General features: G+C 43.3%; 2 protein-coding genes and 1 long non-coding RNA gene across 16 annotated transcripts; 1 reads left to right on the top strand and 2 right to left on the bottom strand.

Annotated features, from left to right (window-relative positions):
- Nucleotides 1–88,160: 88,160 nt before the first annotated feature.
- Nucleotides 88,161–241,106, bottom strand: MYOF (myoferlin). 6 transcript variants are annotated; one of them, XR_011537338.1, is made up of 55 exons: nt 240,728–241,068; nt 220,412–220,467; nt 217,682–217,773; nt 202,422–202,530; nt 199,773–199,860; nt 186,144–186,307; nt 185,415–185,543; nt 180,579–180,641; nt 180,445–180,495; nt 179,211–179,241; nt 178,363–178,478; nt 177,574–177,700; nt 176,216–176,319; nt 173,565–173,633; nt 173,421–173,464; nt 170,633–170,715; nt 168,500–168,538; nt 164,954–165,078; nt 163,678–163,794; nt 152,784–152,961; nt 151,454–151,578; nt 149,153–149,259; nt 146,656–146,848; nt 145,279–145,434; nt 142,439–142,570; nt 139,415–139,578; nt 137,028–137,142; nt 135,177–135,282; nt 133,862–134,007; nt 131,711–131,884; nt 130,473–130,581; nt 129,323–129,400; nt 126,722–126,903; nt 126,470–126,628; nt 126,247–126,345; nt 125,155–125,316; nt 123,012–123,177; nt 120,005–120,081; nt 116,564–116,575; nt 115,195–115,293; nt 113,489–113,614; nt 111,420–111,575; nt 110,850–110,941; nt 107,104–107,274; nt 106,243–106,391; nt 104,536–104,694; nt 104,002–104,141; nt 101,683–101,771; nt 101,499–101,594; nt 97,749–97,890; nt 95,301–95,400; nt 92,743–92,933; nt 90,629–90,738; nt 90,097–90,244; nt 88,161–88,725 (listed from the first exon to the last, which is right to left on the bottom strand). XR_011537338.1 is itself a non-coding variant. In XM_008520669.2 (54 exons), the coding sequence occupies exons 1-54, from the start codon at nt 240,813–240,815 to the stop codon at nt 88,687–88,689; spliced, it is 6,183 nt and encodes a 2,060-aa protein (XP_008518891.2). In that variant the 5' UTR covers nt 240,816–241,068; the 3' UTR covers nt 88,161–88,686. The 6 variants fall into 6 exon arrangements, 4 of the variants coding, with proteins under 4 accessions (XP_008518891.2, XP_070465591.1, XP_070465601.1 ...); XR_011537336.1 differs by lacking the exon at nt 104,536–104,694 and adding an exon at nt 94,595–94,694; XM_008520669.2 differs by lacking the exon at nt 104,536–104,694.
- An 8,576-nt stretch (nt 241,107–249,682) lies between these two features.
- CEP55 (centrosomal protein 55) lies at nt 249,683–280,481 on the top strand. Of its 9 annotated transcripts, none has more exons than XM_070609545.1 (9): nt 249,683–249,917; nt 262,632–262,826; nt 264,647–264,922; nt 267,250–267,318; nt 273,562–273,712; nt 275,371–275,684; nt 277,033–277,104; nt 277,832–277,957; nt 279,340–280,481. In XM_070609545.1, exons 2-9 carry the CDS (start codon nt 262,644–262,646, stop codon nt 279,538–279,540), a joined length of 1,392 nt encoding a protein of 463 aa, XP_070465646.1. In that variant the 5' UTR covers nt 249,683–249,917; nt 262,632–262,643; the 3' UTR covers nt 279,541–280,481. The 9 variants fall into 9 exon arrangements, with proteins under 9 accessions (XP_070465646.1, XP_070465665.1, XP_070465699.1 ...); XM_070609564.1 differs by having other exon boundaries at nt 249,706–249,917; nt 279,248–280,481; XM_070609573.1 differs by lacking the exon at nt 249,683–249,917 and adding an exon at nt 259,843–260,024 and having other exon boundaries at nt 279,248–280,481.
- On the bottom strand, nt 250,864–259,812 carry LOC139081888 (uncharacterized). Its single transcript, XR_011537351.1, has 2 exons — nt 259,706–259,812; nt 250,864–256,426 (listed from the first exon to the last, which is right to left on the bottom strand). It is a non-coding gene; the product is annotated as an uncharacterized lncRNA (long non-coding RNA).
- Nucleotides 280,482–288,358: the final 7,877 nt, after the last annotated feature.

Below are 288,358 nucleotides of genomic sequence, written 5' to 3'. Positions count from 1 at the left end.
ATAACGGTCACTCTGACCTCAGAGTGAGGGGCAGACTGGAAGAGGCGGAGGCTGAGGAGTCCAAAGTAGATTCTTTTCCCCCTTCCTTCCTTATCCCTCCCTCCCTTTCTTCCTTCCTTCCTTCCTTCCTTTCTTTCTTTCTTTCTGGTGGATGTATTTTTACTAACACGTAATTGATAAGTTAATTGTTCTCTGCTTTTCCTTGACTGTAGACTTAGGAATTTCAAAGAATGGAGCATCTTTCCCATGAACTGCCACGCTTCCTGGAAAACCACTTTTCTGAAGTGGTTATGAACGATCTCAGCTGCCACACTCAGCTCTTGTGCTTTGTCTAATCCTTATATTGTGAGGCAGGAATTATGCGGATTCCTCACCCATTATGTGAATGAGGAAACTGAGGCTCAGAGGTCTCAACCTAAATCCTAGGCTTTGAACTACTCTACTATAGTGACTGGGGAATTTTTGCTGGCATTTCACTATTAATTTTTTTAAAAAAATCATCAGTGTGGTACCCAAGGAAACATGTCTGAAAGATGGGGACTGTTTCTTTTGTCTTGCTTTTCTCTTTGCCATCAGCTTTTTGGACCAACGCATTCCGTAAACCTCAGCCCTGGGCCACCATGCTTCAACTCCTTTGCTTGATGTAAGAGCCCCAGGCCTTCAGTTCACCATTGGGGAAAAGTTATTTTACTGAAAATCACTCACTGCCCCCAACATCTTTAGCCAAGATGTTCTCATTTTCTCAGAGCCAGAATAAGCTGGCAGGATGCTAGTGTCAACGCCGGCTGGGACCCACGTGTGCTTCCGCTGGCCGGGGAGCGATGGACCAGGCAGCAGCATCCTTCAACTCAGACTTTCTCCCGGACTGATTTATTGCTCCCGTCTCTTGCTCTGGCTTTTCGCTAAGATTTCCTTCCAAAAGCTTCGCTGCTGATCCAGGATTGTCCATGTGCGTTTTTGCTTTGCCACTGTTGACAGAGAGCTTTGGGTAAATGCCCTGACACCACCCACTCCTGCTCTATCTGCAGGAGCCATCTTTAATCTGTCAAAACCCAGATCTGTTCACATGCTGTGAAGGGTGGCGCGGCTGCTGTCCAAAGCCACTTCCGCCCCTTCCCCTGCTCTGGCCACATGGCGGCTGAGCTACCGGCTTCAGAGGCTCAAGGACATGGCCCGGTCTCTTTGAATCCTGACCCGGTCTCCTAGAGTGCTCTCTGGTCCATTGCATCAGAGATCTCTTTTGTGAAAAAAATGCAATAATGTTTTCTTAAGAGAACCAGAGTAGCCATTTATTTTGGCTCTACCACATCGATTCAAGGAAATCTCTTCTGTCTTCTTTAAATTGTTCCTGGAGTCTGCTGGGTTTTTGTGCTCAACCGTTTGCCCAGGGCAAAACCCCTTCCATCCAACCCCTTTGGATCACATTTACCAAGGTGGGAAAATACTCAAGCAAAATATCTTCCCCAGAATTAGTGAAAGACTCCCTTTAAGGATAGTTAACAAAAATCAGGCATCTCTTTTGGTGTAATTTTTCATTTCAGAGACCAAAGTATAGCCTGGCTTTTAAGAAAAGCGAGGAGCACAAGGCCTTGCCAGGTGGGTTCCCCTGCCAGACGCCTGGAGCCCCGGAGTTCCCACCTCGAGGAGAGCTTGTCTGTGTGCATGTCTGACGCTCCCTCTCACATAGTTCACATTTTCCTGTCATTGAGATGTCACTCCAGCTGCATTGTATGAAACTAGTATTTTTATTTTTGACCTTTGGAAATTTTTTTCTCCTAGTGCCTAGAGACAGTAAAGCTAGACTAGGAGTCTTCATGAAAAAGAAAATTCTCTTTGTTTCCCAAAATTGCAGGGTGGCTAAGATCTGCTTGTAGCAGCAGGTGCCACTCAATCCCTTTTCTTTGGGGTGGTGAGGAGGGCAGGTATGTGCAGTTTGAAAGAAGCTTCAAAATGATTCTGATAAAGCCCGTCCTGCGCCCATTGAGACTTTCAGGTCTAAATAGAGGCACTGCTATTCAGCCCCTTTGACTGACCTCGTGGGACTCTCGGTCAGTTTCAACTCTGAAACCTCCATCAAACCATTTAATAGTTTTGATCTGGTCTAACTGATTGAACTAGCTATGTATGGATGTCTAAATATAGCTGTATTTCAAGTTCTTCAGTCTTTCCAAAAATTTTCTCAACTTTTGCAAAATTCCTACAGTTTCTGCTCCGTGAGGCTTAAATTCCTTGGGAACTTGTCAACCATTGTGGTGTCAGGTTCTTCATCCGTAAAATGGGAGGGATGTGCACCTTGCACTGTTGTGAGGATTAGAGGCGGGGTATGTAAGTGGCCCAGCATCATGCTAGGAATACAGTAGAGCGCTCAGTAAATGACTGCTCTAGACAAGATGACGATAGCGATGTTTCAGCTGTGAGTAAAACACTTGATTTTTCTTCTCCCCAACACATCCTGATCTCTATGGGCGAGGTAACCTGAGATTCTCGAAACTGAAAACAAGGGTGACAGGCCACCACATATTGACCTTCTACTATGTGCCATCGTGTGGGGTTAGGTATTTTCATGTACTTTTTCCTTAGTCCTCATCTCAGTGCTTTGAGGTGGCACCAAAGTCCCATTTCATAGATGAGCACACTGAGTCTAAAGAGGCTGTTTAATATATCAGTCAGGTTTCTTGGTTGCAGGCAGCAGATTAATTTAAGCAGAAAAAGAATTTATGGAAAGGGTATCAGGGAGCCCAGAGAATCACGGGGTGGGGGGGTTAGAAGACAGTCTTAGAAAACAGGACAGGAACAGGCTTAGACAAATGCTCTAAGGCCTACAGCCAAATCCACACTGCAGAACTGTCTACCATACCACTGGCCTGGGGTCCCGGGGGCTGCTGCTGCTACTACAGCCATTTGGAAACTGGATGTTGCTGCCACTGCTGCTGCAGCAGAAAGAGTTCTCTCCTTATTTTTTTTTTTTGCGGGGGGTGGGGGGGGGGGGCAAGATTAGTCCTGAGCTAACGTCCATGCCCATCTTCCTCTACTTTATATGTGGGATGCCTACCACAGCATGGCTTGCCAAGCGGTGCCATGTCCGCACCTGGGATCCGAACTGGCGAACCCTGGGCCGCTGAGAAGTGGAATGTGCACACTTAACCGCTGCGCCCCTCTCTCCTTATCTTGCTTCATGTTCACCAGCTCTCAATTCTGAGTCTTGGGTGGACATCTGCTTACTACAGTTTGGATCACATGCCCCTGTTCTAATGCAGGAGAGGCTGGGAAAATAAGTATGTGGCTTTTCGGGGAAGGGAATACACTGTTCCAAGCCTCATTTGGCAGGGAATTCTCCAAATGTAGAAAGGGAATCAGACACTAGGGTAGCCCCAAAGCCCTTAAATGTCTACCGCATTGGGAAATAGAGATTCATCGCCCAAACTGGACACACTCAGACTCCCTTACGATGATATTCCATGGGGTGTGTGAAGTCCTGTTGGCCTTCTTCAGGTCAGATATTTTACTATTGCCAGACCAGACCCCAGGTCCTTTCCCTCAACAGGTATTTATTTGCTTCTGTATAACTATTGGTGCTTATAATAAAATACATGTTAATAGTGCCCCCAAAAACCTTTGGTACCCAAATACATGAAAGGGGCTGGAGGCTGAGGATCCTGAGAGCAGTCTTTGACTCTTGGAGTCATGGCATATTTGGGTGGAAAGCATTCTTGAGCTGATCTAACTCATCCATTCACCTATAGAGGAGAAAAGGACATGTGGGACACCATCAATGTCACAGATGGACTCTATCACTCAATGGCCTCACCCTGGCCTAGAATCTCCACTCAAAGAACACTCTTCCTTCAAAAATAAAATCAAACCAACTAATAAGGCAAAAATTGGTACAACCTTTCTGGAGGGAAACTGGACAATGTGCGTCAGGAACTTCAAAAATATTTGTATCTTTGATCCACTAATTCCTCTTTTAGACATCAAGCCTGGGGAAATTTAGACAGAGGTGTAAGAGAAAGTTTATGTTCCCAAATGTTCATTTACAACAGGGTAAATTATGCTAGAAAAATATTGGTTCTGATTTTTAAAAACACACGTCTACACCCACACGTAGTCATATAAGAAATCCAGTAAAAAATATACCAAAACGTCAATTATCTTTGGGTGGAGGGATTTCAGTTCATTTTTCAATGTTATTTTTTATATTTTCTTGGGACTTCTAGATGTAAATAAGGGACTTCTACAACAAATATGTACTTCTTTTATAATTAGAAAAATAGTGTGCATTACTTTTTAAAAAATTCCATCAGATAATACTATCTTCAAAGAAACCAGAAAGAAAAAAGTTAAACCAGTTTTCGGGGGGAAGGGCTGGTCCACCCATCCCCAGGGGCAATCTGGGTAGAGGGCAAATTGAAACCTGCAAGTTTAAAGTCAATCAGTTTGTCTTCACGGGCCCTGGATGAGGAAAACTTCAGTCATTTCCCTTGCTTGGCACTCTTGTGGTCAGAGGGTGAAATCCAATCATGGGGTCAGTTGGGTTTATACATTCCATGGCAAACTAATTTGGCCATTTCTCTGCATTTCCCAAAAGTTCTCTGACTTCCTAGACAGGAATTGTGAGCACAGGGAGACCTTTATGCTGGTTCCTGCAGCACATCTGGTTTACAGTGTGTGCCAGATGGGCTCTCTTTCATCTGGGGAGAGGGGCAGGAGGGGACACACGAGCCCCTGTAGGTCCCAGGAACTTCCCCGGTGGAGGTTCTAGTTTTTGGTGAAGTGTTTCAAGTTAGGATGTAAGTGTATTATGTTGGATTCACAGTGTCGTTTAACTTCAGGGGAATATGCTTTTGATTAGAATCTGCCCCCCTGGCCTTTAGGTTCATTGCTCAGCCTGAAGATGTTTTGGACAAGCTATTGGTTGATTTTTAACACTATCATGCATTACAAGAATATTTATTGAGCGTCTATTGCGTGCCCTGAACTGTGCTTTGCACTGGAGACTCAGCAATGAACAAGAGAGATGTGATGTGTTACTTGGGGGCTCACTGCCAAGTAAGAGGGCGCATTGCCCTGGCAGGTCCTCCTGCACTTGGGAACAGACTGGCTTTCTACTCTCACTAACCCCTGTCTGTTTTTCGGTCTATACCCAGCCTTTGATTGTACCAACCACCCCATCACCTTAGACATGATGAGTTGGAAATAAAACCCTAGAAAATACTCAAGTCTACAAGCCAAATAATAGTGAAAGAAAAGATATTGCTGGAGGAAGATGAGTGACTGGGTTCATCCAGTGGCTGAGAAGAAAAGGTTGAGATGGTTGAGTGGCCAATACCAACAAGGGGAGAGGAACAAAAGAAGAGAGAGGGCTGAAATCTAAGTGCCACTACAGCCATGTTGGACTTTGTCGAATCCGCAGCATGGATCATGTTCGATATCTTCCAGGAACTTCTAGCCCTGCCTTTGCCCACTACACTATTCTTGAAGATTCTCCTTTCATTCTCCATTCCTTGCTGAAACTCAGGGGAAAGGAAGCCAAACCCATTCTCACTTTTCCTTAGTTACCACCAAACTCCTCCTTTCTCTTACCTCAAATGTCTGAATATTTCTATTGGAGTGCTTTCCTAGACAACCAGCCCGAGGTGCGGCCTAACCATGTCACATTGGAGGACATTTCTCTTTATCCAGAAACCAAACAACCAGAAGTCTCACCACTGAAATGCTCACAGCTCTCTACAAGAGTACACACTCTTTACACTGACTCCAAGACTTCTCGAGAGCTTAAAATGCCTTTTCATTTGTTAAAGATAGACAAAATGGTGCTTTGAAAAGTTGTTGACTTACATGTTAGATGCCATTCTTCAATGGAAAAAAAAAGCTAATTTGTATATGCTTTACATACAGGACCTCTCAAAGTCCAGGCAGGAAACAGAATTAACCCTACATGGTCCAAATTGGGAGACTTTTGAGAAATGACCATTTATACAAGGATAACCAGGGTTGAGGTAACCCACAAAGGAAACTGAGGCATGTAGAGACCAGCAATAGCAGGGATCCATTACCACCTCTGGGCCTGAAGGGGCGAGAAGAGGAATGAGTGTTACTGGAGAGCTGGAGCCTTAGAATAGGGAACTGGTGGTAGCCACAGTTGTGGAGAGATGCCATCTCTACCAGGAGTGGAATAGGAACAGGGAAGAATACCCTGACCTCTGTCTCCTCTTGCCTGCTAATCTCCATTGGCCAGACCCAACAAGAAGCCAGATGGCTAAGGAAGAGGTCAAAGAAGGCTATGATGCAGTCCCTAGGGATCAGCCTCCCAGGACACAGAACAGGGCAGAACAGGGAGTGGCTGTGGTGGGTGGAATTCAGAGACTAACCAGCACAGATACTCACTCTCATACCCAGTCTATGGAATTACTCAGAGCATTGTTTTCCATACTCTGGCTTAAATGTCAAAACTCCCAAGGCTTTTTTTTCCGTCCCACAAATACTTTCTGAAAGTCATGGCTGGTTATTCCTGTAATATTATCATTTTCATTCATTCGAAAATATTTATTGGGCACTTACTATGTACCAGACACTATTGGAAAAGGTCTCATTTGCCCCCAACCCATCATTCTTATTCATGAGGATCATTTCACCTCCTATTTTTCAACAAAATTCCAAATAATCCTTTCCATTTGGACTAGTATTTATATAACCACATCTGCTTGACTTTTTTTGTAAATCTCAATTTTGTTTGACTTGATAGTCTCTCCTGGACAACAGAACCCCAAAGCCTCGCAGAATCTAACAGGAAGTTTACAGTTTTTTCTGGACTACAACTCAAATTCTTGCTAGCCATACATATATTTTTTTCAATGCACGGGCACTACTTTTGCTTCTGTGAAAAACTTTCAGGATAAAACTGTCCTTCTTGAATGTAGATAATATTTTAACAAGAAAACAGTCCTTTTTAAGAGTCTGTCTAGGGGCTGGCCCAGTGGCACAGCGGTTAAGTGCTCACATTCTGCTTCAGCGGCCCGGGGTTCCACGGTTCAGATCCCGGGTGCAGACATGGCACCACTTGGCAAGCCATGCTATTTCAGGCATCCCACGTATAAAGTAGAGGAAGATGGGCACGGATGACAGCTCAGGGCCAGTCTTCCTCAGCAAAAAGAGGAGGGTTGGCGGCAGACGTTAGCTCAGGGCTAATCTTCCACAAAAAAAAAAAAAAAAGAGTCTGTCTATATCAGCAGCTTTCAATTTTTTTGACGGCAGCCCGCAATAAGACATACATTTACATCTCAACCCAGTTTCATGAACCGACACTCATCATTACCTTTGATACATTCTGTTATTTTCTATTCAATTTCTTTGCAAAAAAATTCTGATAGGAACCCACTAAATTAATTTTATACTGTATTAATGGGTTGTCCTCTGCAGTTTGGAAAACACTGGCCTACAGAATATCTTGAAACCATTTTTAAAATAGACCCAGCACTGGAATCTATATTTAAATGGGTGGTTAAGATGTCCTAACTCTTTATTTTTCAGCTATCATCAAATGTGCCAATCTCACCATTTTTCTTTCATTTTAAGAAAACCAAACAGGTTTGGCCAGCAGCTCTCCCCGTTTCTCCCCTCACCCCCCAGACTGGCGGAGGGTCCCACCTTTACTGCCAGTTTGGCTTGTGGCTGGAACTGATTGACAACAGGAATGGGCGCTGTGGCTCGCCAAACCATCTTCATAAACACAGCTAGTGTTTTTTGTTTGCTAATTTTAATCTGAAGAAATCTGTCTATGTTTGACTCGCAGTTGTTCAGGGAAAGGTTTCGTTACAAAGACAGTACAGGTGGTCTTGGGTGGGCACCTGACTCATTGTTTAGGGACTAGAGGAATTTAGATGAGAATAGAGTCCTCTCCCACCATCAAGACTACATGGGAGGGGACCAGGGGAATGAACATGGTTGCTGTTATTCATCAGGCACTTATTATGCGTTAAGGACTTTCTATACATTCTCTCATTCAATTCTCCTAACAGCCCAGTGAGTAGGTGTCATCTCCATTTTAGGGCAGAGGGAAGTATTATTGCCATTTAGACAAGAGAAAACAGAAGTTCAGAGAGCTTTCATAATTTTCTAAAGCCCCCACAGGTAATGTGTAGCAGAGCTGGAAATCAACTTTATCTCCTATTCATGATTCTATAAAGCTTCCTCTTTTGTCTCTGATCTCAAAACAGGAGTGGGCAGAAAATTCTTTGTGCTACTGGGGCATTAGATGTGGAGGTTCTCGTCTGGTTTCTGGGGTTGCACTGGGAAAGATGCCATCTCTGTGTCCAGATTTTTCAGTTAAAATTTAGAATTCCAGGTGTAACACAAAGTAATAATTGGATGGAGGGCAACTAATGTTATCATTCAGCTTGATCATAAAAACAATACTTCTAAGAGCTATTTAGACTGTATTTGTCATTCATAACACACTCTCTATGGAAAAAAACATGTTAAGTGTGAACTGGTGAATGCATACATTTAATGTATGCAAAGTAGGAGTCCATGTCTGGTTGCTTCCTCCCCCCGCCCAAATGATAATGTAGTATGCATTTACACACGTAGAGGAAGAAAATTGGAAACTATGGAAATAAAGCAACATTGTAGGCTTCTACTACAAAAGTTAGAGCAGATGCAGAAAAAGATACAGGATCTTCCAGGAAAGACTGATTTGAAACTTTCAGAAAGAAAGAAGTTAGTAGAGACCTGACGTTCTGAGAACCAAAAAAGAATTAGCCTGCACGTTCAAGACGTTGTGACTTTTAGCTATCCTATAGACTAAATAGGGTAAGTGATGTTAGCATCTTATTGGCTAAATAGTGTTAACACGCTTTGTAAAGACCTTCTCCTTTGAAACTTTGCTTAAAAGAGCCAAAGCAGCAGGTTTATAGTCAAGATCAGAGACCAAGTACACCTTTTTGGTACTTCAGACTTTGTAATTTTCTTTATGTGATGTGGTTATAGTTGTGTTTAAGTGAATTAACTAGAGGTTTTTTAGAACTAACGGATATTTGTCTATCCTATATAAACATTGGTGAAGTATCTCTCTGGGTTTTAGCTTTCCAGGACTTAAATTGTCCATGAAATAACTGTTTTGTTCATTACATTTGCCAAAAAGAAAGCAAGGCAGATCACTTGGTGGTTATAACCTGAGATGGGGGTAGAGTACAGCTCCTTTTGGTATATGTCCCCCCAGATTAAACATGAATAATAGAATCAGAAATAATAGAAAGAAAGAAGACCAAAAAAATCACATACAATTATAAAATGTTTACATTACATAGGTAATACAAGTTCCAAAGCTGTGGACCCACAGATTCAAACGCTTGTAGTACCTAAGAAGTAATAGGTTATCCTCAAAAATCCAATGGCTCTGGAAACTTCTGTGTTGCTACTCAGAGTGATGCCCTAAAAATTTGTGATCAAAACAGTTGATGCCATGGTTCTATGCAGATGCTGCCTCTGAAAATCATTCATGATGACTTTCTGCTTAGTTTTTCTCTTTGAAAACAAAGATGCTTCCGTCAGATTTGACCCACTGAGGAGAAAGAGATGGTCAGTACCCTCTAGAGCCTCCTTCCAGTGTCCAGCCCAGACATTCTGTCTGGGGGAGTGGACCATCGTGTCTCTCTCTGTAAGCTGCTGCTTGGAAGCAAGAGACCAAGGAAGCAATATTTGTGTTCTCATTGAAGTTGACATTAAGGGTTAGGTACCAATTCCCAGGGCAAGCCCGCTATCTGAAAGGTGGGCTCTGGATTCTCCAAATAAGTTCCATTTTCTTCCCCATCTGTCTTGGTGCTTGTGCAAGCACCAGGTTTGGGGCCAATGCAAAGAAATGCTATGTAGATACAAATGTATGAGTGATAAGAAGAGCCGACTCTCATTTAATAGGATTGCTCTCTTCCAACTGGACATGCACAGGAGTGGGTTTTGTAGAAAGTTTTCACTTATTTTTTTTTCCCTTCAAGCTTAGCCAGAGACCTCATGGAGGTCTAAATCCAAGCCAAGCTTGATCTGTTTTAATTCAACCGCTGTTGATTTATGGCTTAGCAAAAAATGTCTGAGAATTTTTTTAAGCTAAAAAAAAATTTTTTTTACCCTAACTTGACTCTCTCACATCTCAAATATAGCTGAAGGGATATTTCTCACACTCTCAAAAGACAAAGCCATCTTTGGAATGGAAAGGAGCTCTGAAAGCTTCAAATCCCAGTGAGAAATCCTGTGATAGTTTATATACAAGTGAAAACAAATATATTGGAAGGCTGTACGACACTTTAAATATGCTTATTTGAACCCTCTTCATAGAAACTAGAATAGAATTAACCCCAGGCCAAAGGAGAGGTGTGGGGTGGGTTGGGAGCATTCTCAGAGTTGGCATCGGAAGGAGGGGCACAAATATCCTCTCTTCTTTCTTTTATTCCCAATCTTCCCCTTCTTACCACCCCCCACTCCAAAAAACAAGACAAAAAAGCTCCCCCAAACAAAAACCTCCCTCTTGTTGTCGAGACAGAAAACAATTCCTGGTGAGTTTTCTTCACTACCTGGCCCTGGAATCGATGTCGTTATGCAACATGAGCAGGAATTGGACTAATAAGCAATTACCAACCACAAAAAGAAAACCAATACCAAGTCGCTCGTCCTTTCCAGATCTAACATTTTATGGGTCTAACTCAGTTCACAAGGAGCGCTCCTTTCTCTGCCTCCTGGAGCATTCAGCCTAGGCTGCGTGATTTAACCATTCGTTAGCTGCGGGTTTATAGTTTGCACCTTCTTCTTTTTCCTATGTGAGCATCCAACTTCACCATAAGATTGTAAGCTCAGTGAGAGCAGAAAGTGATCAAATATTTTATCTCATTTCCCACAGCTGTGACCTCCGAACTCCCTCTCACACATTAGCCCGGTGACTGTCAGAGTCCCTGGCCGCCAAAGAACACGAAGAAGCAACAACGGTAAAGGTGTCTTTCTTCCTGATACTGAGGCTGGACCAACATATAATTCCTGATGACTGCATTGCACTCTTCTTCCTGAGGGATCTTTGGGAAGCAGAGAGGGCACGTTCTCTGCCATCAGGTATTTGTGCAGTGTGTGTGTTTCTCTACTAAGTGCATCTTTTCATCAAAAAATTACTGCTTATACAGCAGCTCTACTCATGAATGTTAATATACGTCCAATACTTAGACTGCTTGGCCCCGACCTAAAATTACTGATTTTACTTCTAATGCTTTAAATTCCTTTCATGGTTTTAGTTTTTCAATTTCACGACTACAATTAACTCCTCAGAGACCAAGGCAACATCTGTGCTGTGCATTAGCTTTCTTGCCTCAGATGTCATCCTGGCTGCATATCAGGTAATGGATTAATGGGCAAGAAATAGACCCGACTATGAAAACAAGTGAAATAACGGACCAGAATTGTACTTAAGTACAAAAAACCGTCCAATTCTCAGCATATATACATTTTACCAAAATGAGAGAGCAGTGCTTATAAGAGAGTCTATAAGAACAAAATAGCTGACGCTTATTGAGCACTTACATTATTTTGTGTACTGTGTAAAGCTCTTCAGACGTATTATTTCATTTAATCCTCATAACAATTCTGGGAGTCCTTACTATTTCCAATTATGCCCTGTTGCTGTTGAATGTGTACCACCAATATTCACTATGACTCAAATGAGTCCTTACATGGGTTTATGATGTCTTTTGTGTGTTTGTCTTGTACTATGTGAAGATTTTGTAGTGTTTATTATGAATCTCATTTGTGTTTGTGATATCAGTTGCTATAAGAAATGGTACCCGAGACCAGTTGCTTAAAGAACAAAAAACATTTCCCTCTCTTTCATGTAGACGTCCAGGAGGTAAGTTTCAGGTTAGCTGGTGGCTATATGCTCCACAAGGTCATTCAGGGACCTTGCTTCTTTCCATATTTTTTTTCCACTATCTCCTAGGTATGGCCTAGTGTTAAGGCATAAGACCAGAAGTGGCATATATCATTTCTACCTACTTTGGAGAAAACTTAGTCACACGGAAAGTCATACCCAATTTCAAAAGAGGCTGGGAAATGTATCTACTGGCAGCCACGTGTCTAGCTACAGTTCTATCACTGTGAAAGAAGGGATAAATGGAATTTAGTGGGAAGCTCACTCTGTCCATCACAGTCTTCAATAAATAGGTTGTAAACAGTTAGAGAGCTGGTCTTACATCTTATTCACATTTGTCCCTATCACAAGGTTAAACACCTGCCACAGAAATAACAATACTTAACTCATGTGCCAGCACTCCCTACTCTGATGATGATGGCAGACATCACTAATCAACTATGGCACTCTTTCCTGCTGAAACTGGATATGCCCTCAGAATCCTTTGCAATACAGTGCCCTTGGGAGCCACTAGCAAGAAGTGGGAATTAGCACAGGATTTGAATCTTATTAGCCCTCCCTGCTTGTAGGTATTCAAATATTGAATAAAGGGAAGAAATAACCTTATTTCCAAGGAAACAGATATTTGGTTGCTGTGGTGATTTTAAAATACATCTGCAAATTCTTTGACACACCTTTCTTCGAAAGGTAGAGTTTAATTCCCCTCCCCTTGAATGTGAACCATTGGCAATTTACTTCTAGCAAATAGAATGTGGCAGAAATCATGCTGTGTGGCTTCTGAGACTGTTATAAAAAGGATACAGCTTCCACTTGGCCCTCTCTTACCTTTGAAATGCTCACTCTGGCGGAAGCCAGCTTCTGTGTCACAAGGACACTCAAACAGCCCTGTGGAGAGGTCCACGTAGAGAGGAACTAAGGCCTTCAGCCAATAACCAGTGACGACTTGCCAACCCCATGATTTAGCCACCTAGGAGTTGTATTCTCCAGCCCCAGGCAAGCCTTCATATGATGCAGCCCCAGCCAATATCTGACTGCAACCTCATGAGAGATCCCAAGCCAGAACTGCCCAACTGAGCCACTCCCAAATATCTGATCTATGGAAACCATAAAAGATAATAAAAGGTTATTGTTGTTTTAAGCCATTAACTTTTGGGGTGATTTATTATGTAACAAATAATTTAGACTAATAGATGAATGAATTAAATAATTGCCTTCTCAGATTGAGAACTTGTGGAATGTCAGGAAAGCTAAGACTAAGATGGGCTGGGCTTGAAAATTAGATCACGACAGGGATGGAGGAGGGGGTTGGTGGAGGACCCAGTGCTGATGGTTGATGGAAGCCAAGGCAGGAAGATGGAGCACTACATCCACTTCTGATTTGGAAGGCAGGGGGCATTAGGGTCATCCAACAAGGGTGAGAGCTCGTCTTCAGGTGACCTGGACAGACAAGTGGCCAAAAGCAAAGAGTTGTTTAAACAGTGTCTATAGTATCTGAGGGTGTTAATAGGGGAGCAGAGGGATGAAGATTTTATAATTATCTTTGGTTGTTGGACTATTGTTTCAGTGACAGCAGCTCCTAGCTTGAACTAAACCAGGAAGGAGCTCGTCTCCATTACGTTATGCAAAGCTGATTTGCTGTTTAAGGAAGAATCAATAAGCTCACAAGAAAGAGAAACTAACAGTTATTCTATGGATTTCGCAGTCAGCTGGATCACAGGGACTGCAACAACTGAAAATTCCTCATTTTTGTCTATAAGGAGATCCAAGGTACCTCCCAAATCGTAGTCATATCCCACATTCCCACATGGCCTTGTCACAAGCACCTTGAGTGCTCCTGAGGCGTCTGGTCCCTCCTAGTGTTATCCCAAGAGCCCATTCATCCATGCAATGCTGGTGCAAAGTTTCCCTCTCCTCCATTCTGCAGGGATTTGTTTTCCCATCTGATTATCCCGTATCTTCCACCTGGGTGAGTGGCGACAAACCCAGTTACCACCAAGTCTGTGCCTTCCCTGTTCCCCAGTGCAGAGGTTCTTCACCTGGGACTGTTTTATGTTTCATGATGTCTTCATTCATGCTCTTTTGGAGGCAAGTAACAGAAATACACTTGACCATTTAAAAGCAAAGGCAAATAACTTATTATTGAGGTTCAAGGATATCTTATTAAATTAAAGAGCAGGAACGAGTCAAGCTTCAAGGAGAGGTGGAGTTGGGAAGTGGGAACCTTATAAACCTAGGGAGTTCTTGCTCCTTGGGTCTCATCCCTGCTTCTCTCTTGCACATCAGCTCTCTCTGATATTTGGTCTGTGGGGCAGATGCAAAGTTACCCACCGGGCGAAAACTCACGTACAATGGTTCCAGACAGCCAGAGACAGTAACTCTCTTTCTATCCCAATTCCAAATTTCTAGGGCAGGATTTTGATGGCTTCTAGGGGCTCCTCACAGTGGGTAGATGGCAAGCAGTTAAAGGGGTCACTGCAAAATAAGGAAGCACTTCAAAATATGTCCACGAGTTCTTTTTAATACAATAAAGATTTATTTATTTATCAGAGTTTACATCAAATATTCATTGCTAGGGGGAGGGGGCCTCTGCTCCACAAGTCGTATAGAGCAAGGCTGGTGGAGACACTACCATCTTGGTGATGCACCATCTCAAACTTGTGCCTTCTTCAGTTCCCACCGCGACGCATGCATTTTTTTCTGAGATAATGTATGCATTTCCATGAAATCCTCGGGTAGGTCAATGAACAAAGTCTATAGGGTTATAACTTTGTATTTTGTACACGCTCACCATGCCACTGAGGCTCAGGTCCAGGTCCAAAGAAAGCTGGGCCCTTTACTCTGCCTCTGACTAATGTCCTTTCCTTCTACATCCACATTCTATTTCTGCGATCTGCCTCCCCTTCTCTTCCGGATCAGCACCTCCCCATCCAGTATATGGGCAAAGCCTTAAAGAGTCGTCCTCACTTCCCAATGGAATCTTTCTGGAGCTGACCATCAGTTTCCACGTATCCAGCCTCATTACCCTTCCTTCAAGCACCTCAATCTTTCATGCCCATAGATCCCCAGTGTGCCTGCCTCACCAGCCCCGACGGATATGACTGGTATGTATAACATGGCAGGGGACAGAAGTTGGATCATTGCTCTGGAACCTCTATTTCTGGTATATATTTGTCAGGACTCATTTGGTTGAAAGCGACAGAAGTTCGGCTCCGACTCACTTAAGCAAAAATGACTCTTCATTGTCTCTTGTAAGCACATCACGGAACGCCAGGGTAGAGTTGCCTCTGATGCAACTGAATCCAGGGACTCAAAGAAGTTGTGAGGGCTCCTCCATCCTTGGGCTCTGCTTATTTCTCTGTGTTCATGTCATTCTCTGCTATTGCAGATGCTCTTCCATTTGTTAGAGAGAAAGGTGTAGCTGCAGACAGCTACAAACTTACATCAGCCCAATTTAGAGGGAAGGAAAGAACTGCCTTTTCTTAGGTGCCAAATGTAAAAACCCAGGAAAGGCTGTAATTCACCCTTAGCGGGTCACATGCTCATCCTTGGGCCATTCACCATGGCCAAGCAGGTGGTGTGACTGCCCATCTCTAGCGGGGAGGCAGCATTCTAGGTGGGCAGCCCCATCATGACCACATGAGGTAGGAGATAGAAGTTCTTTAAAGGGAGCGTGTGCATTTCCCAGAAGACAGAGGCAGGGAAGAGATGCTAATGGGCAGATAAAAACCATGGATGTCCACTCCCATTCTTAAAACCTTCTCTTTCTCCACAAAGAACAGATTCTTCAGGTGAGAGGAATGGGGAGTCAGCCATCAGGATAAGAAGTCAAAGCAGATTTGGTGCTCCCCCTGTGCCTAAACAAATCAAAATTGTGATGCATCCACACTCTGGCCTTTCTAGACTATGACAGCAATTGCCCGTTATCGAGGCAGAGACAGCAGCATTCCCTTCTGGCCCTGCACCTACCAATTAGTGAAAGTTTCACCAATGTCTGTGAAAGGACAGCACTGTGACATGAGCCAGCCCATTGCTACAGAATTGTCTTGTCTCTTTAAAATGTCTTAGGTTTGGTGAGCTTGTTTTGAAGTTGGTTTAGCAGTAAATGGTGTGAGGGGCTCTATTAGCTCTGGGACCAACCTGAGGCATCAGAGTGGCTTACTCTTTGTGATGATAAGAGGAAATCTCAATATGTCTTTAGCCTGGGTGTTCATGATGGAATGCTTGGCCTGGATGTGCTCCTATTATATCCCATCGTATCACTGAAGATGGCCCATTCCTACCAGCTTGAAGGGAAGTTCTAGAACCTTTAAGCAGAAAAACACAGATTGAGCTAATGATTGCTTTCAAGGTGTTCCCAACACAAAACACTGCTAGAGGAAGAGCTTCAGCAAAATGAGTCACAAGAAAGGAGAAAAGACAACCAGGAATCCAACAGGAGAGAGGCAACAAGAACTCCCGAGACGGGAAGATGTGGTCCAGACTGAAGCAAGAGCAAGGATGCTATAGAAGAGGAGACTGAGAAAAAAAAACAAAAATTATAAACATCTGGTTTATTAACTACAGAAAAGACAAAGTTATATAAGAAATGCAATGTAATCAGTGTATTCTTCGCAGTTTAAATGTGCACAGAATTTACATAGTGATACAATTAATGCTGATTTAATGGAAAAAAATGGAAACAACAATAATGGGATTATGCCAGAAGGGAAAGTATGTGTGTGTGTGTGTATGTGTTGGGGAGTCGGGGGGGGGGGTGGTATGTCCTCATTCTCTGTAGCAGAACACCAGTAGATGATCTCTAAAACTGAGAAAATTAAGAAAGAGTACCATAAGCATAATATTTACACAAATGGAGTAAAATATAATAAATAGATGAAAAGATAAAAAATAGTTCCCCCAGGAATAAGAATTGGGAGTAGCGAGAAATGGAGCTGTTTTTTATTATAAACCTTGTAGTACTATTTGACTTTTAAATGTATTTGTTTGATGTGATTCTAATTTTGATATATGTATATATCTATATATACACACACATTATACATATTATATGTATAACAATACATATTATGTAAATATTACATTGTTTACCTACATCTATGTACATTAGAACAAATAGAAGAAAGCATACGAAAGTCAACTATGCTGTCTCTTGGAAGGGGGAAGTTTAGGGTTGTAGGTAAGTTTTAGCTTTAGTTTTAACTGTTATCTCTATTTCCCAAATTAACCGTAAGAAAGACACACTAGTTTATTATTATAAATTTTTTCAAGAGGGAGAGAAAGAAAGAACAGATAGGAAAGGGCACCTTTCTGGGAGCGAGAGATCTGGGTTCCACCACAGGTGTGCCACCAGTTCACTGTGAACTGGAGCAAATGCCACCTCCTTGAGGCTCTGTGGATCCAGCTGTAAAAGCAGGGCTGACCTGAGCTCTAAAGCACAGCAGCGCTCGGAGCTCCCATCATCCGGGACTCACTATGTTGCCGACTCTGTGCTAGATGCTTTACTTACACCGGTGGTTCTCAAACTTGAGCGGGCACAAGCATCACCCGGAGGGCTTTTCAGGACACTCATTGCTGAGCGCACCCCCAGAGTTTCCGATTCAGTGAGCCTGGGCTGAGGCCTGAGAATCTGCATTTCTAATAAGTTCCTGGGGAATGCTGATGCTGCTGATCTGGGGACTACACTACGAGGACCACTGACTTATAGGAATTCATTTAAGACTTACAAAAACCTCGTATGATATTATATTCCCAGTTATCTAGATGGGGAAACTGACACTCAGGAGGTCACACAGATAATATTAGAGCTGTGATTGGAACCCAAGACTGTTTGAACCAACGTTCCTGCTGTAAGCACTGAACGTAGTGCCTTCTTCTGAGGTTCCCGCCCAACTTCAACTTCCTATGTTCCTAGTTTACCAGCAACAAAACCCACACATCCCAAGACCAAACTAAAGCTCTCCAGAAAATCCCGAGAAAATCCTGAGCGTGTGCAGCTCCTGCTCACGGAGGGTGAATGGGCGCTGAAGCAAGAGCAGCGTGGGAGGGAGAGCGATGGACTGTGGAGCTGCGCGGCCTGAGCAGGGCTAGCACAGAGATTGCAGCCTCATGAAGGCACCCTCGCAACCGACTTGAACTTTTCTTTCCCTTCTCCTAAAGTTTATTTGGCGTTCTCTGGGTCCTTAATCCACAGTCATTTGGGTGGCAAAAGAAAAAAAAAAAAGGTGGAAATGAGCTTTCTTCAATGTTGACTTTTCTTTCAAATTCATGACGATGTGGTGTCCCCAGGAGCGGTTATTTTCTTCCCTTTCTCCTAGCGTGAATTCTCAAGTAAGTAGCAAATGATTTCAAATGCATGCCGGCTACAGTGGACAGCTGCCAGGAGAGAAGTGAAAATAAACTGGTGACAGGAAGTGTCACAGTTCACAGAAAGGGCAGCGAGGAGACAGTGGAGCAAGTCCATGACACTTCTGGGTCCACATGCTGAAAGACTTACCCGGACGGGCTGGGCAGCCACAAATCTCCGAGTAATTCATTAAGCAAGGGGAAACGCTCCCAGAAACGTTTCTCTCCTCTCCTAACACCCTTTGTCTTTTAATTTCCAAACTCGGGTTCATTCCTATGTCAAGCAAGCCGGGGTGAGTCTCTCTAAACAACCCCTTCATTCGTGATGGAACACACGGCAGAAAACTAATGCTTTGACTCTAAGTGTTTTAACAGGCTGAGGAGATTTCCAAGCTTTAGGATCACAAGATGGATATATGATCGGTGTGAACTACAAAGTAGCATCAAAAACAGCATGAAGGATGGTGGAAACAAAAGTGAATCATGTGGAACTTTGCCCAGTGCAGGGATTACAGAGCTAGAAGGAAAGTTACAGGGATAAAAAAAATTATATGAAAAGTTATTCACAAGATGAAATAAGGTGACAGAGTTGAAGTCAAACATATCAATCATATCAATCAATGTAAGTAGGCTTAATTTACCTATTTAAAAAAAGATTTTCAATTTGGCTAGCAAAGCAAAATCCCAACATCCTGGTCTACACAAGAGACATACCTAAAACAAGAAATTCTCAAAGGTTACAAATAAAAGGATAGAGAAAAATATTAAGACAAATGCAAATTAAAACTTAAATGCAGAGTTGCTTGGAATCTGCCAAGATGAGATGTGAACCAAAAAGCATTAAAGGAGACAAAGCAAGAGACTCTAAGATGCTAGAGGTAACAATTCACGATGAAGAGGTATCCGTTATTAAGATTTATGTACCTAAGAATAGGAAAGGCAGGAGAAAGAGACCAGGATCCACTAATAACAGGTGATTTTAATACATCTCTTTCACCCAAGACAGATCAAGTGGACAGCAAGGATATAGGAGACTGAAACATATAACCAGTAAGAGAGCTCTTATTGATCTATGTAGAAATATGGACCCAAAACTACAGAAAACACCTTCTTCTCAAGTGACCATAGCTTGAGCCACAAAAAAAAACCTCAATAAGTTCCAAAGAATGCTCTCTGATCACAATACAATAAAACTAATAATTATTAACAAAAAAACACAAAAAAGACCACTCCATCCGAAAATTTAAAAAACAAAAGCATGTTAATATGCAGCTGTTGGTCAGAGGTGGAAGTACAACACGCAATTACAGAATTTCTTCAAAATACTGATAATGGAAACACAAATAATCAAGGTTGTGCTATTCAGCTAAAGCAGTTAATAGAGGAAAAAGTTTAGAATTAAATACATATATCAATAAAAATTAAAATAAATGAATCATGAACCCCACTCAGAAAGCTAGAAAAGAACAATGAAGTAAGCCAAAAGAATTGAGAAGAAAAGAATCAATAAAGACAAAAACAGAAATCAATGAATTAGAAAATAGAAAATGAGTAGAATAAATAAACCCAGAGCTGAAACAATCAATAAAATATGCAAACCACCAGCTAAATTAATTAAGAAAATAAATGATAGAAAGTAGGACATGCTAAACAGTAGCAGTAGGTTGGTGGGGAAAACCATCAAAGCAGAGGAAATCTAAAATAAAAACATGAGACTTCTTTCAACTCTATGCAAAAATATTTAAAGATCAAGACAAAACGGATAGTTTTCTCGAAAAACACAACTTACTCAAACTGATCCAAGTAGGACAGAAAGTCTTAACAGAGCAATTCATAGAATAAAGTAATTAAAGGACTCCAACAAAAAAGCACTTGGCCCAAATGGTTTTACACAGGAACTCTACCAAACCTTTAAAGGTCAGATAATCTCAATGCTACTTAACAGCAAAGAAAAATAAGAAAAACTTCAGGTAATTTGAGTCCTAATAAGAATAATAACTGCAGTGGATTGAGACATGTAAAATATGTTCACTTCCACGAGTTGATAATATGGATACCAACTGGTAATGATACTAAAACAAAACAACAACAATAACAATAAAACTTGCTTGTCATCTTTGGAGGATGCTAGAGATGTTTATTTTGAAAGCTGGCCATTAAAGGGAAAGAATCAAGTATTTATTTTTCTTTTCTTATGTGGACTGCATATCATGAAGAAGATAAGTTTCTCTTTATAGAAATATTACAGCTAAAAAATGAAAACCACTGATACATTTAGAATATCGCTATTTTGTAACCTCTAACAAAATTTGTGGATCTGGCCTATGATAATTAAAGGCTGCTCACTTCTCAAAAGGAAAGATCAAGAGACATTACATGGGAGTCGTCCAGTGGGAGTTCACTGCACCATCCATAATGCATTCTTGGCACAAAATCAAACCAGAATCTGACCAAGCCTCCAGAACTATTAATTTATGAGAAACACACAGTCCAGAGGAACATGTGAAGTAATACCACAGGGATGCAATCAGCGAAATTCCAACTATAGAGACTCTACAGGACAAATGATTCAATTTCCTAAACAAATAAATTGCGAGGGGGAATACGAGATGGTGGGAGAATCTATAGATTAAATGAAATTAAAGAAACATTAACCAATCCAACATATGGATGCAATTTGGATCCTGCTTCAAACAAACTGTAAAATTTACGTGACGACTGGGGGAAATTTGGACACTGACTGGTAATATGATGATATTAAACATTTATTATTAGTTTTTTAAGGTGTGATATTGGTATTAGAACTTTAAAATAAGATATGTAGAGAGAATCCATATATTTCTGAGATACATTCTGAAATATTTAAAGATGAAGTTGTATAGTGTCTGGAATTTGCTCCAAGAGATTGAAGGTGGGAGAGGAGAGAATTAGATGAGACTATAAATAAAATAATATTAGCTAGAAGTTGGTATTTAAGGAAACTGGGTGACAGGACATAAAGGTTCACAATACTGTCCCTTTTATTGTTGTGTATGTTTGAAATTTCCCAAAGTAAAAAGTTTTGATGTTGTTTTTAATGTCACCATTCTGAGTGATTGTTATTTTCCCCTTATACTTTTCTATCTTTTCCAAATTTTTCACAATAATAGTGATTTACTTTAAATAATGGGAAGAGACCTTTTTGGTAAGGAATAAAACAAAAAATTTTGTCACTGCCTAATTTCTTAGTAGCTCACTGTGCAAAGTTTGATAACACCTAATGATAATTGAGTGTAATAAACACTTAGGTATGTTCAAAGGGTGCATGTGGATTAACATATTTATTCTTAAATATATTCTTATTTTCCCTCTTAAGAGTTGAGGAAATGGAAGCCCAGAGAGTTTAACTAACTTGCTTAAGATAATACAGCTGGTAAGAAATAGAGCCAGCATTTGAATTCAGACTGTCTGCCTCCAGATCTTACTCTCCAAAACACGATGTTATCTTTGCCTCTTTTAAAGATTTTTATTTTTTTCCTTTTTTCTCCCCAAAGCCCCCGGGTACATAGTTGTATATTCTTAGTTGTGGGTCCTTCTAGTTGTGGCATGTGGGATGCTGACTCAGCATGGCTTGATGAGCGGTGCCATGTCCGCAACCAGGATCCCAACCAGCAAAACCCTGGGCCGCCAAAGCGGAGTGCACGAACTTAACCACTTTGCCATGGGGCTGGCCCCTATCCTTGTCTCTTGACTTCAGTAATTGCTGAGTGAAATGTTAGCATCCTCTCCCTCCTCCTCCTCCTTCCATAAGAGCCACCCATGTGTGTGCTGTGGACATTACACTGTCACTAAGAGTCTGGCTCTTGTTCACAGCATTGTGGGTAATCTTGGGCACCAAGTCCGTTCATTCTCTGAGCTTCAGTTTTATCACTTGTAAACTGAGGGAGTTGAACTGCTTGGTGCTGATTCTTGCTGCTTACCAGCTGTGTAGCCTTGGAGAAGTTGCATAACCTCTTTGAGCTTGGTTCTCCATCTCTGCAAAGGGATCTTTATTCCTGTCTTGTAGGGTAGTTGTGAAGAAGAGAAACCACATGCAAAAAATGTGGGGCACAGTGCCTAGCACAATAATAATGGCAAATGATGACTGCCATTATTCTCCTCCTAAGAGTCCCTGAGTCTGGAAAGGTTGGGAAGAAAGGCTCACTTGCCAAGGGAGGCCCTATGAAGCCTTGCAAAGGTATGCTGGTGACTCCTTCTATGGAAAGGATTCCATGCTAGCACAGGAAGAGGATAAAGAGGGGCCCAGAACTTTGAGCTGAAAGGGAGCCTAATAATTGTGTGAGCCGCCATTTATTAAACCCCTACTATTCTCTAGATGCTTTACAAATACTCCCACATTCAGCCTTGGCTCAGCCTAGCAAGGCAGATATTAACAGCATCCCCATGGCTAGTAAGTGTCGGGGAGGAAGACATTTCCTCTACCCCCTGTGGGTTCTTCTGGCTGGAGAACGAATTAAATTCACATGAGACAGAATAACAGGAGAAAATTAAACAAAGCTTTATAACATGTATGCATGGGAGAGGCTCAGACAAACCTGAGCAACTGGCCAAAATGGCCAAAGCCACCACCTTAAATATCATCTTCAGCTAAAGACAAAGGAGGATGTTGGGGGTGAGGGGAGTCAGTTACGGGAGATTACCAGACAAGTACAGTAAACAAGGGTCAGGTTGTTATGCAGATTTAAGTCCTTAAATCCTTCTGCATTAAGAGTTTCTAGAGATAAGGTCATCCCTCCTTCCTGGTACAGAGAGGGAGACACATTTACAGATGGAGATTTCCTTTACAATGTAAATGTCTCTTAACAAAGGGTAAGTAAATTCTACTTTTCAGGGTTTCTTTCCTGTCTGCAGTTTTTAAAAGTAACCAGCCCAAAATAATCCTCATGCCAAAGAGATATATCTTGGGGTGGCCAATTCCAGTCCCCTACATAAGCAAGTGGAAGTGCCAGGATTGAAAACTGTGCTCTTTCTCCTTTAGAACCTTTCTCTGGTTATGCTTAATTAGATTTTTTATTGTGTGTGCAATAGGGTCGTACCATAGTATTTAACATGAAAATGCCCAAGTCACCAATCAAATAGATATTTTTCAATTATAAACACTTACATGCTCAATATAGCAAATACAAGAAAAATCCAGAAAAGTAGAGAGAAAGACAATCCACTTGTAAATCTACCACCCAGGATTCAGAGACAACTATGATTAACATTTTCTTCTAGTCCTTTTTTTCTTTATGGATATTTCTTATATAACTAAGATCAGGCAATAGTAATAGGTTTTTAAAACCTAAAATTATTGGGGCAGCCCTGGTTGCCCAGTGGTTAAGTTGAGCTCACTCTCCTTCAGCAAGCAGGGTTAGGTTCCCAGACATGGACCTACACTGCTCTGTTAGTGGCCATGCTGTGCTGGAGGCCCACATACTAAAAACTAAAGGAAGATTGCACAGATGGTAGCTCAAGGTGAGTCCTCCTCAGCAAAAAACAAACAAAAAACCCCCCCAAACTCCTAAAATCATTGAAATAATAAAGGAAAACAATCTCAAATTGCAAGGACCTCAGATGATAGAATATTGAGTTGGTCTATCTCAGTGGGTCTCAATTGTGGTGATTGGCTCCCTGGGGACATTTGGCAATGTCTGGTGTTACGGTTTGAATGTTTGTGTTCCCCCAAAATTTATATGTTGAAATCCTAATACCCAATGTGATGGTATTAGGAGGTGGGACCTTTGGGAGGTGCCTGGGTCATGAGGGTGGGCATTATGAATGGGATCAGTGCCCTTATAAAAGAGGCCCCAGAGAGCTTGCTAACCCTTCCACCACATGAGGGCACAGAGAGACGTGCCAGCTGTAAAGCTGGCTATGAACCAGTAAGAGGGCTCTCACCATGCTGATGCCTTGATCTTGAACTTCCCAGCCTCCAGAACTGTGAGAAATAAGTTTCTGTTGTTTATAAGCTACCTAGTCTGTAGTATTGTATTATAGCAGCCTGAATGGATCAAGATATCTGGAGACATTGTCGGTCACCCCAACTCGGGGTGGGGCATCTGACGTTTACTGGCACCTAGTGGGTAGAGGCCAGGGATGCTGCTGAACATCCTGCAATGCACAGGACAGCCCCTCAACAAAGAGTTATGCTGCCCAAATGTCAATAGTGCCGAGATGGAGAAACTGTGGGCTATCTCATGGCTCCAAACACAGCAGCTTTGTCAGTTTTGGATACAGGCAGCTGTATCCTGCTCATCTTTATGGTAACGACCCAAACCGCAGAGGACCCAGTCTGATTAAATGGTGAGGAAAGGCCTGTAGCTTTGACTGCGTCTCTGAGGGGGCCAGGATCCCATGTCCTTGAGGCAGGACTTCAGCACATCCTCTCAATGGTTTCCCAGCCAGGCAGCATCGCCCCCACTTTCAGAGCCCCTTTCTCAGGGTCTGTAGTGAACCCCGAGGACTAGAGGGAAACTGGGAGTACCACTCACTCTAATCGTGAGCGCTTGGGATGTGATGATTCGGAGGTCAGAGACACAGTGGACCTCAGGAGGAGGACATAAACACCCCAGCCAGAAGAGGGGTCCTGAGTCTGTCCACATAGCCACCAGGGCTGTCTTTTACCTCCTCCCAACCAGAGGGAGTTGGGTCAGGAACACACTGCTGGTGATTACAGAATGGGAGAACAGACAGAATCTTTGCCTCCATGTTTTGGTTTCCTGGGACTATCACAACAAAGTGCTACAAACGGAGTGGCTTAAACAACAGAAATTCATTGTCTGACATTATGGAGGCTAGAAGTTTGAAATCAAGGGATCAGCAGGCCGTGTTCCTTCTGCAGGTGCTAAGGAAAGACCTGTTCCAAGTATCTCTCCCGGCTTGTGGTAGGTATTTGCTTATGGCAGTATAACTCCAATCTTCACGTGGCGTTCTTCCCGTGTGCAGGCCTATCTCCTAAACTTCTCCTTTAGTAAGGACATCAGTCATCTGGGATGAAGGGCCTACCCTATTCCAATGTGACCTCTTCTTAACTCCGTACATCTGCAATGACCCTGTTTTCAAATAAGGTCATATTCGGAGGGACTGAGGGTTAGCACTTCAACATATGAATTTTGGGGGGATAATTCAAACCGTGACAGACCCCGTGTTTGGAAAGAGGTTTCAGTGTCCCCAGCCAGGTGGGAGGATCTGAATCACGCTGACTGCTCACGGATGTTCATGATGTTCATTGGCAGTGGAGTCCTTCCTGTGTAGATGTCCATCTCCTGGAGGCCCCCTGCCCTGTTCAGAACCTGGAAGAGGTAGGGATGAAGGGGCCACTCAGACACCCAGCTTGACCAAGGGGGACTCAGGCAGGAGGACTTAATGCCAAGCACGTGATGGGAGACTTAGCCCGTGGCCAAGAATCCACGTGACCTAAACCAAAATGCAGAAAGAAACAAAAAAGAGGCAGGAAGTTTAGAGATTGAGGTGGGGGGGGGTGAGGTATGGACAAAAAAGGACAGTTATGACCTAGAACAATCTGCGATAGGAGTCCTGTGGGCTAGAGCAGACATTTTTGTACATATTGGTTAAATAGATTGGGTTTCTCAAAGTTGGTTTTGTGGAGTACCAGTTCTTTGGGATATTAAATAGGTATTACATGATGAAAGGGTTCCACGGCAAAATAAGTTTGGGAAGCAATATTAAACTGGATTTTAGGGGCCGGCCCCATGGCTGAGCGGTTAAGTTCACGCACTTCACTGCAGCTGCCCAGGGTTTCACCAGTTCGAATCCTGGTCGCAGACATGGCACCGCTCACGAGGCCATGCTGAGGCGGCATCCCACATGCCACAACTAGAAGGACCCACAGCTGAAAATACACAGTTATGTACTGGGGGGCTTTGGGAGAAAAAGGAAAAATAAAATCTTAAAAAAAAAAAAAACCTGGATTTTATTTTCAACCGCAAGATTTTAGAACTTTTATTATATTAATATGGACTGTGCATCTTCAAGAAAAGTAAATAGTAGTCAGCATTCATCAACTTGATTGGGCCATAGATATTTTTTTCTCAGGAGCGTCTTGTGGGATGAATTTTGAGAAATGTTAAGCTAGGCAATGGATGAGCCCCTTGTGAAGAAAACCAGAGTTGGTGGATGCAATCCAGAACAGTCTTGGAAAATTCCTAATTTACATTATTAGCATTCTATATTCCTCCTCTCCTAGACTTTCCCTTTGTTGCTAGTACATTGGATTTCCTTGCTTTATAAAACATTGCTTGATGTTGATACCATTTCTAGGGAATGACTGATAAAATCCTCAGCATTGGTTACACAACTGTTGGCAAAATTATTTTAAATGATGCCAAAGGCCTAGGATCATCTTTTGACATATATCCCATCTCTCCTAGTGCCAGCCCTCCCCCACAGAGAGTCCTTTACAAAGCATTTGTGGGCCCCCAGCAGTCTGCTTAAATCAACATGGAATAGAAAGCTGCCACAATACAACCCTCGAAAGTCTCCTGGCTGCCTGAGATGAGGCAGAGCATACTGAACAGACTTAGGACCTGAAGTTCACTTCCTTTTCACATTTAACCTAAAATATGACATTTGCTTGGATTGCCCATAGAACAAACCTGGAGACAGATAATTTCTTTAAGAGGTGACACCAGGAGGCCCAAATGAAGAAGTGAGGAAAGTGAAACAGAGAAATTAGAAAAGCCAGTAATGGGTACAATAATGAACAGGTTCTTGTTGTGGGAAACTGAGGCTCAATCTGACTGGGGGAGCTCTGGGAAACCATGTAGAGCACATCTTGGAATTGTGCCACCAGAGGGTGGGGTGGCTGAAGCATTTGCCTACACACTCCCCTCTTGCATTGGTTGAGGGTTGTGCCCTGAACTGGGTTTAAGTGTCCCCCCAAAACTCATGATTCTCTTGGAACTTCAGAATGTGAACCTATTTAGAAATAAGGTTATTGCAGATGTAATTAGTTAAGATGAGGTCACACTGCAGTAAGATGGGCCCTTAATCCAACATGATTGGTGTCCTTATAAGAAGAGGAGAAGAGACACAAAGATAGAGACACAAAGATAGAGGGAAGGTGGCCAAGTGAATACTGAGTCAGAGATTGGAGTTAGCCTGCCACAAACCAAGGAACGTCAAGGATGGCTGGTAACCACCAGAAGCTGGGAAGAGGCAAGGAAGGAGCCTCCCCTAGAGCCTTCAGAGAGAGCATCTTCTGCTGACATCGTGCTTTTGGACTTTACTGCCTCCAGAACTATGAGAGGATAAATTTTTGTGGTTGTAGGCCAGCCAGTTTGTGGTACATTAGGAAAGTCCTAGGAAACCAATACACCCCAGAAGCTGAAAAGCCCCCAAGGCTCCCCAGGTGCCAGAGGAAGCCTTCAGGCAGAGAAACAGAGATGCAGGTACTGGAGGTGGGATGCTGTCAGCGGGCTGAAACCATTCCAGCCGTAGCGAGCTCAGGGGTGGACATGGGGCAGGATATCAGCACTGTCTGCTACTGTCAGCATTGTCATTTATGAAGAGGCATTCTGTCATGGCTAAGAGCATGAGTTTAGAAGTCAGGTTCACATCTCTGCTCTATCACTTACAAGTTTGAAGACCTTTGGCAAGTTATGTAACCTCTCTGAGATGCAGCTTTCTTTATTTGTACAATGGGCACGGGATCATGTTTCATAGAAATGTGAGTATCAATGAGTTCACTTTTACAAAGCATCCAGCATGGTACCAGGCTCATCACACCCTTCAATCAACATCGCCTATTATTATTAAGTATTATTAGTAGAAAGAGTGCAGGCTTTGGAGTCAAACAGACTTGAGTTTAAATTTTAGCTTTGTAGCTGCATGACCTTGAGCAAGTTTCTTAACTTAGTTGATTTTAGCTTTTCCATGAAGGTATTAACACTGTGTGTGAAGCCTCTGCTAGTTTTAACTTTTCTCCACTGCGCTAGGCAGCATAAAAGGATCATCCTGGAGGTATCTTTCAAAGGTTCCAGGGGGTATTTCTGAAATCCGGAGACTCTCCCTGTATCCATGTTGCAGTGCAGAGCCTGAAGTGGCTGTGTCCTCTTGACCTTGCTTTCTGATGTTAATGCTTCACCTGCTGGCCCCTGATATCTTGTCCCTTCTAACCCCCTCCCACCCCCACCACCCTGCATCTGACTAATAAAGCCCAAGTCCCCGACGTGACACGTAGAGTCTGGGCTGCAGCCCGGGCTGGCTGCCCAGCGGGCATTCCTTTGAGTAAGGAAAGGAAGCTCAGACGTCTGTCCATGCCTTTGCGTCTGAGGTGGAAATGTGGACTCCGCCTGCGGAAACGTTGGCAGCAGCTCCATGGAAAGGAGCTAGAGACTCTTTCCATGGGCGAAGTGGGTCAGTCCCTTCTCCGGCTCCTTAGCACGCACACGGCGAGGTGGTGGAGCAGGTGTTGACGGGATGACATTGGTTGTGATATCTTTCCACTCTCCATCTCACTCTCGGCGAGCAGTTTGTCCAGTGCCCTTGGTGGAGTGTGAGCAGAGGGCAGGATATCCCTCCGTTGGGTCCCCTCACCACTCCTGTGCTCCCATCCTCACCTTCCAGTACGGTAGCCACCAGTGCAGTCTGCTATGAACACTCGAAATGCGGCTAGCGCCCCTGAAGACCAAAACCTTACATTTTATTTAATTTTAATTTAAAAACAGATGCTTGATCCAGTTATTGGAAAAGTTTTTAAAATATGTTTGGAACAGCTTAGGTATGTGGATCATACTTTTTACTTTTACAACTGTACATTTTTATGAAATCTAAAAACAGATTAAATATTTCCAATGAAAATTTAGAATCCGGATGGAAATGCATTATAACTGTAAAGTACATACCACATTTTGAAGACCTAGCATAAGAAAAGAATATAAAACAAATCGTTATAATTTTTTAAACATTGATTACTTGATGAGATGCTAATATTTTGGATATATTGAGTTAAATAAAAGATGATTAAAACTATTTTTACTGACTTTATTGACTTTTTAAAATGTGGTGACTAGAAAATTCAAAATTATGTGTGTAGCTTGCATTACATTTCTATCGGACAGCGCTGCCCTAGGTGTGTAGAAGCATAAAATGTCAGAGCTGGACGCGGCCTCGGGCATTACCTGGAGCATTCTCTCATTTTCGAGGTGAGGGATCCGACACACGAGGAGTTTAAATGGACTTCCCGAGAACAGGACCCAGACCTCTTTTCTCCTGGCCAAGGTTGCCCAGAAGCTGGGACATTACAAATAAGCCAAGTGGCATATAATGAGGTAATGGATTGAAAGTACGTGGTTATAACCACATGACAACAACATCGTGAGGTGTTTCCAATGTGAAATGGGATTTGCTGTGATTTTTGCCCGTCTCTGAGAAGCACAATGGAACCAGGAGGTCTCCCTGGAGATTACTCCGAGGGGCCATTTGGTTTTTTTTTCCAGGCATCCACCTCATTCTGGAACCTGGATACCTAGGGCTCCTTGCAGGATCGAGATGCCTGCCCCGGTAAGGGATGCTGTCCTCCTCCACAGGGGCGATGGAGGAAGCAGGCTCAGGGCAGAGAGGCCCCCAGTTGCTTTGAGCTGAGTATCTGCTTCTTTCCTTGCCTCACCTTCTTTCCTCCTTTCCCATCCCCCCACTTTTTTGGGGGGCAAAAACATCTTTATTGGAAGGCAGGGACTCCTGTCATGTAGACCCTAGCTCTGTGTGACATGCTGACACCCTAACACACAGGAGCTGGAGACAGGGATATGGCCTCTGTCCAGCCCTGGCCACTGCCCTGGGTGTGAATTTGACCAAAGCAGAGACCATCGGTGTGATTCCAGGTGGGAAGAGGGGGTGGCTGTGAACGTGGGTACAGAGAGTGCTGGCAGTGTTGTGTTTGGTCTGAGGGCCCTTGCCTGGTTGACTTTGCTTGTACATTGGGCTGTGTGCATGGCTGTAACCTTGGGGGTGTGGTCATGTGTCTGAGAGTGTGAGCTGAGTGTGGTGTGGTCGTGGCGGTGGGCTGTGAAGGTGGAGGTGCCTGCGTGAGCGGGGAGTAGAGAGGAGAGGAGAGGTGATTTTAAATGAGCCTTTGTAGACCTATGGGGAATTGGGAGGTATTGAATCTATAGTGTAAGGTCAAATATCTGCCCTGGTGGATGTGGTTATGGATAGTTGTGGGTGTGGCTGTGAGCCTGAAGGTCGTGTTGGCCCCTAGGGTATGGCATTCTGTGGCCTTTTTATAACAGAAATCAGAGCATTTCCTGTTGGCATCAGAGCATTGCAGTAAGATTATTATTGAGCATCTCCCTCCCTCCCTCCGTCCTTCCCTTTCTTCTCTGTATTTCATTTCACATTACAGAGCTCTTGCTTTGTCCCAGGCACGATTTTGGGATTATTTGTCACTTGTCTTTTCTCCCCACAAACTAACCCTCCAAAGCACCGTGGTAACCGACCTCTTCTTCAGCAACTTCATTATGGAAGCTTCTTCACGTCAGAGATAAGGTCTTGTTGGGCTCTGTGACTCACAGTGGCTGGCACTTTGTCCCCCTCAATAAGTCCTTGTTGATGATGATATGCTGCGGCGTCTCCTCTCCGAAAAGACAGGGAATGTGGGAAAGAGCTGAGTGGCTTGCTTTTGATGGAGACAGGGTAACTGACCAGATAGGCAATTTGAGCCTGATGGCCTATGTCCCTGCTGTTTGTTCTCCTGCAGGCCCATTGCAGATCCTGGAGATGCTAAGCCAGGTCTGCAGGGTCTCAGTCATGGTCAGAGCCATGTGTGGCTTGGGCCGGCCCCAAGGCATTGGGCACAGCTTGGTTGTCTCCATCACCAGCCTCTCCTGTGGCACAGGCCTGGGCAGCCTGGCTGCCTGCAGGCTCTCACACAGGGCTCAGGACCTCCCAACAGGGCCTGGCCCCAGAGTGAATCACGGGACCCAGCAGAGGCTTCTGGTTCTCCCTTAGGGCCAACAGCCAGGGGATCATTTGTCCTCCCTCGGGCTGCCGGCTATAGTTTAGATCATTGTCACCCTGGTGCTGGCTCCCCGGAAGGGGCTTCCAGGGAATCATGAGTCTAGAACCTACTGGTGACCACCACATGACACACTAAACCCTGGCTGTCCCTACCCTCCCAGGCTGTGCCCAGCCAGGCTCACCGTCCACACCCAGGAACTCACTGGCACAGCAGCTGCCGTGCAACAAATGGGTTTGAAAAGCAAAAGGAATTGCTGTCTTTAAAAAAAAATCCTTTTACAAACCTGGAGCCTGGCCCCCATTTGCTTCACTTTTTTGCTCAACTCCATTTTCATACAACAAATTGGAGAGAGATAAGGGAATGTCATGGAATTTGAAATGTCAAGAGACACAGGGTGCCTTGGAGGGCCTGGGGAGATCTACAATGCCATCCTGACCCCAGCATGAACTCCTTCATGAACTATTTGCTTCTGAACCTCTCTGGGCCTCAGGTTTTCAAATCTGCCAAATGAGACCATCTTCTCAGTCACTGTATAGGGTTGTTATTTGGGCAAAATGAACCAGGCAATGTGAAAGCAGTTTGCAAAAGAACAAAAGGAAGGAAAGGGACAAATGGTTATTTGGCACTTATTGTATACTCGGAACTTCATAGACTGCATCTCAGTCAGGAGCCAGGCTCTGGAGACTCACATGCTCCCAACCTCCACCAACCTCCTTAGCTTTATCTCAGCAATTGCCAAGCAGGTGCCCTAACCCTCCAGTAAGCATTTGTGCTAAAGTCTCAACAGTGTGTAGACAGATCCTGGGAGTCAGGAGTCCTGGGTTCCAGTTCTAGCCCCGCCACTCCCTCTGTGATTTGGGCAGAACACCCATACTCTCTGGGCTTTCTGGGCACAAGTATGTCCCTGACCCTACACGCCCCCTAGACACCTGCAAGGGGTCCCAAGGCCTAAGTATAAAACCAGGTGCCTTAACTTGGCATTCGTCATCTCTACATTCCGGCCTCAATTTACCTGTTCATTCTTAAGTTCCTCTTCCTCCCGGAGCCCTGCACGTTGCCCCCTCCATGCTCTCACACCACCCTCTGTGAATGTAGAGCGCCCAAGATGCTCAGAGCCGTGCCTGCTGCAGACTAAGTGCTCTGTAAACGGTGGCTGTCATCATTTACGCCCAGAGCGCCCACTGCGTGTTTCCAGTAACTGCCTCATCCGCACAGCATCACCTATGCAGTACTCCAGGCAAAAACAGCAAACCGGATTCTAACAATCAAACCATATGAGATCTTTGGCCTGGATTCTTCAAAGATGTCAGCTGCAGGACAGACAATAAAGAAAAATTGGGGGAAGATTGTTCTAGATTTACGGAGATGCTCTAGACTGTCGTAGACTAGATTGACAACCAAGTGCAACATGTGATCCTTGAGTGGTTCCTGGATTAAAAAAAAATAACTATAAAGAATATTATTGGGACAATTAGAGAACTTGATTATGACCTGTGTGTTAGTCAACTAGGGCTGCCATGATAAAACACCACAGACTGGGCAGCTTAAACATCAGGAATTTATTTTCTCACAGTTCTGGAGGCTGGAGGTCCAGGATCAAGGTGTCAGCAGGTTTGGCTTCTTCTGAGGCCTCTCTCCTTGGCTTAGAGATGGCTGCCTCCTTGCTGTGTCCTCCTGTGGTCTTTCCTCTGTATGCACACATCTGTGTCCTAGTCTCTTATTCTTGTGAGAACACCAGTTGTATTGGACTAGGGCCCACCCATGCGACTTCATTTTACCGTAATTACCTCTTTTTAAATTTGGTCCAGTGTCCACATACAGTCACATTCTGAGGTCCTGAGAGCGAGCACTTCAACATACAAATTTGAGGGGGGAATAATTCAGCTCATAACAGCTCATTGATACTATTAATCTTAAACATATTGGATGTAAGAAGACATTGTGGTTATGTAGTTAGGCTATACATGCCGAAGTGTTTAGGGATGTATGCAGAGATCAAATGTGACAAAATATTAACAATTGGTGAATCTAGATAAAGGTTATAAGGTATTCTTTGGAATCTTTTCTATAAGTTTGAAATTTTCAAAACAAAAACTGGGATTGAAGGAACCCTATCTCACCCTCAAGGCCCCTACCCCAAAAATATGATGCCAGTTTCCCCCATTATGAGCTCAGAGAGTGGTCATTCTTTTCTGTCTTAGCATTTGTCTTGCTTTTTTTTTTATTTTGTATTTGTATTTTGTTTATTTGACCTCTGTCTGTGTGTCTGAGTGCCACAAGAGCTCTTGGCCTGCCTGGCTCATGTCTGCGTCCTGGCACCGGCACAGGACTAGTGTTCAATAATATTGATGAACTGGAATGAACAAATGAATGAATGAACATAGATGGGGCCAATCAGAGACAGACCAGAAATACGGAGGGAGAGGAGGGGAGTCTAGACCCTAGACAATGTCTTAGAGTTAATGAAAGTGAGGTCGTCCTTGCTCTCCCATTTTCATTCCCTCCTTTCCTCTTTCTGTCTCCTCCCCAGATTCCTCCCTCCTTCCTTCCTTCTCTCTCCTTCCCTTCCCTCCCAGTCTCACTCTTTTGCTTCCGTTTGCTGCCATTGATTCCTGGGTTCCCTCTCCGGGCCTGTCTGGGCTGTCCACGAGATCCCGGGGCTCCCCGGCCTTTCAGGTCCTGGAGCGCAGCGGGAGGAGAGGGCCGAGGCGGCAGGGCGGGGCGAGGCTCGGTGGGTGCGCGGGGTGGGAAACGCGGGCAGGCGCGCCGCCAACGGACGTCTCCCAGCCTGTCCCAAGCCTTAATTTTCAGGGAAGGAAATCCCTTCTTCAAAGGGCTCCTAATTCCTCTCCCGCAAAAGACAAAATTCTCCTCCCCGAGATATTTGAGCAGTCTGTCCCAACGCAGACCGAATTCCTCTCTCCCGGGTAACGCTCTGACCGGGGGAGGCTCCAGGACACCCGGATGGGCTGGGCGGCCCGGCTGCTCCCTGGAAGCCCGGAATCGCGGTGAACGCGGGCCCAGCCGGTGCACCTGAGGCTGCCGGGCCGGGTCCCTGGAACCCAGGGAAGGCGGAACATCCTGGGTCTTAGCGTGGTTCCGCTGCTCCACAGCCGTGGCCTTAGGCAAGCGGTGATTCCTCTTGCAGGCCTCAGTTTCCCCATTCGTGAAATGAGACTATTGGATTCCATCGAGGACTCAGGCTGGGAGTGACAGTAATGGAGGGCCTGCCACTCCCAGGAAGGAGGCTAAATTGTGTGTGTGTGTGTGTGTGTGTCTGGGTGTGTGTTTCATCGTGTGTCTGTGTGTGCATGTGTGTAGGGGTACTTTTTGGTTAGAGAGCATAGATAGCTCCCAGGATTTTCAGGGGCATCTCTAACCACTGCCACCCTCCCTTCCCTTCTCCTAGCACTGCCACTCTCTGAGTCTGGGAAGTCTCTGTTGTTGCAGCTTTTAAGGTAGGGCCTTTCTTACCTAGAGGACAGAGTAGCCACATACCATCTGGCAGGCAGTCCACTGCAAAAAGGCATCCAGCCCAGGGGGAGCAGGGCTCAAATTCAGATCATCCTCACTGGCCACACTTCCAGCCCTGGTGTAGATCTGCATTTGCCTGGAGAAAAGGGTGCTTGTTAAAAAAGTGAACAAACGCTCTGTCTGGGCCTGCAGTGTCCTTAGAAGCTGCCATTATCACTGCTTATGGCTTGATGGCCCTGATGCTTCCAAGGCAAGATGGCAAAACCCTTCTTGAGTCCAACTGGAGGTGGTCATAGACTCACTCCAGCTGGAAGGAACTGCAGAAATACCCTAGGATCTCCGATTACATTAAAAACCTATTCACTCCTTTCCAGCCACCCCCATATTTACCTGGAGCGCAGGAGCAGCCTTCTTGGGATCTCCCCTACTTCACCCCCATTCCCCTCCCAGAGCAGTCAGGGGATGCTTTTAAACCCAAAAATCAGCCCATTATCACACTGTTCCCACATAAAACCCTTCCATATGCCTCTAAATCTCCTCTCCTCATGGCGCTTTGGATAAAACCCAAATTGCTTTTTCTTATCACTCAAACCTCAGCTCAAAAGTCACCTCCTCAGAGAGGCCTTCCCAGACCATCCTATCTAATAAGCACCCACTCCCTGCCCTCCATCATTTTATCTCAACAATGTGAGTGATGTGTTTACCTGCTCCCTGCTTTCTTGTCTATCTCTCCTACTAGACTGTGAACCACATGAGGGCAGAACCTTTGTGAGTGTGGGTCATGGCTTAACTCCTGTGACCGGCGGGGATGTGGTAGGTGCTCAATAAACTTTCCTGATTGAATGAAACAATAAATAGATAATTATCTTTTGCCCTTTTCCTGCCCCATCAGTTGTAGAGCTGAGCAAACTGAAGCCCAGGGTGCAGAGTAGGGCATGTGGAATGAACTATTTGAGTTCACTCCACACTGTCAACCTGTTGGTGGCAGAGCCAGGATGGAACCCCGTCCACTGCCTCTCAGCCCAGGGCTGCCCTGCCAGGAAAATGTCAGGCTCACAAGGATGCCTGGTGCCCTCAGGGTGCCCTGAGCTGTGGGTGACTTTTGGATGCTCCCTCTGCCCCAAGGGGATGTGATCTGATGTCACATTCTAAGCCCCTGACTTCCCTCTGAACTTGAACCTCTTAGAGAAAAGAGGTGGGAGAACAAAGCCATTGGACACCACCGTCTAACTTCTTGCCAAATGCCATACTGAATTCAGGTCCATTCTACTTATTCTAGCAGATTTAAGAAGATCCCAAAGTCACCAAAATTTTTCAAATGAACTTTTTATCAAAATAGTAATTGAGTGCAGTTTAAAAATTCAAGTAATGCTAGCAAGCTTAAAACTTGAAAAAAAAAAAAAATGCCAACACAGTTAATCTTGTTTAATGCTGAGCCAAGTGGTGTACTACGATGACATTTATTTCTTGTGTAACTTTTTTAGTTTCCTGAGGCTAATTGCTGCCCACATTTTTCTTTGTTTAGGTTTCTTTGAACCTTTGACTAAGTCTTCCCACATCCTCTAATACACCCAAAGTGTTTCTCACTACAATTTTTCCCATTGGTAAACGTGTCAGCTAGTCTCTCAGTTTCATATTTTCCCAGAGATGGTACCTCTGGATCCTTCCTTCCCTTCGCCCTTCTCTGGGACCTGTGGCTCTCTGGGCCTCCTGGCCGTGGTTAAGGAAACCAGGGAAAGTTAGAAGATAATGGAAGCCACTTTTCCATCCTCCTTTGAGTCTTTGGCTCCACATGCATGTTCAGCTACCTTCCCTTCCCTGTCTCCGTAAAAGAATGATGCCAACATTTCCCTCTATCAAAAAGCAAGTGTGGGCTGGAGGCAGGAGGTGTGATATCATACTTCACCTGGGCCCTACGGTAGCTTTGATCTGACACTGTGATTGGATGGAACATCTTAGGCAGAATTGCATGAGATTTTGGCCCAGTTGTCGCTGAAGTAAATTTTATGGTGCCCCCTGAATTTACTCAGGCCCTCAAATTTTATGGTAACTCAAAGCAATAAATTAATTAGGTGGAAACAGAATCCTTCAAGCATCCCCAAATCTTGTTATTCCATTCAGAGCCAGACTTCTAAGTGGTCAGTGTCATGATCTGAAGGGAGTCGTGAGGAGCCCCTGCCCCTGAATATCAACTCTGCTTGGAAAGGGCTGCCTGAAATTCCACCACGATTGCTCTAACCTCCACTACCCAGGGATCTGTGGCTGAAACTCACCTTTCTCTTGGAGGGATCGCACTTGAAACTACATCCGGGTTTTTACTTCAGGGGGAGTATGTATTAACTGCTTTCCAGAGAGCCTGTGGGGTGGAGGGGCAGTAAAGAGATCTCTTCCTCAGGGCTACAGCCCACCACATGCTGGTACCCGCCCTCCGTTAGCAGGTTGCCGGGGGAGAGCAGTGCCAAGGTCAAGGTCGGTGGAGGAAAGCACATCCGCAGCAACAGCAAACCCTCAGTTCCTCTTTCTCCTTATCCCTCCTCACCCAGAATGCTCACTCCCAAGGCAGATGTGGAATTTTCTGGCTTCCTTTAGGCCATAACCGCATAAAGTGTCACCAGAAAGGATGGATTCAGCTCGTCTCCTTCTTCCCTGCCCATAGCATGGCCCATGAAAGCGAAAATCCCTATTTTGAGCTCACACCCAGACAACTAGGGAGGAAGTCTTGCAAGGACGCCAGCACCACCCTGTGGCACCCTGATAACACAGGCATCTGCCCTGGCGCCCGCAGCTGCTGCTCAGTTCAGCCTGGCCGCGGCGGGACCGGAGGCTTAGCAGATAGCCGCAATTGTGGAGCACCAGAGCTTGCTGGGGTTCTCCCAACTGTCTAATTAGCCCAGACGGGAGGACCAATTCTCCAATTCAAATTCATCCTCTCTGGAAAGAGGAGAATTCGGGGAAGGCTTATCCAAGACTGATGCAGTTGGGCTTTGCAAAACACTGCACAGCCCCAGGTCTATGTGGATGCCATTCTCTCCATCTCTGTTTTTTCCTTCTCTCTCCTCTGGCTTTTTCTCCCTCTCTCTCTTTCCGTCTCATCCTTGTCCTCCTTTGTTTCTCTGTCTCTTGTCTTCTCCAAACATAGCTCTCCTTTCCCAGATCAAGGAAGCATTAAAACAATGAGACAAACCTTGGCTCTGCAAGGTCTGAGCTGGGGATCTTGACTTGGCATTAACTCTGCTGCTATGTGTGTTTGTTTTCTGATAGTTTCATAGCACGTGGAGGAGGCCGAAAGGCCTGGTTCGTTGTCCTAGCAGGATGTGGACCCTACTGCCTCCTCAGCGACTGGAAGCAGGAGTTTACCTGGAATTACCAACATGGGTCTTTGCCCTCCAGGCTCTGTCTGTGACTATAACCTTGAGCCTGGTCTCAATATTTATGAAAAGCTTAGCTGAACCCAACTGTAGATCAAGTTGATAGTATAACCATGCAGAGGAAAACACAGAACATCTGAGGAGCTTGTGAACACAGTCCTCTGACTGCACACCCTTCGTGGGATGGAGGCCAAGGCAGACTGAACTACAAAAGTCTCCGCTTTGCTTAGGCGGTTTGTGGTCAGTAGTGACTGTGGTGAGGTAATTCCTAAACTATTTTGAGCATATTGTAGTAAATGAGTAAGTAGATTGGTATGTGAGGGAACTAGGAGCTTACTGTGGGAGGAGGGAGAGAAGGATATGGAATGGGGAAACGAGAGGAAGAACTTCCGGTGTTGGGTTGGAAGTGGAAGTATCAGTATAAATGCACACTTGAAAACTAGGTGTGTATTTCCTAGTTCTGTTCACTCCAAAGGCCTAGAAGCGATGACACTCCAGTGGTAATGAAGTCTAAATGGAACCAGAGCCCCTGGAGAAATGGCTAAGTCTACGGCTAAGGAGGGGAAAGAAAAAAGTGGGTCTGGAATGTCTTGTTATGCCAGAAAGTACTCAAAGTAAGGAAGTGTTCAAAACCTGAGGAGAGGTCAAAAAGACATTGGAGCCATTGTAAAGGAGCCACTCTGGTTAAATTTGGGTCAATTGGAGCATCAAAAAGAATAGTGAAAGTCATAAATAATAATATGTCAAATAGAAAAAGATCAATGAATCCATTCGAGATACCAAAATAATAATAATAATAATAATAATAATAATAATAATAATAAAGTGTGGGGTGAGATCTGAAAGTTTTTCTTTATAGAATAATGCCACCAAATAAATATAAAAGGAGTGACAAAATTAGGAAATCATCATTTTCCAACCATCCTTCAATAACTAACGCGAGTAAAATCTCCTCAATGGCTGCTCAACCACTGGGTCAAACCATCAGGGCATAGGATATTCACACAGCCTCAAAATATCACCCTACACATGTCCATTCATTAGAAGAACAAGGTAATTTTGTGCCCAGTGGTCAAACTCAACATCACCTAAAATGAGACAAACCAACCACATGTGCCTTCTGATGTGAGGCACTGAGACAGACACAAGGTCACGTCTGTAATATTCCTACCAAAACGTTTGGCTAAACCTAATCACGAAGAAGCAATCAGACAAACCCCAATTTAAGGAACATTCTCCAAAATAACTTGCCTATAGGCTTAAAAAATGTCTCTATCATGGAAGACAGGAAAAAAATTTTAAAAAGCTGTTATGACAACTAAATGCAGTGTGTGGTCCTAGATTGGATCATCAATATTTTTTAAAAGTTATAAAGGGTATGCTGGGGAAAAATTGGGAAATTCGAATATGGATCCTATATTAGGTAATAGTACTGTGTTGCTATGAAATTTCTTGAGTGTGATGGTTATGTTGTGTTTATGTAGCATGGTGCTCCTGTTCTTTGGAAATAAATGCAGAAGTACTTAACTATGAACTGTTATGCTGTCTGCAACTTACTCCCAAATGACTTGGGAGGGGAAAAAAAGTATTTATATGAAGAGAATGGAGGAAGAAAGGAAACAACCCGGCACAGATATGATAAAAAGTTAACTGCATTTTCTAGATAAAGAGTCTATAGATGTGCTTTGCACCGTTGTATTGAACTTTTCTGTAGGCTTGAGAATTTCAAAATAAAAAGTCTGTGTTTGAAAAGCAAGCTTTTGGCTGGAAACAAATGCATGAAGCCTTGCTCATCACAATCCACCTGATCCAGTTGAGGCCGTGTTCGAGGCTTGATCAGTGTTGATAGCCTCTGACAGCCACACTTTCTGGGAACGGAAAAAGGAAAAGGATTTCAACCTTCTAGGAGATCAGTTCCCCACCACCTGTTGCCTCTGGTTGACTCCTCTCATCCCCCTGGGACCTGGCAGGGTGAAGAAACCCGCCCTGAGTGACTGAGCCACAGCCCCTGCCCTGGAGTGGATATTTCTGATGAAACCCCAGATGCCTCCTCTAAAATGAGTCTCCATAAATCAGATCTCCATTACACGGGGCGCTGCATTCCCACAGGAATATTCCAGAATTCTAAGATGAGGTTCATGGCAGTGTATCCTAAGCCCAGCTATTCATCACAATCACCTGCAGGGCTTGTTAAACCACAGATTGCTGGGCCATACCCCCCCCAAGTTTCTGACTCAATCAATCTGAAGGGTGCCCCGGAATCCATTTTTTAGAGAAAAACCCAGGTAGGTCTAATTTGGAAATGGGGATTGAAACTTCAGGACGGCCAAGCTTTAAGGAACTTTCCACTTTAGGTGTATCTGTACTTAAAAATAGAGAATAAAAATAAAGACACACTTAGGAAACAGGAAGAAACTTTCCCTCAGTCAATCTAGTCATATGATGGTAAATCTCTTCTGTCTGATTCAAGGTCTGCAAAGTAAGTAATACTTACTGCGTTGGAGTGGATTAAATAATCGAGCCACAGCTTCGGTCTTAAAGTTGGAAAGGTACTTTCAAGTGTCGCAGACGCCGGGCATTTGGATTAGGAATGTGGTCTGGGCGCCTTCCAGGCACAGCCTGCCTGTGCCAGGTTGGCGGGCTCTCAGCCTGGGCCAGCCCCTGTCTCCCCTGGCTTCTGGGAGCTTTGTCTCTGCCATGTGGGAAGGAAACTGTCTAGGTCTAGAAATATACCAAAGTACTCTATGTGTGAAAGCTGGAAGTCTGGAGTCAGAGATGAGAGAACTCTCAAGAAACCCCCTCTGCCATTTTTAGGCATATGTGAAGATAATAAACATCTAGCCTTGGGTGAAGTAGAAATTGCTGGGAGAGCTAACTCAGAAAATTTATGCCTCGTTCTCTATGGCTAAAATATGCCTAATAAATTGAGGGATTTTTTCCTTCTTGGTTTCTTCCTCAGATCTTTTCTCCCAAATTAAATGCTTTAGTGTCTCCTTGTCCTTAAAAGACAAAGTTTAGCTCTTTGTGATAATAGGGATGATTTTTTTGCTATCAGGTTTTGCCTGATTTGGGTAAACTAAAAATTAAGGGAAAAAACTCATTTGGAGAATCTTTTAAAATTATTAGCTTGTGACTCCATTTAAAAATAGATATTTAAAATTTGTTAATCCTATATTTATGTGCTGAGTACTAGGGATGCAGCAGGGTAGAAACATACTAAAATTCTAAAAGCCCTTCCCTCTTTGAAATCATAATTTAGTGGATAAAATATTAAACGTGAAACCAATTGGCAATTTGTAGTTATTGTCTAAATAAGTATGCCTTTAAATGTTAACCATCAAACATGAAAATGTTATGTGAAAACGATGCTACGTATAATACATTTTCTTGTTCTTAAACAAGACTATGGAATTATAAGACACTAGACAAAACTATTGTATATATTTGCCTGTCTGCGTTGCTTTTAAAAACTAAAACAAATAAAAAAGCTTCACCTGTTCAAGTCTTCAGTTTCCTAGAAATTTTACTTCTCTTAATGGGGCTTCCAGGATTTTAAAAGGATTAGTAGTGTTCACTTTGGACCAAACTCTGATGGGGCAATAGGCACTTGTCCCCACAGTTTGGGGGTTTTTACTCAGAATCCTTTTGGTTTCAAAGAACAGAGACCCATTTGAGCGTGCTCAAGAAAAAGGGCCTTAGTTATGAGAACCCAAAAGGAAAACAGAACAAAATCTGTGGACCAGAGCACGACACAGCCAGATCGCACCGACGGATGGGAAGCCCAGAGTCATCGGGAACAGGCGCTCGCCTCTTGGAGGGTCTCTCTCTCTTCTCCCTCTCTGATGGCTTCTCAGCTTTTCTCAGCACATCTACTCTCTCTCCCACCTCTCCTTGCGTTTCCTTGTGGTTTCAATTTCTCCTCTCCTGAAAATCTCACCTTGCACATGGGCCGTAATGGCCACCCTCGTCTCAGTTCGGTTTGGATTTTCAATGGTAGTGCCGCTCCCGCCGCCATCTGACAATTTCCTTGGCAGGCTTTTAGTTTGAATTCTCAAGAGAGGAACCAGACTGGTCTGGCTCATTTTTTAAAGCCAGATCATATAAGATAGAGGTTGCTGGACGGTTTATGGATGGTCTCCCCAGTAGGTCAAATGTCACTTCTGGCCCAATTACCTGTGGTCAGAGTCAGATGGTAAAGAAATGACGGATGAGGACCGCAGCACCTGTCAATGAGGCAGATTCCTCCAGAAGGTAGTGTTCGAGGACCGGCACTCTGAAACTGGTTTAGTATTGTGGAGGTATTTATTCTCAGGTCAGGATCTTTGGGGATACCTGTGGTTGCTCCTGAACCCTGTGGGCATTGTGTCGTGAGCAGAATCAGGGGATGAGGGTATCCTTCAAAAAGCCGGAACTGGATCCAGAAACTCAGCGTTTTTTTTTTTAACCCGTTGGTTCTGTGAACATAAATAAAAGCAAAATGGGGAGGGGAGACATGCCTGACTGGATTCCCTGGCATCCTTGACTGCTCTTGAATCTCTATATAATCCCAAGTGTCTGGGTTTGGGGTAAGCTTGGGCCGGGGTGAAGCCTTGGTGGCAGTTAGCAGCACGGTGCTCCGCGTGGGTAATGTTCAGGCTGAGCCTGTGGTAGAACATGGGTCAGGGAAGGCTTGTGGCAGATTTCTGCTTAGAATGGGGTCAAGAGTGGGAGCTGAGTACAGATAGTGAGATTTTGGTTTAATTCATCTAAACAGGATGGCTGGGGCCATAGAAAAGTATAAGAGGCCAAAATTAAGCTCAGAGCGTTCTTGTCAGAGAGAAGTTAGCTGAGAATTACATCCTGGAGACTAAGTGGGCTTATAAGGAGATGGAATACTTAATGTTCCAGAAAAAAACAGGATGGTCAAGTAGGAGGCTACTGTGCTTTCCGTCAGGTGGGCTTACATGACAGCAGGCTTTGTAAAACTGGTGGTTGACAAGGCCTGAGCAAACCGTGAAGGTAGGTGAGCAAGGAGTTGAGAGTGCAGACTTTAGGGCCAGACAGAAACATCTGGAGCTGCATGATTTGGGTAAGCCTTAGTTTCCTCATCTGTAACATGCATATGATATCTATTCTCAGGGTTGTTAGGAGAGTTAAATATCATGTTATCTGTAAAGTGGAAATGTTACCTATTATTTTTGTCTTTCTTTCTTTCTTTCTTTTTTTGGTGAGGAAGTTTGGACCTGAACTAACATCTGTGCCAATCTTCTTCTATTTTGCATGTGGGTTGCCACCACAGCATGGCTTGATGAGCAGTGTGTATGTCCGCATCTGGGATCTGAACCCATGAACTCTGGGCTGCTGAAGCCGACAGTGTAAACCTAACCACTACAACACTGGGCTGGCCCCAAAATGTTAGCTACTATTAAATGAACTGTAATCCTTATCATCAGAATATTTGTCCATGACCATTGACAAAACACGTTACCATGCACTGTTTCACTTGGCCTTTGCCAGTCAGAACTGCATTTCCTGACCACAGCAATGAGCAGAAATTAGGAGAAAAGGGAAATGCTTTCAATACCTCCTTTGAAGTTACCTCTCCTTTCTGGAATTCTCTTTAATCTAGGCTCAAAGCTTCTATTCTGGGGTTGAGGGCTAAAACCCCTGGGACAGACAAGACTTGAATAAAAATTCACACTAGAGTTCTAAATGACTGATATAAAATTTTCTCTTATGAGACGTATTTTTGGTGGTAAGGTCAGGGATGGGGAAGAGGAAGCCACAAGCATATTGGGTGCTTAAAAGAGACAAAAGTAAATGAAAATAGGTCAGGGGACCCAAACTCCAAGTCCACTCTTATTCTAGAGCCAGCTTAGCCTAGTGCTTCTCAAAAGGTGCTGCATTAAATTCTACAACCTCTCTCGAAATTCATAATGTGAACTAGTGTGTTGAAGGTTCTGAGGAGTCCTGCCACCAAGACAACGCCCCTGCTTCAGTTAGCCCGGAAGTCCCAAATTTATTGCCCACAGAACTCCTTTTTAGACAGAGGAACCTGTCTTGAGGAACCAGAAAATTCTGCTCCACATCTAATCAAGGAAGGGTCCATCCAATCCTAACTTCTTCTTTCCTCATCTTGACTTATCTGGGTACATTAGAGAAGACAGGATTCGACAAATAAGACAATTGTCTTTAAATGTTTGCAGGGTTGGCACTTAAGATTTAGGTTTGCTCTGTATAGCTCCAAGAATAGAGCGAGAGTCAGTGGCTATATTCCAGAAAAGCACACCCACTTCTGAATGAAAGAGTATTTTTTTTTAATTGCTTTATTTTTTGAAAAGACATTATAATCACAGGGTACAAAATTCAAGAGGTGTTAATACCAAGTGAGGATGTGGGTCAGCAGAAACCCTTACACACTGCTGGTGGTATAATCACTTGGAAAAAGTGACCATTTGCATATCCCGTGACCTAGCTATCTACCATGTAGGATATACCCCAGAGAAATTCTTGCACACATGCACCAGGAGATGCATACAAGAATGTTCTGGGAAAGACTGTAAGAGCCTCAAACTGGAAATGACCAAACATCTGCCAACAGGAGAACAGATAAATAAATTATAGTATTTTCCTACAATGGAGTAGTATATAGTGACGAAAATGAAAAACTACAGATATGTGCAACAATATGGAAAAAAACTTAATGTTGTTATAAAAAAAAGTAAGCTGTGGAAGACTACACATAGAATGATACAGTTTTTATAAACTCAAAGTCAAGTCAGATGAAGCAATATACTCCTTTAAGGTATATCTATATAATAAAATTATTTTAAAAGATAGTAAGAAACAGCATTATTCATAATAGCCAAAAGAGGGAAATCACCCAACTGTCTTCAATTGATAAATGGATAAATAAAACATCGTATGTCCATACAGTGGAATATTATTTGGTAATAGAAAGAACCAAAGTATGATACATGCAGCTACATGGATGAACTTTGAAAATATTGTGTAAGTGAAAGGAGCCAGTCACAATGATTCCATTTATAGGAAATTCCAAAATAAGTAAATCCGTAGAGACAGAAAGTAGATTGCTGGTTGCCTAAGGGCTGGGGTGGGAGGTATTTGCGGGGATGGGGAATGACTGCAAAAAGGTACAGAGCTTCCTTTGGGATAATGAAAATGTTCTAAAATTGATTGTGGTGATGGTTGCACAATTCAATGAATACAGCAAAAAACATCAAATTGCATACTTTAAACAGCTGAATTGTATGGTGTGTGAATTATATCTTAATAAAGTTGTTATAAAAAGTAGCAAGAAGAGCCAGCCCTGATGGCCTAGCGGTTAGGGTTTGGTGCGTTCCACTTAGGTGGCCCAGGTTCGGTTCCCAGGTGCAGAACCACACCACTTGCCTGTCAGTGGCCATGCTGTGGTGGTGGCTCACATAGAAGAACTAGAAGAATTCACAACTATACACAGTTATGTACTGGAGCTCTGGGGGGAAAAGGGAGGAGAAAGGAAGAAGATTGGCAACAGACGTTAGCTTAGGGTGAATCTTTCCCTGCAAAAAAAAAATTAGCAAGAAAATAATAGACATGAAATTCAGGAAGGTAATACTTGGGGGGGAAGGGGAGAGGGCACCCTACAAGAAGGGGGTAGAGGAAGAGCCCATGGGTATCCTCTATGGAGCTGAAGATGCTCTAGTGGCGAGATATATTCTGTGAGGGTCAAATAAATTTATACATTCACAACACTTAGAATGGAGCCTGGCACATAGTAACATTCATTGAATATACACATATGTGCTGGCTCTTACTGTTAGAGTATCCCAATATTTTGTTTAACTGGTCTTCTTTTTAGGTTGTTTCCAAATAGAGCTGCAGTGCAGAACTTTGCACATAATGCCATTTTGCATATGGGCAAGTGGAGCAGTTGGAGGAATTGCTAGAAGTGGAATTTCGGAGTTCAAGGGTACACGCATTTTTGACTTTGAGAGAGAATGCCAACTTGGAGAGATAAACAATGATGAAGAGAACTGGACCACACTGGAAGATGCCGCTCCCTGACGCTAGACGTGCTTATTTAGTCACTAGGCTGTGTGACTGGCTCTCAGGGACGTGGTGGTAGCAATTCCTTCTGCAGATGGGAGGCTGGGCTGTGTGACCTGCAAGGTCCCTGCAGATCCAGAACATAATAGTATGTCTCATACTATTATTGGCTAAATGCCAGACATATTTGCAACATAAAAGTGCAAACCTAAAGTGTTCCATTTTATGTATAACTGGGGAGATAAATATACTCTTTTAACTTATTTTTAAACTAAGAACCAATTTTTGATTCACATTGTAGTGTTTTGGGGGTGGGGAGTGTGCTTTATTTTTTGGACCTTTTTGAAGACATTTGGTGTAAAAAATTTTAAAACACCCAGTGTACCTTCTCAAAAAACACGTGGTCAATTATTTGAAATCTCTCTATACAAATTAAATTTTTATATAATGAGGAGGGTGGGGGGGGGTGGGTCATGAAATATTGTATTTCTTTTTGTTTTTTAACTTTATTGGCTTTTTTTTTCCCTCTGTTGAGTCTAGTCAATAATCCACATTCTACAGCCACTCAAATGTCAAAATGTTTCAAAAACATTAAAAAAAATAAAGAAATGAATAGAAGCGTCCTTGTTCTTTAAATTATTTCTGTGTTACCCTGAACTGTAAGTGAACCCTCCTTGCTTATAAAAGAAGCAGCTGTTCATGCAATTGAAACCATGGTTCATTACAAGCTGACCTCGGATTCAGGAGTAAAACTTCCTCTGTTTTACTACGACTATTCAGACAGGACTGGAGATAAACAATAATCAAAATCAGGATGGAACTTGACTGGGAAACCCTCTATGTTCTTTGGCAGAATTATAGCGGCTCTCGAATTGCCAGGAGTGAGGCAATGTGAAATGACCCTCGAACATTCTCTCTGAAATGCAGTGGGTCCAGGCTGCCAACTCCTAGCAGACAAAGGCCGATTGTAACGACTTCTTAAGCATATACTTATAGAAACATTAATTATCACCAACCCTATTTTAAACATTTATAGAAAGTCGAGATGAAAGGGCCCTTTTATATCCATTTTTATATTCCCCCTTGCAAGAAACTATGATTACAGAGTGGGTTTTTTTCCTTTCTTTTTCTCTCCTTGGAATTCTTATTTCTAGGTCTTACTCTTAAAATACTGAGTTTGGTCTGAGGCTTATGGGCTCATCAAGTTAGATATGAGAAGATAGCCGGGAAATGAAATGGTAAGTGATTGTGATGATGGAGGAACAAGCTGCAGTGTGGGAGGTATGCGCACCTTAAGAATGCAAAATGACCCATTTTGGAAAAGTGGACATTCCGTTTACTAAGCTGCCAATGGAAGCCAATTCTAGGTTGAATTGGTTAAGGTCTAAAGCAGTGATTCTCAAACATTAGAGTTCATCAGAATCGTGGGGTAGGGCTGCTTTAATAATGAACATTACGGGGTCCCACCCCCAGAGAATTTGATTCAGTGTGTCAGTGTTAAACAACACTCCTGGTGATGTGGTTGCAGGTGGCTCAAGGCCACGTTTTGAGAGGAAATTGGCATGAAGGTCAATTATTCCCAGCCTGTCCCTCAGAAGACCTTCAGTCAAAGAGCTACTCAACCACATTTATATTCTGGAACCCAACCCAACTGTCTCCCTACCAGGTCTCCTCCGTGGCATGCCGCACCATGTGCTAAAGTTGGCTCCAAAAATGATCTGTGGCAGGCTGTTGCCAGAGTGTTCTTGGCTGAGGCCATCCACCGAGAATGATTTGACCTCTTGAAGTCAATTGTAATTCTTTATAGAGTCGTGAAGAAAAGAGGAGAGAGAAAAAGAGAGATCACAGGTCAAACTACCCACTCATAGGGAGTAGATGTCATTGGCGTGAAGGAGGCCACTGGGCATGGTGGGGTAATGGAGAGCCCTGGACTTGCGTGGGTGGGCTTGCAGCTCAACGGGCACAACACAGATACCCGTATGAAGAGCCGGGCTGTTTGTTTGAAGGAATCGTGAGGCTGCACAAATTCCATTGAGACTACAAACTGAGACTTGGCTTTGCTCCCAGGAATGGGCTTTCCCAGAGCCCGTTCCCTCCCCTCTACCTCCACTCCCATTGCCGGGCCAAGAGGACACACGTCTGTCACTACTTCACCTTCTCATCCTCCACTCTATGCATGTGGATACGAATCACTGGAAGTTCCAAATAGGGTGTCAGGAGGCCAGGAATTTGCCTTCCATTGGGTCCAATCTCCCTTCTGTCCGGTTCTGTAGTGGCTGAAAAGGACCGCTGGACCAAGGCCGGCATAGACTGCTGCTCTTCTCCCTCCTTCTGCCTCCGGCTTTCTGTTGATGATATGGGTGTTCCATCAGATAGACCTCTGTGACGTTCACTCTGAAACAAAGTTGTTTCCCAAGATTGCCAAAGCCAAAAGCTTCCATCTTAGGACTGAGAGAGGTGGCTGTCATTTATTAGATACCTATTTTGTGTTGTGTTTTGCGCCTTTATTGCATTTATTCCTAAAAAGAACCCTGCAGAGTGGGCAGCATTATCTCAGTTACAAGGGGCAAAACTGAGGCTGGGAATTCTGTGACCTGTCCAAGATAGCACAGACAGGGCTAGAACGTGTGAGGTGGAGGGAGGGCTTTATGCTTTCTTTTTCTTGTTGCTTTAATGATTTGTCTCACTCTGAAGTACTCACTGTGGCAGCATTTTATGCCCATTTAGGAGGCAGTACAGCGGAGAGGTTAAGAATTGGGCTTTGGAGATAAACTCCCCAGGGTTCTGCCACTCATTAGCTATGTTCCATCCCTCATTTCTCTTGGGGTAACAAGAATAATGATAATATAAGACTGACCTCTTAGAGTTTTGAAAATAAATAAGAAGAACTAATAAGATGCTTAGCCCAGGGCCTGGCACAGTGTAAGTGACTTAACTAATATTAGCTAATTACTACTATCTTTACTACCACCACTATCATCATCATCATCTTTGCAAGCTCCCTTAACATGGGGTATAAATGCATGATGGAAAAATGGCCAAATGGTGGCTGAGTGAATGTACGAAGGATGCATGCATGAACAAAAGAGAGTGATGGGTCCAAGAATGACTAAGGTGAGGATATGCCCCCGCCCTCGCTGACCTGCTGACTCATTTTGTGGCTGGCTTCCTGAGGACCTCCCCCTCTCCCTGAGTGACCCTGGCAGGCAGATCCAGGTTAGCACAATTATGGTGGCTGATAATTACCTCCCAGATGTGCTGCTGGCTGCTGGGTGGGTGGAGGTGGGGGTGTTCCTGAGAGATTAAAGAGCAGGCATTTCTGACCCCGCCCAGCTGGGCAGGTCCTTAATCAGCTTTGGGTGTTCCAGCCCTGGCGCCAGCCAGAGGAGAGTGCAACCTGGCCTGGGTACCCTAGGGAGGGAACCCCGACCCCGATCGGATGGGGAAGAGAGATCCTGACGGGTCCTGATTAGACCAGGTCAGAAAGGCAGAAGTTCTGCCTGTGAGAGGGGTGGGGTGGGGGCAGCAAAGGCATTTGAGTTTGGTTCTTATTTTCCAGATGTCACGTCAAGGATTAGAAAAGTAAATCACTTCCCCAGGTGTACACTCAGAGAGGTTGAGTCCAGACGGACAGAGCAGGCCACTCAGAATCTAGGCTCTGCCTCCAAGGGAGGAGATCCCTGATACAAGCTTAGCTCACCTCACACGGTGGTGTGAGGTCCAAGAGTGATAACCTTGGACAAATAATTCGTGAACTCTATCTCTCTGTCCTCATCCATGTAGCCGATATTTATTATGAGCCTGCCAGCCTGGTAAATTATTACTATGTCTAAGGTTTGGTGGGGGACACACATTTCCATCTAGTCCTGAAGGTATTTATTGTCCAACAGTAATAACTATAATAAGAGTAAAATGTAACTACCAGCTATTTAGTATGCACTATGTATCAGGCATTTTATGTTTATTGTCTCACTGAGTTATCATCACAATTGTAATAAAGTGACCATTGCCAGCCTATTTGACAGATGAAGAAACTGAGGCTCAGGGAGGTTAAGTAGCTAGCTCTCCATCCAGGACATACAGCTGCTGGTCAGTGCCAAAGTCGAGGTTCACGCCTAGACGCCGTCTGAGTCCGAAGTCCCTGTTCTTAATTGCTGGTTAAGGTGGGGAGTATACTTACCTTTGAAAGATCACCCATTAACTCAAGGTGGATTTGGAGCCATTGCTTCAGCCAGAGTGGAAGAAGGCTTTGTGGAGGGGCAAGATGCAGGAGGCTTCTGCAGGCTGAAGGAGGGGGCAGCACTTCATGCAGGGGACAGGGGTCAGTGAGGAAGGGCGAGGACAAGGCGGACAGTGAGGACAGTCACACATGCCACCACCTCCCTGATCTTCCCAACAGCCTCAAGAGGGAGGAGAGACAGGAGTGATACATTTCCATTTTGAAAGGATGGAATCTCAAAGAGGTTACGTGACTTGTCCAAGGTCGCCCAGTTACTAAGTGATAGAAATAGGTCCTCTGGCCCCTGGATTCCTTCCATCTTATAAGCAGCAGGGAAGCATGGAACTTGTGGGTAGAGGATGGGAGATGGGCTGCAGACCCTCTTGTGTCATTAAATGTGTAATCTTCGTTATTTGTATAAGACTGGTGTTCTTAACCTTTTTTGTGCCACAGACTCCTTTGGCAGTCTGGTGAAGTCTGTGGATTCCTTTGCCAAATAATGGTATTTAAAAAAAAATTTTAATGATAGTAAATACATATGAAATTTACCATCTTAACCATTTTTAAGTGTATAGTACAGTGGCATTAAGCACATTCACATTGTTGTGCTGCTGTCACCATCCACAAAACTCTTCACCTTGCAAAACTGAAACTCTGTGCCCATTAAACAATAACTCCCCATTGGGCCACTGGCCACCACCATTCTACTTTCTGTCTCTGTGAGTGTGACTTCTCTAGGTAACTCAGATAAGTGGAATCGTATACTGTTTGTCCTTTTGTGACTGGCTTATTGCACTTACCATAATGTCCTCAAGGTTCATCCATGTTGTAGCATACGACTAGATTTCCTTCCTTTTAAAGGCTGAACAGTAATCTATTGTAGTGTATATATACCACATTTTGTTAATCCATTCATCCATCAATGGGCGCTTGGGTTTTGGCTGTTGTAAATAATGTGCCAAACGTTTTAAAATGCATGGAATTACATATATGTGTGTATAAAATGTATGATGTATATAAATGTGCATATATATAAATTATATATAATGTGGTTACAAAGGAAAACAATTATATTGATATGCAGTTATTAATAGGTATTTTACAAACAAATTGTGATGTAGAAATATATTAGCCCTTTTACTAATGAAGTAAATAAGACCTAGGAGCAGCCCTAATAACTGCCTTAATTTTGAAACAGTGGCGAGTGTAGACGATGTTTTGAGATGGGGCAGAAGCTACAATAGGATATGAAAATATCTGTGATTTCCGTTGGCGACAAGTCCCAGCTTCTGCCAGCATTCCTGTCGTTTACTGCCCATGTTGATAATTAAAGGAAATGCTAAATTTCAGTTAGAGAGGAAGATGGAATTATTTCCCGTACAAGTCTAAGACCCCCTGGAATTCTCTTCCAGGCCCTAGAAAATTACAGCCATCTGGGGCAGTGATGAGAGCATAGCTTCCGAGCTTGAGGAAATGTTCTTTAACAATCTTGGCCTGAACTGAGGGCTCCAGCTTCTAACTTTTGGGTTTGGGGTGATCTTTTCTTGGCTTGGCCCAGCTGTGTGAATGTGGGTAGATTGGTTAGCCTCTCTGAGCCTCAGTTTCCCCACCTGTGGTTAGACACCAATATCCATTCCTCAGAGGTCGTGGCTTCCTGTGACTCCTGAGGTTCCTTTAAAAAGAGGGCTAAAACCGATCGGTGGTTACCAGGGGAAAGGGGGGATGGGGGGAGGGCACAAAGGGTGAAGTGGTGTACCTATAACATGACTAATAATAATGTACAACTGTATTTTCATAAGGTTGTTAACTATCATAATCCTAATTTAAAAAAAAAAAAAAAGAGGGATAAAACCAGACAAGCATTTTGGCCCAGGTTTATCTAAATCTCAAAATCCCCTCCTCCATCCGTAACGGATGGCAGGCTGGCAGGCTTTTTACGTCCATGTTTTCCAGAACCTCATTTCTTCCTGCCATCCAGGGTAAACAACACAACTAAGCCAGACCCTAACTTTTCCTACCATCCTAGCCTTTTGGGAGCCAAGATTGGCATCTGTTTTCACAGACTCTAAGTTGTCTAAAACTTTTACATACCAGAGGGTGGTCTGGGGTCCTATCAGGGGCCATAAAAGACCACAGCCAGCAAAGATAGGGGATCAGCAGGGATGTTCCTGAACAATTAGCGAGAAAAAGGAAACAGCAGAGGGAAGTCTGTATGCAGGTGTCCAGGCATTCCAGTCATGTGCCTTAAGATAGCCAAATCCCTGCCTGAGGATGACAGATGGGGATTCACTAAGTTCGCTGCTGGCTGGATGGGCTTGGCCCGTTCTGGTTTAATACTGACCATCTCCTACTGCAATACTTTTTAACAATCTATTAAATAGGATAATACTAGTGAATTCACAAGATTGTGGATTGATTGAGAGAATGTTGATGAAAGCTGTTGTCCAGGCTGAGCTGGGGCTGAGACACAGCCAGAAGGGGGTTTGGGGGGCCCCTCCCCCCAAGGCCTGTTTGCATGAGTTGATATGCACAGCAGTTTGCTTCCTGGCTGAGGGAGGAGGGGAGGGTTTTGTTGTTACTGTTGTTTCCCCTCAGGAGTGCCTGGAGAGGGAGGAAGAATGCAAGAAGTGACCACTGTTTCTGTCCCCCTGTAGCAGATACTGGCCCTCTGAAGAGGGACGGAGCTGTGCTTATAAGAGACTTTTTCAGACTGTGCCCAAGCACTGTTGGTTCAGAGCCCAAGGGACAAAATGTCACTCTGAGCAAGGAGAGGGCTAGTGTCCCCCACACTCCTTCCATCTTGCCTAGAATGCAGGGCAGTACAGGCCCAAGGACCAACAGAGTCCCTGTGGAGGGCCACCCCGTGGTGGGGACAGGGCGCAGTGCCTTGCAGAGGCAAAAGACCATAAGCAGACTCACTGCTGTGTCCATGGAGACCAGACTCCCCTCGGATTTCTGGAAAATAAGTCTGAGGGATAAGGGAGGTGTCAGATGAGGCCTAATTTGGTGAGCAGATGGGGCTGGGAGCTAGCAAGAGTCAACTATTAACTCAACATGACCTCGTTTGCACCACTTCTGCTTTGAGCCTGGGACATGATAGGTAAAGCCTCAGCCTCATAAGAAACCAGAGACAAGTTCTTCTTCTTTTTCTGAGTCTGGGACGTAGTAAAGTATCACACACGACATCACACAATTGCTTACTAGTAACGCTGCTGTGGTTGAGGTATTGCTCTTCCATCACCTGTGTAAGAGCTAGGTTAACAGGATCACCTGTCTGCTTGTCAAAGAGCTGAGATTCAGTCAGGTCTCTCTGGTCCCAAAGCTCACACTCCTCCTTCCAAGATAACTCTTCCCTAGATTTGTCTTTGATCAAAAGAAAACATCCCCAATAAATTAAACAGAACTACCATATGTACCAGCAATTCAACTCCTGGGCACATACCCAAAAGAATTGGAGACAAATGATCAAACAAAAGCTTGCACATGAATATTCATAGCAGCACTGTTCACAACAGCCAAAATGTGGAAATAACCCAAATATCCACAAACCAATGACTGGATAAGCAAAATGTGGTATATACATACAACGGAATATTACTCAGTCATGAAAAGGGATGGGCAGCCAGTTGACCCTGTTAACCTAGCTCTTACACAGGTGAACCTACGTGCTACAACATAGATGAACCTTGAAAACGATGCTCACTTAAAGAAGCCAATCACCAAAGACCACGCATTATATGATTCCAAATATACTTTATGGCCAGAGTAGGCAAATCCATAGAGACAAAAAGGCAGATTAGTGGTTGCCAGAGGCTGGGAGGTCGGGGGAATGGGAAGTGACTACTAATGGTTACAGACTTTCTCTTAGGGGTGATAAAAATGTTCCAGAATTAGATAGCAGCAAAGGTTGCACAACATCGTGAATGCAATAAATGCCACAGAATTGTACACTCTAACATGGTTAAAGTGGTGAAATTTATGCTCTGTTTATTTTACCACAATTAAAAAAAGAAAGAACAGCAAGGAACAGATGTTTAGATAGAAAACATGAAATGCATTTCAGGGGCTTTGTTTCTCAGCAACCTGTTTTCTTGACTTTGTGTATAATAGTGTCTCACCCGTCCTGGAGCTTCTTAGGCAGCCTCACCTCAGCAGAACACGGGGGAGAACCAGGAAGGACACATGGGTCTCAGGAGCCCCTTCAGCACCGGCGAGAAGACCTGAAGGGCAAGCCTGTGCGCTGAGTCCATCCACGTGTTAGGACCTAGTCCTGCCTGGATCATAGCGATGCCCTGATTTATCGAGGCAAGCGTAATGCCACTCGGGGTCTCTGGAACACAATTTTAGATGCCTTGATTTGCTTTCTGCCTTGTTACATAGCAAATTACGTGTTCCTTGATTCATGTTTGAGAACTTTGAAGATTTTAAAGGAGTTTCCTGAACAGACTCAATTTTGTGATATAAGCTCATGCTCTCCAATGTGCCTGATTAGGATGCAACTCTGCAGCTAGGACCAAGTGTTGAAAGACAAGGGTTCCATCTAACAGCCACAACATCTCCAATAAGACGCTGGCCCTCATATTTTTCAACTGTGGGGCAAGGCATTCTCAACACGGGGCTATTAGGAAAGTCAAGATAATGTGTGAAAAAGTGTTTTATGAATGCTAAGATGCTAGACAAATGTAAGCTACTAATTATTGTGTTGGCAGCAAGAATCTCCTGTGCTAGCTCAATGCTAGTAATAATAACTAACACGTACTACACGTATGTGCTGGGCACTAGGCTAGCACTTCATGCAATGTCCATGTACGTATATGAGGTCAGTTCTGTGTTAGTCCCAGTTAACAAATGAAGAAACCGAAGGAGAGAGATGGTAAATAACTTATTTAAATTCAAGGTCCCAGAGCCAGTAAATGATTGAGTTAAGATGTGACTCCAGCAGGCTGGATGAGTCTGCAGCACTGCCTCTTGTGTACAATCTATCTCATTCTTCATATAGCGGCAAAGAATAAGTCAAGCAGAACTGAAAGATGTAATCAATACTTTTTTTTTGCTGAGGAAGATTAGCCCTGAGCTAACATCTGTGCCCGTCTTCCTCCATTTTGTATGTGGGTCGCCACCTTAGCAGAGCTGCCGACGAGTGGTGTAGGCCCATGCTCAGGAACCGAACCTGGGCGCTGAACCAGAGCACGCCAAACTTAACCACAAGGCCACAGGGCCGGCCCCATCAACACTTTTTAAAGTGAGTATCTTTGGATGAAATGACGCCCACAATCACTGGAACCGGTTCAAAGCCGGTTGCCAGCATCTCTTTCCGAGTTCCCCACCCAATGGCATCCATTTCAGTAGCTTAAAATCAGCCATGGTGGGAGTACTTACGCCACAGAAATTAGCAAATGCTCCCAATCAAAGCATTCTTTTCCTTCTTTTTTTTTTTTTTTTGGAGAGCTTGTTAAACATTTACCAGCATACTGCTGGCTACAATAATTTCTATTAGCAGAAAGAATTACTAATAATATCTACTCAGGATAATAAAAGCACTTTTCCTTTACCTGCAAACCTGCAAATGTAAACCTACAGACACGAGAGGCTTCCTCTTGGTCCTCTGGATCTGTGCTTTTCCCGGGCCGCCGCTGCCATTCTTGGCACCAGACCCAGAACACCTAAGTCGTGCTGTCCCATTCGATCCTTTGAGCAAGATGGGCAGTACCTACTACTATCTGAGTGTTCAGCATGAGGAAACCGAGCCTTGGAGAAGTTAAGAAACTCGCCTGAGCTAGAAAGTGGCAGAGCCAGGATTTGACTGCAGGCAGTATAATTCCAGAACTCACCCTCGCAACCACAGGCTTTCTGCCTGCACACCTTTGTGGTCACCATTTCTCTTGGGTACTGTTGCTGAGGAGCTTCTTGGACATCCTGGCCAAAACTAAACTTAAGGCAGTTGGAGAAGCCACAGAGGCCAAACCACGTTGGTGATTTTCTCACTGATTCTCAGGCTTGCCCTCAGATGTCAGGGACCCCCACCCTAGCAGGTACTGACAGAGAAGGAACTGGTCTGGAGCAGAAGGAAAAACAGGACCAACGACTCTTGGATAATTAATTCAACACATATGTTTTGAGCACCTACTCTGTGTCAGGCATAGTTCTTTCAGCGTGCGACAGATAAAGCAAAACCAAAACAGTCCAGTCTTTGCGTTAAAGGGAGCTTAAACCCTACAAGAAGAACAACTAGCATTTACTGAGTGCTTGCTGTGTACCAGCACTCTGCTCAGCATTTCTACTCACTATCTCACCTAATCCTTGAAACAAAATATTGGGACGAGAACCAGACCAGCTGGTAGCCTTTGCAAGTTACTGGAGCACTCTGGTTGTTTCCCAGGTATGTAAAATGGGGACACCACCCTAACTACTTCACTGGGTTATCGGGAGAATTACATGAAGTGAAAATAGGTATAAAAGCGCTTAGCTGGTGTTTGGTCCATAATAAATCATCTATGCTAGCTTTCATTGCTAATAACTCTCTAAGACAGACACTACGATTAATACCATTTCATGGATGTGGAAACTGAGGCTCAAGCCTCACAATTAACACTGAACACCCGGCCACACTACCTTTGGAGTATCAGAATGGGAAGTAGGAAGGAACCAAGTGGAACAGGCTGGATGCCTGCTGAGTTAGAAGAGAAGAGGGGGAAAGAGGAAGTCTTGGACAGAGATAAGAGTCTTATGCAGACATATATGGTGTAGGGTGAAGTCTGAGGGACCCCAGAAAGACCGGGCTCTCGAATCAGCCTGAGCTCTGGGTTGTCTCCTCTGGGAAACCTTCCCTCACTGCCCGCCCCCCTGCTGTCCCTGCCAGGCGGGATTAAGTGTCCAGCCCCTCCCCCCCAAAGCCCGCATTCCCACAGCCCCATGAGATTATCTGTTTCACAGCACACACCACATTGCACTATGATTGTCTGGGTCTCTGTGTGCCTTTCAAGGCCAGGAAGCTGGTAATCTCTTTAGCCCCAGCATCCAGCACCGCTGGAGCTGGAGCTCAGTAAATGTCAGTGAATCTGGACAGAAGACTGCATTTATGATCAGGAAGAGACTAAGCGTCAGCTCTTTCACCTCGAGGAGAAGTTTATAGGCATAAACACTGATTTAGGAAGGGGCGTAGGGCATCATGGCCTTTCCCTATTAATATCTGAAAAGGAAGCTCAGGTTTCTGCCCCATTCCAAGAAGGTTGGTATAGTGTTCAGGTCCCTTAAAGGGACCTTTGAACAAGGTGTCCACCTTGCTCCATGTCCTGGAAACATGCTTCAGAATATGTGAGTTTTCACGTATCATGGAGCCCAAACGGACTGCCTGTCGCCTGCAGGTCCTGTGTCTCATCTTCCACTGCAGAGCACGGAGGCTATTTCCAGCATGAGCCTCCCAAGCAATGCTGCAGAGCCGACAGCCTCGTGCTCCTGCGCAAGTGTCTTCCTAGAGGGGAATGGCTGGGTCAAAAGCATTCGCACAAAGCTTCCATTTTAAAAACTCAAATATTAGAAAGTGCTCCTGGGAAACCTTGGCTAATGACGGTTAGCTCAGAGGCAAATACCTCCAGCGCTTTTTCTGCAGATGTGTTGTGTATCTGTTCTGACTCAGCACGAGGGCTCGCGACTCTTGCAACCCAGTTTCCCTGAGACTGACCTTGCAGCACGCAGCCGGAATGCCCAGCAGAACGTGCCAAGGGAAAGGGAAGACAAAATCAAGCACAATAAGAAAAACAACACTGAAGAAGCTGAAATGGAAAAGATGGCTTGGGGCTGAAAGGAAAGTAGGATTGAGTCAAAGACAGGGGCGAAGTAAATCTCGTTTCTCCCTGAAAAATGATCTTATTAAAGTTTCCCTGTGAAAAACCCATAATGCTAGTAAACAGCAAGATTCTGGCAGAAAAAGCAAGGGTCGAAGTAGGAAGAAATCCTCAGGATTCACCCCTTATTATGTGGATGAAGAAACGAGGGGCGGAGGGGTTAACTGACTTGCTCAAGGACACAGAGCTGGTTAGCAGCATGGCGAGGAGCGGGTCTCCTGCTCCTGGGTCGTGCTGCGTCATGGCTTTTATCTTTCCTTCCCCTTTTCTCCACTTATCCCTTTATAATTACTCTGCTTAGGCAATATGGATTATTCATTCAGAGCTGGGACATCGTTTTCTCATTTCACTGAGTTTAAATAGAGATGACAGGGCCTATTCTTAATGTTTAACAATCAAAACCAATTACGACTCTTTCTTTTCCTCGTGCAAAAAACACACTGTCCTTTTCAGAATGTAATGTTTTCATTCTATAGCATAAACAGGCCAATGAGAACAATAATATGGCAATAAAACCTCCGGAGAAGATGTATACTAAATATAATCAAGTGAGCTCGGTTATTCAGGGTTGGGGAAATAATGCCATGGATACAAAATAGAGAATAAAAATAGCTCAAAGGGCACTGAACTCATGCGTATGAGTCAGGGCACACTCATGTGTGTTCAGCGCAGTGACGTGACCCGCCCCAACAAGCTCAATTTTCCTCTGTCTTTGGAGGGGACTAACAGACCTCTAGATACTTCCTTCATTTTAAACCCAAGTTCCCCAAACTGCCCAAGCTATGTTTGGCTGGACCAGAAAATCTCCCCACTTAGCCCCCATAGCAGAGGGAAACTGAGTCAAGAACCACCCTAAGCATTGGTTCTGTCCATTACTCATCCATCTTTCCATCCATCTATCAAACATTTGTTGCGTTCTCACCATGTAGGAGTTCAATTAGTGAATCTGGAAATAGTTTCCTGATTGGAAATAATAGCCAAGTCTTGACTTTTGGCTTTACAATATCACTGGGTGTTTGTTCCTTGTTTAGAGAGAGGGAGAGCCAATCCTCTGAGGTTTTCATTCATCTGTGGAATTTATATGGATGTGGTTGCTCTTCTCTTTGTCATCTTAAGTAGTAGAGCTGGAGAAATGAAGCAAGAAAAATAATTGATTATAGAAGGGAATCCTATTTTTCTTGGACTGCATCTTGAAAAAGCCATTCTTTTGGAAATCTGAGGAAGAGTATTTGCCAATGAGACCTTCAATGAGGCAGAAAGAATTCCAGTGGAGTGGACCGTCCCAGGAAGACAGTCCTTGTTTGAGAAAGAAACACTCCTGGAGGTCTCTTTCTCGTGGTTTGATGATCCTGGCTTAGTTCAGTGCTAGAGGCATTTGACACCAGTGCCACCGGGAAACTGCATCCTCAGGTGTGTAGGGGCCTCTGGCCATAGCCCTGAGCTTCTTCTTCCTTGGCAAAATTGCCCGTGTCTCAGGTTTCAGGGATGAAGGAGTACTTGCCTGAGATCTTGGGATAAGTTCATAAAATGTGACTATCTGAAACTGAAAGAAAGAGGTGTGACACAAAATGGATTAAGAAAGCTACCTCTTCAACTGTAAGCTCTGTGAGGACAGGGCCTCTGTTGTCATATTCATTGTTTTGTCTCTAGTGTCTAGCAATAGGATGGTCAAAGCTCAATAAATATTTATTTAATTAAAAATATCACTGTTGCAGTCTTCCCAGGAAACACTGTAGCGCCTAAACTGCTAAGCAATAGAAAGTGCATCAGACTTGGAGTAAGAAAGCTGGGATCTGATTTCTGGCATTTCTATGCACAAGCTGTGAGGATCAGTTTTCACATCTCTAAAATGGGATCAAGAGCATCTAGTTCACAGAGCTAGTGGGAGGATTAAATGAAATAGCGTATTCAAAAAGCCCAAGTACAATGCCTGGCACAGTGATATGTGCTTAATAAATGTGGAGTCTGTTGAATAAAATTAGAGGACTACATAAATCTTAGCAAGAGGATTACGGTGACCCTGAGAGAAAACACCAGTTCAAAGTGTAACCAATGCAAGAGAAGCTCAAATCATGAAAATTCCAACCTGTCTTCAGGAAGTGTTACAACGGCAGAAACATTTGGTGATGGATGCAAAGAATATTTTAAAAAGAGAATCAGTGGATAAAGTTTTCCTTGTGTTTCTTTGGCAATTTTCAGTGCTGACTTTATTTTCATAGAAACAAAACAGCTTTCCTGAGTTAGCAGGTGACGGCTCAGTAAAATTTGCTTTCAAAGTTCTTGCTAAGAAAAATTATCCAAAATTTGGAAATAAAACAAAGAAGTTATGATGTGCTCTCGTTTTAGTGTCATGCTAGAGAATTGTCTGACAAACTCACTTGAGGATTATCTGAAGCTCTAGTGCATTATCTTTTTGTTTGACTTACTGTTTATTATCTATTCTAGACTAAATGTGTCTCCCCAAAATTAATATTTTGAAGCCATGACTCCCATTGTAGTAGTCTTTTGAGATGGAGTCTCCAAGAACGTGATTACGGTTAAATGAGAGTGGGGCCCTGATCCGATATTAGTGTCCTTATAAGAAGAGACACCAAAGAGCTCTCTCTCCACCCCCCACCTCCCACATGCACACACCAAGGAAAGGCCACTGAAGACATAGCGAGAAGACTACCATCTACAAGCCAGGAGGAGACTCCTCACCAGAAACTGAATCAGTCTTGGGTTTGTAGTCTTCAGAACTGTGAGAAAATAAATTCCTGTTGTTTAAGCCCCCCAGTCTATGACATTTTGTAATGGTGTCCCAAGATGACGAAGACAACTACAGGTGAAGATCCAGACTCTAACTTTGGATACTAACTTGCAGAAGATTGATAAGTTGTTTTCTGGTAAGGATGCAAATGATTTTGTTTATAGAAATTAGAGCCCCAAAGGCTTTAGTTTAATTGACTTGTAGGACATTAACCATTTTTATCTAACATTGCCATCTAAGCCTCAATTTTCCTGCTCTGTAAAATGCCATTGATAGTTTCTCCTCCATAGGCCTGCTGTAGGATTAAATATAAGGCATGCTGCACTTGCAGGGCACTGCCTAGCACCTAGTAAGCTCTCAATTAAATTACACTCACTATGATTATTTAGATCAGTGGTTCACGGCTGTATTTTGTTGACTTTGTACAATGTTTAAAAATATTAGTTGCCAATAGGTAGAACTCAGGACATTTCACATATTTCAGATTTTGACTTCTCTTGAAAAATCAAAAGGTCAGGCAGCACAAGGCTTAAATTCCCACATGACAATCAATGGCTCTAAGTGGGTGGCATCTTCCCTTTGGGATGGGCAGGTATTGTCCCATTTGCCATAGACCACACCCAGGCCCCTTTGTTTCTTTACATTACCTGCCTGGCTCTTGAAGCTCAGTCTCTGAGTATCATCCCTTTATTCCCCAGTTGAAATAACCTTCAGTACGGTTTCCAGAGGCCCCAGTACCAGGGCTTCCACCCAATGGTGCTTTAGGGGAGCCGCTAAGGGGCTCATGGTTCAACCTGATGGATTGGGAGGTTTCCACAGAGCATTGCCCCCTCTCATCTCTCCCTCATTCCTCCAGGAAGGGCACCATGCACTCAGGCTGAGTGCTAGGGTAGACCGTCTTCTTGAGGGTCTCTGAGACTGTTGCATCCTGCCTGGATAGTCTCCATGACTTATCAGCTTGGAGTGCTGTGGGTGAGTGCTGGACTAGCTGTTAATAATAGTTGATGTCAATATAGAGCTCCCACCTATGCCAGCCACTTGATCTGGGTCATCTTGTAGAATCCCCGAACTATCTGAAATAGGTGTCACAGGCCCATAATCTGAAATTTTGGAGCTCTAAAAACCAAAATTCTTCTTAGCAAAATCTAAGGTTAGCAGGTTAGCAAAGTCTAACTTGAACCAACATGAAGCTATGTGCAGTCCTTATTCCTCCTACTGAATGTACATACTCTCACGTTTTGCTGCAGAAATGCTAATATGTTTGATGACTGAGTATTGCCCCAGACCCTGCTGGAGGCTGGTATTCACACTAAACTTTCTAAGATTTGAATACCTGGCTCCAAGGGTTTTAGATAAAGTATTTCGAATATGTGTTATTCCCATTCTACAGATAAGAAAACTGAATCCTTGAGAAATTAATAAAAAACAAAACACCCTCCAAGTAAGTGCTTAACCATAATGACCACCCACCAGACAGCCCTTCCTGGATGACCTTGGGCAAGTCACCTCTCTGGACCTTAGTAACTGCATCTGTAGAAGGAAGGGGAGCACAGCTAGCTGGGTGCCATGCACTTAAGAGGCTTTAGGCCATTTCACTCTTTCTAAACCATCCTATAACATGGGTGTTATTGTTCTTTTCCCTCTGTTGTTGATGACGACACTGAAGTTCAAAGAATTTAAATAATTTGCCCCAGTCATCCAGCCAGTCACTGGACAGCTGGGATGTGAACCAGGTCCGTCTGACTTTGGTGTCACATACCCTTTCTTGGACTTCGAGGATCCACGCAGCTCTAAAAGGAGTCTCTCTCTTATGTTCCTAGCAGATTTCCTCACTGAAAACAATGCTACCCATATTCTCTCTCAGTCCTCACATTCCGGCAATCATCACTTGACAAAGAGGCCAGGAAAGCTTTGAAAATGGTATTTACTGTTCCCTACCTCTCACACCCCAGAGGAGAGTTCCAGCCGTTCAAAAATGTCCGCTTTCAGACTATTGCTGCCATTTTCGAGGACCTCATTTTCTAAGACTCAGTGGTCTGTCTCCCTCTCTTCCTGCTGTAAAGATTTCTGCAAGTAGGTGTAACATTTCTCCAGGGGCTTTCAGCCCCAGTAGGTCTGAGCCCAACAGGCCCAGTTCCCCAGATCCTGCTAATGAGGTGTGTCCCTCCTCCTTCCTTCCATCTCTGCTGGATGATTGCTCCTCCTCTCTCTCTAGGAGACCCAAGGGAAACCACAGGAGCTCCTGGGTTGCCTGGGTGGGGGAACCCTGTCCTCAGTGGAAGATAGCTGAGGGTCTGGCTAGAAGAGCTGTCATCCTCCAGCCAGTTCAGGTGACCAGGAAAGGTGTGGCTCATGCCCATAATGTCATGTTTTTCAACCTAATTGCTGGAAGGAAATGTCCCTTAGCAGGAAATATAGTGGTTTGGGAAGTCAGCTGCCCATAATCGTGGGCATTGGTGGGTTCATTTTCTACCAATGAAGAGATGCTACCAAAGAACACCAGGGTCTGTTATCTGCCTCCCCATTCTTTACCCTTCTGACTTTGGGCAAGTTGTTTGACCTCACTGAAACTGTTTTCTCGTCTGCAAAATGGGGATAAACACATCCAGATCTGCCTATCTCAAAGGACTATAGGGAGAATCACAGTGGTAATGGATGTGACAACCTTTGCAAACATCACAGACAATTACCATGTAAGCCTGAGGGCAGTGGGTGAGTTATAGCTAAGGATGAGGAAGAAAGGTCAGAGGAAGTCAGCTCTACAAAAAGATGAGAGCAAAAGTTCAGTAGACTGAACTCCAACAGATCTTGACAGACCATCCTGGGCTTATACATATATTTCCAACACATATCCCGTATCATGATGATTGTGAATCGCTGAGTTTAAGAATGATTGGGGAGTTTTGTTTCTGTGTGTCCTTTAAAGCATTTTTATCCCTTAAGATTGTGGCTAGCAGCGGGAATGCAGCAGGAGTAAAAATCAAGAGAAACAACAGATAGCAGAAACAAACCTGCACCTGCTTTCAGTATTGAAGTGATCAGAAACAGATTATAAAACAAGTTTACTTATTATATAAATTAAAAATTTGAACATACTTGCAGGGAATAATAAACTCTAAAAAAAAAATCTCACGGATATGAAGAAGAATCAAATAGAACTTCCAGAAATGGAACATATAGGAACTGAAATTAACTGAAATTTCTGTGAGGAGGTGAGAGGCAGGCCCTTCCATGGAGAGGAACATTAGGCTTGGTGTAATTGGAGCTGTGGGTGATGGGGGAAGGGAAACATAAAAGAGGGCTGCAAATGGGACTCACCAGAGCTTCAGGGATCTCAAAGGTGTTAACTTCCTTGACAATAATAGTAGCATCAGCAACAGGGCCAGATCTGCAGGCAGCAGAAGCCAGACCTTCTTCGAAAAAAAATAGAAATGGATAGGAGAAGGAGGCACCACCAGCTCTTACCAAGTCATTCCAGAAGTATGTCTGCCCATCATAAATTCCATCGTGACACAGAACAAGAAAGAGTAATTAGCAAACTCAGGAATTATCCCTGAAAATCAACTTTAATTAAATGAAGACCATTTGTGTTTTCCAACTGCATAGTCTTAAAATGGAAGGCAGGAATCCAGGTTCATGAAATCTTTTCAGGAGGTGAGACTTATCAAAATGAAAGGTCATATGAAAAGACTGGAAATAACCATCAAAGCCCAGAATCATAAAACTTGGCACTTGGATAAAACCACAGAATTATTGTAGGGCAATCCCTTCATTTACAGAAGAGGGAACTCAGCCCTAGAAAGAGAAAGTATGGTAGACACAGATCACACAGGCTACCTCCTGACCTCCACTTTGAGACTAGAGCAATACAACCAAGCAAAACACTCTCCCTTGGCTCAGCCTTCCAAAAGAAAAAAAATACTGTAGACGGGTTGTGACTCCTGGTTCACCTGGTGAATGGCTGGCAAAAATCAAAACACAAAGAGATAAGGGGCCAGCCCGGTGGTGCAGTGGTTAAGTGTGCATGTTCAACTTCGATGGCCTGGGGTTTGCTGGTTCAGATCCTGGATGCAGGCCTACGCACTGCCTGTGAAGCCATGCTGTGGCAGGCGTTCCACACTAAATAGAGAAGGATGGGCATGGATGCTAGCTCAGGGCTAATCTTCCTCAAAAAAAAAAAAAAGCTCACAAAGAGATGAGGCTGGTTTGAGCAGAGGGAGGTAAGCCTGCCAGGAAAGGCCCGGAGGAGACAAGCTTTGAAGCAGGCCCTAACTATAGACACTATGTGAGGAAGGAAAGGATGCATTCGGCAGGGGAAGTAAGCAAGGAATTATAAGCAAAGGCCAGGAGATGCGGGTACATGCAGGTTGGCTTAGCTGATTCATGTATTCAACAAGCATTTACTAAAGGCTGGTTATGTGTTGGGCACAGCATAGGCAAACTGGACATGGTCCCTACTCTCATGGAGCTTATAGTCCAGCAGGCTGGGGAGGGGAGAGAGGGAGATAGAACAGCCAGCAGGAGTCAACTGTTGAAGAATTTTTGATACAGTCCTGGGGAAAAAGAAGAAACCAGCCAAAGATTTGGTAGAATACTAAGGGCAGTCACCTCTCCTGCAGGAAGTGGCAACGTCAGCACTGTCACCTCAGGGATGGATGAACCCTGAGGCCCTGTTGTATGCCAGTCCATGCCTGATTGCAAGGCTGTGCCAAGGACTGAAGACAACGTTTGCTGCAGCACCAAGCTCCTGCTAAGCACTGACCAGTTGCCATCACTCCTGCTGCTGCAGGACCCCCTGCCTCTCAGCGCTCTGGCTGCAGCAAGCTATGCCTTTAGGAAGCAGACCAAACTGGAAACAGTGGAAATCTCACGGGGCCGGGATTGTGGGTGCTTCTGTTTTCTTCCTTATACTTTTGTATGCTTTCCAAGTTTTCTACCTTAAATATACGTTACTTCTAGAATCAGAAAAAACAATTAAAACAACATTTTATAAAGTACTTATCAAACTACTGATACAAACCATATGTATCAAATGTGCTGATATGGAAAGACATCTGCAATATATTACTGAGCAGAGAAAGAAAGCAAGCCAGCAAGTCACAGGACAAAACATACACTGCGATCTCGTGGCTGTAAAAGACTCTACGTATGTATTTGATTATATATACATATAACACATACATGTACATACATATACATACAACACATTCATGTACATATAACACATACATGTACATATAAAGTTCTGGAAGAATCCACACTAAACTCTGGTTGGGGGGAGTTTTACTTTTACACTCTTCTGTAATGTTTGAAGGTTTACAGTGAGTATGTGTTACTCTTGCCAATTTTAAGCCAAAAATTACATAGACCGTAGGTATCTCTTATTGGGTTGGTTGGCCCTGGACACTGTACCAGCACTTTCCTTCTCACTCTTGGTTGTCCTACTCTCTGAGCAACAGGGAACAAGACCCTTCAACTCACTCAAATCTGTGCCCATCCCACCCAGACAGACTGTTCCTCAGAAGGAATGGATCTCAGGCTCCTCCGAGCTTCCCTTCAGAGATGAGGGTAAACACCTCCTCCGGGTGTGGTCAGGCTCTGGGAGGCAGGAGACCTGAGGGTGGGTGTTTTTCTGGCCCTTCTGTGGCTCTCTGCCCACTTTCGTTGCCTGGAGAACTGCTTGTGGTGGAGACGGTGACAGAGGAGTGGGCGGCAGACACCCAGCGGAGTGGGAGTGGGGGCGCCCCTGGCTCGTCCTGCTGGTGATGGGGAGAGGGAGAGAGAAAGGGGATTAGGGAGGCTCCCCCACCTCTACCCTTGGCACCCCTCTGTGGCCCACAGCCTCAACCAGGCTTTTTCCCTCTCACTCTGCCCAGCCCAGGAAGGAGGTGGAAATAATTAACACCTAAGTGGAAAGTTTTTCCGCAAGGGATTGTGAACTCCTCCACCAATTTGCATTTTAAACCTTCTCTCGCTAATTGTGGAATGCAAGCCTTTGTCTGCTCTGAAAGGAAGGGCAGGCAATGGAAATCAGATGAAAAGGTGGGGTCCTTTTTGTGCAGGGCTCTCCAAACATTCTACCTCCAAGCCTGGTGCAGATGAAAAACCTGAGTTGGGGGAGTGTTGCCAGCACAGTTGGTTCTCCTTCCCCAGAAGGTTTCTGGAAGTGAGCTCTGTTGCCCATCCAGGGTCTGTAGCCTGTCTGTGACCTGGGGCCCAGCTGTCTCCTCCCTAAAGCAGGGGAGGCCCAGCCTGGCGCCCCAGCCCTCGGGACAGCTGGCCTGTGTGCGACGGGACTTGGGGGCCCAGAAATAGTCTGCACCTGCTCCAAGAGGCAGGGGACTCCAGAGAGGAGTGACTGGCATGAGTTGGGAGAACGTTTCAATTATTGATTAATTTTCTGAGTGAGTAGAACATTCACAAGAAAATTCAAAAGGTTCAGAAATGAAAAGCAAGTGTGCCTCCCCCGCCCCCAGCGCTCAGTCCCAACCTCCCTCTTTGTACGTGTATATACCTGTGTGCAGGTCTGTAAGTGTGTATTTACTTTTAATGGCCGTCTATAGAACACGCTCGTTCATCTCGCTTTATTTGAAAACAGTACTTTTCGGGCCCACTCTTGCTGTGAGGCCTGTTAATGTAATTAATTTCCTTGTGCTCAATCACCTCATCTGTAAAAAGAGGGATAATAAACATACTTACCTCACGGGACTCTTCTGAGGATTAAATAAGTTAATTCACGTAAACTCATTAGACCAATGCCCAGCACACAGAGCCTAAGTGTTAGCTGTCATTAGTATTGTGAGCATTGAAAACAAATGAAGAATTGTAGCCTGTGATCACCCAAGAAAACTCCAAGATCTAGAATCTTTGTGTTTTAAGGTGTGTAAGGTATGTATGTGTGTGTATGTGTGTGTGTGAGAGAGAGAGAGAGAGAGAAAATGATGTTTTTTGGGGTTTTTTTTTAATCTTTAGGAAGATTAGCCCTGAGCTAACTGCTGCCAATCCTCCACTTTTTGCTGAGGAAGACTGGCCCTGAGCTAACATCTGTGCCCATCTTCCTCTGCTTTATATTTGGGATGCCTGCCACAGCATGGCTTGCCAAGCAGTGCCATGTCCTCACCTGGGATCCGAACCGGCGACCCCCAGGCCGCTAAAGTGGAATGTGCACACTTAACCGCTGCACTACCAGGCCGGCCCCTGATGTTTTAATGTTATGAGAAAAACTGGTGATTGATTCTGAGACTCTGATTCTGGAAACTGAGAAATTAATGTGAAGAAAATACAACAACAGCAATAACAACAAGAGCTTCTATTTATCACCTGTCTACCGTGTGCCAGGTGCTCTTCAGGCCCTGACATAACTTATTTCGGGCCTGCAACAAAGCCTTGTGGGCAGGTATTATTATTCCCAATGTATAGATGAGACAAGTGAAACCTTGGTTAATTTCTAACAGGAAGTAGTCAAAGTATATACACTTGGTCTTTTGAGGCTCCCGTTTCTGCCAGCCGTGAGGTACAACGACCATCAGCTGTTTGTGGTCAGAGCAATGCTACAAGTTTTACTCGATTCCGCGCTGTTCTCTGTGTGTGGCTCCTTAGTTCTCCCCTTGCTGTGGCGCCATGGTCTATGCTTAAAATGAACAAAAATAAATAAGTAGGGAAATTACTGACTTTGAGCCTCATCAATAACTCATTTATTGATATGCTACAGAATGTGATTTTTTTTTATCCTTTTTTTTATCCTTTTTCTCCCCAAAGCCCCCTGGTACATAGCTGTATATTTTAGTTGTGGGTCCTTCTAGTTGTGGCATGTGGAATGCTGCCTCAGCATGGCCTGATGAGTGGTGCCGTGTCCGTGCCCAGGATTTGACCTGGTGAAACCCTGGGCCACCGCAGCGGAGTGTGCGAACTTAATCACTCCACCACGGGGCCGGCCCCAGGATGTGATTTTAAGGCAGTCATTGAAGCTGATTCTTTCTAGGGTAAAACATCATTTGATTTCTCAAATGGGTGACACACTGGCTTGGCATCTTAAATACGGTCTGGGAGATTTCAGTTGGCCTTTCTTTCGATCTGTCCCAAGGCATCACCTTTGTGTTGCCCTTGGCTTCCTGTGCCTGTGAGCAGCCTCTCTGCCATCAGTCGGTTTCCTATCGCAGCCCCCTAGGCTGCAGTCTTTAATACGCTACACCCTGAGAAATCAGCAGATGACCAGTCTAGACGGGACTGTCGATAAAGCCAGAACTGACAAGGGTCAAGGGGGAGTGGACCCTATGGGGTAAAGAGTGACAGCTCCTTAAGAGGCAGTTCCTGCCTGTGCTCTGGGTTCTCTGCGTTCTAGGTGGTTGGAGTTGCGGGAAACCTAACCCCATGGTCAGTGTTAACAGTGGACTCCACGTCTCTGGCTGCTGTGGGATCCAAGAGCAGTGAGGGAGGTATTAGCCGGAGGCAGCATGAGTGACTGTTTGGTGACATTAAAATGGTGTGGGTTTTGTCCCTTTCCTCAAGTGCAGGAGGGCAGCATGGCACCTGCCCGGTGGTCTCCTCTTTCCCCATCCCAACCTGGAAACTTGGTTACGTGCAGGAGGGTTGGCCAGGGTTTTAGGCACTGGAGGCAGGGGAGGTGGCCCCATGTGTTGTCCTGGCTTTGTGGGCTGTGTCTGGGACTCTTTCCATTGAAGGGCTAACTCGGGGAGAACAAACAGCAATGACAATGCTAGGTGAACGCACAACTGAAAATTCCACTCATGGGATTTTCTGATGAAAGTAAGTCATAGGAAAGATTGTTGAATGAGCTGGAGTGGTGCCATTGTACGTTCTGCCTGGTTTCCCTGGATCTTTGTCCTGTGACCTGCCTGCTCACCTCCTTTGCCTATTCTTCTATTGAGTTGTGCTTATAGATTTTGCTGATTGGGGCAAACTCTTTGCAAAATAGGAAACTAGCCTTTCATCAGTCATAGACTGCAAACGATTTGTCCCAGTATTATTTACCTTATTTTGTTTATGGCCTTTATTTTGCCATACAGAAATTTTGGACATTTTTATGTAGTCAAATATATCAATTCTTTTGGCTTCAGGGTTTCATGGGCAGCTTAGAAAGTTCTTCTCTGCTCTTAGATCATAAATTTTACATGTGTTCTTTGAGACATCTCTGGTTTCATTTCTAAAATTTAAATCTTTGATCCCTTGGTGTTAAGGATTGACGTAGGGGTCTAACATAATTTTTTCCAACTGATCATCAATGGTCTCCGAATCATTGACAGATTGATCTCTCTTTCCTAAATTGAAATGCCAGTTTTATCATAAACTAAATTTCCACGTGTATTTCATTCTCTTTATGGTCCCCTCTTATTCTGTTATACTGTCTGTCTTTCTTCCACTATAAACTGTCTTAATTATCGTCATTTCAGGATGCATTTTAATAGGTAGGAGGACTAATGCTCCCTCATTATTGTTCTTTGGACTTTTCCTAGCTATTTTCATATGTTTATTTTTCCAGATAAATTTTAATATCATTTTATCACTCCCCCCATCCAATCTTCTTGATACTTTAATTGGAAATGCATTGAGCATAGACATTAATTTGGGGAGAACGACATCTAAAAGGAGGGTATGTCCGGTTTACTCCAGTTTTCTTTTATGAACCTCATTAGAGCTTTAAGGTTTTCTTCTCATAGATCCTACTGACTCTTCGTTAAATTTATCCCTATGAATTTTGGCTTTTTAGCTGCTGTTGCAAATGAAATATGTGCTTTTCCTATTTTCTAACTGGCTGTGTGACTTTAGGCAAATTGCTCACCCTCTCTAGGCCTCAATTTCCTTGTCCACAGAGAACGGAGCGTGTCTCTAAGATCCCTTCATCTAATGCTAGCTAAGGAGTTTATGACGTAGTCCTTAACTCTATGCAAGGAGCTGATATTTCCGGGGGCAGCTTTGCCCTCATTGCATTTTCATGAGAAAGACTCAGGATCAGCTCAGTTCCTCTGGTCCCAGCTGTGCAAACAATACCTGGGTCAACCCTAATTGGAGCCTCTGTGAGTCCCCTGCCCTCTCCAATGATTCCCCAAGACTCAACTGCGCCCTGACTCCACTCTTCGTGCAGGCGGGATACCCCAGCACGAAGGGCAGTAGCTTTATTCCACACCCGGCCACCCTTTGTTGGGCATCTACCATGTGCCAGGTGTCGTGCCAGCCCCTGGATGGGGCCATTGGCTGTTTATCTGATCAGAGTGGACAACTGCTTTGGATAATTCACGCCTCCAAGTGCAATGAGCGTTTCGAGGTTGATACTGAGTTCATTGTAGCCTCCGTTTACCCTGACAAGAGGAACTAGGCAAGGGCTCTTCTCCAGGTTGTGATGAAAACACAGCTGATGCAGATCAAGGCTGCCCCAGGGAGAGAAGCCCAAACCGTCCTGCCCTACATATGGATCTATATCATCCTCCAGGAAGCATAGGACGTCCTGACCTGATTCGACCTGATTCCTATCCAAAATTAAACGACCTCACACTAACCAGACCCCACCTGTACTGATACCATTTTAACAACTTTTTTACATGATCTTTCCTTTGTCTTGTAAAGAAGTAACTCACATACCTACGCCTTATAAATGTAGCCCTGCCCTCAACCATTGCAGCCCTTCCCTGCCCGTGGGTCCTGTCCCCATGCTATTCTCTGAATAAAGGAGCACTTGAGAGTCCGAGGAATCTTGCTTTCGACTCTTTGGCTCCTCGAGCCCGCATCAACAGCCAGGGCATATAGTGAGATGCTAGGCATTAATTGGTAATACTGAAGGGAGAGGCTGCTCAGAGAGCATTTCTTAGAGAGACTATGATTCTTGAAGAGACTAAGAAAGTCAGGGCAGGCCATTCCTGGGATTGCTGGTTCACCCTCCCACCCGGGCAGAATCTCTTCCACGCTTTCCTGGCGCCTGCGCACCCCACTGTGTTGACAATTGGGTGACAGGCTCACCCTCCTGGCTAGTTCCCGGAGGGACGCATTGACGCATTGACCGTTTAGCCTAATTGGTTCTTTAATTGAAAGTCAGCAGATAAGCACAGGTTTCTTTCTCATGCAAAAGAGGCTTAAACTAGAAGAAACAAGCCAATGGCATAAAAAAACAAATGCTAGCTTTAGCCTGGCTTGGCGGAAGGAGAGCTTTGTGCCTCTCTTCTCTTGCATCATAAAGTATTTGAGTTAATTTGACTGGTGGGGGTGCTTAGTTAGCCAAACACTTTAATAGGATTGAGGCAGGCTACTTTCAGGCCTTGCATGGATAAGAATGGACCGGCTAAGCCCTCTTTTCTTTAAGGAAACAGCCCCCACATTTGTGCAGGCCAAAATAATTAAGTAATTAGCAAAGGCATTTGTCAAAATGCCCAGTGGGGCTGACGAAAATGACAGCTTTGAGAAGGATGAAGCGCTTGCAAATAGCATGTTCTTTAAGCTCCGGGCTAGGGTCAGGCCTGGAGCCTGCGAGGAAAGCGCCCGCCTGGGACTCCAGGGTCCCAGCTCCACCTTTGGGGTTCAAGTTCACTTCCCTGTGGCAAAAGCCAAGCTCCTATTTCTAAGAAGCCTTTCTTGAAAGGCCTTTGGAACATCAAAGGGCTCTTAACACGCAGCAAGTAAGTGAAAAATAAGGGAATCATTTTCCTTTTCAAGGAATTGAAACCGTTCAACAGCCAAGTCTGTGGTGGAGAAGGCATTTGTGGTTTGTTGAACTTAAAAGACTGGGAAATGGCTGGAGGTTATGAGGCAGTCATCACTGTCAACAGTGAATTTATTCTGTACCTACTGTGCGCAGGGCAAATTCCTGGGATTTCTTAGGGCCATGAGGAACTCTGTCCTTAAGAGGCTTACAATGTTTGCTGTGGTAGGGTGGGTTGAAGGTTGATAAATCAAGAGACATTCTCTCAACATAAAAAAGAAAAGCAACACTAAAGTAACCACCACATAGGGGCCCCTTCAATATGTCAGGCACATGATATCTCACCCAATACCCACAACCCTATGATGTTGACATTTGTTTTCCTCCTTTAACGGATAGGGAAACTGAGGCTCAGAGAAGTCAGGTGGCAATACAAAGGACAGCAATGGAATCATAATGACCTGGCTTGACAATAGGTTCTACTTTTATAGGTCAAAAGGAATAAGAACTGAGAAAAGATGATTAGATTTAGAAACTGGGGGTTGTTGGCAGCTGGAGAGTGGCATTTCAGTGGAGTGAAATGGGAGGTTGGACATCGTGAGAGTAGGGTGTGAAGAAGGAGTCTTTCAAAAACAGCCATGGTGGAGGAAGGAGGAGAGAAACATCACTTTGGTCCGTTTGGGGAGATCCCAAGCCAGGGGGAGATGCTTGAAGAGAGGGAGAATTTGAAGATGCCAAAAGGGGAGGGAATATTTGAGGAAGACAGGTCCTTCCTGGAGGAGGTGGCCCAGAGAGTGAGGTGCAACTTAGAGAGGAAGCAGCCTTGTGTTGGTAAAGGGGTGGAGTGAGGAGTTTTCCTGAGAAAGAGGGAAAAATGAAGGTGAGATTGTGTAAAGTTATCATATATTTGAAGTTAGAAAGGAGGGAGTCAATTCAGAGGTTATTTGAGGGCATGGGAGGAGAGCTGAGAGGACTCAGGTGGAGGGGAGGTGGCTGACATGGGTGCCGTCTACAGAGGAAGTCGAAGTTAGGCCAAGAACCAGTGAGGCTGGGTGAGAGTGGTGATGGGGTGGCGGTTGTGGTCAGAGACAGGAGCTTGGAGCTCAAGATCTTGGAGGCAGAGTATTTCAATAGGTGTTAAGTGGTGTCTGGTCTGGCAGTGGGGGGGTGCCTAAAGTAGTGGCAAGATTGAAAGTATCCCCAAAAGCCAAAGGTCAAGGGGCCTTGAGGCCTCTCCATGAGTATTGGGTGAATGATGACAGGCAAGGGTATGTCAGTACTGAAGTCTTCCAAGAACAATGAATGCCAAGGAGGGTAGGAGAGGATGGTGACAAAGATGAGGTGAGAACTGTGTAAGTGGTCGTGAGGGCTTCCAATGGGAAGAGCTGGGTCAGTGGTGGTGGCTTAACGACCTGGAGGACAAAGTAAAGCTTTACCTCTTCTTTTAGAGGTGGTAAGAAATATTGGGGCTTTCAGGGTCAAGACCAATCTGGCTTCTAATCCTTCTAATCTTAACTTACTAGCTGTGTGACCTTGGAGAAGTCACCTGGTGGTATATCTCTGAGTTTTAAAAATCATCTACAAAACGGGGATGCTACACCCACTTGTGGGGTGTGTGTGATGATTAAACAAGGTAATGATTGCAGAGCATCTGGCCTACAGCCAGCGCTCAGTAAATGGCGACTGTCAGAAATGTCTGAGCTGGAAGAGCCCTCAGGTCCTCTGGTCCAACAGATGAGGAAAAGGAGGCCCAGAAAGGCCACAGATTAGGGAAGATGATGGAGTTCCTGTAAGGTCACATAGCGCAGGGCTCTGCTGGAGGCCACATGAGGGAGGGAGCACAGGATGGGAGAGATTCCGGAATCCACAAGGTCCTTAGCCAGGCACTGTGCTGTGTGTGGGGGGAGTGGGAGCGAGCGTAGGTCACAGCTCTTTCCAGGGTGACAAGTGCACACAGGGACGTAAAGCTTGCCTTCAAAGTGTGTGTGACAACGTGTTCTACTCAGCCAAAGGAACACACTGTCTGTGAGCGAAGGTGCCTTGTTCTTTTGCTCTTGATCAAACCCCAGGAGTTGGCCTCCCTCTTAGGTGAGAGAGATGTCCCAGGGCTGCTTCTGTTTACGCCTCTGGTCTCCAAGCTTGGACCCGTCATGGCGGCAATTCCTCTGCACGAAGATTCATTTGTAGTGGACAGCACTTGCCTCTTTATGCCCAGTGCCTGATACACAGTGGGTGCTCTGTAAATACTTACCAGATCAATGAATGAATAACCTCTCCTTTGTTTCTGGTGGCGGCACGTTTCTCCATCCACCTTTGCAGTTAGCTGGCTGTGTGAGGGTGAAAGATCCAGGTTGAGGAGTTTGATACATGACGGTTTAAATCCCACCTTTATCACTTCTTTCTCCAAACTGCCAAACATCGTAGAGCCTCACATTTCTCATCCATAAAGTGAGGACAATATACTTCTTTCCCCTTCTTTGACGATTTGGTGATATGTGGCTGTGATGTCCTAGCATCGTGTCTGCCTGGCACTCTCAATCATGGTGGCTATTTTTTATCGTCATCATAACACTAGGTATGGCAGCACACACAAATTTACCTTCTCTTCAGTTTTTTAAAGCCAAGGCCTCTCTTGCCCCACATTCTAGAAAGTTCTATGAGGAAGCTAAGAGAATGAAGATACATCTCTGTTTCCCACCTCCAGGCCTCACTTAATGCCCACTTGGTTTGGCGCTTCAGTGAGAGAAGAGCCAGGTGAGCCATCCCTGACTGCAGCCCCAAGGCGCCTTCAACCTCAGGTGTGTTTGCCCTGGCGGGGCGTCCAGGTGAAGGCTTGCCACAAACAGCCCCGGTGTCTTGGGGTGCTCCCCGCCAGCAGGAGAAACACTCTGCGTGGAAATTACTTTAATTTGCAGTTGACAAAAGGCAAATTGCTGGCATTTTTGTGCTTGGAGCCTGGAATGTAACCTTGCACAGCTGCCCCAGACATTCCAGGTGACAGCTTCCATTAGCCCGGCCCAGATTTCTAGCTTAAAGGAAGGGGGAAAAAAAGAACTTAAGTAATTTTGCAGGTAGCAAAACCCCTAATCATGATTTAATTCTGCCAACTTCCATCGCTCAAACCCCATCCCACTCTAACATCAGCACACAGAGCAGAGTCAGTGCGGACATCCTGTCACGTGTCTGTTCTTCTTTGCTTCACCTCCAGTTGAGTGTTACCACAGTCCACAGGCTCGTACTGTTTCGTTGGATGGGAGACTCCCTCCCATGATCCACCAGGGTGGAGTCGTGTGTGAATATCTGTGAGGTCATGAGAGCAGGGCCTTCTCGGTGTTCTTTTGCAGAACGCAGTAGAGAGGCAGTGGGGTCTCTGTAAGTATTTGCTGATGGAATGAATGCATGAATGAATGAATGAGTGGTTTCCAGTTTTTCCCAAGGCCAGAGCATCTTGTCTGTCTAGCCATAGACTTCTATAGCATTCCAGAAGGAAGGACATCCTTTAGATGCGGTACTGGTAGCCTTCCACTTAAAATATGCCCCAGAGATGCCTGTCTCGGGCGGGGTTCTGTGGAATGCCGGCTGAATGGAATGCCTTCTAGGCCCAGGGAGAACCTGAGGCCGCTGCTGCCATCTTGTGGACAGTATTTGAAATACAGGAGAAGTGACCGCAGTGGCCTTGACGCTCTTTCGTTTCTCCCAAAGAAATCTTGGCTGATTCTGTGATGAAGTATTCTCCCTTGCAACGTATTAGGCTCTATTTCCAGATCCATGCTTAACAACATTTATATTCTTCTGTTGAAATCATCATCACAATAATAATAATTAGAATAATAACAACTTACATTTATCAAGTTCTAGGCGCTGCGCTAAGTGCTTTAGACTGAAAAGCCTTCTAATGCCCGTGCTGTTGTTACCATCTCTCCTGTGAGGAAACGACACTGAAGCTCAGGATGGCTGCACGACTGTACCTGCCTAGTAAGTGGGAAGAGAAGTAGGATCTGACACAGTCTGTCCGGCTCTGGGACCAGCTCTTGGCCGCTGTGCCACGCTCGTTCCGACCGCTGTGTTGGATGCTCTTCTTCTTGCCTTTCCAAGCGCCTGCTGTGACATCCGTACCTGTGTCACGCCAGGTCTTAACGATTCGTTTACGTGTTTGCTTCCCCTACAAGACACTGACGCCATGGGAGTTGGTCAGAACTGTTAAGCACGGGGTTTACATCCCTCTGTGTGCTGGCTGTGCCCCTGGACTGTGCTGGATTAAGACACTGAGGGAATCTGTTAACCTGGGGTACAGACATTCCTCTGTACGCGAGCCAGGGGGTTGCAAAGACGTGGAGTACGTTCCTGGAATATACTTTGTGATGAAGACTGACAGAGGTGGTGCGTGGAGGAATTAGGAATTTAGCTAGTTATTGACAACCTTATTTTCATTTGAACCAGCCAGCCTCCCCAGCACTGCTCAGGTGAACCTTAACCATCACTAACTCCATCCATGCATGCGTTTCTTTGCTCCTTACCCTGGAGCACTTGACAGAGAGCTGCCCACTTAAGAAGCAAATCACCGGCAGTCGGGAGCGAGGAGGGCACGGAGAGTGAGGGCCTCTCTCTCTGACGTTCTTCAGATGGAAGGCGGCCCACAGTGAATAGCACATTCTCCACATAACCTATATTTTGAGTTGGACTATCCCAAACACGTCCTCTGCGTCTGACGAAAATTTAGAGGCAGTTTTCATTTGCTGCAGTCCTAGACAAAGAGTCAACATCTGAGTACAATGAAAAGATTGGGAAATGGAAAAAAAATTAGAATCTATTTATGAATTAAAGCAAGACTTTCAAAAAGCTTCAAACTTCCGGGTAAACCCTATAGTCTCCATTTCCCTGTGTCCTAGGGTACTTTGGGGTAAAAGTTCACAAAGTGCCCATGTGTCATTCCTTTATACAGAGGCAGTCACACGGAGTGACTGAACACAGGACAGCTGTCCTTTCTACTTTGTTCAAGGACCGAGTAAGGATCACTCATGGTTGGCCAGACACGAGGGCGGGTACTTCAGGGACACGGAGATAGTTAAGACAGGGTCTCGCTCCTCTTGGGCCTGGCAGATTTCTCAGCTCTAACTATCAGCCTCCCATTGAAGTAACGCCTGCAGAGGCTGAAGATGTACATGGAGAGACAGGAGATACAGAGAGGAAAGGAAACCGTAGGAAAGAATTAGAAGGGGGAGAGGGGAGAGCAGAGAGAAGAGAGAGAGAGGAGGTGACAGAGACGACGCCTAGAGACCTTGGTGGCTCCTGTGAAATGTTCACCTCAGGGCCCTGGAAGTCAGCCCAGACAATCAGTGCCCTCTCTGGGCCCTTCCAAATGCATGGCTGCAGCCATCTTCCATGGTTACTACAAAGACATCTTACCAGCCTCCTGTGTGTCCCCAGCACTGGCATCTTTGTTCTGAGGTCTGTTGTGAATGAAGTATTATCACCATTATTAGTATTTTTACCCCATCATGCTGTCTGGATGTGCCAGCTTTCTGGGCAGCAGGAGCTGGGGGTGTGACCAGGTCTGAGCGAGAAGGTGGGTGCTAATGGTGGCGTCCTCAAGTGACAGAAAAAACTCCCACACAGGGAAGACTGTGACAGACTGCCAGAGCACGGGGCCAGCACAGACCTGGCCCCACTCCTGGGCAGAGATGGCGGGGCTTCCGTCCAGGTGTGCCTCCTGGACGCCCTCCCATCGCATCCAGGGCTCACCTGGGCTTCCTGTCCCCAGTCAGCAGCAAGGGGCTTGGAGGCCAGACCTCCCCAGAGAGCCTGGCTTTGATTTTTTCACCACCCAGCTCATTCTCAAATCTGGTAGCAAGGAAAAATACTTGGGAAGGAATTTAAAAGCTGCACTCTTCGTAATAGTTACATATGTCAGCCATGATGACATAGTCCTTGAAAAAATTGTGCTTTCATATCACACTCTGACTGTAGTAAACAATTGTTACAAGAGATATTTCTGCACAGATAATAATAACAACACCAGCTAACATTTATTGTGGACTTAGCAAGTGTTTGGGAGTATACTAAGATCCTAGTGGGACATTTCGATCACCTTTTGGTGTAAGAAAACACTTTGCTTCTTCTGAGGAACTGGTAAGTTTTTACCAACCAGAAAAACATCTATCTGATATTTTTCTCTTCACCTGAGCTTCCTGGATGTTCTGAGTCCCTTTCTAAACCTAAATAAGAGCAACTATATTGACTCAAAATTGACATTTTTTTTTTTCCTACACTTGTTTAGCCTCGTGAAAATTCTATTTGGTTGTTTGATTCTGCTTTTCCTTTTTTCTCTGTGAGTTAACTCAAAGCCCCTTCTTCCTCTTTCTGAAGGGAATATGAAGAAGTTTCATTTAAAAATTGGTGAGGTTTAAAGATGGGCTCGTCGATCGCAGTTTGTAGGTTGGCAGTCTTGCTGAGGTTATTCTAAGCACTCTGAGAGTTCTTTAGCAGAATTCACATTTTCTAAGTGAAAAGAGTCTAAGTGCATGCTCCTTCTGAAGGGTGTGGAAGGATTTCTCGGCCTCTCTAGACACAGAGGGGAGACTGCTGTCCCCACAGGAGGTCCTCGGAGCAGACCTACGGCAGCTTTATTATGAAGCCCTGGCAGACCCCAGCGCTCCCAGCAATCAGCGCTTGGGAAAGGCCCCCCACAGGGATGGAGAGCAGCTCAGGAACGGCCATCAGTTCTGGCTCAACCCTCTCAGACTCTGCTGGGGGTCGGGGGTGATAAATTGGTACCACATCTCAGGAAAGAATTGGCGAGTCCTCTCAAGGGCCTTAAATATGTTCCTTCCCTTTGACTGAGGAATTTCTCTTCTAGGGATTTAACTTAAAGAACTAACGAGAAATTCATTCATTCGTTCTACAATGGCTGCTCTGTGTCATATACTAGGTTGGGTGGACAAGACAAACACTGTCAAACGTTGTCCTGCCCTTATAACGTTAGCAGCTTCATAGAAACGCAGGCACAGATCTTTGTCCGTAGCTGTTTAAAGCAGCGTTACTTAAAACAGCAAAGAATTGGAAACAACGTTTGTCCCATGATAGGAGATTAGCTCAATTATAGTAGATCCATATGATGGAAATGTAAATGGCCACTATAAATGAGTTTTTTCCATAATGTGGGAAAATGTTTATGAAATACAATTTTAAGAGGGGGAAGAAAAATAAGCTATAAAACTGGGAGAGGTGTGAAGGCAAGGCCGAGGAAGTTCTGGGGGTGGGATCCCAATTTTATATCTTAAAAAAAAAGACTAGAAAGAAGTATTGCAAAATATTAAAAGGCATTATCTCATGAGAGTGAGATTATGAATATTTCTCATTTTCTTTTTTATGCTTTTTTTTTTACATTTTCTCAAGTTTCTACGATGAATACAAAATAATTTTAAAATCTTCAAAGCAAGAAGGAGAAAAAAAGAGGGAATTACTGGGAAGTGTGCTCAGGGCTTCTAAGCTGGAGGTATAAGGGGAGACTTAGCCCTCTGATTCCCCATCTGCAATGTTGCTCCTAGGATCCCCTCCAGGGCTGATGTGAGCCCACAGCCAGGGCCTCCACTACACTCATCGCAGAGCCAGTGGGAGCCAGGAGTGGAAACGCATCAAGGGCACACATGGAATTGGTGTGACTGGGGAGGCCAATTGGTTTTCTTCTGGAAGCTCTCCTCTCATTCACTTGGACAAATGTGACACAAGATCGATCGATGTAATGGAATGAAAATTATGGCAAAAATATAGCCCTTTGGGGAGAAAGACACAGTCGTTAAATAATTTAATTTAATCCTTAAAGTTTTGGTCCGTTAGTTTGACTTTGTTAATATTTCATCCGACCTAAGCCATTTAGTAGGATCTCAAAGAGTGGGATCAGCAGATAGAGTGGCTCTGGAGTCAGATTGTCTGGGTCTAAATCCTGGCTCCATCACTAAATTGCTGTGAGACCTTTGACCAGTTACTTAACCTCACTGAGCCTTCCTCATACATAAAAGAGGAAAAACATAGAACCTAGGCAACTGAGTTGTTGCAAGGTTTAAATAAGAGAGCTCATGCAAAGCAGCGGGGTGCTGCAGCTTCTCTGTGGCTCTCCTTTCCCCTTTTGTGCTCAGAATCTGTCCCTACCCTTCCCCTGGGCTCCTCTGTATCACAAGGGGCCAGCCTACGCAACGCTGTTCCCCAGGCGAGGCTGGGCAGTGGGAGGCCCTGCTGGGAGGCTAGAGGGCAGGAGGAAGGAACAGAGAGGGCGCTTGTCCCTCTCCTGCTCTGCTTTGGGCACTCTTGCTGGCGGTGCCTGCCTTTCCTCTGAGGTCCCTGTTCCCACAAGGCAGCCCACCTCTTCTCTGTCCCTCTCATCCTAAGGAGGGACCTTTCATCATTAGTTCCCTCTGCTGAAGTCCCTGCTGTGGACTCAGTTTCCTGACTGGACTCTGACACTCTTCTGACCTTCTCTCTCCCTGAGGTTTTGAGTGACCGCGATAAACAACCTTTACAAGGCTGTGCGTTTGCTTGCAGATCGCCTTTGCGATGAGTTTGGGTCCATCAAAAAGAAGTTCTTCATGTTTACTGTCCAACGACCCAATCATTTCAAGAGAAAATGCAGTTTTTAATTTTTTTTAAAATTACATATTGGATACAAAGGACTATCTTCATAGGACATATGCGATGTAGAGAGTAACGATACAATGAACGGACATCCCTATATCCATCACCCAGTTTAAGAAAAAAAGTTACCATTATCTCTGGACCCCTCTGTGAGCCCCTCCCTGATTGCGTCTCCCCTCCCTTTCCGGAAGGTCTGCTTTCCTGAGTCTGTCATCCCCTTTCTCTTTTGTGTAGATTTACCACATCTCTACCCCTAAATCATATGTTCGGTTTTACGTTTTTAAATAGTATATGAAAGAAATAACACCGCAGGCATTCTCCCCTGACTCGTTCTTCTGCTCAGCATTGTTTCCAGGGCTTTTCCCTGTTGTCGTGTGTAGCTGTGACTCATTCGCTTTCGTTGCCATATAGCATCTTGTTCTAGATCCACGCCTCCATGTATCATCCAATGACTGTTAAGGGACATGGGGGTTCGCCAGTGTTTTGCTATTTCAAACGTTCTTAAACTATCTCCAGGTGCACGTGTGTCGACGTTTCTCCAGGGTATCAGCTTAGGAGTGGAGTTGCCAGGTCACAGAGCAGGAATTGTCACCGTTAGCAGATAATGCCACATTGTTTTCCAAAGTGGTTTTGGCAATTTACACTCTCACCAGCTGTGTAAAAAAATATACATTGTCCACATCCTTCGTGGCTCCTTGACATGAGATTTCCAACTTTTTTGCCAATCTGGAGGATGGAGAATGCTGTCTCACTGCAGCTTTACTTTGTATTTTCCTCCTTATTCATGAGAGTGCGTTTCTTTGCATGTTGGCTGCTTGAATTTTCTTTTCTGAGAAGCCTGTCTGAGAGCAGCTGATTGTATTTCCCTGGGGTAATACAACCTTGGGGTCAGGGCTGACTTGGGGCAGCTGGGGAGGGTGAGGAGGGCCCAGGAGTAGGGAGAGAGGTGCTGACCTCAAGTCCAGACTGGGGCAGGGCAGGGCCAGGGCTGCAATGGCAGAGAGCAGCTGAGAGAGCCACCCAGCCTGGGGGCTTCCAGTTGATTCCATGCTTTGGTTCGAGACCCTTACTCTGGTTACTTTGACAGCAAAATGTATCTGAGTCTCGCACTCGGCATCTTGAGGAACCGGGCAGGAAATCTGAGGATGAGGAGTGGGCAGGTAGTGGGGTCTGTGGTGAACTGGCAGGCATGTGACTCCAGCCAATTTTTGCACCGTGAAGTACTCACAAACCTTGCAATTTGTCAAGAAAAGCTCAAAATATGATTTTTTTAACATGAATTTTCCCGATTTTTAAGCATTGGCAGTTAACTATAAAAAGCCAGTTTGAGCTAAACAAAGTGTCTATGGGTGGTGGATTTAGCCATCAAAAGACCCCTTTGTGACCGGTGGTTTGGTCCTGAGACAGGGTTCGTCCCTCAGTCAGTCAGCAAGTGTTCCCTGCCTCCTAGGGCCTGCGGCCAGGATCCAGGGAACAGGAGAAAGTAGGTCCCTCGCTTCATGGAAGGGTCATCTGAGGGGACCTTTCATTCTCATAGCCTTTTCTTATTGTGGTAAAATATACGTAACATAAAACTTACCATTCTCAGGTGTACAGTCAGCGGCGTGAAGTACATTCACACTGCTGTACTACTGCCATTCGCACAGAACTCTTTTCACCTTGCAAAACCAAAGCTCTATTCCCATTAAACACTCACTCCCCACTTGCCCCCTCTCCCCAGGCCTGGCAACCACCATTCTACCTTCTGTCTTTATGATTTTGGCTACGCAAGGTGCCTCACGTAAGTGGAATCATCTAGTATTTGTTCTTTTGTGCCTGGCTTATTTCACTTGGAAGAATGTCTTCAAGGTTCATCCACGTTGTAGCATGTGTCAGAATTTCCTTTCGTTTTAAGGCTGAATAATATTCTATTGTATGTATACACTGCATTTTGTTTACCCATTCATCAGTCAGTGGACATTCGGGTTACTTTCCCCTTTTGGCTGTTGAGACTAATGATGCTACAAACTTGGGTACAAATCTGTTTGAGAGCCTGCTTTCAATTCTTTTGGATATAAATCCAGGAGTGGAACTACTGGGTCATATGGTAATTCTATGTTTAATTTTTTGAGGGATTGCCTTAGCATTTTTATCTGCTTTCTCTAATATGGAACGTGCAGTTAGAACTTGGGGGGGGAATCAGTATCATTTTGGATAGTGGTGATTCACATCCTTTCAGAGGCTACATTTCAAAATCAGAACATGTCTGTCAACTTCTTGCCCATTTCCGTTTAGCTGTTCTTGTCCGATGATGATGACGATAACTAGAGCATATTGAGTGCTTGCTTTGTCTCAAGCACTGTTCTAAGCACTTTTGCATCTTTTAAATCATTTTGTCTTCACAATCATTCTATGAGGATTATCGTCCCAATTTTACAGATGAGGAAACCAAGCCTCAGACAAGCAGAACCATAAAACAATGCTGGGACAGACAAAATCATTTAATTCAATGCTTACTTTCACAACTGAGGGAAAGGAGGCCCGAGAGGAGATGCCCAAAGTCCCAGTGTTACGTGGTGACCAAGCTGGTGAGAGCTCACAGGCTTCCAGACGTCTGGAATCCCCTGGCCCCATGCTCTTGCCGCCTCTAAGACAGGATTCCATCCATTTATTTTGTTTATCCTGTTGACCCAGGTGAAACCTCATCTGAGAGGCTGCCGTGCCGCGTTGGAATCCAGCTGGATATTCCTGGTCCTCCTCCTGATAATTACCGGGGCAGGACTTAGCTGAAATATGACGGGGGGAGGATTACGGGTTTGGCTCTAGGATTTTGTGAAAACACATGGAAGTAGCACATTAATATTAGTCAAGGGCTGAATAGGCCTTTTTAAGAAGTTGAGATAAATTTTGGCAAAATCAGGTTGCCCTGGGTAGCTTTCAATTTGCTGTAAGGGAGTCGCTCAAAAAATTATGATTTGCCTTTCTTGTTATGTTTATTTAATAGTAAAAATCTCGAGCCCATGTCTCCTACAAAGTCGCACCTCTAAAGTTATGAGATTGACCATACATATGGTGGGCCTGTGTTTTTCATTACGCTCCCTTCCTCGTTAGGTTTTGCAGTTAGTCCTTGTTACACGTTTCTCTTGTGTTTTTCTTGAACTTCATGAACTCTGGCATTTCATTTCGATGTATATCCAGGGGAAAAGCAGCCTTCCTTTGATCTTCCTTGGGACCCCATTATGTTTAACCTAAGAAAGATTAGGGAGTTGCCATTCAACGCTGAACAAACACGAAACTCAGCTGCAAGATGGCGGGTGCTTAATCTATTTACAACATCGACTCCATTATGAACTAATTCCACATCAAGCGGACTTTGAAAAGCATTCTTCGGAATGGAATTCCCATCTGCCTTGGGAGGCTATGTGCATATGGTCCAGAGTCCTGAATGTATTGGGCTCACAGAGAAATCTATTTAGCACGATAATATTTAAACTGTAGAGAGTTTTTAAACTTTGAAATCATTGTCAAGGTTGGTTCCCCATATGGTAGTCAAGTTGTACTTTTTCTGAACTGAACAGCAGTTTCTGGAAAGCACCCTCGACTTCTCGTTGTGTTTGTAACAACATCCACTCGACAGTGGTGAAACAAGTTCGCTCCAGTCTTTGGACAAACAGTCCTCTGAGCTGGGGTGAACTCGGAAGGGCAAAGAGCTGCCCCTTGGCCAGCACCTGGAAAACCACACTGCTCAGTTCCCCTCTGCTCCCTTTCCAAAATGGGTTTCAGAATTCTGCCCACCTTTTAAAATAGCTCTTTAAAGCAACATGCAGGTCTAATTGTGACATATTTTTTTTCTAGCCTTAAAATGAGGAAGGAAGAACAAAACAAAATCAAATGTTAGCCTGTCAGGATTTCCATGGCATTGATGGAGATTTATTTTCCTAATGAAGGCTCCAGTGTTAATGGTGGCACTTGCTAGAATCAGTTAGGACTAAGTGTTATTTAATTCACAGTGAAGCAACAATCCGACTGGACTGTGATTAGTTCCAGCTTTTAGCTATCAAGTCACCAGGCGGCTAACAATCTCAAATGAGGGACCATTATCTTTTGACAAGATGAAGCATTTTTTGAGGGAATGGGAGGAGCTGGCGGCTGATGGCGGTGGGGGTGGTGGCTACCCAGAAAGCCCAGCTCAATACTCTCTGGGAATTATTTCATTCCTAATAGATCTTTACTGCCACTTACTCAAAGAAACTACAGTAGTGGATTCCAGATACGTTGAAGGCAAAGGAGGAAAAGACTTTCCTCACAGCCATTCATTTATGGACTCAGCAACTATTCCTTGAGTCAGGCACTATGGGAGAGTGTATTGGTGGGGTTCCCTGGAAAGAAGGCTAACATTCAGCCTGCACATACTGATATGGCTGTTCTAGTTTTTTTTATAGCCATTCTCCATTGTGATGGCATGAAACATCTGTTCTGATTGATTGGTACCAGTGCCATCCTGATTGTTAAATATTCCAAATAACAACTTTGTCTGGAACAATGCTCTTTTGTGGAGCCTATTTTTCCTCCAAGAAAGTGCCATTTTAAATAAAACTGTCTCCCTTTTATAGTTAGTGTCCCCTAAATTAGGCAAAAACTGTAGACCTTCTATCAATTATAAGCAAGATGACATGATGTTGTTAGAAAGCAGTAGTTTGGGTGTACATACAACAGGACTTGAAAAGCCTAAAAGGTATGTCTGCTTAGGGGCCTTGTTCATGAATAGCTGGCTAGTCATAATGAGAGCCATGATGACACCTAGTCAACCTCATGAGGGACCCATTGACCCTCAAACTGGGGAAGACCAAAACCACTGGAACAATGCAAATGTCCCTGGTACCCCCCACACATATCAACCTTTACAATACTGCCTGGAGTGGCAAGGAGTGACCTCCTTTTCTACCTCCTGAATTTGGGTCCCCCCCACCCCTTCCTTCTCTCTGCATCTGGAGAAGGTAGGAGACAATCTTACATCTTGCCTTTCTCCTATCTGGTGAGTCTTAGAAGGAAAAGAACCTGTTCTTAGTTCTACTTTTGGAAGTAGAACATGAAACTTTAACTAGTCTGATGCAACACCTAAAGCTTCCACAGATCGAGGAGCTGCTGAGCATCACTGTGAAGGTACTTTCCATACATGAGTCCGTTTAGCCTTCATCCCAATCCAGTGCAGTAGGCATTATTGCTCCCAAGTTGTGGATGAGTCTGAGGCATGCCAGATACAAACCCAGGCCTGCTGATCCATGGCACCCTGGGCTGAGGATCTGACAGGGTTACCTCTGCCCTCAAGGGCTTACAGTCAGTTGTGAAATGAGTCACACCTATAAAGCTATAAGGCGAAACAAAGTATAGCAATATTCATCAAACTTGAGGTCTTAGTTTAAACAGGAAAAAAAAGTTATGAACTTCTAATATTGACTTACATTTATAAATTATTCTTTAAATAAGCACAAATGTAGACCTTGCGTACATTCCTTACACAGCTAATATTTTGGTGCATTTACTTATAGACACACACGTATTTGGGTCTTTCTTTTATATAGGTTTGTTTTATGCATTTTTGTTGTTTCTCATACACCAGCATTTTCCTAGCTCAGTCACAACATTTTAAAAATTGACATACTTTCATCCTTGTACCAATATATGGGATTTCACCATATATTCAACCATTCCCCTTTCTTTGGGCATTTAGGTCTTTTCTGATTTGTGCTCTCCTAAAGCACACTGTAACATACATTTCTGTACATGAACTCTTGGCTGCCTTTCTGATTATTTCCTTGGAGTTAATACTCAGGAGGGGAATTACCGAGTCAAAGGGCACAAACATTTTTAAGGCCTTTAACATATTTCTCTAGAATGGTTGTACTAATATATTCACTTATGAAATTGAAGGATCACTTTGGGGCCCAAGAGGTATCAAGGAAAAAGTGGCATTTGAACCAGAACTTCAAGGGCGGGCAGAACATCCACCAGTGCAGGTGGGTGGAGGTGTTCCTAATGGGAGATGATGTGTGCAGACCCAGGGAGGAGAAGCAAGGTGCCTGGGGGAACGGCGAGCATTCCGATTTAGCTAGCCCTGTGTCTCTCAATCTTCTTACGTACTGAGCACACTTTGAAGGCTAGGATTTTGGGCAGAATATTGAAAGGAATTAAAATGTTCAAAATATAAAACAACTCAGCAATAACAGCAAGATAGTCACCATTATGGTATAATATTGTGTAAATGTCCAGAAGGTCCATTACAGCACCATTTCTTGCTCCCCTCAGTTCCGTGTTGCTCTTTGAATAGAACTGTTTGCTGATGTCATCATGGTCTCATATATTAACAGGACAATGTTCTCACATGTTCTAGCAGACATGCTGTCTTTGGGGTCAGCATGGAGCCACACTGGGTTGATACTGTCATTCATTACTTGACCATCTCAGTTTCATGCTCCTCTTGACAGCCCTCCCATTGGTGGTATAGTATTGTGATTAAAAGAAGTTAAGAACCCAGACTATGTGTCAAAGGTGGGTTCAAATTCCAGCTCTACCATTTATTGGTTGTGTAGCCTTGGGCAAGTTACTTAACCTCTTTGTGACTCAATTTCTTCAACTGTGAAATGGGGTTTACATAATGTTACCCCCACCTTTACAGAGTTACCTTGAGGATTAAATAAGTAAATATGCATAAAGCACTTAAACAGTGCTGTGCATAAAATAAGTACTTTTAATATATGTTAGCTGTTATTATTTATTATATTATATATTTATTATATTACTATATTATATATTTTATTATTTATTGTATTACATATTTATTATATTAACCCTCTGGCCAAGATGTGGCAGCACACATATAAGGGTTTATGGCCAAATGGTAGGCTATGGCCTTCCATCCACTGAGACCCAGACGACTAGGAATTGTCTCCTTCCCAACTCAGCCCACAGCCTCAACAATCAGCTATCTGTCAAAGGTGAAACATTTTTATTTGGGTTCATCACAGAGGTTGAATAGAGTCTTATGACATTTATCCATATATAATATCATAACAATGGTTATAGGCATAAATAAGAATTGTTCGAACTATTCTGTTTTTATAATGCATACTCCTGTTTGTTGATTACTAAGTATATGAAGTCATGATGCAGAAATTTTCGAATTCCATTTCAGCAATTTCCAAAAACTGAATTATAGAACTGAGGATACATAAAAAAGATAATTTTAAAATGGAACCAGCCACCTTGAAAAATATTCTGAAAAACATGGTTAAAACTTTTAATATTTCAAGAGACAATAAGATAAAAATGTTGCTTGTTGGCCTGACTTCCCAGGACAGAGGCCCTCTGGGAAGCGATGGGCCTCAGAGGAGTAGCCTGCCCCTGGAATGCAGCCTCAGACACAAATAGAACCACTCCTGATTTTGGTCCATAAACAGAGACAGGGCCCCTCACTGCTGGATGACTCTTGAAAGGAAGCCTTTGCTTTCACTACGCATTTGGCCTCACAATCTTCATTGACAAATAGTTCTGAAAAGGAAACAAAAACAGCATTAAAAATACATCTATTTAAGTTAAGGTTCCTCACCTTTGGCACTATTAACAGTTAGGCCACATGATTCTTTCTTGTAGGGGGCTGTCCCGTGCATTGCAGGATTTTAGCAGCATCCCTGGCCTCTACCCACTAAATGTCCATAGCACCCCCACTTTGTGACAACTAAAATGTCTCCAGACATTGCCAAATGTTCTCTAGGGTGCAAAAATCTCCCCCAGTTGAGAACCACTGGTTTAAATCAATAGAATTTAAATAAGGAAAAAAAAAATAACTATGAGGAGTTGTTTAAATGGTTCAGACAGACTGGACCACCTACAGCTGGAAAACAGTGTCATGGACTCACAGCTAACAGACTGAGAGGATTGTACCACTATGGTGGTTGTATGATTATGCTCCTAAATATGAAATAATCTATATTATTGTTAACATGAATTGAAGTGAGAGTATCTGAATGTCTTGACTATCCCTTCTCCACTTGACAAACTGAGCTTAAATGCCCCCTCCTTGGCTGAGACTATCGTCAGCAATGGGATCCTACGGTCATTTGTTCATATCTCTAAAACAGCTTGCCTCTCATAGGAATTTACTTGTTCATATGTCGCTTGTCGTCCGGCTATGAACTGCTCACGGGCAGAAATCATGCCTTGGTCATCTCTGCACCCCAATTCCTAGCATATAGTAGATGCCCAATAAATTCCTTGACTGGAGGAATGAAGGTACTCCTTCTAGGCATCCTGCCTAACTTCCCATTTGTACTCCCAATTATGACTGGAGTGATTGAGGTTAATTTAAGGAGGAGGTTTTATGATGTGGGCCTTAACAAATGAGTAAGATTTTGATAAATACATGGGCAAAGGCATAGCATTGGCAAAGGCAACCTGGCAGGTAAGGGCAATACTTGTTTGGGGGGCCAACTATCTAGTTAGGGTGGAGTTCAGGGTTTGTGTAGACCTATAATGAGCCTAATTTGGGAATCCGTGAATACCAGGATAAGGAGTTAGCATGCAGGATGGTTTGGAACAAGAAAGTCTGAAGGCAAGAAGCTCAACTGGAAATACTGGCTATAGTCCAAATGTACATTGATAAAGGCCTGAGAGATTTCTCCGAGAATTCCTGAAACCAAAGCTTTTTGCAGACCATAATATTTTGCCTGTAATTTGTGAAACTCTAAGAATGTAATTCTAATCACAGAACACATTACTGTATGTTTTCCAAAGGCTGAGGGTTGTGACGCCGTAACTGCTAAGTAGGTCATTCTTCCGAACAGCAATAAAGGCTAATATGAAGTTAGATGGCCGACCACAATTCACACACAAAAGCAAAGACAAGAGGCCAAGGGCTCGCACCGGTAAGGAGTACAGGAGCACGGCCACGAAGAGCAGCAGGATCAGCAGGATCAGCAGGCCGATGATGACCCACTTAAATCGGCGCCACACGATGAACTTCATGGTCTTACACGGGTTGGTGAACCAGAGGAAGGAGGTTTCTGGTCGGCTAAATTGCAAAGAAACGGTATTACCTACCCAACTCAGAAGAGACAGCTATTTCACCTCAGAGCATAACACAGTTTAAAAAATAATCAATAACATTTACAAAGTCAAGAAAAGATCGTATTCCCCTTAGTTGGCTGAGAAAGACTCTTTAACCTATTATGGCTTCCTAAGATGCTGAAGGCACACTGGACTTTGTGTTCATGGGAAAACGGAACGATTAAAATAAAGCCAGATCACCAACCTCTCCAGTCCCTACCCCCCACTATTAAGTATAAAATTAGAAGGACAACCGCTAATCCATTCCATTAAGCCAATTGGAAGGGGGACTTTCAGACTGCAGGTGTTTGGGAATCAGACAACACCGAGAACAAAGAGGCCCTCTCACTTTGGTGGGTCCAGCTTGGGGTTCATGTTGGGTTCATCCCGTCCCTTCCCGGCTGGCCTCTCGTCGGCCTCCTTCTCATTGAGGACTTCCAACGTCATCTCCACTTTCCCCTTCAGTAAAGCAGAACAGGTTAAACATATGACATCACGTTTCATAAATATTTTCACTTCAACCCAAGGAGTATTCCCTGAGCAATGATTTGTATTTTTGTAAAACAATCCTTAGATTGCCTTAAATTTTCCTCAAGAGATTTCATCACATTTCCTCTTCCACGTGTTTCTGAACTGACTCTGTGTGGGAAACTGCAAGGACAAATTGCTTTCTCTCCTCCCTGCTCCCTGCTTTCTATGCTCTGTATCCCCATCATTCTAACTTTCTCACATCCATCTCTTTGCCTTCTCACACACCTTTCTTTGTTACTTTACTTGGACCCAGATTACCCCGACTACTGTTAATCAGAGTATCTGGTATAACTGCAGGCTCCAAGAGAGCCTACAAGCTTCACACTTACCATATACCCACACTGCGAGGAGCATTGCTGGCATTTAGTGGGTACCTATGTACACTAGCTGAATAAACAAATGAATGAGTGAATGAATGAATGCTGCCTCCCTGTTCCCAGGTTCCTGAGTGATGCACTGGGCGCTGCTTAAGCCTTCTATACGGTAATCTCATGTAATGCTCATGGCAAGTCTATAAGGCAGGTACTGCCATTATCCTCCTGTGCACGTGAGAACACTAAGGCTGAAAGAAGTCTAGAAACTTGCTCACTTGTACAGCCAGCCTTAACCAAGGTTGTAACAGGCTTTCTAGGACCCTAGAAAGCCCATTAGGTCACGAACAGTTTGACAATCTTTGACTTTGACAATCGTTTAGGTGGGGGAGCACAGATGACTCCTATGTTGACTGTAGCAAGGTGCTCCATCTCTCTAAGCCTGGGTCTTTTTTTGTTTTTTCTTTGGTGAGGAAGATCGGCCCTGAACTAACATCTGTTGCCAATCCTCCTCTTTCTTTTTTTTTGCTTGAGGAAGATTAGCCCTGAGCTAACATCTGTACCAATTTTCTTTTATTTTGTAGGTGGGACGCTGCCACAGCATGGCCGATGAGTGGAGCAGGTCCGTGCCCAGGATCTGAACCCACGAACCTGGGCCACTGAAGAGGAGCACACAGAATTTTAACCACTCAGTCACGGGACTGGCCCCCTCCAAGCCTGTCTGTCGAATTTATAAAGTGGAGATAATGCCTACTCCATGGGGTTGTCAGCAGAACTAAATGAGATTATGTGCAAACTAATCAATAACGGCAGAAAGCAGATAAGCGGTTTCCTGGGCCAGGGGTGAGGGAAGCCACAGACTGCAAAGGACACAAAGAAAGTTTTGGGGTAATGGGAATGTTCTGGATTTTTATTCTGGTGGTGGTTTCATGAGTGCATACATCTGCTGAAACTCATTGAGTTGTGAACTTTAAATGGGTGCAGTTTATTTATGTAAATTATACCTCAAAATTGTTTTTAAAAACAAGACTATGAATGCAAGGCGTAAGTGCACCAAGCACGTTGCCTGGTTCATAATCAATGATCTAAAGTGTTGGCTATTGTTAATAATACATGATAATTAGGAAGTCTTTTGTGACACGGCATGGTAACCTGCACTTTTGCTTCTATATCACAGTATATCTTGAGTTCTCCAAACTTGCTTATAAATTATGGCCTTCTTGCTCAATGGACGGCAGCACTCCCTGCTTCTTCCACCTTTTTTAAATTTTTTTTTTAATGAGAAGAGCTCAAATTTGAAGTTCCTTTTTCTGTACTGGATTGTACTGGAAACTCAGGATAAAAAAACCTTCCTGGTGAAGGAGGGTCTTAAAGAAATATAGTGCAAGCACTCAGACTCCCAATTTTTTGACAGTTTCAACCCCTCCACTTCCACTCAACCCCAAAATATGCTCATGGCATCCCCCATCTTTTCTTATAATCCCAGGTCCACACTGTCCCCATGATTTAAAATCGCACCAATTTAACACTCCCTTATCTTATCTGGAGTACATCTATTGATAAAGGGCAAAACCTAAGTAATAAAAGGAATAAACAACCCCCAACCAAGAAATACTCATACAGCCATCACACGGGAGCCATCTTTCTCTGCATAGCATGGCCACCATCCTTTCATGGACTTCTGCTCAAACAGTGAGGCGGTTTTAGCTTTAAGGGGGTTCATGGCCTTGAGGTCTGGAATCATGTCCAAATTGCATTTCTCCGACGATTTTGCTGGAATGATGGTATGATGCAAATCAAGTTCCAGGAAACCTAGCCAAGGAAACATTAAACCCAAATAAGCTTCAAGTGGATCAGCCATGTTCATAAGTGAACAGAATGTTCTTGTCAGGGGAGAGCAGACAGTGATTTTGAACAGGTGATGGATGAGTTAGAGAAAGGGACCCTGGTAGACGTTTAAAATTCTTTCCAGATAGGATGGAAAATGGCAGAAGAAATATCTGTCCACTGCTCTGCATCTCACAGAGGACTATACCTTTTGTTTCTCAAAGATGTAAGATTAAACAGAGCTGTTCTACAAGCTCAAAATCATTAAAGATCTAGAGACGATTTCCGCTGAACTTGAATTTGGAATTTGCTCATATTGATTCCGAGCTGCCCTCAGCACAGAGGCCATTTGGCTTTGGGTAAAGATAACTGGCACTTGGAACATGGGAAGCCGCATGGAACAGTGACGTTCAAGTCTATCCTAGTGTAACCTCAGAAACAGGAGCTTGAGAAGGAACACAGCAACTCAGCAGAACATTGTCTCTAGAAACTAAGACGCCCAGATCAGGGTGCCCGCAAAAGTATATTTTCTCTTCTGTGATGTGAGGCATAAACTATGTGGTACCACCTTAACTGACTGCCTTTTGGGCTTGGGAACTCCCATGAGCCCTTTCCTTAAGAAAAGGGCATGTGTGATGTGGGGTCAGATCTATGGACTACTGGGAGAAGAGCTGATCTCCAACAGTGGCAGCAAAGGAAACAGGGAGGTTATGAAGAGTCTCTTTAAACTGTCAGGTTCAGAACATGCCCTTCATTTCATAACGGACGCATAGCCCACGATTTACTCAGCCTTTCTTGAGCTAATTCCTGCTTTTATCTTGTCTCTCCTTTTGGTGATAGCTACAACCATTTGCCCACTAGCCATTTAGAAATGTACTTATTCTCTTTATTTGTTGTCAGACTATTTCATTTAAATCCCAAGGGAAAAGCTTCTACTATTCTGGAATTTACTGCTGTATGCTTTATAAGTTAGCATACTTGCATACTTACTTGTTTGTTCAATTCTTATTAAGCACCGGCTAAGTCAAAGCCACTGCACTTAGCATTGTGAGAGGTAAAGGGATGAACAAGATACAGCCATTGGCCACCAGGGGCTCTTCCTCTGCCAGGAAAGATGTCCTGGAAGCAGGAAGATGAGTTAGGAGCTACTGTAACAATTAGCCAAGAGAAAATTCGGTCTGAACTGGCAAGTGGCAGAGATTACGGAAATAAGAAAATAAATATGCATAATAAAGAGATTATAGGACTGAGTTGGGGGAAAGAGAGGACCCACAGAGGACTCGGGGTACTTTCGCCTGGGCGACTGGGACAATGGAGGGACCATGAACAGCAAAAGAAGTTCATGAGGACAGCAGGTATGAGGTCAGGGAAGAAAGGCTGAGTTTGATTTTGGTCATGATAAATTTGAGGGGCCAGCCAAACATAAAAGTGAAAGTTTCTCTTGGGGAATTGGGAATAATCATCATAATAGTTTTTTTTCTTAATAGAGATATAATGGATGCAAAACATTGTGTAAGTTTAAGGTGGACAATGTGTTGATTTGATACATGGATATGCTGCAATATGATCCGTCATAATAGTTTCTTATTACCATAGGTCAGGCACTGTGGACAATCAGGCTGCACAGCCTGGTTCCGAAGTCATACCTTGCTGAAAGGTGAAACTTCACCTTCAACCGAGGTGAGAGTGGGTTCATCACTGGGAGGGCCTGGGGAAGAGCTGAAGGACCCCAGGGAACACAAAGGCCTGTATTTAGAAAGTACGAGGAAGAAAGAGAGCAGGCCAGTGAGACAGAGCCAAAGTCTGGGATAGCAGAATCACACGAGCGCTGCGCTATTGGGGGGTGGTGGGTGATGCCACAAAAGGGAGGGGCCCAGAGTGGGGGGTTTAATAAGTGCCTTCAGCCACAGAGGACGATGGACCTGGGGGAACAACAATGGCTGGGGAGACTGGGGGACCTCAGTAACTTTGAGAGCAACGTGGAGGAGGAGGGTGGGAGCCAACTCTGAGGTGCTGAGGAGAGAGAGAGGGGGTGGTTTGGAAGTGGAGGCAGGGGTGTGACATCCCTCTGTGAAAACAGGAGACAGGAGCTGGTGCAGAGGCTCCACAGGAGCCCGGAAGAGTGGACTGAGCCCACAGAAAGGGGTGACAGTCACTGTGCGCACTTCTCAAAGGACCTGAGATAGCGGACAGGCAGGCCACACTGCCCAGAGGACATCCAGGTGGTGAGTGTGCCCCCACCCCTAATTACCCACAAGTACTGAAGATTTAAATAACTGATTCCAAGTTTTAATTATTTCACTAGTTCCGAGTACAATTTCTTGGAGGAAAATTTCCAAAAATAATGCCTACCCAAGTAGTCATCCAGAGAAAACTTGTCATTATCCCATATCTGAATGACCAGTCTGGGTGGGACCCGAAATTCAGTTTGGTCAATACTCCAGAAATGCTCCTGAAATGACAAAAGAAATAGACAAGCCAAATGACACTGATGACTGGACTCTGAACCCCTCTCCTTGGGTCCCCTGAAAGCCCAGCATTAAGGCATGGGGCCTTTTCTCTCCTTTGCACCCCCGGCACCTCCTCCCCTTGTCCCTACCCTTCCACTCCATGCGTATGGAGTGCAGTTGGGCTCCCCAGGAAATCTCAAGGCTACCTGCTGGGTGACAAAAAGGATGTCCCAGACAATTTCCAGACAGAAGGTTTCCTGCCACATTCCTATCAAGTGTGACTTCCTGCTGCCACTCCTGGGGTTTGGGGAGTGATTATATCTCCCGCTGAGGACCACCATGGCCTGCTTAGATTATCTTCGCAAAGCCAAGCTGTTCTAGCCTGGCGCACAGTATCACCTGCCGGGGTGTCGCTTCTGCTCAGCACCTTCCACCCCCCCCCGCCCCCCCCCCCCAACAGACCTTCTGCCAGCTTCACGTGGATGCCTGAGCAGACTCATTTCACACGGGGGTGAGGAGACTGGGGCCTACATCTGACTCTTTTATCAGCACAGATTTAAAATGTCCTGGCATTTCTGGCTTTTGAAAGATATTGCTGGTTTTTAATGCTGTGGTCAACTAAGACCCCCAGATCCCTCACACTAGTCAGGCAGCGGGAGGAGTGGGTAAGGGTCCTCCAAATTCTCACCTCTGGTCCCTGTGTCTGCCCAGACAATATTAGCCAAGAATAACACCACGTCCATAGCCTAACTACACCTATGTACCTCTGGCCCCGGCAGAAAGAGAATTTTCCTGCAAAACTTCATGAATTTGAAGGAAGATCGTTGGGTTGTTTCTTATTTTTCAGATGACGTTCCAGGAATGTGCCCCCTTTGCAGGGTTCAGGGGGCCGGGCTCCGAGGGGCTGGGAAGCATACTCTGCTGCTGTCTGGCCCCACCTGCCTGTCCTGTGTGGGGTCATGCTCCAAGCACCACTCATGGCACAGGGAGGTCCAGCTCCACGTGTGGGTAAATAGGAAAGATAACTTTACCTAAAGGCCTGCCTGACCCCAAACCCCTCACCTTCCCCCTGGTCTGCCTCACCCCCTGAAAGCGTGCGCGATTCAATGTCGGGTGAGCCTCTGTGTCTCTAGAAAGTGCCCTTTGAAGGTATTCATCTCACCTGGCACAGAATAAGTGCTCACTGCAGCATCAGCACTGAGTAGGGCCGGCAGGAGGTAATGTCTGGCCAGATGGGACAAAGGACATGTACATTTTGATCAGGTGTGGGGAGGGGGTGATCAGGCAGAACTAGGGAAAGTTTATAGAATGGTGGGGGGTGGGAATGGTACGGGGGACCTATAGACGACATCTGTTAATATTACCTACCCAGGTTTCAGGCCCCTTTTTGGGATGAAAGTGCCCAGCTTTTCCTTGGTGACTCCCTTCTCCAGACCCTACAATTTGAGAAGAGCTGATTCCATCCCTAACTCCAGAGCCGGGCCAATCAGAGCATTGCATCCCTGGGCAACGTTAGTTGGTTCAGGGATAGGCATGTGACCCCAAACAGGCAAAGACTCTGAGGCCAATTCCAGAACTCTGGTTGGCGTCATGGGGGATTTGTTCATCTCTTTCTGTTGAACTTGCTGAGAGGGCAGGACGTGAGCTGGGGTGCTGACAGCCATCTTGCCTCCACCAGGGAATGAGGCCCACAAAAGAAGGCAGTGCAGAGAGGCAGAGAAAGTGAGAGCAATTTCTAACGACACTAGTTCAACTCAGGATGTAGGGATTCCTTAAGCCAGCCACACTAAACTTTTCAGTAAGGTGAGCCAATAAGTCACTTTTTTGGTATAAGCCAGTTTGAGTTGAGTTCTGTAACTGAGAGTGTTACTAATTAAGACCATGAGGGCCTTGAACTCTCACAGAATGCTTCTGAAGGAGGTAAGACAGAAGCTGAGGTTTAATAAGGAAGCTAAACGGAAAATTTCACTTACTTTAATATTTTCCCTGTGTTTGGTTAATTAGTCCAACAGTTCCACTTATCATGGGAAGACGTCGGTCTCCACATGACATAAACATACACTTGGGTTATTGTATATATTGGTACAAGATGCCCACTTCTACCCTGTGTCTGATCCTTCACTCTGCTGTCAACACGTTAGGGAAGGAAAGCTGTGTTCCTTATACTTCCTAATTACCCAAATAGTTGTGTGACTCTGGGCAAGTATCTGTGGGTCTCTGAGTCCCAATCTGTACCAAAAGGGAGCTGGACTCATGACCTGCAAGCGCGGAGCAGCTCCGACATTCTCTGAGTGTCTGCTTAAGGAAGCCCCATGACACCCACTTCCTGATGGCATATTTCAGAGCTCACTTTTTTAGCAACGATACAGAGTTGTTCAGCTGGGAGGTAGTCAAATGGGAAAACGAATCTCCAGTTAAAATTCCCTTCGCCATCCAAGGACCTGTAATGGACATCTGTTTTCTGTTTGTTTTCTTCATTGCCAGGAATCCAGCTGAAAAGCAGAGGCAAACAGATTTAGCTTCATGTGATTGACAAGTAATCTAGCCACAAAATTGTGCAGTGATGAGGGGAGTGACGGGCAGGAGAATGAATGCACTTTTCTTGGGCAGGTTCCAGTTATCTACAGAGCTGGGGGGTGATTTATAAAGGGGAGGCGCCCTGTTGCATCCAACACAGGTTGTAGCCAAATAAAATATAACTAACTCCTCTAAAACCAAAGCAGGAAACCCTTTAGACTTCAGTTAACAGGGATAAGGTGAAATTTTCTGGAAAATGTCAACAACTTTAGCTTCTATTTTGGGAACGTTGAAGCTTGCTGGCTATGATGTTAGTCTTCATAACTATAACTCATCAGTGTCTGTCATCACCGCTGATAGCCTCAATGAATACGAGTTAGTTCAGAATTTTAGCACTTCCTCTTCCATATTTTACTTAGGCAAACAAAACAGGCACCACTCAAGTGTCTTACAGCTTTCTTTTTTCATTATTCCTAAATTCACTATGATCATGCTAATGAGACTAGCAAGGGAGATGTCAACTGCTCTTTTCATACACATATCTATGAAAATTCATTTCCATAAACAACTTAACATCTCAACTTTTGACATTTGAAAAGGCTCCTTTGGCTTGTGCCGGGCACATCACAGACCTGTTGAAGGAAGGAATGAGTGAATGTGCCCGGGAGGAAGTTGGCACATCTGCCTGCTATCGGGAAGACTCCTGGTTTGGAACCAGGGACGCTAGATTTTAGACCGGTAAAGTGGTAGAATGTGCGGTTCCCAAAACTGGGCACACACTAGAATCACACTGGAATCAACTGGGGAGCTTTTAAAAATATTGCTGCCTGGACCCCACATATAGAGATTCTCGGTAGGAGGCAGGCCTGGCTGTGAACTTGCTCTGCCACTTGACTCTCTGAGCTTCGTCTCCCATCTGTAAAATGAGGTTAATTATATGTGCTCCCTTCTCATGGTCCACATGAGGACAGAATGAGATCATGGCTTAGAAGGGCCAGAGTGGGAAGGGGGAAATCCTAACTATGTTTATGATCATCTGCTATGAACCAGGCACTCAGCGTGCCTTATTTTATTCTTCCCAACTGTATAACTATCTCCACTTCATAGATGAGGAAACTGAGGCTCACAGAGGATATAGATCTTACACAAGGCCACATAGCCAGTAACGGACAGAATTAAGTAAAACTCCCAGGTCTGTCTGACTCCAGTGTCCAGGCCTGTTACTTAGCCTCAAAGGAGCATGGAGACAAGACAGTCATGTGCTAATATTAGGTCCTATTATTAGTAGTGGTATTAATATCTATCAACTACAATAGTTTTACTTTTTGCCTCTCAATTAACTGACTAGATAACTTTGTTGAAAGATTCCTTTTGACGATTAACTTTGAAGCTTTTGAACTAACTCACTGAAGAGAGTCCACACTCTGGTTAGGGCCTCAGTGGCTTCACTTCCTGCCCATCCACAAAAGTGTCACCATGATCCATCCACCCCTAGACTGCTCACCCTCTGCAGCTCCTCCCTCTCTTTCTTCATGGATCTTTTCACATTTAATTTTAAATATGAATCTTTTCACATTTTAATTTTAAAACAAGTTAACTACTCTAAGTGCATGTATTTGTGTACACATATGCATAACTTTGTATGTAATACCCACATGTGCGAAGTGCTGGGCATATTATTTATGCATTACTCATCTGTTCACATATAGTATTTATATTTTAATTCCAAATATGACATGGTTCTTTAGGTTGCATTTTATTCTTTGATTAGAGGAGTGTTTTTCTTGGTCTGGTACTACTTGAGTTTGTTTTCCTGATTTGAAAAAAGACAATGCTCATGATAGTCAAACAAATTTGCATGTATATAATTAGCTGGGATTAGTTTTCCTTGGGGAATGGTAATAAGATCGTGAAGTGAGAAAGAATAATGAAGAACTTGATGAAACATTCCCTGTTGACAGTGAACCTAAATGACAGTAATTATGTCTTTGACAAAGTTTTGATTGAAGGTCACTTGGGATCATAAGTGAAACTTTGTTCTCACTTTATGAATATATTAAATGTCAACAAGTCTTATCTTTTACATATCAAGGAACCAAACTCAGTTTCTGTGGAACAGTAATAATCCCAGCTAACATTCAAATAGTGTGATGGTTAATTTTACGTGTCAATGTGACTGGCCACGGGGTGCCCAGATTAAACGTTGTTTCTGGGTGTGTCTGTGAGGGCGTTTCTGGATGAGACTAGAATTTGAATTGGCGGTCTCAGTAAGTAGACTGCTGTTCCCAGTGTGGGTGGGCATCATCCCATCTGTTGAGGTCCTGAATGGAACACAAGGCACAGGAAGATAGGAATCCAGCCTTTTGTCTGCCTCATTGCTTGAACTAGGATATCTCATCTTCCCCTGACCTCAGACTGGGATTTACAGCATTGACTGCCAGAGTTCTCAGGCCTTCGAACTCAGGCTGAATTACACCCCAGTTTTCCTGGGTCTCCAGCTTGCAGATGGCAGATTGTGGGACTTCTCAGCCTCCATAATCATGTGAGTCAATTCCTCATAAAAAATCTCTATCTATCTATCTATCTATCTATCTATCTTTCTCTCTCTCTCTTTCTCTTTCTCTACATGCACACACACACACATCTATCTCCTACTTGTTCTGTTTCTCTGGAGAACCCTAACCAATACACATAGTGTTTACTGTCTGCCAGGCACTATCCTAAGTGCTCTGAGTAACTCAATCTTCTGACTTTCCCAGAGCAGTGGATAGTACCATTAACTCCATTTCACAGATGAGGAGCAGTGAGCTTACTAACTTGCCCAGCTAGTAGGGAAAGTACCAGGATTTCAACCCAGGCAGTTTGACTCCAGAGTCTGGCTTCTTAATCACTACGTCTTAATCACTTCTTAATTACTTCTGTCCTCAACATCTGTGGTCAAGGCATAACCAAAACTAACATCAACATGGATTATCTGGAAGTGAATTATGCAAGTAACAGAATAATGAACAACTATGACACTTTACACAGTGGATGCAGGCACTCAGTACATGTTGGTGGAATTAATGATTTAAAAAAAATCTGCTAACCATTTCTCTTTTCCATGGACATTAGCTGCTCGTAATAAAATATATATCGAAAGAGATTTTGGAAGCTTTACTTATGTTTCTAAGTCTAGTTATTCAAGGTATCAAAAAGAAATAAAAAAGAACTGTTTGACTAAAAAGTCTCAGAAATAACAAATCTGCGCTAATAAACTGAACAAAGCCCACTTCCTTAAAAGCAAAATGAAGAAATATTTATCAGTTCTTATAGGCATTAGATACCTCTGCCCATTAACAAGATCCATACAAGTTTCTCTTTTCTTTCTGTTCTCTCTCCCTGGAGAGACAGGAGACAAACCCTGAAGTTTCCTAAGGAGATTGCATTAGTGACGTAAAATAGCTTCTGATAACGAGGTTCCTCTTTATCTATGGAGGATCCAAGGATCCTGCAGTGAACACCTTCAATAATGACAACTGATGAAAGAGAGAGTCTGTTTGATTGCCTGAGTTTGTCAAAGGCTCTTGCATGCTACCCTCACCCTTTGACATAGATGTCGCTCATTTCCTCTCCTGTGATGCTTTTCTCGTCCAAGATAACGTCCTTGGTGTTCCAGATGATCACACGCAGGTAGTATCTGAAAGGAGCACATTTTGAAGGTGTTTTCTTCTGTGGTCCTGAGCCAAGACCCCAGTCCAATATAACAGGGTCTCAAGACTACTTACTTCTTGGCTTTCCGGGGTGTGATGTTGAAAGGAGGGCCTGGTGGCCCCAAACTCTTGGGAAAAACATCCACCCACATCTGAAGTTTTCCCTAAGTCATTCAAAAGTTGAAAGAGAAATGAAATTATATTATGGGGTGTACAGACTACAATTTTCTTTCATATTTCTTAAATGAAACTAGTCCTTTGGGCCTGCTAATTTATTACTCCATGTGGAAGGCAAAAAAAATGGAGTAGAAGAATGAACCAAGGTGAATCTTACATCTTCAATGTCATGTATGCCACTCACTCCCCACTCTCATCCAGGAGTCTCTGATGGCTGCACATACCCACCTGTATTGTAGTCTGAGTCTCCCCTGGTTAATAACATGAAGGGCGTCTCATTGCTAACACAACACCTAACACACACACACAAACACACAGACTCATACACACAAACACGTTCACACACAAACACACTCACACATAGAAACACACACCCTCCTACAACGACTTAAAGTTGGGACCTTCATCTTCAGAACAGTTCTCACACTGTCACTCTAGTCGTCATCACATTGCCTACTTGATATCGGTCCCAGTTTGTGACACCAAAGGGTTTCTCCACTTACTCAAGACAGAAAATCAAAATAATATAAATGGCATTTAATTTTGTAAAAGAAAAACTTACAACATAGCACTTTCTAAGGAGAGACTCAAACAACGACAAGGACATCACTGTTACCCAAAGTTGAGGACTCCCTGCCATTGGCTCGCTAGTGCCAACCACTTGGGAGGAGGCTTGCAGAAGAGGGAGGGTGAAAGCCTAGACTGACACATGTGCCACCATCTTGGTGAGGCCCCACTCAGGTCTTTGCCACAGACCAGGTCCATCTATCTAACTGGAGTGTTTTTCCAGACAGGCTAGGAATGCCATTAACAAACTATATCAACCATACGAACCAATTTAAATTCCTCAGACTGTTTTTGGATGTTCTGTAGACTCTGCCTTCATAACAAAAACAGACTGGTCTTTAAGAAGGTTGCCAAGGAAACCACTAGATTGGCTTTCTAATGCATTGGGATCAAAATGAACTGGAGCTCTTGAAAAGGGATATATTTTACTGTGATCCTGACTCTCTTCCAACTAATCTCTAGGGCTCAAGCTTCTACAACACATCAAGCACACTGCAGAACATTAGGCAACGAGGTGTCTCCTGAGACCCAGCCACAGTGTGTCCAATGTGGTAGGTGGAGGTGATGGGGGGTGGGAGGGCCTGTGGATTCCCAGGGAGAAATCTTCCTCGCCTTGTGATTTCTCAACATGTTATTCAATTGAGGGGTGAGAAGGGAGAGAGGAGGAGGAATGGGCTCTTTGGGGAAAGGAAGAATAATAAGACAAGAAAGAAATGAAAATATGAAACAGAATAAAAGCAAGAAGTGAGTGACAAAATAATCTAACAAGCCCAGGCCACTTATGGCTGCTTTTCAGAGATAAGCTTGTCCGTGGTTCTGCTGTCAGTGTCAACAATATTTGCATCCATCAGATTAATATTTCTTAATGTGTGATTTCCTAGCTACTGACATCAGAACACTTCCAGGTCACTTATTAAAAATTCAGATTCCCGGCCCCATCCCAGACCTACTGAATTTGAATCCTTGTAGGCATGGCCTAGGAATCTTCATTATAACAAGCTTCCACACGTTTTATTTTGTCATTTGCCATGTCTCTCTGCACTTCTCTGGAAACTGCTCTCCAGCTTCTAGGAACAGACCCTCCCACATCACTGTCCATATGGTCTTTGTGATGAGCCATCTTGTGCTCAGGGAAGAGCCATCTTCTTCCCTGGCTCTTTGTTCTTAGATGGCACTGCCTCACCGGCCAAGCACAACTGCTTCCCCAGGCCCTGCCCGCCTGGCTACAGCCAAATGGTCCAGTGGTGGACAATGGAGCCAACTTGGGGCAACCAACCCTTTCCACGTTTGGAAGTAGATGGGGTTACATTATAAGATAAACGACTCTAAAACTGGCTGCAATATTCTGACACATGGGAAGGTGATCACAGGAAGAGTGCAGACTAAAGCAGACTCATAGATAAGGGACAGGAGAGATCCTGGTCCAAGTTTGTTCTGAGTCATAGTCACTCTCCTGTCTGGATTTAGTGAGTTACCTGAAAAGTCTTACAATAAATTCCCCTTCGGGACGAAGCAAATTTGAGTTTCACTTCTATTTTTGGTGTATCTAAAAGTATTCAAAAGGGATAAAAAGAGGCAAATCTGTGTTAGCAATTGCCACTGTGTCTGGGGTGTGGATGACGGATCTTCACAGGTGGAGAGCCCCTGTACCTGGGAAATGTTGGGCTGGAAGGTGCTGTGCAAAGTCCTTGTTTCCACATGTTCAGGGACCAGCCCCTGAGTCCTGAGGATGTGAAGGGCAAGGCGCTCGTCAGGGGCCCCCAGGTGCTGGTGCAGGACTTTGTTGGCTTCTGCAATAGGAAACAGCATTGAGACAGGGATGGGCATGAGGAACAGTTCAAGCACATTGCCCTGGGGGCCTTGCAGCACTTCGTCTAAGACTTTGCAAAATGGTTAGGCAGTGCCACCGCGCAAACATCAACTTGTGAAGGAGTCATTGTTAGAAAGAGCTTCTGACCAGGTGCCCTGCCCCAACCAGGCTCACACCCGATTTGTGGGCTGCCAATAGCAAAGGGACCAGAACACACCAGAATGTGTGAGTGAGAGCAGCCTGTGTTTACTTTGGTGGCAGAAGCTCACAGCCAGACTCTGTTTCCCAGACTCCCTCGTAGGTAGGTGTGGTTATACAACCAAGTTAGGCTAGAATATAATGTAGTGGAAGTGACATGAGTGTCCCTTCTAGACCTGGCACATAAAACCCTCTGAAGTAGGATCCTCCGTGTGCCTCTCTCTTCTGGATGCAGAAGAAAACAGCAACCTTTGATGTCTGAGCTGAAGAACAGCAGGGCTATAAGATGGGAGGGCCTGAGTCCACAAAGCATTGCTTAGAAGAGGGCCACCGACCTGTAGGAATACCTGTTTTGAATTTCTGAGAAATAAACTTTGATTGCGTTAAGCCACTGAAATTTGTAAGTTCAACTGTCATAGCAGTTAGCATCACTGTGGCATTTTAAAAACAGAACTCCCAAATTCTCTGACACTCCTCCCATTGAGAGGTGGGTCTATGTCCTCTCTTTTTGAATCTGGAGACATATTTAACCACAAAAGAAAGGATGCTGTGTGACTTCTGAGGCTAGGCATGAAAGGCGCTCAGCCTCTGCCTGGTCCTATTGGGGCACTTGCTCTGCAGGAAGCCATACACCATGTGAGGAGCCTGGACGTCCAGAGATTGCCCTCTTGGAGAGGGCTGAATAGGCGCCCTGGTTGTCAGCCCCAGCTGAGTTCCCAGCCAAGAGCCAGCATTAACCTCCCGCTGCGTGTGTGAGCCATTTGGACATCCAGTTCAGCTGAGCCTTGGATGACTGCAGCCCCAGCCGACATCTGACAGCAGCCAACCACATGAGCCACTCAAGTGAGAACTGCCCAGTTGAGTCCTTCCTGAATTTCTAACTCACAAAACTGAGAGCAAAACAAAATGGCATCTTCAGCTGCTAAGTTCTGGGGTGATTTGTTATGTAACAGTAGTAACTGGAACAATCTTCATGACTGATACAACTTTTTGGGGTGTTGTTTGATTTTCTGGGGTACTCTTATCCACGAGGCCATGTTACTTGCCAGTTTATTCCCAATCCCTTTCATAAGTTCTCATGTTAACAGCAGCATCAACATTTCTTAAACATCTAATCATCCTTGATACTGACTAAGTCCTCTTCAAAGGGAAAGACAAAATATAGTTCCTTACAGTGTCAAGAATAAACAGCCAAGGGTCAGGAAGCACTTTCATTCCTGTGCGTCTTTGCTCAGCTTTCTCTGGATATCCCATGCACCCTCAAGGCCAGCTCCACTGCCACCCCCTCTGGGAAGCCCTCCCTCCATACAAAACACTAAATTATACCATAGCTTTTACCTCTGTTAAGCGTATTTCACCCCCTGTCATTGTGCAGCTAGCTGTTTATGTGTCAGGACAGGTTATATTATAAATTACTGCTTGGGAAAGAGCAAGACCCCAACGTCGGACAGGAGCCAGATGTGAACTTAGCAGATTCTTTGAACCAACCCCCAGCATCCCTGAGCCTTCTCTGAGAAAGGCTGGAAGAATGATGGAATAAACTTGCATGAGAAATTTTTGCACCACCACGTGAGCACTTTTGAGCTGATTATGCATTACATAGAAATTAGTTAATGACTAGAAGTTTGCGTTCAAAGCTCAAATGGCTATGACCTAAAAAGGTCAAGTGAAACATAAGACAGACAAGAAAATGTGTCCACGTTGACACTTGACATGACAGCCAAACTCTACTACAATGGGGCTTTTGTTAGATAGTCATGTGTTCGGAGACCCCGTGGTATAATTAGGGTACTGCTCTGCCCGTGCCCCTCCCCAACAAGTCCAGCATATAAATGAGTCTCTATACTTTGTAAGCAGCTTGCAATACATGGCAACGTGCTTACCAAATTCATCCAGACTGTAGTCTTGTCCTCCATATCTGATTCTATTTCCATTTTCAGAAAGGACGGGTGGTGGGAAGCCTTTGAATCTGGCTACATTTTGAAGCAACTGTGTTGGTCTCAATTGATCTCGCCAGGTATTCACTCCAGAACTGTGAATAAATCCCACATCTGGAGTCACCGTAGGGCACGCCGGCTCTTGCATTCACACATACGTACTCACATAGTTATGTAATGAGGGGGCGGGGGACGTGCTCTAAACTGTGGTCTCTGACTAGAAATCGATTTCAGAGGACTAAAAGCCACAATCATTTTGGCCTCAGCTGACTGATCCTTTTCCTCCCTCAATTTTCTCCTCTGTAAAAACTAGGAGTTTCACTGAGATGACTGTAATCATAACAGGTGAACTCGTAAACTAGAAATCGCAAGCTGTGTGTAATTCGATGCTGTAGAATGACACCGTAGACCACTCAGGGGAAGAGGGACATCACAAAATTGATCAACCTGCGGGGAGGGGCAGGGAATTCCTGCCATCAAACACTGCCAGCTCTCAGTCCCTGGTTTCAAGGAATGAGCCTCCAAGAACGGGAGCGAGGGCACTGGTTCTCCGAGGACTGCCACCTATGCCATCCCCACAGAGCACTGCACTACTCCAGGGGTCAGTGTGAATGGCGCCCCCTGGAGTTGGGCAATGCTACGGCCCTGATTCTCCCTAAGGCAATTATGCTATTAAAAGCAGTCTACATCTGACTCAAAGAAGCAGTGGCTCAGTGAAGACAGGCCCTGAGGTAGGAAGCCAAAGCTTCCCCAGGTATTAAAGTCAGATGGAACAAACTGTCTACATTTATGGCCAAAGCAACTTACACACAGTACTGCTCAGGGATGCCGCAATGGGACCCAAACCGGGAAAGGAATCGGTTCTCCAGGTCAATAATCGTTTCTCCCACTTTTTCATCACGGGTCAGGGTGTCGTAATCATAGACAGAAATTTTCAGATCTTTTTCTTGAGGTAGGTAGCAGCTCAGTTCATACATTCTAAATAAACAAAAGCGAGGTTAGAATCACCACGATCCCGTCCGGGCATCTCACAAACACCAGGGCTCTGTGCACAGAGTCCCCAGGCAGTGGCTCTGGCTCCTGGAGGAGAACATCACGACTTAGGAGAACCAGGTGGGAGGAAGTGGGTGGGAGGACTTGATAAGTAGTACATATTAGTAAAAAGAACAACAAGAGATTATACACTTGCTCAGGAGAAGATCATGGGCTTTAAATACCTAAGTTCGAATCCCAGCTCTGCTGCTAACCAGCTGTGGGACCCTAGGCCAGTTACTTAACCTCTCTGTGTTCAGTTTTCTCATTTATAAAATGGTGATAATAATACCTGCCATCTCGTGTTGTTATCAGGGTCAAGTGAAGAAATGTTTAGAAAGCATTTGGCATGAGTGCTCAAAACCCAATAACCATAATAATAATAATTATTGTTAATTATAATATTATTAACATTATTATCACATGCCTATTAGCTGGGGCACCCAGGTATTTCTACAAGCTGGGAGATTAGTAAGGCACCAGCACCCTGATTTCCAGCCCCCTTTCTCTGCTCCAACTATGTTCCCTCCTCTGCCTCCACAGAGATCACCCCCCATGGAACATCTCTGACTTACCCCACAGGAGCACAGCGGGGTGGGGGTGGGGGATGTGATTGAAATGAACCAACACAGCGAGATGTGCAGGGTGCCAAGAAGGCTCCCCGCCTCCTCCCGGACCCTCCGGGTGTGCCACTGGTTCTTGAAGGCTTTTTTATAGAATCTATATTCAAATGCAAACCCTTCTGAGATAAAGAACCAAACAGCACTTTCTGTAGCGGGTGAGCAATGGGGAGCAGGCTCTGAGAGGGTGATAAACTGAAAGCACGAGCTCCAGATGGGCGGGGTTTGGTTCTGTATTTGCCCCGTCCACACAGGTACGGGTCCCCTAGTAGGTGCTCAATAAATTTTGTTGATGGAAAACTGTGAGAGGCCTCTCCCCTCCCTCCTCCCTGTGCCTCCTCCCCTTCTCCTTGCACTCTGGCGTGTGGATTGGTTCCTGCCCTAACAGCCAGGAAGGTTCATCCATTTGAGCAGAAGGCTGTGCGCCAATGGGGCTCTGGAGAAGAGCTCCCAGGAAGTCTCCTAGACAAGGCTCAGCAACTTCTGTAGACTGCTGCAGCCAGGTGGGGGCCTGCAAGGGGCAGGTAGCCAGACGAGGAAAGGTGTTTGAATCACGACCAGGCGTGAAGCACTGTATCCGCACGTGCCCCATAACACCACAATTCCAATACTGGATTCCAAGGGATAGGTAACACAAGTCCTTTGAGAAAAAGAATTCTTTGGTAAAGCAAGGTTGAGAACCACTTCTTTGGGAGTTCCTCTGGACAAACTAAAGGCTCTGAGAAGTCCTGCAGTTATTATCTTTTTTAATCCAGGTGCCTTGATTTGAAGAAGAAATACTTCTTTTCTTGGAACACCAATTAACATCTCATGGAAGACACAGATATTCTGTTGAAGGTGATCTGGAGGATGCTATCATGTGACAGGAACGCACTGAACAGTGGCTGAGCACAGGAATTTTGCCCTTTCCTGAATTCTTCTCCCAGAATTCCTGAGAGTCTCGCTGAGAAGAAAGTCCCCGCCTAAGACTGAGGCCAGGGACCAGAGGTTGCAGAGTCGGCATCTCTTGGCTCCACCCTGCTGGACGGGGGAAGTCTGCAGGCACGCCAGACAGGGATTGGCTGAGCAGAGGCTGACAGCATCACTTCCTCCCAGGGTGGCTTCGAGCAAGACTTTTCCTGCCACTTAATTAAGCTTGTGCTTGGCTCCTCTGAGACAAGTGATTCAGACAGAGCCGCCTTTCTCTGTTAAAAGCTGGCGTTCCCCGCTTCCCCGTCTCCCTCACACGGAGCCCTCCTTCCTGCCCTGCGTGCCTTTTCCTGTCTAGACCTTAGGGCTGGATCAGCGGAAGGAAAGGAAAACGATCATCTTGCCGTGCCAGAGGATTACTTCCACTCCCCGGCCCGGCACGCGGCCTTGGGCTGCTCAGCACAGAGGGTGTGCACGTGTGCGGCTGTGTGTGTGTGCATGCGTGTATGTGCCTGGGAGCTGAGTGAGCGTGAGGTCCCCAGTGCACATGTGTTATGGGGTGTGCAAATGTGTAGGGGAGAACAGAGTGTGCAAACCCGAGAGAGTTTTTTGAGTGACAAAGACTTTGGGGTGTGTGTGTGTGCATGCCTGCATGCACACATGAGAGAAAGAAACAATGCGTAAGCGCGCAAACCAACAAACATGAGTAGAGAAGAGGATGGGAGAGATAATGAAGCCAGAAATTAACAAACAGCCCACACATCAAACAAGAACAAAGTATTTCCCTGCTCGGCAAGATTCTGGGGAAAAAAAGCACTGTTCTCACAAAGATTCTGTACAAAGAACATTTTTCTACAGGTGATGATGGCTGTGCCATGAATATGAAGCATTACCAAGGGTACTGGAAAAGCCTGGGGCTTGGAATCAGGAATTTCTACCTAAATCTTGGCTCCATTGTGTGCTGGCTCTGTCTACGCAGCTCCCGGTGCCCTGTTTCCCCCACCTGTCAAGTGGGGCTGCTCATCCCTGTCCCGCCTGGCTGCTAGGGTTGACACAGAGATGCAAATCCTACGGTGGCAGCCACAAAGAGCGCAGTGTGGAAACCACACCGACGCTGGAGTCAGATGGCCACGGTGTGAATCCTGACTCTGCCTCTGCCAGCTGGGCACATTGGGCTCTGATTCTCTCTGTGCCTCAGTTTTCTCTGTTGTAAAATGAGGGTAGCAATAGCCCCTCAGAGTTGTGAGATTTTTGAGATGTTTTACATAAACAACTCAGCATAGTGCCTTAACACAGTAAGAGCTAGAAAACCTTAGCTTTTCTTAAATATGGACACAGTTTATAGCTGAAAAATGCTGGTCCTGTTTAGAAGTCAGTTGGGTTTGCCTTACCCTTAAGAAGGTTCTGAGGACATCAATGGAACAGCCCAGAAACAAGTCTAAAGTGTCAATAATGAAGAAAATAATGTTATTTTAAGAATCTTCAGGAACAGAAGACAGAAGGAGCAGGACATTTTGACTCCATCACTTTTGGTCTCCTTCTCTGTATTGATAGCAGAGTCAATAACACACTCACTGGATCAAAATGATGGAATCAAAACACCCCAGAAAACAGAGCCCACACCGCAGTCAGGGAGTGAGAAGCACCATGTCACCTCAGTTATGTCACTGCGTGTCCTGCTTGTCTAGAACCCACAGTCTTAGTGGCCTCCTGGGCCTTGGACCACCCGTGCCCCCAGGTCTCAGGGCAACCCTCTCTCAGAGGAGCCCGTCTCATGACTTGGTTTTGTTTTCTTCATGGCACCTTTTACTTCCATGAAATTCTTTTATTTGTGCATATACATCTGTATTACCTGCTCCGCTGACTAGAATTCTTGTCTAATTCATAGTCATAGTCTCGGGACCCAGAGCAGAGCTTGGCACCTATCACATCCTTAATATATAGTCTGTGAAAAAAAATGATTGACAGAAAAACGTTTAGCATGTACGTTACCTGCCGAAAACTGGGTTGAGAGTGTTGGGAATGTAGTGGTCTCGATCTTCAATTACTTTTTTTCCCAGTGTTATTTTTATATAAGGGTCACACTGTGGGGACAAAACAGATGTCAGGTTACGTCATCGTGGGGTGCAAGTTTAAGCCAGTTTCTGGGAAAGACTCAGGTGTGCCTCCACACCCACTCCCAAACGGATAGAAAGGTGGCGGCCGTGGCCCCCGCGAGCCTCAGCCCGAGGTCTGAGCAGATCTTCCCTCTCGGAGGCACACAGCCAGCGCCCGTGAGAGAAGCCTGTGGGGTGAAGAGGTGGTGGCAGGGAGGGACCAAGGAGCAAATCTCCTCCAAGGTCTCATCTGTAAAATGAGAAGGGTGAACCAGAGCAGCCAAAGCCCCCTTCAATCTCTTAGATAAATCCCCGCTGGGACAATCCTCCAGAATACATTGTTTTGATAGAGTATCTTTCCCCCAGTGAGATAACAGATGCCCGAAAAGAAAGAACATGACAATTACTGTGGCTGATGACTATAATTATCTTGCTACAGGAGAAGGCCCCACACCCAAACTCTTACCAGACCATTGTTGTCCTGGGGCTGAAGCTCTAAGCCTCGAACAATGTAAATCCTAACCGTGCATTCCTGTGGGATGCTGTCAGGTAATTCCCGAAACTGCCTGGGAGGGGCCGGCACACTGGGGTCATCCGGCAGAGAGTAGATTCTAAAGGAGCCCTAGGAGAGAGACACACAGATGACTCACAGGGTCCATGGGGACCTGGGCAGAGGGCTTCTGGGCAGTCCCTCCTCCCCCAGGATACACCAGCACAGCCACAGGGGCTGTGGGATTGGGTGACGAAGGGCTGCCTTTTGTGAAAGAAACAACATATATTGCAATTTGCATGTTTCCAGTAGGGAGAGTTAAATGATGATAAAGTAATTAGTTAATAGATCACAGGGGAGAAGAAAGGGCAGAGCAGAAGCAGGGAGACCAGGCAAAAATCTAGGCAAGAGATGGAGGTGGCTTGGACCAATATAGGGCAAAGGAGGCGGTGAGAAGGAGCTAAATTCAGCATACATTTTGAAGATAGGAATAAAGGTGGTTATTTTTTACACCCAATAAAGTACTAGGGGTGATTTCCTTTCCTTGCACGCCCCCCCCCCCCCGCGAACCCCCTCCCACTCCTGCTCCCAGGCAAACTCCTATTCATCCTTCAGGTCTCAGCTGAAAGGTGTCACTTCTTCCAGGAAACCTTCCTGACTGTCCTGGGTTGGGTGTGTCTCCTACAGGCTCTCCTCTAACCCTGCATGCATCCCTGCTGCAGAACTGACCTCTGTGCTGTAACTGTCTATTTATTGTCTATATTCCTCACTAGAGTGTGAGCTTCCTGAGGGCAGGAATTATGTCTTGCTCATCACTCTATCTCCAGGACCTAACACAGGTCCGGGCGTGTAGCAGGGGCACGATAAATGTTTTTTGAATGAATGAGCCATTGGACCAGCTTGAGAGGCCATATATTTTATCTTGAAACCAGCTTAAGTACAGGAGAAAGCACTAAAGTTGGATTCAGAACACGTGGGTCTTAGTTCCATCTACCTTCATTCAATAAAGCAGCATGAAGTAAGCACCTACTATGTGCCGGGCACTGAGGACCCAAAAGTGAACTCAAGGAGCCCAGTCTGGCACAGGGATGTTAAGTAGGCTGGACTCTCATGCTGTCTTTGATTGCTTGGTGGGGAGCTGTAATGAGAAGGATTTTGAGACCACATGTAGGGTATAATCCTCTGATCGATTAATAATGTCTGCTACTGGCAAAGGATTAGAAAGGCGCAGCAATCTGCCATGGATTTGCCAACTGTGCTTGGAGGGAAGGGCAGTCATGAAAGCAGATACTTCAGTGCGAGAAGTGCTCTAACAGCACCGGAACCCAGACCTGTGGGAGCCTAGAGCAGTAGTGAGTCACTTGGCCAGAGCAATCAGGGATTCACAAAGAATGTGACATTTGAGCTGGCGCTTAAAAGAATGAGTAGGAGTTGGTCAGACCACAAAGAGGGAAGGAAGGGCATCTAGGGAAGGAAGAAGAGCCTATACCAAGGCTCCGAGTTGTGAGAGGACAGGTGTGTTTGGGGCTTGCGTGAGGTCCTCCTGAGCAGGAGGGCGCAGTGGCACAGGAGGCAAGTAGCTTGTGAAAGGCGGGCTCCGCCTTAGGAAGGGGTTGAGACTTGAGCTGGTGGAAACCCAAGCGATGTCTTTAAGCAGTCAAGAAACATGATCAGATATGGGGATGGAAGATGGACTGGAGTGGAACAAGAAAGGTGGCAAGGACCATCAGTTGGGAAGTTGCTGCAATGGTCCTGCTGAAAGCCTGGAAGGGGCAGTGGGCAAGCAGAGGGGAACCGGATCTTGGAGAGGCTGAATCTATAGGAATCAAGACTGGGTGGCATGAGCAGGGAGAAAGAAAGATACTGAGAATGGCTTTGAGTGTCCTACTCCTGATCCCATTGCCCTTTTTCTCACTAACACCTTCTAACATCCTTCAGATGTCAGAGGACATGTCCCTGCCCCAGAAGTTGGCTGTCCTGTAGCCTAGGTCTATAAGGAAGATAAAGATGGATTTTAAACAGGGCAAACACTCACAGTTACTCACCTTAAACTCTCCTACCACAGAAGGATCTTCATTCTCATCTGATTTGCCTCGATACAGCTTGAAAGTATCTGAGAAGTCTGTCAGGCCCTCAAATTCCATTACATCCTCCAGTTCACAATCATATATCTGAAAACCATCAACAGATTCTTAATTTCTCATTAAAATACAGATAGAGTCTAAAAGATCAGAAAGACTGACAACACCAAATGGGCATGGGGATGTGGACGGGCAACTGGAACTCTCTCATTGCTGGCAGGAGGGTAGAATAATACAATCACTTTGGAAAAATGTCTGGCAGTTTCTTATAGAGTTAAATACACACCCATTGTATGATACAGAAATTGCATTCCCAGGTATTCATCCAAGAGAAATGAATGCATTTCCACAGAGTACAAGAATGACCATAGCAGCTTCATCATCAGGAGAATGGATAAATAAACTGTGGTATATCCACACAATGGAATACCACTCAGCAACAAAAAGGGACACATTAAGGTACATATGACAACATGATGGATCTCAAAACTCCTGTGTTGGGCTAAAGAAGCCAGACACACACAAAATACACACTGTATGAGTCCATTTATATGAAGCATAAAAACAGGCAAAACCAACCTATGGTGATGAAATCAGATCAGCTGTCTAGAGGGATGGAAGCTTCTGGGGAACTGACTGGAAAGCAGTACAAAGGAGTTTTCTGTGGTGTTGGAAATGCTCTTTGCCTTGTTTGGGTGGTGGTTTACATAGGTGTATACAATTATCAAAACTCATTGAATGGATTACTTTATTGTATGCAAATTATACCTCCATAAAAAACTAGAAGAAGAGGAGGAAGACAAAGAGGAAGGATGAGAAGGAGGGAAGAAAGGAGGGAAGGAAGGAGGGAAAGAGGGAGGGAGAGAGGGAGGATGGACTGTGGGACTGATCCACTGGACCAGTTTGATCATTTTTCTAGATTAGTGGTTCTTTACATGCCAATGTTTCTTAAACTGCATTGAGACGTTATGAAGTAATAGGAAAGGATGTGAGTTTTTTCTACTTTGGTGGGGAAAATCATTTTAATGGCTTGATATTTCTCATTTTAAAGATTTTTTTCTACTAGGCAGTATTTTGAAAACTTTATCATTTGCTTCTGCTTGAGTGCAATACAGCCTGAAAAACTTGAGGAACAACTGGAAAACTCAAAGCATTAGCAGAAAGATCACAGAGAGCCTGGCCTGGCTAGATCAATAGCTTGTCCTCCTCCTGGACACACACGCCCGCGGTTGTGATTGTATGCTGCGTATATGTAACAGAATCAACTTTTCAGCTAGTGAAACTGATGCCCATGCAGACAACAGAATGAGTGTGTTGACATTTCATACTGTTCTGCAAGAGCCCAGTGGCTTTTAGGTCTCTGTGAGTCAAACTGGACAACCGTTACCCTAATTATAGTGTCGTGCCAACCCATTCCCAACCCTCTTCCAGATGCCCCCAAGCCTCAAAGTGGCAGTCATGTCACCATAAATCAACAGCTGTCCTCAAGCCCCTGGAATCTTGGCAAAGCCAAAATCTATGGCAAGAAGGCTCTCCAGGAAGCCAGAGGTGCTTCTGGCCCCCTCCCTATCAGCACCCCCATCAGATCTTCTAGTCTTCTACTTAGCTCTGCCTATGGCCAGTTTTAATGAGTGTTTTTCCCCCACCCACAGCACCACAGGCCCAGGTACCTTGAGTTTGGAATAGCCTTTCTGAATATATTGTCCACATTTTTCAAGTTCCCCCGTGGAAGCATAAAATTTACTCCACCAGTCAACAATTTCTTCCTCCTAAAGAAAGACACATCAAAATGGAAAAATCTTTAGTGATGACCTGGATTTCCAATCAATGCAGGAAAACTAACATGTAACAGGTAAGAGAAATAGGTACTTCTGAACCTGAAACAGGCAAGCTTACATAGCTTTCGTTTACATGCATGATGGATAAAGCATTCACGATTCTTCCACCTAGAAGCTGGAGATGAAACGATCACTCTCGGTCAATGAAATGTACTTGGCTTTAATGCCTACAGCTATACCAGATGTTTTCTTATATCCTATAGACACAATTTATTCATTTGTCTGTTTTTACTTTTTTATCGTATTGACTTGATATTTACATACATAAATAAATTAAAATAAAACTTCCAATATATGTTTTCTACTATTTCATTTCCTTAGCGCTGTTAGCCAGCAATGCAATGTAAAACAAAGCTGACTGAGCTAAGAGTTGGAAAAACTGGGTTTTAATTCAAGCCCCATCCTTCACACTATAAGCCATACCCTTATGTTACAAGCCGTACTGGTTGGTTGGGCAAGTTGTTGAACATCTCTAAGCATCAATTTCTTATCCACTGAATAGGATAATAACCCTATCTGTCTCCATTCATCTCAGAGAGGTTTTTCGTTTTTTTTTAAATCAAATAAGATCATCAGGAGAAAGAGTTTTGAAAATGATAAAATGTGAAACCAAAGTAGGGATGCATTATGCTTTATTTAGACCATGGCTCCCAACCTATCCTTGGAGATTCTAACTCAATCAGCCTGGGGTGAGTCCTGGGCACCCAGTATGCTTTCCCAAGTTCCCTGGGTGATTCCCATGAGCAGCCAGTGTTGAGGACCTCTGGTTCAGATGGTGGTTCATGGTTGAGCAGAAGCGACAGCATATCAGAGTTACTTGTGGAACATTTCCAAACTGCAGAAGGCTGTAGTTTATAGAAGGTCGCTATAAATCCCTCTCAGATTTAAAACAAGGATAGAGCTTCACCAGACCCACCCAATGTTTGTTTTACTCTACCTGGGAAAGAGTGATGTTGCCAAAAATACAGTGTCACCTGTATTATAGCTCCTATTCAGTCTGGGGGAAGGAAGAGGGAACACTTAAGAAAAGCTATTTCTTACCTGTATGTAACATATTTATGTACACACAAACACACAGAGTTATTTCCCCTTTATGAGTTAGTAACCCAATCCTGGATTAAAAAACTAAATTTCTTTACATATCACCTATAGGCAGAAAATATACGAATCTTAAATCTAGCAAAGTGCGTACAATAGTTACCTTTTCTGTCAGCTGCTCATCACATGTATAGGCAGGAAGAGGGCAAACCATGTAACAGGTCACATGGATATGGAGATCCCATGAGCATTAAGTTTAAAGAGAAAGAGAGAAGGAGAAATTATTTTTCATGCTTGCTTTGTATTATCAACATTTAGAAGGATTATTTAAATTATTCAACTTAAGATGATCTCATAATGAAATATACTTTATTGGTTTCTTCCCTGAAAATGTGCAAGAGTTACAAACAGTATTAAAATGAAAGGCTCAGAGGGAGCCACCCATGTCCCATGTGTTCAATGGAGTTAGACAATCTCATTAACTGCCAGCACCATGGTGGTCATAGGGGTCAGGGGTGGGGGGGCCAGGGGTGGTGCAGCTGCTCATCTCCCTGTCCCAAACCTTTCATTCCATTTAGCTCCTAAAGCATATCCCCAACTTGGCCTAATTCTCACCCCTTCAAAAATTCTTGTCACAAGATGTTTACGTCTAACATGACCACAATATCATCATGTGGGTACCTTTTCTTGGTTTTTCCCCATGCCCACACTATAGCACCAAATACATATCTATTCACCAAAGTTGTTCTAAGATGTCAAGTTTCTCCTTGGCCAAATCCTTCCATTTGAGTTTTTGCATGGAGAATCCACCCTGGTCTCAGGGCACATCCAGGAGAAGAGAGAATGCAGAGCTAGGATGGTGGGGTGTGCGTTTTCTCTTGGTATCTGCTGGAACATTAGGCAAACTCGCCCTCAGCGGTGGTTTGGACCCCCTTTCTGAAATCCTAACTTCAAGTTCATTTCTAATGTGAGGAGAGAACAACTCCTCACTAGAGGCACTCCCTGCGGCTGCTGTTGGGGCGGCCCTGGGGCTTCCTCTGTAAGAGCCCCTTGGTATTCTCTGGATTGACTTTTGTTCAGCACACAGAATTGCCAGGAGAGGCAGAGAGGCAGATAGAGGTAAGAATTCTTTCTATTAGATTCATACCAAAGTGAGATTAAAAGTTAAAACATTGCAGCCAAAGTGAGATTTTGGAGAGAGGGATTTCATGCCAAAAGTGCTTTCACATTCTGGATTGTTCCTGAATTCAGATTTTGAGAGTCTGTTTATTCACATCCATTTCCAGCTATTTGAAATTATTTCAAAGAAAAAATAGCTAATGATTTAAAAAGTATTATTCAAAACAAGTTGCTGACTTTAAAATTTAGGTTTCGCATGGGAGAACTTATTTACACCTGCTTGCTCATTAGTTCACGCAGAAAGGTAACAGAAGTAACTTGCTTTATTATATCCAATATTGAACTTGCAATGGGAACCAAATCATTAACTGGCACAGAAGATTTTCCCCCTAGGCTTAAAAACTTAAAACCATCACATTTGTTTAAAGACCACCTTTCACTCCAAAATCTCCTAATAGAAAGAATCAGAAAGGAGAATGCGAGTCTTTAGATGGAGGTCCCCGCAGTCCCAGGCATATTCTTATCATACATACATGCACTGTCGTTGGAGAAGTCATTTTGCTGAGTGCTGTTGACATGCTGCTTAAGCACTGGAATTGGAAGGTAATTGTTGAAATGGCCATGTCCGAATGTTCATGTTGTCTGGCTAGCACTTACCAATTTGCCCCAGATACTTATTTCTCACTTTCCTTGTGGTAGTGCTGAGCCCATTTGTTAAGAGGTCCCACAGTCATCACAGGATAATGGTGTGGGTTTCTGTGAGCGTGAGACTGTCACTCGAAGCCACAGCCTCCAGCTCCCATCAATAGCACAGTTTTGACCCAATCCTTCAATTTACATATAAAAGGCTTGAATTGAGTTAGTGGTAATAGATGTACATCACACACATCACATGTACATATAACACATGCATATCACATGCATACATGTATATCACATGCATGTATGTGTAACACTACAGGTACAGGACATCAGCAAGCTGGTTATTGGCTCTTTTTCCAAAGCTCAACTTTGCTCATTTGACTTTGCATAGATGTGCGCTGTCTTCCCTGATGAACAAGAGGAATCAGTTTTTTAGAGGAGATTCCAATCAAGACAGTGTACGTCAACTGAGTGTTAGGAGAGCAAGCTGATTAAAGTCACTTATAATACAGTGGGATACTACCCACCGATGACCGATGACCGATACTACCGGCCCCAATCCTGCTGGATTGCAATTTAAATTCTATGATGCAAACTGAACTTTCACAATGTGTTGCTACAGCAGTCGAGTCATCTCTTAACTATTGTTAAGGAATGAATGACAATGGCGGCATAGATTGACTTTATTCTTCTTCTTAATCCCCCATATCTAGGGCTACCAAGTACACAGCAGGCAAGAATAAGAACTGATTGACAATGGGAGGTAGGAAAGCTGGAGGCAGATTATGGAGCAAGATCTTAAACTGCCTTTTTCCAGAGCAGTTGTGAAAATGTACATAAAGGATCTTAAGTATATTACACTTAAATTCTCCCTAGGCTACTACTGCTTTATTGGGAATATTTGGGGTGTTGACAAAGTGAACATAGTAGTTTTGCAAATTTGATACTGTCATTTGTGACTGTCGAGGATTCCCGGGGAACAGAATCAAACACATTGCTACATACTGCTGGCTGAGAAGACCACATTTAATATGGTCCAATTGTCAGTGAGTTTAATGCAGTGGGAAAGCAGTGGATTTTTTTAAAGGCACTGTTTATGGACATAACACATTAAAGCACAATCATGTGCATTTTGGGGCCAGTTTGCACATTAAAACATGCTGTGAAAGTCCATCATAAATGCCAACAGAAGAAAGGGGATGTTTGATGATTTCTTTTTTCTAGGCTGAGATATTTTCTTTTCCTTCCTTCTTGTAAAATTGGCTGGAATGGCTTTAAAATAGGATCCTGAGTGAGCATTTCCACCAATATCTTGAATATAAAACCACAGCGAATATAAAATTCAGGGGTATTCCATACACCAACAAATAGGGCCATTAAAAATCCATGACCCTTCTGTTTCATGTAGGGAAAAAACTGCCGTGCTATGTGCATCCCTCTTCTGAATGTGCAATGCTATAAATTTGCTCCTGAAATTGCTCTTTCTAGCAAATGACATCACTCAGACTGTCCACATCAATGGTTCGCAGTCCTGCTTGCCCAGTAGAATCACTTGGGGAGATTTTAAAATATACTGACATCTGGGTCTCTCTCCTTCTTGGAGGGTGGAGCATGGGCCTGGGGTATTATTTTAAGTATCTTGGGTGACAGGGTAGAGGATGTTAGGCCACATAATGTCATCATAACTATTGATGAGTGCAAGATTCAGATTCTTTCTTTCAATAAATTGGTTTGATTATTATTATTTTAATTGCATTGAATGGGTATTTGGCTGAATTCACCCACTGCTTAGGCACCTGGAAGATAAAACTGACATTATCCAGCGATCAGTCCCGAAGCCTACCTTCGAAGCCAGTAATGGTTTGGTGTCTTCTATTTCAATAATGACATCCCGGATGGGTGGGGTAGACATAAAGGAGGCTGCAAGACAAGTAATTTCTTACTCTAAGATATTTACAAAAATACAGTGTTGAACAGTCTACTCCAAGTTCAAGTTTAACAGCCACAGAATGGATGGTAGAGTTTACCCTGGATACTCACTGGAATGGAGAGGACCACACCCAAATGTAGAAAATAATGCAATAATTTATCACTTTTCCCAAAATACGATGTGGTTTTAGACATTTTTGTCTAAATGGCCCATTTTTCTTTTGTTTTGGACAATTAGCCCAGTATCTATACATAGAAAGTGCTCAAAAAAGAACCATTGATTGTGTCAATACACAACTTTAGAGGATGCAGGGGTGGGGTGGGGGTACCTATGTCTAAAGAAGCCTCCTTTTCATGGAATCTGTTCTAAGACACAAAAAAGCAAAGCAGGGTGAACAGTTGCACACTCAGTTCCGAAGCTGCAGCGGCTCACTCAGCCCTCGTCCTCACAGTGTATGCAACGGGAGAAGGCACACGCTCTGGCTTTATACAACTCCCAGAGTATTCGTGGCTGTGGATTAGGGAGTTAGAGCAAGGGCTCAGGAGTAGCCCCAGGGCTTGCCAGGTCTTGTTCAGCTAAAAGGGGTGCGAAAGCTTCAGCCTGGGGTGGGATGGGGGTGAGAGGTACGTCTCCCCTTTATGGAAGAAGGCATCAGGCAGTCAGACATTCAACAGGGGGCTAGAATCCAGACAGAACAAACTCTGCCAAGCCAAAAGAACTTTCTGTTTAATCCATGGAGGCAGTTGACGTATAGGACATAAAGGAGGGGAGGGAAGACATCTTTAGGCACCTACCATGTGCCAGGCAGTGAATTAAGCCCTTTACATACATCTCATTTAATCTCTTAACAATCGTGTACTGTATGTGCCCTTATCCCCATTATAAAGATTAAAAAACTGAGGCTAAGAGAAAGCCAGTCACTTGCTTTAGATTAAATAATTAGTAGAAAATGGAAGTAAACAATCTAGCTCTGTCTGACCCCAAAGCCTGTGTTTTAACCATCATGCCAGCACCCAGAGCAGAGCAGATGCTCCATAAATGTGAGAGAAATGAGGAGAGGGACACTGGGGAGGCCGACATCAGGGGAGACTGACATTTACTGAGCGTCTATGACATGCAAGTTGCTAGGCTAGGTCATTGTATATCCACACGGCACCCCCAGATCTACTAGCAGCCTCCATGCTTCCAAGATAGCACCCCCACAACTCCTGACAGCTGCAACCCAGAATGTGACAGCCAGATGGGCAGGCATGCGGGAACACAATTGTATGCAAGTCCTTCAGATATTCTCCACTTTACCTCCTCGTGTAAACAAGGCCTCAGGGACAGAGGAAAAAGCTATTCTGTGTGCTTCCAACATTAGGTCAAACAAGTACATTCCTCAACTCTGACCCTGTCATTGGTTTTAAGAAAGTACCAGATTGATCTAAAGTAATAGATTCTGGTCTTGGGAACATTATCCTCCCCCCACCCTATACTTCTCAAGGATTTTCCTCTTCAAGGGGTTCCATGAAGGCTTGGCCACACTTCACATTAATGACATAGAATCACTAACCAAGGAGGCCTCTGCCCAACCGACCTGTGACCGACAGACACACACAAGTTCATGCAAGGGATTCTGGGGCCAGAGAAAGTCTGCAACATTTGTAATGATTTCACATATTTGTGTCAAACTACTTTCTCTCATAAACGCAGTAGGAAAAACGCTAGCAAAATGGTTTCTCTCCATTTAGCAACCCCAAATAAAACAATGCCTGCCGTTATATTCATCCTTGTTGTTATAAAAATGTTGCCATTTTAGGCACCATCAATTCAGCACAAGATGCTTTGCATGGGAAATTTATGGATAAACACATGCAGGGTTTTGCTCAAGTGTGACTGGATTTTATCTTCTCCTCTTTTCTGAATCAGGGATATAGGATGCTCAGACCCACACGGCAGATGAATTTCAGAGGCTCTGTAAAATCAACACCAAACCTTATGGAAGATTTAAAAAAATGGGTTAGCGGCACAGCCGCTTAAATAGAAGACAGCTGTTCCAGTTTTGTGGCAACCAACCATCAGCCGAATGAGGGTGTGCCAGTTCTCCACGGGGTCTAATCTCACGAGGCCAGGGGCCCTGGGATCTTGTTCATGGATAGGACCCAGTCCCCAGCGCCTAACACAGTCCCTGGCACATGGCAAGCTAAAGACAACCTATTATTGAATGGACAATAGCAAAATGCTACTCCTCAGTTATTATTTATTATGGAACTCTAAGGTAAGTATTATGCTCTGCTCTGTCATTTACTTATGAATTATGTGACCTAAGGCAAGTTATTTAAACTCAGCAGGTGGCACTTTTTCCTTGATGGATAACAAATAAAATCTTTCAAATGACATCATAACAATGCTGTGATGCAGTAATAAGGTGGGACAACTGATGGAAAGCAATTTGAAACAAAAATCCTCCGTTCCTTCAGTGCTCATGGGGGCTCCTGTATTTCCCCATCAAAATATTTATCACACTGGACTGCCATCACCCATTTGCTTGTTTGTCTTCCCTGCTGGGCTCTATGAAAAGTTCATGAAGCACTTCATGTTTCCTAAAAAGAAGTCTTATCTTCATCCAGGAGTGGGAAAGGAGTCTTACGTTCATCCAGGAGCGGGAAAGGAGTCTTATGTTCATCCAGAAGTGGGATACTTCCGAAGGTAATAGCTCGAGCATTGGCTCTCCCCAAAAGGAGGCCAGGATTCAAGTCTAGCTCTGTCACTTACTAACTATATTACCTTGGGATAGTTACACAGCTCACTGTAAGTCAAACTGTTTCCTCATTTGCAAAATCTGGACAATGAATGCTTACCTTGGGAAAGTTTGTAAAGATTAATTCAGATCACGCATGAGAAGTCCCAAAATGTTATTTATGGACTTGCAGTTTACCTTTTAGCTGTGGCACAATATCCTCCTTTCCTGCGTAAGGGTCGCAGCGAAAGCGGTCCAGATGCTCGATGGTGCACTGCCCGACGACGGGCTTCCGCCCAAACTGCCTGTGGTCAATGACCTTGATCACCAGCGGAGGCATGTACAACTCCTCCTTGGGCAAGAACTGGGGATCACAGAGGTAAGTGTCACTTCTCTGTACAAAACTCAACAAGGGCAGCTTTGCCAATAAACTCCCCCAAAGGGACCAACGCAGACTCGTTTTGCCCATTTGGTGCAGCCCAAGGGACTCATAGTAAATAGTTCCGTCAACTTACGGGCTAGGCAAGCAGCATGGTGTTAGGGCATGGGGCCTGAGCCCACCCCTGAGATCAAATCCCGGCTCTGCCATTAGGAGCCACGTGACCTTAGGGAACTTTCTCTGGGCCAGTTAGTGCCTCGGTAATACTGGGGTTGTTGAATTAATATACATGAAGTGCTTAGAATAGTACCTTAGTAGCTGGCTCTGCTCTGTAACAGGATGTGGAAGGAGCATTTAGTTAGAATTAGTTAGAATTTAGAAATGATTGAGATAAAACTGAAACTTCACGGGAAATAACTGTGGTTTGGGAGTCTCTTAGCCCTGGAAGTTCAGTGCCACATGGGATGCTCATTCTTTCTTGACTCCTCCTGGTTCCTCCACGTGGAATTGGGTAGCCTTGGTGACACTGTCTAATTGGGGAATCATGGACTGCTCCCAGGGCCTGCCTGGGAAGCGGTTCAGGTGAATTTCCACCTCTGGCCTTGCACAAGAATAGAACCTGGGGTCGACTGAGTGGCTTTCCTCAAGCCCCAAGCTAGAAGCTGCTGACTAAGGCTAGATTCTAGACTAGGACTTGGGAGGCGGAGAAGGGGTCGGGGATTGGACAAGGATGGTGGAGGGGCCCAGGAGCGACCACTTTGGGATTCTGGCTGGGAGGGTGCAGGTGGTGCTCCATCTGCACCATTGCAGGGTGAAGAACATGGGCTTTGAAGTAGGAGGGACCTAAGTCCAAACTCCGGCCACCCACTTGCTAGCTGTGTCCCCTTGTGTAAATCACTTAACCTCTTGGTTTCCCCCAAAGTGGGCCTAAGAGGAGTGAAAATGCCTCCCTGCAGGGTTGCAGTCAAGTCTAAATGCAGGGAGCATGAATGCTGCTGGCGCCAAGCTGTAGCCGCTGCTGTGGCGTCGACAGAGCCATTGCAGCACAGAAGGTCTGGCCTGCACTCACTGCGGGACGTGGACAAGGTGCTTCCCCTCTCTAGACCTCGGTTTCCTCATCCGTCAAAGGGGAAGTTGATCCACAAGACCCTAGAGGTCAAGAGCAGTGCACCGGAGACACTGAGGGCAGGAAAATGACCAGGGTAGGGAAAGGAATGGGAAGTTTCTCGGCCTCCTACTCTTTCAACATGAGGAAACGTCTTTATTTTTAACTCTTTTATACAGTAGAGTAAAAGAGAAGAATTTTTCTTTTTTGAAAAGTTAAGGATTTAACTACCTTAAAAATGGAAAGACTAGGTGACCTGTTCTTGCTCCAAAGTATTATGGGGTCTATGATGGAGAATGGTGAACTGGATATGATGCTGTCACTAATGACCAGAGAGTAAGTCAATGGAACAAAGTGGATGCCACCCCAGGGGCACCCGGAGGAGGGGCACAGTCACAGGCTATTAGGGCATGACCCCATCACCCCATATAGTTCCTCTGCAGCTGCCCTTCCCAGCCAGCCAGTCCCTATCCAGAGGGTTCTGGTCCACGTACACCTGCAAGGACATGACTGAGGGTTAATATTGCACCCCCAAGGGGATTGACCAAGAGCCTGTAACAGACAGCTGAATAGACGGCAAGTTTATTGGAGAAATACACTGGTATTGCTCATCAAAATTTCTGTGTCACTGGGGTCGTCTGAAGCTGTAAGAAACCTTCACTACAGTTTGAGAACCTAGGGAGGAAAAATCACGGACGAGCTGAATACAAGGCAGGGTTTTTCTATTTGTTGTCAGACTTTGGAAAGATATAAGCTACACAGGTGTATGTGAGTGGGTGCGATTATATATATTCATGTTTCAAGTAAAATTCAGCTACTCAACACACATGGACTCTTACAAAGTCTTGATTCCATACCACTTTCATGTAGAGAACGGAACTTGGAAAGTTGGGTGTCTTCTTAAGGTTTTTGATCACCACTGATTCTACCCTTTCCCCTCCACACTCCACAATGAGACTGGGGGATGTGACAGACGCCATCTGGTAGTTCTTCATATTTCTTAAGCCCCAAGCTAGAATCTAAGAAAACAATGCAAAGAGAAGGGAAGCAAATCCAACATATTAAAAATAATATTCAAGAGGAAAAATTCTTTCTTAATAACTGGTAAATTCTTTAAGATTGACTTGTGTAGATTTGCTAAACTCTCTGAGACTGTTATCCTAGAAAGCCTGCAGGTCATCCAGAGAGAGTGGTTTACCTCCTTCCTTCTTCTGCCCGAGCAGTAAAAAGCAGAGCCTGAAGAGCGCAGGAATCGAATCTTGGCTCTGTGAACTCTGGCAAGTTCCTAACCTGTATGTCTCATCTACAAATAGGACTGAGACTATTATCTATCACAGGGTTATTTTAACGATTAAGTGTAAACTTCCTAACACAGTGTCTGACATGCAAGCATTAAAACATGATAGCTGTTGTTTAAAGCCATATGCCTCAGTCTCTGGGAACTCTTGGCAAGACTGCCTGTAAATGGAAATCTCGACTTAACAGTTGCTTGACTGGACAAAGTGGGCGCCTCAATAGCAGGCCAGACACTGTCCATCACACTACTCAGTTGGCTCCATCGGTGTGTATCTGCTCCAATTTCCCATTACACCCTTCACACTCTCCACCTCTGCCTCCCTCTCAGGTCCCCTCCTCTCTGCAAACACAGACACGCTGCTCTGAGTCCGCCTTTCCTCTCCCAGTTCTCCAGCTGAGCTGGGAAACCCAGAAATCTACTGATTCCCAGTAAATGAGAACTCTAAATTCCCCCAGCAGTGCTGGAATTGACTGTTCTTGTGCCTTCAGCAAGCCTTCTGTTTCCACGAATATTTCAAATTTTTGGACAAATTATATAGGAAGTTGGAGACAGCAAGAGAATATGCGGCAAGATTCCATTTCCTATACGAAAGATCCCAGTTCCAGATCCACATCCATTTGATTCGCTCAATAAAACTTAGAGAGCAGCCTACCTCAATGGCAGTGAGCTGAACAACAGGCCGGATCCCCTGTGGGACCATGTATAGATTTGGTGCCCGTTGTGAGGGCAGAATGGGAAGGTTGGAGCCATCCTGTGAAACAAATATGGAAATGTCAATGCCTCCTTTTAGTTCAAGTAAACAGTGCCTGGTGTTATTAACAAGTATTTTAAGCAGCTACTCTGAAAGAATATATGAGTGAGACCTCAGCAAGTACCTTGTGCCTGAGAATCAGCTCTGCAGTTACAAGGACATCCCCACAAGTCTTGTCTCCATTCATGACTGGGTACCAGAGAAGTTTGGGTGTGATGTCCATTTCTGAGTTTAGTTTCACCAGAGGAGAGCACATGCTTCGTCCTAAAAATTCATCTTTGCCCTAGAGAAACAAGCAATCCTTAAATTCCCCATCAAACAACCCTATAAACCTCCATTACCCCCCAAGTCATCTTAGAAATTCTAAATTACCTACCACTTGGTCATTGTCAAAAAGCTCTATGATAACTTTGGGTGGGTTCTGTAGGACTGTTTGTGGTTCCCCATAGATTTCAATTTCATCAAATATGATTGTTTGGTCCCACGTGGGATTCAGAGTTGAGTGGATGATCTCAGTGGTTTTACTTCGATGGAGGAAGGAGACATGAGCATATGGATCTAAAGCAAAAAAAGAGAATGACAGTAGGGCCGTAGCTAAAGTCAGAAACCGTAAAACTTCCAAAAGAAAACAGGGGGTAAGCTCCTTGACACTGGCTTGGCGATGATTTTTTGAATTTGACACCAAAAGCAAAGGCAACAAAAGGAAAAATAAACAAGTGGGACTATATCAAACTGAAAAGCTTCTGCATGGCAAAGGAGACCATCAACAAAATGAAAAGGCAAGCTGGCAACTTATGGATGAATGGATAAAGAAAAGTACACACACACACATACAATGGAAGACAATTCAGCCTTAAAAAAGAAGGAAACCGGGGCTGGCTCCGCGGCCGAGTGGTTAAGTTCCTGCACTCTGCTGCGGCGGCCCAGGGTTCGGATCCTGGGCACGGACATGGTACCACTCGTCAGGCCATGTTGAGGTGGCGTCCCACATCCCACAACTAGAAGGACCCGCAACTAAGATATACAACTATGTACAGGGGGGATTTGGGGAGATAACGCAGGAAAAAAAAAAAAAGAAGGAAATCCTGCCACTCATGACAACATGGATGAACCAGGAGGGCATTATGCTAAGTGAAATAAGCCAGAGAGAGAAAGACAAACACTATATAGTATCACTTATATATGAAATTCAAAATAAGGTCAGGGGCTGGCCCCATGACAGAGCAGTTAAGTTTGTGCACTCCGCTTCAGCAGCCTGGGGTTTGCCAGTTTGGATCCTGCATGCAGACCTATGTATTGCTTATCAACCCATGCAGTGGCAGGCATCTCACATATAAAATAAAGGAAGATGGGCACAGATCTTAGCTCAGGGCCAATCTTCCTCAGCAAAAAAAAGGAGAAGGATTGGCAGTGGATGTTAGCTCAGAGCTAAGCTTCCTCAAAAAAAAAAAAAGGTTAAACTTATGAAAACAGAGAGTAGAATGGTGGTTGCCAGGGGCTGGGGGGGAAGTTAATAAAAGGGTAGAGATTTCAGCTATAAGATGAATACAGTGTGAGGATCTCATGTATAACATGGTGACTATAGTTGATAATACTGTATTATATAAGTGAAATTTGCCAATAGAGTAGAACCTAAGTGTTCTAACACACACAAAAAAAGGTAAATATGTGAGATGATGCATGTGTTATTTAACTCAATTGTGAGAATCCTTTCATAATGTATATGTATATCAAATCATCACATTTTACACTTTAAATTTATTACTTTTTGTCAAATTACACCTCAATAAAGCTGAAAAGAAGATAAGGAAAAAAAAAAGCAATCCATTTCCTCTTCGAGCTAAATAATTTCACCAAAACTTTTTGCAATTGCCTGGGAGCTGACCTATCTGAGTCTAACTTGAAGCTTTTGCAAAAGGCAAAAGGGTGCTTAGTTTTTAGCATTGCAGTGTCATGGGAATGGCACTCTGCTTTTGCCCTGATGATACCTATCATGTCTCAAACTGCAAGGAATGTGTTTAGAGCTTTACGCAACTTTAGTCAAGAATTTTGATAGGATGCTAACTTTGACTTTCAATGATTGAGTGCCCCCTGGTGGTGAATATTAAAAAATGTCTTCAAAAACCATTTTGGAGATTTGTATTATAGGAATATCATGAATCTGTTTTAATTTGTAAGAAAAGGAAAGCATTCACAAATGTTGGTTAATATTCGTACTTGGAACACAACTCACAATTGATGTGAGCATGCCAGAGTGTCAGGTAGCTGCTTTAAGAGCTGTTTTCACAGAAGGCCCATGGCAGTTCCGCTGGCCTTCAGGTCCTGAAGTGGAAGGCTCCCCACCTAGCCCAGGCAGCACCTGAACCAGTCATGGTCCCACAAGCAACAGCCCAATGGCCCAGGCAGCAGGTCCCCGACCTTCCCCTTAGAACCAGTCCAAAGGCAACAAAAGCGGCCGGGGTGTTGGTGTGGGGGTGATGAAGCCTCATGGTTTTATGGTGCTGGAAATTTGGGGAGCAGGCTGCAGAGGAGGTCAAGATGGACTCCAATTTTGCTTCAAGCCTGGTGCTGTAGGCAAATGGGTAAATTTGTGACCTTTTTGCCAACTTAAGAGAGCTACAAAAAAATATAAAGTGTCTTAACTTACCAATCAACCCAAGAACCCTGGATGAAAACACCACTATGTGGATAGACAGAGAGCAGAAACTGCTTTTCTTCTTGGTGCTTTTTATTACTCAATCAATTAATGATTATCAGTACTAAAGGACCATGTATCTTCTCCAGCACCCAACAACCACACTTGACATACTCAGTGATTACATATCTCATGACTGAGCAATTTACTTCGTGCGCATCAACCTCAGTGGGGAAAAACTTCTTGTGGTTGTTAGGAATAACTAAAAGCATACACTTGATGAAAAGGAGAATCAAGCCAGCCTGCTTTGTAATGTGTGAGATGGAGATTTTTTTCCTTTACCTGAAAAGCTATCCTTGTCTAGAGCCTTGAGGTTTCTGGCTTGATAGATGTAACAGCGCAGATGGTAAATGTAGACTCCTAGAAAGAACAGGGTGGAGGTTACTTACAAGAAACATAACACGGCTATTTTTTCTGGACTATTTAGAGACAGTACATGTTTCAGATAAATGGGTCACGAAAATCTATTTCCCCACAGTAAAGAACACATATAATGGCGATGATGTGTCCTCCCAAAGTAGTTCTGTTTCCCGTAAAATGAAACTTACTTTAAAAAATGCTACAGTAAGCTCAGTGCAAGTGTGTCAATCAGGAGGACATTACTTCCGGTGTAAACTACCTGGATTTAGGGGACTGCTTGTCATCCCTGATCTTTAAAATGAAACTGGGTCTCCAGGAGCCATAGACGTAGGGCTTTCTGAACCATTCCAGCACCAGATCTAGGGAACGGTTATCTGCTACAAGTTTCTTGGATATTTCAAAATCTTTATACTCCTTATCCTTATTATATTAATGCATATCCACCCCCTTCCACTCCCCATTCCCCCCTAAACACACATAATTTGACAGATAGTAGGACATTGTGATTCAGTGCACAGATCTGGGGAACCACACTACTTGAGTTCAAATCTTGTCTCTGGTGCCTACAAGCTGTAAGACATTTGTCAAATTATTTCATCTTCCTGTACCTTGGGTTCCTTACCTGTGAAACTGGGAACAATAACAGCACCACTTTCTAGGGTTGTTATTAAGACTAAATAAGTTAATATATACACAGTGCCTGGCACATGCTAACCTCTATGAGCATTTTCTCTTACTATTACAGAGTAGGTCTGTCCATTCCAAAATCCCTCAAGGTTATCATCGAAATCAAACTTTACTTAACATTTTGAACCTTTTTTCTAATTAAAATAATCTTTGGGGGGCTTCATAGAATAAGTACATGTTGAACACACCATATTAAAATCAATGATTCAACCACCTCCTATCCCAAATACAATTTTTAAAACTGTATTTTAAAAAATCCTTTTCATTGAGTGATGAAAAGGAAAGTACATTCGCATAAAGAGATTCTTATATTTGGTGATTTGAAGAGTTTTCTTGAGATAAAAGTCATAGAAGTGGAATGCACAAACATATGTTTAAAACGTACTGTCGAATTTACAGGAGACAATGGGCGTGTTTGCTCCAAACACCGTGGTGGCACTGTATTTCTGTTTCTCTGTGCTTTTTTCATCTCCATCCTCAGTAGTGTCTGCGCCCTAAGGAGGCAGGAAAAATCAATTAACAATGCCTAAAAACAAAGAGGCAAGAATTACAAACAAATGGAATAGCGGCTTTCAAAAAAATTTTTTCTCATCCAGTCACTTCATTTTTAAAGACGAATACAGCCCAGGACATCAAGTGACTTCCCCCAGGTCACTTGGCTGGAAAGCAACAGAGCAAGAAGTTGAAGCTAGACCTTCTACCTCAAGTTCAGGTTTACCAAACCCTGCTGCTGAAAGGCAAAAAAAAAAAGTGCAAAAGATAAATAAAGGGATTAGAAGGATGGGAAGAGGAAGAGAAAGAGCAGTGGGAGAAGAGCACAGCAGGGTCAGCGTGCAGAAATATAAAAATAGGCTGTGTTTGGAAATGGTCCCTGACTACCATGTTTTAGATCGACCACTGCCATTTTCTTATTCGTTCCTTCCACTTTTCTGCTTTTTTCCTCCTGCCTCCTGTATTGTGCTTCCATATGAATTGCTCTCTAATTCTGTGAGCAATCCTTCTGTTTTCCTCCCCCTCACATCTGCGCATTTAACTTTCTTGGTTTATGGAACAGTTGTAGTTTCCAAGGTGGGAACCAAGGATCCTGTGCCTGGGATGTTAATAGATGTCACCTACACCAAGGGTTTTGGAACAGATATATTTGGAAAATGTTAGGTGAAAAAACAGGTGTGTCCGCAGGAGGACTTTTTAGAACTTTTATATGTTAATAGTCTATTCATTCTGCAAAACTTATGAGCAACTAGGATGTGTAATTTTCCCCCAAATTATTTGCAGTCTTGCAGTGCTGGAGGGACCTCGATGGAGTGGGAGGTGTTATACCCAATACTCATGTATTTTCCCGGTACCAATATTATTTGAGCTTTGGCTATTTATTTTATTTTTTAAAGATTTTATTTTTTTCCTTTTTCTCCCCAAAGCCCCCTGGTACATAGTTGTATATTCTTCGTTGTGGGTCCTTCTAGTTGTGGCATGTGGGACGCTGCCTCAGCGTGGCTTGATGAGCAGTGCCATGTCCGCGCCCAGGATTCGAACCAACGAAACACTGGGCCGCCTGCAGCGGAGCGCGCGAACTTAACCACTCGGCCATGGGGCCAGCCCCAGCTTTGGTTATTTATTACTTACAAGGGCACCTTCAAGTTTAAAGATGGCAGCTGAACCATGTGTTTCTGAAGGAGCCATTTTTCTCCTCCAGCGTCTGCGGCGAAAGGTATCTGAACTACGTTGTTTCCAGTGAAATTTCCAGCCAATTAAAGAAGCATATTCCCAGCCCTCTTGGCCTTCATATTCTTCCCTGGCCTAAAAGAGAAGTAAAACTTTTTATCATCATCATCATCATCATCCTTATATTGATAAAGCAGATTATCTGGTCAATCAACAAATACGTATTGAAAATTTACTCTGAGCTAGGATCCAGGGATACAAAAGAGAAAAAATAGACAGGTTCTCTGCCCTTGAAGAGCTGATGGACCATGGGAATACAGAGAGATAACCAGGTAATTAACGTGGAATGAAATCTTGCCAAGGTGGTGGCTGCATCATCAGGAGAGGCATCTTATTCAGACTTGGAGGGGTGGGGCGCGCAGGAAAGCAAATGGATTCTTTCTCAAATTGCTTTCTACTTTCTCACTTCCTTAGCTCAGAAGAACACTGCTATTGTGAGACAGATGGGAAAACGTTATTATCTCCACTTTATATATGGAGGAAAAAAATGGGCACCACCCTCCCCAGGGTTTAAATGTCTCGTCTAAGCTAATGGCTATCATAACTAATAATGAAATGATAGATCAGGGTATATTACTTCTATAATAACTAATAACTAAACAGAATAGTACTTTTTAATCTCAGAAACTGTTTAAATATAAATGATCTCAGCTTTCAATGTTTTATTCAATTCCTTCAACAAATATGAGGGCCTACTATGTGATAGGGATTGCTGAGAGCTGAGGAAGCGATGAAGAAAAATACAGATAGGTCCTTGCCTTCATGTAGCTGACATCTTAGTGGTGGAAGTTTTATGTAAATATCTTAAAAGTATGACTAGATTTAGTAGATGTAAAATAATATTCAATAATATTCAATAATACTTATGATTTCAGAAATAAGAGCTCCCTGTAGGTTATTATCATTGTAGGGGCTATTTTTTCAACTTTGAATAAACATAAAATCCAGGTCAATCTTGTAACTGACCCTCTAGTTGTGTTAATCGTGGCATTGAAATATTTCACGTAGCCAGGAGTGAGGCAGGTTAGGGACGTGATCAAAGTCTCAACAATACTCTTGGGGAGAATGAGGCCAAGTTTCCGGTCTTCTGACTGCTGGCTCAGTGTTCTTTCCACTTCACCTTTGTGACTCATGTAGAAGAAGGGAGTCAAGTATCTCTAGAAACTTCTTACCCCATCAGGATAGGGATAACTGAATAACAAATATTCATTCATCAGCTCCTTCATTCTACTGCATTATTTATGAGGAACCAGTTCTTGAGCTAGCAAGAACGAAACAAAACGACTATGGCTCCATCTTGAGAACCACAGAGGAACCAAGAAGTTCACTGTCTAATAAAAAGTAACTTTACTGCACCTACTGAGTCAGGCACTTTGGGGAATAGAAAGAGTTCCTGTATGGCATTAGCCTAGGCTGGGTTCAAACACTGGCTCTATCATTTACCAGACACGTGACCTAGAGCAAATCTGCAGAGGTCACTCTATAAGCATTATCTGTAAAACGAGGATAAACGCAGATTTTGTGGATTGTAGATGATGCATATGCAGTACCTACCACTATAGAAGGCACACAAAACATGCCACTTATTATTGTTCTGAATATTATTGTTCCCCTTGACTTATTATTATTCCACTTAAGCCTATAATACTCTCATTAGATGCATGATGTTATACCCACTTTGCAGATGAGAAAGGAAATGAAGAAGCCAGGGTCTGAAACCTTCTGTATCTTATTCCAAGTCCTGAGCTGTTGCCACTACTCCATTACGCTACCAAAATAATTTCTCTTTCTATTACCACCTCTTGAGTGGCTCTCATTTAGCCCGCTTCAGAACCACCTGGAGGACTTGCTGAAACACAGATTGCTGGCCCCACCCCCCAGAGTTACTAAATCAGTAGATTTGGGGTCAGGGCACACTGTGAGAACCCTGGAGCAGGGCATTAGGCCTTTGACTGGCAAATGGCTTCTGGAGAAACAGCCGAGTTAACTGGAATTATTCATGGTTTGGAAGGCAGAGCCCCCAGCCCAGTTCCCTCCTACTGCTCCTCTTACCCTGGCAGTGCTGGAAGCGGTCTGTGTTAAATCTTTCTTGCGTTTTCGGACCAGCCTTCGCCGTCTATGAGTGTGGTACATTTTCTCTGCTGCAACCCAGGATTTGGGTTTATTATCGGGAGGAATGGTAATTCCATATTCCCAGCCTGGAACAGAGTTTGTGAATGGTTATCCAAAAGAGATGCATTTGCCAGATCACCAAATGAACTCCCGGGAAACATTCAGTCACTCCCTCTGCCCACAAACATTCTCTAATGTCACGACTGAATGCCACTGCTCCTTTCACTTTGCTGCAACTCAGCCAAACTGAATACGTCTCTATTCCCCTGGCTGCCTCTTCAAAAAGCTTCCTTGGTGGCCATGAGGTTCCCCTCACTTTTATACCTCCATTCATTCATGGTAATTGAGTGCATCTAAGACTAAGCCACAAGTACAAGGGGCAGAAGGGGACAGTGGTGAAGAGGGTGGACTGTGTGGCCACACAGCCTGGGTTCAAATCTCAGCAGCACTCCATGCTGGCTGTTGACTAAAACAGTTTTTTGCAAGTTAGTAAACCTGCCTATTGCTCAATTTCCACAGCATAAAGGTAAAATACATCTTTTTTAAAAGAACTAATCAAAATTATGCATGCAAAGCTCTAGGACCATGCTTAGCATATAGTTTGTGCTCAACCAATGCTAGCTGTTATTACAAGCCCTGGTGTGTGCATCAGATCAGCAAAGAACTTAATAATGCATTTGAAATCTTCCATATCAATGCTAGTTCTTTCTGAGTACTACTCCCACGTATAAGGAAAAAAAAAACCAAGCAAATTTTCTCTTTTGATAATTCCAAAAGTTATAGTTCATTTAACTTTAGATTGCTGTCCATGGAAAAGGGTAAAGACAATTAACAGAAGCTATGTCAATAATCTGCAATATTGCTGAATAGGACTTTTCATGCATTTTACAGTCCTTTCTGAGCTGGGGGGGACCCTGAGTGTGATGCTCCCAGAGAGGGTATGGGGTGTGATTAGGATAGAGAAAATCCAAACTCCAGTTCCCTCTCAAATTCTCATCCTGGATCCCCAGCATCTCAAAGTCCAGCGGCCCAGCCCCTGTCACCTTGAATCTTTCACTTTCAACAGCTTCCCAGCAGGCACCTATCCAAGCACTGGCCAGTCCTTCCGATTTTGCATCTGAATAGTCACTGGTAACAACACATGACCTGGTTGTCATACATCCACAGGGCTAAAACTCCTCCCTCCCAAGGAAACTTTACTTTGGCAAACCAGGGCCTTGCTGTAGAGCCCCTGGTAAGAGATCTAAAATGTTACCTTTCTCATCCACGGCCCGATTTATGTCATACACCCATGCATCATCTTCCCATTCCCAACCTGGAGGGCATGTGAGCTCACTGGGTGATGCCGCTTTATCACCGTTCTTTTAAAAAACAAAAACAAAGAATAGAGAGAAGCCATAGTGTCAAGTAACATACGAAAGCGAGAGATGATTCCTCACACTTAACTATAGTACTCCCATTAATATAGATACCATCTTAGACATCAATCTTACTCAGAAAAATCTCTAATCTTTATTTATGCATAAATGTTATACAAAAATTAATTTTTAAGAATACTTTCTGTTTTCACTATTAGGGAATATATTAGGTTCAACCATGGGAAATTGTTTTGTAGGTCACAAATGGTCAAATATCAGCAATTGCAAGTGTTTCAACTTAATATTATGAAATGGTGCAACTCTCCTCATGAGGAGTTATAGTGGAAAGAACTCATCAGACATGGAAAAAGCATGACAAACACATTTTCTAGTACGGGGTAATGCTGCTGGAGGTTGTAGATGCTAATCATGTAAGATTGAGCAAAGTTTATGTTAAATATTCGCTTACATTCTGCCTAAAATCTGACGGGAGAGTTACGAAAAAAAGTTCATAGTAAAAGAAATAAAGGTGGTCCATAAACATATGGAAAAATATTCAGCTTTACTTTAAATTAAGAGTGTGTCAATTGAAATAACAACAAGATACCATTTATTCATGTATTGACAAAGATGTTAAAGTGGGATGGTGAGTATTTAGAAAAACAGCCTTCTAATATGCTGTTGCTGGAAATACAAATTTCTACCTCCTTGAAAGCAGTGTGGCAATATTTATCAAAATTTTATATATGATGAAACCTTGACCAAGCTAATCCAGGGATCTTTCCTATGGATAAACTTTTACAAATGAATTAAAATACATGTAATAAGGATGTTCACTGCCACATCATTTATAAAAACCAAAGACTGGGAAAAAACCCAAATGGCCACAAGGAGAGAATTAGTTAAATAAATTATAGTGGGTCCATAAAATAAAACACTCTGCAGGCATTTTTTAAAGGCTCATTGGAGCAAGGTGGTTCTAGTAGGATTTCACAGATTTAACACAACCCATCTCTTTAACTTAAAATGATTATTAAAGATTCCAAAATCAAGACTCCAAAATTTGCTAAAAGCAAACCTAGATTTTAAAGAGAAAATGTTTTCATCTTTCTTGGGGTCCATAAATATTTCAGGGCTGCTTTATACAACTATCTTTTCTCTAATAAAGGCTATTATGTATTAACAGTAACAGAAAAAGGCTTCATAATGATAGCATTGGGTCCGACAAAGAAAAAATATACAAAAGAAGATTTATATGTCTTGATATCAAAAGATGTCCAACATATATTGTTATGTGAAAACTACAAGTTTTAGAACCATGCATATAATCTTATTTAGGTGAGGAGAGAGGTTATATGCTTGTACATGAACAGAAGACTGCTATCAATGGCTACCCTGGGGGGTGGAATATGGATCTGGGAGAAAAATTATTTTCATTTCCTTTATGCTGTCTGAATATTTTAAAGACATGAACACTCAATTTGCTATGATTTTAAAAACTAGTTAAATAATAAATACACCTTTACAATAAAAAAAATTGCACAACCCAAACTTCACCATGTACCAACATCTAGTTAAATAGGCCCAGAGTCTTTTCTACAGAAAATAATTATAGGGCACAATGTGGCTTAAGTTATAGACGTAAGGCTGTTCAGAACATGAGACGGAGCAGAAGAGAAGGGGAAGCCATGCCTTGCGGTTGGTTATTTCACAGAGCTAACGTGTAAGGGTTTATCTGGCCCACTCACCGCATCCGTGTAGGTGTCCTCAGCCGGCTTCCACTCGCCCCCGGGGTAGCGACTCTCGTTCTGATACACTTCATCAGTGAACTCCGTGTGACCTGCGTCCGCCTCAGTCAGCAAGCTGCGGGCAAGGCTCATTTTATCAAAGAAGAGATGATAGCGACAACCCCAGCCATTTCCAATGGTCAGGAAACATCTACACTCTAGGGTGGTACCAGTTTCTGCCTCCATCTACCCTTTGGGTTCTCCACTCCAAACTCCTCTTTGCACTAACAGATTTTGACATTCCTTTGAAGAAGGGGCCTGCTGGATCAAGGAGACCTAAATTATAGAGAACTCCTAAGTTAGCAGGGTTGCTCCTTCTCAGTAATTAGGGTGGGGACTGGGAAAACAGTGTTGAGGGCAGCTTCTGATAGGGACCTTGTGTTCCATATTTCTGTTTCAGTTCAGGGCTGTTCAGCTTTTTGTCAGCAAAACTCTTGGCTAACAGGTCAAAAGAATAGGGGGTTTTCCTGCCTCGTTCCCCCTATTTTTAAAAAATGGAATAGAGACAACCTCAGGAGGCCATATGGAAACTTTTATTCATGGCTTGCTTGGTCTACAGAACACAAACTGAACAGAAGGAGTTTAATTTTCTGGATAGTTCCTAGGTAAAGAGCCAAACCAGGTCATTTAAGACTCCAAACTCCATTTGGGCACTTAAGAAATCCATACTGACTCTCTGCCATACCAATTTTCCTCTTGGATTTGGAACTATTTTGACAACGCATAGAAGAAAGTACAGAGGCTCCAACTCTGACTCAGTCTTCTGCCAAGTATCCACTCAAGTGAGGTTTCTTTTTCCTCTACCGTCTCTACATCTTTTCCCTGCTGTATCCTCCCCTAGAATCAAGCACTGGAAGGAAATCAGAAAACAGTCCCAGCCATTTGCATAAATTGGGCTTGTCCATCACTTCCCTGGGCCCAAGAGAGGGAGACTAGAAGACTTGGCTGAGCCTAGGGTCCCATCCAGCTCTGAGACATTTGACCTTCTGCTTTTCCAATCACAACGCCCCCCGCCCTTGCCTGTCCTCACTAACCTTCCTTCCTTCTGTCCTATTCAAATCCCATTTCCCTTCTCCTTACTAGTGACCCCAACTTCATCCAAAGCAAGCAGTCAAGGGTTAAAAGCAATCAGGCGCAAACACTGGGTCTTAACAGACCAGACCCAGCATACTCCTTCCTTCTTCCCAAATGCCTATGTAGTTATAGGAAATAAATGTGGACAGAGAGAGCAAACTCTAGGCCTTGAAATCCAACGTCACAAGCTTGCTTCCTCTGAACTCAAGTATGCTGTCATGAGGTGGAGAGAAGAGAGAGTTCTGGTTATAATACTGTTGGCAACACTCAGAAACCAGGGTGTGGGCTCCCCCAGACTCCCGGGGAAACACGCTTGCCCCTCTCTACTGTGTCCTTTTAATAACAGCTTTGAGACAGAATTCACATATCATACAATTCACCCATTTAAAATGTACCCTCTGGTTCTTGCAGACATTCCTGCATAACAATTGAGTGCTGGTTTTGGTGCCCAGGCTGGACTTAGGTGTTAGCCCCAGCTGTACCACTTAAGAGCTGTGTGTCTTTGGACAAGTACTTAATCTCTCTAGTTCTCAGTTTCCACATGTGTAAAGTGGAGACAGTAGGATTACTGGGAGATAATTCTCCATGAGACTCTTGCATTTCTGCACAGAGGCCCCAAAACCTTTGTTACAGTCTATCTTTTAGAGGATGTTAAATGGGGAACAACCGTGGAAGACAGAGACAGTGTCTCTCTCCAGTGCAAAGGGCCAGCATGCTTGCTACCCATTATAAAAGATTCAGGAGCCCTAATCTCAGGGTTCCTCTCCTGTTATGCGATGCACTGCATATGCAAGAGTCATCTGGCCCTCTTCGTGTCGCCCTGTGGGAACTGGGGCTCAAAAACTAAAATAAAGGTTGACATTCTGACACAGCTACTGCTTGTGTCTCCTGCCAACATCCACAAAACTGTGGCAGGTGACCTTGTTAGCTTGCAGGTAGGATAAAAATCTGACCCTTCACAATTTTTGACACTACTGATCCTGTAGGGCTGTAGTGTAGATTCAATAAGATGATGCCCGTGCTTAGCATACTGCTTGACACATTCACACATAATGAGTTCTCAGTAATTGTTAGTACCAAGTGCCTTTCATATTTGTTTGTCTTATCATGGGACGCTGATGACATCTTTCAAGTTTCTATGAATTTCTGCGGACTGACTTCTGCTCAGTGGGTGTTACGTAAATAAGATCAAGAATGATGACGGAGAAGATTCATTTAGCATTTCTTGGGAAAGGCTTCATTGCCATCCTTTTTTCAGAAAATGGAAAACTTACCTTCTTTCAGGATCAACCATCCAGTCTCCTTCCCATTCCCAGCCTTTTGGAGGCAAAAAGAATTCCCTCTTGAGTTTTATTTTCCCTGTGACATCAGAAAATTTATGACGACCCACTAGTCCAGAGGTGCCCCATTTTCCAAACATGAGAGCTTGATTTTCATACTATTAAAAAAAATGAAATTGGAGAAACACCATCAGAGAGCAAGAAATAAAGCCAGCCCATACATTTCAAGTTCACCTGAAACTTAGGCTAGACAGCACTAAACAGTGAAAAAGCTTATACTCAGAAGGTAGAGACCTAACTTAGGCTGATTACGCAACTTAAGGTAAACCATTGATCCTTCTAAGACTCAGTGTTCCCATCTGTAAACCAGAGATAATACTATCTTTCTTAGCGAGTTGTCCTGGAGCTCATATGTGCAAATGATTGTGAAAGTGCTTTGTAAACAGTGGTATATCATTGCTAGTTATTTCTATTATTATTTTGAATGGCTCCAAATAGTTCTCTGAACCAAATCTTTTAAATACTGATAAAAGTCCTCAATTTATGAACGTGCAGTCTTCTCAAAGTTTGTCAGTCTACTGCCTAGAACTTGGGGCACATATCCCCACAGAAACAATCATATAATTGATGGTACACTTTCCAGGCAGTCCACAGGGAATCTGTCTGAAACAGGAAGGTCATTTTAGCACTCAGAATATATAGGGCCTAAAAGTTCTGAGAATCTCCTCTAGAGGGCGGAGGGTAGACCACGACCTTTCTGGAAGCAGGTTTAACGGCAATGGCAGACTCTGGTTTACAGAGGCATTCCTTTCTAAATTGGAATTTATAAATCCACAATGGTCTGCTCTTCACTACGTCAACCATCGAAAGGGTTGAGATTGGCCAGTGGTGAGTGTTCCTGTTTGGGCCCAAGCTGAAATTTCCATTTGTCTGCTGATGAGCCCACTGAGATGATTTGCATATGTGACAGGGGAGTTTTGCGGCTGAAGGAGGAGGGAAGACGTTTGAGTAGGGACCTGATGGGAGATTGGGTTCAAGCAGACACAATAGTGCCTGTCTCAGATATTGCTTTGAGTCTGGAGAGGAGATGAGCTTCAGGCAGCAGCTATAGGAGCTGTTGTCACACGGGCTGTGAGACCCAGAGGCATGTGCATGGATCCTTTGGTTTCCAAGTGACAAGGACACAGAAAAGAGGAGCAAGGCATTCCCACCACTTCTGTTAGAAGCCAGTCTGGCTCTAGTAAAATCCAGGCAAGAATCTTGGCATGGACAAGAGGCATCAGCAGCAGTGGAGATGGCAGTCTCATGTGGCTTTGAGGATACAGCCTTTAACCAGCTGTGGGGCAGGACCATTAGCCCATGTGAAGCAGCTCAGAGACCTCCAGAAATCTGGAAGAAGGGGAGAACTTTGCAGAAAATTCAGGTCTGGTATTAGCAAAGATAGGCAAGAACCTGTGAAATTTTCATCGTTGTTACTAATGTGCCCCTACTGGTACTCACAGGCTGTTAGAATCTGGAGAAACTAGAGTCACACAAAACACCTGAAATGGGTGGATCATCTCTTTACATGAGTTGAAACTCAAGTTCACTCTGCGCAGAGAAGAAGCTGGAAATGGGAAGCATTGGAAGGGATCCCTAGACTGGGCATTCCCTGCTCAGTGCTAGCTTCTCCGGACTTAGCTCCCATCAGAGAGTTGGAGGGCGGGTGGACGCCAAGAAACCCCACAGGAATGCAGGAGCAAGCCTCTCCTATGTGTGCCCTGATGCCCTCACTCCACATGGCCCAGTTGACTGGACATCACCATCTGCCACTCAGGATCTCCCCTGCAGCCTCCAGTATACCATCTATTTACCTCCAATAGTACTTCCAAGACTGCACTGTAAGGACTTTGTGTGTGGCTCCCATGTGTTTCATTGCTTCTCAAGTGGTCCATTGATGCCCTATATTCACCCACATTGGAATCACTGCTCGTGTTAATCCCTAACTCAGCTACAGGATCAGAATCCCCAGGGTGGCCTTGGCATTCAGCATGTTTAACAAGACACTCAGTTTTACAATCATTGCAATAGATGATGAGATCCTTGAGGACAGGGCTTGGCCTCTTCATCACCTTCAGCACCTGCCTCAGTGCCTGGCATAAAACCACCACTCCCTAAAAACCTTGATGGATGGATGGATAAATTCTAATACATATTTATTTATTCATAAATATTTATAGGAACCTACTATATGTCAGGTAGTGTCAAGTGAATAAAAAGCAAAAATAAAAGATGCCCCGGGTTTTCTTGCCCAGCAAGCAGATCAGAACCACAATCCTGAACCCGTTGTCAGGTATAGTGGTGGGCATCAGCAACACATTTATAAATTAGCTAGAACGAAGACAGTCTTTTTCCCATTTATTTGAGCGGGAAGGCCCATCTGTAGAAGAATAGAGGTCATATAATAGTATATAAAAATAGTATATAAAATAATAGTTGTATATATATTTATTTTATATATATTTATATTTGTTATAAAAACAAATCAAAATAATTCTGCTTTTGGCTGTACAAGTGTGTAAAATTTATTTAAATTGGTTTAATTGTAAATGAAACCTTTAATTAACTAAGCGGATTTTTAACTTAGTAAAGGTTTTACAAATTATATCTATTGCTTTTGAGGCATTCAGGCAGCATTTTCTTTGCCCTGGGGCAACTCATCTGAGACTTCTCCTAAGCGGGAAATGAGTCTTCTGTGGTTTAAAGGCTGCCAACCCCAAGCAGGCTGCTCAAGGTCTGTACCTCTCAAGTGCCCTCATCCCCGGGATGTTTGTGTGTGAATCACTCTGGTGTGTCCCAATGTTGACAACAAAACCTCCAGTCAGTCTTTCCCTATCCTCTTAGGTTAAGGTGCCCCGGATAGGATTTTAGGTAGTGGTGATGGTGCAGTTGTTTTTGATAGGTGAATGTTTTCCAGAAAGGTGAAAAGTAAAAGTACCCCCCACAAAGAGGAAAAGAGAGTGATGTCATTAAGTGTACCATTTCCGCAAAGACGGTGAAGGTTCCTTCCGCGAAGCTATTGAACTTCTTCTCAACAGCACTTAAGCCCAGCCAGATGTTCACTCGCAACTCCACAGGCACCTTTGGTCCATTGCTTTTCTCCTGCGGATACTGTGAGATGCACATTAACGAGCACGTTATGCCGGGCACAGCAGGGGCTGTGACAATAAGTTCAAGTCCAAAGCAGACTGAACACCTAATCATTGCTCTCACCAGTCTAATTTCACGTTTGCAGAGTTAAAATATTTCCAAATGACCCTAACGCAAAGATGAAAATAACAACTAAAACGTGGTTCTCAAAGTGTGATCCATAGACTGCCATGTGTCCCTAAGACCTTTCCAGGAGGTTCACAGGTAAAACTATTTTCCTAATGATACTAAGATGTTATTAGTCTTTTTCACGGTATTGAGATTGGCACTGACAGTGCTAAAGCGATGGTGGATAACACGTGGGCACTGCAGCAGGAATCAAGGCAGGGACACCAAACTGTACCGCAAGTAAATGTTTTCTTCATCACTCTCAGTGAAGAAAATAAATGCCAGCTTTACTTAAGAATTCTCTTGATAAAGCAGTAAAAGCTACTCATCTTATTAAATCATAATCCTAGATTACATGTCTTTTTAAAATGTTGTGTGATGAAACAGGAAGTACACACAAAGCACTTCTGTGGCATATTAACATATGTCTTGAGAAAAAGCTCTTGTGCAGTTGTTTGAGCTGTGAACTGAATTAGCCTTTTTTCTTTTAATGGGATTACTTTTTTACTTGAAACAGCGATTGCCAGACAAATATGGTTATTCAGCCGTGGGTAGGGGGCAGACGTTTTCTTGAACATAAACAAAGTGAGCCTGTCTCTCCACGGACAATAACTGACTGCATTTTGTTGTCAATGATAAAATTCAGGCTTTCAAGTACAAATAAGGATTTTGGAAAACTTGCATCTATCACGGTGAGCTCGATAGCATCGCAATACATAAGACTTGTTTCTGGTAAGTGGTATTAATGAATGTGATTTTTTTCGATTTTGTACAATGAAATGTATCATATTTCTGTATAACTCTGTGAACCATTTCCCAAATGATCAATGCTTACTGTTACAGAACCACACATGGATAAAAGAACCATTCAAAGTACAAGACAGACCAATGGATTTTAATGCAGCAGAGAATGAAAAGTTCATTGATATGATTTCAGATTCCACATTGCAATTAACCTTTTAAAATCTACCACTTGTTGAGTTTGGTGTTGTATCAAAGATGAGTATCCACAATTATCTAAAAAGATTATTAAAATATTCCTCTCTTTTCCAACTACATATCTATGAGGCCAGATTCTCTTCGTATACTTCAACCAAACAACTTAGTCCATCAGATTAAATGCAGCAAATAGGAGAATCTAGTTATATTTCTGTGAAGCCAGACATTAAAGAGGTTTGCAAAACTATAAAACAGCATCACTCTGCTCTCTGATTTTTAAAGAAAATACAATTATATTTTATAAAAATATGTAATTTATGCTAACATGAAACGGATTTATTATTTTAAAATAAATTAATAAATATTTTTAAAGTTTCAGTTTTAATTTCTATTACAGTAAATATTAATAGAAAAAACCCACATAAACAAAAGCTCCCTGGAGTCTTCGGTAATTTTCGCAAAATTATTTTTTTGTGTAAAGAGGTCCCAAGACCAAAAAAACCCCCAGTGAATTAAGTGACTCCCTAAACTGATCATGAGAATTAACAAAATCAATAAATATAGAAAACATTCTCTTAAAAGCATTTTGCTGTTTATCCACTGAGTTCTAAAACCTAACACGGAGAATACCACCTTCCCTCCTCTCCCACCCCCTGTGAAGTTTTATTTATTAATCAGTTTGCTTCCACCTACTGCTGAGGTCAATTATGATTGTGGTTCTATCTTAAGTAAAATTTATTCCACCAAGAGATACTTGAAGGAAGATAATCGCTCTGGTTCTATTTTCAACCTCCTGATTAAAGAGCAACGAGTACATTTATTAAAAGTTGGCAGATAGCTCCTTGTTTTAAGAGAACACTCTCCTCTGATTGCTTTTTCTCTTCTCGATTTTTATTCCTCTTCCACCAATCCCAAGACCTCGGTTGGGGTTGGCCAGGGAGAAGGGTGTCAAACATGCAGCTGGGAACTCTTCCCATCTGTGTCTAGCCCCAGGCCCTCTTTTGGTTCTCCTTCTGCACACACAAGAGCAGTTCTTAGCCCGGGGGCCTGGGATGGACTTAGAGGTTCTGTGAAGCTCCTGAATCATTTGCAAAATAATGGATGCATGTGTTCTAGAAGAGAGGGCGAGGAGTTTTCCTCAGGTGCTTAATGGGGTCCATGACTCTAAGAATGTTCAGAAGCCCTGTCCTAAAGTAGAAATTCTCCTTTTATTTCAATTTGAGGGCCCATATGCTTAGGGCAATAAATTCCATGGACTATCCATATTACCTTCTCTTTTTTTCTACTTCCCAAATGCTCACTAGAAAGGAAGGGAAGAAAGGCATTGCTTTGCACATGACATTAGAAGTAAGCGAAAATGCATGGCAGAAAGCAAAGCCCTCCCAATGCCATGTTAATATTAGTGTCACAAAGACCTCTACAGGAAGTATCCCTGATTGAATGCCAGCAGACTTCAGACTACTCTCTGAGAATTACTGCTCTAGGGGAAGGGGCCAGAATGAGCTAGAATTGATCATGATCACCCTAGCCATCCAACGGTTGGCAAATTAGAAAACAGCCCCTTCTCAGGAATATGGATTTTGCATTTGAGTATCTCGCATTACACAGGGATGAGGACATACCTTCAGAAAGATGGTTTGGGTTTTCCCACAGTATTTCCCAGATGCATCCTCACCACTGGTGGAGTACAAAACCTGATGTGCAGGAATGCGCGCATAGGCCAGTCTTTTCTCTCCCCGGATCATCCAGATGATAATGTCAGGCATACTGTTCTGCGGCTGGTCATGTGGGTGGACGGAAGTAGAAGCAAAGCTAGAGTTAGTCCAAACACAGAGGGACTGGAGACGCTGCAGAGTGGACCCTCAGGGCTCCACTTAGCAAAGAAACACTGCGTTTAGGGCTCGGTCCAAATTCCTGAGTCTCACATCTTCTAGGACCACACTGTGAGCCTGCAGGGCTGGGAGGCAGGCTGTAGCTGGCCAAAGGGAAGACTAGAGGAAAGCAGAGGGGGAGCTTCACCCGCCAGAAGTTCTACCTACATAGCTCTGAGAGCTATTTTAGGAAATACTCACTCTTATCTCCCCCATCATTTAAAGAAAGCCATCAACAGCAGTCAAAGGATTACAGGTTTCATATATTTCATAGGACACAGACGGAGCATCTCCATCTCACAATATGATATTTGCCAACTCTAAAATATTAATTTAGTTTTTAAAAACCCCTTTTTTTCCCGTTATAAAGTTCATATCAGTTCATTATAGAAAACTTTGAAATTACCAAAGCACAGAAAGTGGAAAATAAAAATTACCTGTAATCATGTGTGTTTTTTCGAATATAATGTATTTCTACCCACAAATATATTGCACCTCCCCAACCCCCGATCTCTGAAGGTCAGCAGGAGGAATCTTCTGCTCCCTGGTTCTTCCAGTCCACAGAGGTTACTGGCAGCCAGCATTTATCCAGCACTAACTGCGTGCCCCACGCCCTTTACAATCATCATCTTTTTCAATCTCCACACAACAATGCTGTGAAGTAAGTACTACATTTATCTCTATTTTGCAGTTGGGGAAACTGAGGCTTGGCTAGGTTGAATACCTTGCCCAGGGCTACACACAGTACAACCAGGATTCAAACCCAAGTCTTCCCGATTCCAATTAAAAGAGGCGCTTTAATCCTCTGTACCATGCAGATCTGCTACTTTACCAACCTGCTTGAAATATTCTGACTATACCATGAGGATAATAATGGTTTGTCCCCTTTGAAGACTTTTCCAGGACCACCAACTCAAAACTCTTCTCCCGTCCTGACTTCAATAACGTTCGCCTCCCTTACCCATTAGCATCCCCAGCCCAGTAACTCCTTGACTTCATCATCCATCAGATCCGCTCAATATCCAAGATAATGTGCTAGATTTTCCCACCACCACCTCTATCCTTGGTGCTATTCCACACAATCCGTCTTCCCTATCAAGAAACGTTCATGTGGTTTAGAAGTCCTACCTCCTCAGTCAGTTGCATTAGTTTATCAAGCCAGTCCTCAATCTCTGTCAGTGTGGCCTGCACCTCTGTGGCCTCAGACCTCATCCTCACAGCTGCCTCGTGGATCTGGGAGAGAGATCTGGATCGCAGCTTTCGAATCTGAGTATCAAGCATTGTGACATTAGGTTTTCCTTCCGTGAGAGGCAACGTGTATCTAAAAAAAAGAAATGAGAATTTGAAGAATAGCTTTTTAGGCTTCAGAACCATCAAAATCATTTATATTTGGTTTCCATCTTGCAAACCACACCAATTTCCTAACTGACTCCACAAGCACAGCCTGGTTAAGCTGAAGTTAAGTGTGTCTGGCATTGGCAGAGCAGACCTGCCAGACAGACTCTCCTAACTCTCATGAGGAATGCAGGGGGATTAAAATTCCAAAGCAACCCCTTGGGTTTGACCCAAGGCCCATGGAGTCACTGGAAAGAAGACAGAAACAGTAGCAGCAGTTGGCAGAAACTGGCCTTCCCCTCTTGCACTTCCTACAATCACGGTACAGCCCCAAAAAATGATGGAGGAGGAAGGGGGATGAGAGATCATTAGCAGAAGCATTCTTAGCTTGAGGACATGCACCCCTAGGCAGTGGGTGGGTGGGCCCCAGGAGGTCTGCAAATCCCTGGAACTTAAAAAGGGAAGTATATTTCTGTGTCGACATGCAGTGTGACATAATAACGAGAACGCAGGCTTTGGAGCCGACTATCTGGGTACAGATCCTGGCTCCACCATTTACTAGTTCTGTGACCTTGACCAGTGACTTAATCTCTTGTTTTCTTATCTTCAAATGTGGGAAAACAATATCGAGCTGTTGATGTAAGCACTAAATGAATTAATACATGGAAAGTATTTAGAGCAGTGCCTGTTGCATAGTAAATGTCTAAATAATGTCGCCATCATCATCATCTCATTGTTGTCTCGAGCACTGTCATCGTTTCATCGTGAGATAGCCAAAAGGGCCCATGGACTCCCAAAAGGTTAAGAACTACTTATGTAGGCCAAGATCTCATTCAAAATGAGAAGTCTAGAATGCTGAGCTGGGGCCAGAATTAGCCTTCTTCTGTCAGGGTTTCCCTCTCCCCTCTGCAGCTGGTGGGGACACAGGTTGAGGTTGTCACCAATTCCAGGAAGTTCTACTCACATTGTCTCTACCTAGAATTTCCAATGCTTTGAATTTCACGCAGTTTCCTAAATGAAGGAAATTCTAGCATGACTTCCCTTAAATACAGATTTTCTGTTACACGAAGTTATAAAGATTCCAATTTGATTCTTCAAAAACAGTTAAATAGATATATCTGTGTCTTGCTCAGCAAACCTTAAAATTCACAGACATTTTCTACGTGAAAGGTATTACCAAATGTTTCTGGTTGATTACATTGGTAATTACGGTAACGCTTTGGAAAGATTAAGACCCTGGAATGATTCTTTGAGGCAAATATATAAACAGAAGCTGTTAGCTCAACAAGTCACACAAGACCTTCAATAAATAGATGTTGACTGTGTGAAACACGTAGCAGGAAGAGAAGTTGCACCGGTAAACCCAACCCTGGGTATCAGATGCATTATTTCACCTCCATGGGCCTCTGTTTTCTCATCTATAAAACAAGGAGACCGCAAGACATGACCTCTTAAGACCTAGATTTAAATTCCATTGAGTTTCAAGAAGCGCCCAGCAGTACTTTGACCTCAGCTGCATTTCAAATACCTCGCTAAACCACTAGGAGGCACAAGAAGACATGGAGACTTGGGGCATTAGCCCAGAAGGGGAATAACGTCCCTGCTTCTTGCTGCTTGAGAGAAGTATTCAGCATGGTTTCTTTCGGAACTTCCCTGTCCACTGCTTTATTAACCAATGTTTGGAATGAATCACTTCCCCTTTGATTTCCAAATGCCCAGAGATCTGAGCTGGTTCCCCAAGTCACAGTTACGAAAGGTTCTCTGGCTCAAGTCAGATCTACTGGCTTCCCCTAAGGGAGGCTTGGCCAGAGTGTTCGTTAGGCGTTCTGTAAAACAGCAAGCAAAAACACTGTTCTAAAAATATGTTTATGATTTAGGAACGTTGTTCTGAATGGTAAAATTGATGTTGCACCCTCGGATCTCGTTCTCTGTGGGAGCCAAGGGTCACCTTTCTTGGGGTGGTGGGCATACAAGGATTGATGGGAGGCAGCGGCACTCCTGTTCCCTGCCCCACTCCCCCCACCTCTCGCCGGAGGCTGCACTGAGAGGTGCCTCCGGAGAAGGGCGTCAGCCAGCCGCATGAGGCTGCCTTAGAACTGGCAGATCTCGGCAAGTGGAGCTTCTCCTGGATTCAGAGACTCCTCCCATTGACGGCCTTTTGAGAAGTTTGACTAATTCAAATTCACTTTTCAGGCAAACAGCAGAAACAATTCTAGAGGCTCTTCTAGTCTTACGGTTTAGCGAGAGGAGCATGGCTGGGAATCCAGAAATGTGAATAAGACCAGTATACCTTGTGTCTTCTATGACTTCATCGATCAGCTTCAACCACATCTCTGCCAACTGGTTTGCAGGAATTTTCCCTTGTATCCCTGATTTTAGAGCCTCTATGTTTGATCGCTGAAGAGTTTGGAAAGAGAGGAAATAATTGGTAATGGTGCAGTATGTCGTTATACCCAGGAAAGGTTTAACTTCTATTGTCAAGAAAAAAATACACAAAAAGGCTTAACAGAAAAACCAGAGGGTTTTTTTCTTTTTACATTTACATAATCATGCTCACCATAGCTTAGCACCATTTTTCTTCAAAATGCAATCAACACTGATATGTTTAAGTAATAGGACAACGTTTTCATATAGCTTTGACCTTTGAAACCATGTAAATATTTTATGTATTCAAAAAGCAAATATAATAAAACCAACAAGGATGGGGGAAGAAACTCTAAAATGGAATAGAAAACAGAAACAAATGAACCTAACTGTATTTCAGATGAATAATAACAAAACTACACTGAACTAACCCAAGCAACTTTTGAATACAACATTTTGACTATATACCCTCAGTTTAAAGGAAAAAAAGAACCAGAAATATATCAAACTGTAAGTAGGTTTGTTTTTTCAGAATGGTTTATCTATGGATTTTGTGACTGAAAAATGAGTAAAATAATAGAAATAAGGAAGACTAGAAGAAACGCTGTGATATTAGAATGGAATTGGAGCTGACCTTATAACTCTTTGGTTTTAGTCTATTGACAGACATAGAAATAAATATACCTGTATATATACATGTGTGTACGTGTGCGAGTTTGCCTGCTGAGAAGGCCCAGAAGCCATGATATCTAAGTTGTAGCGAGTGCTCTAACACCCAGATCTTATTGATTACATGCCATTCCCACTAAAAAGAACTAGGACTCCTTGGAGAAATGGTGATTCCAGGGCTGAGGCAGGGAAAGTACAAGATAAGCCCAGAACACATTGTTGTGTCACTTTGAGTATCTGCCAACAGACAGATTGAGGGAGTGCCCACCACTCCCTCAAAAGTCCTGATCATGGAAAGCCACCCTCCTGTCCAGATTAGCATGGAATCAGGATAGGTTAGTCAATGGAGATAGCCAATGAGAAGAACTAAGATGAAAAAAGCTGAAGAACATCCAAAACATAATTAGAATAGGGGTGTGGCCAATTCCCTTGAGATGGGGGATTGGAAATTAATACCACAATTACACTGCATATCAATTTTAGCTTTATTATGTGAACAGTCATGCTTAAATTAACTTAAACCTACAATTCTCCTTTAACATTGTCTTTATTACATAAAATAATATTTTGAGATTTTGCCAGAGTCTTAGATCAGTTATATTCCAGGACCTCCATGTCTTGGTCCAGCCCTGAAAGAGGTTGGATCTTATAAAAAAACAATAGTATTAATATAATTTGGATATTAAAACATTAATACCAGATGGATTTTATCAGTACTTGATAGAAGTAACTTAGTATCTTTGACATAATTAGAAATATCTCTACCATGTCCCCCTTTTCCTCATCAATGTCATCTGGATGGATAATCACAGATAGCACATCCATGCAGTTTCCACCAGAGGAGAGCCCTCAACCTCCAAACAAGGAAAGTTCCTCTGGTCTACAGCAAGAGTGGAAAATGTCAGGGCTGGTTCCTCTGAGCCCACCTCTTCCCACAGTGGAGATTTTTACTGCTTCAACAGCAAAGCTATAAGGGCTGCATATTCCTATTGGAATGAACCACTTTCCACACCACACGTCACATACAAATTGTGGCATCTCTTCACTTCAATATCCATCCTCCTTCTTCCACAGTTGAGAGAATTTTTAACTGGCCATATGTCTGCCCAGGCATAGGATTGCATTTCCCAACACCCTGGTAGTAAAATGTGGTTGTATGACTGGATTCTGGCCAATAGAAAATATGTAGAAATCAAGTGTGTGACTTCTGGGTCTTCGCCTTCAAGGAAAAGGCCTGTGTCATCTTCTCCCCCTGTTTTCCCCTTTTCCCCTCAGGCGAGAGGGTGGATACAGTAGTAGTGAGCTTCCTCTCCCACGCAGACAATAACAACTCCTTAGTGATGGCAGAGCAACAAGGGGGAAAGAGTCTGGGTCCCCAACACAACTGAACCTCCATACCAGCCTTGGATCACCTACCTAACTCTTACTAAAGAAATAGCTTTTACCTTGCTTACCACTATATTCTTAGGTCTTGTGTTATAGCAGCCTCACCTGCATCCTAACAAATACATAATACACTCTGTCTGGTGAAAAGGAAACGTAGAAGAGATAAACTTACCAGCCGTTCTGCCATGACTAGGAGAGTGTTCACCGCATCCAGGCGATGACTAATATCTTCCCAGTATGAAGTCAGGGTAACAACTGGCTTTGTGTCGGCCCAGGGCAAGTAATAATAGTAGTTCCCTGGTATAGAACATGGAGGGTCAGTGAACATTGGACACTTAAAATAAACAACATGTTTATTAAAGAAATGTGCAAACTAGGCTACTGATTAATGCATATGCTTGGGGTGTTCTGGTTCTTTAATTTTATTCAATTAAGCAACTGAGGAATAGATAGAAAGTTCCTATTCACTCAGCCTGTTTTGAAAAATCTCCCTAAAATATCCTAGTAAACTAAGCACGACAATCTCAGGATCTTTTAGTGATTCAGGATCATGTGTCTGAACATCACTGATGATTACATAACAGGGAAGCAGAAAAGAGCATAGGAGATTAGATGGTATGTGTTTGTCCCTGAAAACCATTATTCTAAGTAAATATTTTTGTTAGAAGGAGGCAAGAAAAAAAATATTTTTTTGTTTTTAAAAGCCTTAGCAGAATACATGGGGATTGGTATTATTTAGAGCCTTACAGTGATTAAGAATTATTAGCCAACATTTTCTAGCACATTTTATATTTTAATACTGCTTGTACAAAAATTAGGTAAAAGTATGGCGATACTGTTGGGATAGTTGATCAGAATTTCTCTATTCCTTCTCTATATTCTCACTCCATTTGTTAATATCTTCTCACACTCTGCCTTCTATTATATTTCATATGTTAGAATGTAAGCTCCTTAAAATCAGGGACTGTTTCTCACCCATCTTTGTTCAAATATAGCTATTAAATCCTCAGAGAAACTCTGGAGAAGATAAAGAAAATGAAGGTTAGAATTAAGTGATGTAGGCTAAGGTGAGTAACAGATCAACTAGAAGCTTGACTTTCCAGTGCCTGAGCCAGAGTCCCATCCACTTGAACTACTCAATCTAAGAGCAATTTGGGGCCTGGTAGGGCAGAGGTAAGCAGGGGTAGAAGCTGTTTTGGGGAGCTCAGTGTTCAGCAAGTTGCCATCTTTTGACTTTACAAAGCAGAGCCAGTGTAAAGTTGGGCATGGGAAGGGGCACCGGAGTTTAGCCCCTAGCAAAGGGCCTGTGACTTCTTGGGTTTGACCAGTCTTGAAGGCACCTGAATTCCAACCAACTCTCTTCCCCATTCGAAACTTTTCCTTTCCACTAAGCATGTGCTGGGGATGACGGGTGCCAGAGGAAAAATACACGGCATGTTCCTGGGCCTGTGGTGCACCCACTGTAAACACGTACAGGACAGAATGGTTAGTGTCAGTCTTACCATCAAATACAGCACGGCTGTACTGAGTGGTTGATGCCAAAGGCTTACAGGTCGTGTCAAACTTGTTGCCATAGTTCCCAATGCTGACTTCAAACTGAATGGCCTCGCCAACGTCTTGCAACATGGTGGCCGAATGGAACACGGCGGACAGACTGTACTTCCGCCTTCGCTGATATTTCTACAAAAGATGAGCAGATGTAAGGCTCAGTGAAACTCCTTTCGCTCTTATTTACACGTGGATTTTAGCAGATGTAATTCTAAACCTAATAATTAGCGCTGAATTAGATGCCAGTGGAGAATGTTCTTGGATCTAGCAAGTCCCCTTGTACTCCGACAGGTGGGCAAAAGATGTTCATTGCAGTGTTGACTGGAATAGAGAAAAAACCAAAAACAATACAAACGACTATCAATAGGCCACTGGTTCAACAAATTATGTTATATTCATATAATGGAATGAAAGCTCATAAAAAGACTTAGGTAGATCCATATGCGCAAACATGGGAAAAAGATATATTTTTAAGCAAACCCATTAAATATATATTTTAATATTGGCATGTGCATGAAGAAAGTCTGGAAGAACATAAATCAAATTGTTGACAGTAGCTATGTTAGGGAAGGTAGAGAAATTACGGCTAACTTTACTCCTAACTTATACATTTTTAATTGCTTGAATTGTTTAAGAATTAATTTTCTAATCAGAAACAACAATAAAGACTTTCAATGTCAGATTTAAAAATAAGTGAAATCAGGTGAACTTATTTTTCTGAACTAGAAATCAAATATTCTTTCTTTCTTTTTTTAAACTACTGGTTTATTGAGTGCATATGTGTGTAAGGGAGTTGAACATAAGTCCAAAAATGACCACATTGAGTATCTACAAGCCTACAAGAATTGACCATGACCCCTTCAGGTCTTCCTTCATTTGGGGACATAAATTCTCTTGAATCCACATCCTATCCCTAAATCCTTGCTCAGATGGCATCCCTTGTTTTTTGTAGATCATATCCCCACTGATCTTGGGCAACTTGCCCTCTTTAGTCAAACAGAGCCATGCAGTGGTTTAAGTTGCTGTACTTTATGATGTCCGAGGCATTCTGCCATTTAATGTTATCTAGATCTAGAGTCTGTTGCTGACTGCTTTTGGTACTGGCGTGACTCAGGGCAGACCACCCTAAATATCCTACAATGGCATGCTGATTACAGGCATATCTCCGAGACAGTGCACATTCAGTTCCAGACCACCACAATAAAACAAGTATTGCAATAAAGCGAGTCACAAGAATTTTTTAGTCTCCCAGTGCCTATAAAAGTTATGTTTACACTATCCTGTAGTATATTAAGTGTGCAACAGTATTATGTTTCAAAAAATGTACATATCTTAATTTTAAAATACTTTATTGCTAAAAGATGCTAACCATCATCTGAGACTTCAGTGAGTCATAATCTTTTTGCTGGTGAAGGGTCTTATAAAAAACACAGTATCTGTGAAGCACAACAAAGCAAAGTGCAATAAAGTGAGGTATGCCTGTATTTTGAATTAAAGTTACTTGAGAAGCAGCCAATTCAAATAAAAGACATTTTGACCCTCTCTCTCTGTTCCCCTTGAAAGCAAAAAATAAATCTCCCATGTGAAAGATACCCTCCCCACATCAGGAGACAGGCATCCTTATCACCAGAACCAGGAAATTGAGGGCCAAGAAGCCCGTGTAAACAAACCCTGTTACTTTTACTAATCTGCTACCTCAAGCCAAAACTCTGTTTAAATTCCTCTCTTATCATGTACCCCAAACCTAAGTTTCTCTGTCCTGTCATTCTTCACATATTCATTGTTTCTTTGTGTAAAAGATATATATACTGCCTGCTTTGTTCATTCTCTGAGCATCATTTCTCTACGATGTTCAATACATACATCATTAAATTTGGTTCTTCTTCTGTTAATCTGGCCTTCTGTTAATTTTATTATTAATCCAGCCATAAGAACACCAGAATGGGGAATTTCTCCTCCCTGACAGCACCCAGTCTCCATATACACTTGCCCAGCTTGGGGCTGAGAACATCAGTGGTTACTACAGTGTAGCCACATTGGCTATATGCTCTATTGGTGAACTGTGAGAACTACAAGTGATAATACTCAATTTGCTTGTCAAATTTCTCACCATAGCAAGTTTAGTTCAAAAGCTCCTAGAGAAGGAACTCCCAGCTCTGTAGTCTTTCAGTTTGAGACTTGGAGGCCACACAGGTAGCAAACTTTGGCATATGATGACTTTTTTGTTGTTGTATTTCTTTTATCCATCCCATTGCTACCTGCTACCAATTTGTATTCCACAATCTAAGTAGTAAAGTAGTGACACCTTTCATCTCTTGGAATTTAATAAAAATTGCTTGATCCTTCCCTGTAGGATATTTATTAACTGATTTTCCTTTCCGTCATTATTCATCCATACCATGGCCTTTATTCTATAAAATGAATCACAATCATGGGTGGGTCTTCTGGCTTGTATGATGTAAGAATGTGGTCATTCATTTACAGAAGTACTCAGACAACCGTTTCAAAAACTTCTTTTTTTTTTAAATTGTGGTGAAACACACATAACATAATATTCACCGTCTTAACCATTTTTAAGTGTACAGTGTGGTGGCATTTAAGTACATTCACATTGTTGTGCTACCATCACCATCATGCATGCACAGAACTCTTCTCATCTTGCAAAATTGAAACTCTATACCCATTAAACACTAACTCTGCATTCCCACCTACTTTCTGTCTCTATGAGTTTGACAACTCTGAGTACCTCATATAAGTGGAATCAAACAATATTTGCCCTGGTTTATTTGTGACAGGCTTATTTCACTTAGCTTAACATCCTCAAGGTCTAGCCGTGTTGTACCATGTGTCTGAATTTACTTCCTTTTTAAGGCTGAATAATACTGCATTGTATTGTTGACAGATTAACTGAAGTATCTTAAAAATTTTAAGAGTTTGAGTAAACATGTATTGGAATGGGGCAGTGCCAAACCAGAAATGGTTAGGAGTGTTCCACCTGCAGGAGCTAGGGGAAAGACTTTTACAGAGCAGCTGCAGAAGGAAGGCAAGGAAATTATTTGATTGGCTACAGCTTAAGTGGTTACATAATTTGGGAAAGCCTATTTGGCTATTTGTGATCTGTCATCCTTCAGTTTCCATTTCTTTACTTTGAGGCATCTATAGGCTTAGGTTTTGGTTTGCTCAGGTAGACTGTCAAGGCATTCGAGCCACCTCAATCTAATGGTCTCCTTGTTTAATTAATTTAACAGTATGTATATACCACATTTTGTTTATCCATTCATCTACTGAAGAATTTGTGGGTTGCTTCCACCTTTTGGTTATCGTGAATAATACTGATATGAATGTGGGTGTACAAATATCCATCTGAGTCCCTGCTCCCAATTCTTTTGGGTATATAGTCGTCCCCCCCTTATCTGCAGGGGATGCATCCCAAGACCCCCAGTAGCTGCATGAAACAACGGACAGTACCAAACCCTATATATACCATTTTTTTCCTATACATACATACCTATGATAAAGTTTAATTTATAAATTAGGCATAGTAAGAGATTAACAACAATAACTAATAATAAAATAGAACAATTATAACAATACATTATAATAAAAGTTACCATAGATTTTAGCAACCTCAGCATATGATTCTTTTTCTTTCCTTATTGAGAACTTTCACCTTCCACTTAACGGAAGCACACTAAGGCTTCCCTTTGGTATATCTGAATTGCCGGCACCACTACTCTTGTGCTTTGGGCCATTATTGAGTAAAATAAGGGTTACTTGAATACAAGCACTTAGATACCATGACAGTGGATCTGATAACCAAGACCGTTATTAAGTGACTAATGGGCGGGTGGCGCAGATATGTGTTTAGCGTGGATACACTGAACAAAGGGCAGATTCACATCCCAGGTAGGACGGAGTGGGAGGACATGACATTTCATCATGCTACTCAGAATGGCTCGCAATTTAAAACTTATAAATTGTTTATTTCTGGAATTTTCCATTTAATGTTTTTGGGCCCATTTCAATTACCAGTTACCACAAGTAACTGAAGCCACAGAAAGTGAAACCTCGGATAATGGGGGACCACTGTCCACAGCAGTGGATTGCTGGATCATATGGTAATTCTATTTTTAAGTTCTTGAGAACCATTTTAAGAACATTTGACAGTAACTGTAGCTTATTGTCCTGAAGAACCCTGAGACATCCCACTATTACGAAATCTCCATTTTGGTTAAAGGAAGTTTCGACACGTTATAATGGGAACCTCCAACAGGATTGCATCAGAAACTGCTCTGAATCTCAACCTTTCTTGAAAGTCTCTCTAAAACATTGGTTTGCAACCTTTAGCTACATGTTGAATTACCTGAAGAGCTTTAAAATATACATATAACTGGGCCCCACCTCCCAAGATTCTGCCTGGGAATTGTGAATTTAAAAGCTTCCCTACCTTAGTCCACAGTCACTTTTGTAGAGAGGGGCTTGGGGGACATATGTCTCGTTAGGAGTCCCCTTAACTAACCACAAATAAGCCTACTGAACTATCCACGATTCAGGAACACTGTGGAAATTCTGGATTTGGTTTGAATTGTGTGAAAATTACAAAGTAGGAAGTTATTTGTATTAGTCAGAGTTTACATATACAGCATAACTTCTTCTTTATAAACCATCCAGGGTTATATCAGAGAAGAGAAGGAGCAAAATGTCAAACCTAATTTAGGGCCTGAGTCAAGGCCCAGAAAAAAGCCATCAGTCTTTCAGTTGGAGCTGTCTGTTAGCGCAGGAGCTGCAGAGAGGAGAGAAGGTGCGTGAGGAGACTCTGTGTAGGGATGCGGGTGCCGCCTCTGGCTGGGCTGGCTCTGCCCTGCACACCTCCACAAGGCCAGGATTCCATTAGAACTCTCTGGATTTTCCCATGCATAACTTGAGTCACCTGCAGAAGCCCTGACAGGACCCTCACCCTGGAGGGTCTGAGCTCTAAGGTAATAATTCAGGCTTCTGGCCATCATCACAATTCCCCATAGAGTAGGTACACACTATGAGCAAGCTGCTGAAGATGGAGCAGCTCCTTGGACCACTTTTTGGGTCCAGACTCCAGGAGGGGCGCCCCTACCATCTGCTCACCTGCCCTAGAGCCAGGCTGTCTCAGAGCGTGCAATTGAGAATTCAGCCCTTCCCCCAGCTCTTTCTCACTTCCTCTGTGCCCTCAGGACGCAAAGAGGTGGACAGAAGAAGGAACAATCAAGACCAGTTGGAGAACTCTGGAGCCTCAGCTTCTGTTGCCTGCAACAAAGTGGCTGACAACTGGTAGAGGTGGTAGACAAATCTGAATGTGCTGTATCAAGCATATTTATTGAGCACTTAATGTAAGCCAGACCTGAAGGAGGTTCTAACTGAGCAGAAGAGAGAGAATGCAAGCTCAAACTACATTAGGTCACACACAAAGAGATTGGGAAGGAGCAGGGGGGAAGTGGTCCAGAAATAGATCCTAGATGGTGGACACAAAAAATGGGGTCCTTCAGTGGCTGGGCAGAGGTTCCAGAAGCCAGCAGGTGGTTGAATAATGCTGAGTCTGCAACATTTGCTTCTCTTCTACCTGCCCGAGTCCTCAGTGAAGCAGCCAGGCAGGACCCTGCTGCATCTCTTGCAGGATCTCTTGACCAGGCCCATCCGGAGCAACAGACTGGCTTGTGCTCTAGGGAGACGGGAGAGCAGGAGAGATGCGAGGGACATGGGAGAGCTCTGGGCTCTCTGACAACTGAGTGAAAACACCTCCCTCTTCCTCCTGTGTCCTTCCTTTATCTCTCACTATGGCCACACTCTCAACACTTGACACCCAGCTGGGTGGGGGTTTTCCCACACCAAGTAATTCTGTGACACCCAGCTGGGCATTCTACAATTTAACTCTATTCTGACATTATTAAAGGGGAACAAAATTTGCCACCCCCAAATCTGTCTTTTTTAACATGAGAATTATTTTAGGCTGATTATTTTTTTTATTTTTATTTTTTTGAGGAAGATCAGCCCTGAGCTAACATCCATTCTCATCTTCCTCCACTTTATATGTGGGACGCCTACCACAGCATGGCATGCCAAGCAGTGTCATGTCCGCACCCGGATGTGAACCAGGGAACACCAGGCCACCGAGAAGTGGAACGTGCCAACTTAAACCACTGTGCCACCAGGCCAGCCCCATAGGCTGATTATTTCTAAGAAACAAGAGACTCAGAAAGTTCTTCTTGTTACCTCCCCCTTAACTGCCTAAAAGAATTTAGATAAATGGCCTGTAACAGGAACCGAGCTATCACCAGAGATGTTTGTAAAGACTATGGGATAAGTGTGGCGGGGCCTAGAGAGCAGAGTCTTCTCCATGCCACTGTCTCTGCTGGGCATGGCAAACATTTGTTTGCCAAACATCTGCATTTTCACCTCCATGTGAGTTGCCTTCTTCCTCTTTGAAGTCCCAAACCACTACCCCCAACATCTTTTGTCTTTAGCTGAAGATGGTATTCAAGCTATTTATAAATGGCTTTGGTCATTTTGGCAAGTCGCTCAGGTTTCCTGGGTCTCTCCTATGTATACTTGTTATTAAACTTTGTTTGATTTTCTCTTGTTCACCTGTCTCCTGTCAATTTAATTCTTAGACCAGCCAGACTTAGAAGGGTACAGGAAAATTTCTTCCTCCTCTACACTATTTAACTGGAAATAGTGTCAGATCCCACAGGTCAAGGGCTCAGACACACAAGAGTGTCCCACCTCCCACTTCAGATGCCAATTACAAGTCCAGGTTTGTTACCTGTGCTTCTGACCAATTGCCTTTAAATCGGAGGTTCCCATGACTCCCATTCTTGGGTTTGATTAATTTGCTAGAGCAGCTTACAGAACTCAGGAAAATAGTTTACTTACTGTTTACTGGTTTATTACAAAAGGATAGGATAAAAGATACAGATGAACATTTGGATAGAAGAGATGTGTGGGAAAGTATGTAGGAAGAGGCGCGGAGCTTTCCTGCCCTCCCCAAGTGCACCGTTCTCCCAGCACCTCCACGTGCTCACCAACCCGGAAGTTCCCTGAACTCCATACTTCTGGGATTTTTATGGAGGCTTCATCACATAGGCATAATTGATCATTACCTCAACTTCCAGCCCCTCTGGGTGGGGCTGAACGTTCTAAGCTTCTAATCATGGCGTGGTCTTTCTGGTGACCAGCTTGCATCTTGAATCTATGCAGGCGTCCACCAAGAGTCACCTCCTTGGAACAAAAGACTTTCCTATTACCAGGGAAATTCCAAGGGATTTAGGAGCTCAGTGCCAGGAACCAGGGTTAAAGATCAAACATTAGAACAAAAGACGTTCCTAGTGCTCTTATCACTTAGGAAATTACAAGGGTTTTAGGAGCTTTGGGCCAAGAACTGGAGGCAGAGACCAATATGTATTTTTTCTATTATTTCACAGCAACCAAGTTGCCCTTTTGTTGAAGCCTCTTCAGCTCTACCAGAAAGTTTCATTACATGCATACGACCCAGACCACGGGACTTTTATAAGTTGGACAAGGATCATGGCCACGTTCTAGGTTGACCACTCTCATTAAATCCTCCCAACAGTTGCACAAATCTGCTCATCTCACTCTCTGACCAGGCTCCTGGGGGCTGGAAGTGTGCGTACGTCCTCAGAATCTCAGCTCCTCTCCTGCTTTTTAATGTTGTTGGGGTTTTGGTTTATATATTTCATTTTTGTTTTTATTAAATTTATGATACAAGCCATTTTGCTTTCTGGGTTTAATTATTTGGAGCAAAATATATTAATTCTGTTTTGTATTTTAGGTTATAAAAAGATGTTCTTTTATATTGTTGACATATACTGTGGGCAGTATATATTGGGCCGTATATACTGTTGGCTCCCTGTTTTTATTTTTTACTTCTATTCTTACTAAATTTATGACATAAGCCTCTTTGCCTGTATGTGTTTCTTTGGAGCAAACAAAACTAATTTGGTTTTGCATTTTAGTTAGTAAAAGGTTTTTCCTTTATACTTCATTGGGCCTCTTTCCCTTCCTTCTCTCTCCTCCCCTCCATTATGGGTGTTTGAAACAGAGAGAAGGATCGTGGACTTAAATTGTGTTCTGGTGATGGAACAAAGTAAAGAGGCATCAGAATAGCTGAGAATCCACAACAGCATTTCTGCCTAACCCTAAGTTTCAACCAACATCTTCAAGAGCCAGCTCCAGTCTGTAACTACTCAAGTCCATAACCACCCACGCCAACATCATGTGTTTCCATGGAGGCCTTTGGGTGGTTTCTAGCCATTTTTTTGCATAATCTTGGCAGTAAATAGCATGTAAGCTGCCCCATTTTTCCACTCACCCTCTCTTCTTTTTCCCTTTTCTTAGTCTGTCCTTAAGATCTATAGCAATTCCTGTACTGAAGAGTTGATAGTGTTGTGGGGTGAATAGAAAGACTCTGGCCAGGACCTCATTGACTGGGGGAACCTGTTGCTTTTGGCTCTGTGTCTCTTTAACAAGTGAAAAACAAAACAAAATGAGTTTACATTGTGTGATCCCACAGCATAAACCCATGGAATCTGCGTAGAAGGATAGACTCATCATTTGCTGAAATATGTTCCTGAGATCTTAACAAACCTCCGAATTCAAGAACATCACAATATTCTATCATTTCCTCCGTGAAATGTAGCAAAGCAACTGAAAACATTGGTGGACTCCTTTAGACCCTGAGAGCTGCTGCACCACTGTTGGGAACAGAGAACCACAGAGCCTCTCTCTCGCTGACAAGAAGACCCAATGGCTGGCTAGGGGCACTCACCAGCATTCACACACCTGCCTCTCTGCACATCTGATTCAAATTCACACCTCAGCAAAATCACTCCTTACTACACATGAAGAAACTTTAGGATAACTCAAGAGTAGTCAAAACCATTAACGCTAAATCCAAGAATGGCATTATGGCACCATTGGCATTATGGTATAAGTGGCAAAATGGTATTATTTGTGTGTCTGTATCTCAGTGGAGGTGGGTGCATGAGGAGTAGGGTGATGGAGAGTGACTTGATAATTCCTTGAAGAGTTCTCTCCCAATGAGGAGTTATAATAATCTGGCCTTTATATCCACTTGTTTAAGAGGGTGACTCAGCAAAAAAATCTGTCCTAAGATTTTTTATTGGATACATTAATGTACAAAAACTGGAAAAAGATGACTTAAAAATGGTAAGCAATTTCTGATTGTAGAGGTAGAGACGTGAACTCACATTTGAAGCAGACCACTGCCTGCTTTAGGAAAATTCCTTTGATAGATCTTTAACTTTACTATAAAGCAAATATCTACCATGATTCTTTCACAATTCAAATACCTGAATTCAACCATTCTATTTCTGTTAGGTGCACGTTTTAGCCAGGGCTATGTTATAATCTTTGCTAATCTGGGGGGCAAAATTTTGCTTTCCCTGTATGAAGTTGGACTGATGCCCTGTGGCTTGCTCTTGTGGTGATGCAAGTGTTCTTTCCTGAGGCTCAGGGTTGGAATAGAGGCAACCTCCGGAAGAATGTGCAACATGGTCTTCTCTTCTTACAGAGGAGGATAAAGGAAGTGGATTGAAATCTGTGCAGCTCAAGAAGAACTGGACTTCTGATGTTCCAAACATGCCAAGAGTGAAGAATCCAGAACACACTACTTTGGACTCTAACCTCCTAATACAATTAATTGTCTTCTTTGGAGTCAATGAGCAAGGCTACAATGCTCTGGGGAAGAAGTGAGCCTTTCCTCTAAAAGGAGTGGATATTCTCCCTGTCAATCATCCTGAAAGGGGCAGATCTTATGACAGGCAGACATGAGACTGCTAGAAGGAAGGAGAAAGCCCTTGTTCAGTTGGGAACTCATGGCAGTTGGATGTGGACTCTGACTTGATGATGTGTACAGGGTGGTACTGGAGGTTGGGGCAGATGGAGAGACAAGCCCTGACACAAAAAGTCAGGCTAGAGAGAGACAGGAAGCTGGTCTGAGCCCACGTTCTCTGAGAACAGCCACATTTAGCAGCCACTTCAAGTCACCCATTTTACTGTGTTTCCCTCCCCTGGTCTCAGACCTGGAAGTAAAAGCTTTTTAAAAGTTTCTGTTTGGTTTCTGATGTAATGTGGGGAAATAAGAGAAGGGCCTAACCTGTGCTTGGAATGGAGGGTGAAGGGAGGGAGGGCAGCAGCTTGAGGAAGCTTGTTGGTGGGGGGGTGTGATTTGGAACCCAGCAAAAGTGGCCTTGGGCAGTGGGGCATCAGTAAACTGGCTGCTCTTGTAAACATTTCAGATTTCTGGAACACATAAGTATCACCATGGGATTCTCAGAAATAGTTGGGGAGGTAAACTTGGAAGACTTCCTGTCTTCACAGAAGAATGGAGTCTCAGAGCTGTTGCAATGTGGGTATTAATGTAAGCAAGCCCTCACATGCTGAGGAGGCTGAGATAAACCAGCTACTTCTGAAAATGACAAAGACTAGTGGTGGCACCTACACCATATGGGATGGCTCTTGCGGCCACCTCCCCATGACAGCCCAATCTCAGTTAGCAAACAGACCACCTACTTTGGGAGTATCGGTGCTCTTGCAAGTTTTCAGCAGGGTATCAACATCTCAAAAGATGAAGCAAGTCTCATCACCCCCAGTGGGGTGTCATAGAAGGATCAAGAGAGCACTGAAGGGCATTTGCTAGGACTTAGGTCTCTCATCTACTCTGCCACAGCTGACCCTTCAGGCCCGCTTGCTCAGGCAAGTCAGCACTAGGCATCCCACCCACTAATCTTCTAAAACACTCCTTTCCATACCAAGCATGATCCACACTCCAATAGTTACCTCAACAACCAGCAGGTCATCATTTGAAATGGGCTCAAGCTTTTTATCTGGTGGTGTCTTTTCAAGAAAAGTGCTTAATTCAACCAAGATTCTGCCTCTGTAGGCAACTCCTTCCCCCTGAAAGGCAACAACACAGGGTTATTCCTCTAGGCATAAACAATAGCAAAAAGAACCTGTCTCTCTAGTCAGGCTAATCTAGCTACAACTTAAAGTCTCTCGCCTTCCATGGCCCAAAACCTCCAAAGTGAATCAGTCAGTAACTCTCTCATCTGGATTCAGGTCTTTAGTATCTGAAGGAAGAGCCAATGACATAAGGAAAGATCCCAAGGAGAGGCAGGGGAGCCAGGGCTAAAAGGGATCTTAGCCATGACTGAGGTCAAAGGCTTTCAAGCCATGCTCTACATCCAGAAGCAATTCACAGAGGCTAGGACCAGGGTAGAGGAGGCTGGAAGTCCCCCTCATCCTACTTCAGCAGAGCAGCTCTGCATTTATCTACGTTAACTTGGCTCCTTTTCTCCTCGTCTCAGAATAGGGAGGCTGCCATGTTGGCAACCAGAGAAAGTCTCACAAGTAGACAGGAAGTAAAGGAGGAAGATGTTCTGGGTGTGGCCAAGCATGAGGATGAATAGCAGATACTCCTCCCATCATCCCCAGCAGTGTTGGCAATAGAATCTTCTAGAGAGGAAGAGGCTTCCACCTCCTCAGCCAGTTCTCTGCCCTCCCCCTCCTCAGGGCTTTCTCTCTCCCTCAGTCCCTTTCTTGGCCTTTGGGAGCTAACTAAAAGACAGTACTTTGGCTTCTAATGTGGTGGGAAGAGCACTTCGCATCTGTGGGCCTCCACGTCCTCACCTATAAAATGAAGAGTTTGGATCAGATCAGGGCTAGCAAAGAGTTCATCAGGCATGTCACCTCCAATCATTTGCTAAATTCCTAGAAAATGGTGTTGGACAGAATTCTGAGGCAGCACATTTGCTTATTAGGAAGGCGAGCCAGCACTGATTACTGACATATGCCCGAAGCATAGGAGTGGGAGAATGGCCATACTATGTGTTTGCTACCACCAAATTAGATGATCTCCATGATCCTTTCCTAGTCTTGCATTCTAAGGCTTGAGGAGCTTGAGACATCTATCCTTCAACACTTGATAAGTAATATGGTGGGTCTATGGGGCAGTGGGGTCCCCTAAATATGAGACTTAATTATAACCTATATTCCTATAAGAAGGAACCACATTTACCAGTGCTCATTATTAACAAACCTTAATTGAGAAACTAACCTTTCCAGTATTTAGCTCATCGTAGGGGTCTGGGAATCCCGTGTACTCTCTGGGACTTCCGTAAAGGTTCAGATAACAAGGTCCAAATGTTGGAACAAAGCCCACCTCTGTTTCTCCTGTATTTGCTGAGAGATCACATCATCATTAGATTTTAGGCTTTTAACACTCCATCGAATGAAATAAATATTAGTTATTAGTTAGCCAGGTGAGACTAATTTCCTCCATTTTGTGAGTTAGTCGTATTAGCGCAAATTATAAGCACTTGTAAGACTTGCTATATTTTCCTTTTCTTATTGTTATAAAGCATTAAATAATAAACATTTTTGGAGTAGTTCAGGTAAACTTATGTTATTACAAAAAGATAATGCTATTCAAATGAAAGAATAATAAGACTTTCAAGTTGATTTTCACATTTTTTGCAAGTTTATAATTGGCATTGTATTAAACATGTCATTGGTAAAAAACTATATTGTTTTGGAAAGTCATTTAAATGATATACATCAGATTAACTCTACTTGTTTCCCAAAAATGTCATTTAGTCTCAAGTAGTTAGTATAAATCTGGAAGATGCTGTTAACAATACCAACCATTTAAAATTTTTATATGTAACACTGAACTGCCTGCCTATCGTCAGAAGACCATATCATATTCATAAGCAACATGAAGTCTCCATTCATGACACTCTACCTCTGATGAGCATCCAATATTCTCTGTATTTCTCCTATGTGTTCTTAGCAGGACTACTCCCCAGTGAGGGGCACCGAGGGCAATGTAAGGAAATAGTGGAGCCAAAGAGAGATTGTGGGTGAAGACAGGGAAATGTAAGGACTGCCCCTAACCACCTGAATGGCTCCCATATGGAAGAGGGATGGACTTGTCTCCAAAAGCAGAATAAGGATCACTGGTAAAAGCTATAAGGAGACCAACTTTGGTTCACTCAGTGTGAGGAAGATCTTTTTAGGAATTAGCTATGTCAAACAATGGGACAGATTACATTAGGGACAGAGGAAATGATGAGGCCAAGACTTCAGCCTGTCTTTCAGGATGTCACCAAGACAATTCCTGCTATGGACGAGAGGTTGACCAGATCACCTCCACGGCCCTTTCCAACTCTTATGCTTAAAACTAAGGGAGAGAGAGAAATGGGGAGTAGCAGCTGAGCAGAAGACCCATTAATAAACAGTTGATAAACTGTTTAGACATATGTTTTGCAATCTTTTTCATTATTTGAGGCTCTCCTGCAATGTGTATATGGGCTTGGGTACTTTTGAAGACAGGTAGGAACCATGCACACTGGCAGAAATTAGCTGAACTACAATCTCAGTGAAGAGAGACAATAAAGGGAACATTTAAATTAAAATGCAGGAAAGTAAAAACTGATAGCCCAAGGGTGAGACTTGGTAAAACCCTGGGGTGCCACATTTCACACCTGCTTGGAAATCTCTTGTGAAACTCAAATAGTCACCAAGAGTTTTTCCAACAGAGATTCCTCTGGATCATGTTACCATGTTACTAAATGAGCAGGATGAAATGAATGATTATTATATCTGAATGTGTAAATTGGTTTGGCTTCATCTACTCTGCCATATGGAACATTGCAAAATTGACTAATTGATCATGAATAAGCAGGGTTTAGACTTCTTGTGCTAGAATATTTTGTTGTGAGGGAAGGAGTGTTGGGTGGGAACAGAGGATTAAAGCAGAGATCCATAGTGAGAGAAGGAAGTCATTTCTAGAAGTTGAATTGCAGAATGTTCAAGTAGGAATGGACATTGAAACTCTTGCACTCTAGTCATGTCACATTATGGATGGACAAACTGAAGCCCACAAAAGTGATGTGACCTGTCAAAGGTCCCTCAAGATGACATATTTAGGCCCAGATCTTGAGTTTCATGGTTCAGACAAGGGCACCTTCCACCACACCATCCATTCCTCTGGTCTAGTTCCACTTCACCTCCACCCAGTTCCCATGGGTGACTTTTGTGTTGTTTGTCATGAATATTTGCTTTTCATTAAAGATTTCCAAAGATGGAGACACAAATTGTCAATAATGGTCTACTGCATGTCACCCTGATATCAAGAGCTTAATTCTTTTTGTCCAACCAAATCTCTTTTCCAGTATTTTAAGCCCTCTGACTTGTTTGGTAATGCATTAACATGGAGAACTTTCCTTCTATGTGCTCATGTCTCAGCATGGTCTCCTGGGAATTCTTTAGCCTGGATATCAAGATTTTCCTCTGGGCTAGATACAGCCTACTTTTCAAACAGTACTTTCCAAACCTCCTTCATCTCCCTGAAGCTCCTTTGGACTTCCATAAATGATCACTTTATATTTTAGTTTTTGAACCTTAAATGGCCGCTTATATCTGTGACTACATTATAAATTTTTTTCAGGAGTGGTGGGGAGCAGGATTTAGGCTTGTTTTATTTTATTTTTTAAATTTGTTGTTGTTGTTGTTGAGGAAGATTCACCCTGAGCTAACATCTGTTGCCAATCTTCCTCTTTTTTCTTTTTATTTGAGGAAGATTTGCCCTGAGCTAACATCTGTGCCAATCTTCCTCTATTTTGTATATGGGTCACCACCACAGAATGGCCACTAACGAGTGGTGTAGGTCCACACCCTGGAACCGAACCCAGGCCACCAAAGCAGAGAGGACCAAACTTAACCACTAGGCCCCGGGGCCAGCCCCATGTTTTATTTTGACTTCCTAAACACTGATTCTATCATGGAGTACTACCATATAAATATACATTGATTGGTTGATCAAATGAATAACAAAGTGTTACTGAATCTGCCAAGTTCACTACAAAACTAAGGACTACTTAATATTCATATAAAGTTTGATTATAAGATAATAGGATTGGTTTTTAAAAACAATAAGAATGAGGCATTATGCAATTACCTAAAGGCAGTCAATAACACTTTATATGTACCCAGAGCTTCAGTTTGCAAAGCTTTCTCACATGCAGTATCTCTTTTTCCTCTCCCCGCAGCCCTGGGTGATTAGCATGGCAGGGATGACCATGCTTATTTGATAGGTGACAAACCTCTCTACACCTCAGAGTCCTCATCTATTAGGGGAACAACAACATCTGCCCTAGGAGAGTTGTGATGGTCAGTGTGAGAGCATTGAGCAAACTTGCAAAGAATGGCGAGCGCTGTGCAAACCAAAGGACATGTTAAGATCCCTCATATTTAGAAGACGAAGACCTTCAAGGTATAAAGTGGAAAACATAAACAACAAGAACAAAAAAATGTTATATCTCATAGACAATTATTTACAATGAAGCCAAATAGGATGGTATGCATTTAGGTGAAAACACGAGGCCTGTAGCAAAGCCTGGTTAGCACATTTGTTTTAAGCTTAGCCACACTGGACAACCATACAGCACTGACAGAAAATTAATATTCTAGCAGAACTCTTTCTAAGACAGCAACATGTCAAAAAAAAAAAAAGGTTCTAAAGGCAATCAATTGATAAAATCTTAGTAAGATAACAGTAATCAGGAAAATCTAGAAGATAGCAAAATGACAAAGCATAAACCTGTATATGATGCAGCCCCAGATCCTGAGGATGAGAAATCTATGTAGTAAAAATATGACTGGTTAAACAAGAGAAACATGAGCATTATAAAAGAGACATTGAAAAAGTTAACCCAATCCAGTGCTAGGTAAGTGGTTTAGCAACACCAGAAAAATCCCAAATCCAGACCCAAATCACATGACCTTTTTATAATTTATACAAATCTCGCCGGTTAAATGCAAAATGGCTCAAAACTTTGTGACCACTGGCAGAATCGCCACATGAAATAACCCAACCTCTCACCAGCTCCAAGGCAGCGGGCCTCTGAGAACTAGCTTCCCACAGTCAAAGGAGGCCTGCTGAAGTCGCTACAGCTCATGTTGTTAACAAAACGTTTACTCGTCCTGGATCGGACTTAGCTGGGATCAAGGCCAGAAAATCCAAGTTAATTTAGTCTAAGGTTGTGTAGTTTATGGTTTGTATAGTTTATGGTACATGATTTCTCTCTTTTGGGGGATGCCTGCTGCTCATTGTTATTTTGAGGCCCTGTAACAGACTGTCTGCAGGGCCTGCGGCGAGAGAAGGCCTCACAGACAGGGGCTGAAACTGCTTGTAACAATTTCTGTTTTTAGTTCTCCTGGATGTTACCACCATATCACTAAGGAAAACGCTTATTCCAATATCTCTTTAATAATTATCTTTTTAATGACTTCCAGCTAATGACAAATGAATTTAAGTAATTTTTGCCCTCCCCTCTATACAGTTATAGCAAGACTTATAATTACTCTATTGGTTACCTTTAACCAACAGATTTAATCTAGTCTTTCTCTACCCAATGATTTAATCTAGTCTTTATATCTGGATTCCTCACTTGATAAGAAGAGGCCAGTAGCAGCCTCCCCGTCCCCCAACTCCTCTTCCTCCTTTTACTTCCAACCTCTATCTTCTGTTCTTCTACTTTTACGTTGTAATGGGCAATGACATTTACATTCTCTTCAGAACTTTAACTACAGGTTTAATAAAAAATTAAAAAACTGTTAATAGCGCTTACATTATAACAACCATATAAATACTGTTCCCTGCAGAGAAAACGAGAGCTGTAATTACATTTCCTTTGTCACAGTTCTAGCAACATGGTGCCCTATGCCACTCAGCTGGGAATCTTCAGATGTAATCTTTCTTACCTTCTACCATTTGCTTAAAAAAATTCCACACATGACTTTCTATTTGAACTATATCTTCTTTGTTCAGCTCTTTGTTTTTCCTAGAATTTCTAATTGCCTTCTTTTTTCTTCTTGAGAGAGGAAAATTGTATCTTCTTCACCATATCTCTATTCTCTTCAAGTTCTTATTCATGCTATCTACTGCTTGGATTAACAACATAATTTTTTAAAACCTATAAAGTCCTCTCTTAATCAAGATGAAGAAGAGAGGAACCTTAGGTTTCCCAAGACAAAATTTTGTCTCAAATTCTCTCAGTTTACTCAATATGTTTAACCTACTGGCAATTATAAGAATTTTTGTTATTTTTATTTTGGTAACAAAAAATAAGTTGCTGATATTATTGTGTTAGCATTAAATTTTTTCTCTTACCACCGAAAGTTTTCTCCTTTATTCCCTGTTACAATTTGTGACATATGCACAGAACCATAATGTCAGGTAGAGGCAATTAGTTCTCAGTGTGGAAAACAACAAAAAGAAAAGTATATTGATCATCAATGTCTCTTAGCATGAAATGCATGAAAACAAAATACACATTATTTTAGGGAGTAGTGTCTACATGGTTTATTTCCATTTGACCTCCTTATTCTTGCCAAAGAAGTCGGTTGAGAAGGAATATTACTCTATATTTGGGTAGACTTGGGTCAATGCCACTCTAAAAAAACATAGTGCTAGCACTCTGTATTGACACTCAAAAATTTATAAAACAGCTACTGGAAAAGAGGTTTTGGATGGGAATAAGAAAGCTAAAGTCTTCAAAGTGTTAGTTGCCTTGATTATTAATTGTTTTGCTCGTCATAACCAAAACATCACTGAAATGGTTGACTATGCTAATCACATTTGACTTAAGAAATCCAGTCTATTGCCAGGTGGCTACCTCAGTTCATTTCTTCTCCAGAAGTTCTCACTTTATTCCAGCTCTGCTTAACTTACCTTCCACTTCCCCACCAGAGGCAGCAATTTTAGAGAGGTATAGATATGTTGTTCCAACTACGTCATTTTTGGTAAGCCGGTCCCTGTGTAAAAGAACAGGTTAAGGCCTCCACCTGTGAGGATACATTTTCATTTCAACAATAATAAGACAGAGTTGGAAAAGACCCTAGACCTTAGAAATCATCCTGTCCCATGGGCCTCGAGCTTTACTGCACTTTAAAAGTCAGTTGGAAGCTCCCGACTCTCATCTCCGATCCAAGCTTTTGATTCAATAAAAGCAGGAGTGGAGAACAAGAGGCTCCATTTATAACAAGTACATATCTCAATTGATTCTGATGAATATGGTCCTCCAACCACCCTTTGAGAAACACAGATCTAGTCAGACAACTCATTTCAGCTCTGGAAACAGATCTCACAGAGGTCAAGGAATCTGTCCATGGCCACACTCAATGTCATTGTCATAAAATGAATGCATCAATTACAGGCACATTGCATGGTGAGTATGGTGTAATCACATTATGTAGAATAAGTGCACGTATCTTATTTTATCACGCTCATACTAATTACTAGGATGGTTTAATGACTACAATGGGCTATATCTAAGGGTCCTTCATAGGGAGAAAAATTCCCTTTCAATTCAATTCAAATATTTATTGAGCATCTACTGTGTGATAGACACTATTTTTCTGACTGCAGCTGCTTGCTTGGAACCTAAATCTTATCTACGTGGTAGGAACAAGTTTGCCCACTACAAGTATGTACAACTTTGTTTGTCTTTCCATGGGTATCTGAGAGAATCTGTGAGCCTAACTCATGAAAGAGTGGGTGTAAAAATAAGGTTTAGGGGCCAGTCTGGTGGCGTAGGGGTCAGGTTCGCGTGCTCCGCTTTGGCGGCCTGGCCTTCGCTGGCCTGGATCCCAGTTGCAGACCTATGGACCACTTATCAAGCCATGCTGTGGCAAGCATCCCACATATAAAATAGAGGAAGATACGCACAGATGTTAGCTCAGGGCCAATCCTCCTCAGCAAAAAGAGAACGACTGGCCACAGATGTTAGCTCAGGGCTAATCTTCCTCAAAAAAAAAAAGGTTTACACTAATAACATTCTCTCTGTTTAATTCCTCCTCTTCTTTATTCCATTTGGTGGCACACCCACTCTGAAGTTTAGGACCCCTTGGGAGGGAGAAAATGTTCAGTATTTTGAGGAAGGAATATACTACAGTATAATATTATTATCTACTATACTAATATTATATATTACAAATGGTATATATAATGTTATGCATTATACAGTATAATAATATTAAGTTACAGAAAGTGACTAATTAAACAGTTTGCATGAGAAAAAATTTTATTTATGGGTATTAAGCCACACAAATGGGGTTTGCATCATCTCTGTCCATCCAGAAGGGTCTAGACTACATTTAAAGGATCCTTAGCTTTCCCTCAGTTGTGCAAATGCCCTACAGGGTATGTCACCTAAGATCTGGATCTAAGGATTCTGCAGTCAAATAGGGTCCCTCTGTGCATTCTAATCCACACTATTGCTTTGGAGAGGGAAGACTAGGATAGAAAAAAACCCACATTTGTAGTGGTCACTACACTACACAGGCAACTCTGAGATGGTTTGATCAGCAATCAGCCCAACGCAGAGCCTGTAGGCCAGAGTGTTCACCTGAGCCATGTAGGGTTCAAACCCCACACACCTGAGGCTTCCTGAGGACCCTGGAGCATCTTCAGAATGTTACCAGAGGGTCCCAAGTGCCTTAAAAGTAGCTCACACTCATTGCAAGAGGCATCCTGTCTTTAGGCCACTTCACGGCCCTCAATTAACCATGACATGGTCATTGGACAAAATGAAGCGCACTCCCCTCCTCCCAAAGCCCCCTGTTGCCAGAGTACCAAGAGGGTACTAACATGAAAGTCAAAAACACTGGGCCAAAGGAAAAACCACAGCCAGACAAGGTGGGGGTCCAAGTGGGCCTCTTACTATCTGAGTGACTGTAGGCAAGTTACCTGACTTCTCTAAGCCTCAGCGTCCTGATCTGTAAAATGAACTAACAATAGTCTCTGTTCCATGGGGTTTCTCTAAAGACTAAATGAAATAATGTAGGTATGGCATGAGGCACAGCACCTGGCACTTACTAATGCTCCAAAGTCAGCAGCTAACACCATAATAAACACAGATGATGATGATGACGACGACGACAACGATGATAATAACATTTGTCATTTCCACTCTCATGGAGCAAACAGCTACCAACTGAATGCTCCATCCAACTGGAACATACCCCAGAATGGCCTCATTATGGCCAATCAGCACTAGGAGGTTGGTCTAGTAAAAATTCCAACCAGAACCTTTCAATGAAATTCCTTTGTGTTCAGTCAGATAGGTAGCTCTGCCCGTTTTCGTTTCTAACAATAACAGAGAATAGCTCTCAGAATGTTCTGGTGATTCTCCCCAAGAAATTGTTTACTGCATTTCTGAAGTCTATTTTGGACAGCCTAGTGATATTTAAAGCCTTGATTTCTTTTCTTGGGACATTTTCAGATCATTTTCCCTTCTTTTGTTTATGAGCAGTTGAACCAAGATAGCCAAAGCTTTTCTGTAATAATACCATTATTTTTAAAGAAAACACCCGATTCCAGGAGCAGTTTATCCCTTCCCTCTGGAAGAAAAGCCAACATACTGAGAAGCAGGAGTTAGACCCTCTAGAGTAATGGTCCTCAAATCCAAATGTTTAATTCTTTCATTCTGAATTTGACACAAGTCCATTTTTTAACTCACCAGTCATATACTGTTAGTTTTATTTTTTCACACATTGAAGGAAACTGTTAAAAAGAAACAGACAAAAAGCAGTTATTTCTCCACTTATTCAGTAACTATTAACGTAAGTATTCTTACTTTTTCTGAAAGAAAAGAAAGCCATACCTTGATCTGAAGATTAACAATTTGATTCCACTCAGGGTTTGCATTTTTCTCAATTATATTTGTGCAAACCTGTAAAATCATCAAAGCAAAATGGTAGGTATTCAAGTGTTTAATTTCTAAAATTTTATAGTGTATACATACTGAATTATGACTGTAGAAGTTTACCTATAGGTTATATACTTAGTAACCTGGTTATAGCTTATTTTTCTTGATAATGACTTGGTAAAATATGACATGGGTTTCATACTATCTTTGCTTCTTCTGTGCACTAAAAGTTAGTTTTCAGTTACCAGATTTCTAACACTGCATTAGTGTAATGATGCAAGAGTTAATGTTTATTGAGCACTTATTACATATCATCTAATAAGCATCTCTTTATTAACATGTCCAAATAGACCTCTCTCTCTTCTTTTTTGGTGAGGAAGATTAGCCCTGAGCTAACATCTGTGCCATTTTTCCTTTATTTTGTATGTGGGGTGCCTCCACAGCATGGCTGATGAATGGAGTAGGTCTGCGCCCGGGATCCGAACCTGTGAAACCAGGCTGCCAAGGTGGAGTGCATGGAACTTCAACCACTCGGCCACGGGGTGACCCCCAAACAGATCTCTTGATCCTGCCCACTAGTCCCTCTTGCTGCTCCCCAAACTGGCTCCTGTTCCAGTCTTTCCATCATCGTTCACCAGGTTTCTCGGACTTAGAACAGTCAGCCATAACATCTCTCTCCCCCTCATATGCCTCATCCAATTCATTGGTAAATCCTGACATGCCATCTTCATGTAGATCCTGATCTCCCCCAGGTGCCTGCTGTTGGGCTTTATCTGGATTCTCCCTTCCTCGCCTGCCCCCTTACTTTCATGTCACTCCCCTGTGCAGCACCCTCAGCGAGCTCCCCAAGTACACTCAGAATAAGGTCCAGATCCCTACTCTGCCTGATAAAGCCCTACCTGCCCCCATCTCTCTGATCTTATCTTAGTTTTCCCCCTTGCTCGCTCCACTCCAGCCTCACAGGCATTCCTTCACTGCAAATGCATCTCCTCCTTGAAGCCTTTACATCCACTCTTCCCTCTGCCTGGAAGCCCTGCCCCCTCTCCCCCAGATCCCTGCATCATCCAGGCCTCTGCTCAAATGTCACTTCCCCAAAGGTGTCCCACATGATAGCCTAACCCTCCAACCCCCCACCTCAATCACTTCTTGTCCTCTGCTTTATTTTCTGTGTAGTACTTGACACTGTCTGGAATGATTCCATTACTCCTTCGCTTGTTTACTGTCGTCTTCTATCACAAAGTAAGCTCCATGAGAGCACTGACTGCCTCGCTCACCTCCACATCCCCAGCACATGGACAGCATCTGAGCCTCAGTGGGCTCACAACAATTACTTCTCGAGTTAATTAACCCTTTCAACAATCCTATGGGATTATCATTATCCCCATTCATAGTTAAGGAAATTGAGACTCAGAGGTTAAGGAATTTACCTTATGTGCCTATGGAAGTGGGTGAAATCTGAATTTAAATCAGGCCTCATCTTGCTCCAGAACTGAGGCTTTTCCACCAATCCCCAATGACCCTTCTAGGAAACAACATCCAGTCCATGCCTGTGTTGTTTGCCAAATCTCACTTTCCTGAATAAATTGTCCAACCACATAGAAGATAGCAGTTCCTCATGCCTACAACTGTCCATGGTACGTTGTTATTCTGCTGTGGAACCCCACTCTCCAATCTATGGGGGTAAAAGTGGTGGTTGCAGAAGTTCCTACACAAGGAGTCCCCCAGCTTTTCCCAGAGGACTGTGATGGGGCTCCCCTGCCTAACTCTCCAGTTTCAGCAGCTTGGGCACAGGAGATAAGAAACATGACAGGAGTGGTCAGCTGGGCATCGGGGGCCTGTACTCCACGGCATGTACCAGGGATTACTGTTGCTGCCTAGGGAGCTTGCTCAGCCAGCCCCGGTGGTCTGGTGGTTAAGATTCTCTACTCTCACCACCACGGCCCAGAGTTCATTTCCTGATCAGGGAACCACACCACCTGTCTGTCGGTTGTCATACTGTGGTGGCTTCAAGTTGCTATGATGCTGAAAGTTATGCCACCAGTTATTAAAATACCAGCAGGGTCACTGATGGTGGACAGGCTTCAGCAGAGCTTCCAGACTAAGAAAGACCAGGAAGAAGAACCTGGCTACACACTTCTGAGAAAATTGGCCATGAAAACACTGTGAACAGCCACAGAGCATTGTCTGATGTAGCGCCAGAAGATGAGAGCATGGTGCAAAAAGACCGGGTAGGGTTCTGCTCTGCTGTACACAGGGTCGCTAGGAGTCAGGATCGACTCAACAGCACTAACAACAAAGGAAGCTTGCCTAAGATTAAGATAATGCTTGGACCTGCGAAATAATCCAAATAATTCACTGGTAGCTTTTACTTTTCTAATCTTTCAAGAGGCTGAATTTTCTAATTGGAGTCCTTCATACTTTCCACTCCAAAATACACCTGTGGAGAAACCTGGCATGTTCAGACTCAGATAATCTGTGTTCCTGCAGAGCGCCCAGCTCATCAGGGGGCTACTTGAACAAAGAATAAGCAGGAATTCACTCCAAGGAAAACACGGTGGTTTAAATATTTATTTCTAGAGGCATTTGCAGTTAGATCATGTACAAACCTTTTTTCCAGCAAAGGAAACTTCCACAAAAGGATCCACTAGGTTTTTCTTATCTGCACTGCCTCCAAATATTTCCTTTACCGTCTGTGAGAAGGCATCATCCACTGGAAAGTAACATGGTGCACAGCAGAAATTAAATTTGATTTTCTTAAAAGAATAGAAATCACTCAGCAAAATTAAAAATGTTCTCCTATACAGGAACACAGTTGCAACAAGAATTGTTCTCCAAAGTGGCAAGCCCCAAGAGCACGGTACTGCAGAAATCCTTTTTTTTCCTAGTTGAGAGAGAGAAAATGTTTTCTCCCCACAAAGTTTTAAAATCAACAGGAGCACCTTGAAAAAAGAAACTGATAAATTATTATGTTGAGAATCAATCATTTATTGAGGAAAACAGCAGAATAAAGAAAGTCCATCCAGATAGGGTAAGAGAGAATTCTCAAACTCAGGCCTGCTTTCAATTTGGAAAAGGTGCTTTAGATGAAAGTGATAAAGGCCTAGTCTGACTTTTCCAGAGAAATTCAAGGAAATTTGGCATAATCATAGGTAACACATCTAGTCAACTATAAACGGCAGATCACTCTGTTTTACAAAGTCAAAAACGAATGGAAATCAGTTAAGTAGGTCATTGTAGGAAGCATAATGTCAGGTTTGATTTATTTACTTCACTTATGATATTTCTCAGGGAAAGATGGTATGCGGAGGCATTACAGGGTCTTTAAAAAGGGGAGGTGGTTCTCAGGAAATGTAGCAAACCCTGAAGAGATTTGGGTACTGTCTCCTGGGGGCTTGGAGAGGGGTCTATGTCCCAGGGCCCAGCAGGAGGCAGACAGACCAGGCCAGGCAGATAGAATGCTGGGTCCCCAGCAACGACAGAGGACTAACTGGACTAGTCTCTGTGAGCAGAATCACTGTGATTCTCTTAAACGCATCCAGTCTCTTAATACGCACATCTCATAATATAATAGTGACAGACTTGTAGTTATCGGCACTTAATCACCTTTGGCTCAGCCATTTTTAATAACCCAATAGCAAATACATTTATTTGATAATAAAATTCACATTTTCATTTGGTATGAAAGGAACTGGAAGTGCTGACTGTTGACCTCTCTCTAGTATTCTCTAGAACAAGGAGAAAATATGGAACACTGAAGAAAGAAGGGATGGAGCAGAATGGGCCAAAGGCTCAACAACAAACACGGATCAGTGACCAAATGGCTACCCCATGCACCAGCTCAGGTAGCTTTCAAAGGGGCCAGAATGAATGAAAATAAGTTCAAGCCCTATACGGAGAATGATTTTAACACATCTAATCATGCAGATAACTGATAATCCCGGGGCAGGATTATATCAATACGTACTCTGGGGGATATCCTCCGCTCGGTAGATTTTCAGCAAGAAGGTCACCCACCGGAGGGCGATGCCAGCAGGGAGCAACAAATTACTCTCCACGTCATCACTGTCATTATCGTGATTTTGTTCCTCAGGCTGGTGGGGACACATGATAGCAAATTACACACACAGAAAAGCAGCTTTTGTGAGAAGCCAAACTGATGCTTCTAAAATGAAACTGACTGCAACCATTTCCATTAGGATTTCCTGGGATTCAGGCTTAAGAGTTCAGGCACCAATTCAGCAAAGCTCCTCTACAGAATCAATGCCCACGTGTTTCTTCAATCAATACACCACAAGAAAATAACGTGTCCTTTTGTAGTTTTATGTGCACTACCTAGTAAACAGAGTTCCTGAAGCTCTTCCAATTTCTCTCTGACCACTTACTATTCCCAGCTTTGCTGCCCATTTTCCTAGGATGACAACTGCTCCTTTAGGGAGCGATGCCTGATCCTGCAAGTGAGCCAGGCTCTGTAGATAAGATGATGCAAAGAAGTCTTAAAAACACACATAGATTTATTGAATGACAAACCCACTCACAGACATCAGGAAGGAGTCTAAGGGAGCTAGAATCATAATTCTGTCACAAAGAAAAGAACAGCTTCTGAAAACCAGGTGGAACTGGAGGGTTCATGTTGATTCCAATCATATTGATTGGAAACTGTGTTCCCTTTCACAACAAGTGGTACCCACTTGCTTAACTCTTGGTCCTCTTTTTTAATGAGAACTCATAAACGGGAGAGAATGTAGGGGCTTACAGGAGGCTCGTCTCCGGTTCCGAGGACCAACATGCTGACTTTCATGTAACCTTTAGCACCTGAGCTGGCATCTTCGGGGTCATTGAGAAGAAGCCATTTTCTCATGACAGCGTGACCTAAAATAAAAAAGGAGTGAAAGGACAGGGGCCCTCTAAAGAGAAACTGACTGGTATGTGGTTCCATGTGCTGTGAGATAAACATTCCCTCCAAAGTGTCATCATGACACCCCAAATTCCCCAGATGGGTCTCTATATTAATGTCTCGACTTTGCACTGACACCCTTCCCCATCCTGCCCCGGTGTGATTCAAGCAAGATTCTCTAAGCTTTACTAACTGGTTTTATAATTTGATTTTGATGAGATTAAAATATCCTCACAAAGCAAAGAAATTACCTATTTGTGAATGTCAGGATAAGTGCCATTAGCCAGATTTAAAAAAGACACCCATACTAAGCTATTATTCGTTTCCACCGAGTATCCTTCCCCCTTCTCAATCAAGAAAAATAATTTTTTTACTTCTCTCTTTTTTTTTCTTGTGAGGAAGATTGGCCTTGAGCTAACATCTGTTGCTAATCTTCCTTTTTTTTTGGCTTGAGGAAGATTGTCGCTGAGCTAACATCTGTGCCAATGTTCCTCTACTTTGTACGTGGTATGCTGCCACAGCATGGCTTGATGCACAGTGTGCAGGTCTGCGCCCGGGATCTGAACTGGTGAACCCTGGGCCGCCAAAGTGGAGCACGCAAACTTAATCACTTCACTACTAGGCTGGCCCCCTTTTTTTGATTCCTTGATCCCCTAAATTTTCTTTATTCCCAGAATCTTCCAGTTCATGGGGAGAACATTACTTACCAGGTTCATCATAAACGAATCCAACATCAATCTGAGGAGAAAACAATAAAAGGAGTTTAAATAGATTTTAAAATCAGTTTCTTACATCAAAGAAACCATCATTATTTTATTTAAATATAATGCTCTTGACTAGACTTAAATTTCTTCGAGACTCAACATTTCCATCTTACCCTCTCTGTACTCCCAATACCTTGCCTGATGGGAGGCACACAGAAGACCCTCAGTGAATCATTTTGAATGAATGAGCTAGTCTTAGAGTTGGGAGGGAGCAGGGAATCAGGGTGACCAATGTGTCCCTGTTTGCTTGGGACTTTCCCAATAGCACAGAAAGTCTCACAGAAACCTCTTCGTCCTAGGCAAACCTGGACTTCTGGTCACCCTACAGGAAGTCACTTGACTTACCTTCCTATCCAATACTCCTTCTCCAACTAATACTAATGCTAATATTAATAACCTCATTGATTGGGCATTTCAATATGCCAGGTGTTACACTGGATGCTTTATATATTCTATCTCATTTAGTTTGCACAACGACTCCACCTTACAGAGGAAGAAATTAAGGATCAGAGAGGTTGACGTGTGGCTAGTAGGTGGCAGATAGGGTATGAACACAGGTCTGCCTGACCCAGATCAGCCTCTAGGACTCCTAATAACTGGGAGCTCCTTCCTTGGAGAGGCAGCCTATTCCATATAGAATTGCTGGAGATGTGCCAACCAGGTATTTGGTCTTAATTCCAATGTGAGTTACTCGGAAAAGCACCCTGATCCTTTCCCCAGGTTCGGCTCGCCTTTCAACCTCCAGATTTATAGTAAGTAGCTTTGTAGATGGAGCTCTGGGGCCACTGGATAGTGGAGCGGGGTGATGGGCTTCTTGCCATGGTCAAGCACCCCTCCCTTTGTAGCAGTGCACTGGTTTCCATCCATGGCTGGAACGCTAGGAAGGGCCCTGAAGTGGCAGCTTCGTGGCATCTTGCTTTAAGGTACTGCTGAGTGTTGTACTTTGGAGGTTGACTAGATCCAGGCCAGAGGCCACTCATCTGGTTTCTGGCCCCTGCGGCACTCACATCCTGCTCATGTTCCAGCCCTTAGCAAGGCTCATGGCATCAATCCCTTATACAAAACCTTAAGATGTCACCAAGATGGGCATCCTGAGACCTGGCCAGGACCCTGATTCCTCGCTGTGAAAGGGTCCATCTTTGATGTAAGTTGAATGAGATTGACTGTTGACACCCACCTTAAACTCCCCCATCAGACAATCTGCCCGCAAAGAATGGGAATTATAAACCTGGAAGAAAGAAGAGGGGAGAAAAGATTATCGGCTTTATCCAGCAGTGAGCAAGCGTGACCTTCCACTCTGGGCCCCCTTACCCGAATGCTGATGATCTCGTCCATCAATTCAGAAGGGGTTATGTGGAGATTGTAGAAAAATAACTGTCAAAACAAAAGAGAAAAATGTTTGAATGTTAGCAGGGGTGGACTCAGGCTTAGTGAGATCTGATGCTATACTTTGGGGGCCATCCTAAAAAAATACAAAACACAAACCCAAAATTAGATTTGACCCTGTGAATATACTGCAGGGCCTTGGAAAAGACCCCGAAGCTTGAGCTTCACGAGCTTTGTGGGAGACTCACCTCTGACTGTTGGAAAAAGGAAAAAGGGGTAAGTAACAACTACAGTGTTTATTTAACTAAATTAAATGGTTCATTGGGGACCAGATATCTACTAACTAACTGAAGGAAAGACCTAAGTTTATTTTATGTGCTTAAGGCTTGCATGATCTGGAAAGCTGAGTTTAATTCTCTACCATTTTTAGATCTATCATTTGTGTTGAGCGACTCTAATTTTATTCTTTCTAACAAAACACCTTCAAGGCCAAGTTTGCCCATTAGGTAACGTGAGCGCCTCAGTAGAGTTAATACTGACCACATTTCAACTCATTGTAACAGCTAAGTTTAAGGCTGATTCTTGGGAGATGAATATCGGCTATACGGACGTTGTACTATAAAACCAAAGTTTCATGCACCAATAAACTTTTATCCTAAGAGAGAAAGATTGATCATTTATTTAAACTGAGACTTTTTTCTCCTACTTATTACTTAGAAATATTTTAAATTTACAGGAAAATTGAAAGAATGGTAAAATAAACACCATCTTTCACTTATGTTCACCAATTGTTCCTACTTGAGGACAATGGCTTTCTCTCTCTCTTTTATTAACTGAACTATTTGAAAGAAAGTTCTAGATATCATAACAATTCACTCCTTAAAAATAGATTCACGTGCATCTCCTAAGACCAAGGACATCTTCCAATGTAATCACAATACTATGATCACATCCAAGAAATTTAGCATCTAAAGTATAGTCAATTTTCAAATTTCTACACTTGCCCAGAAAAAAGGTCTTTTTGTTGTTTTTTTTTTAATCTAGGATCCACTCAAGGATCATACATTGCATTTGGTTGCTGTGTCTCTTTAGTCTCCTTTTATCTAGAACAGTACTTCTGAAGACTTTTGTTTTTTTCCATCAAGACCTGTTGTTTTGCAGGATATCCCACAATCTGGATTTGTATGTTTTCTCACTGTTAGAGTCAAGCTGACCCTTTGACAAGAAATGACAGGGGTGATGTTGATCACATCAGGACACATAAGTCCGTTTGTCCCATGGCTGGTGATACTAAGTTTAATCACTTGGTTAAGAAGACACACACAGGGGGCCAGCCCGGTGGCGCAGCAGTTAAGTGCGCATGTTCTCCTTGGACGCCTGGTGTTCGCAGGTTTGGATCCCAGGTGCGGACATGGCACCGCTTGGCAAGCCATGCTGTGGTAGCCGTCCCACATATAAAGTAGAGGAAGATGGGCACGGATGTTAGCTCAGGGGCAGTCTTCCTCAGCAAAAAAAGGAGGATTGGCGGCAATTAGCTCCTCCTCCTCAAAAAAAAAACACATGCAAACCAAGGATTTTTTTCTGACAGTAATTTTCTTTAATGAATTTACTTGTGGATTACTTTTAATTAAATTTTTTTTAATTTGAGTTCATAATAGTTTACATCATTGTGAAATTTCAGTTGTACATTATTTCTTGTATGTCGCCACATAGGTGCTCCCTTTCACCCTCTGTGCCCACTACCCATCCCCTTCCCTGGTAACCACTGAACTGTTTTCTTTGTCCATGTGCTTGTTTATATTCCACATGTGAGTGAAATCATCTGATGTTTGTATTTCTCAGTCTGGCTTATTTTGCCAAACATAATCCCCTCCAGGCCTTTCAATGTTGTTGCAAATGGGATGAATTTGTCTTTTTCTGGCTGAGTAGTATTCCATTGTATGTATATACCACATCTTCTTTATGCAATCATCGGTTGATGGACACTTGTGTTGCTTCCACATCTTGGCTATTGTGAATAGTGCTGCAATGAACATAGGGGTGCATATGTTATATTGGATTGTTGATTTCAAATTGTGTGTATATATACCCAGTAGTGGGAGAACTGGGTCATATGGTAGTTCTAGTTTTAGTTTTTTGAGGAATCTCCATACTGTTTTCCATAGTGGCTGCACCAGTTTGCATTCCCACCAGCAGTGTACGAGGGTTCCCTTCTCTCCACAACCTCTCTAACAGTTGTTATTTTTAGTCTTAGTGATTATAGCCATTTTAACAGGCGTAAGGTGGTATCTTAGTGTAGTTTTGATTTGCATTTCCCTGATGATTAGTCATGTTGAACATCTTTTCATGTGTTTATTGGCCATCTGTATATTTTCTTTGGAAAAATATCTGTTCATATCCTCTGCCCATTTCTTGATTGGGTTGTTTGTTTTTTTGTTGCTCAGTTGTGTGAGTTGCTTATATATTATGGAGTTAACCCCTTATCGAATATATGATTTGCAAAAATTTTCTCCCAGTTGGTGGGTTGTCTCTTTGTTTTGATTCTGGTTTCTTTTGCCTTGCAGAAGCTCTTTAGTCTGAGGAACTCCCACTTGTTTATTTTTTCTTTTGTTTCCCTTGTCTGAGAAGATGTGATATTCGAAAAGATTCTTTTAAGTTCACTGTCAAAGAGTGTACTACCCATATTATCTTCCAGGAGTTTTATGGTTTCAGGACTTATCTTCAAGTCTTTGATCCATTTTTATTTTATTTTTGTATATGGCACGAAATAATGGTCTACCTTCATTCTTTTGCATGTGGCTGTCCAGTTTTCCCAACACCATTTATTGAAGAGACTGTCTTTTCTCCATTGTATGTTCTTGGCAGCTTTGTCGAAGATTAGCTGTGCATATATGTGCGGTTTTATTTCTGGGCTTTCAGTTCTGTTCCACTGATCTGTGTGTCTGTTGTTGTACCAATACCATGCTGTTTTGATCACTATAGCTTTGTAGTATATTTTGAAGTCAGGGATTGTGATGCCTCCAGCTTTGTTCTTTTTTCTCAGGATTGCTTTAGCTATTCGGGGTCTTTGGTTGCCCTATATGAATTTTAGGATTCTTTGCTCTATTTCAGTGAAGAATGTCATTGGGATTGCATTGAATCTGTAGATTGCTTTGGGTAATATGGACATTTTAACTATGTTTATTCTTCCAATCCATGTGCATGGAATCTCTTTCCATCTCTTTATGTCATTATCTATTTCTTTCAATAATGTCCTATAGTTTTCACTGTATAAGTCCTTTGCCTCCTTGGTTAAATTTATTCCTAGGTACTTTATTCCTTTTTTTGTTATGATTGTAAATCGAATTGTATTCCCGAGTTCTCTTTCTGTAAGTTCATTATTAGAGTGCAGAAATGCAACTGATTTTTGTAAGTCGATTTTGCACCCCGCCACTTTACTGTAGTTGTTAATTATTTCTAATAGTTTTCCAATGGATTCTTTAGGGCTTTCTCTATATAAGATCATATCGTCTACAAACAGTGAAGTGTAAACTAGGGATTTTTTTAGTAAAATCCTTTTATTGAGTTATGAGTTGGTCTGTTTAGAGGCTCAGTTATTTGATTCTTCCCTTTGCCAAGAGATCTATTCTCAAAAAAGTTCATTAAAACGGGAAAATTCTGAGGCGGAGGTTCTTGCTGGGCTCCTCAGAATGTAGCTGAATAAACATGTATTCTGTGTTATAAATGCATTGCGCCTTGGGCATCAAGCCAGCCAGTGTCTCTCCTCCCTACAGTCCAGCCTCGCCCTCCCAGCGAGTCTCTCCAGCCCTTCCGAAGTCCGCTTCAAGCGCCCCCTCTCAGTGCGCATCTACCTGCCTCCGCTGAGCTTCGACGGTACTCAGCTGCAAGCTGTGGTCCGCAAGTCATCTGAGGAGGAGAAATTAGAGGTGAGAAGAAAACGGGGCCTTCTGCGAAGCGGGGGTCCAGCTTGAACAAAAGGGAAGAAAGAGGAACACCAGACAGAAGAAACCGGTTTCTTCAGCAAGTAAAAAGGTAGGAAAAAAGGACAAAAATCGGAGCCGGGCTGGGACTAGAAGCTGAGGGAATTAAGAGGAGCTGTGCTAGGAAACTGTGGCAGAAAGGCCTGGGCTCAGAACAGAGCATGAGACGCAGGCCCACGGAATCTCAGAAATGCGTCTCCTCAGCAGAGGAAGGCTGCACTCCAAAAATTCCCCAACCTCACCATTCCTCTTCACAGCCCTCATGGTGGAGTGTCGTGGCATTTGAGATGACCGGCAAGGGATTAGGTATTTTTGAGGAGTGTTACAGAAGAGGTCAACAGAACCAGAGGTCAACAGAACCAGGCTGTATTCTTTCTCAGTATGGGGGGAAAAAACGCTTTTTGCTCATGTGTAATGGCTTTCTTACATATTTTTTATGTTTTGACACCTTTAAAAAGTTGGGTTACTTCGTCACACAGTCATCCCTCAGAGACACCCTGCTAATTAGAAAGAGCAAAAACAGACGCAGGTGACTTCATGCACTCCATCATAAGGGATGCAAAGATCCATTAGGAAGGGCTCTGTCCGGAAGTTGTTGCAACAACCCCAGAAAGACACCAGCAGCTCTGAGAACCAGTGACAAAGGAGACCAGGTGATTTCAAGACCCAGAGGTTCTTAGCTTAGTACGTTTAATGCTGGAACTTTGGATTGTATTTACCAGTTAGGTTTGCACCTGTGCTCCCCTCCCACAGGGGACAAGGGAGAGGTGGGTGGAAGGCAGGCAGGTGCATATAAATAGAACAGACTCACTGAACAGGAACATGCCTTCTGCCCGTTTACCTCATCAAAAAATGGATTGTTGCCCCTCTTGATTCTTGTTCGATGTGTCTGGCCACAGACGTGGACTTTGACCACAGGCTTTATGTTGTTGCCGCTTAGCTGCCGGCCCTCGATCACCCGAACACGGATCTGCAAGCACAGAAGGGGCGTTGTGACTGATCCTCTCACAGCGCACGGCGTGAGAGAACCCTCGGGCGTGGCCTCAGCTCGTCCACCTGTGAGGACCGCTGACACCAGGCCCGGGCAGCTCTGCGACCGACTGGTGCTCGCAGACCGGGAGCAGCTCCTGTGCGCATTCCCGAGGTGGAAACTGGGCTTGGGGTGCAGAAACCAAGAGCAGTGGTGGGGTTGAGATAGTCCAGACTGGCCCAGGAAGGGGCAGGGCTGAGGCCCAAGCCTCCTACCTGGGCCAGCCCTGGGATGCACTAATTCACTCCAAAGCTGAAAACCCAATGTCTGTGCTTCTGTTCTTCGACTAGCTCTTTCCTGCCACCAAAGAGAAGGAAGGATATGGTTTTATTTCTCTGAAGATCCTCATCTAGCTTGACTACATCTTCTTCTGCATGCAGAAGATGGACAGCTCTTCTTATTGGGTTTATGCCTGACATACTCTTTCACTAGTCGAGCCACTGCCCGCAGAAATAGGTCCTTCCTGACGTCACCACAATTGCCAGAAGCTGGACGATACAGTGGTAAAAACAGGATGGGTGGCGCCCAGGCCATTCCTACCTGGAAGTCCTGTGGCTTGTTGGACAGTATCCGCCGGCCCTTTCCTTTCGTGAGCCTCCGGGCAAGCTGAGCTTCGGACGCTGTCCCACCTGGCCCCCTGGGCCCAGCGCCCCTGACTGCGCCGTCCAACACGTCTTCACCACCTCCATCTTCCTCCTCTTCTCCTAAAACACCAAAAAGGATTCCCGTCAGAGATGGCCCTCCCTCTGTAAATGGCTGCACCCTGGTTTCCTGGACATGGAGCGCTTTCAGTGTTCCTGAGGTGGGAGGTGAACGAGATGCTTCTTGGTGACACCGACTTGGGGCTTGTTGTGACTCAAAGATTTTTCAGGAAAATATGTTCATGGTGCATCAGACTGTCTTGAAAGTGTCAAGGAGAATGCCAGAGACTACAGGGAGAGAGAGAGGAGATGGTGCAGTCAGACCCAGGCAGAAAAAACCCCGTTCTGATCTCGGACCCCAGCCTGAGGACAAGGGGCCTTTCTGCAATCAAGATGGAGGAAGGATGATTTGCTGTGGGAAATGGGAGCCTTGCAGGGGAGAGGTCAACGCCACTCTTCCCACGGCAGGTCTTTTCTCTAAAGACTTACTCCTGAGGTTTTGTACCCTCTCCTTTCTGAACCTCCTAATTCACAAATGCCCTCTCCACCCTCATGGCAGATGAGAAACTCATCTCCAGTTTTCTTGCCAAGCAGACGGAGGTGGTCATCATGCTCTCCCTTTGTCCTCCTGGTTTGTCACTTCCACACACATATGTCCCCTCATCTCTCCCTCTAGCTTCCCTTCACACTCAGGGGGGAAAAGTGTTTCCTGCTTAGCAGAGTGAACCCCCTCCCCATTCCTGAGATCCAACTTTCATCTGATTCTTTGGGGACGCCCCCAAATGTCCCCTCTCTTTCTCTCAAGTTCCTCCAGTGGCTCCTTCCCCACCAGGGCCTTCCCTCTGCCCTCAAATATGCACAAATCTTTCTCTCTTAAAAAACAAAAATCTCTGCCTACTATGTCTCCCCCTTTCTTTTATTCACAAACTCTCTGAAACTCAGAAACTTGAGCTTTTCTTTTCTTAATAGACAAAAAGTTTGAACTCCCGGTAATCTGTACAACATAATTTAAGAGAGACTAGAAGACTAACCACCTTGTCCAAAAAATATTAGCATTTGCACTCCCTACCTTTGGATTCTGAAACTCCTCCTTTACAATGCAAAATCACATAAGAGACTTACTTTCCATATGGAGCCATCTGTCAGTCACTCACATCATAGTATGAATTAGTTTGCTCAGACTGCTGTGTAGTACGGCTCTTAAAGCTTGGGATCTGGAGTATACTGCCTGGATTCAAATCTCAGTTTCGAACTATGTGCGTCTATGTTTCTTAAGTTCTACTTCAGTTTCCTCATTTGTAAAAAGGGGGGAAATAATAGTATTTACCACAGGGCTATTTTAAAGATAAAATTAATCTATATGCAAAGCCTTTAACATAGTGCCTGGCCTAGAGCAGCACCCAATAAATTAATCTTCTTTTTTTTTTTCTAGTTTTGTTGAGAAATCGGTTTTGGTTGGAGCACAGAACACTAGAACACTTCCTAGAGAGCAGTAATGGGCTGGGGGCGGGGGCTGGAGAAATCAGTGGATGGCATGGAGATGGGGTCACAGCGTGAGGAAGGGGCAACCACCAGGAATTCAAAGGTCTCCCCGCTGTACTGCTTCAGGGTTTAGCCTGGGGGGAGCCCTCCTCCTCGCCACCCCTCCGTTCATGCTCAGCCCGTCTAAGCCTGGCTTCTGTTCGGCAAAGGTCAACCACGACCTCTTCTTGCTAAGCTCAGGGCCCTTTTCTGAATCGTCATGTCCAATCTACCACAGCATTGAACCCTGGGGCCCACACCTGCTTCTTTGAATCATGCAACTCTCCTCCTGGTGCTCTGACTAAACCCTTTCAGGTTCTTCTATGGGCCCCCCTTTTTGTCTCTTCACCATGTAGGACTTCCCACTGTTCCTCAGCCCTCTGCTCCTTTCACCCAACACTCTCTGGATCCAGACTTTCAAGGAGTCGCAGACTCACAGAAGGTTAGACTAGAAGAAACCTGAGAGATCCTCGATCCAACCTGCCTCCCATCCCATTTTACAGAGAGAAAAACTGAGGTCCAGAAAGCTAAAGCAATTTGTCAGGTTATGAGGAGCTCAGCTGAAACCAGGATCCAGTCTTCGCCCTAACTCAGTGGTTTAAGACTGGGTCTAGGGGCCGGCCCCGTGGCCGAATGGTTAAGTGTGCACGCTCTGCTCCAGCAGCCCAGGGTTTCACGGGTTCGGATCCTGGGCGCGGACATGGCACCACTCATCAAGCCATCCTGAGGTGGCATCCCACATAGCACAACCAGAGGCACTCACAGCTAGAATCTACAACTATGTACTGGGGGGCTTTGGGGAGAAGAAGAAGAAAAGAAGATTGGCAACAGACGTTAGCTCGGGTGCCAATCTTTAAAAAAAGAAAGACTGGATCTAAAACCAGGCCACAGGTAAAGGGGATGCTGTCCTCCTGGGTCCTCAACATCTTTGTCAGGAAACTGGGAAGCCCCATGGAGGCCAAAGGTAAGGAACAGCTACCTCTGCCCTCCGCAGGATAATCTGGGTCTCTTCTCTATTCTTGACGAGGCTTCAAAAGAACAGCTTGCCTGCTACCCATATCTTGGGGGACCTGGATCTTGGATTGTCCTTCTTCCCATTGTCCACCATGTGAGCTTCTCAATTCCCTTGAGTTCCGGATGAAATATCCAGTCTTGGGACAGGCCCTCCATCCTGCTCCCAGATGGAGTGAGTCACACTTTCTCACCTTCACCACACACTGTTCCATCTGGTCCTCCCCACAGAGCCGTGCAGCTGTTGTGGATCTGCCGGCCTCCCCACTACCAGACCCTCTTCAGAAGGAGGGGGCTTGCCTTTTGCATCTTTCTAGCTGCCCCGTGCCTTATACAAATCCTAGTGCACAGCAGGGGCTTGACAAAGGTGGAATGAGTCAATGAACAAGGGCATCCTGACCCCTGCTTGGGCTGTCCAAGTTCTTCGGCAGTTTGGCAAAGCTCCTGCACAGCTCTCGGGAAAGAGCACCCAGAGAGCTAAAGGGCCGCTTCTCCCAACCAAGCACCAGCCTCAGGGAGGCTCAGAGGGCCAGGTTCCCCTCCTGCAAACCTGTTCCAGCTCGAGCAGTGGCTGCGCTGCACGGCTCTGAGGCTCCTCCAGCAACTGACACTAACTTCCTTTGGGCATCCTGGGCCCCAGTGGGATTTCCTCCCTGCTGTGGATCGTTCCATCTGGGGTTGGTGGTTGCTGACGGCAGCAAGTGGGAGAGGAAGGAGGGGTAAAGCAGACCCCTTTGCAGCAGTGGCCTCTGAACAAGCCCCCATTAAACTCTTCATGGATGCTCCAGACACAGACCACAGGGCAGTGAAGAGCCAGCTTCTTCTGGAAACACCTTCTGTTATCCAGCCTTTAGGCTGAAGGGATGGATCACAGGAAACCAGCCTAAGTCATGGCTACTGCCAGCATCTCTGCATAGCAGCAGAAGGATATTTGAGTAGGAAGCCACCCCTTTATGTGCCAGGAAGCTGAACAGGATTAAACAATGCTACCTTAAGTGTTCCACAAAGAACAAGGGGTGCCCATAAGGCCCTGCCAAACGCACCCTTCTGCACAGGCTGTTTCACCACCCAAATGCCAGCGGTTGTACTGGCATGCCCCATTAATGAGAGCCAGCCGTGAACTGAACCACAGCCAAGTGGATCTGAAACGATGACTCTTTCATGACCACAGAGGGCAACACGAAACTGGGAACTGCTGACTAAATAGTAAGTTACCAGTTATATTTGCTTCTGAGGGCGGTTGTAAAAAAAAGCACTACAAATTGGGTGACTTAACACAATAGAAATTTATTCTCTGACAGTTCCAAACCCTAGAAGTCCAAAATCAAGGTGTTGGTAGGGCCAGGCTGCCTCAGAAACTTCTAGGGAAAAATCCTTCCTTGCCTCTTCTTAGCTGGGACTCCTGGCAATCCTTGGCGTTCCTTGGTTTGTGGCTGCATCACTCCAATCTCTGCCTCTGTTGTCACGTGGCCTTCTCCTCTGTGTGTCCCCACCTCTTCTCACAAGGACACCAAGTCATTGGATTCAGGGCCCGCCCTAATCCAGTATGATCTCATCTTAACTAATTACATCTGCAAAGACCCTATTTCCAAATAAGGTCACATTCTGAGGTTCTGTGTAGACAGTAATTGTCTACACAGAAAACCCACTATAGAGGTCGGTCATCTTTTGTATCGTTCCAGTTTGTTCCATCTACTACTCCAGTCTATAAGTCTGCAGCCATACAGGCAGCCCCAATCTATTGAGCACATCACTTCCCCTACCCCCGACTTCCTTCACTTTCTTGCATTTCCCCTAATCTGTGTCAGATTCTGTGATCTAACACTGTGACCGCCCCTCTATGTGCCCCTCACTCCCTTCCCTTCTCTCACTTCATTGTACTCACCTGGTTCATTCGACTCTCCACTTACCACAGCCCTTCACCCAGGCAGCTGGACTCCGCTGAGCAGAACACACACCTTACTGACTAGTCTTATTTTAATTTCATGATCACAAACCTTAAGTGGAGTCGTAGGACTGCTCAGCCATCCCACCACATTTCCAAGGCATCTGTTTCAAAGTTTTCCTGGGTCCTGGTCTGAGGTGACCACTGATTAAAGTCAAATCACTTTACCTTTCTGAACTTCCACCTGTTTTGTACCTTGAAAGCTTCCAACACCCTCTCTGTCCTTCTCAACGTCAACTAATGACCTTACTTCGTATTTCATTAAGAAAACACCTTCCCTCTTGCTACGGCTGCTGAACTGTCTGTGCTCCCGACCTGAGGCCAGCCCTTCCACATGTGCACGGGCCCCATCTCCTCTCGCTACTCAAGGATTTTGCTTCTGCAATTTCTGCCTCTGTATCCGCCCATCCACCTCCCCCCTCTACTGGAGCATTCCTATCAAGACATAAACATGCTGAAAGATGGCCCATAATTTAAAAAAACAAAACTTTCCTGGACTGCTATAGTTACTGCTCCATTTTTCTGCTCCTCTTTCCTGTCCCTCTCTGGCTGTTCAAGCTCTTCATAATCCCTTTGTATGAATGCCATCCTGCCTCCCCAACAATTACCACGCCACTCAATCAAATCCTCCCAAGCTTTTGACTGCGACCAACACTCATCTGTCTTTTTTCTGAATGTCAGTAATGCCCTATGTGACCCACACCTGGTCACAATTGACGCTTCAATTAACACTTAGGATGGCTCTCCATCACAACTCCAGCAACTTAATAAAGGAAGTCTTCATATTGCCTAAGATGGACGGTTAGCTCCTTTCCAGAAACTCAGTGGCAATATTCCTGCAAACTGCCCCTGTGTACAGTGACTTGTGACAATGACACTTCCCTGCATGGCTTCTGTTTGCCCACCCAGTGCTGAAGAGCTGGGTAAGTGCTGAAGACCTTACAACACAGTCCAGTTTGCCTTTGGCATTCCCAACTGTGCCTTTCCCCAATGGGTAGCAGCCTCTCTCCTTCCTCTAGGGTCCCATACTCTCCTCCTCTAGCACTTCTTCTCCCCACCAAGCAGAAGAGAGTGGGCTATCAGTCACTCAGATGTCACCAAATCTGCAGGCCAAGCCCTCCCCACCTCCAGCACCCCCATCTAACCAGAGGAATGTTCTGTTAGAGCTTCCCAATGAAGGCAACTCCTAGAAATGGCTGAGGAAGAGGGACACTTGCCCAGTCACCACTGGCTTCCTCCTGGCCTGGAATACTGACACTCCCCCACAAGACACACTCAGCCAGCAGTCCTCGTTATTCAAACACTTCCCACTCCTGTCCTCTTTTCTGCCCGAGCAATAATTGGGCCACCATCCCATTTAATCCTCTTCCATTCCTCGATGAAGAACCCCTTCTGGAATATTATATGCTTTTTTGGGGGGGGTCAATATTTACTATTTCCCCACATCAACCCTGTTTTTCTAGAGTCCTAGAATGCCAGTCTCTGCCCATGACATTAATTTTGCTTCTCATGACAAAATCTTATTAAGTGGTGATACTGGTTAAGGCAGAATTTAATTAACTGGGTCCAAAGGTCATTGTAAAATCAGAACAAAGGGCTAGTATAATATCATCAATGTAAGCTAAAAAGTACAAAGCAGTAGAGGAGAGAATAAGTTTCTAAGCATGACAACATTTTGGAGATAACATGCTGATTTAGGTGGAATGTTGAAGAATAACTTTGCTGGGTTTCTGACATGGTAGAAGTTGTATAAACGAATGTCTGCATTCAACCATAAGCAATTCATTAGCCTCTACCTCGATCCTTGGGTAAATAGCACTATATGTGCTCTAGGAATCTTCTGGAATGGTTCCACATAGACCAGAGCAAAGGTACCATGGAAGAGCCTAAAACCAAACAGTGATGCAAACACAGGCTTGCAGGGCAATTCTGGCGGCTTCTGCCTTTGATTGATTGAGGCTGTGAGACAGTGTAGGAAACATTGCCCAGAGCTCTGTCTGAGTCTGAGCAAGATAATGTTAACCAGAGAACACACTCAACTCCAGTGCTTCTCAAAGTGAGCTCCAAAATCTGCCTTCACCAGGATCTCCTGGAAGTTCCTGTGAAACACAGACTGGGGGGGTTCCTGTTCAGATCAGCTAAATTAGACTCTCTAGAGGTAGATGCCAGAAATCTGCACATTTAAAGATCTCCTTTGATGATTTTCTTTTGTCTAAAATTTAAAAACCACTTGTCTGTTATGATCACTCTGATTTCCTAAATATCCTGGAAAAAAATTCACCTAATACAGTTCGTTTGCTGGATGAAGCCAATTAGAGACCCAATCTTGGAACCAGTGCCTGCAACAATCTTCTAACACACTGATCATTTTCCACTTCGGTTCTGACCAAGTCAGTCTCTCATTCAGAAAACGTTCCATGGATCCTCAGGGTCTGTCCATCAAAGGACAAATGTGTCAGCCTGGCACTCCCAGCCCTCAGGAACATGCTTCCCTTTCAATACACCTCTCAGTGAATCAGTCACTTTGGCCTATTCACTACTGTTCCCCTAAATGCCCTTTTTGAAATAAAAATTCAAGCCATATCCATTACCCATCCATCATTCACTCATTCATTCATTCACTCAACCAAGCACGTATTGAACAATTATGGATTTCCAAGCTCTGTGCTGGGCACTGAGAATGCATAGTTGAAATACACAGATGAAAAGTACTTTCTCTAAGAAACTGTTTCCTGTGTAATAATTTGCTTAGTCATTTCTGGAGGAATTTATTGTATTCAGCCATGACCTATAGTTACTCATGTTTTTATCTTACCTTTCTACAGAAATGCAAGCTCCTTGGTGGCAAACAATGCCTTTCTCACCTCTGTATGCTCCACAGATAGGTGTCAGTAAATGTTTTTTGAACTGGATCAAATTGAATTGCAAGCAAAGTGACTTTGGTGTTTGTGGAATGAAAAAAATTTGAAGTAGCCAAGCCTGGCTATGAATGAGTTTTTTTGTTTCTATCATTGAACAAAGCACAATTTTAACAGATGGTTCTTCAAAAATAGATGTGAGATTTTAAAAATAGTCTATTCCAGCCACAGGAATATAAGTTCCAGTCAAGCTAACTGACATCTGGCAAATGAAGTTGGCAAAGTAAAAGGTTTTGAGGAGGTCAAGCCTGCAGTCTGTGTCAGCCCACCCCTCTGTCATGGGAACAGTCTCAGAGTTGGGTTAATGAAAGGGGTACCTTTGACACCACACACTTTCAGTCAAGCCACCAATGCCCCAGAGTCTGTAACCTTTGTCATCTTCATATAAGAGCTCCATAAAAGCATTTCTTATAAAAAACAAACCCCCTAGATAGAACAACAAAGACAAGACCTATAAAAAAATAGTTGATAAGTTGGACTTCATTAAAATAAAAAACTTCTGCTCTGCGAAAGACAATGTCAAGAGAATCAGAAGACAGCCACTTACTGAAAGGTAATATTTGCAAAAGACATGTCTCATAAAGGACTATTATCCAAAATATACAAACAACTCTTAAAACTCAACAGTAAGAAAACAAATAACCTTATTAAAAAATGGGCCAAAGACCTTAACACCTCACCAAAGAAGATATACAGATGGCAAGTCAGCTTATGAAAAGATGCTCTACATCATATGTCATCAGGGAAATGCAAATTAAAACAATGAGATATCACTCTATACCTATTAGAATGGCTGAAATCTGGAACACCACCAAATGCTGACAAGGATGTGGAGTAACAGGAACACTCATACTTTGCTGGTGGGAATGCAAAATGGTACAGCCACTATGGGAGGCAGTTTGGTGGTTTCTTACAAAATGAAACATACTCTTACTAGACCATCCAGCAACCATGTTCCTTGGTATTTACCTAAAGGAGCTGAAAACTTACGTCCACACAAAAACCTGCACATGATGTTTACAGCAGTTTTATTCATAATTGCCAAACTGAAAGCAACCAAGATGGCCTTCAGTAGGTGGGTGAATAAACTGCGGCACATCCAGACAATGGAATATTATTCAGTGCTAATAAAAATAAATAAATTATCAAGCCTTGAAAAAACATGGAGGAATCTTAACTGCATAGCACTAAGTGAAAGAAACCAATCTGAAAAGGCTACATACTGTATGATTCCGACTATGTGACATTCTGGAAAAGGCAAAACTATAGAGACAACAAAAAAATTAGTGGTTACCAAAAGTTGGAAGTGGTAGTGGGGATATGAATATACAAAGCACAGAAGATTTTTAGGGAAGTGAAAATACTCTGTATATTATAATGATGGATATCTATCATTATACACTTGTCCAAACCCATAGAATGTACAACACTGAGACTGAACTCTAAGGTAAACTGTGAACTTTGGGTGATTATGATGTGTCAATCAAGGTCCATCCTTCATAAAAAAAATGTACCATTCTGGTGAGTTATATTGATATGGGGAAGGCTATGCATGTGTGGGGGCAGAGAGTATAAGGGCAATCTCTGTACCATCTCAATTTTGTGGTAAACCTAAAACTGCTCTAAAAAAATATAAAGTCTTCCTGGGGCTGGCCTGGTGATGCAGTGGTTAAGTTCACTCACTCCACTTCAGGGGCCCAGGGTTCTCAGGTTTGGATCCTGTGTGTGGACCTGCACATCACTCATCAAGCCATGCTGTGGTGGCATCCCATATACAAAATAGAGGAAGATGGCCACAGATGTGAGCTCAGGGACAATCTTCCCCAAGCACAAAGAGGAAGATGGACAACAGATGTTAGCTCAGGGCCAATACTCCTCACACACATACACTATATATAAATACATATATATAGTCTTCAAAAAAAAAAAACCATGAACCCCTCAGTTATTCAGTTCCTGTGATCTACGGTCATAATTAGTTTCTTCAACTTGCAGGGGTGAATTTTCCTGAAAATCTTCACTTTTGGGTTCTATCATTAATATTTCAAATTTCTTCTTGGCAGGACCCACTATGTAAATGGTAACCCTTAAAATCAGCATTGCTAGTCGTGAACAGTGGTTAACTCAGGAGGATGGAACTATGAGGGATTTGCACTTTCTGTGTCTTATATTTTTGTGATGTTTACATTTTTACATGCATTATTGCTTTTGCACTCAACAAAATCAACAAGCTCAAATTTTTTGATTTGAAAACATCTATATAAATTAGAGGAAGCATACTCATTACTTTTATATAAGAATGGTAAAGGTTTTATGTTGCTTTTTTTTAAGAGTCAATTGACAGGAAAGGAAAAGAACAAATTCTGGGCCTTTTATGTCATTACGTCATTAATGACATATGTGATGGCAGGAGGTGTGGCTATCTTGCTATTATTTCTCTGTCTCAAGTTTGTTGGTCTTACCTTCCCCCAAGACTAAGTTGTATTTTGTTCCTAGCATCTTTCCTAGCATAGAGTTATAGTAAGTACTCAAAGATATCTTTCCTTAGTTGAATTGAATTATCATAATGAGAAAAAAATGCTTTTCTTTGAAACACTCAGATAATCTAGGATACTGAAAGATTTTTAAAAATGAGGAAGAAAAGTTTCTTTGGGCCAGATTATGAAGCCAGCATTCAGAATGTCACCTTGACCCAGCCTTGGTGAACTCGTCTTAGAGAACAAAGACAGCACTTCAGATCAAAGAACCCTGTTTATTTTTTAAGAAAAGAAATTTCACTTTGTCATCTCACACTTGAAAATAAAATTGCCCTGCAGACACAGTTCATTTGCAATGGTAACATTCTTTGTTTGAAATTCAAATAAAAGGAACCCAAGTTCTAGTTCATTTCCTATCTTCTTCTAGTAGTATCAGCGATTCTAAAGAACTTCTGAGTAAGACCTTGGCCAACTGCCACCGCAGAGCCAGAGCCCCTGGAATCGACTTCCTAAGGGGATGCGTGAACACTCAGGCCACAAGCACTGCTGGAGCCTGAGCGCTGCTGAGACCCTCCGGCAAAGGGATCCTAGAGTGCACAGATTTTCTCCTCATTGGGTTTAAGAGTTCAAGAGTTAGTGCTTTTCTGCTTTTGAAGGAAGCAGCCTTTTCCTCAGGGAAATCACATGTTTTCTGAGCCTGGGCTCACACAGGTCCCCTCAGGAGATGGGACCTCCTCCAACACTCAGAATAGCCTGATAAACTGCTTATTCTCAAAGTCTATCCGGCTCACTAAGACAAAACTTTTTTTTTTTTTTTTTAAGATATTTAAAAAGAAAGCATTTGGTCATCTCAACATGACTGAACCAAACCAGATGATTCTTTTCTAACAGCTTTTTAGAGGAAACAATTTGAATGTTCAAACAGAGTGTGAGAGCCAACTGAGCTCAGGATTACAAGCCCCCCGGAATTGTTTTTGTCATAATAGCAATAATAATGATAGCCACCATTAATGTAGCACTTAATGTATGTCAGGCGCTGGGCTGCTTTATATGTACCACACTAAATGTAGTTTATATGCATTATCTCCTTTAATCCTTACAACAAGGTTATGATGTAAGGGCTTCCATTATCCCCACCTTATAGTAAAGAACACTGAGATCTAGAGATGTTAAATGACTTACCCAAGGTCACTTGGCTAATGAACCATAGACACAGAATCCAACCTAGGCCAGTTGGATCCCAAAGCCCTTGCTCTTATCCAAAATGTTACACCTTCAGGATAAAAAGTCTGGTCTCCAAACCTGGACTGAAAGTCCCTGGAGGGCAGGAGCTGTATCTTACAGCATTGACCATCCCCAGCACTGCAGCATCTAGCGATGGGTCAAGAAACCCAGCAACCAATTTCTTTTACTCGGTAAATACCAAGAAATGATGCGGCACCTGTCTACTGTAAACTACAAGTTTACTCTTTTTACTTGAATGAACCACAGTGCTGTGTTTTTCCCTAAAGGCCTGGCTGAAGGGGTAACACAAAAGGGCCCATTTAAGATTTTAGCTCTTGAAATAGAATAAACATAATGAAACTGCCTTTTATCTACTGCTATACTGGGTTGAATAGAGTCTCCTCAAAATTCATGCCCATCTGTAACCTCAGAATGTAACCTTATTTGGAAATGGGGTCTTTGTAGATGTACTCAAGTTAAGATGAGGGCATTCTGGATTAGGGTGGGCCCTCATCCAATGATGGGGCTCCTTATAAGAGGTGAGAAATTTAGACACAGGCACACAGAGAGAACACCATGTGAAGACAGAGACAGACGGGAAGAACACTGTGTGATGATAGAGGCAGAGACTGGAGTGATGGATCTATAAGCCAAGGGACACCAAGGACTGCCAGTGACCCTCAGAAGCTAGGAGAGAGGGATGGAATGGATCTTCCCTTGGAGTCTGTGGAAGGAACCAACCCTGCGGACACCTTCGTTTCAGACTTCCAGCCTCCAGAACTGTGAAAGAATCGATTTCTATTATTTAAACCACCCAGTTTGTAGCGATTTACTACAGCATCCCTAGAAACTAACAAACAGGCTTAGGAAAACGTCAGGGTGAGGAAAGGTCCCCTGATCCTCCCAATTCAGAGGCTGCTCCAGACATGCCCACTAGTTGGGGCTGCCTTTTATGGGCCAGAATATACCACGGCCCTTCCCAGGCCAATGCAAATGCTGGTGACAGCAGTGACGGGCAGGGGAGGTGGGAAGGAAAGAGGTTGGACCACTCTGTTCAGCCCCTGATGGGGTGCTGTTCAGGACTGCACTGTTCCCTCTGTGTTTCATTCGTCATCACTGTTGCAGCAGCAAAGGGAGCCACGGATGTTCTTGAGCCACTGCAGGGCTCTTGTGGGGCTGAGAGTGTCCCAGCCAAGCAGCGTCCCCAGGGTGTTGCAGGGCAGAGGGGGAATGCACAGTGTGTTGCTGATGTCCTGGGGCTATTTCAGTCCCAACTGTCCCCAAGGAAGAAGGGACCAGCTGACCCAAGCTGGACATTCACAACTACTTGGTCAAGAAACAGGCCAAAACCTTAATACTGGGCCATCTACAGGGTGTGAGTGAGTCGGGGCAGTGGCTGGGATCAAGCTGAGATGAGACAAGAAGTCAGGCAGGAACGGGGCAGAGATGCCACAGGGCAGGCAGGGAGGCGCTGCTGCTGGTGCCATGCAGACCACTCAGGCGGCCAGACTGCTGAGTTCAGAACCAAGAGAAACGAGGAAAAGACAGGACCTGAGGAGCCAAGCCTGGCAGGAATAAGTGCCAGGGCGCCCTCTAGGAAGGAGAATTTCAAGGCAGCAGGTGAGTGTGGTGGACGAGGGGCCACTCCCTTCCTGGGGCACATACAAAGGCTTGTAAACAGGGGGCGTTTGGTGGCACATCTCAGGACAGAGGAAGAGACAAAGACACTTTCAGCATAACATCACCCTGGAAAAATGCTAAGAGGAGGTCAAACTCAGCTGCGTGAAGACCTGACTGTCTTGCAGACTTCCCTCCACCTAAGGCCCAAAGCCCTCCCCTGAGCCTGCAGCCCCTGATGGCCCTGAACCACTGACAACCCACACCAGAGAACAAGCAGCATAAGGTGGGTTATGCCGAGGGAAGCAATTGGTTAAAAGACCAATGGGCTATTGGAAGCTGGCAGGGCGTGAGGGCCAAGGAGAGAGAGAAAGAGGCTCCCAGGCAAGGGCATTGACCGTGAGACTGGCGGCTGAGAGCACAGCCTGGTGATCACACACTGAGGAGGTGAAGACACACACGAAGAGAGTAGAGGCCACTCCTGGAGCCTTACAACCAGAGGACGTTGTGTGGGGTGGAAGCTACAAACCCAAAGCAAAGCCTTGCTTGGGACCTTCTGCTGGAGTCTGTGTGTGCTGGATGGGCTCACTGTGAGTAAGGGGCTGTGTCACCCTTCCCCTCTCCCTTGAAGAGCATTTCGCAAACTACTGCGGTGTCCTGATTCAGGACAGCTCCACCATTCTCACAGGGTGCTGTCTAGATGGGCAGGGAGCGACAGACAGTATAACGACAAGGAAGAGTTTCTTGGAGACTTCCTTATGTAGATTAGTAGATTCTCCCTGGGGTAGGCTGGGCCTTCAGCAGGGTCAGCTTACCTCCCATGCCTGGCACGCTGGTCCCACTGGGGTCATTTGGATGTGGAGCTGAAGGTGGATCATAGTTGATCACCAAGTCAATGGTGGCCTGGGAAGAAAGAATTCATTTCAGACAGAATCATTGCAGGGCATCAGAATGTGACAGACTCAATACAAACCAATTCAGCAGGAGTAAAAGTTCTAGAATGGGTAAGCAGGGAGAAGGGAAAGTGAGATGAGAAAGAGAGAAAGAAGACATATGCTTGACTGTTTATATCTTCCCACATGAGAGCCCAGGTAGAGTGGGAAAAACTACAAGCCTGGGAAAGGAGTTACCTGTATCCAGTTGCCAAGTGTATCATTGCTAAGGGGCAACCTCATAAACTGGAGGAAAGTTGTGGCAAACAAGCACGAACTTGTAACTGGCCTCCATCCTAGACTAGAGATGGCCTGCGATCACAGAATTGCAGTCACAGAGGCTCGTCTGAAATGATTAAGTTATTTGTTTACTCACTGTTGAAATTTATTTTCACACTTCTCTCTAAAAGGAATTTTAGGCGACTAACAAAAAATTACATAACAATGTGACTCATAAAATAGGATTAAAAAAAGGAATCGTCTGATTAAAGAGGAAACAAGTATACAAATCATAAAGTTCAACATAATTGCCTCTTGCATAAAATGTGACCGCAAAACGGCTGGCTAGGAGACCAGGCAAGGAGAATCTGAGACATTACATAACTTTCATGATCAGAAAGGAAGAAACATACTAGTTCCTTACAGGAGATAAAACGATTCCCACTTTTAAAATCTGAGAGAAATTTCTCACATGATGCATTATTTTAGGGCAGTTTCCTATATTTTTATGTTTCATGAATCTACAAAATTTCAAAAATGCTTGACAGAGGGAATCAACATAGGGTTGCTAACTTTTATTTTGCCAAAACATGCCCAGGATGACCATCTACTATTTTAATCATTTCAAAAAAGAAAGGAATTTTAACAGCAAAAATGAGGAAGGACAAACTTCAGAATAAAGGGAGTTCTTTGCAAATAAGGATGCACACACACCCCACACACACCCCACACCCAGGTTACCAGAAAAAATACAGGACATAACATTTAGGACATACTTACACTAAAAAAAAAAAAAAATCATTCATTGTTTATCTGAAATTCAAACTTAAATGGGCATCCCATACTTTCATTTGCTACTTTTGCTACATCTGGTAAACTCTAATACACACACACACACACACACATACACATACACACATACACACACTATATTGCCCTTATTTTTTTTCCATCTCTCTGCTCACCAGGGAATCCTCCCTCTTGGATCAGCACATTCTGTGGCCAACTTAGAAACTACTGATTTGGGAGACAGTGAACAGAATAATTAATAATGCCCCCAACAACAGTTTCATGGCAAATAAAGAATTACAGGAGCAGCCTCTTTTGGCTCCTATGCTAAAGACCAAGTCTACAGGAGGAAGCTGAATACAGGAACATGAGGGGCTCAGGTGCTAAACTTAATCAAAGCATCAAATTTTTAAAACTTCGAAGAATACATGAGGGCTCATCCTCTGGATCAGTGGTTTCCCACTAACCTCAGGGTTCCCAGAGGTGCTCCAGTGACCCCTAACAGGGATGAGAGGATGCCCAGGGAGGCAGGACCTGAGTCCCTTAACCTTCCTTACTCCATCTTACTCCAATTTTACAGCCATCCTTACTCCAGTCTCCACAGTTCTGCATTTCAGGGTTCTAGACAGCTTTCTTCTGTGTTTAAAAAGAAGAGCAGCCAGAAAGATCACTGACTTGTACCATCTTTCATAAGTATCATTTCTCTCAGCCAGGTTTTAGGTAGATAAATGATAGGCAATATTCTGAATTTGTTTTATGATTGGAATGCTGATTCACAGTAAACTTATTAGTTTTGGAGCCTAGACCAACAAGACTGACATTCTTAATGGACATTGAGAAGCCCAACCTATATTCTTGCCTACAAGGATGGCCTCTTTTAGTATAAAATTTTCTCCCTTCGCCCAGGCTCCCAAGCAAAATAAGCTGATTGGAAAATGAAGGGATTAAAGGTTAATGAGGCAAGAGTGGTAGCTTTATGAGCGCTTATTTGCAATCATATGAAATCGGAGAGCTGTGATGCTTGAGTAAAATTTTTTTTTAAGCGTACTTAAGAAAGAGAATTCTGGTCTCACATCAGGCAATATCAACATCTACTTATTCTAACAGGCTGTGATCAGAAAATATTCAGCAGCCAATGCAATAACAAAGATCATGATATTAACATCCTGATATTCCAAGGTAATATTAATGAATTACCCTATATAGAATGTTTCAAAGAGTGTCTGATAGACAGAGATATGCTCACCATACAAATATTTGATGTGCACAGATCTATACCAAGAGAAGGTCCCACTCACTCTATAGCATCTGTCATAGAAAATCAAGTTTCCCTAATTTGCTAGTTTTGTGACTGAGAGTATAGGATAAGGCTATATCATTTGCAAATGGACCTGTTTATCTCAAAACCAGTAGGTTTGTGTGTGCGTGTCTGTAATGAGCTAATTATAAATTTACACTTTTCCTAATGAAGTTTTGCTTAACCATCTCACTTCAAAGCCATTCAACAAGAGGGAAAATGCTCACCCCGGTATCTTGCCCCCTTTCATTTAGCAGGGAGATCAGTTTGTATGGCAGTGATCTGTTCTGGTCGCCAATCAGGTCCTTCAGGGGTACGGTGGCCATGCCAATTAATCTGCAGGGGAAAGGAGAAAGCGCACAGTAGCCAAAGTAAGAGGCATGCTTCTGTTGACTCATCAGACCTCCCAATTCCCTTCCTCTTCCTCTGTTAGCATTCAAATCACTCATAATGAAATCTGGGCCATTTTGTTCTCACCCTAGTAGGGTATTTTGGCAGTAAACATCACATATCAGCTATCCCTTCTCCATAACAAGCAGTCATTTCAAGAGTCAAACTAGGGGCCCATGAAATTTCAAGTCATGAAGGAGACAGATGGGTGGGAGGCAAAGACTGAATACAGCCCCCCTAGAATCCAGAAAGAAAGAAAGTAGGACAAAATTCAGGTATTCTTCTGTAACGGAAATTTAAAAGGACCCATAAAACATTGCCCAGTGTAAAGTCATGCCCTCAAGTAGACCTTCTTGAAATGTAAACAGGTTGCTAGTTTGGTGATGGGGTCAACATGCTACCCCATATACTCAAGAGCAGCATTCAAAAGTTGAATGCGTGCACTTCTTTCTTTTCCTGGAACCTGAGAGATTACATTCAGCCTCTAACTCCTACCCATCTACCTCTTAGTGCACATAGCATATTGGGACAGAAGTACACATGTGTCCCTGTGCCCTCTCCAGAGCAAGAATTGTTGTCTGTTCTGTTCACTGCTCTAACCCCAGTGCCTGGAACACAGCACGTTTCTTAATAGATATTTAGTGAATGAAGAAAAAACTAAATGTCTACATATATTGAGAATGAATATGGAAAACATTTTTATAGTTAGGGTACATGATCAAAAAAATGTATGGAACACACATCTCTAGGGAGTTAGTCAATATAAAAATGTAACCCACAGGATATAGTCAGTGAAGTGGGGGTTATAACATGCAACATGGATATAAGAATGAGTGAATTGAAAGAGTTCCCTTTGTGAAATGTAATCAAAAAGCAAAGAGAGCACAGGGGTGTGCCTTCCGTGTGGATACTGATAAAGGAAAAGAGAAATGGTAAGAACATTTAAATGTTATTTACTTATACCTTGCCCACATTTGCAGCAACTTATACTAATAAACAGGAGAGATGATAACACGGAATATCGTTAGCATAAAAATAGAAAAGTAAGCACCAAGTCCTCAGTGTGATAGAAGAGATCCCTTATATCAAAAAACTTGTAGTAAAGAAACAGTAGTTGTGCATAAAACATAACTCTGGGCTTTCAGGCAAAAAGAATAATCAGGAAGTTCATCTTGTGGAGAAATATCAATTATATCAAAATGTAGAACATTTTCTTTAAAAATCAGAAAGTGAAAGTTGATGTCAACATGGGTACATCATTTTTGAACTGACATACATCCATTTTCTCCTCCCCCATTCAAATCTCAGAAATAGGACTAGATTCTACACAGATCTAGGGTCTGTCACCCAATCACATAGATCCAATGACTCGACAATATTAGTAAGTGACTTCATCTCCTGTGAATAGACATATTATACTGCATAAGACCAGAAAATTGCTACAGCACCATTTCACCCAATTTACCCAATGATCTGAACCATGGGCACATGGTTTCTTGGAAGAGTACACCTTCTTGAACAGAACACTGCATAAGACTTTCAACCACCATGATGGATTCTCATCTCTTCTAATATCACAAGTAGAGTCATTTATTGGCAACGGAAAAGAAAAATTCTGCCCCCTGCGGGATAAGAGTGAACTTTTTGATCTCTCAGTCAATGCTGAGAATTGATGGGACCTTGACAGAGTAATTTTTCAGACATGTTCACTCAGTATGTTTGTTAGGTTTTTTTCACATGAGTATGTTTTCTCCTCACTTGGATTTTTATTCCTCTGACATATTGAGGACAAGAGTCTTCACATGACTCCATCTCCACCAGATGAAACAAGTAAAGCTCCCATACGAGGAGAGAATCCCTGGTAAAACCTCTTCCACATCTCGCTCAGCCCCATATGTGTGAGCCTGAGGAGAACTTCTTTCCATGTTTTACAAATAAGACTGTAAGCCAAGGGGCTGGCTATTGAGTTTTTAAGAAGAACAAAATGTGAAAACTACAGATTTAAAAGTCATCTGACTGGTATTAAATGTCTAATGAGGTACTTGCCTTGAAAATGTGGAAACGCACTGGATTTTATTCCTCACAGTTCCATGATTCATAACCTAACCTAATGATTAAAATAATAACATTGCACACTCAAACATGAATTGATTTGCTTTTGCTAAAATCGAGATGACCTGACTCTATCAGCAATAAATAATTCTTGGAACAAAATAAAAAGTACAGCATGCCAGGACAATACCAGCGTCGAAAGAGGGCTGGCCTGGGGTTGGACGAGCACTTATCAACTTTGGCACTACTGACATTTTGAACTGGACAATTCTTTGTTTGGGGGGCTGTCCTGTGCCTTGTCAGATATTCAGCAGCATCCCTGGCCCTATCCGCTAGCATTTCTATAGCTTGCCAATTGTCCCCTGCTGGGCAAGATCGCCCCAGGTTGAGAACCACTGGGTTAGACAATTCCTATTGTGGCCCTAACTCTGTGTCCCAACTTCCTTTGAGGCCTTGGCTAAGTCACTCAACTCTCTGAGCCCACTTCACTATCTGCAAATGAGTGGACTGAAGTAAATAATTTCTCAGACCCTTTTCAGCTCTAAAGTCTGCTACTAGGCTTGCATATATGATGCTTTCTACATCTATCTATTTAGGAAACAATCCCATGTTAAATCTTTCTTTTCTCCTCTGTTAAAGTCCTTGTTCATTGATTCAGGAAAAAAAAATCCCAGAATATACCCATGATTGACAATCCAAAATACTAGGTAAGATTCCTGCTTTCAAAGGCATTGGCCTATAATGTCGTGAGTCAAACTTAAATTCACACAGGGTGTCAGGAGGAAAGGTCAGGCCAATAACAGAAATGTGGAATACAATGGGTAATATGTAAGACAATAGACAGTGGTGGGACTTGTGGCAACTGGAGAGAACAGGCATGCTTAAAACACAAAGCCCATGGGCGGGCCCTTTTATGCCCTGAGTGGTTTTACAATTCCATTCTGACTCAACCAATATTTGCTGGTTTCCCTTCCCCATAACAGGGTGTGAGAGGGTAATAACAGACAACGGACCAGGAAAGGAATAAAATAAAAGAAGTCAATTATAAGTTCTAACTTCAATTCCTTCCAATTCCTTCTTTCAAAAACCTTTAGTCCTGTTTCTTAAGATTTGCTTTTTCATCATAAAATTCTGATGCTTGTGTGTATGTAGGGAGGGGAATTAAAAGAAAACTTGAATTTCTTTTTTCTGAAGTAAAGGCGGCGTGTTTAGATGAAAGCCTGGGAAGATTTTAATCCCCAAAATATTTTTAACAGCTAGACTGAGTTGAAGAAAAATGCAGTTACAACTTCTAAGAGCTTTCACTGTAATTGAAGAAAACATCCCCTAGGGGCAAGCCTGAGCTCTACAGGACTCCGAAGGCACGCCCAGCTGGCCTGGCCTATTTTCTATGACATTGCTTGGATACAAAACACTGTGAGAGGCTGGGAAAGGATGACTTGGCCTCCCACACAAGGGATAAGAACAGTTCAGTGGGACCGCAAGCCAATCTCCTTTAAAGGAGATGACACTAAACCAAAAACTCTTTTTCCTTCATATTACTAATGCTATAAATATGCTAAAATGTCACAGTGAAAGTAATGGGGATGTTTTGCCCTGTATTTTCATGGAAAAATAAGAGTCTCCCCCATGGACCCCACCCCACACTGAAACAGATGGATGACAGCTCAAAAGGAAACTTTATAGTGAAAGAATCACAAGGCCTTTTGGCTCTCCAGCTTTACGTGTAGAATTAATAAACTGCAGATGTATTCGGAAACGAAGAAAGCCAGTCCTGCTCGTATTCCTTTCAGCCCAGGGATGTCCATCCAGTTTTGAGTTGGGTCTTTACGCAACACTGAACTAATTCTAAGCAGTGGGTGCAACTACTTGAAAATTAGAGGTTATGATTGGGGGAACAAAAGAGTTTAATTGTAAATTAGTCAACTCAGCATGCAAGTGTTGGTTAAGAACTTCTTCAATTGTTTCTCTTTTATTCAAACAGTCTAGTGTGTTTAAAAAAGAGAAATGGAAAATGTTCTCCCCCGTTAGCATAGCCTTGACGCCAATGGTAACGGCTGCATGCCACTGTGGTGAGTAAGGGCCCTGCTGGCTGAGTTCTTAATCAGGGAGCTTGACCATATGGAGCTGTTCTGTAAGGCAGGACACAGCCCGCATGGATCACTGGAGAAGGGTTTACTGGAAATTCCCTCATGAAGGAAAGGAAAAATACGTTGGAGCCTGGAAAGTAAATCACGTGTTGCCCTGTTTCTGTCCCTAGAGACTTCGGCACATCTCAACTTCTTCTGAGGGGAAGTCACAATCCCCAACGGGGCTGGGGACAAATACTTCTCCAAGCTGCTCCCAGATCCCCTGTAGAAAACCTGAAAGGACCATTACGTGCTCACCCTTTGAAGCACTGGGCTCTCAGTCAGCTGAGCTCTGCCATTTTAGCCAGGCCCGTGTGGCCTGTGGGGTTCCTTGGCTGAGCCCTTCCCCACGCTTCTCCCTCCCCTGGGTCAGGATCTGTCAAGCCCCACGCCCCCTGCCCCCAGGCAAAAGGCAGGAGAGCCATGCATGCCCCTTGTTTCCAACCCGATGGGTAGGAGAGGCAGAGGCAGCCACGGCAATGGAACCTAACACAGGAAGCCCTTGGTAAGCAAGAACCCCTCAAATGGCAGCCCCCCACACTGGGGTCTCCCATCCACTCACCAGTGGGGATCCCTCCTGAGTCTCCCACTGGCCCACCCTCACCCTCTGGATTAGCTCATAAACCGCTCCTCTGAATGTGATTGTTCCCCAGCCATCCCTGCAGCACAGTCACCAGGGCGGTTCCAGATTCCCTGAATCCTGAGTCAGACTTTTCCTTTAGTTCATTCTTATACTCAGGAAGTTTGAGAAACAATGGTCCAGAACAGCGGTTGTCAATGGGAGCCAAAGTAGGTGGAGGGGTGGGTGGAGGGCTTGGGGTAGGGAAGGCAGCTGGCAAAGCCGGATCTGGGGTCATGGGGACTTGTGTCGTTTTTTACAAGTAAGTGCATCTAACATCATAATATAGCTTCGCATTTGAGAAACGGGCGTAGAAATCCAGTTATTTAACAGAACAACATAGTAAGCCAAACTCCATGAAAATCTACTCAGCAGTTCTGGTTACCTGTGCCCTTCCCATGGCATCCCCTCCGTACTCCAGACCAGGACTGTCAGAGAGGCTTGAGGCTTTTATCCGCATCACAAGGAGGCAGGTGTTTTAGAAAACGTAGAAATGCAGGTCCACACAGTGGTTCCCAAACCTGGCTATGTACAAGCCCCCCGGGGTGAGGCTGAGCCCCTATACGTTTAACAAATTCCATTCCTGGGTTTTGGAATCACTGAGCTAGCCTGGAGACTGTGGCAGGATTTGCAGGATTCAGGGCCAGCAACAACTTCCTTTTTGCCAGTCCCTCCCAATCCTTCTGCCCCTGCTGCTGCAAATGGTGTCACTTTAATAAGAGAAAGAGCTGAGTGGAAGCCCAGGTCTCCCCAGCAAAGCCTTCCCAATCAGGAAGGCACGGAGGCCAGAGTCAGTTACTTTGTCGCTGCAAGGGGCAGGTTAATTAACCTAATGCCTGGCATGCAGAAGATGCTCAATGACTATTTCTTAAATAGATGACTGTATCCTGTCTTTTTGCTACTCGCACCTGACCAATTTTCCTGTTCATGCAGCCCTCAGGGATCTGAATCTGTGCTTGCCTGCTCGGATGGTTTAGCAGGGTTCCCAGGCTCCATGCCTGTCTAATCCCCTCGTCCAGTAGAATCAAGGCAGTAGTTCTCATTACTATTCATTCATCAAGGACTTGGATCTTACAAAGTAAGGCGGACAATATAACGTAGTGATGAACAACTTGGAGCTAGGCAGAGCTGGCTAATTCGGACTCATCCTTGTCCTACACGCTGTGTCCAGGTTGTTGAACTTCTCTGAGCCTCAGTTTCCTCATCTGTAAAATGAGGATAATGATAGCTCCTCTCTAACAGAATTGTTGCAAGGATTAAAGGGAGGATGTGGTAAGTGCTTAACAATCACCTTCTATGTTCTTTCAGACATTACTCTAGAAAGAGGAATCTAAAAAAAGCATAGGAGGACGAGGACGTGACTCCAGGCCAGTAGTTGAAGGGAAAACTGCTCTGAATTCAGGTGCAGCCTGTCACAGGAAGACAGGTTTACCTAGGCAGGGGTCTGGGTGGGCGGGCAAGAATGAACAGATAAGAACCCTTGGTAACTACCCACATCCACTTCTCTACAATCACTGTGCAATGTCCTAAAACCAGTCCTTTCTCTTACGTACATCAAACAGCTCCCTCCCCACCCTCAAGGCTATATATTATATATCACCAATCTATGTGGGAAACAATTTTTATTTTCAAGATTAGACCAGAAGTAACTTCAGCTGTAACTGAATTCTCATAAAAGCAAATATAGTGGAAACTGAATGAAGGTTGTAAAGCCATTGGTTTCATAAGATGTTTCATTATAAAACAGACCCCAAAACAAATCCCTATACCAAAACCCTATGTAAAGCAGCACCCACGTGGGCGTACGCAAGCGCACATACACACACACACTCCCTCACCCTCACCCTGTCATTTTCTTCCCTTTTCTCCTGCTTTATTTTCCTTCACCATATTTATCACCGTCTGATATACTATATGTGGATTTATTTGTTTACTGTCTGTTCCCTCCACTCAGATGGAAACCCCATGAAAGGCACAGAGCACCTCAGTGCCCAGAGCAGTGTCTGACACACAGTAGGCATTAGTAAACATTCGTTGAATGAGTAAGTTAACTGATACATCATTGAAAATAGTCCAGTGACCTTGCGAATGGCTTACAGTTTATAAAGCTTACTCTCCTAAGAGAAGCCCTCCAAGTGCAATTAGAAGGTAATTACAGTTCTTGTCATTATGAAATGCTTTTCTCTTTCAGTCTCCCTAGGTGTCTTTCTCCAGGGTGTGGCCCACTTTTACTCACAAGATCTTAACAGATGCCAGCAGGACTGCAGCAGCTACTTAACTGGCCTCCCAACAGTGGGGCTGAGCTTCTCCAGGCATCTGGAGACAGCCAGCCCTAACCAGTTTTGATCTCTTCATAGTTTTGCCACTCCATTGAAAACATGGGGCTAAAAAGAAATCAGAACTGAGAAGCCTGTTCCACAGTAACATCTGCTTCCGGTTGAGATTTTCACAGACCATGAGAATCTACACCGTTTAGAAAACCTGCCTCAACCATGGGCCGTCCCTCCCTCCCCAACAAGCACACGGGGGAGAAGGGACAGGCGTGGGGACCACCTAAATACACCCCACTGTCGTGTTTACACTTGGCAATGTCAGCAGTGAGTCTCATCACTCGAAGAGATAAAAATAATAAAAGCTTGAAGTCAAGGTCTTTTGTGTCCCAGGAAATGAAAATTTATCATAAGCGATATCACACTTTGTCCCACCAAATTAATTTCATTCCAAACCAGTCTTTCTGTTTTCTCTAACTTAAAACATCTTTTGCCAGAGAGTTAGAATATTTCACAACCCAAGCCTGTACTTTCCTTTTTCTAATTCGATAGCCCCTAGTATCACAGTGTGTGTGTGTGTGTGTATGTATGTGTGTGTGTTTGGATTAAAGGTTGAAGGCCAGAATGTGAAAATGAGAGGACAGCATCACACACACACACACACACACACACACACACATGCAGGGAATAAACCTTGGAAGATCAGGGCCCTGGGTAAGAAGATTTTAACACAGCTAGGTTAAATCCATGTGCTTCCACTTAAAGAGCTAAGTGACTTGAAGCAATTTGGGGACCCTCTCTGAGCCACACTTTTCTCATCTGTAAATTGGGGATAAGCCTGTCTGAATCAGAGGCATTATAAAGATTAAATGCAATTACGTGTGGAATAGAATTAGCACAATGCCTGGCACCTGTCAAGCCCACAAGAGATATTGGCTATTATGTTGTTTGTCAGGAAATGGAATCCATTTTTCCTTAATTATATTAAATTTGCCCTCATATCTACCATTTATTGAGGAAGTAATACAGCCCCATTATAAAAATGAACAAACTTGCCAAGAGTCACCCAATCAGTAGGAGTCAAAACCCACACTAATCTCGTGATCATACAGCTGACCGCCTGCCCACACCACCTCTTATGCAAGAACCTGGGGACATGTCCTCCTAGGTATATTGTTAGGTCTTAGCATTTCCTTTCTTACTCAGGCTGCAGCAAAACAGCTGCCTGGCACAGTGATTTATATCCAGATGATGTTGTTAACTTTGCTCCACATTTGTGTGGGGGTATGTGTGACGCTGGTTTTGAATGCACAAGGACACACATACGAAGGGGAAAAATAAGAATACTAGAAATGAAAACTCTTGGAGTGATAATTATAGTCATCTTATCTCAGACATTGTAATTTGCATCTCTAGAAGTTCAATTTGGATCTTTTTTATACCTTCCATGTCTCTACTTCACATCCTCAAGCATTCCTCTACCTCCCTGAGCCTATGGAATATAATTAAAACACCTGCTTCATTGTCCGTGTCTACTAATATCATCTACTAATAAGACAGCTGTTTTTCTCCGCGTTACTGAGGTACAATCCTTCTGTGTGCTCTCCCCAAGGCTCTGTGAATTACAAGGTTTTCCCGGCTGGCTGGTGGGCGCGTTACTGTTCCCAGCTCTGTGTGCCTTCCAAGGACTGTTCTTCTGCTCCTTTCAGGTTGTTGTTTTTCTCTGCCTCACAGTTTCCCCACTGACCAGTACTCAACTGAAGAGTGGAGAGGAACCCTCTGCAAATCTCTAGAGCTTTCTCTGTGTGTGTGTAGCTCTCTCCTCTCAGTCCTCTAGGCACCTTCGCATCTCTCGACTCCTACATGCACTTCCTCAATCTGGAGACAACCAGGACCTGCCCAACTTCCCTGGCCCTCACTGCAGCCTGCCAGTGCTCTCCAGGCGGTGAGCTGGCACTCACAAGGGCTCATCCTGTTTATCTCCCTCCTCTCAGGCATGGCTGTCCTGTGCTGCGGATGTCCCATATCTGAAATCAGTGTTACATATATTTTACCTCCTTTTAGTTGTGTCAGGTGATACGTCATCTTAGCATGAGTGGAACTTCCAAACTATAGTCCCTTTAAGGACGAGAAGTCTGAGGCCTCGGGGGTTAAGTACCCTGCGCGAGGTCACTCACTGGTAATCAGTGGAGCTGGGTCTCTAAGCAGCCTCGGTCTGGCTCTAGAATCTCAGCTTTGAACACGATGCTCTAGTGCCTTCCTGCGAGCCCAGCTGTGAGCTCTGCAACTCCCTACAAAAAGGCATGAGCTCTGGGTCAGGCATTTGTTTCCCTTCTGATCTGACCCCTTTGCGTTCTGACTCCTTTGCAGCTTAGACCCAAGGTGGAACTGGAAAGCTGTTCCATAGAGCTGAGCTGGACAGATTCCACATAAATGGCCCATTACCAGTGGGCTAACTGTCAGGTGCAAGGTGCTTTAGAAGTATTGAATTTCATCCATATATTAGTAACATAAATTCACTTGTTCATTCACTCATTCAGCAAACATTTATTGAGAATCTCTTTATTATGTGCTGGCACTGTGCTAAGTGATGGTGTTAAAGTGTTGAACAAGATAGATGTGGAACTTCCTGACTAGTAGGAGAAGAGCAAATGAACAGACAAATAGCTAAGAACGTTTCAGGTGGTGGTGAATGCTGAGCTAGATAAAGCAGATGTGCAGACCAGCACATGTCTTTGAGTACTTATCTAAAACCCAGCCTGAAAGTCCACATGTCCAGATGGACTCCCCCGACCATTCCGGCACCCATACAAGCTCCCTAACAACACAGCTCAGAGGAAATACAACAGGGCAATGAGATGGAGAGCAAGGGCGGGCGCTGCTCTAGGTCGTGTGGTCAGAGATGCTGAGGTTGAATGAGAAGATTTTACATCTACTGCAGTTGGAAAGAAAGAGCATTCATTCCATGCAGAGGAACAGCCATGCAAAAGCCCTAATGGGCATCTCTTTTTCTTCCCTGGCACACACACACGGGCATATGTGCACACTCCCACACGCCTACATCTGAAAACTTGTAAACATCCTTCATTCCTACATTTCCAGGCTCCTTAGGCACTCAAGTAGAGTGACAGCAGGGCCACAATGCCAAGGGATCAGAGGCCCAGGTTCAACCCCTCTGAACTTCAAGCTTCATTTCCACTTCTCAAGGTCATTGTGAAGATCACGTGAGATGAGATATACTCTCCAAACTTATGTTGTCCATTGGCGATCATGAGCATAAACGACTTACTGTTCAATAGCATAAAAATGTCTGCTTAAATTTTTACCTAGGGAGGAGCTACCCACACTCTGATAATGCGTATTCTTAATTTTATTGCAAAATTAGAAAGAAAAATTACTTCCATTTTAGCCAAAAGATAATCAACCATTCCACCTGCATTTTGGTTCCTATAGGTGGTCAGAGGTTTTCAGTATAACATAAAAGTCAAGAGTACAGGCCTGGATATAAATGCTGACATATACATACCTCCTGTGTGACCTTGAGCAGATGACTAAACCTCTCTGAGGAAAAACAGGACGTGCCTCATACGGTGTCTGTGAGGATTAAGTGGGAGAATGCATTCAAAGGACTGGGTATAGCCCTTGGCACTCTCAAAACCCTCACAAACTGATAGCCAGATTGCCTCTCTGCAAGGGAATTTTTCATTCTTCAGCTGCTGGGAAAATCCTCCCACTCTGACATTTTGGCTAAAAATATCATTTCATTTTCCTCACATGACCAAGAGGCTCCTCTGGCTCTTCTCTCACCCTCACTCAATCTGGATGGCTGCGTGGACGACCCTAAAGTGAGGAAGGACAGAGTCCTCACTGAGTGGCGCAGCCCGCTCCCGGCCCCTGAGGAGGCATGTAGTTCCCGCGCCAGTGCCCTGCATGCTTGGACTGGCCCAGGGCGGTCCGCTGTGGGTGTGGGCACGGGCGCACAGGCCAACCCGGGCAGCTGGCATTGTTTGCTGACAGGCCCCCTCCCTGGGCAGCAGATGCCAAGAGCTGTATTTGCACGGCCAGTCTCCATGGCAACGGGAAAGTCAACAGGCAAGACATTCCTTAAGCTGGTAGAAGAATCCTCTGCCCCCACCCTGGGCTTCCAGGTGAGGGAAACGTTCCCACACTGAGCCGTGAGCTGATCCTCGAAGGCCTAACAAGAAAATTTGCCGCCAAAGTACACAAATATTTTGGACAAACATACAGCTTATTCCCAGATGGGTTACTTTTTTTGTTTGTTTTTTTTCCTGCAGTGTACAGGTAACTTGACCAAGTTCTACGCCTTGTTTAGTTGGTGGAAATAAAGGCAAAGGTCACAATTCCTGGCTGATGGTGGAGAAGCATGCAGCTTTGTACAGTAAGAGCACAGGCAACACAGGGGCCCTATCACACGTGCTGTGCATTCCAAAGCAGGTTCAGGGTCGGCCTTTCACTGGAAGACAGCAAACAACCATGCAGCGAGATTTGGAGGACAGAGAAGTAATCTCCCAACTCAAAAGGCCTCCCCCAATGGCCCCGCCACAGGGCCTAAAATACTCTTTTTCCACTCTTTCAGATAAGTCACCAGTGGCCTCGGTCCCCAGATCAATGTTCCTGGGACATTAACACAGTAAACTATCAGCAGCTGTTACCCTATTATTCCGATCAGTTTCTCAGAAAGTTTCTTTCCACCAGCAGGACCTTGCAGGACTGAGACACAGGACAGATGAGTTTTGTTGGGGAAAAGAACTGGTAGACGGTACAGGTATGGCTCAGGGAGCAGACCCAAGTGGGCCCCCGGTGGGAGCCCTGGAACATAAATAAGGACATGGGGTGCTTGGGAGAAGTCAGGGGGAGGAAGACCTCCCAAAAGGAGGAGAGGGAGATGTTGAAAGAGTAATGAAGACCAGCTTCATCCTTTGCCGGGAATTTACATTTTTCTGCTAGGCCTGAAAATCCCCCTGTCATCATAATGCCAGAGTCACGGCCTGCTCACAAGAACACCCAGAGTAACACATCTCAGTAAGGTGCAAGGAGCCCCTAACTGCAAGGACCCTCTTATAACAGGATCCATCATATTTTCCTTGTTCAAAATTAGAAAGAAAAATGCCCAGGATCAGAAAGACTGCACATTGGAAAGACAACTCTACCTCCAGAAATGCTTGCCAAACGCCCAAAATAAGAACCAAGGCCAGCCTCAGGGTGAGGATCTGTCCTCTCCCCATTACTGCTGTCATACAAGGGCCTCGAGTGTTCTCAACAGGCATAAAATAAATACGTAATGGTCTCCCAGTATTGTTTTCCCTGCTTCCTAACTGGTCCCTCCATCCAGTCTCCACACAGAAAGTCTGATCTTTTTAAAATATGTCAGATCATACCCAAAACCCTTTAATGGACCCCGATTCTACCAGGAATGAGATCTAAAGCTGGTGCTCACAAAGCCATGCATGCTATGGCTGCACTGATCTCATCTCTGTCCCTCACTCCAGCCCCTCCTGTTCTTTGTGCTCCAGCCTTAATGGCCTCCTCAGTGTTTCTCCAACACCCCAAATACACTCCTGCCTCAGGGCCTTTGCACTTGCTGTTCTCTCTGCCTGCAATATTCTTTCCCCACAGAAAGCTGCATGGCTTATTCCTTCACTTTATTTAGGTCTCTGCTCAACTGTCACCTTATCACCACCTCATATAAAACAGGATCTTTCCCCACTCCACTGTCAATCACACTCTATCCTTTCACTCTGCTTTACGTATTTTTCTTCATGGTCTATAACAGTTTCCTTCTTAGCTTTTAGCACTCCTTAGCGCCCGATATGTTATATATTTCTTCATGTATTTGTTTGTTTTCTTACTCTCCCTCAAGCATGTTACCTTCAGGAAAGCAAGGACTTTGTGTGAAACAAAGATGAGAGCTCCCAGGCCAGCCTGCCAGGCTTTGTCACCATGTTAAATAGATGAGGCACAAAGTGATAAAGGCCTGAACCAGGCTGGTGGCTGAGGCCATGATTAAGAAACACATAGCACACACAATGGATAGGAAGAAAAAGTAAGATTTGTCAACAGATTGGGTAGGATATAAAAGGGAGACGATCCAGAGAGATGTGAGGTTTTGAGCCCACTGGTCTGGAACTTTGCTATCCAATATGGTGGCCACCAGCCACATGTGGCTAGGGAGCACTCAAAATGTGGCTAGTCTGGATTGAGACGTGCTCTAAGTGTGAAACACACAGATTTCAGACTTAGTAAAGAAAAAAATGCATGTAAAATGTCTCAATGATTTTTAAAATACTGACTATATATTGAAATGATAATACGTTGGATACACTGAGTTAAAGTATTTCCTGAAGTTAATTTCACCTGTTTCTTTTTGTTTTTTAATGTAGCTACTGGAAAATTTTAAATTACATATTTGGCCTGCACTACATTTCTTTGGAGAGGGCTGGTCTGGAATATAAACAGTGGTACCATTTGCAGAAAGAGGAGAGCAACGGAGAGAAGGGAGTATTATTAGCAACACATAGGAGGCTACAGTAAGGCTGGATCACCCACTTCCCCACAACTTTGAAATATGGAAAGTCCGCGAGTTGGAGTGGGGGCTAGAAAGATAATCATACAACTGATTCAAAGCTGAAGTATGCAACATAATCTTAAAAAGCTAGAATGGTTTTCAGACCAAGAGAGTGGGACCAGAACCTGCTGGAACGTATTTGTATAGCTTAAGGAAAAACCCCATCAGTCACAAGGGGCACTGGTCAGCAATGGAACACGGAAAAAGCGATCTCACCAAAGGTGAGCATGGGCGGCAGCCATGAAAGCACTGTCCAAAGGGTAGATGTCTGTCCAGGCTCTCTTGGTCTGATGCCATTAAGCAGAAGCCCCCAGTGACTAGGGAGACCATCTGATTTTCTGTCCAAATCAAGCCACTGTTGACAGCAAAAGGGGCATTAGTAATCATTGTGCTGGGGCAATAATCCAGGACCATCCCAAGCAAATCAGGGCATACGGTCACCCTTCCTCAACTAATTCATTCTAATTTATTGCTCTTGTTGCAGCCTTCTGATTTTACCAAACGTGCCTGAGACATATTTTTTAATGTATTGACATTACTAAACACTAGGATGCTTCTTACAATTGATATGGGCATTTAAACTCAGACTTCTTACCTCCACCTCAAACTTGTTATTAATTTAATAGCACACTTACAATCAAGAATACAGAGTATTTTGGCTTCCCGTGGGGTATGAGATGAAGGAGAATTCATTGATCAGAGAGTAGAAATGCCCTCCCACCAGAAAATAGAAAGTAAGTAACCTAGTTTTAGGTACTGGATTCTTGTGAGCTTGATTAGTTTGAATCAGCGACCTAAGACTGCATTCTGAATCTATAAGGCCAAAGTTCAGATCAAGGTCTGGGGTGAATTTACCGAGGTCATTCTGTCTCATGGAAACCTGTTTGAGAAGCCCCCCCAGCTTTACCCAGGGGACAACCCTTGGTGCCACCATGGGCGCCATCATGACCCTTCCCCATTTGAAACTGGTAGAGGCAGTAAGATAAGGAATCTGGTTTAGACCTGTTGGGTTTAAAAGGCCAATAAGACATTAAAATGGAAGTGGGGCTGGAAGCAGAACTTGAATGAGATGTATATGGGTGACACATAATCAGAAGAAGCAACTTTGCTTGTGTCCAATAAACCACCAGAGTTAGGAAGTGACTATATGCAGTTAACAAAGACGTTTCAGAAGTGTAAATAGGTTTCACCATAAGTACCAAATTGGATAGACTAAAGGTGTCTTAGTGTTTACAGCCTCTTAGGAATACAGAAGTTTTGGGGAAAGCACTGTGATTGATTAACCACGTCTGATATTGGCTTAGAAGTGGGGGGGGGGGCATGGAATTAAAGCACAATTATATTGGAAGTATTATAAAATGTTACTAAAGATGCATTCCTTCAACAAAACAAACAATAGTAAGATAATACGTAAAATGAGAAAAAGTTGAAACCAACTTACTTATTTTGTCCAATTGTCTCAAAATCTTTCACAACAATCCCAAGGGAAGATGAAAAGTCCAGGGGTATACCCCTCAAGTCAAACTCCAAAATCTATCACAGAAGGTTATGAAACAAAAAGATGGTTAAAAGGATCAGGGAACACAACGTGATGTCCCAACACTAAACGTTGGGTCATTATCTTCACCAATGACAATCTTTTGAATTCTCCAATTCTATAATTCGGTGGACGCGATCAGATTCTAACCCTGGATGCTGCTGAGGGATGTGGGAAAGCCAATCAGATTTAGCCTCAAAGGACCTGGATGCAACTCCTGGCTTCCCATTCTCTAGGCTCCACGGCTTCGGACAAGTCACGAAACCCACCTCACAGTCAGCGAACCGACTTAACGTCTACCACAATTGTTGTAAGAATAAAATAAAACGTGTGTGAAAATGCTTTCTTCAACAGTTATTTTTAAATTACTTGTTCCTCCTAGTTATACTATTATCAAAGGGATGAATAATCTAACAAAACATATTCTAAAATGCACCAGCCCCCTATTTTAAGTCCCATCATGGCCAGTGCTAAAGTCAGATGAGAATTTCATCTTAATGCAATAAATTGCTGTCCAACGGCAAAGGTAAAAAATCAATACAGTATGACGGATGGCTTTAACTGATTATGTAACAAATGAATTGGATAAAGCAATATCTACTGATGATTTGATTCTCCTGGTAATGGGTTGGGAATGGATGGCGAATGTGTCTTATAGCTTATCTTAGGACACACCCACTAATCTCAATGGGTTGGGGTTGGCATTTCATTTGGGTTGGGTTTCAGTTATAACATTGCAATTGGGAAGTTTACTTGATAAATACATATGTAATTAAAAAAAATACATGTTGGAAACAAAATGGTGTGAGACAGATGATGCCCTACGGAGGACATGCCTGCTTATACGACCATGTATCTCTCTGCCATCGGCCACACGGATTGACCTAAATATAAAGAGCCATGTTAGGACTACTCAGGATCAGAAACACTAAATGCATATATATATGTACTTTTTATTTGTCTTATTTTTGGAGCTCTGCATGAGGCGCTAGGATCCACAGTATCCACAGGGAACAACCAGACTGGCCTCTTGCTCTCACGGAGCTGGTGGTCCAGGTGGCTATGTTCTGGGTTCCAGTGAAATTGCAGAGAAGTGAAATTCTCTCTCAGCCTGCGTGAGAGCAGCAGAGCTTTTTAAAAGGAATTAAGACGTTTTCATATTCACCTCATTCACTGAGAAGGTACAGTATTTACCTCACAGAGACATTAAAACTACCTTGGAGGGGAAGTGTTCACAGCCTTGTGACTTAGCAAAAATAACAAAGACATTTGTCACTGTGCTTATCCAGGAAGATCTGATACAGATTTCGGAAAAAACAATGTAGCTGATGACCAACTTTTCAAAAATTAGTCAGCATAGGAAAATGTACCCAGAGGAAGGAATTAAATTTTTCACATATTTATAAATGTATTAAACACTGAACCATTTATAAAATAGATATAGAGTCAATAGCGGGGGAGAAGGTAAAGAAATTATATTATATCCCTTCTGCAGAACATTAGAGTCATTAAAAATATGTTTTGTTTTGTTTTTTGATGAGGAAGACTGGCCCCGAGCTAACATCTGATGCCAATCTTCCTCTTTTCTTGCTTGAGGAAGATTAGCCCTGAGCTAACATTTGTGTCAATCTTTCTCCACTTTTTTTATATGTGGGTCACCACCACAGCATGGCTAGCAAGTGGTGCAGGTCCATGCTTGAGATCCAAACCCATGAACATAGGCCACCAAAGTGGAATGCACTGAACTTAACCACTATGCCATGGGGCCAGTCCCCAAAAAATACTTTTGAATAAAATGACATGGGATATGCTCAGGATATGATAGTAAGAAAAAAATAGGATAGGAGACTATATTTGCTAGATGATGCTAATTTGCTAATTTTAAGACATAATATTTTATTAAACATATTCATTCAATGAACATTTACTGATACATCCCAGATGTTAACAGTATTTGCTTCTGGATAGCGGGACTAAAGGTCATTTTTTTATGCCGATCTGATGTTTTCAAAATTTCTACATTAAGTTTATATTAATTTTATCAACATAGAAAACAGTAAATGTCATTACTCAGCCAGACACACAAAGTATCATTTAATATACACTTGACTAGTCAGATGAAGGTATGTTTTTTTGTTTTGTTTTGTTTTTTAAAGATTTTATTTTTCCTTTTTCTCCCCAAAGCCCCCTGGAACATAGTTGTATATTTTGAGTTGTGGGTCCTTCTAGATGTGGCATGTGGGACACCGCCTCAGTGTGGTATGCTTTTAATTATGGAGCTTTCCCGGACTCCAGAAATGATCCAATCCCACCCCTTGCTCTACAGATGTGCCCCAGATATGCAACATAACCGGACCAAGGTGACGCAGCAAGCTCAAGGCTGCTCCAGGCCACAACCCAACACTCCTCACTCCCCAACCAGTCTCTGCTCACCACATCACTACTGTACAGGAGATGTCACTGTGTTACATCTCCTTGAACTTCTCTGCTATCTCCATGACCACAAAGGGAGATGGAGAGGGTGGGAGGGAAATGCAGAGATTCTCCTCCCAAAGGCAGGGACAATCAGACAAAGATGGGACAATCAGTTGTAGCTTATCCACTGAAACAAAGTTGAAAAAACAATGAAGTCACCTCATTCCAGACAGGGTTGAGTTCACTATCAACTTTCTTTGTTTTCTTTTTCTCATCTGCAAATACAAAATAAGAGATATCAATCAGTTGGAAACATGTAGAGCATGTACCACTCATTTGTTCATTCGAACAACATTTCCCTGAGGGCCAACTATGTGTCCTCATTTTCCCATTCATCTGCCCTGAGTGGGGGCTACCTGAATTAAAGTTTTCCAAACTGAACAGCATTTTTATGTCTAAAATATTTTTCCCATGCCCAGGTCTACAAGGTGTTAGGGGCTGAGGGGCTGAAAATCACAGAAGTGTCGAGAGCCTCTGCCTGTCGCTCACTGACTCTCACAGACCACGGTCACCCACGGCCTCTGCGTCTCCAGCCTGTTGCAAAAAGAAGGCAGTGAAGCTAACCTTTGACCCGCAGGTATTGCCATGCTGCAGATGAGGATACTGAGGCTCAAAGGAGTTAAGAAATATGTGTGAGCTCACACTCAGCAGTGGTGCCCTGATACAACCTGGAATTTCAGCTCTGAAGCCCATGTTGCCTCTGCATGGAATAAGACCCCAAAACAGCTTAAGGATGATGCTGGACTCCCTCCCACAGGCCTCGGTACAAGGTAATCAGTAGATGAACACTTTCTAGGGCCGGCAGAGAATTGGGGGTTTCCTTTACTCCTGGCCCACCTTTTCTGAAGACACAAGGTCTTTTTCCTCTGTGTCTGGGACCAGATAACACACCTACCTAGATGCATTAATGTTTATCCAGCTAGTGCTTAAAGTTTCCTTGGAACAAAGTCCAAAGAGCAGGGGCTTCTATGGGTCCCTAAGTCCCCAAACACAAAAATAAAAGCTAATGTTTGAGTACAAAACGCTTCGTAAGCACTAGTTCATCTGTTTTTGGAAAAAAACAATTTTTCCTCCTGTAAGTCTCCTTTACCATGACACAGAACACCCGCAACACTTCTGACACCAGACGCATGCAAGGCGTTTCCCCCACGAAGCAATGTTCTGCGACACCAGCTGGGTGTTCTGCAGTTTGTCTCCATTCTGACACTCTCTACCCTGGAGAGGGCATCAGATCTCACAGGGTTAGGGCTCAGTCCCACAAAATACCCTCACCCCACTTCAGAAGCCAATAGCAAGTCCAGGTTGTCACCTGTCCTTCTGACCAATGGGCTACAAGTGTGAGGTTCCCACGACCCCCTCCTTGGGTTCAACTAATTTGCTAGAGTGGCTCACAGAACTCAGGAAAACAGTCACCTATGTTTACCAGTTTATTAAAGGATATGATAAAAAATACAGATGAACAGCCAGATGAAGAGATACAGAGGGTGAGGACTGGGAGGGTCTCAAGCACAGGAGCTTCTGTCCCTACAGAGTTGGGGTGTCACCCTCCTGGTACATGGATGTGTTCACCCACCTGGAAGCTCTCCGAACCCTGTACTTTTGGGATTTTTTGGAGGCTTCCTCACGCAGGTATGATCAATTATTAACTCCATTTCCAGCCCCTCTCCCCTCTCAAGAGAAGTGGGGGGCGGGACTGAAGATTCCAAGCTTCTAACCATGGCCTGGTCTTCTGGTGACCAGCCCCCATCCAGGAGCCACCCCGAGTTACCTCCTTAGAACAAAAGATGCTCCTAGTGCTCTTATCACTTAGGAATTTACAAGGGTTTTAGGAGCCCTGTGTCAGGGATGGGGTCAAAGACCAAATATTAGAACAAGAGATGCTCCTAGTGCTCTTATCACTTAGGAAATTACAAGGGTTTCAGGAGCTGTGTGCCAGGAAGGGGAAGGGGAGTTGGGGCTGGGGGTATCAGCACAGACCAATAAATATATTTTCTATCATCTCACATCATCTAATCTCCTTAAAAATCCTAGGATGTACGTATAATTATTTTCATCCCCCTTTCACAGCTAAGGAAACTGAGAGGTTAAGTAACATATTCCAAGTCACCCAGTTAGTAAGTGGCAAAGCTAGGTTTTGAACCCAGGCAGTCTCGTCAGTGGCCACATTTTGAATCACCCCTTGCCTTCCCCCTACTGCCGTGGAATGTAGGAGGTAGCCCGTTTTGTTCAGCTGAATGTCACATTGCTAACGCTCCCATCACATAGCTGGCTGTGGGCCTAACCACCTCATTCTTTCAAGACCTCAGCATAGCCAAGACGTGAGTCATCCTCCTCACTCTGCTAAGCATTAACTTTTCCACTTGAGTGGGCATCCCATAGCCCAACCGGCTTCCCTTTTTAAACTTCAGCATGACCCTACTCATCAGCTGATGCCAGGACCTATAGTGGTTCGTTCTGCCTGTGGTCTTTCTATGTGGCCTACAGAGCCCCTCACTGGATCTGATTCTGATGTCACCTAGAAGCTGTCCTGAATTTTCCCCTCCCACCCTTCCATACTGACCCCTCTCACCCTTCCTCTCATCTAACAAATCTCTCCATCTTCCTCTCTGATTGTACTATGAGAACATGCTCTTGAGGGGAAGAGAAGCCGTGCAAAAGATGTTTACGTTGATGGAACTGGACAAAAGGAATTCTATTCACAACTGTAACAGCTCCCTCTAAACAGCCATCTACAGGTTCCAGGCTGTGCATTCAGTGGCAGTGTCTCTAAATCATTCAACAACCCTGCAAGGTAAACATTCTCATCCCCGTTTTACGGGCGAGAAATTGAGAGAAGCTCGTTGGATAAAGAAGATGCATAAATACAATATGTCTCATAGGCTTGGCATCCTGGGCAATGGCCACAGGGAAGTCCATGGTCAGGTTTCAGGGTATCCTGAAAGTTTCTGAGACCATTTGCTCCAACACACAAAATATTACATCCATGAGTTTTTCTGGGGAGAAAGTTTATTGCTCTCATCAGAGTCTCTAATGAGTTAGTGACCCTGAGAAAAGTTAGGAATTCCTGCCTTCGACAGGCATGAAATGGTACCATTACCCTCCCTCCAGTTCACCACTGCCCCTGCTGCCACAACCAGGGTGGGGTGGGAGGAGAATTGAGTCAGGAAGGAGTGAGTCTGGACCCTGAGATGACAGCAGACTTTCAAGAGAGAAGATGGGCAATTGCAAGAGGGCCCAGGAAGTAGGTAAAGCAAGAAGGCAGCAAATAATGTATGGAAATTGGGCAGGGAGGCTTGGGGTAAGACTCGGGTCACTGAAGGATGGTATCCAGTATCCAAGTCCCCAAGATTCCAGGCAGGAAGCTAAAGCAAGGGCAAGGGCTCCAGAGAGCCTGAGGAAAGAGCCAGTACTTGCTCACTTGAATTGAGTCCTAAGCCTGGTTACTGACCTGGGAATCAGAATACGAGAAGAAACGCTACAAGGCTATCTTGATGCCAAGTCTGGTACTACAGACCCTCCCTCTCCCAGAAGGGACGGGAATGTTCCAGAGTCAGCAGTTGCAGAGTGTGAAAAAGGTCACTTGTTCATCCATTCATTTTCAAACATTTATTAAGCACTTACCATGTACTAGTAACTGGGGAAACGGAAGAGTATAAGATAGTTCCTTCCTAAAGCATTCCACAAATGGAGTTTATGGGCTATCGAATAGAGGAACCAAACAAATCTTTATGCATGTATTCAACAAGCAGCAAAAAGCCCCAGCACGCTCTTGCCTGTCCATTCTTACATTGGAGTGCCCTCCTGTAAGAGGGGGGATAATGACCAGCCAGCTCAGGCAAACAGATCTTGTAGCTCAGGCCATGGAAATGGTCCACTAAGTGAGTTCTTCCACAGACATTAATTAAGTTCCTCATTCTTCCATCCGGCAAATGTTTGTGAAATATGACTTGCCAGGCACTAAGCTGGACACTCTGGGAGACACAAAGATACCCAAGGCAATTCCCGCCCTCAGGTGGTCCAGCGGGGAAGCAGATGTGGCCACAGGCAACTGATACAGAAAGAAAGCTTCAGATGCCATCAGAAGGGTACAGATGAGAATGCACATTGAGAGGAAGGGGAGGTGACTTCAGGCTGTGGGCACCAGGTAAGGCCTCACAGAAGAAGCAGAGGCTGAGCTGGGGCTCGAAGGATAAGGAAGAACTGAAAATGTGGAGCTGGGAAGAAAAAGTCACTCCAGGTGGGTGCAATAGGGTGGGTGGGTCAGCCATGGAGGAGAAGACAACAGGTCAGGTCTGGGGACACTACACAGCCCAATGGACTGGAACCAAGGGATATGAAGTAGAAGCAACCAGGCTGTGCGGGAAGGTTATGAAGCCATGAGTGCCAGGCTAAGCTTCATTTGGCTGATACAAGCCATTTAAGGAGGGGTTAGAAACTGGACTTTATAACTTCGAGAAGTTAATTACCCAAAGAGAAAACCAAGGTGCCCAACAACTCTTCCAAGACATGTTCCTGGACACGTGACTCAGTTGTGTTTTGAGAACAAAGAGGACCAGTTGGGTCCCAGCAGATGCAGATTGACAGCAGACCAGGTAGGACTATTCAAGGGGAACTTCCTGCTGCTCCCGGAGCGTGCGCATAATGTTGATGCTAATGGCACTAGTCTCTAGAGGGCGCTCACTCCCAGCCAGGCATGTGCTGAATCCTTCACATACAGTATTTCATTTAATCCTCCTAGCGAGCCTACGAGGTAGGCACTGTTATTATCCCCAATTTGCTGATGAGCAAAGCGAGCCCAGAATGGTTAGGTAACTTGCCCAAGATCACAGAGCTAGGAAGAAACCTTCTAACTCAGGACTAGTCTGACTCTAGAGTAGTATTTAACCACTGCACCCTCCTATCTCCCTGGCTAATAAGAAAAGATTAAGTCGCTGGCATTAGCTCCTACCCTTCTGGAGAAACCCAGTCCCTTCCGAACTCAGTTCCTTCCAAAAAGGAAGCTCTGATTTTTATCGAAGTGTATATACATTATATTTTATTGAAAGCCTATTCTCACAAGTGAACGTGTCAGCCACAAAAAGAAAGTAAATAAATTTCTTTCTCAGCAGTGGCCACAGAGTCACATATTTATATTATTCAATTATTCCATTCCACCTCTTTTTTTTAAAAAAAGGTCAAAGTTGCAGGCACTAAACATCAGATTAAATTACGGGAAACTCTTTCCCTTTCTCCACATCACCTACCTCCCCCGGTTCCCATCTCTAACTTTATTAAGATGACTGTTTCTTCCTATGGAAAGGAATTAAATATTTTCAGCCCAGAACATAACAACTGATTCAAAAGCCAAATACCCTCTGGACCATGATTCAAGGCATTCTTGGGACATTTCCTGTTTTTTGATTAGCCACGCCTGCTTCCCTCTCAGTCCGGTGAAGGTCACCATTGCAGTAATTAACCTGCATGCCAACCGCTGAAGATCGTTTCCCCGAGAACTGAGCAAGCCCTCCTCGCCAAGCCACCACGCCCTCTTGCACGGAACCATTTCCTTTGCTGTTCCCCCACCAGACTGTGTGCTGAACTCCTACTGAAAGGGCTCTAGTGACACCGTGACTCCTAACACTGGATTGCTACATCTGTGCTCAGAGGACCACCGTGATGGTTAATTTTATGTGTCAACTTGGCTTGGCTATGGTACCAGTGGTGTGGTCAAACGCTGGTCTAGATGTTGCTGTGAAGGTATTTTGTAGATATGCTTAATGTCTACAATCCATTGACCTTTATAAGTAAAGCAGATTACTCTCCGTAATGTGGATGGGCCTCATCAAACAGTTGAACGTCTTACGAGCAAAAACTAACATTTCCCGGAGAAGATGGAATCCTGCCCCAAGACTAACGTAGAAATCCTGCCCGAGCCTCCAGCCTGCTGGCCTGCCCTACAGATTTTGAACTCAAGACCGTAACATCAACTCTTACCTGAATTTCCAGCCTGCTGGCCTGCCTCACAAATTTCAGACTTGCCAGCCCCTACAATTGCATGAGCCAATTTCTTAAATTTCTCTCTCTCTCTCCCCCTCTCTCTCCATGTATATCCTATTCATTCTGTTTCTCTGGAGAACCTGACTAATATAGCAAGTAAGACCAGGTGCCCTTGGGTATAATAACACCTAGAATGAAAATGTTTTAAACACTTCCAAAAACACACCATCTCCCTGATCCTAACAATTCTGCCGGAAAAGGAGACGTGTTGGCCCAGATCTTCTGACTTTCACATCAGTGAACTCTTCATTTCTTTGAGCTGTTATCTCTGGGCCATATAAGGGTTAACCACCGAGCTCAGAGTTCCTCATGTGTAAACTGGTGAATTTAGACTAGATGATCTCCAAGTTTTCCTGCAGGTACATGCACTTTACGAAGTCCTGCCAAGTCCTAACTGATTAGACTGCTCTCTTACCAAAACAGCCCTGGGAGATGTGGGGGTGCTATTTACAAAGCTTCCCTAAATAACTCAGTTCTTTGATAGGCAAAGTGGATCAGCCATGCATCCAAACTTGACCTCCCACTCAGACGTACTTCTTCATCTTCTCTGGGTCCCCAGGTCATGGCCCCTCTGTTTTGAGAAACATTCACACACAAACACAAAGTCACTCACAATTTGGCCTAGAATTTTACAGATCTCCGAAGATCTCATCCCATCCACACGTGGCTGGCAATTAAGTGCTCTGAACCAGTCACTGTTCCCAGTGCTTTCCATGGACTATCTCATTTAATCTTCACAACAACCCAAGAGGTAAATTCTATTATGATCACCCCCATTGACAGAGGAAGAAACCAAGACACAGAGAGGTTAAACAATTTACCAGAGGTCACACAGCTAGTAATGGTAGAGCTGGGATTCAGACTCTGACCGATGGAGACACAGAGCAATTTTCAAAGTTGGAAGATTAAGACCAGACAATGACTTCTCAAAGGTTGAGACTGTATTTTATCACTATTGTTAGTCTCCCCAGCATGCTTACTACATAGTAATTTCTCCATGGTTTGAGTGAAGTGGGCTTCATAAGCTCACATAAGTATTACGACTAGAGCTGCTTTAAGGATTAAGTGAGAGAATGAGCACAAACTGCTCGGCACGTGGCCCAACACGTGGTAAGCACTAAACCAAGAGGAGCCATGATTTCTTCTTACGGGACCTGGGCAGCACCCGCTGTTTACTCCAGTGGGGGTTCCCAGGCCGTGGAGCCCTCCCTGGATGGCAAGGCCTTAATGACCAGAGGAAGTGCCCAGTGATGCCAGGCACAGCCCTGGTGAAGCAATTCTCTCAGTGGGCTCCGTTCTAGACCTCTGAGGCCCACCTGAGGCGCCTGGCCTGTGGGTAGTAACTGCTCCTCCCTGGCAGTCAGCCTGCCAGCTACCAGCATCTGGGAGACTTTCCACAAGAACCAGGGGGCAGAGAAGGCTTTGGGAAGGGCCAGCAGGAGACCTCTGTCCTCAGGATTAGAGGGACCGGGTGGGTGGGGGGTGGGGGACACAGAGATATGTGGCCCATCCAGGTGGACCTGGCTAAAGGAGTATCTGTGACAATTTGCTTCCCAACCTTGGCTGCCCTACTGCTCCAAGGAGATGTTGCCAAACGGGTTCTGGGGAAAAGCATTTTGGCAAAGCGGCAACCATGATACAAAGCAAGGCTGTTTTGTACATTTCTGAAACAGTCACTGATATCACTGATAAACAGGAACGCCCAGACAAAAAGGCAGGCAGGGCAACTGCCTGCTTTCCGCACCCGGTGCCCCACCGGCCTTTGCGAATGCCCTTTCAGGCAGACAAGCTCTTGAATCAAAGCCAAATCCTCCCAGGGAACTGCAGTGAAGCCCAGGCGATCCGAACAACCCATACAGAATCTTCTTCCCAAAAGCTGACCCTGGCGAGTGGTCGTGTTCCAGCTCGGCCGACTGCCCAGCTGTAGGCGAGGGAACCCGAGCCGGCCAAGCACCTGGACTGGCTGCCTCGGCAGAGGACTGAACCATGTGCCTCTTCGGTTTGTTCGTTTATTTTGCATGTGGGCCTCCACTGTGTGCCGGGCACTTAAACACATTCACATCTAATCCTAACAAGGGAGGTATTAGCATCCCCATCTTACAAACGAGCAAACTGAGGTCCAGGGATGTTAACTGACTTGCCCAAGACCACAGAGCTAGTAAGTGGTGGAGCTGAGCTGCAGCTCCATGTCTGCCTCACTTCCAAACCTGTGCTCTTCATCACCACCGCAGGCTGAAGGTGCCAGGCGACCTGCCACATTGTCACCACTTACCAGCTGTGTGACCTTGGGCCGCCTACTCCAACTCTCTGTATCTAGATTTTTTCATTAATAAATATAGGTACTTAATGCCTAGGAATAACACCTCCCATATATAGAGTTCATAATACACCAGGCACTCTTCTAAAGGCTTCATATATGTTACCTGTTACTATTATTATCCCTCTTTTGAAGCACAATAAAATTAGGTAGCTTGTCCAGTGTCACGTGCTAGTAAGAAATGAAGCCAGAATTTCATGCAGGTGTTCTGGCTCCTGAGCCTCTTAAGCTGCCCTGGCTGTGGCTGGTGCGTTTTTGAGACAGGATTTACTGAAGACTGAACAAGGGCTGGGACTCGGCAGATTCACTCAGAACCCAGCTCGAGGAGACGAGGAGTGGACGAGCTCCTAGAGTTTCAAAAGGGCCTCTCACAGCCTGTAAGAGGGGATGAAAAAGCCTACCTTGCAGGGTTACGTGGAGGATCAAACCAGAGAGCGTGAAAGAGCCTAGAACACAGGGGACAATCCTGTGTTGGATGAGAAACAGAATCATAAACTGTCTCCATGGGACAACATGAAGAGGATCCAGTCCCTCTGGCCTCCCTGACTCTAAGAGATAGGATCAAGAGGAAATAAGATCGTCACAGAAAAGAACTTTAAAAAGAAGCACAGAGCACTGAGTCAAAATCTTGATAATCCAATCCTATCTCTCCCCAGCAACAAATTTCTAGCTGAATTACCCTCGGCCTCAGGTCCTGGTGTCCCATAATTAATAAGCTCTTTAAGTGGGATTTTTGCTATTGTCAGCAGTTTCAGTCCCCTGTCCTCGGCCTTCCTTCCGATGCTGTGGATGGTTTTGACCTCTGGGCTCTTTAGCGAGCAGGCTGGTCAGCTGCTGCAGGTATGAGGCAGAGCTGGGAATCGGGAGTGCCCGTGGATTACGGCTTGTTGGTGGGATGAGTGGAGGGTAGACTCAAGCAAGAGAGATGCCAAACACAAAGAAAGTCAAACATGCAAGCAACAGTGGGAAGGAACATGGGACTAAGAGTCTCAGGACCGGGGTTCCAGTCCTTTCTTGCTTCTTCCTGGCTGCCCAAATTTGGCAGCTCTTGGCCACTCAGAGACAATCTGCTCATCTGAAAAATGAGTATAAACAATACCTGCCCTGGACATCTGCTAGAGTTGTGAAGAACAAATGTGATCAAGCCCAGGAAAGGAAGGGCTTTATATACCATATGTGACCTGGGAGGAGAACCTTTCCTCAATGTCACACACGGGAAGCCATCATAATGTGTCCAGCGCACTGGGACAAACTGGAGCGCATTTGGAGCCCAGAAAAGGCCTCTGAGGCCAGAGGTATCTGGCCCAAAGGAACCAATGCCCCAGGTCCTGGCACTGGTCTGACCAGATGCACATAGGGCTGAACTTTCCCAAAGAAATACAATGGGTAGGAGATAGAGCCTGGATGTCAACCATATGGATCTGAGCCCTGAACCCATGTGCATTACCCCAGGCTGGGCAGAAGGCAGATCCGACCAAGACCCAGCCTTACACACAGGGATGTTATAGCCTCAGCGGTGGACGTGCGTGTGGGACCTGCCATGGGATCTTGAACAAGGCAACTGACTCTACTCAAGACTTGATCTCTTCAGCTGTAAAATGAGGGACTTCACTTTTGGGTGAGAATTAAACGAATAAGTACATGTGAAGAGCACAGCACAATGCTTAATACCTAGTAAGCTCTCATCCTCAATAAAATCTGCCAATGATGATGATGCCTCCTTCCTGGGAGTCTAAACTCATTGCACTCTGAATTCCCTAACTCTCAATGGATTTATAGCCAGACTATAAGCTGCATGCGGGCAGGGGCCAAGTCTGCCTTGTTCCCCATCTGATACGCAGAGCTGAGCACAGGGCCTGGCAGAGTGCGCTTGCCATCAATATTTGTCGAATGAATTCCTGTTTGAAAGGAGGAGTAGGAAGAAACAGCAGCAAAAGACAGGAAGAGAGTCAGGGCCTGTCCAGGCAGTGAATTCCCACAGTGAGGAGAGGTAAGCAAAAAGAGAAAGTTTTATTTTTTTTAAATGAAAGAGAGATAAGGGAAAGGATTTTTTAAAATTTATAAACTGTGTTACTGGGATGAAAAAATGTTGAAGGTAATAAATCAGAAAGCTAAGGTGAGGGGAAGTGGAGACCCTCTGCCATTCAAATCTTAGATTTTTAATACTTTACATACAGCAAGTTAGAGTTTTAGTCTCCACTAATAAAGGCACTCCAACTTGATGATCAGAGGAACTGATTCACTGCTGGGCTCCGTCAGCTCTGAGCTTCTGAGTCACAGCATCTCATAAAAGCTTCCATAACCCTGTGGAAACTCGCCCCGGGAGGACTGGATTTTGTTTGTTTTTTTAAGTTCTTTTGTTCTTGGTACATGTTCTTCCTCTTTCTGACCCCCCAGATGGCTATGCACATTTATATTAACTTAAATTAAACAACAGAAATTCAATTCCTCAAGTCACACTGGCCACATTTCAGTGATCAGTGTCCACATGTGGCTGGTGGCTACCACAATACACAGGCAGAACATCTCCACCATCACAGAAAGTTCCACTAGACAGCTCTGCTCTAAGCAATCAAGCACACACCAGGCACACAAATAAACGACTGCTGAAGGAAGTAAAAGAAAAAATCAGTAAAATGGTCTGTTTGATTTTCACCAAAGTGACTAGCTGTTTTGACAAAATATGAACCCAATCTAGACGTCTTTTCTAGATTGATAGCTTCACCTAAAAGGGGAGCGTCAATTGTCCTCATTTGACTTGTGAACTTCTTATTTCTTTTTTTTTTTTTTTTTTTTAAAGATTTTATTTTTTTCCTTTTTCTCCCCAAAGCCCCCCAGTACATAGTTGTATATTCTTCGTTGTGGGTCCTTCTAGTTGTGGCATGTGGGACGCCGCCTCACCGTGGTTTGATGAGCAGTGCCATGTCCGCGCCCAGGATTCGAACCAACGAAACACTGGGCCGCCTGCAGCGGAGCGCGCGAACTTAACCACTCGGCCACGGGGCCAGCCCCAACTTCTTATTTCTTTAGCCCCTAACCCAGCCCACTAAATTTTCACTTTACAATGTGCAAAAGGAGCTCAACTTCAAGAGATGACATGGGAATAAACATCTGTTTTTAGTCCAGGTAACAAATCCGTCATCTCATTTGTGCAAACATTTTTACATTTGTACGTACTTTCTCACTCATTTTACAAACTTCAGAGGCGGGGTCTCATACCCACTTCACAGCTAGGAAAACTGAGATTCAGAGAGGTTTCTTGCCATCAATAAGACCAAAGCTCTACTGTCAAGGTCAGAGGTAGGCTGGGGCTCCCTTGACCTCCAGCTTCCTTTGAGACGCAGCTTAATGGATCCCACTAGCCTGCGGCAATTCTGAAATCCTAAATATTCAAGATCAGTTTTGTAGTTTGTGGGCATAGAGATCTGGTTCCATTTGGTCCCATCTGGTCTCTCTGGCATGTGAGACCCAGAGCTGAACGAATGGAGAAGCCAGAACCACTCATTTAGTAACCACTAATAAGTCATCTACTATCTGCCAGGTACTGAGCTAGGTGCTGGGGAAGAGACATGGTCCCCCTGCCCTCATGAAGCTTACTGCTTGATGGAGGAGGCAGGCAGAAACCAAATAAGCCAGCAAATATGTACCTGCAGGTTCCAATAGGTGCCAGAAAGGACTACAGGATGTTGGGAGAGAGAATTACAGGGGGCCCTGATCTAGGGCAACTCTGACCTCCTAGGATGTGCTGGTGGGAGGAGCAGGGTGACCTCTGGTTCCAGCCTGGCCCCAAAGAGCCCAGGCCACTGGAAGACCTGGCATTGCAGAGGACCGAGGTTACTTCCCACTTGCCTTCAGCTCAGCTATGGTTCCCAGCATGACCCTGGCCTCACAGACCTGACAGCCCTCTCAGGCTGCTGTTGGCCCCTGCCAGGCAGGCTTCCCGTCACAGGAGGGCTGCCTTGCTGCGAGCCACAGAGGCCGCAGATGACACTGCAGGGACCCTCACTCTCAACTAATGAGGAAAGTGCCAGCTGAAAATGCAAGTCAATAGAGTTGCTAAGAATCTACTATGTTTACATCCATTAGGATGACTATTATCAAAAAACAAAACAAAACAGAAAATAAGTGTTGGTGAGGGTGTGGAGAAACTGAAACCCTTGTGCGCTGCTGGTGGGAATGTAAGATGGTACAGCCACTATGGAAAACAGGATGGTGGTATCTCAAAAAATTAAACAGAAATACCACATGATCCAGCAATTCCATTTCTGGGTATATACCCAAAAGAAATGAAAGCAGGGACTCAAACAGTAGTTGTACACCCATGCTCACAGCAACATTATTCACAACAGCCAAAAAGTGGAAGTAACCCAACCAAATGTCCATCGACCAACAAATGGTAAACAAAATGTGGTGTATATACATATATACAACGTAATAGTATTCAGCCTTAAAAGGGAAGGAAATTTCGACATGCTACAACATAGATGAATCATGAAGACATTATGCCAAATGAAATAAACCAGTCATAAAAGGACAAATATTGCATGATTCCACTCTATGAGGTACTTGGAATAGTCAAATTCATACAGACAGAAAGTAGAATGGTGGCTGCCAAGGGCTGGGAGGAAGAAGGAACAGGGTGTTAATGTTTATGGTTACAGAATTTCAGTTGGGGAAGATAAAAAAGTTCTGGAGACGGAAGATGGTGATGGTGGCACAACAAGGTGAATGTCCTTAATGCCACTAAACTGTACACTTAAAAATGGTAAAAATGGTAAATTTTATCCTATGTATATTTGACCACATTTGAAAAACAAACAAAAAACCTACTATTGGCCTAGTCGAGAAGCTATGACGTGCTCTCACAGATGAATCAGACATGGGCTCTGCCTTCAAGCTGCTTGTGTACCATAGCAAACGGGCATCCCATTTATTCATCGAAGTCTGGGCCGTCCCTCAGATGTCCCCCAGGGTTCTGTCTGTCCTCCCAGCAGGAGAGGAAGGAGTGGGGCATAAAAGGGGAGGAAATGAGCATTTGCCATACAATTATCACATGCCGGGCACTATGATAGTGCTTAAGATATTTGCTCACTGTTGATCCTCACACCATCCCTGTGAGGTACATAGCATTCACCTGTTTTATAGATGAGGAAACAAAGTTCAGAGAGACAGTCGTCCAAAAACATTTAGCTCCTAGTGATAAAGCCAGGAGGGAAACTTAGTCTGCCAAGCCAAAGCTCATCCCTTTCCAAGTGCTGTGCCGATTGTAGAAAGAAGGGGGCTCTTTAAGGGGGCGAGGTGTCAGCTAACAACTTAAGAGGGGAAGAAGCAGGTCTAAGCCCCATGCTAGAGGAAGGTGGGCTGGGTGGTTCACATTCTTGGCCCTCAGAAACTTGTCTTATGTAGCAGACGCCTCTGGGCTGCCAGCCTTGTTTGTCCTGGGATTCCGAATCTCTTGGCACAGCTGATTCGACCAAGGGTGTACACTTGACCCAAAGTGAGCCAAGTGGAGTCTTTCTCCCAAGGATCTCAATTAAGACACACTGACACTGCAGTAGATGTAGAGTCGGGACCAAGTCACCTCCATGGTAGCCCAAAGCCCCATGCAAGCTGCCAAGTGCAGGGGCGCAGGAACAAGAGGCCCCACTAAGGCAGCCAACGTGCAGAGAGGAAATGGACGCCACGTGCAGGGAGGAACAGAGGCGTGAGGCCGCGCAGTCCCTGAGGGAGAGCGAGCGAACGCCTCCCTGCCTGACACAAATTCTGGCTCCTGTGGGGTCCATGGTTGGATTCTGGGAGATTTCTCTTTAGCTTTAGGGGAAAAAACAAACAAAAACCCCCCACACTTAACTTGAGCAAGCTTGAACGGGTATGTGTTGCTTGCATTTAAACAATTCCTGCCCATGACACCTTAACCCTTCAGGTAGGACAGCTGGGTAGGGAGCGAAGGACCTAGTGTGAATGAAACCACGGCTGAGCTTGGTTGAGGAAATGCTCCCCATCTGACCTTTGGGAAAACAGCAACATGTGTCTTTGGGACCACTTTCTATTTCTATGCCTTTCTTCTTCTCTTAGTGGCCTCCCTCCCGTCTCAGGTAGCTAATGTCCTCTCTCTGGCCTCCTGAAGAGCCACCTCACCCAGCCCTGTACTCACGCACAGGGTGAACACTCGGGCTGGAAGAAGCAGTCTGACGTCCCATCTCAAAGAAGAGTGTGAGGAACGATGGCCCGATCAGCCTGCCCAGTGTGATTTTTTAAATTAATTTAATTCAGTCAGGGTGCTTCCTTAGTATCTTTCGTATTAGTTCCTTCCTTCTCATTCTCACTGGAAGGAACTCCCTCTGCCCTGAAAAGCATCTGCCTCAACTAGTAAACCCTCTAATTAGTCTCCCTGACTAGTACTAATCTGTCATTCACATTCTGGATGGAGGAACTCACCAGTAAACCTAAACCAGACAAATACCAGCACCCTGGACACGCCTTGAGGGCACACACACTAGCTCCCCACTGGTTTATGAGCAGAGTGCCATCCCTCGTCATACCAGATTACTCCTCCATCAACCTCACCACACAGGCCCTTGACTCCCTGGCCTTTCTGTGCCGTTCCAAAGCCTGGAATGTCTTTCTTCCCATTATTTCTGTCAAACTGCCACTCATCCTTAAAGGATGACCAAGTCAAATGACACATTCTCCATGAAGTTTTCACTCTTCTGTCTGCTCTTGCATGGTAATTTTGCATGTCTCTTCTGGTTTGTATCTCATTCTTGTGTTCTAACTAATTGGTTTCATAGGCCCAGAAGACCAAACCATGTTATAGATATTTTTCTAGACTTTGATTCCCGACATACTGTCTGGCACATTGTAGGGCTCCATAAAAGTAAATGTCATCAAATAGGGAAGGAAATTTAGGGATTCCCATATGCAATTTCACATGTATATTCATTTAATCCTCAAACAACCCAGCAAGGTAGGAGAATGTTATAAAGAACACTGCCGCTGAAGATTTTAATTCATTTGCTCATGAACATATAGGAAGTAAAGGGTGGGAACTGGGATTCTCATTCAGACCTCACTGGTCCAAAGCCCAGGGCCTTTGCACCCTAATGCTGACTGTCAAGTTAGCTGATAAAGTTAAGGGTGCCAGATGGCCAGGCAGCTATTTCTGACCCACTCAGGGAACACCCTTATTCAACAGAAGAGTTGTTCAATAGAAATTACACAGTGGGTAAGGTGACCAATGCCATATCATATCAAACACATTATGCATTCCAGACCACTGAACATTTCATGTATGAGTTTTCAACACAAAAACTGGCAGCTTCATATTTTCCTTGTCAAGATCAAGAATACGAAAGTACTCCAACATCCATTTGCCGCTGGGTAACAGGTGCTAGGAACAGGTTATGCTCAGCGTTCAGAAATGTGTGAAGTGGCTCTTTGCCAAGCCTCATCCACAAAGCATCTGAGAGAATATCAAATGTAATTCTTCCTGGAAGAAGGGAGATTGGGTGACTTCTGATAGTCCCTTTCAGGACCAAGAATCAATGACTTTATTGCACTAGATGTCTCAAACCTGCTGCCAATTCTTGCTTCCATGGTCAACATTTAAAACGTGTATTCAACATCAGCGATGTGCTAGGTGTTGCAGAGGATATAAAAATCCCACACCTCCTTGGCAGGGCCAACCCCCAGGTAGATGGAGGAACTCACCAGTAAACCTAAACCAGACAAATAGCAGCGCCCTGGACACGCCATGAGGGCATGCACAGAAAAATGCCATGGAGGAAGGGAAGGAAAAGAAACCATGTCAGTTCATTTCTAAGATGCAATGTGGCTTTATAAATGACTGAGAGCCTGCAGAATGTGCCTTTGAGAAGTGTACCTTTCAGAATTCCCATGTTCCAATAGGGCGTGGCCACTTTCCCTAGGTGGTGAGACTCCAAGCCCTGTTCTCCCGGAAGTGATGGGAATGACTCAGTAGATTAAACACTTTTGCCTTCCTGAGTGTTTTGTATATACAATACAGTGGTTCTGCGGGAGTACCAACACGGCGTGACTGTCGGTTTGAGCTGGTGGGAATCTTCTAGACTAGTCCCATGGTGCACCCTGGGTAAACCTAGGCAACGTATGGGCCACTCACCAGGTGCCTTCTCAGATGACAGTGAATAAGACCCATCGGATCTTTCTCCCATCTTACTTCACTGTTCTTAAATGGAATCTCATAGCTTTTCTGCTTACTTAAAAGGTTATTTTTTTAAAATTCAACAGTAAGTTTTCAAATAGCAAAATAGTTTTTGCTAAAAATAGTCAGAAAAGTATTGCATAAATCACAGCCTCTGGGGATCTCTACAGATCTAGTCGCTTTCAGATAAGCCATTACAGTCCCATTTGTCAAAAAAAGAAAAAAAGATTCTCAGAGAGGTCAAGTGATTTGCTCAAGATTACAAAGTTGATAAGCTCATTGGAGGGGGTGGTCCTAGAAATATCTAGGATTTCACTCCAAAAACATGTCCAAATGAAATAACAGGTATCTGGAAAAACAAGTAATAATGTGACAATTATTTGGTGACCATCTAGACGATAACAGTAGCTATTCCACAAGGCAAGTTCTGCACAAGAACGAAATGAGAGAAAATTCTGGCTGACAGAATGGACGACACAAGAATGGAATGAGGAAACTGCTATAGTGGCAACGATGCCCTCTAGGAGTTGGTTTCATATGAATGTAATGTTGCCACACTGTGAATGCACAACAATATAAAAGTGTGCAAGAAAATTTCTTCTCAATCAATCTTTTCAAGAGATTTGACACAGAAGCAAGAGATGAGCCAAGGGGAAAAATGGAAGTCAATGGCGATATCCAGCAAAACCATCTTTAAAAGACAAGAAAAACAAACAATACAAAAAGACCAGGGAATCTGTCCTTCAGAAATGTACACATTCACAAAGATATGTGCCATGAGGCCGTCCGCTGCAGCATCGCTGCTGACAGGGAGTAGTTGGAACAACTTAAATATCTATAGCTAAAAGTTGGGAAGAATTCAAATCAAACTGTTCAGAATGGTTGCCCTGAGGTAGTAAGAGTGGGGAGAGAGAAAGAATAGAAGGGACATTATGAGAATTTTCACTTTTCAGTTGTATAATCTTTTTTGATTTCTTAGTTTTGTTTTTACAAGCATTATTTTTCATTTAAAAAATTTTAATATTATATTATTTAAAATTTTTAAATGAAAAAACCTATTATGTTTGGGAGAATCATAAAGTCTTAGAGTTGAGAGAGGCCTCAGAGGTCTGTCTAATTCAATCTCAGTGAGATTCAGCTTCACAACCTGGTTGTCTGATGGAACTCAAGAGAGAATGGACACCTCTGGCTGGCAGGCACTCTGGCCTTAAGATTCAGAGCTGGCTTTCAGTACCCAGTGAGACCTAAGGATGTGAAAAATCGAATAAGCTTTGTGGTTTTCATAATCTACTCCTGCAGTGCTAAATATCAATGACGTCCATGCGACAGGGACTCCAGTAACCCCCAACCCTCTGGTTCATACCAGGTCTTGAGAGGTTCAGGAGTAAGCCTCATAAAGGGTTTGAACCCAAAATACTGAAGTCAATTCCAAACCAGTTGGTGGTCAGTGCAGCACATTCCCAACCACAATGTAGCTACAGTCTAACAGGTCCTCACAGGGTGTGTACAGCATCACCATTAACGTGCCCATCACTCGGCCATTCTGCCTACGATCTTGGAGTTTGAGAAGAGTTGCTTACTGTACTGACTTAGCTGTTTCATGTCCTCAAGAGGCAAAATTTTATACTTTTCTGTAAACACAGGAACTTTCTTTGGTGCCACCTTGATCTTCTGTTAGGGCTTTGTACATCTTACTCTCCCCCCTCCACCCTACTCCACCCTATGAAGCGCATCTGGCTTTGCTCCACCTTCCCTCTGATGGACATATCATAACTTCATGTTACCTAATTTTACACAGTGCTCAAAATTGGGAGGCACACCTGGAAAAGGTTTGCCATCACCTGTGTTTTAAACCACTGAGACAGACTGAAAGAAAGAAAAATGCCATATCATTATTATATCTGCTCTAGAGCCTAACGCAATGCCTTCCACATCTTGCTGAGAGCAGACAGTCATAAAAACTTACAGAACTCAAATGAAATTATGGAATCTTAAAGCCAGAAGAAATCTCAAGGAAATCAGTTCCCATCATTCCACAGTTGAGAAATTTGAGACCCAGGTGGTTAAATCTGGGTCATCATGTATTTAGTTAACATCAGCTAGAGTCCAGATGTGCCTACTCTGAGTTCAGAGTTCTTTTTCCTGTCAGGTTGTTTGTCAGATGAACGAATGACTGACTACCACTCAATTTGTACAACCAAAGGAGACTAGAGAAGAAACTAAAGTTAAATAATCTAGGAAATATAGTTGTTTGAGTAGACTATATTTGTCCAATTTAACTGAAGTTTTCTACTTTCAACGAATGATCATGTTCATAGCCTTAGACATATTTTTGGTCATTTAAAATTTTTGACCAATGCATATACACTCCAGATAAGTAACAAGTCAAAGTTCAATACAGCGTTAAATTCTAATTCCTTTATAGTCTATATGACTTGCCCCAAATAATGATATCATCAGGTTTAACCCAATATGTTTTTATGTGTCTTTATATGTCAGTGGTGAAGGATACAAACTTTTCATTTTATGTCCCTATTACATAAGTGCTTCAAGAAAAAAAGATTAAAAAAAACTAATACATGTTAAGTGAAAGCTGATGTAACATGACTACGTGATATTCACTAACCATACCCTCAAACCACAATGAACTTTAAGAATCCAACTTTTGCCCTCCAATTTTTTTTTTTTAATAACTAAACAACCATTTGGCAGCTTTGGGTTTCATTTCTTTTATTTTCTTGCTCATGCTCATAGGGAGAAGTTTGGGAAGAGAAATAGAGAAATAAAATGGACAAAAGAAAAGAGAAAGGCATAGATTACCCAGAAACTGGAAGGGAGAAGGAGTTGGCTCCTGGAGGAAGAGAGAAATGTGCCTAGTTGGTTCCTGGAGGAAGAGAGAAATGTGGCAAGGTGTGGTCAGGAACCACACGCCCATCAAGGCTCCCACTCTCTCTGCCCTCCCCTCTCACTCCTATCCCTCCTGCCAAGAAGGGAGCTGGCAATCTTACCAATGACCCTGGACAAACAAAAAATGATGAAGCTCCTGAACTCAGATTTAGACACACCACTTCAGCCCAAACTGGAATCACTTAGAACACCTGGGCACATGCCATCACACCAACCACTCTTGTCCCCCTCTACTGCCCAACTGTAATTGAATGTCATAGAAAAATAACCTTTTGGAATTACAATCGGCCTTTTAAAGATGATCTAATCGAAACCCTCCTCATCCTTTTTGCAGAAAAGAAAACTGACGTCAGAGAAATTAAGTCCTTTGCCCCTGGCCATGCTGCAAGACCAAACTAGTTCCCCAAACTACAGACTTGCCACTCAGAGCTCTGTCCTCTCTGAGCAATTTAAAAGCTATAAAACATACAGAAAATAGCCCAGCCTTGGAGAGATGAAGAACAATTACAAAGAGGCACAAAATAACATGAAAATAAGCCAACCCAAAATAACAGCTTCACCTCACCTCCCAGAAGCCCAGTGACAATAAAAGCAGCAGTGGGTTGTTGTATGGAGTAATGGTGCCTCGGAAAATTTAATTGCTCTTTTTCCCTCCTTTATCCATTTCTCCCAGGCAGCGAAAATAAAAATGCATACAAGACTACTGGAACTCTTACTTTGAACGAACGCAGCCCTTTCTGATGCCAGAAATTTGGGGATTAACAAATAAATTTTCCCTCCAAGAGATTATAGAAATCACATTCTTAGAGTTAAAAATCTCAGGTCATTCAATGAGTCTCAAAGCCCTGGGGAAAATTAAATGCCTTCCACAGAAATGGGTCCTGTAGTGACTGCACAGGTAAGAAACTCGAGCCAGAGCGGAGAGACTTTGCTTTATCAGTGGCCTAAAAGCAGACTCTCAAAGAATGTGACCCAAGAAACGAAGGAGCATTCCCAAACAGGACTTGAGAATGAGAAGAAAACTTTTCCTTACCCTTAAAAATAACAGAAACAATCGGATCCGGTTTCCCAAATTTCGTTTTAGGGATATTGGTGGCAGATTCCACAATCACGCGAAGCATGGCTTTTAATTGGCAGAAAGCACGTTTCAGCAACGAAGTTACGAAGACATCGGCGCTGGAGCTCCGGCCGCCCTGCCCGGGAGCGGAGACACCGGAGGACTCCTCCAGCGGGGAGGGAAGGGGGAAGGCGGATGGGTGGATCTCTGACGGATTATTTACTGAAGGCTTGGTGTAAACTGATACCCACGCTCCCGGAGTCCCCGCCGTGCCGCAGGCTCACACTCCTGAATTCGGGAAAGGTGCACGTTAAAAGGACAAAACCTCAACAAAGAATAATTACGTGCAACAAATGAAACTGAAATGGATTTGGGGCTAATAAATGTGGGCAGATCAGGAGACCGCTAAGACGCTGCTGCTTTTTAGCAACAATTTGTGAAGCCGAATTAACTGGTTTTCTGCAACCGCTTTCATTCTTTTCTGAATTTCATGGAGTTTTAAAACTTTATTTAGTCTTTCTTTTTTTAAAAATTTTACTTTTGCCGTTTCTTCTTTCAGGCTGTGGAACACATTCAGCAGCCACTTATAGGACAGCTAAAAAAAAAAATCGGTTAAAAGGTGCCTCCTACTGTATAGCAGAGGAATAACTGAGTTTATTTCAAGCAAGCCTACTTGGGACAGTTAATACAGGTTTACAAAATTGGTGTAAGGGGGGCTGATCCATTGCTTTACAAAAGGATTCACCATGGGATTGCTTCAAAAATCCTTTAGACAGCTGAGCACTTAACTGTTCCTGGTGCATCAAATGCGCTAACCGTCGTCAATGAAAATGGAGAAGCGGCTCTCCACTCTTCCAGGACCTAAACCCGAGCAGTGTCTTCCCTTCTTTGGTTAAAGAAAAGAACTAGTCAATGACACATTAAAGCGCAGTAAGGAAGATTTCATTCAAGGGGAAGGGGGGTATGGTGTTGGATATAGGGACCACTGCAATGGAATTTTGCAGTGGAGGAGGGAGGCTGGGCTGGACTCCGAATACAGCATGGGCTATGGCGAATTTATAGCCAAGGAACAGATGGGGATCAGTGGATGGGAAATTACTAAGAGGAAGCATCCAAGGAAAGGGGATCCTGGCTAAATCAATTTAACAGGATCCTTGCTTAATACAGGTCAGACTGACCAGACATCAACTGGGGGATGGTGGAGGATGAGGAACCCAATCAGATATGGAGAGTGATTAGACATGGAAGGGGGGTGTTCCAGTTAAGATGACTTAGCAAGGTTCTTGCTGATACTAAATTTTATAAGGAAGCGCACGGATGGGCCCAGGAGAAAGTTTAGGAGCCTGACTAACGTTTGGTCAAGGAAAGAATCTTTGTCACCTAGAGGGTGATTTAGGTGGTATAGGCTGGTGTTTAATATCACAAGAGGAAGCCTGGGGTTAGTAGTCAGTCAGACCTGAGTGTGGGTCCCTGCTTAACCACTTTTGAGCCACGTCACCTTAGCATGTTTCTTAACACCTCTTCCTCAGTCATCTCATCTGTAAAATGGAGATAAGGTTGTCATGAGATAAATGGCATAGTGTGGGGCACAAAGCATGCAGTAAATGACACACTTACTCAACCAGATGTTCATGCTTATTCGTGATCTCAGCATTTCCGTTAATGCACGTTGGCCTTAAATGAGGATCTCGTTGTGTTTCAGAAGAAAAGGCTAAACTTAGTGTGGAGAAACATAGGGCTTCCTTTTGCTTTTGAACAGACAATCAAGAAAACTCATCTATTAGCAAACACTTCAAGTGCATTGAAAAAATATGCCTTATCTACAAAAATTCTATCTCAGTGTGTTTTCCAAAGGCCCAGTGAACCAAAGGCCCATAAAGAACCAATGAACCCAATGTTATATACATTATTGTATTTAGTGGACATATAGAAAGTTTTAATGGAATATAGGCAACGTTATGTTTATTTTGTTTGGCTGGTTTTTATGTCTCCTTTTGATTGTGAAATACATTTATATGAAAATGCATACAACATAAATGTGACAATTTAACAAACATCCAAATCAAAGTAAAGAACAGAGCCAGCACTCCAAAAGTCATGTGTCACATCTACCTCCTTCCTCCCAGAGGTAACCACTATCCTGACTTTTATGGCAATAATTTCTGTGCTTTTCTTTATAGTTTTTATCCCCAAAATAGTTTAGATTCACTTGATTATGACCTTTATATGATTGTATGAATTATTTTATATATCATGAACTTTATATACATATATTTGTGTATATATGCATGTACTTATATTCATACAGTGTGAATTATTTGATGTATTATGACCTTTATATTAATGGAATCATGCAGTATGGATTCTTTTGTTTGTCTTCTTTTTTTCAGCATTATATTGTGAGATTCATCCATGTAGCTCTTCTTCGCTCACTCTCATTGCTGCATGGCGTTTCACTGCATGAGTGTACCACATTTTATTAATCCATTCCACTCCTGATGGATATTTGGACTGATCAGAGTTTGGGGCGATTACAAAGTGGGCTATTCTGGTCTTGCTTGTACATGTTTCCTGGTATAAATGTGCATGAGTGCACTCAGGGTCTAACCTATGAGTGGAATGGGTGGATCAAGGGTATGTGTATTTCTTCACTTTTACTAGCCAATTCAAAATTGCTTTCCACAGAGGTTGTACTACTAACACTCTCACCAGCAGTGGGTGAGGCTTCTTGTTGCTCTACATTCTTGTCACACTTGGCAATGTTAGATTTTTAAATGTCTGCCCATCTGGTAAGTTTATAATAGTATTTCCTTGGAGTTTTAATTTGTATTTTTCTGATTACTAATGAGGATGAGTACCTTTTCACATTTATATTTCCTAATTTGTGAAGTGCCTGTTTAACTCCTTTGCCAATTTTTCTATTGAGTTCTCTGTGTTTTTCTTACTAACTTGCAGGAGCTATTTATATGCTCTGAATACTAGTCTTTTGTGGGTTGTAATTTTAATAGAATTGAGTTTATCAACATACCCTTTATGATTATTTTCCATATTAAGAAATCCTTTGTTACCCTGAGATCATGAAGATATTCTTCTATATTATCTTCTAGAAGCATTTTGTTTCATCTTTCATATTTAGATTTAAACTCTGCCTGTAACTGATTATGTATCATGTAAGGTTAGAGGTCACGATTCATTTTTTTCCACGTGGATATTCAATTGATCCAGCACTATTTATTGAAAAGTTTGTCCTTCCTCCAACCCTGGGTCATATATCAGATGTGGAGACGTGAGGGTGTGTTTGTATGTGCTGTATTCTGTTTTATTGATCCATTTGCCAAACTCTGAACCAAGACCACTCTGTCTTAATTATAGCCTTATAAAAATTTCATAATAAGATTGAACAAATCCTCCCGTCTTATTATTTTTCTTCAAGTGTCTTGGCTATTCTTGCATTTTAATATACATATTAGAATTAGCTTATCAAGTTACAAATATTTTAAAAATCAGTTGGAGTTTTGTTTTAAATTGCATTGTCTCTAAATCAAGTTTTGGAGAACTGATGTCATTTTAAGATAACTATTTCAATCCAAGAATACACTATATCACTTCATTTAGACTTTTTTAAACATCTCTCAGTAGTTTTATAACTTCTCCCATAAAGGCTTTGAAAATTTTTTTTTTAGATATATTGGAACTTGATATTTCTTTCAGCTCTGCATTATGAACATTTTCAAACATATTTTAAAGATGAAAAAATAGTACAATTAACATCTGTATGCCCATTATCTAGATTCAACAGTTATTAACATTTTACCATCATCTTGTTATCTATATAGATTTTTTAAATAAAATTATTTTAAAGTAGTTGCAGATATCATGAAATTTTACCCTTAAATATTAAAGCATGCACCTTGAAAGAGAGACATTCTCCTACAATATTAACCAAAAAACATGATTACACCTGTATGTATTCAAATTACCGAATTATGCTAATAATTAATTATACTAAAATATCTTTTTTAGTTTTTTGGCGTATTTTTTAATCAGGACCCTATCAAGATTCACATATTGCATTTGTGCATTTGGCTGTTTTGTTTCTTTGGTGATTTTTATTCTTGAACAGTCTTCCCATGATTCACCATGTTTCCTATGACATTAACATTTTTGAAGAGACCTATTATAAATGATACATTCTTAAATTTTTAGTTTTTAATTGTTGTTGGTATAGAAAATCTATTTGTCTTGGTATTTTGACCTTGTGTCCCACAACCTGGCTAAACTCTCAAATTAATTTTAAAAATTCTTAGAGATTTTCTCCCATTATAATTATGTAATATTTGTTTCCTCTTTTCCAATCCTTGTATTTACTTTATTTTCTCTTTTCTTACTATATTGACTAGGCCTTTCATTACACTATTGACCAGGGGTGGTAAAAACAGACATCCTCACCTTTTTCCCTATTTCAGGGGGAAAGATTTCCGTATTCCACCGTTGAAACATGATATTTGCTATAGGTTTTTTAGTAATTAGCCTTTTTAGTAAGATTTTATTTTTTCCTTTTTCTCCCCAAAGCCCCCCCAGTACATAGTTGTGTATTCTTCGTTGTGGGTTCTTCTAGTTGTGGCATGTGGGACGCTGCCTCAGCGTGGTCTGATGAGCAGTGCCATGTCCGCGCCCAGGATTCGAACCAACGAAACACTGGGCCGCCTGCAGCGGAGCGCGCGAACTTGACCACTCGGCCACGGGCCAGCCCCAGTAATTAGCCTTTTTAAGATTAGATAAGTCTTCTTTACTCCTACCTTGATAAGACTTTTTATGCTAAATGAAGTTGCATTTTATCAAATGGTTTTACTTACTGAGATAGTCATATGATTTTTATGTTGAATGTAGTGCATTACATTCAATTCTAACATTAAACTAATCTTGGCTTCCTGGGATAGGCCTAACTTGGTTGGCATATTTTATAGTCTTACATTACTGAATTTGGATTGCTCATAGTTTTTAACATCATTTGTGACTTTTGCATCCATATTTATGAATAAGACTGATCTGTAATTTTCCTTCCTCATTTTGTCCTTGTTAGGTTTCAGTGTCAAAGTTATGTTGGCATCATAGAACGAGTTAGAGAGTTCTGCTCCCTCTTCTTCTATTCTTTGGAAAAGTTTGTAAATTTGGAATTATTTTTTCTCATAAGTTGTTATTTTATAAAAGTCATACCTGTATTTATTTTAAAGAATCAAGTTGTGACACAATGGAGGTGTTAGCTAGTGCTATGGTGGTAATCATTTTGCAAAATATAAGTGTGTCAAATCAATACATTGTACACCTTAAACTTACACAATGTTGTCTGTCAATTATACCTCAATAAAGCTGGGGAGAAAAGAATGAAGAGATCCTACACGGCATGTTACAAAATTAGCAGTTCACCGCTCTTCACCTCCAGCATTTTCCTAGCAGCATTTCTACTCCCAGAGGTCCCCACTTTCAACTCTTTCATCTGATTATTTAAGCATTTATCTCCATATCTCCAAACAGCATGCTTTTGTTTCTCCTTTTTTTATGTTCCAGTTTGGGGGCATTATCTGTTTGTTTCCCAACAAGCAAAAGAAGGACTTAACTTTCCTTAATCCCTCCTCAATCCACCCACATATGCACACGCTTCCTGCATCCCATCCACACAATAGAGATATATCATAAACTTTTTAGACTAAATGTTTTGTGGCTATACAAAAGCTATTCACAACTGAGCCATGAATTGTGCTGTGATGTGCTTCTTACAACATGTTGATTTTTCTTTCTTTCCTTTTGTTTTTGGAGTTAATACCTTGTGGTTGTTTTTGTACCTTAAACACTCCCCAAATTGTGTAAATCTCTCAATATCTTCCAACACATTAGGTATTACTGTATATAAATTTCATTTTCTTGAAGAAACCTCTCCTGGAGTCTTCTGAATGGCTCCAATTTGGGGTGCTTTTGCTCTGGAGCCACTGCACTGCTGCCATCCTGGGGCTTCCCCTCCCACCATCTACCCCTTCACATTTCTCTTATTGGGGATCTCGTGTCGTGTCCTCCTCTTTCTTGGTTTACTTTCTTATACTGGTGAAGCATATACCTTCCCTGTCTGAATGGCATTATTCTACTCTCATATTTAATGGACAATTTGGCTGGTACATATTCCAAGTTCAAAAGCATTTTCTCTTATAACTTGAAAGTATTGTTCTGTTGTCTTCTGGCTCTCCACGTAGCTCCCCTTATCTAGGAAAGTACATTGCTGTGTGACTTGCTGTGCTTTTCTGTGAGAAGTACGTTCTCCCCCACCCCATTAATGGCAGACGTGGTCATGGTTTTAGAGGAATATGAGAGTGTGGAGGATGCTGCAATGTATCACCCAGAGCTCCCTCCAGGAATGAAGAATTTATTACATCCAGCTGCCAGCAGAGCTTCCAAGAAACATCCCTCAGCTGTCAGCCCTCTTTGGGGATTGCCCACACTGAAGAAAACTGCCTTGCCCAAAGTCATGTTTCCTTCCAGGAGCAGCCTACCTCCAGTGACCGATCAGTGCAGGGGTATAAAGGCCTGGCCCCCTTGACCCAAGTGGTGACAATCTACAGGCCATCCCAGCTCCTGGGCTCCTCGTGGGGTCAGCTGAGACTGGTGTTGGGACTGTATCACTACAAACTCTGCTTCCTTTTCCTTCCTTCTATGGTGATGATCCTAACAATACTTCCTAAGACATGTCCTGCACACTAATATCCATCTCAGAATTTTTCCCCGGAGAACCCAACTTGTCACAGTTCGTGCTAGGGGTAGTCCAAAAAGGCAGATGCTAAGATGGGATTTGGGGCTCGATCACCCACCACTCAGCTGGCAAGGACGACCTCACCATTGGTGGTAGGTGGAGCACAGATGGCCTCTGGCACGGTGCAATATAAAGCGACACCAGTGGTGAACTGGGCTAGAATACCAATGGAAAGGAATGCATTAGCTAGTGCAATATGCCAGGTAGCTGAGATATATGGAGGAAATGGTAACTCTAAAGATTTGGTTTTGAGTGGCTATTGCTAAATTCAGTTGATGCTCTGGAAAAGGGTAACTAAAGGCTGAGAGTGATTAATCAGCAATAAAAAGCTAAGAATAAAATTCAGAGGGCTTCTTTGGTAGCATACTTGGCAGCAGGAGGGAGTGCTCAGGACCAAGACTAGGACTTAGTCATAAAAGACGCCAAGCTTCAAAGAAGATTGAACTCCTAACTAAGACAGGTCTCCTATGACAAGGTCAAGGCCCTGGTTGGGAAAGAATGGGACTCTGACACATGGGATGGGGACATCTGGGTTGATGCCTTTGAAAATCTTGCATCCCCAGACCCCTCTGAACCCTCTGAGCCTGCAGGAGTGGCATGCTTCTCCCTATTAAGGACAGCACCCCTCCGCCTCCCTTGGAGATGATGCCGAGACCTCTCCCCTGCAAGACAACTTGTTTTCCCCTCAGGATCTGCCTTCACCTCCCCTCCTGGCCACTAGGCCAATATTTAGGGTTAAGTCCCAACAAAATTCTGCTGAGGATGTGCTAGGCATGCTGAAGACAGGAAGGCACTGTACCCTGAATAAACTACAGGACACAGCCAAGGTGTCCTGGCAGGAGATGAAAGAGTACACAGGGGACTGGAAGCGAAGGGTGCTGGGTCAAGGGGCAGTGCAGAACATAAATCTGGATAAAAAAGAGTTTATCAGTATGGGCCCACTCTCCCAGGATACTGAATTTCACATGCTGCAAGGCCCCCAGAGATGGTGTGAACACATGGCTAGGATGGCTCCTAGAAGCATGGAAAAGCAATGGCCCACCTTAAAGGAAGGAAGAAATATCTGGATTGCTCTGGCAGACAGTGGAAAGTAGGGATTAAAATGCCCCCAAAAGTGGGCATGATAGAGTGGATAAGTATATATAAGACCAGAAAACCCACCAGAAGACTGTGTCCTGCAGGGGCCCCCTTGGAAGGCACAGCACTTACCAAGGCGATAAAGAACGTGCTGGTGAGAGGGGCACCAGCTTCACTAAGAAGTTTAGTCCTCTGTAGACCAGGACTGAGGCCAGAGATGCTGATACAGAACTGGGCTCATAGCAATGGGAACGATGAGAGCCCAGAACAATAGAGGCCGGGGGGACAGCGCCTGACTGTCAGAAGCCAGGTGTGAGCAATTATAATAAAGCTCCAAGTCGAAGTGGCAGCCAACCTAACTCACATAGAATTATGAAGATGATAAATAGAACACAGCATCCTCAAGCAAAATAAATGGTCCTGCCCCATCAATACAATCAAAATAAATCAGAAGACCAAGGGCAGTTGCCCCAGTAAAAAGTCACGTTCCGGGCCTGGCCCCATGGCCGAGTGGTCAAGTTTGCGCGCTCCACTACAGGTGGCCCAGTGTTCTGTTGGTTCGAATCCTGGGCACGGACATGGCACTGCTCATCAAACCACGCTGAGGCAGCATCCCACATGCCACAACTAGAAGGACCCACGACAAAGAATATACAACTATGTACCAGGGGGCTTTGGGGAGAAAAAGGAAAAAAAAAATAAAATCTTAAAAAAAAAAAAAAAAAGTCACGTTCCCTTACCCAATTTCCAAACCTGAGCCAGTTCTAGGATGTGGAAACCACCGAATGAAGGAAAGGTCAAGTCCCCAAGAGGAAGGGACCCTCCATCTCCACAGCAAGTACACATGATAATGATTCCTCCATCTGCAATAGGGACCCATGGCCATTTACTCGGGTAACCACATGCTGGGAAAGGAGAATACCCAAACATTTTTAGGACTTTGGGATATAAGCTTCGTATGTCATTGATACCTGGAGACCCAAAACATCATAATGACCTTCCTTCTTAGAATGGGGGCCAGCTAATAAATGGAATCTTTGTTTCACAGTGAATCTGCTGTCATTGTCACAGTTCCTGCACAGATAATAGGAATAGTCACACTTGGTTGTAGGCAAAACCACCCGGGTCCTTGGCCTGCGGGGTAAAAGCTATGGCAGTGGGGGATATTCCCTTCCCTTCCATGAGAAGTGCTCCTTCCCAAGAACACTCCCTAATGAACATCCTCCATGCTCATCTCCATCTCAGAGTCTGTTTCTCAGAGAACTCAACCTGCAAGAGAGAGGAAATAAGGTAAGCCACACTACAGCAGAAGTTTTATGAGACACTGTGGCGTGTTTCTGGCAGCTCTCTTATTCTTTTCCCTCTGCCTTGAGAACAGTATGTCCCAGTTGGGAGCACCTCCATTAATCAAGGTCCTGGAATGAAGAAATGTGGGGCACAGCTATAGCCAACCAGCAGTAAGCAAAGAATGTGAGCGCAATTCAAACTGTTGTGCAAGCCACTGAGCTATGAGAAGTTGTTTGTACAGCCGCTTAACCCAGAGAGGGCTGACTCACAAAGTAACTGAGATATACTTCCCAGGTTCTACAGGTTTTCAGGGGCCCAAGCAAGTGTATGAAGCAAAAATACAATTAATTAATGTAAAATATAATGAAATTAATGCACTGAGAAGTGATACCATATCATTTCTATGGTATTCTTACCAGACATCCATAACCCCAGTTTAAAAATGAGAAGACATCAGACAAACCCAAGTTGAGAGACGTTCTGCAAAATACCTGACCAATGCTCTTCAAAAATGCCAAGGTCATGGGGCTGGCCCTGTGGCCGAGTGGTTAAGTTCACACGCTCCGCTGCAGGCGGCCCAGTGTTTCGTTGGTTCGAATCCTGGGCGCGGGCATGGCATTGCTCGTCAGGCCACGCTGAGGCGGTGTCCTGCATGCCGCAACTAGAAGGACCCACAACGAAGAATATACAACTATGTACTGGGGGGGCTTTGGGGAGAAAAAGGAGACAAATAAAATCTTTAAACAAACAAACAAACAAAAAAGTGCCAAGGTCGTAAAAATAAGGAAAGATTGAGAAACCGTTACAGACTGAAACAGCTCAAGGAGTCAGGAGGATGCAATCCAAGGCAGTATCCTGGATTGGCTTCTGGAACAGAGGAAGGACATTAGAGGAAAAACTGGAAGTCTCTAGTTTAGTTAATAGTGTTGTAGCCATATTATTTTCTTAGTTTTGGTACATGTACTATGAGTAAGTAAGATGTTGACATTAGGGGAAATTGAATGAAGGGCATAAGGGAATTCTGTATTCTTTGCAACTTTTCTGTAAATCTCAAATTATTTCAAAATAAAATGTTAAATAAAATTAAAATGAAATACATTTGTAAATATTGACTTAGAAATGTAAAAATGAAGACTTCAAAATTGAAGAGATAATTGCTTAAAGTCCATGAAACAAAACAATGCCTGCTTCATTGACAAGTTTTTATATTCATAAAATTTTCATTTCAGTTGAAAAGAACTAGATTAAATTTTTGCACTATAAAAGAATTTCTGAATATACGTGATAACTACCAAGAAATCACAGCCTATCATAAGTTACTTACTCATAACCCAAATTTTCAACAAGATAATTATTTAAAAGCCTTTCAAAGTTTTACAGCAAAAAAAAAATATATTTTGAAAGTGGCATAAGTTACATTTGAGTATGTTTGCTGTGATATATCCAGAAGTAGGATCCTGTTAAATCATTAAGTAAGCCCTGAAAAGAATTAACTTCCCAATCCCTAGCATTTCCTGGAGGCTTCTATTTGGCACTGATTTATATAACTTTGAATAAACACAGGCAGGAGAGAGTGAACTGCACAGTAAAAGTACAACCTAGTGAAAGCACCAGTTCTCCTTTTAACAAGCTTGCAATGACTTTGCCATGGAAGGAAACACCCTCATCCTCATCTTCATCCTCAGGAATAAATATCTGAGGCAAAGAACTTTGGGATACTTGGAAAGTAGCAACTTAAAGCTAGTGGGTAGAAAAGATGGTGGCTGAGAGGTGTGGCCTAGCATCAGAGCTTCTCTCCTGACATCAGGGAGAACTGTAGAGCAAGGTCAAAAGGGTTGAGATTCCAATTCCAGGGAGAGCCACAAGCTGTGTTTCCTTGGGGAAGAAGAGAGAAGGGGCAGATTAAGACCTGAGACCAGTAGGAGACAGTGGCAGAGACTAGGGTGGGTGGTGTTTGGAGAAGGGAGGAAGTGCTCAGAGGCTGCCAGTCAGTCTGACTTCATACCAACTTGTAGAGTGAGCGTGTGTGTGCGTGTGGGTGTGTGTGTGGGTGTGTGTGTGTATGTTGGGAGGTGGGTAGAGATGATTCAGTGGTGGGAATATGAAGATGTGCTTTAGAGAGTGCAGAGCTTTCCTCTAAGGTAATCCACGTATTCTTACCCACCATCACTACTGGCATGCTCACCATCAACCCTAACCCACCACTCCCTGCCACCTCTGGCCCAACAATAACCTCCTGAAGCCCTGTTCAGGAGGCTGCTCCCACCTTAAGTACTTTATTTTTATCAACCACTTTGGCCCTGACAACAACTCTATGAGGTATGTTTTATAATAACCTCCACTTTACAAGGTGAGGAAACTGAGGCACAAGAAGATTAAGAGACTTGCTAAAGGTTACAGCTAATAAATGGCAGAGCTGGATCCAAACCCAGGCAGTTTGGTCATGGATTTTCCTTCCCTACTCTATTGAAATATGTCACTTACACATGCTTTGCAGCCTCTAAACACTCTGGAAACAATGGCGCCCAGCCTTGATACTGCTAAGGTGCATTGTAACCAGAGTCCCTGGATACCATCTGCTCTCAGGGACTTGTCCTCTGAGCTCTCCACCTTCCTAATGCCAACAAGGTAACAGGGTCAGCCTCTGGTGGGCACTTGGATTTTCCCTACACCTTGTCAGTCCTGGAAGGTGCTAACCCCTCAGTTCCTCTATCCCAATGGCCTCTTTTCAGTAAACCCTTATTTTTTTTCCTGGACACACACTCAGTAGTATTATAGTTGGAGACAGGGAGGGAGAAAGAAAGAATGAGAGATTTCTCTCTAGCTTTGTTCAAATGCAAAAAGCTAACAGGGCCTTTTTTCCTTATGTAATCATGTTTTAGATATAAATCTTTAAGATTCCAACAAATACTATAAGAAAAACACTTAAGGAAAAGTATTTCCTTTTGGAAAAGTCAAGGAAGAGTAAGAGAGAGAGTTAAGAGTAGATTAACACAGAGATCAACCATTTATTCGTCAATAATATGTTCATTTGTTCAACAAATACTTGAGGGTCTATAAGTACCGTATGTTAGGTGCTGAGGCTTCAGTGGAGAATAAGCCATAGTTCTGATCAGTTGGAGCTCCCCAGCTGGCGGAGACCACTGCCAGGTCTCACGTATCTATATTCACTGCTTCCAACACCTCCAGGAGCAAGGACTCCTGGGCTCATCTCTACAGCTGACAAAATTGAGGCTCAGAAGAGTTAAAAATTTGAGTCTGGATTCAAACCCAATGTCTTCTGAGCCCTACTCTCTTTCCACCTTCACCTCAGCTGAGATCTTATATTTTGCTCTTTCATTATTCCTCACGTTTTTCATCAAGTAAACTCATGCATCGATCTGCTTGAGTGGCCCTGGGCCTGCCCTGCAGCATTGAGGCAAAAGGGATAGGGAAAGAGAAATATTTAGAGTAGAGACTTAGCAAAAAATCTAGGGGTGAGGAGCAAAGTAATAAGGGTAGCAAAGAGGATTTAGCAGAAGAGAAATGAAGATTCGTAATATCTTATTCCAATTCCAGTTTTACAGAATCTTAGGTTTTACCTAACAGCAATTTTCAAATTGGCACACACAGAGGGTCCATTGTTAAGATCTGTTTGCTGAAACACCTCTTTAAGAATTACTTAGGTTGATAACTAAAATGCTTTTTAGAACTAAAATACTATTTTTTGGTAGCTTAATTATAGGGTTTTGCCTAGTGGTAGATGCTATTTTTAAATAACTTAATATATAGCATATTTAAATTTCATTCTTTTAAAAAAGTGCCTGGTAGTGACTAAGCCTACATGGGGGGCAGGGGGGATAAAGTGTTTCATAACATTTGGCACCATCATATTGTCATTATTCAAGGCAATTAGAGGAGCTAAAAATATAAGACAGGATTGCATCTGACCTTCTCCAAGGAAGTATTAACATATTTTCTAAAATAAACTTAGAAAAAACGGAACAAGGAAAAGTGGTATCATTTTAAACCTTGTGCTCATTTTTATGGAAACAGTAATTCCTCATCAAAATGTCTGATAGACATTGAGCCAGCCCTGATGGCCTAATGGTTAAAGTTCAGCATGCTCTGCTTTGGCGGCCCAGGTTCAGTTCCCAGGCACAGAACGACACCACTCATCTGTCAGTAGCCATGCTGTGGTGGTGGCTCACATAGAAGAACTAGAAGGACCTACAACTAGAATATACAACTATGTACTGTGGCTTTGGGAAGGAAAAAAGAAAAAAAAGAGAGGAAGATTGGCAACAGATATTAGCTCAAGGCAAATCTTTCCCAGAAAAAAAAAAAGACATTAAAACAACTGTGATAGACAAATGCTTCCCAGTCATTCTTCTGTAAGAGTCTTCATTCATTCATGCACACATGCATTTATTTAGCAAAGACTTATTGAAAGTCTATTTGGTGCCACGATAAGACACATTTCCTTTCGACAAGAAGCTCACAGATAATTATGCACAATGAAGTGAGTGCAATGATCAAGGGAGACAGAGGAGACAGGTATCTAATAGGACAGGGCTGGGCAAGCAGGGCAGGCTCCTGGAGGAGGTGACAGCTGGACTGAGTATTAATGGTTGGATTGACGTGTGTGTGTGTGTCTGTGTGTGTGATCTGAAATAGAGTGAAACAAATATACACGGTGAGCTTTGGGAACCTCAAGCCATTCGGTGTTGGTGAAACATGATGTGGACGTGAAACAGCCAAGCAGTGAGCCCAGGCAGGCAGGCAGGCAGACACCAGCTCAGAGAGCCTTGTTTGCTTGTTAGTAATGACTAACATCTACTGAGTGCCCACTACATGCAGATGCTATCCTAAGCAATTTATTTTGTCTCATTTAATCCTTCCACTGCCTGATCCTAAGAAGTAAGTATTATTTTATCATCCCCACTTTACAGATGAGAAAACTGAGGCCTAGTTTAGTTAGGCAGCTTGCGCAAGTTCTCACAGTAAGTGGAGCCAGGCTGTGAACACAGGCAGTCTGCCTCTAGAGTCCACGCTCTTAATTCCTTACACCATGCCTCCCTGGCAGTAGGACTTGCTAGAGATGCGTTTTTCATCAGGGGAGCAAAGTGACTGAATTGCATACCAATACTCTGGATACAAAGGAAACATTTTAATAACCCCACAGACTCAAAATTAAATTTTAAAAGGTGGAGCAGTCAATGCCCGGGGAGCTACCCTCTCCAAATAGGATGCACCCTCAATCGAGAACCAAGTCAGGAAGCATCACTGACTGGCTAATAAGAATTCTCCTATATGAAACTAGCCAGCCGCAGAAAATCTGCCCAATCTGCCCGTGAAGTGACTTTCAAATGTGTTACTCACTGATAGGGCTGCCGTGATTCAGCTAGATGCTGAGGGTGGCTCCCGATTTACCCATCTAAAATGCAGCCCTTCCTGGCTCAACATGAACTCTAATCCAGGAAAGAGCAGTGAGTCTACCCTGAGAAGGTGCTGGGCTCTAAAATGATGCCTGTTAATGAATACTAATAACAGAAAGTGTTACCAAAAGTTTGGTCTCTGGTCCCAATGCCAATCCAAATAATGAGAACAGAGCTTTGAATGAAAAAGGGAAGGCTTTACTTTGCCAGACAGAGGGAGTGAAGCAAGGGCTAGTGCCTCAAAATTTCCTAGCTCACCGTTAAGAAATGGGTAGCGGTTTTTATTTGAGGTTTTAGGTGACAAATAGAAATGGCAAGCAATAGGATATATTGGAGTATATGAGGAAGCCATCTGGTGTAAACCTAATTCAGCCTGACTTTGCTTTTTCCAAAAGGGCCTGACCGTGGCTATTGAGCAGGCATTGTATACCTCCTTCAAACATTTACTATGGCAAGAACAAATGGCCTTAAGATAAAGGTGCAACTTCCCCCCACATTGGCGTTTCCTTAAGGATAAATATCTTTCCTTAGGCTAGGAACTGATTGCTGTGCTCACCTTTGACCACCCAGCTCACCTGTGACCACCCAGCTCCAGACAGCAGACCTGCCACCCTGCTGTGTTCACCTAGACAGCAGACCTACCTGCTGTGTCCATCAATCGCTGTGCCGACAGAACAGTCTCACGACTATTGTAAAAGGGACATTTCAATCATATGTGAAAATCCTCTTTGGGGGTATATAATCATTCTGTACATCCCACTTCTTTGGTGCCCTTTCTTCCTTTGGGAAGAAAGGCCCCGGGCCGTGGTCCTCACATTTTAGCTCAGAATAAACTCTCCCAAATTTTCATTTATAGGTTGGTTATGGATTATTTTCGTTGACATAGGTAGCAGAGGGAGCCCTGGTCTTCTTGGTCAGCGTTTCCCCATTTGCCTGTGTCTGGGGCTGCTTCCAGTGGAGGAGACAAAGGATTCCTCAGATGAGGGTTCATTGGTGGTTTATCTCCATGGTGGAAGGTAGACTCTGATGTCAGGAAGCTGAGGAGTTGGGCCTGGGAAGCTTCAGTTTCTTGATAGTCTCTGGACCTTAGTTTCTCTGTAAAAGAATTCAAGGTCCTATGATTAACCACAACTTTAGTAGAGCCCAGCCAGCTGGGCTTTAACAATTTGTAACTTCTATTTGGTTGTAAAGGTCAGGAAGTCAGAGGTTAAAGAAACAAACATTTACATATGAGTGTAACTAAAGAACCAGGGAACTGGGGAATGTGTGCTTTTAGTTTTAACCACAAATATGCTGGGTTCACTGTAGGGGTACCAATATCAGGAATGATATTAACTAAGAGCTGGTAACAAAAAGAGGAGAGTAAAGAATTTGTCTGTTTCTCCACAATAGTCTGGGGCAGAGGAGAGCCTGATCAGTTTATTCATTCATTCACTGAGCAAATATTTATTAACTAATATATTTGTTCTAGGACTGTGATGGTAAGAGCTGAGGATGTGGTGGCGAGTAAAATCAGACAAACTCCTCAAGGAGTTTACAGGCTAGTGAGGGAAAAGGACACCAATCAAAGAATCACTTAAAAATAAAGGAGCAATTATAACTGTAGTGAATGCTTTGAAGAAGGATGTGGTAAAGAGAGGAAATCTCCTTCTTGGGAGGCAGGAAAGCCTGCCCTTAGGCAGTGAAGACTGAGCTGAGATCTGAAAGGGAAGTAGGAAAGAAGATAACAGATGGAGCATTCCAGACGTGGGGAATCTTCTGTGAAAAGGCCCTGAGGTAGAAAAGAAACTGCCTAGTCAAGGAATGAAAAGTGTTTAGTGTGGCTGGTTTGAGACCAGTCAGGGGAGGTCTGTCTAGGCCTGCTAGGCCTGAGAGGACAAATTGGCGATTTGGTTCTTTATGCTAAGAACAAAGGCAGGTCAATAAACTGTTTTAAGTGTTTGTGTTGGAGAATGTGTGACATGATTAGATCCACATTCTTACAGAAAAAATCCCTTCTGAGGGGAAATTGGATTGGAAGGAGGCAAGAGTTTACTCCATCCTTCTCTTCCTGTATTTAAAGAACATTTATTGTGTGCATACCAGTGCTGTCCAATAGAAACGTAACCTAAGCCACATCTATCGTCTTGAATTTTCTAATGGTCACAGTCAAGAAAGTAAAAAACAATAGTGAGATTAATTTTAATATATTTTATTGTACCCAATATATCTAAAATGTTACCATCTCAACATGTAATAATATAAAAAAGTACTGGTGAAGTCTTTTACATTTTTTTTCATACTTAGTCTTTGAAACCTGCTGTATATTTCACACGTCTCAACTCAGACACAAAATTTTCCTCAGAAATACTTCATCTGTATTTAGATTTTTATTTAGATTTTACAGTTGAAAAAGTAGATTTACATACCCAAGCGATTCTAAACATGTTTAAAAGATTGCCAATACTGAATCAACTATTGGTTTTTAAATTAAAATTAAGTAAAATTAAAAATTCAGTTCCTTAACCACAGCAACCACATTTCAAGCACTCAACTGCCATATGTGGCTAGTGCTACCCTACTAGATAGAGCAGAAGGAACCTTTCCATCATTGCAGAAAATTGTACTGGAAAGCACAGCTAGAGCTGTGCAACTAGGGTGGTGAGGCCCTAGGCATTCATTAGCATCCCTCTGGAAGACAGAACCTTTCAAAGGTGATGGGCACATTCATCTACCACAGCCTCACTATTTCCTCTAATTAAGCCTAAATCCATTCAGCAGGCTTTTGGTACTGTTTTGGTTTCCCAAGATTTTCCTACTGGGAAGAAAATGAGCTAACTTGCTGAGACAAATTCCAGTCTGCTTGGCTGTTACATTTTTCTCTGTAAATGAATATAGATGAATTTTGAATCCTTGAATCCTCTGAGTGAACTGTCAACATCAAAATACTGTCACCTTGTGGGGCCTTATGCAAACTATCAGCTCCTCACACTTCATGCCTGGCAACACCTATCTGTGAAGAGCAAACATCAATTTCCAGGTGTAACAATGACAGTTATAAAATTAAACAAGCCACCAGGCCAACGAGCTCCTGCTTGCTCCTCTTCCTTAGGGGTCCCCAGTCACAGAGAGAGCTCCCACCAGAAGAGAGGGACCTGGGGAGCAGATGTGTAATTGGGGTGTCTGGCCCAGCAGGTCTAAGCATGAGGCCCCCAGTTGCCAGTCTGACAGGTGCCGCCCCTCTTCACACAGTCCCTCCCAATCCCTCCCAGCTCTACTCCCCATTTGGCTCAAAGCTGAGCAGGGAGATTTCTCTCTCTAAAAATCTTGGTAAATTTCTACGGAAACTAACTTCGCCCTTCCTCTCAACTCTGGGCAATGAATAACATTGACACCCTCACTTATCTTTTGCATCTGATACTTTAACACAACAGATATGAAAGAACCCAATTCTCTTCACTTTTCCTTCAGAAATGTGAGCTTCTTGAAAGCAAGGATCAAATGTTATCTTCATGGGTTTTCTTTTCTTAATTCTTAAAATTCTCTAGATGGTTTCTTATCCATTCTATTTAGTAACATAGGAGTTTGTTGCTCTTTGCGTAATAATGGCTAACATCAATTGAGCATTTACTAAATGCCAAGCATTTTACGTGGATTCTCTTATTTAATTCTCATAACCACCCTATTAGGTAGATATTATTTGCATCGTTTTACAAACCAGGAAACTGAGGCTCAGTGAGGTTAAATAACTTATTCAAGATCACACAGCCAGGAAGAGGCAGGCAGGAGCTAGTCTCAGTCCTCATCTAGAATTTAACCGGTGTGCGACACTGCCTGCCCGGGGCCGTTTGGCTACTGTATCTTTTTATATACTGCTTTAGGTCTCTGCTGAGTTTACGCTTGGTCTAAGAGAGAAAGGTAGGCTCTGCCAAACACTTACTGTGCCTCATTGTTTTAGTAATCAAGTCCTCAAGGCGGCCAACCGTGACCCAGACTTGACTAACAGTTATCAAGCCCGAGGGCAGCAATCTGGAGCGAACGCCCGCCTAGCTTCCTCCGGGGCTCCTAAACCCACTTCCTCTAGGGCTCATAATCTCCGCGCTCAACCTGGGTGTGCCTATCAGTTCTCCCACCTGCTACACTCCCATTTCTCACCCCTGACTTTTGGCAGGATTAAGGCTCAGCCCAAGGGGAAGACAGGAGGCTGTGCTCCCTTGTGGAATCCAGTTCTCCCATGTTACATTGGGCCAAACTGGTACTCGGAAGGGAGAGCGATGCTCAAGGACACAGAACGAGTTAGTCCCAGTTCACAGCCACAGGGTTTATCACTGAGCATACTAATTGCTTCATCCCCAGAGCGGATAACCACAAACCTCCTCACAAAGAAACACCGACCTTGCGACCTGAGCCCTCAGAAAAACTCAAGAGCCGGAGAATAGGGTGGCAGACCCGGGGGAAGGCGTTCCCGCCCGCGGCCCCGCCCACCTCCGTCCCATTCTCCGTCGGCGCTTAGGTCCCTGGCCCCGCCCTTCGGAGCCCGCAGCCAATCAGGAAGCCGCGACGCCGCTGCGCGTGCCGCCCCTCCTTCCTGCCGGGCGTGCCCCCGCCGGCAGTGACGTGCCCCGCCCCGCAGCCGCGGGATTCAAACTCCCGGAAGCGGCCTCCGCGCCTGAGGGTGTGACTGGGCTGACACGAGCGCCGCGCATCGCCTCAGGTGCTGGCTGGCTGCGGGGAGGCGACCGCGGAGGGCGGTGAGGGGCGGCCAGAGCCCTGCGCCCCGGGGCCGGGCGGGCCGGACCGCGAGGGAGGCGGTGTCGGTGGACAGATCGCGTCCGCTGGGACTCACAATCTCTGCGCGCCCTGATCGAAGTCCCCTCCCCTGGCGCTCACCTCGAGCCCGGCATCGGGCTGGGCGCCGCACGGCCGTCGTGGTTTCCATCCCTCCCTTCGACTTCTTGGTGGGTATTATCATCCTCTTTCGGACAGGCGCAGAGAGACCGAGTGACTTGGCCAAGATTTTTTGTTAGTACAGCAATTGCCGATTAAGCACTTTCATGTCTGTTCTAAAAACATCTTCATTTTATAGGCGAGAAAAAAGTGGCTTTGCGCAGTTTTCTCTGCCCGTCCGTCTCCCCGTGGGAGATCTTGTGTGAGGGTTTCTGTAAGATGTGCCTCCGCTCGAGGACGACGTGGCCTTGTGCAGTTTGCCGGAGTGAAATGTTTCTTTAGTCACCTCCTGTCCAGCCTGTCTTAGATCACTTCACCAATCGATCAATATCTTTTGAGCACCTGCTCTTAGGCTCTGTGGGTGACAAAGATAATTCAAGGTTCAGCCCCTGAAACAGTTGTTGAACAAATGAAAAAAGCACGGGGGTAACAGCCGAGTACCAGATTGTGCGCTGTGGACCATGTGGCTCATTAGAGCTCGCAGAGGGAAGGCCTCCGGAAGAAGGGGCAGCTGGGCTGGGTGATGTCTGAACAGTGAACCCTAAGAATACTGGCCTGACCAATAGAAAATACAGGAAAAGGAGCTGGGTAGGACTCAACGGTGGGGAGCTGGGAGATCCTAGCAGAGACCAGGCCAGAAGCTAGAAAGAATAGTCGTTCCCTGCAGAAGTTCTGTCTAAAGGTCAGGAAGCAGACGTCCAGAGCTTCCTTCCAGTTCTATGATCTATAGAGTTCCACCATTCTGTGTTTCAGGGACTTGGCTGAAAAGTCGTTTTCTGTCCTATCAACCCTTTAGATCAAATCAACAGCGTGATTTGAACAGAAGCACGTGGGAAAGAACTTCTGTGGCAGCAGGTTCTTGAGAAACAGCAACCTTGCAATAGCATCAGCTGGTTCCCTGGTTACCTTAGTCTTTCACCTTGGAATGGCCAAAAATCCAGGACTAACCTTTAATCGATGGTCTGTTCAACTCAGTCTGTACAGTTCTAGTATTTTCAGGCTCTCTGATTTCATACAGGATGACTCACTTCCACAGAGAGGCCTACCCCCACCACCTTGTCTAAGTAGGTCTCCTGTTTTTACTGCTGTCCTTTATCACTGTTCTTTATCACTGCATAGCATTTATTTTGCAACTTGAGAGTCTGTATTTGTTTCCTTGTTATTGCCTGTCTCCTTTGCTAGATTGAAAGTTCGGTTATGTAAGGGAGTGGGTCTCTCTCTCTCTCTTTTTTTTCTTTTACCAGTTTATGCCTAGCACCTGTCATGCTGCCTAGTGAATAGTAGGCTGGCCAATATTTTTTGAATGGATAGATGATCTCATATTCTAGATTCCCTAGTCACACCACCATTATTTTACTCAGGATCCATAAAGTGGAAAAATGCTTTTTATCTTCCCTAATTAAAGCTACTTTGATTATATGTACTGTCTGTTACACAATATATTTTCCTCCTAGAGTTTATATTCTGCACTTGCTTCTAAACTGTCATCTAATACCATTAGCAGATACTCAGCTTCTTACTTTATTTGGCTTCTTATTCATCATTCCTGTCATTCCTGAATTCCTTGAATATTGTGCCTTTTTTTTTCCCCCATAAATGTCTCCACTTGGAGTCTCCTGACTTCTGCCTACTGTGCTCTCTCAACTGACTATTAAGATAGATCTAGGGGCTGGTCCCGTGGCCTAGTGGTTAAGTTCATTGTGCTCTGCTTGGGCAGCCGGGATTCAGTTCCTGGGCGTGGACCCAAACCACTGGTCGGTGGCCATGCTGTGGCGGTGACCCATGTACAAGAAAGGGGAAGATTGGCAACAGATGTTAGCTCAGGGTGAATCATCCTCAGCAAAAAAATAAATAAAAAGAAAAGATATATTTGAACTAGGCCTATCTTCTAAAACAGAAGCCATGCCATTATATCAGGTAATGATATTTCAATGCCTGTGTACTCAGAATTATATTATTTCCCGCTAGGTTTTTATTCCTGGGTAAAATATGTCTTTGATTGTGATCTACTTCTTTCAGCCTTCATTCAATGGTTTAATTATTGATTACCCCTCCAGTTTTTAAAACAAAACTTTTTTATTGAAATATGACACCCATTTCGAATCCTGCACAAATCTTAAGTGTACAAGTTGACCTCTTTTTAAAAGGTGAATATCCGCCAGGTATCCACACCCAGATTTAAAAATATGTATTATTACTAGCAGGCCAGAAGCCTCCCCAAGTCCCTCTCCTGTACCCCTCTGGTTTGGCTATATCACTTTTAGATAGAAAGGTTCTTCTATTTAGCAGACAGGTTATTAGACCTTTTCAGACCTGAGATTTGATTTTTTAAAACTCAAACTTATAAATTATCATTGTGTTTTTATTTTTACAGACAGTTTCAGAGATGTCTTCCAGAAATCCCAAAGATTTAATTAAAAGTAAATGGGGATCAAAGGCTGGTAACTCCAAATCAGAAACTGCATTAGAGAAATTTAGGGGAGAAATTGCAGCTTTAAAAACATCAGTGGATGAAATCACAAGTGGAAAAGGAAAACTGACCGATAAAGACAGACACAGACTTTTGGAGGTAAATGGCCTTATAAACCCTTTAAATTACAGTAGCTTTACTGTAGGAAATGAGGAAGTATTTTCCCAACAATGATGATAATCTAGTTGTTCTGTTAGTTCACTAAATGTAAAAAAAAGAAATCTAATCATTTTGTAGTGTTAAATGGAGTTCAGATTTTAATGTAAGTGTTTACAAACCCGTTTTATCATGTATATTGGCTGCTTTGCAACTAATCTTTGTTTTCAGGGTTTTTTTGAGGTAAAATCATTACGTATACTGACGTCTTGTGTTCTGTTAAACTGTATTTCAGATTCCCTAATTTATAGTTTGTTATGACATAGTCAGTAAAGCACTTAGGAATTTATTAGAATTGGAAGGATTTAAAAATTTAATCAGTGATCTGATTTTAATTTATTTGCAAAAGTATTTTTATTGTTCATGTTTAGAAAATAAATGGGCTGTATTAAATAATATTATTTGGGTCCTTTAAATTCTATTTTATAGGCACATCATAAAACGGAATGATTTATTATTTTTTTAACAGCACAAATTGAGGTTAATACTTAGTCAAGCACTGAGAAATGGTTCTTCACCAATTCTTAGACATAAAGATTATTTTGCAGTCTCTGAAGGAATCGAATAGCTTCTCTGAGAGACCTCTTTCCAGTTCATTCCACTTTTGATGAGCAGTGATTGTCACAACTCTGTTCCTTTATAATCAGTTGAAATTAAACTTCCTGTAACTTCTACCTGTTCTCATTGTGCCTATTAAAGCTTCATAGAACAGGTCTATTTTTTATCCAATTGACAACTTTTCAGATTTGAGGAAATCTTGCTTCCTCTTACTTTTCTGTAAATCAACCCCATATTCTTCAGCTTTTCTGGCTTCTTGTCCCTGATCACTTTCCTGAACACTTTGTGGTGCACCTGTCTCCCTCCTAAATTATGCACCCAGTATGGTACACAGTGGCAAACACAGGTTGAAATGATACTATTATTTCCACTAATCTGGGTGCTATACTCTATGAAAGCCTAAAATTCTCTTGGCTTTTTCCCTAACTGTATCGTACTACTGCCTTATTTTAAGCTTGTAGCCAACTAAAATCTCCTCATCATTCTTACACAACCGTCCAACTCAATCTCCCCATTTTATATTAGAACAACTGCTTATTTTACCCCTAAATGCAAGTTTTTAGTTTTAGGTTATTTTTACCTTGTTAGTCTGTAAGTCATTCTGTTAATTTTTTCTGTCGTCTCTCTATGCCAGCAGCAGTTTAACAATCATGGCTTCTTTATCTTTTAAATCCTTGAAAATGTTGACCACTCCTTTGAAGATCACTGTCTAGATTTGATACCAAATCATTTATTAACAAAAAGCAAGTTAATGAAAGCATTTTTGTCCAGCTGTAATTTTTAAGTTCTGTTGCTGGAGTTCACCAGTGAGCATGTATCTCTGGTGTGACTCACTTTTAGCCTTTAAGGTTATTAGAACTGGTATGATCGAGGAATGATTGTCAGATACTTATGTGAGAGCCAGCTTTTCTTTAGCTTTTTCTCACTACTCTCAACAGCGTTGGTTTCTCCTTTCCGTGTCTGTGTCCCATTCATTTTATATATATCTTAACTATAGCTCTTACCACATTGCATTAAACTATTGGTTTACCTCTCTGTGAGCTCTCTGAGCATAAGACCTTAGCTTCATCTTCTTTTGGCCCTGATATCTAGGATAATGCTGACATGGTAGGTAATAAACTCTTCATAAATGCTTGTTGTAGTATATTGTTTACTTTCACGTTTGACCTGGCTTTGTTCTAAGATTCTTCTTAGTTTATATCTAGAAAATTCGAGTCCTTGAAGCTGAGAGGGAGAAGAATGCTCATCAACTCACGGAGAAGGACAAAGAAATACAGCGACTCAGAGAGCAGCTGAAGGCCAAGTACAACGCTACTGCCTTGCTTGAACAGCTGGAAGAGAAAACAAAGGAAGGTGAAAGGCGGGAACAGCTGTTGAAGTCCTTGTCGGAAGAGACAGATGTATTGAAAAAACAGCTGTCTGCTGCAACTACAAGACTTGCCGAACTTGAGGGCAAAGCCAGCACACTGCGTTTGTCACAGGTACTCATCATTTCTTTAAACCCAGATTTTTTTTCTTCCTGATACAATTTGTAGTTCTTATGAAGAATGAGTTTGTTCAAACATGCTTATCAAATGATGAAACGGTATAGTATACTAACAGGTTAATTTTTTTTACATCCTAGTACCCTCTCCATAAGCAAAAATGGTTAATATAGCTTGCTCTGCTCCCCACACCACTGTTTTGCCAAAGGGAAGATTCAGAATACAGAATCCACTGTATATCTACAGTAGCCAAGAGGATTTTATTGAGCTCTTTTTCTGTAGTTCGTATCATGGAAACAATGGTCTTCATTTTTTAATTTTTTATATTTGAGATACACAATTATAATATTAAATATGCTTTTCCTAACTACATGTGCGTTTTCTCCCCCACTTTTGTTTCAGAGTCACTAGTGTAGCCGAAAGACCAAGGATTTGTAGGTAGGCAGATCCGAGTTCAGATCTTGGTTCTGCCACTTGCTAGCTGTGGACCCTGAAGAAATCCCTTAACCTCTCCAGCCTTAGAGACAGTGCTAGAATTCACCAGACCCCTCTCCTAAACCTCAATTTCCACATTGGTAAAATCAGGATAAGAACACTGGGGATTAAATGTGATAATATGTGTAAATTGCCTAGTATAGTGCCTGGCATATAGTAAGTGCTCAAAAAATGGTTTCTTATTGATCAGACCTTTGATTCTTTTGGAAATTTAGACATTTGAATAACACTGTAGTTACAACTATTAATACCACCTATAGAAGAAAATCTGTAGTTTTCAGATATAATATCTCAATACCGTTAAGGGTCTGTCTTTGTACTTTATCTCCCCTTTAGCCACAGTGATCAGACCTATACATTTATATGTACTTTCATAGATGGGCAAGTGAGTGTTTCTACAGATAAGTTCAACGAGGTTAAGTTTTTCTAGAGAATTTCCATAGAGCTGAAACTCATAAAACATTACAGTCAGATCCACAGTAGTTGACTAAAACCTTTCCTTAAAGCTTGAGAATTAGCCACAACTAGAAGGACCCACAACTGAAAATACACAACTATGTACCAGGGGGCTTTGGGGAGAAAAAGGAAAAAAATGAAATCTTTAAAGCTCAAGAATTAGTCTCTCTACTTTTGAAGATGGAAATGCAAATCTTGGTAGAAGTAATTTTTTAAAACGTATTCTTATAATAATTTTATGGGCTATCCACTGTTGATTTCTGTATTAATCAGCATGTCTAATTGCTATAACAAACACTCTCCAAATCTCAGAGTCTTATGCAACAAATGTTTATTTTTCCCTCATGTCACTGCCTAGTGCAGGTTGGGGTGGAGGTGGCTTTGCTCCCAGAGTCATTCAGAGATCCAGGTTCCTTTTAGTAGCTCCAGCATCAACTAGGGTGGAGTCCATCATCAGAGCCTCTATATACAGCTGTGAGCTACAGAAAGCATGTAGGGAATTGGGGGAAGATGTGGGGGCCAGGCCTGGTATTGGCATATTTCACTTCTGCCCACATTCCTTTGGACAGAAATCAGTCTCATGGCCTCATTAACCACAGGAAAGGCTGGAAAACAGTGTATAATGTGCCCAGGGCAAAACGAAAAGGGGTTTGGTGAACTATCTCTGTCATAGTTTCCACCTAGAGGACTAAATTGAGAGGGTGAAAGGGTTACATGCTAGGGTGAGTGTCTAGTGCACATTTGGAGAAAAAGAATATATTTGGAGCTTCCTCGCAGGGCTCATACAAGTCTCTTCCCTTACAGCTGTTAAAAGACTGAAATACAGCTTTTTATGAGTTTTATTGGCTAGCCTGGCCACCTAACCATCTGCTTCTCTTTTTTTCTCTATGAGAAAATGAAGGGGAAAAAAGTAAAGAAATTATATTTTGAGTTCCATATAATCTATGTGAACTAATACTAATTAATACTATTACTAGTACAAATATAATTCTGGAAAACAACTTTAATCTTTTGACAATTTAATATTTTCCAGATTTCATTTAAATAGCCCAGTTGTTTTGTTTTGTCTCTTTTGGTGAAAACCACTGAGCTATTCATATGCACTGAGGGCTTTTCTGGTGATCCTGGGGTCCAGAGGACTTTAGAAGTCAAGCTAGATCTGAACTCTCAGGGTTTCTAATCTGCTTAGGAATCTTCCAGGAGATCCTAATTCTCCTGGTACCCATCATTTGGCATCTTGGTTCACCAGCATGTACTACATCTGGATTCGGGGATGCCCCTGTGAAGTATACTGTATTATTATGGAACTAAATATAATTAAGAAACTCCTATCGTTAAATTTATCATGTTAACTAATATTGGTTTATTTATAGACTGTGGCTACAAGCTGTTTCAACTCATCAATGAGTAATATTCATGAAATGGAAATACAGCTGAAAGATGTAAGTTCATTTTTCTTTTGTTAAGTTATGGCTAACGAAGACTAATGAAAATTCAAAGCATTGATGCTGTGACTTGGAAAAATCTGTTGAGGAGATGGAGAACTGAGTGATTTGAGATCATTTCTCTACGTTACTAGCTTTTCGTCTCTTTCCAGGCCTTTAAGAAGGCTGGCTCCTCTGAGCGCGGTCTCATTAGGCAAGGAAGCCCTTGAAATCACCCATCGCTCCCCAGTACTTCAACAACGTCCCCTCTCCATCGAACTCTAATTTGCCTATTTTATTATTAATTATTATTATTTTATTAATTAATTATTATTTAGTGTGTAGTTTCTTCTCTTTTAGTTTATCTGTGCAAGATGTACTCTGTAGTTTGAAATTCTTCCCTTGGAACCAGGATTTGCTTTCATAGTTTGAAAAGGAAACACATTCTTATAAACTCAATACTTGTTTCTCTAGAGTTTGACATGAAGTTATTTCAGATATATGAGGAAGCTGTATTATTTCAAACATGTCTTAAATGGATTGGTGAGTTTCATTGGGAATTAAATAAATTGAGGACACAGGACTACTTTTCACAGTGTATTTTTTCAAGTATTAAGATTAGATATACAAAGTATAGAATTCTTTAATTATTAAGCCACTAGGTAGGTATTTTGATTCTAGACATATTACTGGCCTGTCTACACTGATCTAAGTATGCTCTTAAGATTTCTGGTTTATTTTATCTAGCAAGTGTACCTTGAGGTCTATTTGATCTTCAAGAGAATTTAAATCTGTTGAGTGTCTGTATAGTGGGGCATTACAGTACCCTTATCACAATAATTTACCTAGAGGTAACAAAATAAAGAAGAAACATAATTTTTAAAGAACTATCAAATTTTTTATGTCATGTATTATCCTCAACATCTAGAACATTTCAGAGGATGTCTGAATCTTAGAATCTTGCAAAGTTCCTTGAATTTTACTAGTGTCTCTTTTAGCAGAGTACCTGAGAATATATGCTATTTTCTTAAACTCATATGTAATTTTTAGGCTTCTCAGCACTCACTCCTTCAAATAACAAATTATTTTTTAGATAATGATGATTCTTTTTATGAAATTAACTTTGAAATGTTATGCGTTTATGCTCAATCTTTTTGTTCTGTTTTATCTTCCCAGCTTATTTGAGGATCACATTGTACTTCTCTGCTCTGTTTACCTTAGAAAGGCTTTTAGACAAATGGAGTGAAAATTAACCCAGCTCACCTTCAAATGGTGGTCTAGACCGAGCAGTGCCTCTCACTTCCCATAGACTTCACACTGTCACATTCTTTGACTTTTGAGGGCTCAGCAATTCTGGTCCCATACCCCTCCTCCAACCTACCACAAAACTTCCTGTAGAAGTTTGCCCACCTATTTTAAGAATCAGTATTTGTTATGCTAAAAGAAGCTCTAAAAACCTATGTTTACCTTTCTTAAGGCCTAGCTGCATCATTCCTCAGCTACCATTTAGGTCTGGCCAACATTTTGAAATAATTACATGCAGTTAATGCTATAAACATTGTCCAGTGTCAGAAACTTTGAAACCAAATAGCTAAAAGGCAGTTATCAAAGGTATCTCTTGCTCTTAATTTAAAAAATCTGACTTTTAAACACAGAATTTAGAGAAGATTAATAATTATTTTTAAAATTTTTATTTGGAAAAAATTTCAAATTTACAGAAAAGTTACAAGAATGAAAAAGGTACAGAGAAGCCCATGTACCCTTTACCAAAATTCAGCCATTGTTAACATTTTGTGCCATTTTACACGCTCTCTTTTCATTCCCCACCCCCATGCACACACATACACACAAATATTTTTTTCTGAACCGTTTGAGAGTGAGTTGCATATATCCACAGCCCTTTAAGCCTATATACTTCAATGTATATTCCTAAGAATGAGAATATTCTCTTACATGACTTTAGTACAGATAGCAGCTTTAATAAATGTAACATGGACACAATACTTTAAATAATCTACCATCCATATTCCACTTTTATCAATTGACCCACATTTTTTATTCCTCCAGTATAAGCTAACATTTTGATCTACATTAGAATTTTTGCCCAAGGAATATTTAATGGATCCCTGTCAAACTATGAGGAAGAGCTTTAGTAGCATTCCACGGGGCTTCACTTTTGCCCACTGCTGTTCTGTATTTTTATTGATAACTTGGATGGAAATGTTAAATGCATGTCTAACAAATTCGTAGATGACACAAAGCTGGAAGAGATAACTAACGCAATGAGGACTCTAAAGATGCACAGCTAATAATATCAACATTTATTGATAGCTATCAAATCCATTTATTATTGACACTATTAAGAGAAGAGAGCAGATGCATAAGAGGCAGTGGAAAGGTCAGGAGTGAAGAAATGTTACTACTTTATTGAGTAACATCGCCATCATGTGGCCCTTTGGAATATTGTCTCAAATCTTAATACAGTCTTGTTCCTCATACTTAAGTAATGTATGGACAAATTTATTTAAAAGAAGAACATTTTCATGACCATCCAACATTGACTTAAATTATTTATGTTAAAATATTTCTTAACTTTGGACAAATTTAAAATGCGGTATAAAATTAGATATCTTTAGCATCTCACACATGATTTATAAGTATTTGGATATATGCATACTTTTTGAGTCATACAATGCTACCTTTCTTATCAACTAAATTCGAATATATAATACAGAGTGCCTATATAGTACCTCCACTTGATAAATGAACTCTTGAGCCATATTAGGAGAACTAATGTTATAACTGCCTGACAAGTGCAGAGAGAAAAGTGTCTGGTCAAGTGGCTGGAGGGAGGACCCTGAACTAAGTCTTTGATTCCAGAGGCTACCTCTGTCTTTCTAATCCATTTCCTAATTCTTTAGAAAACAGGCATTGAAAATCCTTTAAGCCACATACCCAGAAGCTTTGCTCATTAGTTTGCAGGATGCTCATGGAAGCAGCCCAGCAAAGATTGGAAGAACTCCCTAGAGTTAGAGTTTCCATGTATTTAGATCTTTTTGGACACGGAGCTCAACTGTCTATATCTTTGAAAGATGGAATTTTTGCCTGAAAGAGGATACCCTGATATACAACCAAAAACTTCCAATATATTCCATACCACTTAGCCCATCTCACCCCTCTAGAGTGAGATGCCAGTTTTCAGATATTAGTTAATGATTAGTAGATTTTTGAAAGTTTGATTGTTTGGAATCATTCTAAATATGTTCTGCTGGTGTGAAGAACTGCTGGATTCTTTCACATCCCTCCTTGCTCCCTGAATACTCTCAAACTGCAGTTTGGGGCTAAAAGACTTGCTTGGGTGCTTGCTGATTCTTGCAGTCACTTTCCCCACTCCTGATGTCATCGTCATTCACAAATATTCATTAGGCAGCCACTTGCTATGGAAACAGTAAACACATGCACTGAAGTTTAAAAAAAAAAATCTCAACAAGCCTGGCCCCAGCTGTCCTGGGACCTCATGATCTAGTTAAGAAGAATAATCAGGAGGCAATCAAGAGCATGAGTATAAGGTGCCAAATAGATTGGATGGACATTAAAAGTTCTCTTGGCTTGGGGCCAGCCCCATGGCTGAGTGGTTAAGTTCACATTCTCTTCTTCGGCGGCCCGGGGTTTCCCAGGTTCGGATCCTGGGCACAGACACTGCACCGCTCATCAAGCCACACTGAGGCAGCATCCCGCATGCCACAACTAGAAGGACCCACAACCAAAAAATATATACAACTATGTACTGGGGGGCTTTGGGGAAAAGAAGGAAAAATAAAATCTTTAAAAAACATGTACTCTTGGCTTACAAAGGAGAGGGAGCTTGGTGAGGGCAGTTGTGGTGAGGAGACTTGAAAGACAAGCCTGGACTCACTGGAACATGCTGAAAAGATGGCATTTATCTGGGCAGGTGACATAGGAAGGGGTTCTAGGGCACTCTGGGCAGAGGCAAGAGTTTAAGTAAGGCTCAGAGGGCGTGTGTAGTTGTGTAGACAACAGTGCAGCAGTAGAAGAGAGAAAAGGCCAGGTTATACCCTGAACAGATGGAAAGAGGCAGATATGGACAATTTTACTGTCAGCCTAGGGGAAGATAGCTTCAGTTTTAGCAAGTGGTGTCATGAAGCTTTCAAAAATTCTCAGTTATTGTTATAATTTAAATGACTTATCACTTTGGGGACCAAAGAAGAGGCTGAATTGAACTTATTTGGGGTAGCTATTTTGCCCCTAATATAGAGTGATCATTGTGTTAATTAACCTAAAGCTTTTGGTGATGGCCTCCATCTCTCACTTTCCCAATGGGGAAATCACCCTCCAGCTGAGGATTTCTATTGTTGAGAAAAAAACCATTGGACACATTTTTCCTATTTTCTCTTAATCCAAAACTAATCAGAGTTTACTGGGATCCAACTGGGAATCATTGCTCAAGCAGGCATTCCTCTGGGGGCAGACAGGTCATAGCATGAGTGGCAGGGGCAGAGGGCTCGGTGCAAAAGAGTTTGGCCATTGTGAAGGGGTGTTAACATCACTATGTGTGCCTCCTTCCGGGACCCTTCATCCATAACATTTTACATGTGTGACATCAGGTTTAGATATGCATGCCCTCTATACACAAATAGTCACTGAGACTTATTTCCCAGCCTCTTGGGAACTTAGAACGAAAGGGGGCCAATCCCATCCTCTTGGACTGAACAGCTAGATTGGAAAGGAGAGAGCAGTTATAATCTCATTGTTGGTGCTGCGTAAGAATTTCTGGGCTTTTTTTCACTAGCACCAGCAGATGAATCGTCTTCTTTGCTAGCTTTCAACCTGAATCTGTGCCCTGCTTTCAGTAACAAAACAGTCACCTCCCCCAGCAAAACTGGGCCTAGGAGGTTAGGAGGTAGCGTGTGATTGCTGGGGATGCTGGGCTGCCCGGGCCGATTCCTTGGCTTTGCCTTTGGCTGAATTTCCAAGGGTCGGGTGGTGAGGAACAGTGAGAGTTAGAGGATATATGAATTTGTCCTAGTTAACAATAATAGCGATAGGATTTTTCATTTTAAAAAAAAAGACACTTCATAAATCTATACAGCTTTGTCCATATATTCCACGTTGTTTTATCCACTAAGGTTAAAGTGGTTTCTTATGTGAATATTTGCTAATATCTTGCCACAGATCAGGTGGTGTGACCCACAGAAAATGTAGATGTGATAAGATTTTCAAACTTATGCTAGGTGGCCTCATAAGATAGATATCCAATACAAGAACATATCTACTTTCTTGAGGGAAAGATGTAACTGAAATGGAAAATTAATATTAGCAGGGACAGGAAGGTGAGCCACCTTCCATGTAGCCAGCTAAGTTAAGCAGACACTGCCTATTTTATTAATATCCCATCATCCAAATAATTTCCTGAGTATATATTATATGCAAAAGCTAGGAATCCACTCATAAAAGCATGGTCTGCCACTTGAAAGAATTTACTGTTTATTTGAGAGACACAGCAAACAGATAAAAAGCTGAAGATGATCGCTAAAATAATTTTTAAAAATATTTAGAGAGAGATATATAACTACTGAGTTCTTAAGCCCCTATGCAAACCAGTTGAGTGATCCCAGTTTGGAATTTTTAATTGAGTTCTAAAAGATGTAAAGGATGAAAATTGATGATAAAGAGGAGGAGTGGCTTTTTGATTTTCCAGAAGGCAGACACTGAGATGGAGTTAGGAGTGCCAGCAGTTTCCTGGGGAGCAACATCTGTGAAAAGAAAAGGAAGGTAGCAGGATGGGGCAGGGGCACCGTCAGACCAGGATGCAAACCCTGCAGAGTCTCTGTCCGTCCAGGGGGAGCTCCCGAGCAGTCTCATGTTGGGTTCAAATAGCTCGTTCTTAAATGGTATCTCAACAGTGCATGCATCTCCATCTCTGACATGAAGGCATTCTAGTTTACAGAGAACGACATCGACACAGATATAAAGCAAGTAGTGTATAGGAGATTGCAGACAAATGAACTTAACCCTGTATAAATGTGACTTCACCATCTTATTATGTATTCTGAAGGTGTGTGACATTAGAATGTATTTCTGTGTTGTAAGCCATACAGTGCTTGCCTGGAATTATTCTATTATATGAGCCATAACAGTTTTTACATGCTGGAAAAGACTGCATCACTTGGGCTCCCTTGTCCATTTTAAGATTTTGGTTTTCTAATTTTATTATTGATTTGCTTTCATTTTCATTTTAAGGCTCTGGAGAAAAATCAGCAGTGGCTTGTGTATGATCAGCAGCGAGAGGTCTATGTAAAAGGACTTTTAGCAAAGATCTTTGAGTTGGAACAGAAATCGGAAACAGCTGCTCATTCACTCCCACAGCAGATAAAAAAGACTGAATCAGAAGGTACAGCTATAAAAATGTTCTTTTGGGCTAGGCCTGCCTGACATTTTCCAAAAGAAGAGATTCATCAAATTTAGATTTTTATAGATATATGTTAGGAAGTAAAATAAGCAAGTCTTTTAGCCCTGAAGCAAGAAATGCCATTTTACCAAGTCTGTTTTATTTCCCATTGTTTTCTGATAAAAGGGGGCATAAGGCACGGGGTGAAAGGATGTCTGGCAGCTCTGAAGGCACATTAAATTTTCCCCGCTGTGCGTGTCCTTCCCTCCTTCAAAGTCCTTCTCCAACGTTATTCCCCCAGAGCTGGCCTTGTTACCGATTATCTTTTTATTCTACTTCCCTTCAGCACTTATTCATATCGGTCCCAGGAGAAAGAATACATTTTCTAGATGATTCTTCAATCATCTGACTCTCACTGTAGAAGTGAGATACAGTTTCTCATGAATGACGCTATCTTTTTGTCAAGTGCTTTGCAGCTTCCCTGACATTGATCTCAGTTGAGTTTCACAGGAACGCTAAGAGATGGGGCAGGAAGGGTCTTTATTCTCCCTTTATAGTTGGGAAATAGGATCAGCAGTTCCAGATGATGAACTAGGAAAAGAGAAACCGCCATGCAAAACACTCATTTAAATGACTGACAGCCCTAATGGGACTGAAGCCTGGAATTATATAAAGAGAAGGATAAGAAAGGTGAGCAAGGCTCATAATCTTGGAGCTTCACATGTAAATATTTAAAATGAAGCTAATGCTAAAAAGAAAATGTAAAAGGAATGTCTCTAGAGATAATTCAAAGCTATTTATCCCTAAGGGGACAAGGTTACTACTATAATACCTTTATAAGTTTACTACATATACAAGTAGGATTTTAGGGGGCTGGCCCCACGGCCGAGTGGTTAAGTTCGTGCACTCTGCTTCCATGGCCCAGGGTTTTGCCAGTTTGGATCCTGGGCACGGACCTAGCACCACTCATCAAGCCATGCTGAGGCGGCGTCCCACATAGCAGAACTAGAAGGACCTACAACTAGAATATACAACTGTGTACTGGGGGGCTTTGGGGAGAAGAAAGGAAAAAAAAAAAAAGATTGGCAAAAGATGTTAGCACAGGGCCAATCTTTAAAAAGAAAACAGTAGGATTTTAGTTATGGGCTAAGTCTTATTTTTTTCCTTGGTAATATAGTTGTGTGTGTGTGTGTGTGTGTGTGTTTTATCAAAGTAATATGAATGCTTGTTAAAATAATTTAATACTAGTCTAGAAGGTCTCTGGCCCACCTTTCCCATCCCATCCTAATCCCTATTTCCTCTTGCCATCAGGGCAGCTGCAGTTAACATTGTTGTTTTTAGTTTTGGTAATTGTCACCTTATCTATAAATAGTGAGCTTATATCCCTTTTTGTTGATTTATCTTCTTTAGATATTAGTGACTTTTCCTCCCCCAAAGAATAGTTATGTTAGTATTTTTAGTTCTTCTAGTTATTAGTTTTATAACTTCAAATAATGTACCTGAACTTCTGTTTTTTGTTCTGTCACGTATCAACCCTGTCTCTTGACTCTGCATTTTGTAAGGTGATCTTGTTTATAGAAACATGTTCTTGTTCATGTTTATCTTTTCAGGAATATTATCTGTTTTATAAAATGAGTTGTACTCTGTTGTGTTTGTCATAGGTTGTCTTCAAGAAGAAAAGCAAAAATATTACAACCAGCTCTTGGCAAATGCAAAAAAAGATCTTGAGGTTGAACGACAAACCATAACTCAGTTGAGTTTTGAGCTTAGTGAATTTCGAAGAAAATATGAAGAAACCCAAAAAGAAGTTCAAGATTTAAATCAACTGTTATGCTCACAAAGAAAGGCAGATGTACAACATCTGGAAGATGATAGGCATAAAACAGAGAAAATCCAGAGGCTCAAGGAAGAGAATGATATTGCTAGGGAAAAACTTGAAGAAGAGAAGAAGAGATCTGAAGAGCTCTTATCTCAGGTGGGCCTCACCAGTAAGGTTTTCCATGATTCATAATTCAAAATTTTCATTGTACTTACTGTGTGTCAGAGGCTATTTTAACCACTAGGAAGGAGCAAGGAACAAACCAAGCTCCTGCCCCCTCCTGGGAGTTCATGTTTAGATCGGAAACAGACCATAAACAAGTACCTAAATAAACAAGTACCTAAATAAACAAGTAAACTAAAGCAAATAAAGCAGGGTAATTTGACAAGGAGAAGTTGGGGGCCAGTGGAGGCCTCACTGAGGAGATGGTATTTGGACAAAGAGCTGGTGACAAGAAGGAACCAGGGAAGTGAGTGACTGTGGGAATTTCCTCCTGGCAGAGGAAATCACATACACAAGTCTCTGAATGAGGAGGAGGTAAATATGTGTAAGAACTCAAAAGAGGTGAAGTGAAGACGGACTCAAGGTTGATTCCTAGGCTGGTGCTGCTGATGCTGTGCTCACGTTAATTCATGTGACGCCTTCCACGTTCTCATCATACTCACAGCTTTATGCCAGGAGGTCTGTCTCAGTAATGTTGGAGTTAGTAAGTTAGGATTATTAGAATTGAATACTACTTCAACAGAACCTCAATTTAAATTTTGCTTGGCACCATAGAATAATGGAAGAAACATCACTTGGGGTCCATACAAGGTCTCTAGGTCAGGGTGTGTGGCCTTAGGAAAATCAGCTAACTTCTCTGGCTTGCAGATTATTCGTGTGTCCATTAATAATAATTACCTCTTCTTGCCGTATAGGGCTTTTGTGCAGGTCAACTGAGAGAGTGTAAACGTGCTTTGTAAACTAAAGGGCTAGGTAAATGTTAGTTATTGCTACTAGTAGAGTAGGAATTTTTTAAGTCCTCCAAAAGTTGAGAGAGGGGAAAAAATAGTCTGTAACATTTGCCTTCTTAGTCTTTACCACCCGCACTTCTCCCTACAGGTGCAAGCAGTGATATTTACGAAAGATTAAGCAAAAATGATTGAGAATTTTTCTCCAACTCTGTGGCCAAGGAGGCAAGGCACTGCTAGCTTTTGTATCCCACTGAGAAGTATTATAGATGTCAGAACCTCCAGGAAAGTGGGCGTGTCCGATGTAGAGTTCAGTGATGGTCATCAGCTTTCAGTCTGGGCCTCAGGGAACTGTCCACCTGGGTGGTTCTGCTCAGGTGCACAGATAGCCATCAAACCACCAGCTGGAGTGACTCACCCCGACTTGCAGGTGTTGTCCGGGTTAGCGGGTGTTGTCCCGGTTAGGGATGTGAGTCTTGTGAGCCTTTCGTGCATCCCAGGTCAAGCGATAAAAGCTCGGATATGACGCTGTTGGCTCTGTTTACATCCTTCAGGTCCAGTTTCTTTACACGTCTCTGTTAAAGCAGCAAGAAGAACAAACAAGGGTAGCTCTGTTGGAACAACAGGTACTCATTGACATTGCTTCTAAATTCAACTTTACCCATTAGAAAATGGGATTTTTTTTCCCTCATGTTCACACTATTCTGTGGACCATTTGAAAGTTGTGAAAAATGTTGTTAAAAAATTTTTTTTTAAATGCTTACTGTGACTATCTATGCTAGCCATATATTCCTATTACTGTCTTTAGGCTAAACCAGTTTCTCTGAGATGAGATGGCAGTTTTCTTGACAGGTAGATGTTTGCCTTGGCAAATTTTATTCTTCCCCAAACGGCTTCTGTAGTTCCTACTCCAATTACAAGAGTAGTTCTAACAAGATCTCCATAATAGTGCTATCTTATAACCTCCAGTAGAACTCAGAGAGACACCATTCATTCTCACAATACAGACCAGAGATTTTTAATATATTCCAAACCAGGGAATAGCCATCTCTTTCCCTTCTCCCCCTTCCCCACAAAAAGGAGGATGGAGAGGACAAATTCTAAGCAGTAATTTCTCAAGCTGCTCCTTACTCACCTGTACCTCAAGCATTGGCTTTGCCCCTTGGATAAACCAAATCCTCAACCATAAGCTTCTTTGTTTATCAGCATCTCACTGTGCTCAAATGAATTCTTGCTCTGATGATACAACAGATGTTTGCTTCTTGTGCTAATGAAAAAAATGCAAGCATCCAGTCAAGAGAACTGGACAGTGTATACTAGCTGTACTTGTCTTGTCCTGGGCATTTTTTCCAGATGCAGGCATGTACCTTAGACTTCGAAAATGAAAAACTTGACCGTCAAAATATGCAGCATCAGTTGCATGTAATTCTTAAAGAGCTCCGAAAAGCAAGAAATCAAATAACACAGTTGGAATTCTTGGTGAGTCTGGAATGGATAAACTAAAACTTATTTTCTTCTTTCTCTTTCTTCCATCTTTCCATTTATATATCAAACCAAACTAGGAGGATACAGCTGAAAGAATGTTGATTCTCAAATCAACAGGCAGAGCCTCTGCCTCATTTGAATCAATTGCCCTTTGAGCATCTATTCAGAGCACCAGCAAGAGGGACGTTATGAATCTCTTGGTGGTGATTACATCACCAGTGCCTGGGGTCATCCCCTCCAACCTCCTGGGTGCTGTGATCCCAGAGGGAGAGGGTGAGGGAGGAGAATCATAGATCCTGAGCTGGAATTATGTTTTTCTATTTAAAGAGAAAGAAAGAAATGCTTTTTGAAAGGATGATGGACGATTACTGTTAATACACTGTTTTAGGTGTATTGAATTAAAGCACATTTTGTGGGATACACTGAACACATAATCTTTTAAAACAAACCTTTTAAATAACATTGTTCCTATTAGGAAATGGTTTTGACTTACCTATTTTCATCTTACTAATAAGCTTTTGGACCAAACCTGTTGGGTTCTGTGTTTGTGTGTGTGTATGTCCCATTAGCACATATTTGACATATCGTCTTGCAGAATATTTGCAGATGGTGAAACGTTACAGGTAGAATTCTTCAGTTTTCAGAAGAGAAAAAAAAGCAGTTGTTAAAAAAAAATCATTTGTAACTTCTTTATGAATAAAAGACAGAAAATATATTTTTGGCTCTGTTCTTTAGTATGTCATTGATTTTGACCATTTATAATATTTGAAATTGAAATTTGTAATTCATTTCTGTTAATTACTGTTTTTCAAAGTATTGAAAGCCAGAGGGTATACAAAAGAATCCATAATTTTCCTGTACTTTTCTTTGTGCTTTTATTGTCTATCATCTTCACAGTATACTGTAAAATACTCATTTTTAAGCTTTACTGACTATTCTCAGTTCTTCAGAAAAAAAACATCAAAAAGGAAAGTCACAAAGGTATTATACCATATCTTAGTTGTTTCTGTGTATAACCTGTTTGATCTGCTAAAATTCTTTAATTAATTAATTCTATATAGTTCTTTATTGATGAAGTTGACCCTCTTTTACAAAACTACCAAATTTTGTCAGCCTTGCACACAGGCCTACCTTAACATTTGGCTCTAAGCATTTTAATAAAACCTATCCATATAAACACCCAGGCTTAGCCCTTCCTGGGTAATTTGGGTAATTTATAACCACCTTGTATGTTACCGCCATAATACTGATGAACAGAGATTCAAAAGAAATTTCTGTCTGCAGGGCTGAAGCAGCTGGAGCCTCTGGAAGCAGTTACAACTGTTGAACGGTCAGCCTTATATACAAACGGTGTTCATCTGACATTTATTTTTCAGAAGCAGCCTCGTGAGCTTGCCTTCACAGAGCCATTATTCACTGTCCAAGGAGAGGCTGAAAACAGAGGAACAGTTGCCTCGCCAAAAAGTCCCTCTGCTGCACTGAATGAAAGCCTGGTGGAGTGTCCCAAGTGCAACATACAGTATCCCGCCACCGAACATCGCGATCTGCTTGTCCATGTTGAATACTGTGCAAAGTAGCAATGTAATTAGCCTTTGTTTTTGTGTCAGAAGATTCAGTACTGTATCTTATGTGAGCTTATGGACGTTTTGAATTACTTGTTTCATCTCTTATATAAGAAACTGCCTGTCTACTTTGAGACTCTGGCTTAGGAGTGAATCATTGTATTTTTTTGGCTACTTTGCATTTTCCTTGGCAACGATACCTCCAGGCTTCAGTGACAGCATGTGGTGAGCAGCGAATGCTGAGACCTGAGACGACTAACATTTTGCACTATTAAAGTACTTGATGGAGAAAAGATGGTTTGGGTTATTGCTCATGGGTTAAATCTGTTACACTGGCAAGCAAGTATTTTATGTTTTGTGGCTTTTTTAAAATCAAAGACAATTAACCAAGGATCTTACCATATTAGCATTTTTTCCCCAAGTGTTTGGTATACCTACAGTATACCTACAGTTGAGTCCATTGTTAAAAGATGGTGGTACCTTTTCCATTTTTTTCCTTGCTATTATAGAGTGGTTATTAGAAAAGTTGAGAATTTTCTTGATCTTTTTTGCTGCTTACTGTTGAAACTGTAAACCTAGCTATGTTCTAAGCACAATGCAGATTCTACTTAAGGAATACTCCTAAGTAGCCACACACAATGTTTTCTGTCATATTAGCTGGCTGTAACTTTAACTTGAATTTCCTTAGCACATGTTGGTTGGCTAAAATTGTTAAAATGAATTTTAACAAAACTATCTAGCCTTCTCGTTTGGTTTCCAGATATTTTATTTATTTATTTTTGGCACTCTTAAAGCTGGGCAACGTAATGAGCAGATATTTGCTTATTTGAATATATATTTTTATACATACATGTGTAAACCCCAAATTTTTTTATTTCTTCAGGTTTTCTAAAATGCTTAACACTGGGCTACTGTTAGTAATATAAAGGAAAAAAGAATAAAATTATTTAATGTTTTCATATGTCTAGTCTATACGTATATAGATAAGTATTCTAAGATTTCTATCCTGAAAGGAGTGTTAGAGAGTTAAAGGTTCACGTACAGTGTCAAATGATACGGGAGTTAAGGATACTTCAGAACCGGAAACTACACAAAACTCAGAAGGGTTAAGCAAAATCCTCACAATCATTAAAAAAAAAAAGACAGACATTCTTGGGTTTCAAACTCCAAGTCAACTCTAAAGTCCATCTTCTCTCCACTATGCCAAAAGAAAACCCTTAGGAATTCTCCAAACTCGATATCCTTAAGCGATAACATAACTGGAGTAATGGGATGTTCCTTCAGTTAGAGAGAAAAATGGCAGGACACAGCAGCTGGTCTCTTCCATCCCTCTGGTCTGACAGGTCGTGCCTTGTCATACCTTTCCAACCTCTTCCAGTTTTCCAACATCTTTAATTTCATTCTATAAACATTACTAAATGCCAACTATATGCAGGGCTCTGGGCTAGGCATCAGTGACACAGTGATAATAAAATGCTGCACCATCTTCACAATCTAGTAGAAGACCAACATCTAAACAGGTAAGTATAGTACCTTGTAGGAAGTGCTATAATCAAGGTATATGTAGGGTAGAGGAATTTAAACCCTGACTTTTTTTTTAAAGATTTTATTTTTCCTTTTTCTCCCAAAGTCCCCTGGTACATAGATGTGTATTTTTAGTTGTGGGGCCTTCTAGTTGGGGCATGTGGGACGCTGCCTCAGCATGGCTTGATGAACAGTGCCATGTCTGCGCCCAGGATTCGAACCGGCGAAACCCTGGGCCACCGAAGCGGAGTACTCGAAATTAACCACTCGACCATGGGACCAGCCCCCAACGCTGCCTTATTCTAATAAAGATTGAAGGTCTGACTCTTCAAAGATACAAATATTATACTAAGATAAAATAAATAAAAAAGAAGTAGGAGAAAGCAGTAGTAAAACAAGTAAAATGGGGCCACTCATAAGGGTGGACCCCAGGGCAGGCCATGGAGTGCTTCTGAGAGGTGAGCCCTGAGGTTGGTGCTGAGCACAGAGGAACAATCCTGTGCACCATTCACATGATTTACAAATACAGCTGATCTTCAAGAGAAACCCCAGTATCGCAATCCGGGTATGGAGACTATAAGGAGATTTCTCCAGTGTGCTGTCATTGAGAAGAAACCATGTGACATACAGGCGCATGGCCTCGACAGCAACCTTGCCATAAACACAGCAGTGAGTTCCACTCTGCTGATTTCTTAACAATGTTCTTACGGTGGGTGAAAACGTCATGTCCAGAGGCAATTCCATAATCCTCAGGGGCAGGCGGTGCCATGCTCTCCCAGTGTGTTGCTCTCTGCGGCTCTGGCTTTATCCCAGAGCAAATTTTAGACTCGGAGCCAACTCAAAAGCCCCCTCTGACGGGCCAGGTGGTGAGTGACTAAGGCAGCCGGCGGGCGGGATTGTACGGGCCACGAAATGCTGCCTTCACCCGAAGGGGGCGCAGCTGCTCAGCTCCAGCCCACGTCCTGCGTGGATGTGGGTCCCGGCTGGCTCATCCTGCAGATTTTCCAAGAGAAATCCGGAATTTTCACATATGAAGTCTTCCAGTTTTTAAGTGTTGGAAAATTAAAAAAAAAAATAACACTGTGTGGGCCAAACACAATTCTAGTTTGTAACCTTTGTTTAGAGCATCTGAGTGGGGCAGGAGACGGGCTGAGCTGAGGCAGGTTCTCCGTCCTGCCCACTGTCTTAGGACTGAGGTCTCCTCAAGTCCAGTTCAATCCAACAGGCACTGTCTGAGGGACACTGAATCTAGCCCTCCCTGAGCGGCCCTTCCTCCTGCCATCTGGCTTGCTTTTGTGGCTACACTTTCCTAAACAGAACTGGCTGGCTGCCAGCATTTCCTGGCTACCCTCTGCTCCCCAAACCGGACAACTGAGGGAATGCCAGGGTTGGAGGGAGCTGTGAGATTTGGGTCCAGGAAATCACTTCGACCCTGGAGCCTGTTGAAAATGTTGATTCCTTGGCCTCCCCCAGCTCTCTGAAATCAGCATGCGGGGAGCATGGAATATGCATTATTAACAAGCTTTCCAGGGCATTCTGGTGTTTTCCGGAACATGGAGAATGGCTTATCTAGTCCAACCTTGACTTCCTGATGAAACAGAATCCCAGAGAGGGGAGTGACTTATCCAAGGTCACATAGCAGGTTTGCAGGAGAGCGAGGGAGGCCCAGGATCCCAAAGGCAGTGGTTGCAAGAACCCCTACCATTTTGGCTTGTGTGCCATGATTCCAGCAGAATTACTCTTTCCGAGATCCCCAATGCTCTGTCTTCCTAAAGCAAATCCAGTGATATGTTGGCTTGGTTCTCTTTTTTCCTTATCCTCTGTGCTGTACTCTCTGCTTTGAATCTAAAGATATTTTGTCTTTGGATGGTTGAGTGGGAAATACTAGCAAGACATCCAAGTGGCCAATCTACTGGTAGCATTCAAACAAGGGTGAAAGGTCGGGACCCAGCTAGGGATTTGCATAGAATCTGGAGAGATAATGAAGATGGGAGCATCCTGTGGCCCAGAAGTCGATAGGAGAGCTCAGAATCAAATCAATGTGTGTCTCCCAAACCAAGCAACCAAAGAAAGAAGGAATGGCAGGCACCCGAGAGAACAAGCTAGCGTCTAATAATAACCTTCACCTTCTTGCCTGCCAGACTCCCTATATTGATTTAACCCCACGACCAGCATATCTTCCACTACAAGGTTTTAAGTCTCCTGAAGAAATCTCGCCCATTTGAGGGGATGTACCAGGCACTGATCTCATTACTTGACTGACAAACATTGAGTCTATCTGCACCAGGCAAGGTGCCATGCAAGGCACTAGAGTTGGAGAGAAGAGTAATAGCAGAGCCAAGGCAAGGTGGACATCAACGCAGATCAATGACAGCACAGTGACGTAAGTACCCCATTAGAAGTCGCGCCACCACTGAGAGAGGAGAGGCTTTCCAAAGCACGCAGTGACTGAACTAGGTTTAATGAAACAAATAATATTCAAGTTTTAACAGTGTTTGTTCCTGAACTTATGTTGGAAGGAATCATTAAGCAGAGCTTAAAGAAAAACAGGGCTAGTGGTATATTGCTCACTTTCTGATGCCAGAGGGTGAGGGTGTAGAGGAAAGCTGTAGCGTGCATCCAGCTTCCGGGACAGCGAAATGCATTCCTTCGTATTCCGTTGACTTGATGCTGAAAGTCACGTAACCACAAAGAGACAGAAAGCAGACTTTTTTGAATGCTAAAATATCAGAGGAGATAATGCATAAACTAAAAGTTTTGATGAAGAAGAAAAAAACAGAAAAAAGCTTTGCTATTTTTACAGATAATGCAGAACGGCACCTATGCCCCTTGTATAGATTATGAAGGTGTGCATTTTCACTTGGTTTTTATGAGGTGAAGGTAGGTGGAGGAGAAAAGCTGATACTAGAAGATTAAGAAAAAACTTTGAGAGTATATTATTTTCAGTATAAATTTAACAATCTCTCACATTCGCACATATGCTACAGTAATAATTCCTAAAGGAGTGAACTTTGTGAAAATGATTCTGTTTATTGGAGATCAAAAAGGAAGCATCTCAAAATTTAGATTTTATTTTGTTTTACTTCTTTGGCAATTTCAGGCAAGCATGTTACTGTGGAAAGAGTCCTGAAATGGAAACCACCAGACCTGAGATGAAAATCTGGTTCTGACTTGGAGCAAGTCAACCCTTCTGAGCCTCAATTTCCTATACCATAAGGATGTTAACGCCTGCCCCAGCTATCTTCCTAGGATGTCCAGAAAGTCAAAATCTAATTTATTTGAGGGAATCCTGTGCAATAAGTGTTTTTAGTGTCCCACACAATATGCTAAAACCTTCATTTGTGTCATGTCATTTTATCCTCACAGGAACACTATATGGGAGTTTCTATAATTGTTCCATTATACAGATGAGAAAGCTTTGGTTTAGAGAGCTCATGTCACTTGTCCAAGGTCACACAGCAAAGAAAGTGGCAGAGCCAGTATTTGATCCCAAGTATGCCCGCCTCTAGAGACTGAGCTCTGAGCTCCTACATTATGAGGCCATTCTCCTCTCACCGTAAAGCCAGAATATGCACGTGAATGCACATTGCAGACGAGGAAATACCGTCCAGGATTATTTTTATTTTTTAGCAATGATTATAGTGTGGATGGGGATGAAGAGAAGACAAGAGATGACAGTGACATTACCTACCCCCAAGAACCTCCATTCATTTTACGCATCCATTTTAACCACACTCCTCATCCTCAGCTGCAACTAGCATCCGTGCAGAAGCATTCAGATGCAAGTAACAGAAAAGGCGGACACCATTGGCACATTTACTGTTCGTTAAAAAAGAATTCTGTAATCAGACAATCCCGGTTTAGGTCAGCAGTTTCACAATGTTAAGGTTCTGGATTGTCGTTTCTAGAATTTGCTTGGTCCCTACTTTTGTGCACATAATGGCTGCTGCAGTTCCAAACATTATAATCTAATGAGACTTTTTTTAAAATCCAAAAGCAGACAGCTAGCCAGGGTAATGACAGCTAGCCAGGGTAAGTGTTCCTTATATGTATCTCCTTTTAGTCAACAAAAGGATATTTATTGGAAATGGAAATACCCATTCAGAAACTCCACAGGACACCTCCCTTCCATCCCCTTGACCGGGACTGGATGACACAGAGTGTTGCGATGGGCTAGGCCGGGCTCTGGCAACAAGCCCTGAAATCTCAGTGGCTTAACACGATATAGTTTATTTCTTGCTCGCCTCACAATTTTTGTGGGCTGGCGGCCCTCCTTTATCTTGTAGCTACATCACGTGGAACGAGAAACCCCCAAAGTCATGGGAGCTGAGAAACAGAGGTCTGAAGGCGGCCGCACCAGCTATTAACTGCGCCAGACCGGAAGTGACACACTCCGCTCACATTCCTGTTGGTCAGAATGTGGTCTGGCAGCCCCATCTCCTACAAGGTGGCTGGTAGGACAACTGGCCCAGCAAAGAAAACAACGTGAGGAGCACAGCGTTGTGTGCCGCTCATGGCCACCCCTAGATGTCAGAGAAGAAATAGCTGCTGGGTGGGTCTGCCACCCCATTTCTTGCATGCTTGCTCCCTCACCAGGCCGCAATGCCTGGTTAAAGATAGGCAGGGGATGTTCTCTGGGCTTCCCTGATTCTCATGCCTTCCTATTCACAGCCCTTTTCTCTCAGTATCATCATCTTTCACTTGCCTGTCACTCACTCCCCCCATCCACTCTGCCCCCAACAGACTGTGAGCTTGAGTGAGAGGTTGAGTGGTCTTCCCTTCCCATCTCTCACGCCTAGACTAGAGTCTGGCGGTAGTAAGTGCTCAACAGATGTTTCTAGAGCAAGTGAATGAGAGTCTTTTAGAAACAGTGATTCAACCATTTGACTGTCTTTAAGAAATATCTGACTCTTATCTTTAGAATTTCCGGTAGACTCATTGAGGAACAAGAGGTATGATTCAACCTTTGAACAAACATGGGTGCAAAAGAGACTGCGCAGCTGACTTCAAGAATGTGACCATAAAATCAAGTAAATATTTGATCAATGACATCAACATATGGAAAACAGTTCTTTAAGGAAGCTGACGTTTGGAAACTCACTTAGGATACCTTCAATATAGCTTTGGGACTTTAACCAAAACTACATGTCCAAGGCTGAAAGTGCTGAGAATCTGTTGCATGCCCAGAGAAGCCATCACAGTGATGGCAGGTGAGGCAGGGGTAAACATATAGGGTAGTTGGATATATACTCTTTAAGAAATTTAAGGGAGCCAAATAAGTGAGGCACTTTATCAGCAGGGACTATCACCACCATTATAGTTGAAATGTATTGAGGACTATGTGCCAGATATTGTGCTAAAGACTTTATGTGCATATCCAATTCGATCCTCTCAGCAGTGCCAGGAGGCAGGTGCCATGATCATGCTCATTTTACTGATTGGGTTAGTAAGGCTCAGAGAGTTTATTAATTTACCTAAGATCATATAGCTGCTAAGAGGATGGTGGCAAAAATTGAGAACCAGGCTGTTTGCTTCCAAAGACAACGACTCTTAACTATCAAGCTTTAGACTTGCCCCCAGATTCAGGGTACCGGAAAAAAATTTGGCAGGTGTTTTGCTCATCCATTGCTATGTAACTATACAGCCCAAAACCCAGTGGCTTAAAACAAAAATGTATTACTACCTCTCGTGGTTGTGTGTATCGACAGGGTCAGCTGGGCGGTTCTTTCTTGGAGTCTCCCATACTGTTTTAGTCAGAGAGTCTTGTGGCCTCACTTCAGAAGCCACACAGTGTCACTTCTACTGCATTCCACTACTTAAAAATGGGACACAGGACCAGCCTAGATCCAAGGGGAGAGGACCACACACAAGGGAACGAGTACCAGGAAGCATCCTGCTTTGGGGCCATCCGGGGGACTGGCTACCACAGTAGACAGAGCTGAATGAGCAAATGGGAAGCACCCCGGGGTGTGTGCAAGGGCGTACCTCTTAGAAAAGACTTTCGCATCCACTTCCCATGCCATCCTTTGTAGCAGGCAGGCCAGGGGCAGGCCTAGAGCTCTATTTCACAGAAATGGACACTGTTGCTCAGTGAACTAAGTGACTTACCTAAAGTCACAGCGCTCCTAAATGTGGGTGTGGGGTGTGAAATTTGGTCTTCTGACTCCTAGCCCTGCACACTTTATGGGTTTTCTTAAGCTGCCCAGGCGCAGAGCTCTTTGGCACTTCGAAGCAGGAAGAGGAGACAGAGTCTCCACCAGCACAAATTAATCAAAGGGAAGCAATCATGGATCTAAATTTAAAAAGAAAAAGGATATCGGAGTTGCAAGAGTATTAAAATATGAGAACCCCTACTATAATAGCTGATGCAGGAATGGACGCGTATCTACTGCTCATGGGAGTATAATTTGGTGCAACTTTTGGATGTAAAATAGACACAGCCTTAGAGTTTTGTAAAATCTTTGACCCCGAAATTCCATATCTAGAAGATTTTCTGAAGAAATAGCCAGGAATATGAACAAATATTTAGTTATTAGGGTGTGTTCTGGAGTATTTTTGCTAACAGGGAAAAATTGGAAACAATGCAAATGTGTAACGAGAGGTTTTGTTAAACAGTGGAAGACCATTTTGCCTTTACACTGATATTGTAGAAAAATACTTAATACCACATAAACGGTTTGCAACGTCACTTATGGGGGAAAAGCAGGCTTTAAAGAGTATTGTCGTATCCCATTTTTATTTTAAAAACCGTAAGTATGTCCATGCTCACAGAAAAAGACACGAGGAAGAAATGATACCAAAATGTTAATAGTAGTTATTCAAGGATGGTAGGATTATGTCATTTTTAATTTAATTTAATTTTTTCTTCTCTATGTTTTAAAATTGCTTATAGCATGTGTTACTTCTATAATGAGTTTTTAAAATGGAAAATAAGAAAGGGAATTAGGAAAATACAGAGGGTTCTAAGCTAATTCCAACTAACCAAATGGAAGGTGTGCACGGGAATAATCTAATACCTTATATTTAACCCTTCAAAGTGCTTTTTAATTCAAGGTCTAATTTGGTGTCTACAACTACTCAATGAGGGATATTGCACAGGTGTTGTTATTTCTGTTTTGCAAATGGGAAAAGTGAGGCTCGTGGTGGTTAAATCTGCAAGGTCAACCTGGCTAGTTAGTGTCAAAACGAGAACGAGAGCCCAGATCTCATGCGCTGTTCATCGACTTCATGGGAAGTCGTAGCCGACGCCAGAGTCACACCTGGCTTTGAACTGGCACGTCCACTTTCTGTGTTACCTGCTCCCCTGCTT

Source organism: Equus przewalskii, chromosome 1 (genome assembly GCF_037783145.1).
Source record: "Equus przewalskii isolate Varuska chromosome 1, EquPr2, whole genome shotgun sequence".
Taxonomy (NCBI): domain Eukaryota; kingdom Metazoa; phylum Chordata; class Mammalia; order Perissodactyla; family Equidae; genus Equus; species Equus przewalskii.
The sequence above is the reverse complement of the archived record's forward strand: the minus strand, read 5'-3'. Positions and strand labels throughout refer to the sequence as shown.

Bases quoted from the DNA above. Each gene is read 5' to 3' on its own strand.
- MYOF (XM_008520669.2), bottom strand. From the start codon at position 240,815: ATGCTTCGCGTGATTGTGGAATCTGCCACCAATATCCCTAAAACGAAA. The intron at 126,904-129,322 runs GTAAAGGAAAAA...TTTTTGCTTTAG, and splicing joins AGACAAGGATAGCTTTTCAG to ATCCATATGCTCATGTCTCC. The intron at 101,772-104,001 runs GTACAGGGGCTC...TGAATGACTTAG, and splicing joins TCCAGCCCAACATTTCCCAG to GGAAAACTTCAGATGTGGGT.
- CEP55 (XM_070609545.1), top strand. From the start codon at position 262,644: ATGTCTTCCAGAAATCCCAAAGATTTAATTAAAAGTAAATGGGGATCA. The intron at 267,319-273,561 runs GTAAGTTCATTT...TTTCATTTTAAG, and splicing joins TGGAAATACAGCTGAAAGAT to GCTCTGGAGAAAAATCAGCA. The intron at 277,105-277,831 runs GTACTCATTGAC...CATTTTTTCCAG, and splicing joins TAGCTCTGTTGGAACAACAG to ATGCAGGCATGTACCTTAGA.